The sequence below is a fragment of the Arvicola amphibius genome, chromosome 2, assembly GCF_903992535.2.
Source record: "Arvicola amphibius chromosome 2, mArvAmp1.2, whole genome shotgun sequence".
In the NCBI taxonomy this organism is placed as follows: domain Eukaryota; kingdom Metazoa; phylum Chordata; class Mammalia; order Rodentia; family Cricetidae; genus Arvicola; species Arvicola amphibius.
The window spans coordinates 34,977,818-35,219,606 of NC_052048.2; the positions used below are offsets into that span (position 1 = coordinate 34,977,818).

The 241,789-nt window shown below is 41.2% G+C and overlaps 2 protein-coding genes, 2 long non-coding RNA genes, 1 other non-coding gene and 2 pseudogenes across 18 annotated transcripts; 4 read left to right on the forward strand and 3 right to left on the reverse strand.

Moving 5' to 3' along the window:
- Nucleotides 1–19,051: 19,051 nt before the first annotated feature.
- On the reverse strand, nucleotides 19,052–103,335 carry Setd5 (SET domain containing 5). 10 transcript variants are annotated; one of them, XM_038320187.1, is made up of 24 exons: nucleotides 70,510–70,635; nucleotides 69,867–69,962; nucleotides 69,487–69,711; nucleotides 65,879–66,071; nucleotides 65,503–65,608; nucleotides 64,968–65,176; nucleotides 64,571–64,629; nucleotides 63,780–63,958; nucleotides 60,210–60,452; nucleotides 59,586–59,734; nucleotides 59,077–59,194; nucleotides 58,284–58,393; nucleotides 57,544–57,793; nucleotides 56,841–56,924; nucleotides 55,550–55,807; nucleotides 54,012–54,332; nucleotides 53,396–53,638; nucleotides 47,789–47,918; nucleotides 39,071–39,318; nucleotides 32,716–33,186; nucleotides 23,937–24,235; nucleotides 22,580–22,713; nucleotides 22,078–22,166; nucleotides 19,052–21,490 (listed from the first exon to the last, which is right to left on the reverse strand). In XM_038320187.1, the coding sequence occupies exons 4-24, from the start codon at nucleotides 65,968–65,970 to the stop codon at nucleotides 20,882–20,884; spliced, it is 4,401 nt and encodes a 1,466-aa protein (XP_038176115.1). In that variant the 5' UTR covers nucleotides 65,971–66,071; nucleotides 69,487–69,711; nucleotides 69,867–69,962; nucleotides 70,510–70,635; the 3' UTR covers nucleotides 19,052–20,881. The 10 variants fall into 10 exon arrangements, with proteins under 10 accessions (XP_038176115.1, XP_038176120.1, XP_038176118.1 ...); XM_038320192.1 differs by lacking the exons at nucleotides 65,879–66,071; nucleotides 69,867–69,962 and adding an exon at nucleotides 65,272–65,408 and having other exon boundaries at nucleotides 70,510–70,647; XM_038320190.1 differs by lacking the exon at nucleotides 69,867–69,962 and having other exon boundaries at nucleotides 64,968–65,119; nucleotides 70,510–70,647.
- On the forward strand, nucleotides 79,278–79,779 carry LOC119807945 (annotated as a pseudogene).
- A 329-nt stretch (nucleotides 103,336–103,664) lies between the features above and the next one.
- On the forward strand, nucleotides 103,665–110,255 carry LOC121677104. Its single transcript, XR_006020745.1, has 2 exons — nucleotides 103,665–103,728; nucleotides 109,290–110,255. It is a non-coding gene; the product is annotated as an uncharacterized LOC121677104 (long non-coding RNA).
- A 1,718-nt stretch (nucleotides 110,256–111,973) lies between these two features.
- Nucleotides 111,974–134,026, reverse strand: Thumpd3 (THUMP domain containing 3). Of its 5 annotated transcripts, none has more exons than XM_038318891.1 (10): nucleotides 133,909–134,026; nucleotides 132,583–132,873; nucleotides 130,525–130,602; nucleotides 125,589–126,062; nucleotides 121,723–121,853; nucleotides 118,413–118,482; nucleotides 115,674–115,789; nucleotides 113,808–113,918; nucleotides 113,104–113,227; nucleotides 111,974–112,642 (listed from the first exon to the last, which is right to left on the reverse strand). In XM_038318891.1, the coding sequence occupies exons 2-10, from the start codon at nucleotides 132,838–132,840 to the stop codon at nucleotides 112,490–112,492; spliced, it is 1,515 nt and encodes a 504-aa protein (XP_038174819.1). In that variant the 5' UTR covers nucleotides 132,841–132,873; nucleotides 133,909–134,026; the 3' UTR covers nucleotides 111,974–112,489. The 5 variants fall into 5 exon arrangements, with proteins under 5 accessions (XP_038174819.1, XP_038174818.1, XP_038174822.1 ...); XM_038318890.1 differs by having other exon boundaries at nucleotides 132,583–132,871; nucleotides 133,873–133,998; XM_038318894.1 differs by having other exon boundaries at nucleotides 132,583–132,871; nucleotides 133,971–133,991.
- Nucleotides 121,024–121,128, reverse strand: LOC119808543. Its single transcript, XR_005284472.1, has one exon. It is a non-coding gene; the product is annotated as a U6 spliceosomal RNA (small nuclear RNA).
- Nucleotides 133,874–176,659, forward strand: LOC121677067. Its single transcript, XR_006020728.1, has 3 exons — nucleotides 133,874–134,105; nucleotides 176,153–176,291; nucleotides 176,607–176,659. It is a non-coding gene; the product is annotated as an uncharacterized LOC121677067 (long non-coding RNA).
- A 7,660-nt stretch (nucleotides 176,660–184,319) lies between these two features.
- LOC119806847 lies at nucleotides 184,320–185,283 on the forward strand (annotated as a pseudogene).
- The last annotated feature ends 56,506 nt before the right edge of the window (nucleotides 185,284–241,789 follow it).

A 241,789-nucleotide genomic window follows, 5' to 3' on the forward strand; every position in this document is an offset into this window, starting at 1 on the left:
AAAATTTTGGCTGTATGCGTGTTTGTGCACCATGTGCAAATCTGACTTCCACAGAGGCCAGAAGAGGGAATCCGATCCCCTGGAACTGGAGTTACTGAGGGTTATGAGCTATCATGTGGATCCAGGTCCTCTGGAAAAGCAGCCAGTGCTCTTAACTGCTGAGCCATCTCTCCAGCTCCTGTTATTCACATTTTAATGACTTCATAGATATTTTTCCTTGGTCAAAACATTATATACATTGTGTTGCTGGTGTCTGTTGATGCTCATTGCTTAGATCTTTAGTTCACTGGGGCTGCAAAGCAGTGATGATCCAATTCTCTCCTTCTAGTTTATTTTGGGGAATATTTTTATAAAGGAAAGCTTACACATACTTGTAAATTTGAAATCTTCTTTAAATCAGTTTTTAAAAAATAAAAGCCCAGAAGATGACTGAAGAGACTGCTCAGCAGTTAGGTGCACTCAGTCACTGTTGTTCCAAAGGATTTGATCTCAGTCCCCAGATCCCACATGCCACCTCATAATGGCCTGAAACTATAGTTCCAGGGGGTCTGATGTCTTCTATTGATTTTTGTGGACTTCTTCACACAAGTATATGTGGTGCATATACTTTACCGAGGCTTACACACAAAAATAAAAAACAAGTAAATCCTAAAAAAATGGGTGTAGTCTTCCTAGTATCTTCCAAAATGAATAATTGTTTTGGTGTCATTATGAATGCATGGATTTAAATATGTTTAATTGTCCATTTCATTGTATGTAAACCCCCAATCATCACTCGGAGCACTCCATCTTTGTTGAGCAAATGCCTCTCTATGTGGGTGAGAGTCCTTCAAACCTGACTCTAATTATCTTTGATGTTCTTGAATCATTGGTGTGTTCCAGGGTAATCCTGCACATTTTCCCTTCGAACTTGTAATTTCTCTAAAATAATTAAAAATCATTTCTGCACTGGCCACTCATCAGTCAAGACATCCACTCTGTAGACAGATATGGGATTTCTCCCAATAACAATATAACTCAGTGCTGACACAGGATAGGAATTATCCCATATACATAACACAATGCTGATCCCATATGGGTCTGCCAGATCCTCTAGCACAAGGCAATGAAGAAACTGATTGATTATTGATTGGAAATGTGCTGAAGGCATTGGAATTTCATAAAAAAATCATGTTAATAGTAAGGGTTAAAAAAGACTTCCATCACATGGCAACAAGCCAAGGAAATGTCCTACTTGTTCTTTATACAACTGAACACTACTACCTGCAGGAAGTAACCCGAAGGGTACTCAAAGGAGTAAAATATGACAGATGGATGCATTCCATTTTGTAGAATTTGGAAAACAAAAATATGTACATCACACCATTGATACCTGTTCAGGCTTTCAATGGGCAACTGCTTTGAGTTAGGAAAAGGCTATGAGTATGCCTAACAATGATCTTTGAAGTCTCCATAAGAAGAATGGGGCCCCACAATGATGATTCCTCCAGGACTATATCACCACTAAGCTGAAAAACACCATCTAAAGATAAGCTTTTGGACTACAAACTACTCTGAAGAATTTGAAGGTAGCTAACTTAGATGATCCAGCCTAACAGACTACTCTAGCCAGGATTTGAGACAAGCCCTGCCCTTTCCCATTATGCCTGTATATATTGTAGATAGTTATTGTACTTATTGTATATCATTTTCCTTATATTAGTTATAACCTTCTTTTTTGTTTTAGACAAAGGGAAAATGAGAGGTTCGATGCAATGCCCAGCAAAATCCCAGCAAAATTTCTCAAAGACCTCGAAAGAATGGTACTCAACTTTATTTGGAAAAGCAAAAAATCCAGGATAGCCAAAACAATCCTGTACAATAAAAGAACTTCTGGAGGCATCACAATCCCTGACTTCAAGCTCTACTACAGAGCTACAGTACTGAAAACAGCCTGGTATTAGCATAAGAACAGACAGGAGGACCAATGGAACTGATAGAAGACCCAGATATCAATCCACATATCTTCGAATACCTGATCTTTGATAAAGAAGCAAAAATATTAAATGGAAAAAAGAAAGCATATTTAACAAGTGGTGCTGGCATAACTGGATATCATCATGTAGAAGAATGAAAATAGACCCATGCACAAAACTCAAGTCCAAATGGATCAAAGACCTCAATATAAAGCCAGCCACACTGAACCTTATAGAAGAGAAAGTGGGAAGTACACTTAAACGCATTGGCATAGGGAACCACTTCCTAAATAGAACCCCAGCAGCACAGACACTGAGAGAAACAATTAATAAATGGGACCTCCTGAAACTAAAAGCTTCTGTAAAGCAAAGGACATGGTCAACAAAACAAAACGACAGCCTACAGAATAGGTAAAGATCTTCACTAACCCCACATCAGACAGAGGTCTGATCTCCAAAATATACAAAGAACTCAAGAAATTGGACACCAAAAGATCACATAATCCAATAAAAAATGGATACAGACCTAAACAGAGAATTCTCAACAGAGGACTCTAAAATGGCTGAAAGACACTTAAGGAAATATTCAACATCCTTAGTCATCAGAGAAATGCAAATCAAAACAACTCTGAGATTCCATCTTACACCTGTAAGAATGGCCAAGATCAAAAACAGTGATGACAACTTATGCTGGAGAGGTTGTGGGGTAAAGGGAACAGTTCTGCATTGCTGGTGGGAATGCAAGCTGGTAACCCCTTTGGATGTCAGTGTGACAATTTCTCAGAAAATTAGGAAACAACCTTCCTCAAGACCCAGAAATACCACAAGGACATGTGCTCAACTATGTTCATAGCAGCTTTGTTTGTCATAGCCAGAACCTGGAAACAACCTACATGCCCCTTGATCAAAGAATGGATAAGGAAAATGTGGTACATTTACACATTGGAGTACTACACAGCAGAAAAAAAACAACACCTTGAATTTTGCAAGAAAATGGCTGGAGCTAGAAAACATCACTTTGAATGAGGTAACCCAAACCCAGAAAGACAATTATCACATGTACTCACTCATAGGTGGTTTTTAAACATAAAGCAAAGAAAACCAACCTACAAACCATAATCCCAGAGAACTTAGACAACAATGCGGACACTAAGAGAGACTTACATGGATCTAATCTACATGTGAAGTAGAAAGTTGAAAAAGTGATGGAGGAGGGTCTTCTATCAATCTGTTGATTTCATTGTTTAATTAATAAAGAAAACTGCTTGGCCTGATAGGTTAGAACATAAGTGGGTGGAGTAGACAGAACAGAATGCTGCGAAGAAGGGAAGTGAGTCAGATGCAATGAAGCTCCGACCCAAGATGGACATAGGCTAGAATCTTCCCGGTAAGCCACCCCTCATGGTGCTACACACATTACTAAGTATGGGTTAATCAAAATGTGAGAGTTAGCCAGTAAGAGGCTGAAGCTAATGGGCCAAGCAGTGTTTAAAAGAATAGTTTCCATGTAATTATTTTGGTAAAGCTAGCTGGGTGGCGGGACACATCCCGCCGTTCCTTCTTCAAAAAAGACAAGATCTCCTGAGTAAATTGGGAGCATGGGGACATTGTGGGAGGATTGAAGGGGGGAGAGTCAGGGAGAGGAGCAGAGAAAAATGTGGAGCTCAATAAATATCAATAAAATAAAACAAAAAAATAAAAATAAAAAAGGGGGAAATGTGGTTATATTTCATTTGCATTTTAATAAATAAAGCTTGCCTGAAGAACAGAATGCAAAACAGCCATATAAGTCAGTCATACAGGCCAGGCAGTGGTGGCACACACCTTTAATCCCAGGACTTGGAAAGACAGAGGCAGATGATCTCTGTGAGTTCAAGCCACCCTTGGCTACACAAGATTGAATCTGTCTTAAGGAGAAACAGAGCTCACACAAAGGTGATCCCAGCACTTAGGATCAGAGGTGGAGACAGGAGTGCTATGGCTGTGCAGAGAGAGGAATAAAAAGGGTAACTCACTGGAGTGTGGAATCTGAGGTTGGTGGAGAGCATTGCTGGATCACCCCTTTGTCTGAGCCTTGGTAGATGTAAGATCTCTCTTGTGGCTTGCTTGCTTTGCTTTTCTGATTTTCATCTTGAACCTCAATATCTGTTTCTGGGTTTTTAGTATTCATGCTACATTCCAGTGTCTGGCCTGACTCCCACACATACTCATGACAAATGTTACAATGAACACAAACCACCTGGTGATTTGTTGGAATTTTTTCCTGTTTTTTGTTTTGTCGTTTTTACTGTTTTCATTTTTTAAAGAAAGGATTTTTCTGTGTAACAACAGCTGTCCTGAAACTCACTTTATAGACCAGGCTGGCCTTAAATTCACAGAGTTCCACCTGCCTCTGCCTCAAGTGCTGGGATTAAAGGCGTGTGCTTCCATGATGGCTAAAACCACACAACTTAATTTCCTCTTACCTGAGGCAGAATTAAGTGGTGAATGGTGACAGGTTTTCTAGATATTCTTAGGTTATCTTCTCCAAGATGCAGTAGGAATCCAATTTTAGGATTTAGAAATAGGGTTTCTATTGCTGTGAAGAGACATCATGACCATGGCAAGTCTTTTTTTAAAGATTTATTTATTAATTATGTATACAACATCGACACCAGATCTCATTACAGATGGTTGTGAGCCACCATGTGGTTGCTGGGAATGAAACTCAGGACCTTTGGAAAAACAGTCAGTGCTCTTAACCTCTGAGACATCTCTCAGCTCAACCATGGCAACTCTAATAACAGAAAACATTTAATTGGGGTGGCTTGCTTACAGTTCAGAGGTTCAGTCCATTATCATCATGGTGGGTCATGGTGACATGCAGGTAGACATGGTGCTGGAGAAGTAGCTGAGAGTCCTATATCTTATAGGCAACAGGAAGATGTCTGAGACACTGGGTGTAGCTTGAGCATATATGAGATCTCAAAGTCCACCTCCACAGTGACACATTTCCTCCATGACCATACCTACTCCAATAAGGCCAAACGTCTTAAAGTGCTACACCCTTTGGGGGCCATTTTCTTTCAAACCGTCACATTCCACTCTCTGGCTGCCTGGGGGATCAGCCTCTAGCAGCATAGGGCTCAAAGGGGAATCCACCAAGAGAGCACACTGTGACTTTTTTATCTGAGAGGGTAAGGGGAAAAACACATACTTTCTTGATGGCTCCCTCCTTCATTCTGTAGTCTTCATTCTGTGTTCTATATTCTCTTTTCTTATCTCTATCCAGAAATATCACTTCTGTCTCCCTTGATAGTCTCCTTCTAATTCCATCTTTATTCTTTCCCTTATAGCTTATATGCTCCAGCAAAATCTTTCAGAAGATATAATAATTACAATGTGGTTATATTCCATTTTTCAAGTGAATGATTACAATGAGTACAAGTAAAAAAACAGCATGTTACCCATATCCCTTACATGATTAAACATTTTACATATTATAGGCAAAAAATAAATTATCTCAAGAACCCATACACATTGACACCCAAGACATTTGTTATAGATTAACAGAATGGAAACAAGCAAAGTAATCTTCTCAGTCAAGTCTTTTACTGACAGGCTGCATTTTGTGGTTACAAAAAAAGGGACAACTACTTTATTACTTATTTTGAAAGGGAATCTGAAAGGAATCACAAACCTAAACTTTTATACATGAAAAACAGTTAGTTCTACTTTAAATCTTTAGGGTGCATACCCACTCATTGATTTTTTTATATCAGGAGATCGAGGGCAAAAGTGAGTAGGTGCAAGGAATTAATCTTCTTTGACCACCAACCAATCCTAGCAAGGAAAGTACGTAGCTAGTAATCGGGCGGCTTTGTATTTTTGACCCTAACCTAATGAATCTATAACTAAGCTATCTGTCTTTGTGAACTTTAAATTCTTTTCTAGGATTTTTCATCTCAATGCTATTATCAAAACATCTAATCTAACCTGAAGTTATTCTAAGGCTTTGTCTTAATTATGATGCACACCAAACCTGAGTATGTATCTTTCAACATTAAGGTTAAAAGAATTTGAGCCAGTCTGGCTCCTGGGACTCAAATGTTTCCCTTCATCATTAACCTGAACTGTGATCTATGCAGCTCTTTAGTTGAAACTCATAGGCCCTAGCTGTGTGGCATTTTCATGCATATATTTTTAATAATCAAAACTCTATTTAAACTAATATTATTATCAATTAGACAGTACAGTTTAAGAAGAAATCATCTTCATAATAATCCACAGGTAAAAATGCCCAGTAAAATGGGATGTTTCCATGAGATAAACATACATTACAGGCAGTGGGGATCTTCTGACACCATTCACACTATGCCTAATACCAGAGAAAGATGGCAGCAGCAACATGTAACTGCACAGCAGAAGCAAAAGACACTTTGTGGTCTCATTGCCTTGCCTATATAAGATTCACCCATCAGGGGGATTTGCTTCCTGGTGGGCTGACACCAGAATTTAAATTGCCATCTGCTGCTCCTCTGACACAGTGACTCCCTGGCCCCCCAAACCCTGTACACATACCATAATGCAAAATGAATTTAGTCCAACTCAAAAGTACCTATACTCTATCAGTCTCAATAATGTTTAAGAGTCCAAAGTTCAAAGGCTCTTCTGAGATTCACAAAATCCCTTAACTCTAATCCCCTATAAAACCAAAACCAAAAAGCAGATCACATATTTCCAACACACAATGGCACAGGATATGCATTACCATTCTAAAAGCAGAGAAGGGAGCATAGTGAGGAAACACTGGCCCAAAGCAAGACCAAAACCCAGCTGAGCAAACTCCAAATTCTGCATCTCCTTGTCTGATGTCAAAATGCTCTTCAGTGCCGGGTGGTGGTGGCACACACCTTTAATCCCAGCACTCGGGAGGCAGAGGCAGGCGGATCTCTGTGGGTCTGAGGCCAGCCTGGGCAACAGAGTAAGTTCCAGGACAGGCTCCAAAGCTACAGAGAAACCTTGTCTCAAAACAAAACAAAACAAAACAAAACAAAACCAACCTTAAAACCTTCAGATCTCAAACATTATTTAGCTTTACACTTCTTTCTCTTAGGCTGGTTCCATTCCCCGTTAGCAGCTCTCCTCAGCAGGTATTCCACAACTCTGGCATTTCCAATATCTTGGGGTCTCCAAGGTTAATACAGGCTTCAACTTCACAGCTTTACACAATGTCCTCTCTAGACCTACATTTAGGGATATCCCAGACACATGCCTGGTCTCAGTGGCTTTCCTTAGAGATGGAGGCAAATTCCATAACCCCTTTCTTCTATCCTTAACTCCAGAACCATATGGCCAAAGCTGCCAAGTTCTGCTGCTTATTGGGGCTGGAACATGACCCACTTGTTCAATCACATCTTTACCAACTTTCTGTTTTTGATGGTTTCCTTCACTGCCTAAGCTTGGCTGTTCTGGAACTTGTTCTGGAGAACAGGCTGGCCTCAAATTCAGAGATCCACCTCTGCCTTCTGAGTGCTGCAATTAAAGGCATGCACTATCATACCTGGTGCTAAGCTTTTAATTCCTTTTTACTAGTTGGAATCTTAGGTGGTTGGGCTCTTACCCTGAGGTCTACACTCCCTTTATTCCATTGTTTTTCTTTATCTCCTTGAATACATTTTCTGGTGTGTAAATGGAGACAACATGTTGGCTTCCCAGCCACCCAGACCCAAATAATTACACAAAACTATATTAATTACAACATTTTTTTGGCCAATAGCTTAGGCATATACCTAGCTAGCTCTTACATATTTTTATTAATCTGTGTAACACAAGGCTGTGGTCTACTGTAAGATTCTGGCATCCTTCTCCTTTGGCAGCTACATGGTGTCTCCCTGATTCCACCTACTCTCTCTATATATCTCTTCCAGCCTGGCTATATTCTGCCCTGCCATAGGCCAAAGCAGTCTCTTTATTAAGCAATGGTAATAAAACATTCATAGCATATAGAGGGGAATTCACATCACTTGTGCTCCTTTTCTCCTCAAATATTTTTCTTCCTTAGCTTGCTCCTTTTCATTGTATATCTTCATTAGAGTTAACACTATTATACCAGGCTTTTTTGAGGTTTCCTTTACTAAGGGAAGTAATAAAAAAAACCCTCTTCATTTTAGCCTCAAGCGAACTTCTTGAACAAGGGCAAAAAGCAGCCATATTCTTCCCCAAAATATCACAAGAATGATTTCTAGGTAACATACTAAAATTTTCCTCTGAAACATTTTGAGCCATTCCTCTGGAGTTCAAATCAAGCTTAGCACTTCTGTCTTCCATGCTCCTACTGGCAAAGCCCATTAAGCAGTGTTTAAAACATTCCACTGCTTTCCAACCCAAATTCTCAAAGTCCAAATTCTTCTAAATAAAAGCATGGTCAGGCCTTTTCACAGCAATACCCTAGTCTCTGGTACCAACTTCTGTCTTAGTTAGGGTTTCTATTGCTCTGAAGAGACTCCATGACCACAGTAACTCTTATAAAGGAAAACATTTAATTGGGGTGGCTTACAGTTCAGAGGTTCAGTCCATTATCATCACGCTAAGACGTGGTGGCATTCAGGCAGACATGGTACTGGAGAAGTAGTTGAGAGTCTTACATCTTGTAGGCAACAAGAAAGTAGTCTGAGACACTGGGCATGGCTTGAGCATGAGACCTCAAAGCCCACCTCCACAGTGAGATAATTCTTCCAAGACCATACCTACTCTATCAAGGCCACACCTCCTAATAGTGCTACACTCCTTTTGGGGGCCATTTTCTTTCAAACCACCACACTTACCTTCTGAGTGCTTTACTTTACTAACAATCCTGTTATCTTGAGTCTTAGGGTTTCTATTGTTGCAACAAAATACCCTGACCAGCTGGGTGGTGGTAGTGCATGTCTTTAATCTCAGCACTCAGGAGGCAGAGGCAGGTGCATCTCTGTGAGTTCAAGGCCAGCTTTGTCTACAAAATGAGTTTCAGGATAGCCAGGGTGTCACACAGAAAAACCTTGTCTTAAAAAAATCAAAACAAACAAACAAACAAGCAAACAACCCACCATGACCCAAAAGCAAGTTGGGGAGAAAAGGTTTATTTGACTTACATTTCCGCATTGTTCATCATCACTAAAGAAGTCAGGTCAAGAACAAATAGAACAAGATCCTGGAGGTAGGAGTTGATGCAGAGGCCACAGAGAGGAGCTGCTTGCTGGCTTGCTTAGCCTACTCTTCAAGAACCAGGATCACCAGCCCAGGTATAGCATCAACCACCATGGACTGAACCCTCCCTCATTGATCACTAGTTGAGAAAATGCCTGATAGCTGGATCTGATGGAGATATTTCCTCAACTGAGGACTTCCTCTCTGATGACTTTAGTTTGTGACAAGTTGACACACAAAACCAGCAAGTAAACCATGTTTGATACCTTACACACTCAGCAAAACACAATTGGTTAGAGATACTGAGCAAACTTCTGCCAACCAAACCCATTGCCAAATTCTGCTGTGTAACTGTAAAACATACCTGATTCCAGCCACTTTTCAGCTCTAGCATTGTCACTTCAACAGAAGATTGCTGTATTAATAATCAAGGTTCTCTAGAGTAACAGAACTTAAAGACTGAATCTATCTATATCTATCTATCTATCTATCTATCTATCTATCTATCTATCTATCTATCTATCTATCTATCTATCTATCGTCTGTCTGTCTGTCTGTCTGTCTGTCTGTCTGTCTGTCTGTCAAGGGGATTTATTAGAATGACTTACAGGCTGTTGTCCAGTTAATACAATGGCTAGGTGTGAATGCAAGCTCCAAGAATTCAATAGTTGCTCAATTCACAAAGCTGGATGTCGCAGTGGGTCTTTAGTATACACTGGAATCTTGAAGAAGTAGGCTCCAATACCAACGAAGGAATGGACTTGCTAGTGAGGTGAGGGCAAGCAAGCAAAGAACAAGCTTCCTTCTTCCAGGTCCTTATATAGGCTCCCAGCAGAATATGTGGCCCATATTGAAGATGTGTCTACCTGACTCTAATTCTAGATTAAAGGCATGTCTTTTCCCAGCTCAAAAGGCATGTCTTCCTATATGAAAGATCTATATTAGAAGTGGATCTTCCTACTTCAAATTAAACAAAAAAATCTCTCACAGGTACGCCTTCCATTTTTATACTTCAGTTAATCCCAGATGTAATTAAGTTGATGACCAAGAATAGCCATCACAACACCACTGCACTCTTTGCCTGGAAATTGTTTTCTCAAGTTTCTATTAATTTTTCCCTCAACAAGATCAAGATAATCTTAGAGTATTTTAAGAAAACAGCAGGGGGTGAGTGAGTTCCTGACCCATGGCAGCAGCCCGGGAGACAGAGCACAGACATTTCTCAACCCCCTATACTTCCTGGTCATCCTGCAGGGGCTACTCTCCCCAGCTACTGCCTCCCTCTTCCTATCCCATCCCAGCTTGCACCCAGGAAACCCCTCCCTTCTTCCTCCCTTCTTCAGGGCCACAAGATCCCCCAGTTCAGCTTGTTTGGGCACTGGGACGGGGTGGTGAGTGCAACCAGGTGGGAGTTCCTTTGTTTCAATAGCCTGCCTGCAGCAAGGTAGGCCTTGTGTCTGCGAGGTCCCTGGCCAGCAAGCGGAACTGATTCTGTATCAGAAGATCCATCGGGGAGCATTCGGAGGAAGAGATGGGCAGGCGCCAATGCAAGAATCCTTCCAAAAATCTGAAAAACAACATGAAAACACAGGAACCCAGCAAACTTACAAAAGGAGGACTTGAACACCCTAATCAAGAAGAAGTAGAAAAAAAATGACTTTATGAAAGTGATAGAGTCCCTTAAACAGGAGGTGAAAAACTCCCTTAAAGAAATGGATGAGAAGAATAACAAAAAGTTTGAAGAAATAAGTAAATCCGTAAATGATATCCTAGGAAACCAAGAAAAAACAATCAAACAGATAATGGAAACAGTTCAAGACTTGAAAACTGAAATGGAGGCAATAAATAAAACACAAACAGAGGGCCGGCTGGATATGGAAAATCTAGGTAAACGAATAGAGACTACAGCAACAAGCATAACCAATAGAATACAAGAGACAGAAGAAAGAATCTCAGATTCTGAAGATACCATAGAGAAACTAAACACACTGATCAAAGAAAACAGCAAATCCAAGAAATCCTAATCACAAAACATTCAGGAAATCTGGGACACAATAAAAAGACCAAACCTAAGAATAATAGGAGTAGATGAAGGAGAAGAATTGCAGCTCAAAGGCCCAAAAATATATTCAATAAAATTATAGAAGAAAACTTTCCCAACCTAAAAGAAAGATATTCCTATGAAGGTTCAAGAAGCATACAGAACACAGAATAGACTGGATCAAAAAAAAAATCCCCTCACCATATAATAATTAAAACACAAAACATACAGAATAAAGAAAGAATATTAAGAGCTACAAAGGAAAAAAGTCAAGTAACTTATAAGGGTAAACCTATCAGACTTACATCTGACTTCTCTATGGAAACCAAAAAGCCAGAAGGTCCTGGATAGAGGTACTGCAGAAACTAAGAGACCGCCGGGCGGTGGTGGCGCACGCCTTTAATCCCAGCACTCGGGAGGCAGAGGCAGGCGGATCTCTGAGTTCGAGGCCAGCCTGGTCTACAAGAGCTAGATCCAGGACAGGCTCTAGAAACTACAGGGAAACCCTGTCTCGGAAAAAAAAAGAAAAAAAAAAGAAACTAAGAGACCATGCATGCAAGCCCAGACTACTATACCCAGCCAAGCTTTCGTTCACTATCAATAGAGAAAACAAAATATTCCAGGATAAAAACAAATTTAAACAACATGTAGCCACAAATCCAGCCTTACAGAAAGTAATAGAAGGAAAATCACAAACCAAGGAGTCCAACAAGGCCCACAATAACTCAGACATCTAGCGACCCTTCACCAGCACAACTCAAAGAACGGAAACACACAAACTCTACTACCAAAAAAAATAATAACCAGAGTTAATAACCACTGGTCATTAATATCACTTAATATCAATGGACTCAATTCACCTATAAAAAGGCACAGGCTAAGAGACTGGATACGAAAACAGGATCCAACATTCTGCTGTTTACAAGAAACACAACTCAACCACAAAGACAGATATCTACTCACAGTAAAGGGTTGGGAAAAGGTTTATCAAGCAAATGGACCTAAGAAACAAGCGGGTGTGGCCATACTAATTTCCAACAAAGTTGACTTCAAACTAAAATCAATCAGAAGAGATGGAGAGGGACATTTTATACTCATAACAGGAACAATCCATCAGGATGAAGTCTCAATCCTGAATATCTATGCCCCTAATATAAAAGCACCTGTTATGCAAAAGAAACATTACTAGAACTCAAGGCAGCTATCAAACCACACACACTAATAGTAGGAGACTTCAACACTCCTCTCTCACTAATGGATAAAGTTAGAATTTAACAATGATTCTACCCCCAGAAAGCCTACAAACTTTTGGAAGCTGAACAGTCAACTACTGAACCATCCCTGGGTCAGGGAAGAAATAAGAAAGAAATTAAAGTCTTCCTTGAATTTAATGAAAATAAAGATACAACATACCCAAACCTACACTATGAAAGCAGTGCTAAGAGGAAAGTTCATAGTTCTAAGTGCCCACATTAAGAAAACGAAGAAAGCTCACATTAGAGACTTAACAGCACAGCTGAAAGTTCTAGAAAAAAAGAAGCAGACACACCCAGGAGGAGTAAAAGATTGGAAATAATCAAACTGAGGGCTTAAATCAACAAAATAGAAACACAGAAAACAATCCAAACAATCAATGAAACGAAGAGCTGGTTCTTTGAGAAAGTCAACAAGATTGACAAACCTTTACCCAAATTAATCAAAAGGCAGAGAGAGAATATGCAAATTAACAATATCAGAAATGAAAAGGGGGACATAACAACAGACACTGAGGAAATCCAGAGAATCATTAGGTCTTACTACAAGTTTATATGCAGGGCTGGAGAGATGGCTCAGTGGTTAAGAGCATTGCCTGCTATTCCAAAGGTCCTGAGTTCAATTCCCAGCAACCACATGGTGGCTCACAACCATCTGTAATGAGGCCAGGTGCCCTCTTCTGGCCTGCAGACATATATTGTATACTAAATAAATAAATACTTAAAAAAAAGCTTATATGCCACAAAGTTGGAAAATGTAAAAGATATGGATTTGTTTTTAGATAAGTACCATTTACCAAAATTAAATCAAGACCAGGTGAACAATTTAAATAGACCTATAAGTCGTGAGGAAATAGAAGCTGTCATAAAAAACCTCCCAACCAAAAAAAGCTCAGGACCTGATGGTTTTAATGCAGAATTTTATCAGAACTTCCAGGAAGAGCTGATACCTATTCTCCTTTTTTTTTCATGGTTTATTTTTTTTATATTTAAAAATTTCCATCTCCTTCTCTCCTCCTCCCCCCTCCCTCCCCTCCTCCTCCCCCTTCCCTCCCCTCCTTCTCCCCCTTCCCTCCCCTCCCCTCCACCCATACCTCCCCTCCCTCCCTCTCAAGGCCAAGGAGCCATCAGGGTTCCCCACTCTATGCTAAGACCAAGGTCCTCCCAACTCCCCCCAGGTCCAGGAAGGTGATTGACCAAGCTGAGAAGGCTCCCACAGAGCCCGTCCATGCAGAAGAATCAGAGCCCAGAGCCATTGTCCTTTCCCCTTAATGTGTTTTACATAATAGAAACAGAAGAGTCATTGCCAAACTCTTTTTACGAAGCTACAGTCACCCTGATTCCAAAACCACACAAAGACCCAACCAAGAAAGAGAATTACAGACCAATCTCACTCATGAACATCGATGCAAAAATTCTCAATAAAATTCTGGCAAACAGAATCCAAGAACACATTAAAAATTATCCATTATGATCAAGTAGGCTTAATCCCATAGATGCAGGGCTGGTTCAACATATGAAAATCTATCAATGTAATCCATCATATAAATAAACTGAAAGAAAAAAACCATATGATCATTTCATTAGATGTGGAAAAAGCATTTGACAAAATTCAACACCCCTTTATGATAAAGGTTTTGGAGAGGTTAGGGATACAAGGATCATACCTAAATATAATAAAAGCAATATATAGCAAGCCAACAGCTAATATAAAATTAAATGGAGAGAAACTCAAGGCCATTCCACTAAATTCAGTAACAAGACAAGGCTGTCCACTCTCATCATATCTCTTCAACATAGTTCTTGAAGTTCTAGCAATATCAGTAAGACAACATCAGGAGATCAAGGGGATTCGAATCAGAAAGGAAGAAGTCAAACTTTCGTTATTTGCAGATGATATGATAGTGTACATTAGTGACCCCCAAACCTCTACCAAAGAACTCCTACAGCTGATAAATACCTTCATTGAAGTGGCAGGCTATAAGATCAACTCAAAAAAATCAGTAGCCCTCCTATACACAAAGGATAGGGAAGCAAAGAGGGAATTCAGAGAAACATCACCTTTTACGATAGCCACAAATAGCATAAAGTATCTTGGGGGTAACTCTAACCAAGGAAGTGAAAGATCTATTTGACAAGAACTTTAAGGCATTGAAGAAAGAAATTGAAGAAGACACGAGAAAATGGAAAGACCTCCCATGCTCTTGGATGGGTAGGATCAACATAGTAAAAATGGCAATTTCTACCAAAAATGCCTTTCTACCAAAGGCAATCTATAAATTCAATGCAATCCCCATTAAAATCCCAACAAAATTCTTCAAAGACCTTGAGAGAACAATAATCAACTTTATTTGGAAAAACAAAAAAAAAAAACAAAACAGGATAGCCAAAACAATCTTATACAATAAAGGAACTTCTGGAGGCATTACCATCCCTGACTTCAAACTCTATTACAGAGCTACAGTAATGAAAACAGCTTGGTACTGGCATAAAAACAGAGAAGTCGACCAATGGAATCGAATAGAAGACCCGGATATTAACCCACAAACCTATGAACACCTGATTTTTGACAAAGGAGCTAAAAGTACACAATGGAAAAAAGAAAGCATCTTCAACAAATGGTGCTGGCAGAACTGGATGTCAGCCTGTAGAAGAATGAAAATAGATCCATATCTATCACCATGCACAAAACTCAAGTCCAAATAGATTAAAGATCTCAATATCAATCTGAACACACTGAACCTGATAGAAGAGGAAATGGGAAATAGTCTACAACATATGGGTACAGGAGACCACTTCCTACGTATAACCCCTGTAGCACAGACAATAAGGGCAACATTGAATAAATGGGACCTCCTGAAACTGAGAAGCTTCTGTAAAGCAAAGGACACTGTCATTAAGACAAAAAGGCAACCTACTGACTGGGAGAAGATCTTCACCAACCCTGCAACAGACAAAGGTCTGATCTCCAAAATATATAAAGAACTCAAGAAACTAGACTTTAAAATGCTAATTAACCCAATTAAAAAATGGGGTACTGATCTGAACAGAGAATTCTCAACTGAAGAAGTTCAAATGGCCAAAAGACACTTAAGGTCATGCTCAACCTCCTTAGCAATGAGGGAAATGCAAATCAAGACAACTTTAAGATACCATCTTACACCTGTCAGAATGGCTAAAATCAAAAACACCAATGATAGCCTTTGCTGGAGAGGATGTGGAGTAAGGGGAACACTCATCCATTGCTGGTGGGAATGCAAACTTGTGCAACCACTTTGGCAATCAGTGTGGTGGTTTCTCAGGAAATTCGGGATCAACCTACCCCAGGATCCAGCAATACCCCTCCTGGGAATATACCCAAGAGATACCCTATCATACGACAAAAGCATTTGTTCAACTATGTTCATAGCAGCATTATTTGTAAATGCCAGAACCTGGAAACAACCTTGATGCCCCTCAATGGAAGAATGGATAAAGAAAGTGTGGAATACATATGCATTAGAGTACTACTCAGCGGTAAAAAACAATGACATCTTGAATTTTGCATGCAAATGGATGGAAATAGAGAACAGTATCCTGAGGTAACCCAGATCCAAAAAGATGAATACGGTATGTACTCACTCATTAGTGGATTCTAGCCATAAAAGGACATTGAGCCTATGTAGAGAGAGCTGCGGGCTGCGTTCCTGCCTGGCTCCTGGCCACATGGCTAGCTCAGTCCATAGAGCATGAGACTCTTAATCTCACGGTCATGGGTTCGAGCCTCACGTTGGGCGCCATTCTGTAGAGAGTTGCGGGCTGCATTCCCGCCTGACTCCTGGCCACCTGGCTAGCTTATGCCCCGTAATAACAACACACAAATTGTATTCTTTTAAACACTGCTTGGCCCATTAGCTCTAGCCTCTTACTGGCTATCTCTCACTTCTTGATTAACCCATTTCTAATAATCTGTGTAGAACCACAAGGGGTGGCTTACCGGGAAGATTCTAGCCTGCATCCATCTCGGAGAGGAGAGTCATGGCGACTGCTTGAGGCATCTGACTAACTTCCCTCCTTCCCAGCATTCTGTTCTGTCTACTCCACTTATATAAATCCTGCCCTATCAAAAAGCCAAGGCAGTTTATTAACCAATGAGAGTCCTCCATCAAGCCTATAATTCATGATCCTAGAGAAGCTAAATAGGAAGGTGAACTCCCCCCACCCCACCAAAATGTAGTTATCCTCCTGGATATTGGAAGTAGACAAGATTTCCAGGCAAAAATGGAGATCTTGGGGGTGGGGATGGGATGGGGAGAGAGAAGTGAGAAGGGGAGGATAAGGAGAACTTGGGGGAATTGTTGGGGCAGCTGGCCCAAAAGGGAACGGGACAGTTGGGATGGAGGAAGAGTGGATATGGGAGCAGGGAAGTATATATCTTAATTAAGGGAGCAATTTGAGGGTTGGCAAGACTGGACTCTAGAGGGGTTCCCAGGTGTCCAAGGAGATGTCCCCAGCTTGCTCCTTGAGCAGCTGAGGACAGGGCACCTGAACTGGCTCTATACTATAGCCACAGTGATGAATATCTTGTATATCACCACAGAACCTTCATCTGGCATTGGTTGGAGATAGAGACAGAGACCCACATTGGAGCACTGGACTGAGCTCCCAAGGTCCAAATGAGGAGCAGAAGGAGAGAGAACATGAGCAAGGAAGTCAGGGCCGCAGGGGTGCGCCCACCCACTGTGACGGCGGGGCTGATCTAATGGGAACTCACCAAGGCCAGATGGACTGGGACTAATGGAGCATGTCATCAAACCGGACTCTCTGAACGTGGCTGACAAGGAGGGCTGACTGAGAAGCCAAGGACAATGGCACTGGGTTCTGAGTTTACTGCTTATACTGGCTTTTGGGAACCCAGATCCTCATCTTCCTAGACCTGAAGGGAGGGGGGAGGACCTTGGACTTCCCACAGGGCAGGGAACCCTGACTGCCCTTGGGACTGGAGAGGGAGGGGGAGTGACGGAAGGGGGAGGGAAGTGGGAGGGGAAAATTTGTAATAATAATAATAATAATAATAATAATAATAAAAATAGTAAAAAAGAAAAAAGCAACCATATAGTAGAACATGCCGCTTTTCTGCTTGAAATCTTGCAAATTCTCCACATTGCTTAGAATGTGGACACTTTAAAGACCTTTACATTTCAGGACCACATCCTATAGGCCATATCTAACCTCCCACCTACCTCTTCTGAAGTGCTGCTTTTACACAGTTCCAAAAAGCTGAGTAAAATAATAGATAACATGATTCAGCCCATCTCCTCCAATCTATCTCTGGATCTTCAGTTAACCCTTTCCCAGTTCCATCTCAACCAAGCTTTTCCTAATGGTGCTTACACTTCCTGAAATAACTAGCACCACCCAATGACCCCCCCCCCCCCATCATCACCAAGGTCTTGGTTTCAGTGTCAACTAACTCCTAGGAGATTTCCTGATTAAACAAACCAGTCTTTTAACCACTCTAAGACACCTGTCCTGAAAATAGCAGAGGTGTTTTGCTTTATAATGGTATAATGGTGAAAAAGTTTATAACTCAAATTACCTTGTTTTTTTTCAGAGGTATCTACCTCTTGACACTGCAGCATGACACTGTGGTTTACAAGTGTATTGGGCCACATTCATAGCTATGCTGGGATACATGCAACATGCAAGGGCTTTAGGGGATCCCAACTTTGCTGACACCAGAGTTAGGAACCAGTTGAGCGCATGCCTTGTCTAACCAGGGTACTGACCTCAGGCAAATCAAGGTCATAGAGCTGCTTCACGATCAGTTCCACCTGCTGTTTACTGGCTTTGACACTTACCATTGCAGGCTCAGTAGCAATGTGTGACTGCTTGTTTTCCTGAGGTGCTCTTCTAAGATTACTGTGGGTGCTTCTGGAGTCAGTGTCTTGGACTGCTGACAGTGACAAGAGGTTTGTCTATCTGGGTTTCCAAAGCTGTTGTTGGGGTTTGGAAAGGGGAGGAGCTTCCATTTTTATGCTTTTGGTGCCATCTTGGTGAAAACAGTGCAATAACATGGTACTAAATATTAAAAATACACACTGGTTTACATCTCTCCCCTAGAACATAAGTAGGAGAGAAAAGACCCTGCTTTGTTCAGACCAATATCCATTTTAATCAGCACAATACACTTCGTACCACAATAATGTCTAGTATTGCCTTTAAATAAGCGACACCAATGTCTAACTGCTGAATAAATGACAGGACACTTTTCCAAGTCAAGTCAGTTTCTAAAGGTGTGTTCCAATACTGTAGATTTCATTAACATTGGCCTGATACCAATCCCAGATGGTCCGAGGAAGACGAATTAGGATTGCTGGCTGAAATCCACTAAGAGCAACTCTTTTGGACATGGGTCCATTTTGCACTTGGTCAGGTAAGGTTAAAATCAGGGAAAGTTATGTTCCAAAACTGAACAAACATATTCTCAACATGATAATGATTATGGTTAAGAATTTTATTATCAAAATTATTACATCTCTTGTGAAAGTTCAAATGTTACAGCAAGGTGTAAACACTCCACTTGAGGAAGAAGCAATGCTCCTTCCCTTCCAAGAGTCCCCCCTCCCCCCACCCTCCCCCCCCCAGAGGTCTGGTCTTGACAGCACCCTGCCCACACAAAGTGGCTGGGGTCTCTGCACGTGCCAGGCAGGGTGAGGGCCGCCTGCCCGCTGGCCTCTCCCCTTGGCTTAGCCAAGGGGAGAATGCAAACCCCAGCCCAAATGGAGAGACATTTACATACGTTTTATATAATATACAAAGAAACCGGCATCCCAGGCAACATGATTTCCACTCTCAATGCTCTCCCAGACTGATGGGTTTGTGGGGAAAACAAAGACAAAAAAAAAAAGAAGAAGAAAAAGAAAAAGAAAGTAAAGTACTATGCTGAGGGTTCAGCATTAAAAACAAAAAACTAAAACCAAAACAGAAAAATCTCCCCTCATTTGAGCAAACACCTGATTTCAATTTTGAAAAGTGAAATTTTGTAACAGTCACACACAAAGAGAGAAGACTGTGCATATGATAGTTGTAGGTCAGGGTAGAAAAGGAGATGAAAGAGGCTGGGGAATGGGAAAGAAAACAGATTAGAGGTAAGGAGGGAGACTCACAGTATATCTTGTCCAAAAGAAGTACGGTCCACTGCAGCACCAGGGATCACACTGTCATACACTCTACCCTACCATGGTTATAGCTGAATACAAAATTAGATAAATAAAAACACGCCAGGTATTACAGTAAACAAGTGAAAGAAATAAGCTGGCAACCATATGGAATTTAAAAAGATTGTGTACCCCACCTGGGCTGGCTCTAGGCTCCTCCAGGGGTGTACAGCAGGCACAATGCACTGATGGGGAGAAGCCAGTCTGCACTTGTCTCTCATCCAGAACAGTGTTAGGGGTATGGGTGATTTGTTAACTCTCACCTGCCCACTCTCACGTAAGCATCCCCCAAGGAAATGTGGGGCAGACCCCACACACAATCACAGCCCTGTCGGTGCCACTCTACAACCCTATCTGCCCCATTCTTACCCTGCAGTCATGAGTGCACACTTCTCAGTCATGGAGGCAGTCCTGCTCTTAGGACGGCAACTCCTGATTAACTGGGAATAGGAAAACTAAAATTCGAAGGTTCCCCAGACCACTGGATCCTTCCTAAACGGGCCCACCTCCTTCTCTGCTGACTTCACATGCTATTATTAAGCCACTGAAACGAGGGAAGGAGTGAGATGGTAAGAGCTGGGGCCCAACCCACCCCAATCTGCTCCCAAATAACCAAGAGCTGACCACCAGCTCTTCTCAGAGGGCCAGGCAAGCCTCAGAGTAGGTGGCAAGCATTCCTCTCTGCCCACTTCCTTTAAGACAAAGGTAGGGAGTATCCTGGTGGACACACCTTGACCATGCACCTGCTCTTGGAATGGTTGTCTCACAGCAGACCTTACATACCTACCTTTTTTATTTCCTTAAGCGCACAAAACCCTAACACTATTTAGATGGCTTGGGGCTTTGAGATTGGCTCTTTCCACTTTTTTCTTTTGAAAAGAAAAAAAAGTTTTGTTTTTTTTATTGAAAAAGATGTCCTTACTGCACAAGTGACTACAGGCTACAGGCAAGGATGGGAGACATAGGCTTCAACACAAGTCATTGCACTTAGAACCGTTACTAATCGGAACACCATTTGCTTGTTAACAATGTACCCTTACAGCAGGGAGAAACTTCTTTATAGTCTCTGCTTCAGACAAGATTTACATCTTTCTCCAGGGCCGGAGGCCAGTCACGACCACAAGTCTTATTTCTTGCTGACCAGACCCATTCCTCTGGCACCTTGTACCCCTCTTCCCCAGCAATATGCTCGGCCTTGGTTCCAGAGGCAGCTGGAAGGAAGCAGCTATGGGCTCATCAAGTTCAGTTTGCCCATATCCAGAAGCCCTAGGAAAGTCCTGTCTGAGTCTTGACTCCTGACCCTTGCAGTGGCTGGAGTCGGTACTGTTGTACACCCCCACTCCCACGATGTGGGTAGTGCTGTGAATTGGAAACCGCAGATACCCTGGAGGCCTGGTAGGCAGCTGACTGCCCAGCACTGGGCAGACTGATAGTCCGTAAGTCTGATGGCAATGATGACCTAGAGTTCTGAGGAAAGGAGGTGGAACTCAGCGTTCCTGTGCTGGGCTGAGAAACCGAGTCTGAGGTTGGTGAGTCTGAGGGGCCCTGTGGGGTAGGGCTAGCAGCACTCGAAGAACAGCTCCTCCTTGGAAGATTGCTGCCAGTGCTGTTTCCAGAATGCGGCTGGCTGCTGTAATACCCTGCAGTCCCCGTAAATGGGGCCAATGAGTCTGTGGACACAGGGTGGGCAGGGCTGGGGTAGGATGCGGAAGAAAGGGATGATTCTGAAGAACCATGTGAGGGGGGGTTTCCAGGTCTCAGTGCAGTAGTTCGATAACTGTATCCTGGAGACTGGGTGGGATGTCCTCTGAAGGGGGACGAGCTCTGCTGAAGGAGGCTTTGTGGTTCTGTCCGTGGACTGTCACACTGTAGGAGCTTCCAAGAGTAGAGAGGAAAGCAAAGAAAATTAACACAATCCCGTCAACAGTGGGTAGTATTTACAACATTCTAGTTTTATTATTATTATTTTGGTTTTTTGGGATAGGGCTTCTCTGTATTACCCTGGCTGTTCTAGAACTCATGCTGTGGACTAGGCTGGCCTCAAACTTATAGATCCGTCTGTCTCTGCCTCCTAAGTGCTGGAATTAGAGGTATAGCCACCTGGCTACAACATTCTATTTTTATTCTTTGCATTAAAAAGTGGTGTAAATGTATGTGCTACAACACTAATACGGAAGTCATAGGTCAAAAAGAAGCAGTCCATTCTTTCCTTACACTGTGTGGGTTCTGGGGATTAAACTTAGGCCATGAGGTTTGATTACAAGTACCTTTACCCACTGAGCTATCTTACTAGCCCCCTGAAAATATCTTTTAAAGGATACCAACAGTTGTCAAATGGCTGTCTTACAGTCTTGCTGACACTACGAGATGCCAGCAGCTGACAGTGTATCATGACTAGGAATATAGCATCTAATAAGCTCCATAGGTACCCGTCCCTAGAGCTCAGCAGTCTCTTGACTTACCTGGTAGCTGTATCTGGAAGGGCTGTAAACAGTTGCTCCTTTAGAGAGTGCTGAGCTCAACGGTTCTGGGCCTTCTCCATCTGCAGGGTCTGGAATGCATTATAAAAATCAATTTTAACTTCTCAGAATACATATAGACATCATCCAGTCAAATCATCAAATGTTATCAACACATGCTGCTCTCTGTGATAAAATGAGAACAGCATGTCAGGAGGGCAAAGTAGGTGGTTAATTATGCGCTAAATTTTAAATGCCTCATCTTATTCTTGTCTCCTTCTTTCTCTTCATCCTTCATGGAGGTGGAACTCTGGAACTTTGGAGAGATGAGAGTTACAGAAAAGTATCCCTTGGGAAAAGAGCAGACAGAGAGCAAGCAATGCTAGATCTCATGAATATTGTAACTCAAAGAGCAAGACTGAGCTGGAAACTAGCATAGAGCCTAAGCATGTCAGAAATGGACTCCCTGCATCCCAGCGGTTGTGAACTGCAGACCTTTGCTCACCTGACTCTTTCTCTGTGATGTTACTCTCCCACGTGGGAGAGGGCTCTCCCTTTTGGGCCACTCTCACACTGCTTCGGAGAACTTTAGGGATGCTTCCTCCTTCTCGGAGTCGCTCAACCGATGTAGGAACCATCCTGCAAAAGTATAGGTTTCAGAGTTAAGAGCCAAGAGTCTGAAACAAATAACCATGACAAAGATGGTGTAATAGAGCCTCTCTCTTTTCTTTTGAGACATCCTCATTGGCCTGGCTTTGTAGACGAAAATCCTCCTGCCTCTGTCTCAAAGGTATGCGCCACCATCTGGCTGGCCACAGTACAGTTTCATATCTGAAATTTTCTCCTCTGTGAAGCTGTGTTTCTGACACATATACTGTAATTTAACATAGAATTCTTAGGCTAATGAATATAATAATTTGAAACTTTGTCTCTTCTTTCCCAGGCTCATTCCTTCATTTCAAGATTCCCATTTTTGAGGATCCCTGGAGCTCACTGGTCAGAGACTCTGCCTTAATCAGTGAACTCCAAGTTCAATGAGAGATCCTGTCTCATAAGATAAGGTGGGAAGTGGTAGAGGCAGGCACCCAGTGTTGACTGTGGACCTCCAAATGTACGTCAATATATCCTCCTCCACCTCACCTCTGAAAAAGGAGTAATATGAGTACCCCTAGTTGGGGTACTATAACACGTATTTATAATCCCAGCACCCAGGAAGCAAAGGCAGGTGGATCAAAGAGTTCAAGGCCAGTTTGGGCTTCAGAGTGAATGAACCCTTGCCTCAAAAAATTACAAGGGAAACCAAAACCAACCTGAATTCCTAATTCATCCAATATTTAGAACCTGTCATTAGTACTACTTACTTTGTTTTCTTTGTTATCTCCTAAACCAGACAAGTTCTTTCAGAGTATCTTATTCCTCTGAATATGCTATCTGCATGGGACAGAGTTCTTCTGGAATTAGAGGAACTTGGAGTTGGCAAGATACAGGTGCTTGTTACCAAATCTAAAAATCGAAATTCAATCTCCAGAACCAACACAGTGGCAAGGAAGAACTGATTCCTGGAATTATCCTCTGACCTCCATATCCATGTATGTATACACACTTGGCTGGACTGTTTACTTTTCATACAAATGAGGACAAGGAGCCCTCTAATAAAACTGCTTATAGGTAGCCACAACTACACACTGTCTGGTGAGACTCTGAAGGGTGACAATGTGGCCTATACTAACTAGTTGAACAGGAGAGAGAACAAATTTGTTGTCTGTTTCAAGTTAAGTTACATTTTAGGTAAAACTGGGAATAATCTGAACGAACACTTCCTACCTGGATTTAATTATAAAGCTAATTAAATATAAACTTACCACCTACTGCTGATGTTTTCTTGAGGTCTGCAGTGAGAGGAAGAAGTGCCCCTGGAATCTGATGGGCTTACCGCCTCCAAATGTGATGTAGAGGAATGAGATGGGGAGAATTTTTTGTGAGGGGATGAGGGGGTTCGGGCTGAGGATCCCTGCACACCATGGGCAGCAGCGTCAGAAACAGAGTTACTGCTGCCTTGCCCAGCTCCTGCAGACTTGCTTTTGCTCTGTGAAGAGTCACTTCCCCCACCAGAATTCTCCTTGGCTTCTTGTTTCCGTTTGCGGTACTCTAGCAAGGATACCTAGATGTGAAAAAGAAACTATTATTAGTGAGTGGCTTACAGGCAACAGGGAAGGGAAAAAGAGTCCTGGGTAAAGCAGTAGCAACTCATGCAAACAAAGAAGGCACCAATTATGACAACCTTTGTTGTATTTTTAAACTATACTTATGCATGACATCTGTGAATGCTAAGTGCAGGTGTCCAAGTTGGAATACCCCTGGAGAGCCAGAGTTACAAGCAGTTGTGAACCATCTGATGTGAGTGTTGGAAACTGAACTCATAGACCCTCTGGATAAGCAGTATGGGCTCTTAACCACTAAGGGATCTTTCCAGCCCCCATATAACAATCTTTTTTCAGGTATAAAAGAGATCTAATCATTGCTATAGATTCAAGCCAACTAGAAACTGGTGAGAGGGAAAAGAATATCCTAATGTTATTTTTGAAGAATGGCACTCAAGTAGACTGTATCCTTTGACTTTCTTCAGAGAAGCCTGTGAGATCATTACCTCCTCAGTCACCTACCAATTATGTCCAACAATGGGAGCATCTGTACGAGGACACAAAAATGGAATTCTTCTCTATCTTAGAAAAAACCATTATCATTAACTCCCTAGAACACCACTCCACTAAGAACAAACAAACCCACAATAAATAAAGTACCATCAAGAGGAAAAAGCCTATTTTAGGGTTCTTCATTATACTCAAAATCTGCAAACACATGATGGTATTGGGATTGGGGACTCTGTGTTACATATAAGGGGACAGAAGCATTTTAAAGCAAGAAGAAATGATTTCATTTATAGACTTCAGCAAGTTATCTGTAACTTGGAAACTTTTTCCCAATCCTGAAACCACATTCTAATCTTTACTCAATTTTTCCCTGCTGTGGTGTATCGCTTATTGAACCTACTGTAGAATCTTGCTTCTTGATTAATCTATTAGTTATATTAAGGTATAGGTTAAGTTTACTGGGCTTTTAATTTTTTATGTGTCCGTAATAAGCACATATAATGCACATATGGGTGAGGGGGAGGTCAGAGGACAACATTTTTGGAGTTGGTTCTTTTTCAGGGAGTTTGTCTTAGTATTTCTGCCCTTGTGCTGCATATGTGGACTTCTGGCTGATTCTCGTCTCTACTTTGCATATTGCTATGAGTGCTGAGACTGGGACTATAGACCTGAACTATTCAATCTGGCTTTAAATTTTAAAACATTTCTGTGTGTATATGAGTGTTTTGCCCGCATGTATATCTATTATGTACACAGCAGGTACTGGCAGAGGCCAGAAGAGGGTGTTGGGTTCCCCTAGGACTAAAGTAAAAGATCACTGTGAGCAATGTGGGTACTGGGAACTGAACCTTACTCTTTGAAAGAGCAGCTCAAAACTTCAAAGTCATCTCTCCAGGCCTGGCTCTGGCTTTTTAAATGTGGGTTCCAGAGATCAAACTCAGGTTGTCAGGGCTACATGACATGCACTTTTAACTGCTAACTCATTTTGCTGGCATGTATTTTATTTTTTAAGGGAAGAGTTGGGTTTCTTTGAAGATAGTCTCATGTTGTCCTGTATGGTCTCAGATTCCTGCCTTCACCTCCCAAGTACTTAGATAGATTGTAGTCAAGTATCACCATGCCTAGTTCTATTTGGCTTTTCAAAAAAAAAAAAAAAAATTTTTTTTGAACCAGGATCTATGTAGCCCAGGTAGGCCTTGGACTTAAGAACTACATACCTTAGTCTTCCAGGTGCTGAGATCACAGATACACGACACCACATAAGCTTATTTCAATTTAATTAAAAAAAAAACCTCATTTACTTATTCACTAATGTGTGTAGGTCAAAGGGCAACCTGGGGGAGTGGGTTCCCTCCTTCCACTATGTATGCCTTGAGGATCAAACTCAGGACGGTCAGACTTGGCAGGAAGTGCATTTACTATATTATTTGCTGGGTATGGTGGGGCATACCTTTAATCACAGCACTTTCGAGGCAGAGGCAGGTGGATCTATGTGAGTCTGAGGCCAGCCTGGTCTAAAGCGTGAGTTTTAGAACACTTAAAGCTACACAGAGAAACTCTGCCTTGAAAATTCAAACCAGGTTGCCGGGCGATGGTGGTGCACGCCTTTAATCCCAGCATTTGGAAGGCAGAGGAAGGCGATCTCTGTGAGTTTGAGGCCAGCCTGGTCTACAAGAGCTAGTTCCAGGACAGGCACCAAAGCTACAGAGAAACCTTGTTTCAAAAAACAAACAAACAAAAAACATCAACAACAACAAAAACAATGAAAAATCAAACCAGTGGCTAGAGAGATGGCTCAGTGATTAAGAGCATTGGTTGCTTTCCTAGAGGTTCTGCGATGTAGGTGGGTCTTCTATCTATCTGTTGCTTTCATTGGTTAATTAATAAAGAAAATTGCTTGGCCTGATAGGTCAGAACATAGGTAGGCAGGGAAGACAGAACAGAATGCTGGGAAGAAGGCAATGAGGCAGACACCTCAGGCAGTTGCCATAATTCTCCGAGGAGACAGACGCAGGTTAAGATCTTTCCTGGTAAGCCACCACCTCATGGTGCTACAGAGATTGCTAAATATGGGTTAAAGCAAGATGTGAGAATGAGCCAATAAGAGGCTGAAACTAATGGGCCAAGCAGTGTTTAAAAGAATACAGTTTGTGTATTGTTATTTCCGGGGCAAAGCTAGCCATGCGGGAGCTGGGTGGCAGGACGCAGCCGGCAGCTCCTACTACAGAATGGTGCCCAATGTGGATGGCTGCATCCCCATAAAGCCGGAGACAGCTTGGGAAGTAATTCTAGAACAAAATGACAGCACTGCGCATGGTTTCTTGGTAGCAGCAATTTCTCGGATCTGATCTGCTTGCTAGAGGCAAGCCAAGCACTCTCATATAAGAGAGGCTTCCTGACTCAGCTTTAGCTGCAAACCCCTGCAGCTCTTTAAGAGCTCCTGCCACGAAACACTTAAACGGTGTTGATGAAAAGCTGAACGCATGCTTTTCAGTTTTTAGCCATAGCAGAAAAAAACCTGTGCCGTTTTAAAATGCCAGCTTTCTGGGCTGTCCTGCCGGTGCAAACTCTGACTCTTTGAGGCAGGAGGGCCAGCTACAGAGAGAGGACTTGAGGGTTGTCTGTGGACATACTTTTGCAGCTTGCTTGCTGGCAGGGACCTCGATAGAGTTGTCGTAATAAAAATGGCTCCGGCGGTACCTCTGCCATGAGGCTGGAAAGCTAAGGAATGGACTGGATCTAGCCATAAAAGCCATAGCTTTAATTCTCTCCATAAAGACTCATGTGGTCAGAAAAAGAGAGATACACAGTAAAGAGAGATTCAAAGATGAAGAAAACCTCTAAATGGTTTACAGTGTGTTAAAAATATACGGAGGCTAAAGGTTAAAGTTCTTAAAAGTAAAAAAGAAAGAGAATAGTTGGGTGTGGTGGAACACACCTTTAATTCCCATGCCTGGGAGGCAGAGACAGACAGATCCCTGTGAGTTCAAGGTGTTGTAGCACACACCTTTAATCCCAGCACTGGGGAGGCAGAGGCAAGTAGATCTCTGTGAGTTCAAGGACAGCCTGTTCTACTGAGTTATTCTGGGACAAAGATATACAGAGAACCTGTCTCAAAAAATAAAAGTAAAAATAAACGAAATAGAGGTTAAAATAAAGTCGCACAAAGATGGAAAATACACAGAGAATCTTGATACTGTATGCTATTATGCTCTCTTTAAATTGTTTGAATGCTGAGGAAGGAGCAATAGCTGCTAAAAGATATTTGTTTATAAATGCTGCTGAACTAATCCAAGATAGACATTTTGAAAATACCTTGACTTCAAAATTTGGATCTAAGGTTATGATGCTATAGAAAATTTCGTCTTTTGTTTTCAGAGGATGAGACCCTATGGATTGCTTCTATCCCAATATTGCCATATTGGGATATGAAAGACCACTCCCTCCTGAAAGGTTGCTGTGAACACCTTCAGAAAATTACTTCATTCAACTGCCAACTGAGATGAACCTAACATACATGTAGAAGGTTCTGTGTCCCTCCATCCGGAAAAAGGGGAAATGATGGAGGAGTGTCTATGTGTTACTTTCATTATTAATAAAGAAACTGCCTGGCCCATTAGTTTCAGCCTCTTATTGGCTAATTAACCCATATTTAGTAATCCGTGTAGCACCACGAGGTGGATAGCTTACCAGGAGAGATCTTAACCTACGTCCATCTTGGAGAGGAGAGGCATGGCGACTCACTATGGCGACTGCCTGAAGCGTCTCCCAGCTCTGCTTCCTTTCTCCCACAATTCTGTTCTGTCTACTCCGCCTACCTAATTTTCTGTCTCTTAAAGGGCCAAGGCAGTTTCTTTATTAATAATGAAAGTAACACATAGACACTCCTCCATCACACACAGGTTACAACATGAAAGACCTGATTAACAGCGCCCCCATTAAGCACAAAGCAGTTTGGAGAGAAAAAACTGCACCCATATTCCCAAATATTGCTTATGAATGTTCTTTTACATTTAAAGGGGGAGATTATATAGATATGAATAATTTGCATTGCTATGGATTTTGCTTTATTAATACAAATTTAAGGTCAATCTTGTTATAAGTATTTCTGATCTTGATTAAGCTATTGTGATTGTGTAGTTCATTTTAAAAATGTAATGTACAACTAGGAAATATAGGTTGTTAGTGGATAATCATCGATAATAGTCAAGTTTGTAGTCATGTTAGATTTTCTAGATATATAGAGATATATTTCAGTTAGATAGGCATTTTCATATCTTTCAAAGACTATAGAATATGGCATTTAAATGTTTTAATAATTTAGGGCTTTTCATGACAATGAGACACGTCTGCTCCTGGCAGCACCAGCTACTTCAAAAGGAAGATGGGCATTGAAGAGGCTCCTTATGGAGTTTGATAGCCATTTGGGCAAAAAACTGCTCTTGCATGGACAATTGCATGAACTGGACACAGAGAACTCTCAGAGAGAGAACTGCTGAACTTGCCTAAAGGTGAGATGATCTTTCGGGGTTCCTGATTCATGAAAGAGTCTGCAAGACATTCTGCAGGACACAGCAGATAGTGACTGAACTGCCTTTGAAATTTCCTGCTTCATAGAAATGTCTGCTGGAAACTATGGGCCTGTAGGCCGAAGATGGATGCCCCAACGGTACAGAGGAACTTTGGGTGACTGTCCAGGAAGCAAGATGTCTCTGTGTGTAAGTTGCTTACTTCTCATTTACTTAGGCAATATTATATCCTTCTGGAGTCTTTGATGGAGTTGAAGAATAGATAGGTAGTTATAGTTGTTTTCCTTTGTATGATAAAAGATAAAATAGATATAAATATTGTAACTGTAATTCTTCTTGATAACTTTCTTATATTTAATTTTACTATGTTAAAGTTAAAGCCTTTCTTTTTTGTTTAAACAGAAAAAGGGGAAATGATGTAGGTGGGTCTTCTATCTATCTGTTGCTTTCATTGGTTAATTAATAAAGAAAACTGCTTGGCCTGATAGGTCAGAACATAGGTAGGCAGGGAAGACAGAACAGAATGCTGGGAAGAAGGCAATGAGGCAGACACCTCAGGCAGTTGCCATAATTCTCCGAGGAGACAGACGCAGGTTAAGATCTTTTCTGGTAAGCCACCACCTTGTGGTGGTGCTACACAGATTGTTAAATATGGGTTAAAGCAAGATGTGAGAATGAGCCAGTAAGAGGCTGAAACTAATGGGCCAAGCAGTGTTTAAAAGAATACAGTTTGTGTATTGTTATTTCCGGGGCAAAGCTAGCCATGCGGGAGCTGGGTGGCAGGACGCAGCCCGCTGCTCCTACTACAGTTCTGAGTTCAAATCCCAGCATCCACATGGTGGCTCACAACCATATGTAATGAGATCTGATTCCCTCTTCTGGTACATATATAAGACAGAGCACTCATACACATAAAATAAGTAAATAAAAAAGAAAAATCAAACCAAACCAAAGTAAAACAAACCCCACTTTACTCTGCTGCCAAAAATAAAACTAAACAACCCTATTTTATTGACTGTATGTGTATGGTTTCAGAGGGAAAAGGGGAAATGTGGAATGCTTTAGAGCTGGATTTACTGGTGTTTGTGAGATACCCCACGTACTAAGTTCTGAACTCAGATCCTGTGACAAACAAGTAAGTGCTTTTACCTGCTGAGACATTTCTCCAGTCACCCATTCCTTGGCTTTTTACTGGTAACATTCAGTACAAAAACTTGGCACATTTATATGCTTTGGTATTTTTGCCTTCATGTAGGTCTGTGTAAGGGTGTTGGATCCCTTAGAACTGGAGTCACAGTTCTAAGGTCTAAAGTCACAGCTGAAAGCTGCCACATGGGTGCTAGGAATCAAATCTGGATCTTCTAGAAAAGCAGCCAGTCCTTTTAACCACTGAGCCATCCCTACAGTTCAATGTTATGTATTTTGCTAAGTCAGCACTATTCATGAAAGGCTTTGAGCCCCCATCATTATCTTATTCCTTATTATGTGTCAGTGTTTCCTTTTCCTATCACAAAGGCTCTTAACTTTGGGCCTAAAGTGTGAAAAATCACAAAATAACCATAATGATAGCCTATGCATAATTTTTATATAAAATCTTGGAGAACTTAATTGGATAATGAACACTACTGTAATTGAAATAAATTCACAAGGCTCTCTTCTCTCTCTCCTCCCTCTCCCCTTCCCCCTCCTCTCTCTCGTTTTTTTGAGACAGGGTTTCTCTGTGTAGCCCTAGTTGTCCTCGAATTTGCAAAGATCCTCTTGCCTCTGTCAACCGAGTGCTGGGTGTGTACCACCACTGCCAGGCATCACAAGGCTCTATTTCAGTGAGTATATAACCACCTTTTCTTCTATGAAAGAAAACACACAGGATACTCTGCATTTTTAGTACCCAACAAAAAATTACACCCAAGTCACTATGACAACCCAAAATACTGCCAAAAGCACAGACTAAAAAACAAAAGCACCGGCAGATTTTAGGTTTTGTGATTTTGAGAGCAGGCATGACGATAAGCCTCACCCCATGACAAGCTCTCTAAGGTCTGGCCCTACCCACTGAGCTCCGTGTTTGGGTCCTGGTTTTCACTGGCATCGTCACTACTCTTAACTGTCTGTGCCATTTGCATCCCAGTGCAGTGTCACCAACAGACTGTACAGTAACATCCTCACCCAGATTTGTTGGCCTATTTGTATTCTTTGCTTGAAATGTGGATAAACCTGTCAGTTCTCAATTCTTACCTCTCAAGCTAAATAAAGACTTCCTGTTCATTCGTAAACTACCCAGTGCACAGGAGATTTAAGATATGAACAACTTCTCTGGAGCAACTATCACCACCATAGTTCACGATTTATCAATGTTATTCTCCAGTGAAGTCCCATGAGCTAGGAGGCGATCTAGCACATTGACAGCAAGACCATGCAAACCTGGAGTAAGAATCAGTGTAGTGCCCTGACTCCTTCATTTATTAGCTTTGTTACCCAAGGCAAATTACTCAACTACTGCTTTAGTTTTCTCACATTCAAAATGGGGAATTCCCTAATTATACAACCACTGTACAACAAAATGAATTACTGAAAACAAAACATGATCTCTATGTAGTTCAGGTTGGCTTTGAGCTCTCTAAAAAAATCAACTCATGTCTGTCTGTCTGTGGGTGCCCACAGAAGCCAGAAGAGGGCAGCAAAACCCCTGGAGCTGGAGTTAACATTAAACTCAGGAGCTGGGAACTCAAGATGAGTCCTTTGTTATTGGCCCAGTCCTCCAGCCTCTGGCACAGAACTTCTCAATCCTTCTGCCTCAACTCTACAAATGGGAGCTGGGATTATAAATTCGAACCACATCTGTCTGAGAAAACACATCTGATGGTCTTAAAATTGTGACCCAAACTGAATTCTGTAACACAGCTTTCAGTGATCTTCCAGTGTTCTAGCCTTTCAGCTGCACAAGTCAGCTATTTAAAATTTGTTGTGCTTAAAAAGCCTAGGAGGGCTTCAGTTTTGCAATCTCACATCAACCTCCAGAATGCTAAAGTATCTGCTTTATTTGTATTTGGGATGCTGGAGAAGGAAGGACTTACCATGCTACACAAGTATTCTTCTACTGACTACACTTTCAGGCCTCCTGGCTATTCACACTTAGCAGTTAAACTAATACAGTCTACTTCTCAGGATCTGAGAGAAGCCAAGACTGAACTGAAGACAACTTAAGTTCAGTCCCAGGATCCACAAGGTGGAAGGAGAGAACTGATACCACAGGTCATCTTCTGACTTCCACATATGTTCCTTTGGCGTATTCATGCCTACACCCCACATAAGCCAAAGAAATATATGTAATTAAGTAAAAGACCTAATTTTTCACAGATCACAGCAGAGAGTAGGACAAGCTATACAGTGGAGCTTGGAAAGTTCTGAATTAATCTGGTTAATATTCTTTAAAAGAGGTCCTATGAAACATGAGTACTTACTTTTTTCCTTTGTGGCGGGTTCTGAGGAGCAGATGGGACTCCTTCACAGGCTCTTTCACCGCTAGGTGACATGGATCCACGAGAGAGGTCTTTCATAAAACCATGTTCATATCTACTGGAAAAGCCTTCTGCAGGGGAACAATATCCTCCATCTAAATGTAAAGGCTTCCTGTCCCCCACCAAGGGGGACCCTCTATACAGTCCATCTGCTCGAGGCATAGCGTTCAAAGGGGAGTAGGCGTACATCAAGTTGAACTCTGTCCTAAATGCCTGGTCTGAGTTTCTCAGCAAGGTCTGAGGGCCATCTCCACTCCTGCTTGAGAAGCCAGCCTCTGAGGTTGGAACGACAGAGGGATGAGAAGTCAGGTCAGGATGACTACAGTTGAGCAGGGAAGGTCTATCAGCACAGCTGTGAGCGCTGGAGTCTGGGTATCCCACTTTTGTCAAATCCAGGTCTTTTCGGTGACAAAGCTGAAAGGATAAAAAAATCAACAGAGATATAGTGCATGGTAGAAAGGAAAAAGTCAAAGTGCAGAAAGGGAGGTAAAGGGGCACAGGTGTACAAGGGGAGGGATGGAAGCATCAGAGAGAATCATTAACATGTCAAGTCCATTGAGCAATGAAAAGTGCCCACAAGCCAGACTACTAAGAAATCTCAGTGTTTCCACATGAGAACACTGGGGAAGCGGGCACCAAGCAACTGGACAACAATCACTCTGGCCAACTGAAACACACTTGGGGGCTGGCAGTGCAGTCAGGGGCATATGTGAGACCCATAAGCACAATAGGAAAGGGTCTTAAATTGCTGGTTTCTGGTGTTATACATTACTAAATTAGTATTAATAGAATGGTGAGGGAAGGTGGATAAAAGTAGAAGGTAGCCGAAAAGTCAAGCATATAAATTACTGGTTAAGTAGGACTAGAATTAAAGATAGCAACCAACCTGTCCTTTGTAAACTTATACCTTGAGTAATGTTTCTCATGCAACTTTCTGTCTGCTCAATTCTTCTTGTTGTGTCCTCTGCTGCCTACCAATGTATAAAAGGACTGCTAATGCCTACCACTGAAATATCACTACACACCCGTGATAAAACCCACCTACTATTATTCCCTAACATCAAGATTTTCTCTATTAGGTCAATTGCCTACAAAGAAGGTACCAGAAATCCAAATACCACATCAAATATCAATTCCCTGCTATAATAGAATCTGTAGCAACCAAGGTCAGAACAACCTAAACTTTCCCAACACCCAGGAAATCAACAGTAAACTAGTGGAATACGATCTTTTCAGTGTCTTAATTATCTATAGAAAAGCCTACTGACTCAGAATTTGGTTAATTCTCAGGAAGTTGGGCCCTAATTATTTTAGAGTGGGATTAAAAATTATTTTCTAAAAGATAGAGATTATAATTTTCTCTTTAAGAGGAAAAAGGTTCCGTGTAGATTTATAGAGTTAATAATTACCACATTTGTCCAAAGTTTATAATAAAAGCTAACACTAAAATCTGAATTTAGGATCTTTACAGCAGAAGGGTTTCCAAGAAATGACTCATTGATAGCCTAAGAGGTATCAATTACTGTACAGCAACCATATCCCAGACACTGGAGAACAGAGAGTCTGTAACCCAGAATTCCTTGCATATTTACATGCAGTAAGGCACTCCAGAAAAGATGAAGGAAAGCTGAAGAAAGTTGGGTTCCCAAAGGAAGCTGCTTAACTATCACCCGAAGCCTAATGCAGAGCTGTCAGTTTAAGCCCCAAAATAAGTCGACAGCATGATGAATACTCAGACAGTGCCTACCAACTCTACTTTCCATGTTAACATGCAGACGTTATTCATTACTTCTGATAGCACACAGAATCTGTAACTGTTGAAGATTTTCTTCTTTAATGAAACTCTCAGTCACTGCTTCTCCCAAGTGACAGCAATAAAACCAACCCCACAACATATATACAGCTACTTAATTTTCCTTGGTCTACTTTCATAGCTCACAGAAGATTCAATCTATTTGCTATGAATGAGTGGCCGCCCTCCAGCCCAGTATCCCATTCACTCAGATTCCCAGCCCTTCCACACATTCAGGACCACATTCATGCACTCACTCTCAGCCACCATGTGTGATTGAGATTGTGTGATAACTACCTTTATGACTATACATAGGGGAGCCCTCAGGGAAAGAGTTCTAGAGGAGGGAAAAGCATCTTGTTATTCATCTACTTCAAGAACCAAAACACAAGACAAGCATGGGTATTAGTCACAACTTTTTTTTTTTGGAGGAGGGGGTAGGTGTGGTTAAGAATGTACAGGGAAAATGCTTAATTGTAGAACTCATCTCCATGGACAAAGTGATTTGTTAAATGCTTCCTGGTGTTGTTCCCCCCCACCCTCTCCAAGACAGGGTTTTTCTGTGTAGCTTTGGAAACTGTTCTGGAACTCACTCTGTAGACCAGGCTGCCTCAAATCACAGAGATCTGCCTGCCTTTGCCTCCCCAGTGCTGGGATTAAATAAAGGCTTGCGCCACCATTGGCTGGTTTTGTTACTTTGGTTTTTAGACAGGTCTTGGTGTCTTGGAAAGCACTTAAGGAAAATTAGGTATAATGTTTCATGCTGTAAGTAAACACCTCAAGTAGACTCAGGAAAGTTATAAGAAATGTTACAGTGTTAAATTTTTCTTTTTTTTAAAAAAATTTTAGAGGACTTGGGGTTTCTTATGGGATGGCAAGAGTACCATAACCCTTATTCTTCCTAGAGGAACTCTGTTCCTTCACCTCATACCCCTCTGATCATCATCTTTCTTCACTTCCTTACTAGCTTCAGACTTCAATTTTGAATTATCCAGGGGAATACCTGGGAACTAACAGAAGAGAGAGATGACCAGTTCCTCTTAGACTTGAACGACTCTACCAGAGTTACAATCCATTGTATTTTAGGGACTACAATAAAACAAAATACCTCCTCATCACACACACAAAAACCAACAAAAATACTATGTATATGTATATTTGTTCTGTGACCTACACTGGATAGAACATTTAGCTGAGGCAGTACCTCTCTATACTGGGGACTGAACAGTGAGCTCCTGATAGGGTGATATAAATGACAACAGGAAAGTGATGATGGCAGCTATAACAAGGACTCAGGATACCAGGGGCTGGAGTAAGGGGAAAATTCTCAATATATAGACTGTCAACAACTGTGGCCCAGATAGCAGACGTACGTCATGCCATAATAGGATATACTGAGCTGCTTCAGCAAAACAAGGTTTGGATAGTAAATGCTTTCCAGTGGGGAGGGTGCTGGATGTTCAAGACACACTAGAACCTGTGTAAGACAGAGTGTATGCACATGAGAGCACACCAAAAGGGAAAGGAAAGGTTAAGTAGGCATTGAAGTTGCTTTTATTCTTCCTCTAGATTCTTTCTCTTCCTGAGGAGCTCATTCTTGACTGTGTACCTCATCCCCTTAGTACTAGATAAGTTCCAAATGTTTGTCTCCTATTCAGAGTTTTTCCATTTTTACATTATATGTTTGCCTGCCTGCCTGCATGTCTGTGTTATCACATGCGTGCAGTACCTGGCAGGATCAGAAGAGGGCATTAGAACCCCAAACACTAGCATTATAGATAGGTGGGAGAGGCCATGTGGGCATATTGTGAATTCAAAGTTGAGTCCTGAAGAAAAGCCAGAGGTCTTAACTAGAGTCACTCTAGTCTGTATTTTATTTTACTTTTAAATTTTTTTAACAGAAAATTTTATTTCAACACTTTCTTCTTCCAAATAACTGTACATTGGAAGAACAATACAGCAGTTAAGTTTCGGATTGTATCACCTTTCAATATATTATTTCCTTTTTAGACTAAGAGCTGTCTTCAAACTGAGGGGTTTTAGATGTATGGCCTAGGCCCAACTCGCTGTGTTACAGTTTTGATGAAAAAAGCTTGCAAACCAACCTTTCTGTACTCAAATGTAGAAAAAAACCATTGCTATCAGAATGATGACAAAGACTCCCCCCCCCCCCCCCTCTGTGTATGTTAAACCTGCATGTATGTCTGCGTACCATGTGCCTATGGAAAAGAGTATCAGATCCCTGGAACTGGAGTTAGAGGGTTATGAGTCACACCACATGGGTGCTTGTAATCAAAGTCCAGTCCTTGGCAAGAACATCAGTTATTCTGAATTGCTGAGCCCCTAAAATAGTTTAACTTATTTTTAAAAATTATATGTGAATGCATATGTATGTGTCTGTATGTTAGTGCAGGTGCCTAAGGAAGACATAGAGGGAGATCCATCCCTTGGAGCTGGAGTTACAAGTAGTTGGAATCCACCCAATTTGGGTGCTGGCAATGGAAGCTCGACTGCTGAGCCATGTCTTTAAATCCTATTTTTAATGTTTAAAATTTTACATTTATTTATTTTATGACTCTGTGGTGAAGCCAGAGGTTCAACTTGTGGAGTTGGTTTTCTACTTCTACCATGTGGGTTGCTGGGCTGAACTCAGGTGGTCAGACTTGGCAGCAAGTAGCTTTACTGATGAGCCAGCCTGCTTCCTGGTATTTTAACTGTACGCTTAGACTGAGATTCACCAAAATCCATGTTCTTTCTCTTTTAAAAGATCTTGCATTTACATAGCATTTTATCATTATTACATGCAGCAAGGGATAGAAAATATGCTGAGTATAAACTTGCTTGTTTTGGAAGACTTCTAGTTTCATTAATTATAACGTTAATAATGAAGCTTAACCTAACCTGTCATGATAAGGTGCAACTCTATTCCTATAACTGATTGCACTCCAAGGATAATTTCTTTTTAGGATACTGTACCATGAAATTCTAATTGCTAACTGAAAGTTTAACTATTAAGCAGAAAAAGTTACAATGGTCAAAATTCTGCTTTAATATCTGATTAAAAAGAGTTGACAGTGGAATATAATTTCACTGGGAAAATCAAATGTAACCTGGATGACATTTTCCCACCCAGAAATGCCTGCTCTATATTACATGAATAACGACTGAGTTAGAAAAGAGGACATTGCTCTGCTTTCACTGTTGCTAGATCTTTTACATTAGTCAAAGAAGAATCCAGGTGTTATTAATCCTTACACACTTATAAAAGCTTCAACAAGAGTGTGGCTGTTAGACATTCAGCTCTATCAAGACAACAACAGAGAAAAGAAAATCAGACTTTTTAGTGGGTGAATTAAGTTGTCCCCCACCACAGAGTATCTATTTAATTAAAGCAACATACATGCAAAAGATGGGTTTTAATACAAATGGATTATAGTCACATCTTCCATTTGAACTTGAATACTAAAGTTATTGAGTATAACTTTTAGAAACAGTTTACTACATATACTTCTAATGTAATCCAACCTTTAAAGCATGTTTCTAGCCTTTTAGTCTCTCAGTCCTAACACATTATAACACGGAGGGAAAGTAACCTGGAGTGGTAAAACCAAAACAAAACAGCAGCAACAACAACAACAACAAAAAAAAACAACAAACACATTCACCATAAGCCATACCCCAGTATTTCTTTTTTTTTTTTTTAAGATTTATTTATTATGTATATAGTATTCTGCCTACATATATCCTATAGGCCAGTAGAGGGCATCAGATCTCATTACAGATGGTTGTGAGCCACCATGTGGTTGCTGGGAATTGAACTCAGGACCTCTGGTAGAGCAGTCAGTGCTCTTAACCTCTGAGCCACCTCTCCAGCCCTACCCCAGTATTTCTAAGTCTCCGTCTCCTGAGGCCATAGTGGAGCTACCAAAGAACCTGCAAAGACACTATATAGTTAAAAGGTCTTAAGCACACAGATGTGAGCCCACAGTGCAGTCTGAGTGCCCAGGCTTGGGAAACTAATGGGGTACCACAGGCACCTAGACATTTCTTTTGACTGATACATAATAAAGATGAAGATCTAGCATACTTACTACCTAAAATTAAGGAGACTGAAGGACTGAATGCCAAAAGACAAATAAATGGGATCTCGGCGGCACTGTCCCTATTTTGGCAAGAACAGGGGCTGCCAAGCAAGAGGCTACCAGCTACCAGTTCACAGTGACTCTAGGTTTTCTTTATTTCCCCAGAGTTCAAGTGAATATATTTTCTTTATAGGCATGTTAATGAATTTCACAACACACACACACACACACACACACACACACACACACACACACACACACACACACGACAAATCATCTCATAAATTTGCAGTGGTCTAACCATGGGTTTTCTTAATGCGATGAAGAAGGAAGACAGTTAAGAAACACCTGAAATGATATATGAAGAGTAAGTGTAAATAATGATTTTCATATCAATCACTCCCAACAACCAAACCCCAATCACCTCAAACTGCAGAGGAGTGTTGGAGCGACTAGCAGTAGTAAGAGATGCGATTGGTGAGAACATGAGGCTGTATCCATTTCGACACTCCTCTTCTCCTGGGTGAGTCTGGCCAGGTGTGGACAGCTGGGGACTCTTTGAGCCTGAGCTGGAAGGGGGTGGTGTAACTGGAGACAGAGGCCGAAGCAACTTGGTGATATTCTGCTCCATCAGATAGCGAGACTTCCATTTCTTTAAAGGGCTCAGTAAGTCTGTGAAACACAAAACTTGGATGAGAACTGAATCATATTTTACTGTAAGGCAAGGTAGCAAAGGGTTCTGTAATTGGTCCTTCTTCATAACTCTTCTTATGCCTCATCCCTTTATCTTCTCTACTCAAACCCAAAGCCTAAACATACTTCTAATCACTACAATGAATGTAACTTTGGAAGCATGCTATGTCCCAGAGAAACTCCACATGAGTCTGAACAATTTTAATGTGAGTACTTAAACCATTCTCTACTTCTGTACCACCACCTGCTGGGTTGTCACACCTCTATCCATCTTTCCTTATTTATCCGTGTACTCTTTCAGCAGCTCTTCCAGCAAACACAGTAGGAGACACACATGATCTTAGACTCTTACCTAGCTCCTAGTGGTCAAATGTTGAACACTAGGAGCTAGAAACAGTTCCTATAAAAACTTCTCAACTACTAAAAACAAAACAAAACTCCTTCTGATTAGACTAACTGTATTCTTAGGTACACACAAAAAAAGCAAGTTACCATACTAAATATTTTAGTGATTATGTTTTGTATTTGATGTAGTGTAGTAACTTGTGTTTAAGAGGACCTTCAGGAAAAACATATCTCAGAGGAAAAATATACTTTTACTCATTTATAGTTAAAAATCATTAGTATACATTACATGCAAAGCTAGGTGTGTAAAGGCCACTATATATTTATTCTCTTTTCAAAGACCTTAGAGAATACATGTAAAATACGTTTGTTCTTACCAGTATGATCAAATTTGACTATAACCCCACCACTTTTGAGGCTCAAGTAGTTACAAACAAAGGGCCTTTGAGATATCTGACAAGTGAAGGTGCTTGTGGCTCAATCCCTGGAGCCCATATAAAGGTGGAAGCAGAGAACCAGAACCAACTCCCAAAAGTTATCTTCTGAACTCCACATGCATACCATGGCCCCTCAGTAAGAACAAAAATTAAAAAAAATATAAATTACCCTTCAAGGTATGTAAAGTCAGATATAGTGTCAAGGGGCAGTAGTCCCAGCTACTCAGGTGGGTGAGGTAGAAGAATTTTTGAGCTTAAGAGTTGAAGGCTAGCCTAGGCCTGAACAAAACTATGGATTCCATTCTCAGAAAACAAAACAAAAACCAAAGTTGTCTTGTATACCAGGCATTGTACGGTGTACTGGAAATGAAAATTTAACATGTCTATAAATCCTAGCATTACTGCTATTTTCATCACCCTATATTGAAGATGAAGACTAATATATAGAAATAAAAACTAGATGTTGTAGCACCTGGTCCATGTTTCCCTAGCCTATATGCTACTGAAGACCAAGTTACCCTAGACGGGAGCTTCTGCAAACAGAGCTTCCACCTGTAACCATCCTGCCTTACAGTCTTAATAAAAGCATATTAAACTATAGCCCCATGGCTTGGTGGGAACAATGATCAGAGATGTGCTTAAGAACATCACTCTGGTGATATAATGGTATGGAACTAGAACTGTGAAGCTACTGGACTCAACAGAATAACCAATACAAAGAAGTATGAGGCAATGATTATGTTTAAGTGGACAGGATATTTATTTTTCTGTTTTCTCAGGATTTTTCATTTCCCTACACTGAAAAGAGTAACTTTCCAATTAGCCTATAAAGCATGTGTTGCTTTACTCTTAACATGCTTAGGTACAAAAAACAAATAAACATGTAATTCAAGACTAACCTGCACAGTAACTTTTAAACACTTCTGAAGAGTTCAAACCCAATCTTTAAGAACCCTGTACTGGGAGTTCAAAAATTTTAACTACTAAAGACTTATTTTGTAGTAAAGATCACTGTAGGAAAGTTTGAGGAAGCAGCCATACAAATGAATGAATGTGATATCTATTTAAAGATATTTACTAAACACTTAGGATGCTATCTTCAACAGACAGACCTAGAGACTGCTGGAATTCACAGATCAGTAGTCTGTCATCTCTTTTCTGATTTTTTTTGTATGCAGCTGTCAAATCTTATGTCTAACATACACATACACTCATCGTTTAAAAAACGTCGACTCAATACTTCCCAAGATTATGTAAACAAACAACCATGCATTTAAACCCACAAATGCAAGTTAAAATGATTTCCCACAAATTTCTCTAATAAGGAATAAAATTTTCTAAGTCTCATTCTTTGGGGTTAGCATGGGTTTTTGAAATAGGGTCTTACTTTGAAGTGACCTTGAACTGGCCATGTAATTCAGGCTGGCTTCAAACTAGCATCCTTCTCCTAACTTCCAAAACCTGGAAATACAGGCATGTGCTACCATGTCTAATTTATAAATACCCTTTAAAAATGAGTAAATGACATTAATATTGCCAAAATTTAACCTGTACTAAATATTCTCCTTTACTGCAATTATAAATACTTCAATGACTAAAAATGTTGTTCTCTATCCTTTTTTTCTGTACTTATTATTAGGACAAATATAGGGCTTTTTGTTGTTGTTGTTAAAGAATGACTACGAGGCTGGGAGCTATGCAAACTTGAGAATGTGAGTTTGAATCCCCAATACCAATATGAAGAGTCAGATATAGCTGCACTCTTGTCTTGTAACCCCAGTGCTGGAGGCGGAAGTGGACCAGACTATTAGGGCTTGCAGATCACCAGCCTAGCAGCAGATTATTCAGTAAGAGGATGTTTCAAAACAAATAGCACAAAGAGCTATAGGTCTGCTCACTGCCTCCTCATTCTTCATGATGAACACCCACACATTTACATATATTTACTACCTTTGTATTTATTGTGTAAATTATCTGCCCATATTCAGCATACATTGTATGTGGGTTTTTTCTTGTTTTATAATGTTTTATAAGAGTTCTATAAAGATGTTGACTGTCAAAAATGTTACAAATATACCTTTTCAGCTTGTTTGCTCTTAAAATGTATTTACTGGGACTAGAGAGATGGTAGTGGTTAAGATCATTGGCTACTCTTGCAGGGGGACCAGGTTCGTGGTTAGTACCCACATGGCAGCTCATAGCCATCTCTAACTTCAGTTTTAGGGAATCTAATGCTGTCTTCTGAACTCCACGGGCACTAAGCACACATGTGGTGTATGTACATGATAGGTATAGGCAAAATATAAATCTAAAAAGTTTTTATTGTCTTTATTACAAAGCTTTTATTAGCTAAATGTATCTGTCATTTATCTCTTGCTTGTTACAATTAAGTCTTAGCAATCCCTAAAACTATGAAAATGTCACTTACTGATCTATGACCTTTAAGTTTAACTTTTAATTCCTATTTGGCTTTTAAAAATATTTCATGTCATATATAAATGTATATGGATGCATACATGCAATGTTGAGCACTTCAAAGTCAAATGACAACTTGGGGAGTTGATTCTTTCCTTCACCATGTGGATCTCAGGGATTGAGTCCAAGTTCTCAGGTTTGGCAGTGTGTCCCCATTTTTTTTTTTAAAATGATCTCAATATATTGAGTCTGTAACTCAGTATGCTTATGTGTGTTTGAGAGCAGGTTCTCACCATGGCCCAGTATGTAGTCCAGGCTGAGATGGAACTCACTGTTGGCAATTTTTCTGCCACAGTCTCCCAAGTGTTGGGGTTATAGGTGCAAAGCTTTGAGGGTTCAACTGCAGGACACCCATACATGCTGGGTAAACACTCTGTACATTTAGCTATATCCCTTACCTAATTTATACTTAAGAGGAAAAAAAAGTGTCCATTTATACTACACCTGTGTAGAGGCCAGAGGTAACTTTTGGGAGTTTGTTCTCTTTTTACCTCCATAGCCTGTGCTTTTGTGGCCTGTCTCCACAACACCATCTCACCATGCACTTGCTTTTTACACGGTTCTGGAATCTGAATTCAGCTGCATCCCACACATCCTGCTTTTTTTACACTGTTGTAGAATCTGAATTCAGGTCCTCAGGCTTGTGAAGCAGGTACTTTTAGTCTCTGAGCCATCAACCCTTGACACCCTAAATTATACTTAAAATTAAGTTTAGGGAGTTGATTCCTACTCCACCTTTCTAGTAGGTAGCAAATACTAGCACTTTTCCTTCTTTGCAAATCTTTTGTAACAAAAACAGCTATAACTGGGTTTCTCTGTGGAGTCCTGGTTGTTCTAGAACTTGCTCTGTAGATCAGTCGGGCCTCCAAACCCAGAGAGATCTGCCTGCCTCTGACGTAAGTGCTTCGGTTAAAGGCATATACCACCATGCCCAGATAGCTCATCTAAAAGTTTAGTTTTCATAATAAACACAGCAGGCAAATGTTTTAGATAAATTCATTAAACAATCATACACATGACACTATCAAATTTATGAGTGGATGTTGCTTTCTCCATTTCAAATGTCAAAAAAAAAAAAAAATATCAAGGCAACTTTATATTCCTAAGAGAATTGGTCATATATAACATCCTTTAAACCTCTTACAGATTCAAGGAGATGAGTAAATCTAATTCACAAGTGACACTTTCTCTTGATCTAAGATCAATTTGATAAAACCAATCAAGTATAAACTATTTAAAAAATTGTGGTAACAGATATCAAATAAAAGGCTTTTCTACCACTACCACTGGGTGAGGACCTCAAACCAAGAATAAAAATTAAAAGGGCCTGTGAGATGCCCCAGAAAGTGAAGGTTTGCTGTCAAGGCTGATTACTTGAGTTCAACTCTCAAGATCCACAAGGTAGAAGGAAAACAACTGATTCTTGCAAGATGTCCTTTGAAACTACAAATGTGTAAGTGAATGTGTGCACACAAGTAGACACACACACTCTTATACTTCTTTAAATGTTAATGATAATATATTTCATCAAGGTCATGTAGATGAACACAGTTCAAAATCACAAATTCTATTACTCTTTAATCAGTTGGAGTTTGTCTTTTTAAAAATTTGTCTATGTAATTTTGCAACTATTAGCAATTATGAATATTCTGTACACAATTATTTAGTGTCTACATCTTTATAAAGGACCTACAACTAGTGAGTTTAGGATTATAAATATTTTTAAAGCATATGAACAGATTGGTTTTTGTCCTTTATTTGGCTTTTCAAGACAGGGTTCTCTGTGTAGCCCTGGCTGGCCTAGAATTCAGAGAATCACCTGCTTCTGCCTCCTGAGTACTGGGATTAAAGGTGTGGGCAACCACTACCTGGCTCTTGCTGTTCTATTGTTTTACTGAAAAATCATGTTATTACTATATTAATTCAAAGACAGTAGGACCACAAAAACAACAGTTAATACTATTTGAATTTAAGTATTGGGTGTGGTGGTACATACCTCCATCTGGCATATAGGAGATTAAGGCAGGAAGATGGCAAGTTTGGGGCTAGTCAGGATTACATAGTGAAACCTTGTCTCCAAAAAAAAAAAAAAAAAAAAAAAAAAAACCTGAAACAAATCAAAACCTATCAACCAAAATAAAAAGAACCCAAAAATAGTAAGAGAAAATATTTTAATACACTGGCAGAGGATCCAACCATTTAACAATCTCTCAAGTAGTTGAAACTCCAGAGCAATTTACCATACCTCTATTTCACAGCCCTAATCTAGCTGTTTTGTTCCATATTCTACTTTGCTCTTGCAGATGTGCTATGATAACTCAGCCATTATGGTCACAGGGAAGGTAATTGTATATTTTTAGCAAAGTACTTTATAACTACCTTTCCAAGTTTTATTTGAAAAATTTTAGATTAGCTAAGAATCCAATTTTTAAATGATGCTTCCTTGGAATCTGTTGGAGGAGAAAGAATATGGGTGCACAGAATTTATTCTTCCCATTAGTGAATACGGAATTTCCTTTATGTGTGAACTTAAAAAGTATTTTCAATAATTTTTTTGCATCACATATCCAAGTACGACCATTCCCAGATTGTTTCTTAGCTTTGTTAACCTTGAGGCTGAAAAACCTGTCTTCATTAATTTTCTTAGTATTTAAGTCATATTTACTTCTAACCAAGGACTTTACTCAATTGTTATTAGTTCCAAACTTTTTGGTTACTATTAAGGTGTCCCTAGGGTCATATAAATGTTATTTACAAACAAACATATCTCTTCCCTGTGTCAATGGTAATACTTCTTTTTATACAATTTTAGTTTCTAGCATCCTCTGACTTTTCCTTTTGACAGCCTTACTATATATAGACCAGGTTGGCCTCAAAAACAAGATTTTCTCACCAGTCTTGATTATTGGGATACATATTAGGTGCTGTTGGGAGCAGTGAGACCCCAGATCTTGAATTTCTTGTAATCCCCTGATCTGAGTGCCTACAGCTGCTCTGAGCACGAGACCTTCAGGAGTTCTTGATGGCAGGGGAATGGTTTCTGGTGGGTTTGGCTGGGGCGTGGCTATCTCTATATAATCTGCCCCTGAACACAATAAAGGGGGCATTCTTGAGGAATTCAAGGATGACCTGTGTCTCTGTCTCGCTGTCTGTGTGTGTGTCTGTGTATTTTAACCTCCAGCCCTTTGCCCGAAGCTCGGTAACAGGGTTCAAGCGCACCAAATGCAGACACGGGGGTGTGGTGTGCGGCAAGGCGCAACCACACCAGAGGAATAATTTATTATTTTTAATCTAGTTAGTTCATACTAGACAAGAACAAGTATTCTGTGTAGCAATTTCTATTATGGGTCTGATATTAAACTAAGCACTTTATAAATAATACTACTGAGCTTATTAGCTTTAAAGCAGGGATTGCTATTCTTACTTTACAGATGACGATCAGAGACATTTAGGAACATCATACAGTTTAAGGATACAGAACTGGATTTCAAACGAAGATCTGTTTGATTTTTCCTACTGTATCATATATTTCCTCACTCTCTTCATCAACTTTCCTTAGTATTCTTGCAAACAAAGCTTTTTGAAACACAACAAGGTAACTCCTTATGACTCACACCACATTTAAATGATGACTACTGATGGGTTTCTTTATGTAACTCTTTTCTTCTGTTTATATTGATCCTTAAGGGCAAGGTGTGTTCTGAGATGTTTCTCATTGCTTGCTAGGATGTAGGTAGAAATGTAATAAAGGTTGGTGACTAACAGTGCTAATTCCATTCCACTGAGGACATGTGGTAACAAAGACAATTTCTAAGTATGTGAAAGCCAGGAAATGAACTGCTGTATAGTTATTGTTCTCTAAGATTAACTATCTATATACCTACACAACATACCCAACAGATAGAGGGAGTCACATTTTACATCCAATTCAGCTATTCTAACTACACTCTAAAAGCTGTCTAAAAGTTGACACAATTGAGGGAAATCTGCTTCAAAAATTATGTTTAATCAAACCTGAATCTGTCTCAGTAGATGAACTAGTAAAATTCTATTAAACTCCATAATAATCAGCAAGTCAACAAATAGTGGTTTAAGAAGAGCAATCCACAAACCCCCAAAACAATGTAAAGCAAAACTCTGAAAAATTATATTAGCAATAGCCTTAACTTGAGTTGTAGTAACTAATGTATTTTGTAATCTGTGTTTTCTGTTGAGATAGGGTCTTGCTAGGTACCCCAGGCTGGTCTTGAACTTGCAGCAATCATCTTATCTTACTTCCTCCACTTTACTGTTTATGGTATGTCTGGATTAAATAATATTCAGAAAACTGATTTAGAGGTAAGCTTATGGAAATCACAGAAAATGATTTTATTTATTTCTTTGAGTCAGAATTGAAACAAGGGCACTACAAAAGCTAAAAGTACATGTTCTACCACTGAGCGACAACCTCCCATCCCAAGGACATACTAATTATGCTGATACTGCAGAATTTCGGCAAAAAGGAGAAAAAAACTAGGCAACATGTGAAGACAAAGATGGTGGTACATATCTGAATTTGAGCACTGGGGAGGATGAATTTGACACCAGCCTAGATTAAACAGAGAAACCTTGTGCAGTAAATACAGAAACAAAAAGGTATCATAAGTCAATGTACCAATGTTATCTGTCAGAGGTCTGCAATAAAACATGGTGAAAGACAATGGATCAGAAGATTTAAAGCCAAGTCATCTCAGGAATTTAATTATGTCTTAGGGGCAAATCTTTGGGGAAAAAAACAACAACAATGATTCCTCATAATCTCATTATTTCCAGCCCCGTTTGCCAGATTCCACCCAACAAGCCACTTTACATTTTCGTTTTCTTCCTGAACATTAGCATTCCACCACTTTCTACTGCCTCCCCTTATAAAATACAAATAAAGATTTCCTAAACTTACTACTTTAAACGTATCTAACCTTTTTTATAACCATTTCTGCTGTTATCTGTATACTGTCTAGTTCCTTCTTTGTCGTCCTGGGAAAACTGATCCCTGACTCGAGATCTTTCTCTTCCTCTGTAAAGACAGATGTAAAGTAACTATTTAGAGAACACACTATTCCTTTTTATATCAGAGTACCAACACTGAAATTTTTACTGTGAACCTCACATGGTAACTGTTTCATGTCAAATTGATAAAAAGATCAGATACATACCTGCATTGTCTTTACAGATACTAGAAGAATTACTATTCTCATTACTTTGGTATAGTTGCTGTGTTCTTGACTCTTGGGGCACAGATGATGTCTGAGTCATCCCTTCTTCCAAGGCTTGCTTTATCCAGCGCTAAAATGGGGAAAAAAAAAACAGAGAATCTTAAAGAAACGTTTAAAGCTATGTAGGACATCTGTTTCAGTGCACTAACCAGATCACTACACACCAACTGGTGAGAAATGCAACAAAAATACATTCACACAGCTTCATTGTCAAGTGATTTTGGACAGGTTCTTGGGTGTGCAACCAAGGCTGGCTTTAGCTGTCCTTTCCTTTTTCTTTAATGAAGATTATTTTTGAAATGTCTCATGCAGCCTAGGCTAGCCTCAAACATGCTGTGCAGCTAAAGATGACCTTGAATTTTTGATTTTCTACCCCACTTTCCAAGCTATAATTAATCGCTTCTACCAATATACAAAGTTTATGTGGCGCTAGGGACTGAGCCAAGGGAGGCAGTTTACCTACCAAATTATATTCCCAGTCCTCACAGTCAAGTCAGTTTTTTTCTACTAGGTAAAAATGAAACAATCTGAATTATAAAATGGTATCCTATCAATCAATAAAAAATGGTAACCACTCAACTTTGCACAGTTTAGGATAGCATTACTGTTTAAATATAGGCTGACACTTTTCAAGGTTTATAAAGAACCCTCCTATTACTTTTATTTAGTAGATAATATGCAATCTGAATGTATGAGAAAAAACAACGTCAGAAGAAAACTTGCAAAAATTATAAGGTAACACTATAAGGAATTTTACTTTGTTTTTCCTATTTTTTCTTTTCTTTCTTCCTTTTTTTTTGTTATTGTTTTTTCGAGACATGGTTTCTTTGTAGCTAGCTCTTGTAGACCAAGCTGGCCTTGAACTCAGAGATCTACCTGCCTCTGCCTTGCAGAGTCAGGCAGATTAAAGGCTTACACCAGGCTTGTAATTTTGTTTTCTTAAGATAAACAGTTCTAAGTTGCTCACCATTCTACCCTGACAGCAGACAGATCCAATTACAATAAATACCAATTTTAGCCAGACTGTCTCCAAATAGAAAAGGGGAACTATTATAATGTCACATCTTTAGAGAACATATACCACCCCGTAAGTAAATAGTCTCTTCAACAGAGTAGTTCTAAATTTGTGGTTGCTCAATTCTTAGAACCTGAGACAATCCAGTGAAATTTTACTATCAAAGAAACCTCTATCATGCAAATATCTTTGTTGTCTATCAAACCCAAGGAAAAAAGTAAACAGAGATAAATGAGTATATTTTAAAAAAAAAGATATCCAGAGTCACTTGAATGACATTAACATTCTAGGACATGACAAAATGTTTAAAAGCCAAGAATGAGAGTGACATGCTCTCTCATACAGATTCCCAACACACAGGTTATCAGAAGCACAGTTCCTTAGAATGTAGAGGAGACCTCTGAGGTCATCTTAGTCTAAAACTCTTTTTCATAGATGGATGAAAACTAGCCTGGGAGTACAAGTGAAAAAATCCTTCATTATGAATATACAAGTTTTTATTTGTATTATATAAAAGTTATTAAGCTATTACAAATTTATTTTTCCATACAAAGCGGATGACAAACAACTCAAATTTGAAGATCCCTATCCTCCCGAAATAATTGAAGAATTTAAAAAAGTTATTAAAAAATTTTCAGTGAGCCGGGCGGTGGTGGCGCACGCCTTTAATCCCAGCACTCGGGAGGCAGAGGCAGGCGGATCTCTGTGAGTTCGAGACCAGCCTGGTCTACAAGAGCTAGTTCCAGGACAGGCTCCAAAGCCACAGAGAAACCCTGTCTCGAAAAACCAAAAAAAAAAAAAAATATTTAAAATTTCCAGTGTTTGGAAGCCACTGAAGAGTTTACATTCTAGATCTTATGACTACAAAAAAGGGAACATAAAACTAGATGGGACACGGAGAAGTAAGATGCTGTTAGGCTTGCCTCTAAGGCTAAACACAATTATTGCCTTCATAAAAAAAGAAACATAACCATTACTTTGTACAAACAAACAATAACAACAAAAGGTGTGTGTGTGGGGAAGGGGTCAACCAAGGTTGAGGATGGTCACAGAGTCTTGGATAATATGAGGTTCAGTTAAATTAATTTTCTATCTGTTGCCAATGGAGATTCTATAGATCTCAAAATTAAACCAAGTTAGGTGTTATGGTTCATGCCTTTAAACCCGGCATTCAAGAGGCAGAGCGAGGCAGAGCCAGGCAGATCTCCGTGAGTTTGAGCAAGGTTAGCCTGTTCTATTCAGAATTCCAGGACAGCATTATTTTGAGATTATCTTTTAAAGTAAACAAATAAAAAAAATTTGGAGCATATCAAGATAAACAGACCTCAGAGAAGGCTGATGAGAAGGATTAGTGAGTAAAAATATTTGTTGCTAAATACCTGACAACCTGAATTTAATATAAAGGTAAGAGTTATCCTCTGACTTCCAATGATAACTACCTGCCCACACACATAGTAATAAAACACAAAAGCAAGAGCTCAAACAAATGGATTTTCTACTGAATATAAGTCAGTTATAAACACATATTGGTTTGTTTGCTTGGGTCTCTGTTTACTGGAAAAACAAGAACAAAAAAATTACAATCCCATATTGCAATTACCAAGAAGGTATTTCAATAGTTAGTCTACATTACTTATATCTTTATATTAATCTCTACTAAATTATCATCAACCTTCCTTAAAACAAAGAAACCCAAAATCAAACAGATTAACTTTATTTTCTATGTAAGTGTTTTGCCTGAATGTACATGTGCATGTATATGACTGTATGCAGGTCAGAAGAGTGCATCAAATCTCCCGGAACCAGAGTTACAGGCAGCTGTGAACCACCATGTGAGAGCTAGGATTTGAACCCAAGTTTTCTGCAAGTGCAACAAGTGCTCTTGATTGCTGAGCCATCTCTCCAAAGCCCCTCATCAACTCTTCTTAATAGTTTTTACTGCCTGGCTCGATGAAAATGCTTTACACTACACCTACATCTTGATTGTCTTTTTTAAAAAGGTGTTTTTCTTAGTATATATGAACTATATATAGCAATGGGTCTCATGAGTTTGCCATATACGTCCATAATGAATTTTGAACATGCCCTTACCATTCATTCTTTTTTTTTTTTTTGGTTTTTCGAGACAGGGTTTCCCTGTAGTTAAAATTAGAGCCATCACATCCATCCATCCATCCATCCATCCATCCATCCATCCATCTGTCTGTCTGCCTATTATGTTTACAATATTCTGTCTGTGTGTATGTCTGCAGGTCAGAAGAGGGCACCAGACCTCATTACAGATGGTTGTGAGCCACCATGTGGTTGCTGGGAATTGAACTCAGGACCTTTGGGAGAGCAAGCAGTGCTCTTAGTGGCTGAGCCATCTCTCCAGCCCCCATTCTTTCTTTTTCTCCTCCCTCTCTTGCTAATCTTTTTTTGTAATCTTTTTTTTTTTTTGATTACTTTCTTTTTTATTTACTTTTAAACTTACTAAGAAGAGTTTCAAATTAAGGCTTATTTACAGAATCACCTTGCCTAGTACCACTAAAGAAAATACACCCCTGGCCATTAACAGAGTATGCATCCTTAGGGAGAGATAGGGTCTTTCTTTTCTAGTTTTTAATACATGTCAAAAAAGCTGTTAGGATTCTGCTGTTCCTTAGGAGAAAAAAAAAGTTAAGCAGGGTGGTGGCAGCACATGGTTTTCATCTCAGGAGGCAGAGGCAGGCAGATCTTTCCAGGTTCGAGGTCAGCCTGGACTACAGAACACATTCCAGGACACAGAGAAACCCTGTCTTAAAAACTAAAAAGCTAAAAATTAAAACAAAACCCCAACATTATAATTGTGTATATGGGTCTACGTAGATGTTAGAGAACAATGCTGTGGAATAGTTTTCTCCCTCTACTTTTACCTCGGTTCTGGGGATGGAATCCATGTTAACAGGTGACAAATGTTTCTCCACTTAACCATCACATGAGCTTCCTGCTATTACTCTTAATGAAGAATTGAGCAATGTAGGCAGACTGGGTCTCAGTTTTGCCATTCTATATGTAGGAGTTCTACCACTAACTATAGCCAGTAAATCATGTTTTATTTTTTGTTGTTGGTTTTCTTAATACAAGATTTTGCTATGTAGCAGGGGCTAGCAATATAACAATCTTACGTCAGTCTTCTAAATGATGGAACAGCAGGCATGCACTACCATAACAACAACCATTGGTTTGTACAGCAATGTTGTTGATAGTATCTTCAAGATCCAAGACAAGTCAGTTGATCTGAGTGACTTGGTATAAGCAAATTCCGTAGAGACTCAACTCACCTTCATTACCTAGACAAAACTCCTATAGTAAACAGCATTTTGAAAACTATTGCTATTTATGACACCAAGTTACCTATGTTATTGCATCATGCAAAATCCCTTTGACAAGGATCTTGTGGTCAAATATCTCAGAATTTCTTCTACATGGAAATTTCTGACACAATACAAATGCATGCGTTACTCAGGTAGGTATGTCAATTAAAGCTGCAGTGTGCTACTGATTTAGCAGCACTGCCCTTTCTTTATGTAGATGCCTGCAGCAGTCCTCCCTTCCACATCCTATGCCATTTTGGCTGATCCTTCATTTTCCCAACTCCCAAGATACAACTTATGTTCTTGGGGAAAAAGAAAATTAAGTTTGGAGGAACTAGGGAAGACCTGCCTGGAGTTGGAGACTTCATCACATCAAATAAGCTACATGCAGCATCCTCATGAATGTGGTGCCAGTGGAGGAGGGCAATACAGACAGTGAGGGAGGCAGCCTGAATCCAGATCTGAGGATTAGAGAAAAGGGTATTCCAGGGAACAGAACTCTACCTATAGAAAGACCTAATGAAGTATGCCCCATGATTCTGAAAAGCATTATAAGTTTGAAGAACAATCTATTTCCAAAACAACTACCGAACACTGCTGCTACTAGACCCAACTAGAGAGTCACAGAAAGGCAGACAGTCTTTTACAGCATGTTCCATATCTCTAGGGAACAAGAAGTCTAACCCACTGTTATCTGATCAAGTAACAGGAATTATGTCAATTATGAGATGATTTTTTTTCTCTAAACACCTTCAAGAAGTAATAGTGATTGATTACTTAGCTACAATCATAATCGTGTCCATTTTTATGGCTACATCAATGCTTTAAATATTTGGGGCCCAATATCACACAATAATCACAAATGGCCATGTTAACCAGTACCACAAAACCATTTACAAAATACATCCCTTCTATCAATTGCCTTCTGCTCTCACTCACTAACATGTAAAGATTCCCGGTAAGGTAATACCGAATAGTCACAAATTAGAGCACCAAAATGCAGCACACATTCCATCTTGGTCATTGTGGCTCCTGATGTGTTAATGTTCATTTTTAATAACTAAGAAAATATAAACTGATAGTTATCTTGAGACTCATCAGCAGCTAGTTATGTAAAATATACAACTATATGCATCATCTAGTATTATAACACATTTTCATCCACAGGAAGGTAAGCATACACATGCACACACATACCTTCTTACAGGAGCTGAATGTGCCATCAGGCAGAAGGGGCCTTCGACGCCTCTCGGGCATAAAGGGTGAGCCAAAGCGAATGTAGTGTTTGGGGGTGGTACAAATTAACGGGGAATGAATAAGACCCGGTAGCATGTTGAGGGTTGTTGCCAACACAGTTGGGTCAGTGGTGATACGTAAAGGACACTCAACAGGACATTCTTGCTTCTCTGCTTTGTCATTCAACCATTCTGTAACTAGATACTAAGGTTAAAAAAACAAACAAATCATTAACACTAGATAAGTAACAGCCATAAGGAGCAGTAGTGTAGTTCACAAAGACAAACCTCATCTAAAAGCTAAAACAGAAGCAACAACCATCGTGAGGATGTGTGGTTTCTTTACCCTCTCTGTGCTCATAAAGAAAGAACACCTTCAGTTACCAGTATTTAAGCTCTGTCTATAAAATCAAGCGAACAAAAAGTAAGTAGGATGGTTTCAGCTTTTAGCATAAATGATTTTTATCTAGAATGTTCAATCTATAATTCTAAGATTATTTCTTTTCTGGGGACTTACTATAAACACTCTTATTTTACTAAGACACTCTTTGTCTGACCCGATTTATACTGTCACTTACCTTTTTGGTTTTAGGGTATTTAGATGCAGCACGGATGACATGCGATCCAGTAGCTGATACCACAGTTGGTTCAGACCCCGTTAACTGTCTGTTCTCTCCTGAACTGTCTGTGTTTCCAGCTTCAGGAGCAGTTACTAAGCTGTTACTTCCTCCTTCATCCAAGGCAGCTTGTGAAAGCTCTGCCTGCTGTGCACTGGCCTGCTTCTGGCGTTTTAGTCTTTGGGCTGAACTGGTCCGGTACCGAGAAATTCGACTCTTAGGTCGGGGTCTAGAAGGCTTAGCTGGAGGTGGTTTGGGGATTGGTTTTTCTGCAGCTACATCCTGTAACAACATGAGAGACAAATTTTACTAGAAATTTCTCTTCTCTTTCGCAGAAAGAATCTTGCAGGTTGGCCTCTAGCTTACAATCCTCTTGCCTTAGATTCCCAAGTGCTGGGATTAGACACCCCTTAACCAGCATCAGAAATTTCATACCTGTTTCTCAGTTAGTCTATTTAAAGCATTCTAAATGATAATGTTGAAAAAGAATTTATTGTTATTTTAAATGTAATCTTTAGGGCTGGAAAGACAAAAATCAGCAATATCAGTACTTGGTGCTCTTGCAGCAAAGACCTGTTTCAGTTCCTAGCACTCACATAGTAGTTCACAACCTCTTCTAACTCCAGTTTTAGAATGCTACCTTCTGACTTCTGTGGGCTCCAGGCACAGACATGTGTATATAGATACACACATGTAATCATTCACACATAAAAATAAAAAAATCTGAATTGGGTATGGGTGTTACATATCTTTAACCTCAGCACTAAGGAGGCAGAGGCAGGCAGAACTCTGAGTTCAAAGTGAGTGCAATCTACAAAGCAAGTTTCATGCCAGCCAGGGCTATACAGTGAGAACTCGTCTCAAAGCAAAAATATTTTTAAAATGTAATCTTTACATGCAAAATTTTATCAATTAATATCACCTAAATAGACTGCAGATGAACATCTGGTTTAGTTAATTCTAATTCTAATAAACAAATAGAAAATTAAAAAAGATCAGAAGTCAGTTAAAGGTAGTTACCTAATATAAAGGCTCTTAGCAGGAAAGTAAATTCTTGTATTTTTCCACACCCAAGTTTTATGTTAAGCCTTACTGTTGCTAGGTCAGGGAAAAAACAGACAGGCTTATCATGAGAAGACCCTGAAGGGCCAGGCACGTTAACTGGGCCATTTAGACTGTCCAAGAGAGAAACCAACCCAACAATTTGTTTTCTTCCCTTGGGGATGGAGACAAAGCTAGGTGAGGTCTTCTGCATGTTCAGCACACATTCTCATACTAAGATACACCAAACCCAATCCCCAAACCAAATGATCCTTGAACTCACCAACCTGCTTATCTGGGAGACTGTTTAGAGATGAGGCCTTTTGTTATTCAAATTTTGACTTCACTTGCACCCCACAAATCAGCTGCTTTGATCAAAATGGCTTTACTTATTCTAATACAGAGCCAAGTTGAAAATACTAATTTTTACACAGACTGTTAAGAGTTTTCTCTCTTACCCCAGTGTGGGAAGACCTCCTTGTATTCACACCAGTGCTCTGTGGGGTGCTTGGGATGGCAATATTTGAAACAGGGTTGCTAACTTCAGACTCAGGAGCTATAGTTTTTGTCTCTTCTCCAACGGCTGTCTCTGAACTGCTGGTAGTAATCTCTATGTCTGAGCTGCTCTGTTCTACAGGCTGATCCCGCCGTTTCTTTCTTTTTTCTAAATTTTCAAAAGCATGCATGATGGCTTCAACCTTCCTATCTTCCCGAGTCTGAAAAAGAAGGAAGGTTCAACCAGAAGCAGGTACAGGTGTTTTATAAGTAACTATTAGTGGACTTTATAACAACTTATTCAAGAAAGCATATGCACTTTTGAACTATAAGACAAAATTTTAAAATTTTGTTTAATATAGGAAACAATTATAAAACAAAGCAAATTCAAAAGCTAAAAATTTTAAAACCAGCTGAGCTACCTTGACAGGTTTTAGTACATAAATCAACCACAAGCAATACCTATCCTATTTTCTGAGCTCAAAAACAAAGCAATTTGTCATTAAGCTTTTTCTAACCACAAATAAACACAATTAACAAACTTCTTCAATTCATTTGACAGAGAAAGTATTATGGCTTAGATATGAAATGTGCCCCAAAGGCTTGGAACAAGTGGTAATTACTACTGTGAGGTTGTGGAAACCCCAGGACTGGAATCTACTTGGATGAAGCAAGCCACTAGAGGTGTGCCTTGGAAGGGTATATTCTGTCTTTGGCCCCCTTACACTTTCCTTCTCTCTGCTCTGGTAGTAATGAGGTAAGTAATTTTTTATTGCAATGGTCTCCTGCTGTCCTATTTCTGCTTGTTACCAAATCAATGAATCCAGAAGACCTGAACTGAAACTTGTGAGACTTAAGCCCAAGTAGACAGGGCCTCCTTCATGTTGTTTTTCTTAAACATTTCTGTCATGGAAATAGAGGGCTAACAGAGGTGATTTTTCCCCTATCCTCCCAATAATTTGGGACCGAACTCAAGACCCTGTGCATATTGTGCAACTTTACTATCACTAGCTCTACTTGATTTTGATTTTTAAATGTAAAACTCAAAACAAAGCAAGAAAACTAATCCAACAAACTCTGGTCTTTGCCGCCAAGTTTTACGGAAATCCAATTGTTAGAAGGAAATATCTTAAAACCACTATCAGATAGTTACCATAAACTACTGAGGATGTGCCTACATATAGAAAGATGAAAACTATAATGATATCTACTTTACGGTAAACTCCTAGAGTTAGGAGAAACACAGAGACTTACCCTCCTGCTATGAGCTGGGTTCTCCTGGTCATCTGTAGGCTCATCTTTTTCTTCTTCAAGTTTTTCTTCTGGATTGTCAGCTTCCTTTAACACAGAAGCTTTATTAGATCATACTCAAGCTCCAGGCAACATCAACCTGCTTTATTCTGGCATCATTACTTCTCTTTCTATGCTCTAAGCTAGGAACTGAGCCCAGTTCCTTATACATAATAAGTAGAAGGGCTATGAGTCAAAAGATGCTTTATTTCTGTTTAGTTTTTGAGAAAGGGACTTATTACACAGCCTAAGCTGACCTCAAATTCAAGATCACCCGGCCTCAGCCTTACAAATGCTGGGACTCTGTGTGTGTATCACCATACCAGGCCTTGAAAGGATAGTTCTTGATAATATTATTATTACTATTACTTTTACTAGTGTCTTTTCTTTCGTTCTGGGACACATCTCATGTTTTGTTTCTCAAGACAGGGTTTTTTGAGTAACAGCCCTCACTGCTGGAGCCTCTTCCTCCTGAGGGCTGGTATTAAGGGCAAGCATTACCATGCCTCAGAGTTGTCTCATGGTTCTTAATATTATAAAGTGAAAAGAAAACTCAAGTAAGTATATTCATGCTGATGTGAATAACATTAAATGTTTTAGTACAATGTCTCTGAAACAATACATGGCAACCTGAGTTCAGACATCCTGACTTGGCCAGGGAGATTACCTCATGCTCACTGGAAACAGTTACTTTTTCTGGAACTTCTTGTGGTTGTGGGTTATGATTCTCTTCTGGAGTCTCATTTTGCTGCTCCATTTCCAGCTCTTTCCGCCGTGCTTTTCTACGTCTGGTCTCCGCTCCAATAATGGGAAAGCTAGGAGGAGGTGGGAGTGGCAATTCTGCAGCATTGGGATTTCTTTTTTGTATAGGGCAATTCCGGTTTCCTTTGTGACACGCACAATCCACTTTGTAATTACTGTGCCAAAGAAACAACCAAAAGTGTCTTCAATATTCTTGAAAAGAGAACATTATGGCATATTATCTTTACATTTACTTTGTTAAAACATTAGTGTAGAAATTTCTTGTTATCTTTGAATAACATAGAATAGATATACTTTCAGTAAATATTCTGTTTCTCTGTGTATCTCTTGTAGTCTATGTATAGAAGTGGAAAGAAAGCAAACCTCCACCAAATCGGCCTACAGCTTCATTTTTGAGACAAGGTCTGGCTGGCATGGAACTCTCTATGTAGACCAGGGTGACCTGGAACTCATAAAGATCCACTTACTTCTGCCACTCATGTGCTGGGATTACATAAATTCTAGGCAGAAAATACATTACTCATGAAAAGAATAGGAGGAGCAAAAAAAGGTGGGGAGTGTGTGAAAAATTGAAAACAGACTTCTTGAGTTAAAAATCTTAACACCATCATTTCTTGAGGCTGGTAAAAGTTTCTGATGTCTTACCAGTTACTATATTCATAATCAAAAGCAATAGTGACTTCAGCATCCTTGGTGATAGCAGAGACAGCATAGATACACAGGTGAATCATCCCATCTGCAATCATGTGTCTCACCTGTGTGAACAAGGTATCATTAAGTTTGCCTTTAAGACCAACTTTTCCATAAATGGGAAAAGTTTGAGCCAAATAATTTCTGCCCATTTTGAGTACTCTACTATTTTATTTAATGCTATTATTTCATTTGAAATTATTATATAGTAACAATCAATCTATTAGACTTCAAAAGAAAAAGCCAACAATGTTAGAAATCAGGGTAAAATTGTTTTCTATCTTAAAGATCATTTGCATTCTGTTGGAGAATTACAATTCCTTAGCCTGCTGTTAATCTTACTGCACTTAGTGTGAATGCATCAAATAATAAATTTTAGAAATGTCTAGAAATTCTCAACACTGTTTTTCATAATCTAGAAAAGTGAAGACAAATGGCTTAGCTGGGACTAATGACCACTACCACCACATGGACTTTTTATTTTTTTCCAGTACTACTTATAAACTTCTTATCCACTTTGTCTTAATTCTTAGCAAATACAAACTTGCCTCTTATTTCTGTCCTCTCTAAAGCAATGTCCTTATCCCATTTCCATATGGCACTACACTTTTATTTATTCACCACTGCATTTAAAGATCATATAACTAATAGCTACAGACCTTTATCTGGGTGAAGTTTTCAGACTGTTTCTTCAGTAAACGTGTCCTTTGTGGTTCCACTGAAAGGGATGTTGCTAAAGATTGCTTACCTCTGCATTTGGTGTACATGATCTCCTGATGAACCGAGCATCATTACCGAAAGTACGAGCATCCACACACATCTCTACACCATTGAATTTTGAGTAGAAGAGCACAAAGGGATATGGTCTAGGGATACAATTAAAATTCCTGTAATTCTCAACACAAATAAAAGGCCACCCCATGACTATAAATGTGAATCATATGCTGACATAAGAAGGAATAGTCATTTGCAATGCCTAAGCTTGAAAACACCACAAACTTGTCTGCTTTTCATTTAAGAATAAACACAAAGCAAAGAATGCTGCGCTTGGAAAGGAGTCATCACCACTTCACACACTGAACATTTTGCAGATTTATTTGCCCTTTCAAAAGTACCAAAGACAGACAGGCATGGGCTTATTTGAATCATTAGCTTTTCCTCAGAAGCAGCCCATCAAGTAAGATGATTTTCATAGCAATACTGAATGGTCAGCCAGAACCATGCAAGCCCTTAGTGCTCAATGAATGACGTTCTTACTTTTTGAAGAAATGCCCATTGACCTCAAACTGTTGTCGTAACATGACTTTCCCACGATATTCTATTATAAGAGTGTCCAAAGCCAAATCTCTTGCAGCTCTCAGGATTTTCCGGTGCTTTTGAACACGAGTGACTCTCCCCAGCTGTAACTGAATAAAAACAGAACATTAACATTTAAAAATAGCAACAGCAATGTGGTCAGCATTTACAATGTTTTCTAACTATTGAAAAGGCACCAACATTTTCAGGTTTTATCTGTGTGTTATAGCTTGGAGATCAGAAAATTTTAATTTTGACATAGATCAATTTCTCCAGGAAACATGTTCCAACTGGTGATTCTAGAAAATGCAAACTTACAATGGCAGTAGAGATGCATCTACTTAGATTAGCTTCCTATAAATCTTTTGTAATTCCAACCTAGGCTGCATAAGAAACTTCCGCCGCCATTTGTTCATGTACCTAGACAGTTTAGTTACTGCAATCTGATTTTGGACAAAGATGATCAGCAGGTAAGTAGTTCATTTGTTATTCTGTAAGGAGCTATAATTCTAACCCATTCTTGTTCTTTGGGTATTAAAAAAAAAAATCTCGATCTTTAAGTGTCTTTAATGCTTTAGTTCTTACCTGCATTTGTGAACCAATTACTGTATTATTACAGGCCAGTTCAGTCTTATTAATAGTGTCTAAAATAGCAGGTTTGCCAACAAATTCCTTGTTAGAATGTAGATGTTGCTCGAGGGCATTCTGTACATCTGCACTGTACTGATTAGTGAAAGCTTCTTCATACTGATCAGTCCATAGTCTTATCCGATTTTCCCAGCCCTCAGTGGTATTTTCATCTAAATTCTGTGCTTCAGAGGGAGAATTCTGTAGAAAACAAAGATCAAGTGAATTAGTTAGAAACCATTCATAAATATGGGGGGGGGGATAAGCAAGGTACTTGTTTTCAATTGGCAATTGGTGTGGTATAAGAGCAATGGAATAAGAATTAGGAGATTTGGCTTCTGTTACTAATGAACTATGAGTTCTTGAACAACTTCAAGTGAGAAAACTTATCTGCCCATTTATAAAGTGAGAATTTAATCTAGTCAGTATTTTCATCCATTACTGGCTTCATGATCATTTTAAGTCATAAAAATAATTTTTTTAAATCAAGATTTATGTCAAATTCCTAAAAAAATTCAAAAAAGCAAAAAGGATCTTAGGTTGTTTTAGTGTATAAAATTTCAAAATGGATTAATATTTACTTGTGTTAGAATAGCACTATAAATGGTTTGTCTTTGTTTTAAGAGAATGGTTGGCTGGAGATATGGCTCAGTGGTTAAGAGCACTGACTGCTCTTCCAGAGGACCAGGGTTCAATTCCCAGCACCCACATGGCAGCTTACAACTGTCTGAAGATCCAGCTGCAGGGGATCTGACACATTCACACCAATGCACATAAAATAAAGTTAAATAAACCATAAAAATATTTTTTAAAAAAGAGAATGGTTGTTTTTATACCACCTATTAATTTCATTAGCAATACTAGTTCATAATCTTACTCACCCACAAGAAAAATTACTATTTGGGAACATTACCAAATGTACTTTGAATAATGTATTGTCATTCTATGTAATCTACCAAAATTATTTATTAAAATGTGTTGAAGAAACTAATGTGCATGTGCTACAGTACTACAGTGGAGGCAAGAGGACAGCTTGCAGGAGTTAAATCTCTCCTGTCACGCTTTGCAGAAAGTGGCTTTACCTGCTTAGTCACCTTGCTGTCCCAAAACTACTGGCTAAGAGTTGTGTCTACTACGAAAGCTCTTGACTTTTGAGTTCAAATGCTGTTTTCTTCTATCCATTCTTCTAAGTAATAGCTGGATATTTAGTAAAATTCTCATTAATTGTGAGAACAAAATTTAATAACCCAACTTAAAATAATTAAAGTAAAACCATTTTTTTCTATTCAGAGTTAAACATATACCTATGAGAGTGAGCTGAAACTAAAGAAAGTGACAGTTTATGTGAGCTTTTCTGAGAGCAACAGATGGCTTTCTAAGGTTTTGAAAACTCTGGAGTTAGTTCCAGTAATTAGTTGATAATAGAAAAAAGGATTTACAGTTGAGGTCTATAGTTAGTCCCCAAATTCTATGTAGGATCCTTCTTAGTAAATGAAACAAAATGAAATGACCCGTTAAAATAAATTTAGTTACTCGCAGAGATCTGTCCCATTAAAAAATAATAATTATAAAGATTTTACAAAATACAGCTCAGGCCTCTGAAACTCTGTGGTTGTGAAAGTTGTCTCCTATTCAAGAGGCTAGACCTCCAAATGTCAGGTAAAATGTCACTTGATATCACTGATAACATCAAATGGTGCTCCAAATAAATACAAAGTAATCCCAATAAGTTTATCCTAACTTAGTCACTGTTTATATAATGGCTAATTTAAGACATTAGGAATATGAATACTTAAAAGAGCCAAACTACAACTTAAAATTCAAACTAAAGATCTTGAATCCTAAATTTTTGGGAGGTATGAAAGCTTTTAAGTGGACAGGGAAAAAGATAGAAGAAAGTACAAGCAATTTTCCTCCTTCCTGTTAACTTTGATAAAACCACCAGTACAACAACAAACAACACCACCAGCCAATACCTAAAAAGGACATTACTTCTCCATTTTTCAATAGCTCCCCCCCTCTCTCACACACAAAGTCACAGAAGCCCAACTATTTGATAACTAGTATCATATAAATCTCCACCAAACAGATATGCCAAAAAAAGTGGTATTTCAACAAGACTAACTCATATTAACAACAACAATTTCCTGCGAAGGCGTTAGCCTTCCAAATGGTGATTCAGAGCCTACATATTGTCTGGGAGCATTTAAAAGAGAGCCTGGGTCATCAGCAGAAAAACCGCACTCCTGAAGTTGAATCCAATGACAGAAATAGTACATACTAGTCTTGTCAAGTTGGAAGTGTAGGCCTCATAACAAGCCTTATTTATTTAAAAAAAAAATGTAATGTAACTTACCCACTACCACAAAGCCAGCTAATGAAACAAAAATGTAAAAGTATTTCATAAAATAGCCCAGAAAATCCACTTTGGAGAAAAACTCTATGAAAACTGACTGGCAATAATTACAAATTCATGAAAAGCAGACTACAAGATTCTCAGATCAATGTCAGAAAAGAAACCTACCAAAATGAAAGATCAAATATAAAACACATCTTCAGGGAAGGTTACCCCTTACCTTCATCCGCAAGGACTTCCGGGATCCCTCTTGAAATGCCTATCCCAGAGGAAAACAAGTAGAACAAAACAAAACTTGGCACCAAGAATGACAATGAGACTAAAACTAAGACACTAACTAGTACTCTAAGCTGTCCTGTTTACTCTGTAACCAATACAATGAATGCTACACTGCAAACTATGATCAAGAAAAGGGACAGTTCAAAGGCTAATGAACACAGATATGAATTCCAATACTTTGGTGGAACTAGACAACTAAGAGATAAGAGCATGCACCACTTAAATACTAAACAGACCCCTGACACCAAGCAGGAATTACAATCCTTAAATTGTAGATTACTAGTTTTGAAATTAAGAAGGAAACAAAGACCAATCCCCTTTACAAAGGGTGGGCAAGTGACCTAGGAGCAACCAAGTTGCTGTGATGGAAAAGAAAGGAATAGAAAACACTAAAGATTTCTTCTGGAGACCTTTTATTTAAGAGTTTAAGAAAGTGACCAAGACACTAAGGAAACTTAGACCATTCAAGAGATGTTTTCTGCTTTTGGTGTTGTCTTGTCTAGCTACAAGGACAAACAATAAACCTAATGACATGAGGCCAGTCATATAACCAAGAAAAGAAGTTCAGATTGCTCTGGGGCAGAGAAGTAGGGAGATGTTGTAAGGAAAGTGGAAGCCTAGACTTGAGGTTACAACTCATGAGATTGTACCAGGTAGGGCTGGAATTCCATACCTGGGATGGTAGTTGGAGTAGAAGAAACTGAGCCTATGATGAGAAGAGATCTTGGTCTGTATCTACATAATATAGATCAGCTGATTTTTGAGGGGGGGAAAAAGTGGCCAAACACTGGCATCAAATTTCTCAAAAAAGAAAAAAAAAGAAGCATACTATTGCTCAAATATTTGAGCTATTTCAGACATACTTCTATTCAAGGTATTTTTATACTGCCTACCTTAATCTTCTTCGTCTTTGGTGCTGCACGACCCTTTTCTGGACTCTTTTTCCGCTTCTTGGGTTTGGTTCTTCTAACAGTTAAGGTGATGCTTGTAGGTGTGTGCTGTGTTGCTGTGTACAACACAGTGGAAGGAGAAAGCTCCTCATCCCAGCTTTCTGTTGCACTGCTATCCCCACCTGAAAAAAGATTTCACAGTTCAGGTACTAACATGTGCACATCTAGTGAGTCATTATTTCTACTGTAACTCTACATCTATACATCAACATACACCCCCATCTTTCTTCTGAAAATAAGATTTTTTTTGTTGCCTGCATTAATTATAAGATTTACTTTGTATTCCATCTATTTTCCACCTTCAAAGTAGTCTCTAGACTCTGTTATTCTTTAACTATAAATGAAAAACTTTAAGCCAGGTGGCACACCCTTTAATCCCAGCACTTGGGAGGCAGAGGCAGGCGGATCTTCATAAGTCTGAGGCCAGCTTGGTCTACATGAGTAGTTCCAGGAAAGGCTACAAAGCTACAGAGAAACCCTATCTTGAAAAACCAAAGCCAAAACCAAAAACCAAAAACCAAACTTCAAAAAAAAAAAAAAAAAAAAAAAAGGAATTTATTTATTTTTGGTGCCTACAAAGAATAATTAGACTGTTACAGGTCTATTATCTCTAGATAGAGCTATACAGTGGCTTTATGGGATTTATTTATGTGAAGATAGTTATAAACTATAAGAGAACATTTAAATTACAAACTATTTAGTCAAAATGTGGGTTTAACCCACCTTCTGCTCACCTGATATGTTGTCCTGCTTCCGCCGATGAAGTCTAATAACCTTCCCCCTGCTCATTCCCCTAAAGAGGGAAAATAAACTTAAAGTAGTCCTTCCAGCAGCATGCAGCACATCACATCATACACGGGAGAAGTGTCTCTGCATAAACTACCCCCTCCCTCCCACCTACCAAATGTTTCCAGGACATTAAATTTCATATCAAATTCAATAGCTTTAACATCAATCTCTCATTCCTTGTTGTCAGCAATTCTCACCTAGTGCAGAGAATTCGAGCCAAGGAGCACTAAGGAATCATCTACATTAACAAACACAAGAAAGAATACTTTGAGCTTTTCCCTACTGATAAGAAACCCTAATCCCAGCAACCCAGGTTTGAGTTTAAATGGAACAGGATCTTACCTGCACTTGTCACAGTTGAGAAGGAAGCCATCCTGAGAAAGACCACAAGGACACCAGGTAGGAACAGTCTCTCCTTCAGAGTTCGGGCTGTCTCCACAGCGTTCCTCTACGGGCGACGGCAGGCCATTCAGGTCAGAACGAGGGATGATCGTCTGGACAGGGGGAGAAGCAGGAGGTGTCGGAGGAGGAGGGGCTCCGTAATTATGATCCTGAAAATAAGATTTTTTAAATCAACAGTGTCCAAACACTGGCCCCTCTCTCCCCTAAAGTATGGTACATATGGAAAGAAAGAAGAAAGTAGTACCCTTTGTTTTTTGGCTTCAACCAGGAAAGTGATAAAACAAAATGCCAAGGTCAACTGGGACATAAAAACAAGAACAATGATGCAGGGCTAGACGTCCGCTGGAGGCAGGGAAGTGCAAAAGGGGCAACTTCGTCATGCTGCATATAAACATTTCAAGAAAGTCACAATGTATAAGAATGGATTACACTCCAGGAAGATCACTGCTCTGGAGAGAAACAAGTGCATACTCACAGCATAAGGCAGTCCTCGACACCCATGCCTCTGAGTGGTCCCATAATTATGAGTGGAATACACGCTCTTCTCATTAACTGCTGGACTAGCCTCCACAGATTCAGGGCTGCACAAAGGCGAAAAGCAACGCATGATAGCATAACACCTACTCTTCCCTTAAATTAAGTTTATCTCCCATCCTAACCCCTTCTCTTTCCACAACCACCAGCCACTAGAGTAAGAAAGAACTTTGTGAAAGTCTGTTTAACATAACTCAGCCTATAAATAATAGTGTTATTGAATGTGGATTTGAGTGTAACATGAAGCCAGTACAGGCAGATGTCTCAAGGCAGGCACCTGGGATACAAGGTGTCCCTAATGACAAACACAAACGTACCAGCAGAGCGGGGAGTTTCCCCTAGAGAAGCCACTCTGGGCTGGTTTAGACTCAGAACTATTCTTCTTAATTGGATCTCTTAATACTTCCATGAAACCTCACATGACATTTGCAGTGAGTGAGATGATGAAAGTGCCTTCTGCACTGCCCCAGGGACCAGGCCCTCTTCCATTCACTACCAAGACAGGATACCCTGAAGAAAGTACAGGCAAAAACAATGGCATCTTATATTTATCACACCTCGATCTTGATGAACCCCCAAATACCTTTCACATATTAGAATTTCTCATCCACCAAGGACATGCAAGCATATTCAAGGACACAATTGTTTAACAGCTGCATGGTAGTAATAGAACTTCAAAATAGTCAAAACTGAACTTGGAAGTTAGATTTGTTTCATGCTAAATAGTAATGGTAGCTACCATTATGAATCACTGGTTATTTGGGGTCTACCATTTATTACTTCATTTAATATCCATGATTATTAAATATGGTAAGCAGCACTTCCTTTTTACAGAGGGAAGTAAAGCTGAGGTGGTGAGATTACATTTTTCCCCCAAATTCATATGCTGACAGAGTCAGGATTGAAATAAAGATATCTGACTCCAAAACCCCTTTCTTTCTCATTATGCCTTCCTTGAAAGCAAGGACAGCATTTTATCTGCAAACTGTAAGCAAGGACAGCATTCTATCTGTAAACTGTATTTGAAGTCATTACTAACCAGGCTCATTGAGAAGCTTGGGTTAGTTTTGGTTTCTGATACATCCTGGGTGAATAGAAACTAAACTGCCCAGGCATTTTTTTTTAACTAAAGAACCAAATACACTTAGAGTGATTAAATTTAACATAAGCTATACTTGATAATAAAAAGGCATCTATAGCAAATGAAAAAATAGGTTTTCGTGAAGGATAAAATAGGTTTTTGTTTACTTCAACTTTACTTGGTTAGGTTTTATGGACTTTTGAAGAAAAATTAAGGAATGTAATTGTATAACTTGGCAGAAGTGAAAATGGATTATATTTAATGTATTTCAATTAGAACAAAGATTTACCCATTAGCAACTCCAAGGCTCAGTGTTAATGCAACTCCAGAAATCTAAGGGTTTTATGGAATCAAATAATTCAGTTTGTTTCAAGTAACCATTTGCCTGCTTTAAGATATACAAAATACACAACACTGAGCAGGAGTAAAGCGTGCAATTCAATGTAGCACATTAACTGGTAAGTGAGGGATAAAGTAAGATTCTGAGACATGTATCAAACTCACCTAGTTTATGCTCCACAACTGTGAGAAGGGGTCTTATTATTAACAGCAAAGGTCATTTCTAGGTGAGGAACTTAAGACATACGAAAGTATTCTCTGTTAGTGAGGTGCATGCACTTTAGTAACTGACAGGGTCTTCAAAATGGGAACTAGCAGTGGGGTGGCTGGGAGGAAAATATATCAAGAATGCAGGTCAGTATTCTTGAGAAAAGGATGATCTGAACATGGGTCAACTGAGACAACTGGCTGAGTATTAGGAAACAGGTAGAGTTTCCTAAATGAAACCAAAGGCAGACAAGCATTAATAAAATGAAGGTAGAATTTAGTTTCTATGATGGACAGTTAAAAGAAAGTAATGGATTTATATACTGTTATTGACTATGCATGTTACTAGATAAGTAATTCAAAGGTTTGTATATATTTTTAGGTAGGAGATTTTATACCATTAAACACATGGTGTGAAATAAGAATTTATTAGAAATGAATTCTTTGTGGGACAGAAAAAAATAAAAGTTGCATGAAATAAAAGATGGCCATGGAGATGGAGCTATGTTGGTTATATCTTACCCATCTCCAAACTGGGTAAATATGTACATATGCACTTCATGTGCAAGTCTAGGGAATAAAAATAAAACGTATATTGTGGAGGTTAACAGGCCATCCTATTGCTCAGTAGTATGTAGTCAAGCACAGCATTGAAAATATTGCCATGCATGTCTAATCTAACATTTAAATACATATCCAATGAGGAAACTTTATAAAGTCTACACCAGTTAGGGATTAAATTACACATTGATATACACAGTGATTATGTATATTTTAAAATACAGATTAAAAATTTACATTATCAAGACCTGGGAATGTAGCTCAGTGGTAGTAGAGTGCTTATTTAGCCTGTTTGAGGACCTGGGTTCAAGCCTCAGGATGGCAAAAAAACACTATACACACACACACGCACAAAGAAGTATTAGGATTGCATGTCTTTTATTAGACAACTATTTTATGCAAACAATTATTTTTTTTTCTTCTGGGACTAAAATGTTGTAACTGTTGGGCATACAGAGAAACTGGGCTCACAACAGATACAGTCCATCATTATGTTCAGTGAACAACATGCAGCTTGCTACTATAATGCCACTTCTTAGAAAATAACTGAGATTCTGTAATATAAGAGATGCAAAGACATTTTTTGTTGTTATAGTTAGACATTTTCCTCTCAGTGTATGTGTGTGTGTGTGTGTGTGTGTGCGCATGTTGTAGAATGTAGACTGCTAGAATCAGAGTTAATAATCTCATGAGGCAAGGTATAGGTTTCTTCCTTGATTAGTTATGTTGCCTTTAATACCAGGTTTAATCTTAACAGTGCTTAGAACAATGGTTAGGCAAGATGAAGGACAAATATCATTAATAATTAATAGACTAGCACATAAGCTAAACATCTGACGTTAATGCCCTTTGTAAAACTGCTCAACAAGAAATGTGAAATTGGTTGTGACCATAGATAGTATCAGAACTTTGGAGACACAGGAAGTCCTAGGACATGGCACTACAGTCATAGGACAGGCCAGACTGCGTTCATTCTTGCATTACTCCTGGATTCCCCAGTACATGCGTGTAACTACTGTTATACTTTGAGAGAAATATTAGTTCTAAGAATAACTGCTTTGGGTCTTTTCCTCACCTACCAATTTCAAACTTACTTGTTTAACCTCTTTATTTCTCATAAATATTAATGAGATCTACTTAAACATCATTTGCTAATATTGTAGTAAGTTATTATTTGACTTTATATAAAGTCCCACAACCACTATACAACTAAGTCGGCTATCCAATAACACAGGAAGACGTTTAAGTACTTTGTTTTAGGAAAGAGTTATATAATTGGAAGTCTCAGCTAATGGCATATAACTAAATCTTGTTGGCATGCAAAAAGCAAGCAACAAACAAACCACCCCACAAAAGCCAAACCAAACAAAAATATAACAAAACAAAACCTCTACAATAAAAACAACCAGTCTTTCCTGTACCCCGCCCCCCACTGTTATTTTAAGAAGCTTAAAAATTGTCTTTCAATTTCAGACTACCCCAGAATACTATATATTACTTCCTAGGGTAGTTTCATGTCTTCCTCTTTAAGGAACCCAATAAACAGTCAACAGTAGGCAGCTTTATGAAGAAATATACATGCTCTTTAATAATATCCTCAGTTTTAAGGAAAACACTATGAACAAGGGATGCCATTCAACCCAAAATTCTGGAACAGTTGCTTTGCTTTGCTGAAGGGGGAAAGAATTCCCAGGGACTGAAAATGGCAAGAGAAACGGGAATTAGAGCAACACCCACCTCACTCAAGAAGTGGCTGTGGGATCAAGAGTCTGAACTGGACCTGAACATATTCAAAACACCAGGATTTTTCCAGCCCAGACCCTAATCCCTGGTACTGCCTGGAATAGACTTGGCTTCTGGGGGTGTGCTGCCCCCTAGGCCCCTTGGGTCTCTTTCGCTGGACTTTCACATCCTGGTGTAGTGCCACTTCGTCTTGAAAGGTAGGGGGCTTCCACTTCCTTTCTGTAAGCAAGGAAGATTGGGTACAAGGGAGGTAAAAGGACAAGAGGGGGGAATCTGTGAGCGGGGGCAATCTTGGACAACTTAAAAGAGAAGGGATACAAAGGCTAAAAAATTTTAAACTGAATAATATATAAAATTGTATAATGAAGGCCTACCTTCATTGTCATTTGGCATTTAAATTCTTCAAGAACTGAGTCTATTTTAGGGATTGGGCTTTTCGACAAATTCTGAATTCCTAATGCTGCTCTTAGCTGAAAAACAAGTTTGGTACCACTGACTTTGAAGGTCCTCTTTCTAGGCAACGAATATTATAAAAACAGATGATACAGCTCTTCATGTCTTCTACCCCACAGTGAGCTGGTCAAGCAGTTTACCCCACATTCAGTCCCTTTACTCTAGAATAATGTCAAGTACATAGGAAGAGGCCTTCAAAGAAAATCAGTTGGAAAGAAAACCTATCTTTCTTATCAGAATCGTTAACTCTTTAGAAGGAGGTGATACACCTACTTCATTTTAATCTTCCCCACCCATAAAACATAGAAAAAATGTAACCATTGCTTTGCAACTTTGATTATATTTATTATTCACCCAGAAATCCCTCCTTTAAAGTTTCTTTCCTCCCCCTTCTAATTCCTTTGTCCCTCCAGCTTGGGGGTGGGGGAAGGGCAAGCCTATTGTTTTCTGAAGTGGGATAGGTTTTAATTAAGAAAATATTACATATAACTTATGAACTGCCCAGAAGAAATCCGTCCTCACACAAACTTGAAACAATCCCATTATCTAGGAAGTAGCACTTACTCTGATCCAGCAGCCATATCTGAGTAGGATGTATCTGGTGTGGTGACTCCCAGAGGGATTGCAATGCTCATGACGTCCAAGACAGCAGTGGGTGGAAATCACGGGGTCCAATTAATGGAGACTGACCACTCAGAGAGTGGGGGTGAGCTGCAGAGCCTGAGCCAACATGTTACGGACATGAGGAATCCTGCCACAGAAAAGAAAAATAACCACTGACCAGAGAGTTCTTTAAATTTATCTTAAACGCTGTAGGATATTTCCCCACTGTTTGAATGAATTTTTTGGTGTGTTTGTGCACAGTGTATGCATAACAAGTGTGTAGGCGTGAGTGCACTTGTGTATGCACATGGGAACCACAAGGTTCTGGCTGTCTTCTATGGCTCTCAAATCTTATGCAGTATTTTGTCTGGCCAACAAGCTTGGCTGTCTCTGTTCCCACCAACATTGGTTAGAGGTTTATGACACCACATCCTCCTGTCTTTTACATGGATGCTGGCTGGAGATTTGAACTCAGTTGCACAAGAGCTATTTATCCACCGAATCACCTCTCTAGTCCCTTGAATAAGGTTTTGAAGAATAAATCTAGTTTACTTTGTACTCTAATTTAGTAACGATCTACAAATTTCTGTTTTAATTATTTTCTGTTCAGTCAAAGCAAAAACAATGGCCTTCCAGGCTCACTGACAACAACCATGTGCTCTTTCCTCTTTAATTGTCCAGCAGACAGAATTTTCCAATAGTCTAGGATATACCAAACAAGCCTTAAGATTCAGGGTGGTTATCAGAAATACCCTAGTTTTATTCCTTTATAGTTCCATTTAAACTTTTCCCTAATCAATAAAAGTAGCTTTATCAACACTCAACTTTCTTCTAAAGTAAACCTGACAGAGATCAATTAGTTGTTTATATTTGATCAGAGAGCCATTTCTATGCGTTGACTTATTTTTAAAAAATGATTATGAAAAATGAAAAAGAAAAAATAAAAAACATGTTTATGTATACCAGTGTTTTGTCTGCCATGTCTGTACACTACACGCATGCAGTGACAACACAGGCCAGAAGAGGGCACGGGATCCCCTCAGGCTGGAATTTCAGACAGTTGGGAGTTGCTATGTGGGTGCTGCAGGTACTCTAGAGGAACAACCAATGTTTTTAACTGCTGAGCCATCTCTCTGGCCCCCCTCTGACTTAAATAGTCTTAACTAGACTTGGAGCAAGATGTAATTATCCAAAAAAAGTCTTTGTGCAGCAATATACACCAATAGATATGAATAAAAACATAAAACCATAGGGGAAAGCTAAACATGTGTGGGAGCAGAGGATATACAGAAATCTGTACTTCCTGTTCAATTTTACTATGACTTAACTGCTTTAAAAAAAGTGTACTTTTTCTCTGTCTGAAACGTAATAAAAACTCTAAACATTTCATGACAAAGACTAGAGATATTTTTGCATTAAAAAAAGCAATGAACATACTCTGATTTGGTAGCCATAAACTGGTATTATTTAAGAAGAAAAAATTCATTGAATAGTAAGTAGGAAAAAACAAGCAATTTAAGACATTTGGAGATAAAAATAAAATCTGCATGATTCACATGAGCAGTATCATAGTAGTATAAAAAGAGCCACTAAAGCATGAAACAAGAAGCATTTTAATGACAGAAGTCAATACTGTCAAAGACCTAGGCTAAAAAGGGTCTTATGCTAAGACAGGAGAAAGCCAAATAATTATCAGTCAGGCAGTGGTGGCACATGCCCTTAATCCCAGCACTTGGGAAGCCAGCCTGGTCTACAGAGTGAGTTCTACAACAGTCAGGGCTACAGAGACCCTGTCTCAAAAACCAAAAAAGAAAGAAGTCAAATAATTATTAATACTATTAAAAATAGCTAAATAAAATGAAAAGTATAAGATACTAATTGAATTGATTCAGGAATTAATGAAGATTTTAAAACAGTTACAGATTTGAAACGTGTGAATTTCGTTCTTATAAATGACACACATTAATGTGGCTAAGAGAACTAATTCTGAGTGGTGAATCAGTCCAAGATTTAAGATTGGCTAACGGTTATTACTTTTGCACTGTTAGTTCATAAAGCTACCACAGCTATAAACCACAGTCTTTTTCTGTAGAACCTGGGCCGTCGCAAATAGGGAATGGCAAAATAGCCCTTCTCTTCCAACTCAGGGTGACAGCTGAAATTGAAATACAAATCAAGTCAACTTTCCTATCAACTTATCATAATTCATGATAGATGTGACTACTCCGCTTGCTGTTTTTGGACCAACTTGCAAATAAATTAATGCCCCCCCCCACCCCGTGGTCAAACAAGTATTCTCAAACACCAAAGCCATTGGGAAAATGACATAAAATCTGCAAATGACAAAACAAAGAGACAACCTACAAATAAGCTCAAAGGGCATACTGAAAGATACTCCCTCTAACTTTAGCACTGTTAGATAAGTTGCATTAAGCCTAGAAGTTGCTTGATCAGATAACCAGAAATCCACCTGATGATCATAACCTGACTAGTCAAAGGAATCCAAATCTGAAAAGGCCTTTAAAAAAAAGAAATAACTTGATCCTTTGTTACAGTCACCACCAGCATACATTCATAAAAATAAACAACCATCCAACCACACATCTGCAGACACACATACATACCTAGGTTGATAGCTAATTATTTCCCCTCTGACAGTATAACTTGAAAAAAAAATATATACAACAAGGCAAAAAATGGCAAAGTTACTTCAGGTAGTGCCTCCTTTCAAGAATGAATAAATTTGGGCTGGAGAGATGGCTCAGAGGTTAAGAGCACTGGCTGCTCTTCCAGAGGTCCTGAGTTCAATTCCCAGCAACCACATGGTGGCTCACAACCATCTGTAATAAGATCTGGTGCCCTCTACTGGCCTGCAGGCATACAAGCAGATAGTGCACTGTATACATAATAAATAAATATTTAAAAAAAAAAGAATGAATAAATTTGGCCAGCCACGGTGGCGCACATCCTTAATCCTAGCCCTTAGGAAGCCGAGACAAGCAGATCTCAGTGAGTTCAAGGCCAGCCTGGTCTAAAAAGCGAGTTCCAGGACAGCTAGGGCTATACAAAGAAATCCTGTCTAAAAAACAAACAAACAAACAAACAAACAAAAAACCACACACCAAAAAGAAAATAAATAATTCTATTATCACCTAATGAAATCCTAATATAATTGCTGTGTGGTGACACACCTGCAATCCTAGCATTCATTAGGCAGAAGGATCAAGAGGGACCAGCCTGGACTACATAGTGAGACCTTGTTTCAAAGGTAGTAGTAAGATCTTATACCAACTACCTGGACAGCTAACACACAGCTTTAAGAAACATTTCTCTTCATAAATTCTTTTCCTTCTTGTCTAGCTTTATATAACTATACTACTATACTACTGTTTACTGTTCTGATGAAGGCAATTGTAATAGACCAGCTTGACCATATTGTTCTAAATCATGTTTCCACAATAATGAAGTTTTGTTTTAAAATCTATTTATTTATGTTTATGGCTGTTTCATCTGTATGTACACCTGCACACCAACAGAGGGCATCAGATCCATAGGACTACAGTTATGAACAGTTGCTGGGTGCTGGGATTTGAACTCAGGACTTCTGAAAGAGCAGCCAAAGCTCTTAACTGCTGGGCCATCTCCCCAGACCCCACATGAAGAGGTTTCTTAATTCAAATTCTAATACAAAAATTATCTTTATTATAAATAGTCCCTTCCCTGAAAAATGGTGTTAAATGCAACTATCTAAATGTTATTGGAGAACTTTTACTAGATCATCTATATACGATCTTTTTTTAAAAATTAATTTATTTATTAGGCATACAGTGGTCTGCTTGCATGCATGCCTTCAAGCCAGAAGAGGGCAGTAGATGGTTGTGAGCCACCCCGTGGTTGCTGGGAATTGAACTCAGGACCTTTGGGAGAGCAAGCAGTGCTCTTGGCGGCTGAGTCATCTCTCTCCAGCCCCTATAACACTTATCTTGTGTAAGAAATCAGATACTCTGGTTTATTAAACTTATACTTAGAGCAACTATTCATTTAACCTCATGTTTGGAGATGTGCCCTGGAAAGAGTATAAAAACTCTCTAGACGAAATAATTTCAAGATATCATTTACTCCATTACTTAAATTCTTTCCACCAAAACATAAACCATGGGTAGGGATTTTTACAAAATATTTTTTTACCCACTGCTGTAGTTCTAATGGCCAAATACTATATCTGACACAATCAAGAGGGATCAGGACAACATTTACTAAAAGAACTCATCATAGTTATCAAGTTTAGCATTTACTAAAATTTAAAATACAACAAATGAAAAGGATTTTGGGCAGTAACCTTTGATGTCCCCCCCCCCCCCCCATTATCTGACAATAGCTCTGAAGACCTAGAAAAAGCTGAGATACAAATCAGTATACTAAGAAAAACTGATGGGCTCACTAAGTACAAAATGGAATCCTACAGATGAATGACAACTTTATTTCTGTTTGCTGTACTGCCTTGTTAATCATTTTACTTTCCATTTAGCACCAAGCCTAACCCTTTAACTAGCATGCACCATTGTGTACAAAATAAACTACAGACAGGAAGGAAATGGCCTTGATTTCCAAGGGATGAGATACTATATCAGGCTGCCTTTCTCTTCCCTTCAAATCAAAACTCTCCTGTTTCCCAAGGGATTCTCAAAGGTTTTTTTTTTTTCCTCTCTTTCCTTGGGAGTTTGTCACCTACCATCCCCAAACTAAGTAACTTCCTTTTTTTTTTTTTTTGAAAGTCTCTGTAGCCCAAATTAGCCTTGAATAGGCACCCTGCTGGCTCAACCTCCCAAGTGCTATTACAAGCATATGCCACCACACCTGACAGACCCCTTTTCATCAAATACCAGATTTACTCTAGACAAGGGCTTAGCAAAAAAACAAAAAACAAACAAAAACAAACAAAAAACAAACCCCAAAACAACACTAAATTGTGACTCCGTTCTTCTCATTCTGTTCCAGACAATGGGGGCAGGGTGCGTGGGGGAATCAATTCTACCTGTGGTAAACTCCATAAGTTGTCTACATTCTCAAAAGGAAAGGAAAACAAGTAACCTGGAAGATTTGGGGAAAAGAGGAGGAAGAAAGGGAAAAAGTAGGTGATCAGTAGTTCTTAAATTTCAGTATTTTCTCTACACAGTCAATAATATTGGCCAGAATGCGCTCTCCATACCTGAAATATTAATAGGTCATAAACACGGAAAGAGAGCTTTCACGAGTCACCAATTAGAGGGCATGCACTTTACATTTATATTGTGGATTTCGAATTTTTAAAAAACTGAAAACTATTCTCTATAAAAATATTTTTAAAAGCATACTCAAAATTAAAAAGTGAAAGGTAAGGAGATGACAGTAAAAGGTATAAAGGAGGCCAAGACTTCAGCGGCAGCAAGTAAGAGAAAGGACAGAGGCCAAGTAAAAATGTAGTTTCACTCTCCCAATTAACAACCCAACAGATCTACAGAATACTGCATCCACAAACAAACCCGGCTTGTCTTCCAATACTGAATAATCTTTTGAGAGTCACTATTTATATGTAGTTTCTAGAGTTTTAAGAGATTTCCTAAGAAATACATCAGACAGGTGAGGCGGAAGCAGCTGGGAGACAAGAGACCAATAAATAGCCAATCCAATGAAAGAACCGCAGAACAAGTCTGTTTTAGCCTTCCTGTGAAGAGGACTGGCAGGAAGAGGAGTGCCGCTTCAGAAAGAGAGCAGGCTTCAGACAGTCTTTGTACTGAGGCTGTGGACCTTGGCCACTCTCCCAGAGATGATGCAATCCTGATGAACAAGATCTGCTGCCAGACAAATGATTGTTAGCAGCCTTTGCAGACAGCAACTCAGCCAAGAAGCAATCTCTGATCAGCTCTCCATGAGCCACCAGAATGTCAAATTTCTTCAATTTCAGTCTCTGATAAAATAAAGGGAATATCCCGCCCCACACACCCCAAGCCCTTTTCTCAGAATGTTCCTTTGTCTTCTCTCACTTTCTTTTAATTCGTTTGGATTTACAGTGTCTACTATTCATAATTAAATTTAAAATGAAAAACACATTATACTTTGATAAACAAAATTCTTTTAACTTATTAACGACAGTATGTTTATTATTGTTATCTTCCTCAGTCTCCTAAGAAAAACCTGGAACATAATGACCTCATAAAGTGAAAATTGTTATGAAATCTGGTACCCAATTATGAAGTACAAAAGTAAAAATAAATATTTAATTTGATCTAGAGCCAGGAGTATATTTTGTATTTCTGGAATTATATGGAACTCAGTACATCAAATAATGTCATCTAGTAGAGAAAATCTACTCTTGTTTAGGCCAACATAAAAGAACGTTAAACAATGTAATCTTTACTATTTTACTCACAACACTCCCTTTTCTAAGGGGCAGCATTATAGTATGACTTCAGATCGTACTAGAGTCAATGAGTATAATCTATTAACTGAGACTCCAACTTAAATATACACTCAATTTAAAAACAACCTTCCCTAGAATTGTCATCCAATTTCTTTTCAGTTTCAGTATCAGGTTTTTCATATATAACATTGCTTCTTATCTTGTTAAAGACCTTATGTTAGTGAACTCTGGCTAACTAGAAGCCACAAACCAAATTTCCTTTAAAAACCATACTCTGAAATCATTATGTTCATCCCCACATTTACATGATTACATAATTAAAATTGACCTATATAGCACAGCTCTGAAAAATCTTCAGTAGGCTAATGAACAAATTTAACTCAGTCAATAAGAACAATTTTACAAAAGGGGACTGGCTATGTAATTTGGTAGGGTACTTGTCTGGTACCACAAAGCCCTGGGTTCTATCCCTAGACTAGCACAAACTTGATGCGGTGTTACAGGGCTTCAATCGCAGCACTTGGGAAGTACAGGAAAATTATCAGAAGCTCAAGGTTATTTTGGAGTACATAGAGCAAATTTTGGGTCAACCTGGGATATTATGAGACCCCATTTAAAAAAAAATTACCTCCAGAAAAACTGCAACAAGGGTTAAAAAAATAGTTGGTAATTTTAAAATTTAATCTTTCAATCTGGTTATCTAAAATGCTGTACATGTAAGCTGAATTTTTTCTTAAATCAGCTTTTCTTATAACTACAAAATTTAAAAAAGGAATGGAGAAATTATATTGGGGGTGGGCTTTGAGACAGAGTTTCTCTGTGTAGCCTTGGCTATCATAGAACTAGCTCTGTAGACCAGGCTGGCCTCAAACTGCCTCTCTGCTTCTGAGTGCTGGGATTAAAGGCTTGTGTCACCACTACCTGGCTTAAATTAGGATTTTCAAATGATGACTTTTATCCTCAATAATTTTTATTTTTGTGTTTAATCTTATACTTAAAAAAATCACAGAACAGTTAAAAATTCAAGTTTTACCTATACAATCAATTTTCTGCAGAACTCATAAACCATCTGATTTATATGTTTATCTATTCTAGCCAAATCCCAAGTATTCTGCGGGAAAAAAACTAGCAATACCATAATACTACTTTTTACCCCGGGAGAAAAAGATGCTATGAAAAAGGATTACATAAGGAGTCAGAAAATTTGTGATGTAGCCCACAATTTAATTTGATGACTTCAGAAACATTGTATTACACAGGATGAATTCTACAAGGTCTCAAAATAAAATACTCATTTTCTTTCTTCCTGCTTCGCATTTCTGTGAATCCTGGCATACTCCCAACTGGCTTGGCAATTTATATAATGTCTCAAGTCAGTCCAACAAAATGAATACTGTCCTGCTGACTCTAAGACGCACATGGCCAAGAATTTTCAGCAGGATGTTTACGCAGCTCTACAGAGTTAGGTAAGAATCTATGAGGAAAGAGAATTAATTATCACTAGTAACCTGAATGTGGCTAAAAACAGCTTTTACTTTTCCCAAATTGTATGTATTTCAATCCTGCTATGCAAAAAAAAAAAGTGGAAAACATGACAACGAAGTAAACAATGCCACAATAAAACCCAAACAAACACCAAAAAGTACAGGCTGAGCGGGGTTGTAAAAAAAAATCTTTAATCTCATTCCTAGGAAGGAGATTTCCAGGTCAACCTTGTCTCAAAAAAACAAAACAAAACAAAAAAAACCAAAAAACCCTACCCAACAAACTAAACAGCAAAGGGGAGAGAAGGGATAAGCAATATTTTAAGAATATTCAGAGATCTGGTGAGAATTTCACCTAACTTAGACAGTATTAAGTTGTGCTTAACTCTGAAGATAGTGAATATAGGCAAAAGATTCAGAGTTGGGGGAAAAAGAAACAGACAGGATGGCATAAACAGTAAGAGACTAAGATAGATGATTTAGTAATTCAAGCAAGATAAAATGTGCTTTTGTCCTAATTCTTTACCTATAACACTACTAGTTTACCCCTTCATCTCTTTAACTAAACTTACATTCTCTCCAGGGGATTCTGGAGCTGGTATAAGTTAATGCCTGTAAAGCTTTGCTTACTACAAAGTAATTTAAAACCAAATAGAAAGACATTCCTACTTATAATGGCTATGATAGAGATTGAGCCACATATAGCAGTAGAAGAGGTAGGGAAAGAAGTAGGGTAAGACTATACACTATGACAACAGAGCTAAATAGTATCATCTTAAATTAGTAAGACTCTTTAAGAACTTTCTGTCCTAACAGTCAAGAATATTCTCTTCTTGCTCTCTATCATGGCTCAAGATCAAGGTGAGAAGAGGAACCCATGTAGAAACTTCACATCCATAAGCTCAATATCTGTGTTGGGGAGAGTAGAGAGAGACTGACCCTAGCAGACACAGTGATGGGGCAGCTCACAGACCAGACACCTAGACTTTCCAAAGCTAGATACACCATTAGGTTATTGGCATAAGAAAGGATTTGCTGTTCACTTCACAGTCCATCGAGTCAACAAAAAGAAATCCTGTAAAAAGGTCTGAAGGTGCACGAGTACGAGTTAAGGAAAAACAACTACTCAGATGATGGAACAATATCGGGATTCAAGAGCACATTGACCTGGGCATCAAATATGACCTGAACATTGAGATTTATGGCCTGGACGTCCATGTGGTGCTGGGAAGGTCAGGTTTCAGAATCACAGAACTGAGAGCATTGAGGCTAAAAAGAATCAGCAGATAGAAAGCCATGTGCTGGTTTCAGAAGAAGTATGATCAGATCGTCCTGCCTGGCAAATAAATTTTATTCAAAAGGTCAATAAAATTTTCTCAGAGAAAAGAAAATAAGTGGGAAAAGAAAATGCAAGGATTCTAATAATCAAATGGGGACCTTGTCCTCAAGAAATTTAGATTGAATTCTATACTTCTGAGTCTGGCAGGGTGAGGTACATGCCTTTAAGCAGTTAGTATGTAATGTAAAAGCAGGCAAAGAGCTCTCATGAGTTCAAGACCAGTCTGGTCTACATAGTACAGTTCCAAGTCAGTCAAAGGCTGCATTAGTGAGACTCCCATCTCAAAAACCAAACCAAACCAACCAACTGACCAGCCAACCAAACCAAAAACCAAGACTTCTGAGGTTCTATCCTACCGTGTTCTTCTAACCAGATGATACTTAACTCTTTCATACCAGCAATGTACAGAAGAATCTCACTCATATATACTTGCTTTCTTCTTAACAAATTCAGACCTTTTTTATTTTCAAGCCCTGAAATATAGACAAGTTTACCTTTTCTAGAGATGGAGTTTTTTACACATATTAGAGTGCATTACTAACTCGATAATGCAATGATTTATACTAATTCTTCTACTTTACAAAAATACAATTTTAGGACTTAAAAAATTTTATGAATTTTTTGTGAGCACATACATATTCATATGTGTAATTATGAGTTTGCAGGTCAGAGGATGACTGATATCTGAAGTTATCATCCTTGTTTAAGAGAGGGTCTCCTGTTTGCTGCTGTGGATATAATGATAGCTGGCTTGCATACTTCTAGGGATTTTCCTGTCTCTGACTCTCTATGGCTGAGATCTTGCATTGGTTATAAGGAACCCACTCAAACTCTGCCCATGTTTATAAGGCAAGTACTTTTAACCACTGAGACATCTTCCAGCCCTGATTATAGACAAAAACAGAATTACGAAAAGATTAACTTATGGGATTGGGGGTGTACCTGAGTGCTTCCCTAGAATTCAATAAGCCCTGGGTTAGATGATTAACAATGAAAGAGAATTTTACTGTAGCAAAAATTTTAATTGGTATTAATAATAAAAGCCTGGAGTCAGAAATGGGAGTAGGGGAAGCTGAGAGATCAAAGAAGCAAGCAGTGCAGTGAACCAGCAGAGACCTTTTACCTAGACTGAATCCTCAGAATACATCTGAGTTGTCTCCTCCAGCCTTATATGCCTTTCTGCCCAGCCTTGAACTCACAGAAATCCATCTGTCTACCGAGTGCTGGGATTAAAGGTGTGTGCCACCACTGCCTGGCCTCTATGGCTAGCTACTGGCTTAGCACTGCACTCTAGTCATTAAGCAAGCTTTATTTGTTAATTACAAACAAAATACCACTATATTTTGCTACCAAGAAAGTCACATAGCAGTAGAGTTCAAGAGAAAATTAAGATTTTAATGTGAAACCTTTATAAATTAAAGCAAATAATCTCTAACTATTTTGGATAGCAGCATCTAAATAAAAAGTGTGTTTATTAATGAATACTACATTAAACAAGCCCAGAATAAAACTTTCCGGTCTTTGGGATGAACTTATGTATAGTTCCTTTGGATTTTGTATTACGCATATTTTCCACTTTTCCCTTTGTTCATCATTGATTTCAACAACAAAAAATAACTACTATGAACATAAAAGTTATTTGAAGATGGAACTTCCTACATAGTCTTAGGTACTCTGCAGGCTGATCTACCTCCTGGATGCTAGGATTATAGGAATTTGCCAAGACACCAGAGTTTTATGTGGTGCTTGGGATCAAATTTAGGGTTCTGTGCACAGTAGGCAAGCACTCTTACCAGCTGAACCACATCTTCAGCCCTGAAGATGGTCCTTCCTTTCTTCCTTTCTTTTTCAGACAGGGTCTCACTTTGTAGCTCTGGCTGTCCTGGAACTCCTCAAACTCAGAGATCTTGCCTCTCTGCCTCCCAAATACTGGATTTATGGTGTTGCGGCATCACTTCACCTGGTCCCTGAAGATGCTTCTTAACGCTTTAGGCTTACCTATGTAACAAGTATTGCATCTCACAACCACACTTAAAAAAAAAAAAAAAAAAAAAAAAAAAAAAACCCTAAACCCAAAAACCTTGTATGTTTCTGTCTGTAACTAAGTAAAATTCTGAAGGCAAAGCAACCCTCTCCATTGCTTAAGAGTCAAATCCACTAATCAACTACATTGTTTACCAAGGAGAGTTTCTTGTGTAAGTAGTTTATGATGCTTAGAGAAAACACAAAAAATTTTTCATGAGAATAAAAGTAAACATGGCAGGAAGATTTCTTAAAATACAGAATGAGCTTTACCATGCATGTTCTATGATTCCTGACAAAGGAGCTAAGAATGTAACACTAAGGAAATCTAAAGCTTAATACTCTAATGTGTACAAGAGACTTCGTCACTTAAGTTGGCTGATTCTATCAATAAAGATTCTTATAATTAACTTGTCATAAAGATGTTTGTCAAAATATACAAACATAATCTGAGTGTGAGGGCACATGGCTATAATCCCAGAACATGAGGCAAAGGCAGGTAAATTGCTTTGAGTTTAAAGTTAGTCTACACAGCAAGTTTCAGGTTGGCTAGAGCCACACAGTAATACTCTATCTCAAAGAATTCCAACATTAGAAGAGCATAAAAAACCAGAACCTCTGAAAAAGAGAAAAACAGGCCCTCTTAAAATAGAAAATCAGTAAGTAGCCTGACTGGTTCTATAAAATGGTTTTTACATTTAACGAGACATATCTTTGTGTAAATATGTACTTCTTCAATGATACCAAAGCACATTTCTATTGATTCATTATAATTCAAATGACTCCTCTGAAGGTAGATGCTTACACTATTGCTCATTTTTGGTATTCTGCCATGCTGAACTGAACATTCATCCATGTTCTTACAGAACTTTCTTCTTACATATGCACACAAGTCCTTGGGACAAACTGTTCTAAGTGGAACTACTAAGATGATATAAACACTTAATGAACCATCCTCCAGAAATTAAAGTCATTTTATATTCCTATAGACACTGGCGTTGACTAACATGGTAAGACAGTTAAATGTTATTTAATCCCAGGATTATCTTATAGCAAGCTTCAAAAGTAACAGTTGTGCACATCACATCTTGAGTACAGATGTACCTTACTTAATATAACTAGTGCTAATATATGAGAGGGGCCTACTTATCCTAACAAAGTTGTGGAGGGAATCAAGATCACTCTTCTACAAGGTTCAGATGAATAAGCTTATGTAAGCCAACTTCTAGACTGTTGAGTAATGTTCAGGTGTGAATTACACAAGTGGTTATTTAATGTTTCAGTGGATGAATTCTCTTAAACCACTGGAAACGTCACCACATAAAACAGGATACACTTGCCCAAATCAAGGAAGGAGATAAAAGTTCATGTGGTGTTCTATAAACTGTTTCTAGAAAGATAACTAAACACATCATATCATGGTGATCAGCTGTTCTTGTTTTTAAGTGAGTGGCTTCTGAGTACTAAGGGAGTTTTGAATGGTGACAGACTTCAGGCAAAGAGATTCATTTAGTCCTGTGAAAGAAAATGGCCCCCGAAGGGAGTGGCACTATTAGGAGGTAGCCTCGTTGCAGAAGTGTGTCACTGTGGGGGCAAGCTTTTAGGACTCCTTTGCTCAAATTTCCCTTGATGTGACTATTAGTTGACTTTCTGTTAGCTGCAAGATTTAACGACTTTCAGCTTCCGCAGCACCACATCATCATGCTCTTGTGGTAATGGATAGAACCTGTTGCCTTTTCACAGCAATAGAAACCCTAAGAGAACTTCCCAGTAGAAAAACAACTCGATAACAATGACTGAGTGACACAGAATAAAAACATGTAGTAATTTGGACAATTCCCGTTTTAAATGTAAAGCCTATTAACTTGGAAGTCCAGTTACCAGAAAACTGGTTGAAAGCACCATCAAGGAAAACTATACTATTACCCAATAACCAAATAAATCTTAACTGTCCTGATGACAATGAAACTAACCTTAGATACTTTGTAATTAAAAAAAATAACAATAATGAAAGATAATAGCTACCTGAAAAAAATATGAATAAACATTGGGGTAATTTTTGCCTTAGCAAAAACTATCTTATATTAGTCACACTGTAAATTATTAACAAAAATGCAGTCTTTGGGATTAAAAGCATATTTATTTCCCTAGAAGACAATGAGAATAAGTGGGATTAGCTAGCTAGTGGTTTGGTCTGAGACCCAGGACCTTTGACAATTCCTATCATCCAAAGCATCAAATATATTTAGGGTCTACAAATATTTTTGCAGAAGACCTTAATATGAATAATGATTCTAAAGCTTCACTATGAGTAATTATTTTTGATCTAGTTTCAGTAGACATTTCACTGTATTTGGAACAAAATGTCTCAATACTTGAAAAAAGTAAGCTTCAGGGCACGGATAAAACAGTACCTTTGCTACTCTGAATTCCTATGCAAAACATAACCATAACCATATACCATGTTAACATTTTAGTAGTTATTTTATTATTTCCTGAATACTTTGTTGTTTTTCTGGCTGTGACCTAAAACACAGCAGGGAGTTTGCAGAATGAAGTAAGACACAAAATATCTTATAATTTCCATATATCGGTTATTTTCCTTTTCATAAAAATACCTATTTATGATTTTTTTCTTGAACAAAATATTTTCTTTCTTTCCTTTTTGGGAAGGAATTTCAAGACAGGGTTTCTCTGTGTAACAGCTTTGGCTGTCCTGAAACTCACTCTTGCAGACCAGGCTGGTCTTGAACTCTTCCCGCCTCTGCCTCCTGAATATTGGAATTAAAGGCATGAGCCACCATTGCCCCATGAACAAAATATTTTCAAATGAATGTTTTGTCACTACTTTGTAACCAATTTAAAAACTCAGACTTGATTTTATGTTGCTGAATTTGAATGTGATGTGTCTAAAGATGACCTTGAACTCTTGGTTGTCCTCCCATCATTACCTCCTCCCAAGTGTAACACCAATACAACAAAAGCTAAAAATTATTCCCTCCAAAACTATGAGAAATCCTGTCTCAAAACAACAACAAACAAACAAAGACAGACAAAAGGGGTAGAGGAAGGGAGGGAGGGGGAAGGGAAAGGGAGAAAGGGGAAGGGAAAGGGAGAAAGGGGGAGGGAGGGAGGGAGGGAGGGAGGGAGGGAGGGAGGGAGGGAGATTCCATGTCCCAGGGTCAGTGAGTAAAGACACTTGCTGAAAAGTATGATGATCTGAATTCAAACCTCTGAACTCACATAGCAGAAGAGCACCAACCCCAGCAAGTTATCTTCTGACCTCCACATGGGGGAGTCTACCTTACACCCACAGAGCACATGATCACATTCACACAAAAACAAAAAAAGTACATGTTCCCAATTCCAACAGACCTCTTTAAACCAACATTAGTAACTAAAAAGCAGACTCCAGTTTTCTGAGAGGGGTGGAAAAAGATCCTTGAAAGTACAAAAATTGGCCAGTGTGGTGATACATGTCTTTGCTCTCAAAACTCAAGAGGGCAGAGACAGGCTTGTGAGTTAAAGGCTGCTATGTCTGCCGGGCGGTGGTGGCGCACGCCTTTAATCCCAGCACTCGGGAGGCAGAGGCAGGCGGATCTCTGAGTTCGAGGCCAGCCTGGTCTACAAGAGCTAGTTCCAGGACAGGCTCTAGTAACTACAGGGAAACCCTGTCTCGAAAAACCAAAAAAAAAAAAGGCTGCTATGTCTACACAGAGTTCCAGGACAGGGAAGGATATATAGATTCTGTCTCAAAATACAAAAATTATTTCTACTGATTAGAAAAATACTCCAAAACTACACTACAGAAAACTAGCATACTTTCGCATAGGATCCTTTATTTTCTGTCCTTGCATACCAATAGCAATTGATACCCAGGTTAATTCCTACTCACCACTAAGAGTGACAAAATTAACATTTCTATAAATTTAGAATTTCTTTTTTTCTTTTTTTTTTTTTTTGGTTTTTCGAGACAGGGTTTCCCTGTAGTTTCTAGAGCCTGTCCTGGAACTAGCTCTTGTAGACCAGGCTGGCCTCGAACTCAGAGATCTGCCTGCCTCTGCCTCCCGAGTGCTGGGATTAAAGGCGTGCGCCACCACCGCCTAGCTAAATTTAGAATTTCTAATGTTCAATATTGCTTTTCACATTATAAAATCCAGCTCTTAGAAGAAATAAATACACTGGTTCTCCATTTGTTTTAGTTCAATATTCAAACAACTTTCACTATTTCCTGAATGTTAACTAGCTTGTTTTCTACCAGCTTCCAAACATAATACACTTTTAGCTATTACTTGAGTACATACACTCACAAATTCCCGTTGACCCTGGCTTTAGTGAACTGCTCAAAGGAGACAATATTGGTCCTTACTTGGCTTTCAATCTACTGTATTCTAAATACACTTACAAAACAAAAAGGGCAAAGATAAATGTTTTTAGGGGCTGCCACCATTCCTTACTCTCCTGAAACTCAAATTTAGGAAGTTTTTTTTATCATGTCCAGATATATTACTAATTCTTTCCAAAAAATTCTTTTAAAAGCTCATCAAGGGCAAACAGAGTCTTAATACAAATAAAACCAAGCAGACACCAACGTCTAGTAGCAAAGTTATTTGAATTCTCAAAAACAAAAACTGAATTCACAAATCACTTCTTTGCTCAGACAGTAACTGCTTCATAAGCAGGCTCCCAGTAGTTTTATTGCCTGTCCCCTTTCAGGCCAAAAAAACTTGTTAAGTTTTGTATACACTGCTGTCTTAGAAACCAAATTCTAGTAGGGCACCTGCAGTTCTTAACTATTTTAAGGAGTGTTTACTGATATCCATAAGAATCTGACAAAGACCATAAAACTTTTCATCAGAAGTGTGGAGACCCAAAATATGATCTAAAGTGTCCAGAAACTCATAAGCTTTTGGTCTATATGTCCTTTTCTGAACTGTAGCTAGCCTGGATTAAAGGAGGTTCAAAAGTGACTGATAATGTATAGATATTTGGAAGAGGCCTTTGTCTCCCATTACCAAGGAAATAAGAATTTGCAATCACAAATATAAGGGCTAATACTCAAAATCCAAATCATTTCCTCTCTATCCACATTCTATGATGCAGAAGTCCTATGCAATTCAAACCAAGCCATTTATGTGTCTTTGATTAGGCAGAACAAATGATTAATTCAATTAATGGCAGCCTTCATGTGCACACATTGTTTCAATATTTTGTTTCATTAAATGGAAGTACATACAAAAGGACCTGTATAGCAAACTGAAGTGGGATGTATGTGTTTCTGTGTTGACATTCTTTATTGCTCTCCTTATTTCTTGAGTAGGCGCTCTCTCTCTCTCTCTCTCTCTCTCTCTCTCTCTCTCTCTCTCTCTCTCTCCACACACACCCCCCACTTCAGTCTGCTATACAGGAGAGAGAGGAGAGAGAGAGGGGGGGGGGGGAGCAAGAGCCAGTACAGGCTCCAAAGCTACAGAGAAACCCTGTCTCAAAAAACCGATTTGACATACTGTATTATTTAGCTGTGTGATCATTCTAATTAAATCTGTTTGCAATCTACCTCAGTGCACGGCTCTGAGAATTAAGCACATTACAGGACCCAAATTTTGTTTTGAAGCTTTCCAATACTAGGAGAAGGAACAGAAATAGGGGCTTGGATGAAAACAAACAAGGAATTGAATTTCTGCTTCTAAAGTCAACTGCTTCAAGTGGAGGTGAAGGAACTGACAGAGTTTTGTTTCATGTCACTAATGATGCTAATGCTTGAATAATAAGCAGGCATATTTAAATATCAGATCAATTTTCTTGGTTAAGTACTGAGCATTTGGCGTGGAAATGCATTATCAAAACTTCAACCAACTCATAAAGTAAGATCTAGTGTTTATCGAACATACTATTAACAATTAACAAATCTGCTTCCCCAATCTATTGGTCAAGAAGCTTTCTAAACATTGTAGATGTCTTTATTTAAAAGTAAAAATCATGACATATCTCAGCTTAGTCTACAGAGCAAGTTCCAGGGCAGTTAGAACTACATAGAGAAATCCTATCTCAAAAACAAAAAGCCAGAAAGATCATGACATATCTATATAGACCACAATATTCTTTTATTGAGTCACTCCATTTTGTTGCTGACTGGAAATATGATGGTCAGGAGATGAACAAGTTCAGAATACATAAAGTAAACAAAAGGGAGAAACCAAAACATCTGGTTGTGTTTGGGGTTTTGCTTGTTTTTATCTTGAGACAGGACCCTATTCTGTAGCCCACGCTGGCCTCCAACTCTGTAAACAGTCTTCCTGTCTTACCCTACACCAACAAATATTCAGATTATAGATATATCTACTGGTTCTGTTAATTACTACTGTAGTCTAATTGACCAAGTCCCACCATGATCAACTCTATAAATATTTTTATTTTAAATTTAAAACATTTTATGATGAAGAATTTCAAGTAAGTACAAAACTAAGAGGTATATAGAGGTAATATAATCTAGTTATTATTTTTGTTTGAAGGAGGACTTTAGTTTGCCATTTTGTCCTTTCTTACAACTCCCTCTAAAATACTCTCATCTAATACAAATTTTAGTTTTCTTCAACTTTGACCTCAAAAGAAAGAGGACTGAATTTATTAAGTAACCCGCCATGTGCATTTTTTTTAATCTAAAAGTACTTTTAAAAAGCAAACATTCAATTTCTATGATTAAGGAATACCTGGACCTGAAAACTTGTAAGCCCAGCTACTCAGGAAGTTAAAGTAGGAGCCCATATTACCTGAGTTACACTGTTAGTTCAAAGTCATCCCAGGGGACTTACTGAGAGAGCTTATCTCAAGGGCTGTTTTTTTTAAAGTGTGTGTGTGTGTGTGTGTGTGTGAGCACCTCCAAGCACTTAAGCTTCACTGACAGACAATCCCAACAGGGTAAAGAATGAACCTGACAACTGGTCAGCATAAATGGTACTCTGTACCTACTTTGAAGACTCTAATTCCTAAGGTTCAGCTGTCCTTAAAGCATCCTTTTCTATTAAATTTTTAAAAAATATTTATTTGTGGGGCTGGAGAGATGGCTCAGTGGTTAAGAGCATTGACTGCTCTTCCAGCGGTCCTGAGTTCAATTCCCAGCAACCATATGGTGGTTCACAACCACCGGTAATAAGATCTGGTGCCAACTTCTGTCTGCAGGGCCACACGCAGGCAGACCATTGTATACATATAAATAAATAAATATTTTAAAAAAATATTTAATTGTGTGAGGGTGCAAACATAACAGTATAGGTGTGGAGGTCAGAGGACATCTTTGGGATATGGTTCTTCTCTTCCTCCAACTTTAATTGAGTTCCATGGATTGAACTCTAGTTGGGTTTGCACAGCAAGAATTAATTACCTGCTAAGCCATCCAGTGATTACATTTTTGAAGTAAGTAAGCACTGGCATATTTATAAAACAAGAGACCTGCCTACTGTGTGGAGGAAAATGAGTAGCCACACTTAGAGGCAGTTAGATTCACAAACTCAAGGTCAGCCTGGGCTACAAAGACTTTTAACTCAGGAGGAAGAACAAGCAAGGCCCTGGGTTTGACTACAGCACTATAAACAAGTTAGAAGCTTCAAATTTCAGCCATGTACCAATTACTCCTTTGTTAACAACTAGTTAATTTCATATAATCAAAATAATGAAAATCAGATGCCATTTATAACATATAAACATAATCCTAAGTAAGGTTATTTCAGAGTTTAGAAAACTAATCAAATACTCCTAAAAGAAATACCAACTTTCAAATTAAAAGCTACTGTTTACTGATTATTCTGTACTAGTCACTGTTTTTATACTCCATTTTCGTGCATTACCTCATGTAATGTTTAGTAACAATTCTATGAGGAAGGTACTATTTCTATTAGGCCAAAGAATTACACTTGCCAAGAAACGAGTTAAAAATAAGAATCTGGGGCTGAAGAGATGGCTCAGAAATTAAAAAGAGTACACAGTACTCTAGCAGAAGACACAGGTTCAGTTCCCAGCACTGATGTTGAGCAGCTCACAAAAACCTATAACTACACTTGTACGGAACCCAGGACCACCTTCTTGTTTTCTCAAACATCCAAAACTATGAGTACATACATTAATAAAGACAGAACCAGAGCATGCATTAAGGTCTATCCAATTGCAGAGCCCCTATATTTTTTTTTTTTGTGGGAGCTGGGGGGCGGGCCCAAACCAATCTCAAAGTGTACTTATTTCCTTTTTGTGTAATTTAAATGTGTATACACTGTATATCTGGTATACTTCTCTCACACCCCTCACTTTACCCTTTTAGAACCTTCACATTCTAATTACTTTTCCTCACTGTTCCACCTATGATTTAATAGTCTACTTAGAAGAAACTGATAATGCTGAAATGTGAAACTGTAACTCTACGATGTCAGCAAGAATTAAACATTTAACCAATTTTAAAACATTTGAATGTATTTGGAATTGAAGTGATAAATGTAAAAAAGGTAGTTCTAAACAGCACCTGAAATTCAAGTCTAACAGTGAACTGTTCAAGAAATGTCTGCTGAGAAGTTATTACAACAGAAGCAGTATCAAGTATACCTGAAGCCACCAGAAACAAACATAATCTAGCATTTCAAGACTTTTTTTTAAATGGAAAATGGAAGATTCCTACCCCAAATAAGTTTTATTAAGTCAAAAAATTCTAGTTCCTAAAAGAAACTCTATGCCACTGCTTTTCTAAAACTATTATTAGTTGTTGCATAAAAAATATTATTAAAAAATATAAATGGAGATATTTAAATAAACTAACTTAATATAAGTACTTCTTCCATTAAGGCAGAAATATTGGGGCTGGAGATATGGCTCAGAGGTTAAGAACTCTCCAGAGGTCCCGAGTTCAATTTCCAGCAAGCACATGGTGGCTTACAACCATCTAAAATGAGATTTGGTGCCATCTTCTAGCATGCTAGCAGAATGCTGTATACATAAATAAACAAACAAACAAATAAATCTTTAAGAAACAAAACAACAACAACAACAAAAACGGCTCTAGAAGTATCCTGGGAAAATACCATCTTGAGAGCCAGCAAGATGGCTCACCAGAAAAAGGTGTTTTACCATTAACCTTATAGACCTTAGTTTGATCCACAGAATGCATATGGCAGAGAAAACGGACGAGCTGACTTCCGACTTCATGCATGCAGATGTGCATGCCTACCCATAAATAAATGTAAATGCAAAAAACACTAATGTTCATAAGAAGAGGTCAAGTCTGAGTATGAGACAGAAAGAGGACAGGGAAGACGACATTAGGGATAGAAGCGGGATATTTCTGACCATAGTTAGCTTTGCAAACTTTACATAGTAACTAGTATTTTCATTTACTTAATTGTAAAGCAGAAGGTAATCCCTGAAAAAGAAATAAAAATTAACTTCACAGAGTATCAAGCTGGTGGCATAACCACACAGAGAACACTTGAAAAGATTTTAAAATATTGTAGTTTAATTGACTGTGTCTGAAGGGATATAACAAACCACCCACCTTTTAGTAATAATGTGCTACTAATCTAAAACTGGTTTAAGAATATTGAGGCAAAAAGTGAAGAAATATGTTGGTGTCACTAGAAATTGAGAGTTGGGCACAGAAAAGGGGAGATCAGTTTACATTAATTATGTGGTACTGAATTTGAAATATTAGTGATTAGGTGTTTTAAAAATAAAAGCATTTTTAGCTGGGCGGTGGTGGCGCACTCGGGAGGCAGAGGCAGGTGGATCTCTGGGAGTTCGAGGCCAACCTGTTCTACAAGAGCTAGTTCCAGGGCAAGCTCCAAAGCTACAGAGAAACCCTGTCTTGAAAAACAAAAACAAAAAAAAAAAATTAGAAACAGCATCAATTAAAGAGCAACAAACATTCTTAGTCTCTAAGGATCAATTCCAATTAAAACAAACTAAGGTTGAGAAAGATGTCTGAAGAAGGAAAAAAGACCTCCAAGTTTCAGGTGAGTCTGTGTTATATATCCCAAGACTGGGTCACAAAAGCAAAGCAAAACAATACTCCCCTCCCCCATATACCAGAAACTGTTTTGGGGTGAAAAATGGTAAAAATGGCCCTAAATCATTTGGTCATACTAGAATTATAAAACAATGAAACAAGTCAGGAAACTACTAAGAATGAATTTAAAGGATTTAAACAAGTCAAAGGAGTACATACAGTCTGAATGTCAAAAATAGTAACAGCAAAGGACATTCAAAACCACAGTAATACTTCACTGATCACCTCCTACAGTTGCTAAGTTATCCATTATTTTGAAAATCAATAAGTAGGGGTGATGAAAACCAAGTACTTATCTTGCCTTCTGTATTCAACTGTAACTCTGCCCAATAATACACCAGAGAGAATATTTCAGTCCAAACAATATATGAAATGATAGAATATCACCATTTCAAAAGCATAAAGAAAGAATGGCTTTAGGCCCATGATTCCAAGCACAGTTGCGAGAGTTCCTAAAATCTTCTAGACTCCCTCAACAGTCACTGTTGAGTTCTTCCCTTTTCTGACTATATCCATATTATTTTCAGCTTATCACAACAAATTAAAGGCAGAAGCAGTTCTGAAAAAGCAGCTGTCTTCTATTAAGATAGATACTAAAGAAATTTGCAAAAATGTAAAACAGTGTCATTTAAAAATAGTTAGTTTGTTCATTAAAAACCTCACATCAAGCTGTCTGGTGGTGGCACACACCTTTCATCCTAGCACTTGGGAGGCAGAGGCAGGTGGATCTGGAACTCACAGAGATCTGCCTGTCTCTGCCTCCCAGTGCTGGATTAAAGGGCCATAGCCAGGCGCCTGGCTTAAGTGGATTTGAGTAGGGTGCTGCTGGGCAGAATCCTGGTGTATACTAGGCTATTATTGTAATTATTGCTGGGCAGGGTTTCACTATGTGTCCTTGGAACTCACTTTGCAAATCAGGTTAGCCTTGAACTCAGAGAGTCACCTGTCCCTGCCTCTCAAGTACGAGATTAGGCATGAGCCACCATGCTCAGCCCTAAACTGGGTATTTTCAACTAACAGTTTGATAAAACCAAAGGAAGTCCATTTTTCTGCTTTGTTGTATTAAGACCTTTCCTAATTAAGTTTTAAAATTAATCCAATCTCTAGCTAAACTCGAAAAATTGCTTAGTAGGGGAGAATAAGAAACCAAAAGACAAATTCTAGAACAGAATCAGAACTCTGCAAAGAAAATGGTTTTCTAGGTAGGGACTAAGTGTTTCTTCATAGTTGAAGGTCTGTTCTGGGCCAGTTTTGGAGGGTGAAAAAGATGCCACATGCTATTCACGATGCTAGGACAGCAGAACTGTCCTAGGGAGACTAAGATGTAGCATGGTCCCTCCTCATAAAAACTTAAGAAAAAATTTTCCAGGATTAGGGTGTAGTTCTATAGAGTACTTGCCTTTCCCATCAATAGTCTCAAAAAAAAAAAAAAAAAAAATCAGCTGGTTGCTGGAGAGAGAGCTCAGTGGTTAAGAGCACTGGCTGTTCTTACAGAGGACCAGAGTTCAATTCCTAGAACCCACATAGTGGCTCACAACCATTTATAAACACAATACCAGAGAATCTGACACCTTCTTTGGTCTCTACAGGTATCATGCATACACATGGTGCGTGCAAACAGATGAAGACAAACACCCATACACAGGAAATAAACAGGATTTTTAAAAAGTAGCTGAAATTTTTGCACAACTATTTGCCACAGTAATACATTACTATTATTACATATTTAGAAAAAACTAAGGCATTCCCCCCAAAATTACTTTTCACCTCTTGGTTAGCACATTGCTATTTTGTTTAAATTTATTTTATTGTTAAATTATATGCACATAAATGCGGGTTCCCTTGGAGGCCAGAAAAGATCATCAGTTCCCCTGAAGCTTGAGTGTGCTAGAAACCAAACATGAATCCTCTAGAATAGTGGTTCTCAACCTGTGGGTCTAGACTCCTGGGGGTTGCTTAACAACCTTTCACAGGGGTTGCCTGAGACCACTGAAAAACTCAGATATTTACATTATGATTCATAATGGTAGCAAAGTTATAACTATGAAGAAGCGATGAAATAATTTAGGGTGGAGGTCACCACAACATGAGGAATTGCATTAAAGGGTTGCAGCTTTAGGAAGGGTACGAACCACACTGCTCTAGACGATCAGGAAGTGCGCGTAATCCTAAACTGTCCAGCTTGCTATTTTACAAAGTAGGGTATGACTACTTGCTGCTCTGTATACCATGAAAATTTCCAGCCATTCCTTTTCATACTAACAGTTCATAATCAACTATAAAAGGAAGGTTACACCTACCCAAGAGCCATGTTTCTTAAAAAATACATGTCTTCGAGGAAGACCATACATGGTCTACTCAAATCCTGAATGGATACACTATAATTAACAATACAATAAAGCCTAAAAACATTTGGTCAGGCCAATTAAACCCAAAATTCCAAAGCAAAAGTGCTTTGTGAGTTTGCTTTCTTATTTACTTGTTCTACCTGGTATACAGCAATAGTAACTTCGGAGCAATATAGCCGATGTTTACTTGTTTTGATTCTTAGAAGGTATTTGAATTTAGTTCTGCTTATTTACTATGCAGCCAATAAATTTGTAACCTGTAAAGATTTTGTTTTGAAGATTTTAAATAGACTCTTTCAATAAGTAGCCCAAATACAAAAATTCCACCAATTTCATATATTTTAGCTGCATTTTTAAATGTGCCTTGACACTATCAACCTGTCCTTATTTTGTACTTTTGCTGGACTATGAATTTAAGTTCTATTTGATATAAATAAAACTAAATTCAACAAGAGCAGAAATATTTTAAGAGACTTAACTTTAGACTTCTAAATTTTTCCCCCAGCTCTGTTCTTAAAAAAAAAAAAAAAAGTCATTTTAGCTAACATTTCCCAGGCTGTAGGCACAGAAATATATTTACTTTATGGCTGAAGTAGTTCTTGCCACAGCATTGAGAAAATAAAATTAATGTGTTCATACAGCAATCTAATGTTACATTCACTGTGTAGTCAATCTTACTGCCTCAAAAGCATATCTCTGTTCTCTTTCATATTAACTGTTTATCTTAAATGAAAGTAAGTTTTTCTAATCGTCCTTTCAGTCTTGTATATGGACAATACTTGCTAACACAGTCAAGGTCCTGGGTTCAATTCTCAAAACTACAAAAAAGTATTCTTTTGATATATCTCAGATGTCACAATAACCACGTTTATTTCTAAAATAAATATAACTGTCTTTTCCTTTAAAAACAAGTCAACTTTCAACAGTCCATAATAAAGAAAAATTTAATATAAATAAAATGCAGAGGAAAACTAATTGTTAACATCCTTCAAGGTTCTTCATAAGTAAACCCTTGCTTGATATCAAGAATGTTCAATTGACTGTTAAATGCAGATCACCCACCCTCCTTTACAAAAGCCAAGAAGGCACAAAACTACATGCTATGGTTGGTGGTAGGAAACAGAATTTTCAATATGGGATCAGAATGAGACAGAAATTAAAAAAATATTAAAAAGTCATGCACATAGTGAGAGAAAACAACTCCCTAATACAAATTGACAACGAATGCAAACATAAAACAATGAAATCCCTGTGGACTGACTCTACATTATTAAATATGCTAGTAAAATCCTGAAAAGTTTGAACCAGATCACAAGGTCTAAGAATTACAAAGCTTCCACTCTTACCATAACAGCAGCATACACACCTTAATAAATTATGGGGAGCAGGGGGTGTTCTAAGTCTTCACATTACAGGAGAGAGGGGAAATCTCAGCACAAGAACACAACAATAAAAATGATAAAAATTAAAATTTCATTTTAGCATTGGAAAAAGCTTAAAGAACTCTGGCATAAAATTTTTATATTCAAACAGCTACTTAATTAGGTAAAGAAGTCAAAGATATAAAGGTTTAACTTTAAAAAAAAATCTTAATTCTAGTCATAAACCCAAACTGTATACATTGGTAATCTCCAATATAAACTGCAAATACACAATGGATTTCACTTTATAATACAGTGGCATCTGGTAGTGATAATAACCATGAATAGCCAATGGAATTATGTTTTAAAACCTTTTTTGTACGCTAAGAATCTGAAACAGCTCTGAAAAGAGTGGAGGACGTAAGTTATCTGTCACTAGACTTTTAAGCATTAGCTTTAGAATTTTAAACAAATGCACAACCTACCATAATATAAACTACAGTATCCCATTCAATTCCCTCTTTGTCCTAGTTTCTTTTTTGCTGGGAAGAGGCGTAGTGGGATAATAATAGCAGGAAGTAAGGTGGAGCAGCTGTACGGCAAGATGAGGTGCTGTGTCTGTGTGTGTGTGTGCACGCGCGCGCGCACGCAACCTCCATGTTGGCCTACTGCTGCCTCATCTTATGAAAATGAAATTAGCTGTTTGGGATGCCGTAAGTTATAAATATTACTGGGATCAAGATGTAGTTTTCTACCTTTTCACTTTTCTTAGGATCTGTTTTAGGTCTCTAGTCAGACTCAGTTAAAAGAAGCAATAAAAGCCACATTTTTAGAGATTTCTAACATTTTTGAAGGGAACTCTAATGCTAGCAATAGTTTGTTGGTAGAGAATGAGCTAGAACTAGCTTCCTTTTGGTCCCATTAGTCTATGGAAATAATCTATATCAATTTGACTGTAAACAGAAGAAATGACTATCCAAATTTCTATAGCAAAGTTTCTATTCATGCTGTTGTTATTTTGTTGACGAGAAACTTTTCACAGTAGTGCTAACAAATTTACTTTCTTGTTGGGCATGTGTGCACACGGGTGCGCATATTCAGGCCAGAGGACAAACATAATGTCATTTTATTTCTTAGGCACTATCTTTCCCGTCAACACTCAGACAGGGTCTCTTACTGGCCTAAACCGGCCAACTAGGCAAGACTGACTGCTGAGTGAGCCCCAAGGATCTGTCTCTGCCTGCCCAGAGCTGGGATTACAAGTATCTATTAACCATCACACACATGCTGTTTCACAAGGGTTTGGAGAACCGACTTCAAGTCCTTTTACAAATATCTCATCAACCGAGTCTTCTCACCGGCCTCTCAAATTTCCCTTTTCAAACCAAAGTATTCCATGTGTTATAACTGCCAAGACAGTCTTACTTAAAATATTATGCGGGCAACATTTGTATTTCTTTAACGAAAGAGAGAAATGACACAAAACTTGATCAATGTATATTATATTAGTTTAAAACTATGTCTTCTTTGCCAATCCATAAAAAGAAATCAGCACTCCAGTTTTCTCAGTGGAGCAACAGATGTGATCTTGGAAAAACAGTTGAAGGATCTCTAAAAATTAAATTCTCTTCAAACAACTGTTCATGAAAATGAACTGTCATATACTACTTTATAAGGAGGAATCCTTTTGTAATCTAAATAACTACTGGCTAATTTGTGAATGTAATTTTTAAAAAGAACTCTCTCATACATGTAACATTTGACAATTCTTTAAAAAGTAGCTGAAATGATTCAGGGCAGACTGTTAATAACAACTTCAACAGGAACCTAAATTTGGCAGTATTTCAATGGTTTTGCCTATAAGAGATATAACTTACACACTTCCAACGCCATAATTCTTATTAAGTAACAAGCTAGATGCAATCACCTTTTGCTGAGATCTAAGCACAAACTAACAGGATTGAATCTAAGCTAAAAGTTTTGGGGAGGGGGCAACAGTAATCTCCAGAGCACATCAGATTCTGCAGGAAGTAGGAGGAAGACTGAAACAATAAGGTAGCTTTCCTTTGTGTGTGTGTGGGTTTTTTTTTTGGGGGGGGGGTTATTGTTGGTTTTCTTTTCTGAGACAAGAGTCTAATTCTGTAGCTCAGGCTAGCATCAATCTTTGGCTGAGCCTCCTGACTCAGTTTCCTGAGTACAGGACATACAGATGTGAGCTACAAAGCCCTGTTATAAAAACTCTTTTTCAGTTCACATTTTACATGATGGTGACCAAAAACACGTGAATGTTAGATTGTGCTTTTTCTCTTACTAAAATAAAATCAAAGTTAACAATATGTAGTTACAGTACAAAGGAAAACACAGTATTTGACACCTTGTCGAATCTAAACCCAAACTAAACATACTGCATGTATTGAAACACAAACTTAATTCACACAGAATATGACATTCCAATCCTTACTAAAATCTGGCTAGCAGATGCGCTGGTCCACTAAGGTAAGGAGGCAACTTACATTTATTTAGAAGGGCAGGAAACATAACAGGGAAATCACTTTAACTCACACAATGCTTTGAGGTTTTTGTTTTTTTTCCCTTGGAAGATAGGACAGATTTGTCCCAGATTTCTAAAATATATGGAATTTGGGCTTAAAAGTATATGCTTGGCATAAATTCAAGGCTTAAGTGGGAACTAAAAACAGTTTCTTTAATTGTAAACCAAAGTGAATAATCTCCTGAGGGGGGAGGGAGGTCTCCTATTGCTTTTCCTACCTCCTGCCCCTCCCCCACTAACACTGCTTCCCTGCTGTGCAAAGAGCCCTTTGTCCTTCCCCGCACTTATCTAGCTGTTTGGCCATATTGACAGGCCTACTGGAAGCATAATAAGGGAGTCAGTCTGACATAAGCAGCTGGCGATTTGAAACAACAATCTTCCTTTTCTATCATACCAAATCCTGCTGCAGAGGTCTGTGGCTCCTCCCATACTTCCACCTATTTCTCAAACAAACAGAGCAGCAAGGAACTGATCCCTTTGATCCAGCAGTATAAATCAAAAACTTGATTCCTTAGTCAGAAATTTCTACAGTTCCTGATTTGTTTCATATTATAATTCATAATATTAAGGCTAAAAGGATTCCTTAACTCTGGGTGTACACATATATGACTATCACTTCAATTCAGAAATGAAAATTCTGGGATGTTTCATACTACAAGACAGAAGAGATGCAGAAACGGGAGACGTATGTTCCAAGCAAAACTGACCAATAAGTTTAGGGTTTTAAAAATACCAAGGATTCAAAACAGCAAAAAATTGAGTTTCCTGACTTCATTATCAAAGATACTTCAAGGAAATTTACATTAAGTAAACTTTATTTCCCCAATTACTCTGCAAAAATAAAATAAAAAATGTAAACGGAGTGGGGCAGGACAGACCACTTACTCAGACGGAACGAACACACACGAACACACACACACACACAGAGGACTTAGAGTCACTGTCTGTCCATTTAGTTACCTCACAGTTCTCTTCAAGTCCTGAATAAGAACACTCTCAAGTGATGCTTGCCAGTCACAGTTAATGGCATCTCTACCCAATTTATAATTAAATACAAAACAGAACAATTTCCCTAGGATTACATGATTTAACAAAGTATAGATAAGTGCAAGAAAGGCTATTCTCTTTACCTTTTGCAACCTTCCCTGAATTCTAGCCACTAGAGGAAATGAACACAATACCAAGTGAAGGTCATGTCATTCAGTAGATGGCTTAGAATCTCTACAGTCCAGGATAACACCAATCTATTAACATAGGTGCATTATTTTCCTAAGAAGTCTGCCTGAAAGAACATTTTAAATCAAATTATAAATGACTAACAGTTGTATTATTATATACATTTTCCAAGGTGTTTTGCAGTTTAAGCTCACTACTAACTAGCTATGCCTCTTAATTTCAAAAACTGACAAGTCACTAGAGTTTAGCCTAAAGTTATGGTACAATTTTATTTTACTTATGATCTAATTTCTCTTTGATATGTACTCAACAATTACTGATTGCTAAGGCCTAATGTTTCAAAGTTATTTCAATGAAGATTTTATTTCTCCATCCAAAGGCAAAGTTGACATAGCCAATACTGTCAAAAAGTGTCAGAATAATTTCCAGAAGTAGGCAGATTCCTAGATACTAGACAGTATCAAAAGATTTAAGTATTTTTAAGTATGTCAGTCCAAGTAACCCTTCTAAGAAAAAAGCCTCTTGATTCTCTAAAGTGATTACAGTGAGACTACAACCATTACAAAAGAAAAAAAAAAAAAACCCACCAGGAAGTAAAAGTAGCAATCATTTATTTTCTAAAAAACTTGTATAATTAAGCTAAAAACACCTGCATCTTAAATCTAAGTCTATTAAACTATCTGCAAAAGTGAAATTATACCTATGGGATATAGTATCTTATCTATGTAACAACTGTATTAAAACCACCTGAAATAATCATTAAGAAGAGTTTTGTTTTATAGACCTGCTTTTAGCACTGCAAAGAGTATGAACCACATTATGTAAATGACAAAATGTTCACCATTGTTTCTTGGTTCCTTGCCATAAGTGCTAGAGTCAAACTACAAATTATAGATGTTTGTGGGATTTAGATACATTGATACAAAATTGGGCAAACAGGTATTGGTTGCAGTAATGATCTTAGGGAGAGAAAACAACACATGATTTTATGTGTTGCACATGCCTGGGTGATGGTTCTGTTTCAAATATTCTGTCAGATAAACTATTGGGCTTAATTAGAGATCATCCTGGTTCTGTTCGGTTGGAAGCAGGTATCCAAAGTTAGAAGGGACTCTTGCTGCTTTCTTACTATCCTGCACTAAATTTACTCAATTTCTGACTATTACTTCTGGTTTTTCCTGTGTCTCTGATGGATTACTGTCAAGACACATAATGTCTTTCTGATGGATTATATGTCAAGACTATAATCCAACACATAGACAATTAATCCAATTTATAGGTCAAACATCAGTGAAGTTATCTAATCTGTAGGGGTCTACAGATTAATACAGAAAATAAGAACAAAAAATTAAATATTAATCCAAAAGTAGCTCTTTTTAGTTTAGGCTTCCAAGTATAGTCAGATGTTTAGATGTTCATGAAGGTAAATATGGCCTAAAATGGAGAGACACATACAAATCAGAAGTAACTTAAACAATTAAGAGATAGAGAAAAACATGAGTTGCACTGCAAAAACAGAACATAAAGATCCTCTTCACCCTATTCTGGTACTCGGGGACATCTTTACAATACTACTTTAGTCTTCAAAAGGATTTTTAAAAGATCAAAACACTAATGAAGGTTTTAGTCCCGTGGAAGTATAAAATCTCAGGTAATACCAAAAATCTGCCAACTCCCTCCCCCAAACAAAAACCCAAACTCTTTAACTTGATCCAGTTTTCAAGATGGGGCTATCCATAAATGGATACAGTTACAAACTGCTAATTCTGGTCTCTTCACTAACAAAAAGCAAACCAGCTCAGCAGTGCAATTTCCCAGGAAAGCAAACAAGGTTTCTTTCCAGTCCTGAGCAGCCATCGCCTAAGTGCAGTTCCCTGCAGCCAACAACATTAATGGACGTTGCACTGCTGTCCTTCCCTGGAGACAGCAGCCAGCACTACTCAAGCTTCTCACGTAGCAACCAGAGCTCCAGAGCCAGCAGCTGCTGCCGCCTTGTATACTCACTCCTGTGATCCAACACAGGAGCAACCTTCTCTTTACCCAACCCCCACTTCTTAAGACACTTTTTTTTTTTTTTGACCAGCGCTCCATGCTAGAAGGGCTGGACATATGATTTTAGAAACAATCCAAACATCAGTTTTAAACTGAGATCTTTGATTAGAAAAATCAACACATACCAAATGCCAAATATTCGTTTTTAATTAAACCAGCAATTTAGGAGCAAGTATTAAGCTTTGGTTTTTAAAAAGCCAATTTCCCAAACATTCAGTGATGAAATTTAAATTTACAGCTAAGAACAAGAGTCTTGGGTCGTGTCCTAGGAAAGGACATAATTCAGTATTCTACACATGACAATCTGAATAACCTTAAAGGCTTTAATCCCATAACTGGCCACAAATTTTGGCCAGAGAACTAATGATCCTGAGAAAACTGGAAGAGATCCAAGGGAAAAAAAATTCCTATGTCCTCCAAGCAGAAATCTCTGATTATGTCAGTATTCTCTGCTTTAGTCCTAGGTCAGACTGCACACATCTAAAACCACCCCTTAAAGCTTTCCTCCTAGCGACCTAACACTATTCTTAATATAAAACTAACCATCAAAAGCACTTTCCCTTCAAAACGTTGCACACAAACCTCCTCCTGAAAAAGCTCGTAACAATCACCAGGATTTTCCCCAACCAAAAGTACAGCTATTTAATATACGCCCAAGGAAGTAATGTAAACATGACCTTGGTCACAAATATGTCATCTAAAAACAATTTATTTAGGTAAAGTGTGAAGGAAATTAGAGAAGCTGAATTCTGTAAGTATTCTAAGCACAGGAAAAATTGGAAAAAGGAACTCAGGTATAGACAAAACCCAGTGGCGTCCATAGCTCTGGGCAAGAAATGAGTTGCTAGTGAACACATTACACAAGTAACATGAGAAAGCAGAAAATGCAGGTCATACACGCACCCCTGACCCAGACCAGTAGAGCGGGCTGCAGCATCAGTACACAGGAGAAAGATCCCTTATTCCTGAGCATGAAAAAGGCAAAGGCGCTCTATAGAATAAATTAGCATAAAAGGGGCTTTCCCAGCAGTTAAAACTTTCCCTCAGCGCGATTCACCACGAAAACCAGGGCTTTTGCCCACCACCGTTCACCTAACATCTTAGCCTGCACGCATAAGGGAAGAGAATTCACGAGGGGCACATTTCCCCCCCGGCTTAAAGTCGTTCTGAAAGATCGCTCTCCACGCCCTAGGTACGGAAAACGACAAAATCTGGCTTAATTCCAGACTGGAACCCTACAAATTCAATGGAGATATCGCAGGGATACTGGGGCACACGCCACAGGGAGTCCAAGAATGTGAGGTGGGGGTGGTGAAGGTAATGTCTTTGGTAAGGAAAAGGCAGCAGCCATCTGAGCTAGGGACTCGAGAAGCAGGGAGAGGCTTTCGGGAAGATTATGGAGGGGAGGACTGGGCCCCCGAGCGTTCAGAGTTGTCACAAGGCCTCAAGAACAGGGGGTGGAGGTGGGGGGTCTCAGGGACAGAAAAAAAAGTATGCCTGTGTATTCTGAGAGCAGGGTTGCGAGAGGCCTCTCCTGAAAAGGGTATAAACGTGGAGTAGGCAGAGCCCAGGAAAAAAAGGGGAGCTCAGAGTAGGGGGAGGGGAAGAGTCCTGACCCAGGGAAGACATTAAAAAGGTAGCAGGGTCGACTGGATTAAGAGGAGCCCTTCTCCCCGGGCAAGAGGAGTGCAATGGTGTGTAAGGGTGGCCAAGAAGATGGGAAGGACAGCATCCTCCTGCTACCAGCCTTGGGAGGCCCAGGCCCACGATCCCGAGGAGCAGGAACGCGGGGAGACTGAGGTGACCCTTCTTCCCCCGGGGACCGGTCGTGTGGTTCGGTGTCTCTTTTTCTGTTGGACCCTTACCTTGACCCAGGCGCTGCCGGGGCCTGGGCCCGGGCTGCGGCGCACGGCACTCCCGGGAGGCAGCGAGACTCGAGTTAGGCCCAACGCGGCGCCACGGCGTTTCCTGGCCGGGAATGGCCCGTACCCGTGAGGTGGGGGTGGGGGGGCAGAAAGGCGGAGCGAGCCCAAGGCGGGGAGGGGGGAGGGCCAGGGGCGGAGGGGGGCCGGCACTACTGTGTTGGCGGACTGGCGGGACTAGGGCTGCGTGAGTCTCTGAGCGCAGGCGGGCGGCGGCCGCCCCTCCCCCGGCGGCGGCAGCGGCGGCAGCAGCGGCAGCTCACTCAGCCCGCTGCCCGAGCGGAAACGCCACTGACCGCACGGGGATTCCCAGTGCCGGCGCCAGGGGCACGCGGGACACGCCCCCTCCCGCCGCGCCATTGGCCTTGCCGCCCACCGCCCCGCACTTATTGGCCAGCTCGCCGCCAATCAGCGGAGGCTGCCGGGGGGCCGCCTAAAGAAGAGGCTGTGCTCTGGGGCTCCGGCTCCTCAGAGAGCCTCGGCTAGGTAGGGGATCGGGACTCTGGCGGGAGGGTGGTGCGGCGCGGTCGCGGGGACGGGCGGGTGCGGCGGGCCCTCGAGGATGGCGGAACCGCCTGCTGGGGCCGCTGGGTGCGATCCGTACGCTGGACGGGGCAGGCGGGTCGCGGTCAGGACTACGGTCCGCCCCGCAGCAACCGGAGGGGGAGGGAGAAGGGAGCGGAAAAAAATCTCCACCGGACGCGGCCATGGCTCCCACGGGGGAGCGGAGGTGCGCTTCCTGTGCACGTCTCGTCGCTGATAGGCCTCCTCTCCTCCCGCCGTGTGTGAAAACACAAATGGCGTGTTGTGGTTGGAGTGAAGCGCCTGTCAGTTAAACGTGCTGTAGTGCGCAGCCGCCTGCCTCGTTAGGCCCACTGGGTGGGGCGGGAGGTAGGTGGGGTGAGGATTGCTGGTCGTGCGGGCGCGGCCGGCCTGGGGCGGGGGAGGGGAGGGGAGGGGAGGGAGGGTCAGCGAAAGTGGCTCGCGCCCAGGCGGCCTCCCACCCTCCCCTTCCTCTGGGGGAGTCAGTTTACCCGCCGCCGGCCTGGCCTCGTCGTCTGATTGGCTCCCAGGACCCAGAAAACTGGCCCTTGCAATTGGCCCGCGTTCCTTCGAGTTCAGGCCCTGGGCGGGCTGGCGGGGGCGGCGGGGAGGCGCTCGCAGGATCCGGCCCTCCCAAGGCCCCGCGCCGCAGAGTCTGGCCCCGCGCCCCTGCGCAACGTGGCAGGAAGCGCGCGCTGGGGGGCGGGGACGGACGGGCGGGCGGGCTGCGCGGCGGGGCGGGGGCGAGCGCGGTTCCTCCTAAGAGTTGCTGCCGCACGAGGGGCGAGATGAGCCAGACCTGCGGCGCGCGCTCCGGGGAGTGGAGGAAGGAGAGGGGGACTCGGTCGGGCCGGTTTAGAAGCAGGAAGCGCTTGCTCTCTAAAATTTCGTGGGAGCTGCAATCAATAAGGGAGCCGCAGTGGAGTAGGCGGAGAGAGGGCCGCACCCTTCTCTGCAGGGGAGGGGAGCGCCGCAATACCTTTCTGGGAGTTCTCTGCTGCCTCCTGTCTACTAAAGACCCGCCCCGGGCCTGGAAGAATCCCTTCTCCCTCTCCCCTCGTGATCTTCAAGTCGAGTCTTTCTGGAAGATGGGCGGGAGACTTCTGGGCAGGCTTAAGGGCTAAACTGGTGCGTGGGCGTTGCCCTGCAGGGGACTTGAACAGGTGTAAAATTGTAGGGGAGAGGCTTCCCATGGGTTTTCGTTGGTGTCGGGAGGTAATTATAATAGGGGCAACGGAGGGAAATGGGCGCTCACCTGGGGTTTTATGCGGCAGAACTACAGGTTATTATTGCTTATGATCTGCCTTGGCGTATTTTCATCGAGTTAGATTAAATGCATGCTCACCCGAGTTTATACTCCCACTTGAGATCCTTGCTATATCATGAAATTATAGTATCGCAACTTAGAATATATAAACAGAATTTTAGCATTTTCTACAGAGCCCAGTACTTCACTCTGTCCCTCCTGCTCCCTCTGCAGTCCTACCAAAAGATATTTTAGCACTCTCTCATTTTAGTCCCTTTTTTCATTTTTTTGTGCTGGCTTATCCAATCCCTAGACAGAGCACTGGCATTCTTCCTCTCTTGATCTTAGAAGCCTGATGAGTCATGAAACCAGACAGATTAGTTACACCACAAATTGAGGCTGTATCTGGGCCCTTACCCTGCAGTTCTTTTATTCCTCCTTGGTACATCTTGTTGACTGTTAGCCTTGATTTTCTTTTTCTATCCCTATTCCTTCAGGAGCTTTACTACAATAGATTTATTGAGAATCTAACCTGAAGTTTGGCTTCTTTCCACTCCATGAATGCCTGTCTCCATCATTAATAAACTGAACTGTTTCCTATTAATGGCCTACAGATGGGTATCTCCAATATTACCTGATTTATCTTACATATTGCCAGGCTGATTGTATTAAAAGGTATATGAATTGACATGAAATTTGCTGACTCCTTAATACATTAGTGGATTCCATGAGTACAATACAGAAGACCGTTAATGGGCTAATGACAACTTTTTCATTTCATTATTTCCTACACACACACACAATCTCTTAGGTCACATGGAATTGATTGCTGCTTACATTTTGTCACTGTACACGTCTGTAGAAGGCGGTTCCTTCTGGAATGCAGACTGTTTTGGTTCAGATGTCTCTCCTGGCCTAAGGTCCTGTGAGCCTTTATTTTCCTATTTAGGTAGTGTTTTCTTCTGGCCTCTGGCTTGATTCATGACATTCCTCATGTTATTGCTGGTTTTGCTGAGCTGCTTTGGTATGGTCTTACCGAGTGGTGTCTGCTAAGTTCCTATTGTATTGCTTGACTTGTAGGTACAAGTGAAATGTAAGTGACATAAATGTACTTGTGAAGCTTGGTGTTGGGTTTGCTGTTGTGTGTACCATGAGAACTTACTGCAGAGATGTGGATACTCTGTATTTTTCCAGTATGGTAGCCAATAACCAAATTACTTGTTAAGCGCTTGGAAATATTATCAAGGAACTAATTTTTATTTGAAGTGTAAATAGTGTGGACAGGGGAGCCATTGCTGCAAACTTGTAGGTTGCAGAAGACTAGTGCAGACTTTAATAATGTTCTGTTACGCTTAACAACAAAAAAAATTGAACTTTTGGTAGCCTATTTAAGTTGTTTGTTGTATATTATTTTAGTCTAAGCTGAAAGCTAGTCTTACCATTACTAAACATGAAAGCAAGTACTGATTAATTTGGATTTCAAAAACTTAGAGCCAGTGTTTTAGCTGGGAAGTGGTGGCAGTTGCCTTTGATCCCAGCACTCAGGAGGCAGAGGTGGTCGATCTCTGAGTTCTAAGCCAACCTGACCTGCAGAGTGAGTTCCAAGATAGCCAGGGTTACACAGAGAAAGCCTGTTGAAAAATAAAATTTAGGAAGCTGAGATATTTTAAAAATCATAATTGAGTAGTACCTAGGAGCCACCATGGGATTTGGATTTCTCTGTGGCTGGTCAACCTAATTCCACTCCACCCCCACCCCCACCCCACCCCCTTTTGATACTCTGGGCTTCCTTATTCTTTAAAGCCTCTTTCCCACCATGTAGCTTTTTGTTTGCCACATGTATGACTTCCTGTGCTGGTTTAAATGGCATGGCTTTTTACTTTCTAAGGGCAGCTGCTGAAATTTGCATCTTGGTTTCTGGGGTGGGGATTGGAATTCTTTAAAAGATGGGTAGTGTATACCTGGTTTTGTGCTCCCTAAAAGCCTTTGTTTTCTATGTAACATTTCTTAAAGCATGGTATGTTTAGGACAGGGATCTTAGGGTTTTAGTATGCAGAAACTGTTGCCTTGCTGTTTAATTCGGATTTTCCAGTCTCACGCCCAGAGAATTTAAATTCTGGGTAGCCAAGGCCAGATTAAAATTCTGCCCTTTCATGTTCACTTGCTTACTGTAAATATAAAAATGATAACTTTGTGGGTTTTTTTCCTGAGACAGGATTTCACTCATTATGTATCTCTGGCTGGCCTGCAACTCAGTATTTAGAGTTCTGCCTGCTTCTGCCTCCTGAGTGCTGGGTTAAAAGTGACGAATGCATGCCTGGCCTGAACTGGTTTTTCTTCCCTCTTGAACAACCAAACAATAACAAACTGTGAGTGAAAGGGAAAACCTAAATGCGGGCCAGATTCTTTTAAATATATTAAGGGGGCTTGGGTTATAATTAGTAAAGTGTTTGTGTTGCAAGCAATGAAAATCTGCACAACCCACATAAAAAAGCCAGACATGTTAGAGCACGCCTTGAGTTATCCCTAGGACTTACTGGCCACACAAGCCTAGTTACTTGGCAGGCTCCATGCTGGTGAGAACATATCTCAAAAGACAAGGAAACAGCAACTAAGAAACTACAAAGTTGTCTTTCACACCCATCTACATACACACACACAGATGGTAAAATATTTCAGATAATGTTTTCTTCAACTTTTTATCTAATACTGTGTTTCTTCCGTCATCACATTTTTCAAGGACAATGGGGATTTCTTCAGTGAGTAAGCAGAGTTGAGAACCAAACATTTTATGATTTGTAAAACTAAGTTTTCAATTGATAGTTAAAGCCTATGAAATACAGGATAAAACTCATATGGTGCAGGAATCTAATATTTAACTGAGGTGTCTTAATGTTCTTTTCATGGGGGGAACTGAGGCCTTCCTGTCTGCTCACAAGCACTTCCTTGGGTTTCCCTAAACTAACAATTGCATCTAGCTATCCTGTTCTTATACTGGGCATGGTGGTTTAAATAAACTGTTTCCTGTCAAGTGGTGCCATATGATTTCATTCTTATGGCAAAAACTGCTATATATGTTAAACATTTGTGCTTAATGGGAAAGTTAGGTTGGGTTTGTAATTTTTAATTTTCAAATTTTGAGCAAGATAAGGCCTTTTGTATGTATCTTATGTTTGGTATAACTGTATAATTATGGCTGCCACACTAGAACGTGATAGTTTGTAATGTGGAGCTGCGGGCAGGCCTGCATTTCATCCTGCCCGGCTTCTGCATGGTTAGCTTTATACCCGAAATAACAACACACAAATTGTATTCTTTTATACACTGCCTGGCTCATTAGTTCTAGCCTCTTATTGTCTAATTCTCACATCTCTTGCTTTAACCCATATCTAATAACTGTGTAACACCACAAATGGTGTCTTACCCGGAAAGATTCAGCATGTCTGACATGGCTGGCTTCGTGGCAACCGGTTGCAGAGGCAGGGCAATTGTCTGAGCCATCTACCTCACTTCCTTTTTCCTGTTCTGTCTACTCCACCCACCTAAGGGCTGGCCAAGGCAGTTTCTTTATTAAAACAGAAGACCTTCCCACATCAATAGTTGAGCATCCCAAGAACAAGACTAGTTTGACTGGAAGGACTCTTAACTATACTGCACTTTGCTGGGTCACAACTCTAGGAGTCAAGCATTTGACCTTGAAGGTTGAGACCTTGATTTCGTTGTTGTAGTGTATGCTAGTTTATATATTGAAGGGGTACTTATCCAGGCTCATTCTTGGCTGGATTAGTGAGCACTAAGTATCCTTTAGGCTTTAACTGATTACTCACCATAACAGAGGCTTTGGTACCAGTCTATGTACAGTAGAGGAAACAAAGGCTCAGTGAAATTTATCAACTTCTTGTGTAATACTAGCAAACTGAGGCCAGGTATAGAAACTGGTCTAGTGTTTGGTATTCCTACCAGCTTCGTACTACCTTGCTCTGATTGAAATATTGAGGAAATCTAGATGTAGTGTGCTATAAGGTGGTGATGGGCTTATAGAAAATTGAAAGCAGAGAACTACTAGATTACTAGTTTTCTCTGAGGGAAGAATTCAGAAATTGGATCAAGTGTTAAGTCACTGAGATTGGTTTCAGAACATCTCAAGGATCCCTTCCTTAATGCCCTCTCCCCTACACCATATTTGGTCCCACTTGAATGTTGTCATGGCTCTTAAAATATAATTAACAATAGTAATTATTGTTTTTTCCTCCTTTAGATTGTTCCTTAAGGACAGGACAGTGCTTGTTTAAGGCTGTAACCCTGCTGTCTGAGCAAAACCAGGTCTTCGAGATCAACACACTTTTCATAATCGCAAGATGTGTTCTCAGAAGCAACAGAGGCACATGATTGTCGCTGACAATACTGTCATTATGTTAAATGGGCTGTGCAGTTTGGATTTTTTCAAAGGTAGTTTGGGTATGGATCATGTTTTTTTATGAATTAACTCTAGGTTATGCCTTCCATAATCCATGTAGTGTGTCATGCAGTTATTTTTAAATCTTGTAGCTTTGTACATGATAAAGGTGTTTTATCGTCTTAATGTTTTGAACACTTCCCAAAAATTCCAAATTATAAAACTGCAACTTATAATTTATTTTAGGAAGATGGTTATGGTTTTATAAGATGCTTAATTGTTCCACTAATCCCATTTGTGTTTTAGAATATGTAAAACTGAAGAGTTGGTCACTTTAGGAAGTGAAACGTGTACTAGCTTTAGAGATCATTTAACTTGGCATGTCTTTTGCAACACACTAACTTTGAATAGTGTTGGCACCAGCTATGTTGTGGACTCATTTTGAAAGGAGTCATTCCAGTGAGTGAACGCTACTGAATATTTTAAATGAAGGCTTTTGGTGTCCCATACAACAAAACCGTCAGAAGCTTCAAACTAGAAATTAAGAAGCTGAAGTGTTTTAGAAGGAGACTACTTGCTGGAGAAATGTATAATAGCCAAGAATTTAGGAATCATACAATTGACATTGCTTTGTATCTGCCAGATAAAAAGAAATGCTCATAGTGGTTCTTTTGAGCAGTACATTAACTTGTTAAAGATTTTCCCACAGATACAAACTAATCCATAATTCATGGACGTATAGATGAAGCTACAAACATGGTTGGACTTATTACTGTGCTTGTTTTTTATTTATGTGAAAACTTGGGAATAAACTTATGTCCTAAAATAGTCAAAATGTGGAATGCCTTTTTAATCTCATGGCCTATCTGGAACAACTGTGTTGACTTTTATCCAAATGGGGAAAAACAAAGTGGGTAGAGCTACAATGCCTTGGCACATTGCCATTCATTTGTAGTGTAAACCAAAGGGGGACTTAATTATTAATGGTCATAGCGAAGTGGACCTGGACAAACTACTGGAAGGTGTGTAATAATCAATTGAATTTAAATAAAGACTACCTGCGCCTCAACCCAGAAATTCAAAGTTGCAGGCTCTTAGGTTAGTATTCTCACTGAGCCAATACCCAGCCCAGTCTTGAAAACAGAGCTGACCCCCACACACACACACACACACACACAAAAATCCTAACAAATGCAGACTATAGTGTTTCAAAATTTTAAGAATGGGTAAGAATTAAATTTTGAGAAATGGCTTCTTTAGGAAGATGTACATGGTAAACAATGACTCCTTAAAAGACTGGTACTAGGCACACTGGACTGCCAGGTTTTAGAGGAAAAGACTATTTGTGATCACAAAAAGAGGAAGTAAGAACTTGGGCTAAAACTGAACTGGCATTTTAAATGGTTACACCTTCACAACCAAGAACTTTACCCTGGCCCAAAGAAAAAACCGGGGTGGGGGTGGGGAGGATGGGATGGACAGTGGAGCCAAGACTGCTGTGGGAAAGGGCCTGAGTTCAGACTGTGTCACCCACACTATTAGGCAGATCAGCCTGCCTGTTAACTCCCACTTCTAGCTTCCACAGGCACCTGCACACAAATACAATAAAAATAAGATTCACCTGGCATGTTATTGTATCCTTTTAATCCCAACACCTGGAAGAGGCCAGCCAGGCTTTGTGTCAAAACCTTAACTTGGGGGAAGCTGCTCAATAGTTCATTTTTTTATTCTAGTAACCAGACTTAACAATTTACTAACCAAAGATGAAGATGACTTAGTGCTCACTGCATTTGCAATGTCTTAAGTCAGGTTTCCTGTGATGAATCAAGGAAAAATCTGGTGTATTAGTTTGAGAATTTAGCATAAAAAGTACTAGTTCAGGCCGGGCAGTGCTGGCACATGCCTTTCCCAGCAATGAGGAGGCAGAGGCAGGTGGATCTTTTTGTGAGTTCAAGGCCAGCCAGCCTGGTCTGCAAATCTAGTTCCAGGACAGCCAGGGCTACACATAGAAACCCTGTCTCAAAAAAACAAAAAACTAGTTCATTTGTTTAGTAAATATTAAATGCTCATTGGGAAATACTGTATCAGGAACTGGTAAATGGTGATGAAAACAGTTAACTACCTTGTACATTCTGGCTCTGACCAGCTTACTTTGAGATTTAAATGGTTTCTTTTATCAAAGATGGATTTTAAGTTTATGTTAAACCAATAATGTATTTTGGCAATTGCAAAAATGCCCATCTAGGGCATAAAATCTTTACAAATTTTATAATCCCAGTTCATTCTCCAGTGAGTAGTTCCAAGAAGCCAACTGGCTACTGACTATGCTGTCAATGTGGATTCTGTTTTCAAAGAAAGGAAGTACTTTGTCCTTTATTCTAAATAGAAACATCATACTGAAAATCTAAGCTGAATGAAGCCAGACTCCCAAAATAACTTCCTATCAAAGCTCAAACAGGGCTGAGGTTATTTCATTTCCCATAGTACTATCTGAGGAAGGATTTGGTACAACTGAACAATGAGGTAGGCAGGAATAACAGCACACATTAGCTCCCCCACAAAGACTAACAGGATTGGTTTATTGTTTATTGGGCTTTGAAAAGTAATACATATACTAAAAGAAAAATTCCTTTTATTTTGCCTTGTTGGTCCCATACTTCTACTGACGCTTCTACTACTTAGTAATGTCCTATTACTAGTAAGTCGCATAAAAGCATCTTTGCCCTGATTTGGTTGTATTTACATTTTAAGGCAGATGGTAAACTATAGATCTGCAGGGATTCTTAGTTTCTGAGGGTGTCATAAAGAATTTAGGCTACAGAACAGTAGGCTGCACAGCTGACAGAACATGGCCTGAAGTGTTCTCAAACCAAGCAATGTAGCCCTCTCAGGAATTACCATTACCTTCACCTTGTTAACAAAAAAGCGTCTGGAATAGTTGAGCAGTAAAGACTGCAATACTAAGTTACTTTTCTGTTATTTTTCTTCCAAAGCAAGTCCTTTATGCTGCATGTCCAGCATTATGAACTTTAAATACTACAGTCCTCTTCATTTTTTTCCTTTTACCAAGGAGGGTGTCTTTCTCCATCTTGTTCTGAAGGATGAATAAAGACTTGAGGCGTGCGTTTTAGAAGATAAACTGCAGCATGAAGGCCCCCGATGTTCACCCAGACCGTATGGACCTTTCGCCACAAATGTCCCATTCCAGATAATGCCTGGTACACACAAAAAGCATAAAAGTCATTAGGCTGCCAGTCTGCTTTTAAACTAACCTAGAATCTTTGCCACTTAAGAAATGGTATGGGTGGTGGGCTGCAGAGTTGGCCCAGAAGTTAAGAGCACTTGCTGTTCTTTGTTCTTGTACAGGATCTGGGTTCAGTTTCTGGGACCCAAGTGGCAGCTCAAAACTATTAACTCCAATTCTAGGGGGATCCATCCAATACCCTCTTCTGTCCTTTGAGGGCACTGGGCATACATCTGGTGCACATACAGACAGGGGATGTATGGGGGTGTCTGTATGTGTGTGTGCAGTAAGGAAAGGTCTCACTGAATGGCTACACTGGCTGGCCAGCGAAGCTCTGAGGCTGTGCCCATATTCAGGCACTAGGGCCCAACCCTTCTTTTAAGAATCCTAAAGTTACCTTAAGCTGAGATTTTTAACTCTCATGTTCAGTACCTTGGTAAAACATTTCTTGTCCTGAGTAAGCAGTACAGCTCTGCCTGTCCCTGGTCTACAGACACGGCTCATTTCCCGAAGGCAAGCTGGATATAGATTCCAATTTCTCTTCTTGGAGCCCATCCTATAAAAGAAGGTTAAGTATAAACTGTTGCAAGAGGTAAATGGGTAGTTTCTTAGATGAGACAAGAACAAAATCCAAGGTATGAAGAAGTCATCTTTTAGAGGCCAGAGCTTTGACCTTTCACATTCTATGCCGCTAAAGGAAGCTATGTTAGTCAAATGCTCAAAGTTTTCTTTCAACATTTTTTTTGTGACCGATTTTTAGTTTTCAAGACAGCATTTCTCTGTGTAACAGCTCTGGCTGTCCTGTAACTCACTTTGTAGACCAGGCTGGCCTCGAACTCACAGAGATCTGCCTGCCTCTGCCTCTGGATTGCTGGGACTACCAGATGCACTTTTTTCCTTTTTTCCAACTGTAACTCATCTCAGTGAAGACAACAAGCAAATTACATGAGCCAAACCACTGAGTAGAGAAATCTGTCCCAAGAAGCACATGCTCCTCAGCCTATAGTGTAAAAAAGGATAATGTAATGGAACAATGGATGAAATGAATTATGGTACATATTTCTCACTGAGAAGACAAACAGAACAATTACAAGTGAAATCAAACTCCATTTAAAAAGATAAAAACCCAATTCTACCTTTTTCCAAATGGCATATCTGTTACAATAATATCAACAGAAGCAGTTCTCAGTGGGAGGTTGCATATATCCCATTGCACAGCATCAATGGGCAAACCCCAGGATGTTTTTCTGTGGAGACAAAGGAAAGATACTTCAATTTACTCGCCCAGGCTGAGATGGCATTTGTCATTAAGCCCAATGATCTGAGATTCCTGGGACCCACATAGGAGGAGAGAACTAAATCCTTTGGTTTGACCTCTTACCCCCTACTCTTATCTATCTATCTATCTATCTATCTATCTATCTATCTATCTATCTATCTATCTACCTACTATCCATCCATCTATTGATTTATTTTGAGTCAGGGTTTCTCTGTAGCTTTGGAGCCTGTCCTGGAACTAGCTGGTCCCGAACTCACAGAGACAGGAGGCTGTCTCTGCCTCCCAAGTGCTGGGATTAAAGGTGTGCCCCACCACCGCCCAGCAATCACCCCTACTCTTGTGCCCGCACACAAATAAATAAATAAATGTAAAAAAATTTCTGCAGCATTTTTAAACTTAAAGATCGTTTTTCTTAAAAGAAATGTTACAGTAGTGTAGGAAGAAATATAACCATAACTGAAATACAAGCTTTCTAAATGGTTAAGGCTGGATGTAAGGTTTCACACACAATTCTAAAAAGCATCAAGGGAAATGAGTTTACATGCAAGAAAGTGTTTAGCCGGGCGGTGGTGGCGCACGCCTTTAATCCCAGCACTCGCAGAGGCAGGCAGATCTCTGTGAGTTCGAGACCAGCCTGGTCTACAAGAGCTAGTTCCAGGACAGGCTCCAAAGCTACAGAGAAACCCTGTCTCGAAAAAACCAAAAAAAAAAAAAAGAAAGTGTTTAAATGTCCAGAGAAATGGCCCAGCTGGCAAAGATGCCTGGTACTAAGGCTGACAAACAGAGTTTGATTACTGGGACCCACAGCACAGGTTGTCCTCTGACCTCCACACCATGGCACAGCTGCATGACACTCCCAGGCCCACACTTAACAAACAGAAATAGGCCAGGCCACAAGTCAGGGTCACTGGGAATCTAGAAGTTATGGGAATGGCTTTCATGCTTCTTTCACATCACATTATTTTTATTTATTTATTTATTCATTTATTTATTTTTGGTTTTTCAAGAAAGGTTTTCTCGCTTCTTTCACGTCACATCTTATTTATTTATTTATTTATTGTTGGTTTTTCAAGAAAGGTTTTCTCTGTAGTCCCAGCTGTCCTGGAACTGACTGTGTAGACCAGGCTGATCTCAGAGTCATGGCAATCCACTTGCCTCTGCCTCCCAAGTGCTGGGTTAAAGGTGTGTCACCACAACCTGGCTTAACTCACATCATTTTAGAAAAAAGCTTAATAAATTGTAATAGTTCTGTATGATGGAATGTTGTGCAGTCATTTAAAATGGACTATGTAAATATTAAAAGTATTTTCAAATTTGTGACATTAAAATGAATGTACTCATGTACTACAAATGTAAATAGTTGGATTTGGTAGCTCTTGGGAGGCAAAGTCAGAAAGATGACTCTTGAGTCTGAGGCCAGCTGTGCTATACAGTGAGTTCAAGGTAAGACCTAGTTAGAGGATATGACCTTTGCTAAATAATAAATCTATACTGTACTGTACTGTTTGGGAAAAGGACATATAAACAATTAAGAAAAGAGAAAACTGGAGTAAAGAATGGAAATTGTAGTTAATTATAAATGATGTTCAATAAGCTAGATGGTGTCTCTCACACTGTTCATAAAGTTATAGAGATGCCACAGCACTGGCAATGAATGATAATTCTAAGTCAGTATGGAGAGTGACTCGCAAAGATGGAATGCAGTCTCTGAAGTTAAACTTACCCATCTTTAATCTGGCTTTTAGTCAATAGAGATGAGATATTATTTGCTGCTCTGTTCACTGCCAGTGGGTTGTTGTCCCCAGCAATATGGTAACAGTGAGACCACTCAGTAGCACCCTATGAGACAAGAATGTTAAGTATGCCACAAGAGACAATTAAAGGGTAAGTCATTATGGTCAATTTTCAATAACATGCCAACAGAAATGACCTTGTTCTTATTCACCCACTGGAGATGTAGCTCCAGTGTCACCCACTGTGACATCAGTATCAGTTCCAGAAGCACTTTGTGTACCTCTGTTGCTGACTTGTCCCATTTTTAACTATGTCTATCAACTCTGTCTTCCACGTAATCCGGCAACTCCTTTGGGATAGGTCTATTATTTTATTCAGTCCCTACCCAGCAAAGGCTGGTGCATACAAGAGACTACATTCCCTAAATTAACATGATTTTAAAAACTTAATGAAACTGCCAGGAGTGGTGGTGCACACCTTTTATCCCAGCACTCAGGAGGCAGAGGCAGATAGATCTCTGAGTTTGAGGCCAGTCTGGTATACCAAAAAAGTTTCAGGACAGCCTGGACTGTTATATAAAGAAACCTTGTCTCAGAACCCCAACCCATCCCCCCAAAATTAACCAAACTAACTAGACCTATACTCTTGGATTGTGAGAGTTTAGCTTTAAAAGATAACCACCATTTGTTTCTTAAAGGAGTTTGTAGTTAAGTAAAAAAATGTCAGCAGAATATACATGCCAAGCATTGGCACACTATAGTACAGTTTCTGCCATGAAGACATGCAAGCATGAATACAACACTAACTTTGTATTTGCCCGGGCCCTTAAGGGTGATGATATATTCTAGTCTATTATTCTACAATGACTGCAAACAAAAGGAATGTTCAAGTATGCCAGAAACTGGGCAGGTAGGAATACAGAAGGAACCCACAGAGTAGGTCTCTCAGGAGATTCTTACCCACTGGAGATATGGCTCTACTGAGTAAGAATCTTTGCCAACCTTTTTTTTTTTAAACTTTTAATCTAATTTGGATATTGTACCTCAGGCTGCATGTTACATTACTTCTAAATCTCAGCATATTCTAGGCCAGGTATTTGATACTTAACACATCTGTTCACAGACCCTGGCAACTCTTCACGATTTCCATCATTTCTCAGCTAAAGCTTCTTTCTACAATGGTGCTCTCATGCCTATTTTAACATGGAAATGGCTCAGATTGGCTTTCCCCCCACTTTTATTCTCGTGTCTTGTTTCTATTGTATGTTTCTGGACACATGGTCACTTCACCTGGTATTTCACAGAAAAGACATAGTTTAATGCTGGAGAGGTACAGCTTTGTTCCCGGAATTCTTGGCCATAACTAAGCTCTCAGGTTCAGCTCTCAAGCAGCAGTCACTCCCCAGCCAACACTAGTCTGCATCACAACATGGAGACCACGTGCTTTTCTCTTGATCTTAACTCCTGATCAAAGCCAGACCATAGATTCTCTAATTGCACTCTGGATTATTTTTCCCTTTGTGGGTTGCTTTGGGCTTGCTCACCCGTTCCATGTCTGCCCATCAACTCAATCTGTGGTTCTTCTGTGCAGTTCTTTTCACTGGTCTTTGGTATAGTCTGCAATCTTTCACCATGTTTCACACAAACTTTTAAGTGATTTTACTGTGAGCTCCTTCCTGTCAATCACTTACAGACATATAGGTGTTGTGATTCAATCTCAACAGTTTTCTAGATACAAGATGCCTTTTCCACTGTGTGCGGTGGCTCATGCCTGTAATACCAGCACTTGGGGGAGGCTAAGGCAGGAGGACTGCTTTGAATTCAAGGCCAGCCTGTGGTACATACCAAAACCCTGCCTCAAAAAGGTAAAAAATCATAATGAATAAAAAAATCTTCCCAGTTCTTATTTTTCCTTCTGTAGTTTTCTTGTGTTTGGGGTTTTGGGGTTTTGTTGTTGCTGTTGCTGTTTTTGTTTTGTTTTTCAAAGACAGGGTTTCTTTGGGTAGCCCTGACTGTCCTGGAAATCACTCTGTAGACAGGGGCTAGCCTCTAACTCAGAGATCTACTTGTTTCTGCTTCTCAAGTGCTAGGATCAAAAGTGTGGGTCACTGCTGCCCAGTGCCTTCTTTATGTTTTATGAGTGAGGCAGTAATTCTGAAAATTATTTCAGGGCACTGGTTATGTAGCTTTGTCAGACTTCCAAAATACATAAAGTAATTTTTAAAAACTGAAAAAACAGGTAAAAAGACTGAGTATGGTAGTTTGTAGCCTTAATCCTGTAAAGATCGGTGAGTTGGAGGCCAGCCACAGGTACATAGTGAGACCCTGTCTCAAAACAAACAAATATAAAAAATGTTCATAGGTGGTAGATTTTTCTAGTTTTGTTTTGCAGTGCTGGGGATCAAGCCCAGGATCTGTGGCATGCCAGGCAACTACCTCAGCACTGAGCTGCAACTCTGTGGTTTCTCCTTTTCATAACTAAACTTGTTCACTCCAGGAACCTCTAATTATATGGAGAGGAAAACCAACTTCCTCCAGTTTATGATACCTTCCATTATCCTCTGCTCTTCAATCTAGTGGCTCATCGATCATAGAAAAAGGACTTATCAGTTTGTCACTTTCAGCTCCTCTGTGATCCAGAAAATTTTACTATCTAGTTGTATGGCACTTCCTGTTTGAAATAAATGATATTATCACTTGCTTATGGAAAAATAAATAGGGATTATTACCTCTATTGGTATTGCCCCTGTTCCACACATTGGATCCACTATTACATCAGTAGGTTTAGGTTCACAGAGCCTGGAGGGAAAATATAATTCAGTACATGTGAGATCAGCCAAAAACTGAGGCTTCCACAATAGGGATTCCTAAAGGTTAGGACACAGGCATGAAGAAGCAGCAATCTATAGTCTAAAGTCAGACTAGGGCTGGCACTCAGTAGCAGTGTTCACCTATGTGTACAAGGCTTTGGGTTTCAAACTCAATGCTGTTTAATTCTAGAGATAACATCTTTAATATAAAATAACTGCTTTACCTTTATACACTTGTTATTTCACTGAATCCTTGTAATACCCCCATTATCATCTAACAGACAAACTGATGCAAAGACACATTTTCCTAGGACCCATAATGAGGTGACAGTCAGGACTACAGGTCACTGTGAATAACTTCACGGGTTACGTACCTCCTTTGTGTAGTACCAATCCTCAGGTCACTAAGTGTCATCTGTTCTAACATTTTCATGTTCTGTTTAAGATCTTGCACCATGAATGCTAACAATCTCCCTCATAAGATAGATTCTTAGGCAAGCCTGTAATGTCAGTCATTGCTAATGGGCCATGACTGGACATCTGATCAAAATACGTCACTCAAATCCTCTTAGGAATCTGGAATAAAGAGCAAGTAGCCCTGGGTTTTGTGAGCTAGTCATGTGCAACTGGAGGTACATATATTTAAATGGTGGGCAGCCACACGCATGGCTGAACTAAGCAAAAGCCCAGAAGCTTTCAAAAGACAGAAAAGCAGTCTCCTGTGTTTTCTATCATCTAGTTTCTACCCTTCTTAGTTTTTAACCTTTATGTGCATGGATGTTTTGCCTGCATGCATATCTGGATTACAGATGAGCAGTGCCTGTCCAAGTCAGAAGAGAGATCAGGTCCCTTGAAACTGGAGTTACAAGCAATTGTGAGCCACCATTTTAGTGCTAGGAATTGAACCCAGGATCTCTGGAAGAGCGGCCACTGCTCTTATGGTGCTATGCCATTTTCCAGCCCCATAGTTTCTATTTTTCTTGAAATGGCTTCCAAGAGTTTTTGTGAATTTGGTATGATTTTTTGCTCATCTCCCCAATCACCCTGTTCTCAGCATAATTATCACTTGGTGTGTATATGTGCACATGCGTACACATTTGTGTTTGCCTACATGCATGTGAAGGTCAGAGGTCAACACTGAGCATTTCTCTCTCTCTTTGGTTTTAGTTTTTTGAGAGAAGGTCTTTCTACAGAGCCTTAGCTGTCCTGGAACTCATGCTGTAGACCAGGCTGGCCTTGAATTCACAGAGATCCGCCTGCCTCTGCCTGCAGAGTGTTGAGATTAAAGGTGTCCACCACGCCTGGCTGTGCATCTTTCTCAATTGCTCTTCATTTCAGTTTTTGAGAAAGGGTCCCTCACAACTTGGAACTCACAGATTCAGTTAGACTGGCTGGTCAGAGAGCCCTAGGGATCCTCCTGTGTCTGCTCCTGGTACTGGAATGACAGACACATGTGCTGCTGGGAGGTCAAACTCGGCCCTTATGTGCAGAAACTGTACTGAGCTGCTTCCTCAGCCCAATCATCACGTTTTAAATTCTGTTTAGCTTTTTTTTTTTTTTGGTTTTTCGAGACAGGGTTTCTCTGCAGCTTTTTTTAGAGCCTGTCCTGGAACTAGCTCTTGTAGACCAGGCTGGCCTCGAACTCAGAGATCCGCCTGCCTCTGCCTCCCGAGTGCTGGGATTAAAGGCGTGCGCCACCACCGCCCGGCTCTGTTTAGCTTTTTTTTTTTTAAAAAAATTCTGTTTAATACTTGCACCCAAAATAATTATTTGTATGCTGGTTTCTATAATTACAGCTGGAGGCAGATAATAAATGTCTGTTCAATAATGAAATTTAGGAGTATTTCTTTCAAATTTTCTGTTATCAACTTCATATCCAGTTGTGAGGAACTATGAATTCACACATGACCAGAATAAAAGAGGAAGCAAAAACTAGAAAGGAAGAAAAGAAACTTATATGACTCATTAGGACATGCCAGGCACTATATAAAAAAAGACAATCTGTCTTTGTTTCTGCATCCAATGTTCATAAACAAAACATTTTAATATTTTTTTTACTAATGTGTATGTATTTGTGTCTCTCTGTGTGTATGTGCACCTGTGTGTACACATGCACATGTGTACAAGTACCCATGGAGGCCAGAAGAGGGTTTTGGAAGAGGGTATTGAGCTGGATTTAAAGACAGTTGTGAGTTGCCAGATATAGATGCTGGGAATTGAACTCTGGTCCTCTGGGAGAACAGCAGGAACTAGTAACTGCTGAGCCATCTCTACAACCCCACAATCAGCCACCACTCTATTTTTAAAAAAGTATGTGTATGTGTGCATGTGTGGGTGGATATGTGCATGCAAATGCTGAAGCCTGTAGACAAGACAGAGGCTTGAATCCCCTGGAGCTGGAGTTGCGGGTCATTATCATCTGTCTGCCAACCTGAGCTAGCAACCAAATTCAGGTCCTCTGCAGCACGCGCTCTTAAACCTCTGAGCCACCTCTCCAGCAGATCTAAATCTTTTTTTCTTTTTCTTTTTTGCTCATATGGAACACTACATAATCTATCTGTCATCTTTATGTAGGGACCTGCTAATCTTCTCTGAACTGCTTTAATTTTTATATATGTGCTGCCAAATTGAGCACATGAATAATCTTTTGAGTCCCAAGTCAAACACATTTTGCAGTCTTGAAATCTCAAGTTTAGAGAGGGAAAACTCTTATTTAAGACAGGAAACAGGAATAACAGAAAACGGTTGCTTGCCTTGCCTTTCTAAAAGTCCCATGATGACCCCTGGGTTGCTGCCATTGTAACATTTAAAAATATAAGTGGGGTGTGGTGGTGTGTCTAGGATCCGAGCTCTCACGATACCAAGCTGGCCTGTGCTGCATTGCAACAGCTTCACTCATGCACAAGTTCTGTATTCACTTACACATTTTAAGGATCCCTTGTCTACTTCACTGTATAAACACAAAGCCTAGCAAATCTAGCTCTATCTCCTATAAAAGAATATCCTTTCTCAACAGAAATAGCCGATCCACTGAAGACACACATGAAGCTATGACTCTCACGCTATAATCAATACTAATACACCATCTAAGCCAACACTGAATACTGAAGAAGAAACACGCAACTTTGTGTCCTAACCAAGAAGTATTTTTTTAGAAAATGGGTGTTTTTAGGCAGGATTCAGAGCAAAGTGTCCATTGCAATATAGATAGAAAATTCCCTTCTGTTACCTGAGCATCCCATAGGCAAGAGTTGACCTAAGAGTTGTTGGTCCAAAATGTGTAATATTTCTGCGATGGAGACTCTCCTCTGTCAATGCAATGCCAACAATGACTTCATTATCATGGATGTTCAGGAGAACCTACATTAAATTTTACAAAAGAAACAGTTGGCATTCTTCAAACAGCACTTATTACCAAGATTTTTTTTTTTTTAAATTTTAAAGCAGGGCCTTGGCTGGGTGTGGTATTGCCTTCCAAGTGCTTTAATCCCAGCACCGGGAGGCAGAGGCAGTGGAGCTCGGTGAGTTTGAGGCCAGCCTGGCTTACACAGTGAGTTCCAGGACAGCCAGGAGTAGATAAAGAGAGCCAGTCTGAAACAAAACAACAACAAAATAAATAATTTTAAAAAATAAAATAAAACAGGATTTCAGAATCAAGATTGGCTTGAATTTCTTATGTAGATTAGCTGTATTGAAACTCCAAATCTTCATACCTCTGCCTCATAAATGCTGGGATGACAAGTATGAGACAGATGCCTGCATCATTGAGACTTTCTGAAGTTTTAAGATAAAACAGAAACAAAACAACTTTCTTATACAGGGCTGGGGAAATGACTCAGTGGACAGCATACTTGCAATTATGAAGACCTGAGTTTGGATCCCCAGCACCCACAGAAAAGTCAGGTGTGGCTTGGACATACACAACCACCATGCACAAAAACTTTCAATTTAGAAATTTTTATTTTTGCTAGGCGATGGTAGCACACGCCTTTAATCCCAGCACTTGGGAGGCAGAGGCAGGCAGATCTCTGTGAGTTCGAGGCCAGCCTGGTCTATAAGAGCTAGTTCCAGGACAGGCTCCAAAGCTACAGAGAAACCCTTTCTAAAAAAAAAAAAAAAAAAAAAAAAAGATTTTTTTTTTTTAATGTATGAGTATTTTGCTTGAATGTGTATCTGTGCACCATATACACACTTGGTGTCTATGAAGACCTCGGGAACTAGAGCTACAGACAACTGTGAGTTGCCTGCCATGTGGGCGTTGGAAATTAAACATGTACCCACTGAAAGAGCAGCCAATTCTTTTAACCACTGAGCCATCCCTCCAGCCCACACAATTTCTGATTGAGTTACATTTTGCATGCTTACTATAGAGTAAAGTGCATGACATTCATTTATTTATGTAATTATTTATTTATGTGTATATGACCTGGGTGTGGAAACCAGAGGACAACATCCACCATGTATCCTAGGAATTGAACTCAGGTCAGCAGCCTTGGTGACAAGTCTGTCTACCCACTGAGCCATTTCATGAGCCCGGAGATATGTAAATCCTAATGACATATATATTTCAGTGAGCTTGACCTATATACAGTACCCTTTCGATGGCTCCCTTTGTTTCCTTCCTGGTCAACATGCAGGGTGACCATTAATCTGACCACTACTATTATAAATTAGTTGTATCATTTTTGAATTTCACAAAAATAAAATATATACATACATATTTATGTATATTCTATTTTCATTTAATTTTAAAATATTTATTCTTTTCACTCTCTATATATACAAGCTGGCTATCATTAGATTATCTCTTAGTTTTTATTATATTAACATATTTTCATGACATGGCTTTAAAATATGACGTGTGTGTGTGTGTGTGTGTGTGTGTGTGTGTGTGTTACTGTTCTTTTATTTTGTTTAAGACAGGATTTCACTGGGCAGTGGTGGCATCCAACTTTAATCCCAGCACTTGGGAGGCAGAAGCAGGTAGATCTCTGAATTCAAGGCCAGCTAGGTTTACAGAGTGAGTTCTTAAACAGCCAGTATTACAAAGAAACCCCATCTCACAAAACCAAGAAGGGAAAAATAAAAATTATCAAACAAGACAGGGTTTCACTATGCATTCTTGCTGTCCTGAAACTCACTATGGTTTCACTATGCATTCTTGCTGTCCTGAAACTCACTATATAGAGCAGACCAGCTTTCAAATTTGAGATCTGCCCATCTCTGCCTCCTGAGTCAAAGGCATATGCCACCACACTAACTACGTTTATTTTTTAAATTACTCCAATTTTGGGGAAGACTTCAAACATACGCAAGTGCAACAAGCCCTCTTCCACAGCAGACTCTCAAACACACCTTTCTTCAGAGCTGACACTGACATGTTTCCTTTATTAGCTATGGTTTTCTTAGTATTTTTATATAATGTCTAGCGACTGTCTTTGTCCTAGTTTTCCTAACTCAAAAATATTCTATGAAGATAAAACTGTTTCCTAATCTTCCCCTAGAATGTCCTCATCACGGGTTTATCAAAGTCAGCAGTCAAGAGCTGGCACTCCAGCATGCAAGGCTCTGCTCTACACATCTTTCTCACATGGCCTCATTTCCTATGAGCCCCTCCGAGCCTAGGACACAGAGACAGCAGTTCATGTGCCCTTTGCACAAGGGCCCGAGTTACAATTTAACCCAGGCAGTGTGACTGTGCTAGTTTCTGGACACATGGTTCTTCTTTAGCCTGTTCACTCTCATGGCAGCAGTGTAAGGGAGTAGGGGAAATTGTACTAGTCTGACATGTTTTTAAAGAAAAGTTACAAAGAAAGTGGCCTGCCCCAGATTTAAGTATCCCAAAAGCAAAAGAAATTGACTTCTTGGTAAAATGTCAACTGCTAAGGACCTATATGAGGCACCAGAAATGTAAGGAACTCAAATTACTATTATGCACATTAGTCACCCAGTAGTCACAAGGGTAATCAAGCTAGCAGGAGGTATTGGGTTTTGAGAACCTAGCTGACTTTAAAAAGCAGAGCTGGTTTCAGTTGAGGATTAAGCCCTAAACCCAGACTTGAGGGTCTGAAAATTAGATTCCACTATGATTTAGTAGCAAAACTCTGCAACTAAGATAAAAATAGGTTTTAGGTAAATTTACAATCTAGAAGTCCACATAATGTAGAAAATTACTAGATTAGAAATTAGAGGACTGTGTAGATACAGACTGGAAGCAGGGTGTTTGTTTACTATGTACAAGGTCCTGGGTCTGAGTCCAGCACCACAATTTATAAAAAGGACTCATCTTTTGCTGGACATAGTGATGCCGAGATCAGAGACAGAGAGACAGTGCACACCTGAGAGGCTTTCAAGGCAGGCTCTCTACATAGTCCTAGCTGTCCCAGAACTCACTATGTAGACCAAGCTTGTCTTGAACTCACAAAAGATGCTCTCCCTCCCTAGTGCTAGGATTAAAGGCGCGTGCCACCATTACTTGAGTTCTGACAGCACCTGTCCATTGAGCACTTAGCATCTACCAATATACTATACCAAACACTTTAAGTCATTATTTTGTTTGCCTTTTGTAGTATAGACCTTCAAGGTATATACTATTATTGGCTCCACTGGAAACAGAGGTTCAAAGAGATAATCTTGTTCAATTCTAGAGTTTCAGAGTAAAAATTTCAATCTATACCTATCCCTCCATAGGCCACGCTATTCCTAACTACATCCTCCTAGCTCTGTGGCCACTGTTTTACTGTCCCTTTACTAGGTTAGTCTGGAAATTCTACAGATATATGAGAACCTGTTTTCTCTTCTGTGTGTGAGCGTGCGGAAACCAGTTTACACTGAGTGTCTTTCTGCTATCCTACCTTACTTTTGAGACAGGGTCTCTCACTGAACCTGGGTCTTGTTTCGGTTGGACTGCCGAACAAGCTCTACGGTATTGCCTGTGTACCTATCGGTGCTAGAGTTAACATGCATACATCTGTTTCTGGTTTTTGTGTGGGTGCTAGGAATCCAAACGCAGGCTCTCATGCTTGCTCAGCAAGCACTTTACCCATTTTCCCAGCCTCATTACAGCCATAATGATCAGTCAACGCTAATACCCACCTCTACATCGAAGTTGGTCATATCAGCTTTCCACTTAAAATACTCTTGAACAGAACCCCCAAAATCCCTTGCAGCCTCATTTGAGGTAAAACAATGTTTCTCTCCTGCTCTGTTGCAGGTGACTCTAAACTTTTGTACTTGAGGCTCAGTTTCTTCTCTTAAGCATTCACCAATCTCATCTTTGCAAGATGCCAAGACATCGCCCACCAAGGTTGATATTTCTTCTTTGATGGCTGGATTTTCATAATAGTCCAAGATATGGGATTCTGAAGTGCTGCTGGAAAGCTTCTTACCACCTGTCTCTTCTGCTTTGTCACCTTGTCCACAATTGGCCTTCTCTTGACCTGAACTCTGACTTGCCTTTCTGCGCTTTGCTTTCTTTTTCTTGAAACTGGTGTTAATTTGCCAGACTTTTAAAGGGTCAGACCATGGGAGCTTTCCAGCCAATTCTTCAAAGTCCTTTAGAACTTCTTCCTGCAAAGGAATGGAGAATGAAGCCCTTTCGTTTCTCACCAATTTAACTGAACAAATAAATGCCCACTTTCTTTAGACAGCTCCGAGTCCTTGTGATGAGGGGTGGGAGTGCAGAAATGCCTGCAATTAAGGAAGTCCCAGTGTAAATGACGAGTGAGGGTACAGAGACATCACACTACTAAAGAGACACAGCACCGAGGAATGCCTGTGGGGACGGGAGGACAGCAGTACACGGGAAGAAAACAACCACTTTAGATGGCTTCCTTTCAGATGTTCTGAATTTGAACATTATAGAGGTTTAAAAATGTCATCTGTCCACACTGTAAACAGCATGATTATCTTTTTGTTTTGTATTTTTGAGATTTTATAGCCCTGGCTGTTGTGAAATTATGTCCTGTAGAGACTGTGCTGGCCTAGAACTCACAGAGATCACCTGCCTCTGGCTGCTAAAGTGCTGGGATTAAAGGTGTGCTCTACCACACCTGGCTCATATGATTATCCTTTTTAAGAAATAAATTTGGTGGTACCAGCCCTGTCAAATTCTTCTCTTCCAGTTTGAGTACAGTACTAAGCATGATCTATGGTTACTAGGTTTATGTACTGTTTACTAGCAAGGCCACTCCTGTAAGTGTATGGTAGAAAGGCCCAAATTACCTTGACCTTTGCTATAGGCCACACACCTACAACAGCAGAGGCATATAAAGGGTGGTTAATATACAGCTGCCAGGGTGGGTTTATTGGCACAGGTCTGTAATCCCAGCTACTAAGGAACCTGAGGCAAAGTTGCAAGTTCAAGCTTTCCTGAGCTACAGAGTACGTTAAAGGCCAGCCAAGATAACTTATTACCACCCTACCTCAAAATAAAAGTAAGAGGGCCAGGGATATCACTCAGTGGTACAGAGTACGGGGTCCTAAATTCAACTGCTAGTACTGCAGGAGTAAACAACAAAGAAGCAGTGACTGATGATACTGAAATTCCAAGTACAAAAGACTGCTATCCAACAGAGCAAACATTAGCCAAACAGAGCTATAGAACCTATATAAACAACTACAGTATAGATGCTTAAACGACTTAAAACTCCAGAAGCCAGGTGGGGTGGTGTACACCTTTAATCCCAGGCAGAGACAGCTGGATCTCGGAGAACTTGTCTATTAAGTGATTTCCAGGTCAGGATGCAGTGAGATTCTGTTTCTAAACAAAACCTTTAGGAAATGAAATACTCTGTTTCTCAGTCACTTCAGTCACATTTTATACTCCAATCTAGCAGCCAGCATGCTACATCAATCCACTTTTTTCAAATATTTTTGTCTACAGTTCATTGATAAGAGTTAATTGCGTTTTGCTTGATGAACTCCAAAGCTTCTGTTCCCATGAGGCCAGAGAGGAAGTAAAGATTAACACAATCCATTCAGTGGAATAAAATTTATACTTCAATAAAACAATAAAAAAGAAAAAAGGAAGGAAGACTTGTTTATCCCCAGTCAGTTCAGGGACAACTCTTGTTCTGGAAAACCCTCAGGGTCTCACCCTTGGGACTCCCTTACAAAAGCCAGGTCCAAGAGGAACTGCCTCATTCACATGTGAGTAAGTTCAAAACTTATCAACACAGAGCTTAGGAAATAAACAAAAGGATGCGGGGGGGAGGGGGGGGAAGGAAACAAAATCAGGGAAAAAATAGCAGAGGAAGAAGTCACCACAGAACAGTATTAAGAAATATTACTTAAAGTCAGAAAAAAAAAGACAATGACATCCAAATTAAGCAGACTTAGAAGCAGAAAGGAAATGAGGTGAGTCACCAGGAGATGGAAGGAGTTTACGGAGCTTAAAGAGTTGAACATCATCACACAAAAAGCAGAAAGCAGTAAGGTAGATCAAGATAAACTCAAGACTCTACACATTTATTGCTAGAAGAAAATGAACACTGACTACCACGCTTTTTCTAGAAAGGAAGACTACTTGTTTATACTCCAGCTAACAGAACATACAAAGTAAACATCCCTCAACTTGGGCCATTAAGAAGAAACAGCCAGGATATCGGGGCTTATGCTAACAATCCCAGGAGTATCTCTTCAAATGCAAGCTTAGCCTGGGCTACAGAAAAAACCTTATTCTAAAAAAAAAAAAAAAAAAAAAAAGCAAATAGTGACGGTGTCAAGAAGTACAGCAGTAGTGGTGGCGCACACCTTTAATCCCAGCACTCAGGAGGCAGAGGCAGGTGGATTCTGTGAGTTTGAGGCCCGCATGATCTACAGAGAAAGTTCCAGGACAGGCTCCAAAGCTACAGAGAAACTCTTTCTTGAAAAACAAACAAACAACAAAAAGAAGAAGAAGAAAAGAAATACACCTTTATCCATTAGCTTTAAGACTAAAATAAAAACAAAGTGTGAATTGTGACTATAAGCAGAAGCAAAATTACACATCAGCACATAATAGGAAAGAGAAGTAATTTAAGATTGCTGCAACCCTCATCTCTTACACTTACAGGTCAAAGGATAGAAGCACAAACTGACAAAGTATACTTACAGGTCCAACACTAAGGAAGTTAAACACTAAAATCAGAATGGAGTGGAAATGGGGAAAAACATGACAATTTCATCTGCAACCATAGCAGAGATATAAAAAAAGTAGATGGAAACAGAAGATTAGACAGATAATACCAAGTTGTATTTATAAAACTAATAGCTAGGATACATATATACAAGGGCTAAGCTATTTTAAAACATAGCACAAGAGCCAGGTGTAATAAGCACACGCCTTTAATCCCTGATCTCCGAGCAGATCTCTGAGTTCTAGACCATTAGGGTCTTCAGAGCAAGTTCCAGGACCGCCAGGGCTACACAGAGAATTCCTGTCTCAAAAAAAAATCTGTTAAACAAAGAAAGAGACAGGATCTTTCAGCTAGGTTGGTTGGCTAAAGAGACTAGGATACTCTTTCCTATTCCCTCAGCAATGGGGTAACAGCTATACACTGCCATGCCTGGCTTTTATGCAGGCACCAGGGACTGAACTTGGGTTCTTGTGCTTGGGCAGTAGGTGCTTTTCCAACAGTGATCTCCTTTGCCTTCAACAACCCTTTTCATATTGATTTCCAAAGCAACTCTAAAGGTTAGCTCATGTATATTTGTACAACACCAAATTCACCTCTAATTAGATATCAGGACTTCCTCAATGATACAAGTTTTAAAATGACAAAAATCCAAACATTTAATAAATTTAATACTGTCCTGACAATTTAAAGGCAAGAGAATTTAAGACAGAAAAATTTTTTTCTTAATACCCAATAACATTTATTCATGTATAAAACTGACCTTCAAAATTCCCAAATACTTAGCAGCATAACTTTTCAAAACATAGCTCCTTTTTTTTTTTTTTTTTTTTTTAAGCTTTCACTCAGTTGTTAGTAGCTACAAGAAGTCTCAAGAGTTAGGGCTGGGGATGTAGCTCAGTGGGAGTGCTCACTTCGGACACAAAGGTCAGGGATCAACCCCCAGGGCAGCACTAAAGAAAAAAAATGAATCTGAAGGATTATATCAGTGTTTCTAAGTGTTTAAAGTTATTTTTGTAGGTAATAAGATTTTGAGCTATTTTCAGGGGATATTCTTTTAGAGATATCTGGATTTTTTTTTAGGCTGCTGGTTCCCTTAGCCTTTTTGTTACTGTTTAAATTTTTTACTTGGCTCTAAGAAGGAAGGTGCTTTATCATTAAGCTCCCTTTCTCCACCAGATCAGTTTGATTTGGGAATACGCTGGTTATCCAAAATAATCTGGAAAATTAATAAAGACCAGAGAATTAGACAGCATACCTCAGTTCTTTAAAGAAAGATTATCTCTAAGTTAGACATTAATATAATAACATTGACAGAAAAAGTTTTAAGCACTTGATTCTGGAAACCTGGCCAGAAAGAGATGTAGGGAAAAACCTAAAGTGTTACTGAGGCCTATTTTCAACCTTCAGATTAAACAGCAGCAGAATATTTAAGACTCAGATGATGAATACCGGCTGGAGACAAAGCTGTTGTCCTAACAACTGGAGGGTATTAAATGTTGCTTTGGCTTCACTTCAAAACACGAAGCTAAAACAGGACAAAAGCAAAATGGGGCAGTAATGCTATTTATGCTCTCTTTCATTCATGTGCTGGAATCAATTCTAGTTTTAAACTATATGTACTATAGGTCAAGCTAATCTATGTCTCTCCAGTCAATTTTTCCTCCTATAATTTCAGACTTTTTGAAAACACTGACCTTTAAAAGCAGCCTTTAAGATGGACTGTCAAGAGACTTCTGGATTTTAGTGGAAAGCTTCCTGTGATCACGTATTTGGTATGAGCAAGACTCTTGTTTTATTCTTACCATTGTAAACAAACCAATAGCAAAGCTACTGACAGGTAGGTAGTAAATAATCGCAAACAAGCTCTTTGGAAAGATGACTGAGAGTCAGCTACCATGCTCGGAACAGCTCACCTTTGTATTTTTGAACTGGTAATCTTTAAATTCCTGAACAACCACAAACAAGTTATCAACGGATCTCAGACAATGAACCTAGGAAAGAAAACCAATATTAGAAACAAACTTCTGTAAATAATTTTGAATAACACAGCTATCTACAGATAAATATATAAAAAGGAAAAAAAAAGAGGAAAAGGTACAAAAATGTTACATTTTTGTTTTGAGATAGGGTCTTGCTACATTGTTCTGGGTTGCCTCAAGCTCACAATTCCCCTGACTCAGTCTTCTAGTACTGGGATTGCCGGCATAGTTTTAAAGCACCTCATATCTATATTTTTGTTGCTGTTTTGAGATAGGATTTCTTTATATAGGCCTGGCTGGCCTAGAACTTGCTGTGTAGACCAGGCTGGGCTTGAACTCAGAGATCTGCCTCCCTCTGCCTCTGGAGTGCTGGGATTAAAGATGTGCACCACCACCACCTAGTTCATAACTGTATTTTATATTTAAGAAGGTTCCCATCCATTTCTTTGGTTACCCATCAGTTTCTGCTTTTTCCAGGAGAGAGGGCCAGTGAGATAGTTTGAAGAGAAAAATGCAAACATAAAATTTCCCCATCCTGAAGGCTCTGTTCTTCGGTTGCCCATCAGTTTCTGCTTTTCTCCAGAGACAGGGCCAGTGCGATAAAGTACAACAGTTTGAAATGTTATGTAGGCAACAACACTGGTTTGGAGAAGGGAAAAACGTAACATGTGGGCTTTATCAATCAGACTTGTCATGGCTTGCAGTGGTATGTTGTATACTGCAGTGGCAAAGAGCGTGGGATTTGAAAGCTGGATGTACAAGTGCAAACCTGTAGTCCCAGCATTCTAGAGGCAGAGCATGGGGGAACAGGAGTTCAAAGTCACCTTCAGCTGTGTAGCGAAATTTAGGCTAACCTTGGCAACCTGAGACCCTGTTTCAACCTTCCTCCCCCAAAAAACCACATGGGTTTAAGCTCTAGTTTTGTGATAACTGAGTTACTGAAGACAAACTACCTTTCTTCTTAAACCTAATGATTAACGACAAGAGTAACAGTGCCCAATCTTCACAAAACTGCCGAGGGCATCAACCAAATACCTATGTACCAACAAATACTACAAATATTTGGGTGCCTACTATAAGCTTGGGATACACTGGCAAGCTAAAACACAAAACAAAACAAAAAAAAGAAAACTCCTGACAATAATATATGCCTATGTCTCTTGTGAGGTACCGAGAAATCTTAAAGCTTTTCTTACACTGGATATCAGCTCTTGCCTCCACTTCTCACCTGCAGTAATGCATAATTACTTTTGATCAAGAACGTCTCTGACACAGACGAAATGGAAAACCTCTGCTTTCATACTTACCCAACTTCTGCTAGAGTAAATGTGTCATAGACAGTCATGTATATTTCATTTCGGTGATCAATCATCTGGAAATGCTATATGATCACTTCTACACCTGGGTAAAATTCACACTAAAATGTACTAAACTGAATATACATTATAAAGACATTATAAACATTAACACTGTACACTAAAACATGCAGTCAGTTTCACAAACAGAAAACTCAGTGATACTTTGAGCAGATCAAAGCAAAGGACTCCCAAGGGAGTCTACAAACTAGAAAAGTAACCAAAAAATAACCAAGTGTAGCTGGGTGTTGGTGGTGCATGCCTTTAATCCTAGCACTCAGGAGGCAGAGGCAGGCAGATCTCTGTGAGTTCAAGACCAGCCTGGTCTACAGAACAAGTTCCAGGATGGGTTCCAAAGCTACAGAGAAACCCTGTCTTGAAAAAAACACAACAAAACAAACCATCAGGTTAGCCAGGCAGTAGTATCACATGCCTTTTAATCCCAGCACTTGGGAGACTGAGACAGGCAGATCTCTGTGAGTTTTAGCCAGCCTGGTCTACAAGAGCTAGTTCCAGGATAAGCTCCAAAGTTACAGAGAAATTCTGTCTCGAAAAAAAAAAGTCAAAAAAATAAAATAAAATAAAACAAAAAACCCAACAAATTAAAAGACTAATTTAAACATTGTTTTGTTCAAACCTGAGCCAGACTTTCCACTGCAATGTCAAAATATATTTTGCCCCGGTCTTTGCTGATTCTGCATGGTGACTTCAATTTCTCTCTCACTTCATCTGCAGCGGTTGGCTCAAAGCCAGTGGGTACAGTGGCTCCAATAGTGACCTGGAGATGCTCAGACTCACTTCTGATGCCACCTTCCATTGCGGGCACAGACTTCTCGCTCTCCTCATGAAGGTTCATATCCAGGAGTTGGTTGGTAGCTTCTTGAGTGTCAGACATGGTGGAAATGTTTCTAAAAGGCCTAACGCCTCTTTACAGGCAATACAGAAAAGTGGGGGGAAAGAAACAGAAATAAATCCCAGTCTCTTTTTATATTTCAAATGTATGTACCAGAACTAAACTGTCGTATAAATAAGGGCATGGATTGCAGGCAGTGAGGCATGATTAAACAAGCAATATATGGGCACATAAGAGGAAAGAACACTAAGTGTTTCCACGGCGTGCAGTGTTTGGTTTGGGGGTCACCTGCGTTGGCAAGCACCATCTTACTATACTTGCTAACATAAAAACCGAAATCCTCCCATCTTGTCCTTCCAGCTGCCAGTTCATTATGTCAGGCTTTGGCGGTTCTGAGAGTTTGAATTCTTGCCTCCCACACTCCCAGGTTCAAATGACCCTAAAGTTAATCCTGCATAGCCTCAAAATGGAAACGAAATAATCTTTCTCAAAGTTGGAAGATTTTAATGAAAATAACTCAGTTCTGGACTAATGATCAAACATTTTAATGTGTGGGTGGGGTGTCTATGTTCCTCCCTCTAGTCCAGCGAGCAGTGAATCTAACAAAGATTAACTCAACTTTCCCTATTTAAAATACAAAGATCTGAAAGCTCGCTATACGATGACGCTGAGATACAATGATGTGCATCCAGGGGAAGTCCGAAGTTAATAAAACAAACTTCCGGTATGTTTGTGTCGATTGAAGGGGCTGAAGAAAGGTTACCTTGATGGAAGTCCCACACCTCCCAATAGATTCACAAAGGAGTTTTAACTTAAGTAACACCTTTGCCGTCCCAAGGACAGGCCACAGAGATAACCACCGTGTCACTGTTGGCCGCTGTGAAAAGACCTCCACCTTCTACAGGTTGGAGTTTGATAGGTGGCTCAGACTAGAAGGGAAGTTGGTCTCCCACTCCCACCCTCGATGAAGCCCAGCCAGAGGCCAGAGGCTCCGTCCCGGCCCCGACTGACACAAAGTCACCGCCGCCCTCCCTCCATCCCGCCTACCCGGCCACTCCCACCCGGGCCAGTTACCGGCTGCAAGCACAGACCCTTCCGGCAGCCGCAGCTGCGAGCACGCTCGGGGCACGCCACCGGAAGCCGCGTTACCACCCCGGAGACGGAAGTCAGACCTTGGAGTCACGGCTCTCCCGCGCTCGGGGTGGGCTCGTGGTGAAGGTGAGAGGAGTGTGCGCAAAAAGCTGTGCGCGGTTGGCTGCGTTCTGAACCGGAACAGGAAGGCCTGCCGACGGGTCGCCTGCCCCGAGGTAACCTCTGTGGAGGGCGTAGCCATAGCATAACCTCTGCGTTTGCTGCTCGGTCTTTCCCAAGTCCTTTGCGTCAAGCATGGGACTATGACTTGATTACCGTTTTAAAGTGAGAGAAACTAGAACTAAAGAGATTACCTGTCCCCATTCCCTTCTTGCATAGAAGTTTTTGCTTGGAATTTATTTAATTTTATTTTTTTAGTTTTTCGAGACAGGGTTTCTCTTAACTTTGGAGCCTGTCCTGGAACTCGCTCTGTACATCATGCTGGCCTTTAACTCACAGAGATCCTCCTGTCTGCCTCCCGGGTGCTGGGAATAAGGATCTGCGCCACCACTGCCCGGCAGAATTTATTTTTGAGATGGGAATCTCTATATATAGCCCTTACTGGCCTGGAACTTGCTATGTAGACCAGGCTGGCCTGGAACTCAAAGAAATCCACTGTCTCTGCCTATGCCTCCGGAATGCTGGGATTAAGATGATTAAAGTATGTTGCTTGGTTTCTGCAAAGGGCAATCAAACTGGGCTGTAATTAGAAAATAGCCCTGTAGCTTTTATATTGCATTTTTATGTTGGCTGTTACTACGCTGTTGTGTGTTTCATGTTTTTTCTTTATATTTCAAAGGTTACATTTTATAATTTAGTTGGTTTATTTCGTGTGTTTGGGGCGGGAGCATATGTGCCACACCTGAGGTCAGAGGACAACTTGCAGGAACTGGTTCTTCCACCACGTGGGTTCTAGTGATCCAACTCAGGTCACCAGGATTGGCAGCAAGTACCTGCCCTCTAAAACGTCTCAGTAGCCCCAAATGAAATATTTTTGTTTGTTTTTAGGAGACGGGGTTTCTCTGTGTAGCTTTGGAGCCTCTCCTGGAACTTGCTCTGTAGACCAGGCTGACCTCGAACTCACAGAGATCTAACTGCCTCTGCTAGGATTAAAGGTGTGCGCCACCACCACGGGGCTCAAATACAGCATTTTAAAAAAGAAACTCAACAAAAGGAGACAACTGATATTTTTTGTTTTGTTTTGTTTTTGCTTTTAATGTAAGGTGCCGGAGAGAGGGCTCAGTGTTTAACGCCTGCTTTTCCAAGTTTTGTTCCCAGCACCCACCTATATAAGGCCACTCACAAATGCCTGCCTGCCTGTAACTTCAGTTCCAGAGAATCTCACACTCCAGTCTGGCCTCCAAGGATACTGTGACACCCATGAATGATATGTACATACATTCTCCCTGTGCACCCCCTTCTCGCCCACCCCCCCACCCCGCCTCCAACTAATTTTTTTTTTTTTTAGTTAAGGTCTTAGTGACTGCACCAACAACAGAGAGACATGGTGCTACACTGTCCCTATCAGCAGGAACAATAAGGTAAAACCAGATCCTAGGCTTGGATGCAAGAAAAAGTTTGGGACCGACCAGTATATATATTTTTTATTTAAAAAAATAAAATAAAATAAAATTTAAAAAAAAAAGGTTTGACAGATGGCTCGGTAAGTAAAATGTGTCTGCCACCAAGCCTGACCATCTGAATTCCATCCCCAGAACCCACATGGTGGAAGAACAGACTCCCACAGGTTGACCCTGACATCCACATGTGTGCCATGAGGGCCCCACCCCGGTAAATAAATGTTTAAGAAGAGGGGGAAAAAAAGCCAGGTGGTGCACGCCCTAATCTCAGCACTTAGGAGGCAGAGGCAGGTGGATCTCTGTGAAATCGAGGCCAACCTGGTCTACAGAGTGAGTTCCAGGACAGCCAGGAATACACAGAGGAACCCTTTGGGCAGGTAGGATAGAGACACTCAAGGGAAAAAGTAAAACTCACCCAAGAGCATGGGTGTGGGCTTCTCAAAAAGGAACACACTTTATTAAATGCAGATTTTAGGCCCAGGAGTTAAGAGTAATTTAACTCTTAGTGGCTCTGAAGTTACATATCAAATGAAAAAGAAAGCTTATTCCTTTTTATTTTTCATAAATGAGATTATAGGATGTTTCAGAAGTGCCTTGGATGGGATTACAATCTGACAAAACCAGGAGCCACTAGTAATGTACAAGGAGTTAGGACATGCTCTTTACTATAATTGGAGTTTCTGATGAGAATCCTAGAAAATTATAGGTTTATAGGTGGGAAAGGAGAAAGGCCTCAAGCAGTTGCTAATTGTTTTTGAATTTGTGATTCTCAGCTTTTGAGAAAGAAACTCCTTTTGCTTCTAGGGTCTTTGTAACTTCTCTTTTGCTACTTCACAGAGGACTTACATCAGAGCTTTCCAAAAAGATACACAAATGATCAACAAGTAAGTGAGATGATGATCAATACACTGATCATTAGGGAACTGTAAATGTAACAGTAACATATAACTCTTCAAATGTAAAGTTTGTAGAAGCTATAGGTCGAATCCCCAGTAACACACACACACACGAGATAGAGAGAGCGAGAGAGAGAGAGAGAGAGAGAGAAAGAGAGAGAGAGAGAAATCACAGAAAACCACAGTGAATTCTGTTTATTTTCAGTGTCTAGAAAAGGTGACTATGTAGAGTCTGAAAGCAGATTAGTGTTGCTTATGGTTATGAGGGGAATTGGAGGTGATAAGCAAAGGTCATTGGCTTTTCTGGGGATGAGCATGTTCTCATGAGCAATTATGTAGTAAAGATAAGTTACACACCATCATAAATATACTAAGACACTGAATTACACATTTTAATAAAATAGCAAGTTTATCTGGATGGATCTTATGGGAGATTCACCTACAGTTTCTTCATCTATAAACTTATTCTTTCCTCCTAGAATTGTTGGGAGACTTATATGAGATTAACGTATTGCCAGCCACATGATAAAATGCTGTTCTTAACTGGATCAGAAAGGCTGGTGAGATGGCTCAGCAGGTGGGGGTCCAGTTACCAAGCCTGATAATCTGAGTTCAGTCCTCCAGACTCGCATAGTGTGGGGAGAGAACCAGCTGCCGCAGGTGTCCTCTGACCTTCAGTATTGGTGGAGCTATGGCTTGTGTACACACACACAAATAGTAATGAAAATTCAAAGTGAAAATAAGACATGATTACTAAATTCTAATCAGATAATGTCCTGTGTAAAAGTCTTTTATGTTGTTGGTTTCTTCTAAAAATATGTTCATTTGCTTATTATTATTTTTTCGAGGGAAAGTTTCTCTGGGTAGCTTTGGTGCCTGTCCTGGAACTAGCTCTTTTAGATCAAGCAGGCTGGCCTCACAGAGATCCACCTGCCTCTGCCTATCACCCAACTTCATTTGCTTATTTGTTTTATTTTAGGATTGTAAAAGGCTTTTAATAGGCTGTGAATCTACAGCCCACTTTCCAGTTATGAAAGATGAGGAGTTGGTAGAGACAACCCAGCACTAACAGAAACCTTGACATAATGAAGAATTAAAATACTGAAGAGATACATAATGAAGAATTAAAATACTGAAGAGATAGTCTCTAGGTCTATTAGTGTCATCTCATGTGTATCTTGTGTTTGTCTTTATACTCTCTAGTAAGGTTCCACCAGTCATATGCTGGGCCTGTCAGTTTAGGCAACAGATTATATTGACCATGCATTATATGTCAGATATTCTTTTAGGCTCTGGGTATGTAGCAGTGGAGGCAAGGGAGAGATCCTTAGGTGTCTGCATTTATATTCTAATGAAAAAGGCAGCATGGTAAACAATATACAATAACATTAGGGATCAGTAATATGCTGAAAAACTAAGGAAAGTCGGGGTTGGGCAGGTAGAGTGCTGGAGAGATAGGAGGAATTCTGCAGGACAGGAAAGGCCTCTGTAAGGCCACAGAGTAGAGCCTGAAGGAAGAGAACATGTTTAACAAACTGGAAGAAGAGTATGCTAAAGCAGGTTCAAAATGTTCAAAAGGTCTAAAATTAGCCAGGAGGCTTGTTAGGCAGAGAAAATGAAGGAGTCAAGTGTAAGATGAAATGACCAGTGTTTTACAAATTCTCACCATGTCTTACAGTTAAGAACACCACTCTGGGGCTAGAAAGATGGCTCTGTGACAAGGAACACTTGCTGCTTTTATGGAGCCAGAGATCAGTTTCCAGCACCAACATTGGATGACTTACAGTCACCACAGTCCAGCTCCAAGGACCTGATGCATGCAATCTTCTGGTTTCTACAGACTACATGCACTTACACACACATGCGCGTGCGCGCGCGCGCACGCGCACACACACACACGCACACACACACACACACACACACACACACAATTTTTTAAAAGCTCACCAGTCTGGCATTAGGAGTGCTATCTTGGTTGGCAGAGTGCTTTGCATACAGAATCCCTGAATTCATCTCCAGTATGTGATGGTGATGGTGTATGTTTGTAATTCTAGCACCTAAGAGATAGAAGTTCAAGGTTGGGGCTGGAGAGATGACTCGGTGGTTAAGAGTGCTGGCTGCTCTTCCAGAGGTCCTGAGTTCAATTCCCAGCAACCACATGGTGGCTCACAGCCATCTGTAATGAGATCTGGTGCCCTCTTCAAGGTCATCCCCAGCTATGTGGCAAGTTTGAGGCCAGCCTGAATGAACTGATAGCTTGTTTCAAAGCCAAAAGTCAACACAAACAATACCACTCTGGAGCCTGGATGAAAGCAATAACAAGACATTTCAGTGGTCCAAGCAAGAGGTAATAACACTCAAACTAGAGTTTCGGGGTTGGATAAGGTGAGAGTTGTCAAGTTCTGGCATATTCTGAAGGAATAGCAGTCATTGCTGATAGACTGGATGTGGTTCTCTAAAGAAGATAAAAAAGGAAGTGTGTGACCAGGCCTATCAAATTTGCTGCTTTAGGGCAACCACATTCTGCTGATAGTCTGCTGATAAGGAACTCATGCCAAAATGCCACCAGTGAAGCCAACTGCACATTTCCTCTTTATTATGGTTTATTGGAGAAGACTATTTAGTTTATCATAAAGAGCCCAAATATATTCCATGAAAATACTGACTAAAATGGATCCTAAGTAGAAAAATGCCTATTTTGATCAAGTTACATATGTGTATGAAGACTGAGGCCTCTAGTTTGTAACTCATAGCCATGCTTCTTTTTGAAGGGATGTTGAGACATGGTTTCTCTGTGAAACAGCCCTGTCTTTCTCTGTAGATCAGGCTGGCCTCGAACTCACAGAGCTCTGCCTGCCTCTGCCTCACTGAGTGTTGGGACTAAAGGAGTTCACCACTGCACCTGGCAGAAGTGGTTCTATTAAGCTAAAGTCATCTCTAAGTAAACAAATATATTTTGAAATGTCTTACCTTTTTTAGTGTGTGTGTGTGTGTGTGTGTGTGTGTACATGTGTACATGATTATATTCGTGGAGGTCTGGGAACAAATGGCAGGGATTCATTCTCTCCTATACTGTGGGTACCAGCTAAGGAGCTCAGGTCATCAGACTTGACAGCAAGCCTTTACCTCCTGAGCATTTCTATGCCCAAGTTAAATGTTATAACTCATATCAGACAGAGCACCAGATTCTAAGCTCAGAGGAAGCTGTTCCCAGGAATTTAGAGGTCTGTTTCCCATTAACATCTCTCTTTTGCCTATCTTTTCCTTTTTAGCTATTTATTTTTGACAGTACTGGGCTTTGAGTCCAGGTCCTCATATGTGCTGTGCTCTGCCACTGAGCTACTTCTCTGCTCCCAGTCTGTTGTTAGAAGAAATTATCATTATTGTGGGGCAGTGGTGGTGCACGCCTTTAAACCCAGCAATCAGGAAGCAGGTGGATCTTTGTGAGTTTGAAGCCAGCCTGGTTTACAGAGTTTTGAGTTCCAGGCTACACAGAGAAACCCAGTATCAAAAAATAAAAAACCAAAAAAATTATTATATGTGTATCCATGGCATGTATCTGTGCAGGCTGTCTGTATGGAGGTCAGAGGACAACTTTCAAAGGCCATTCTGTTCTTCTATTTTTGTGTGAGTTCCAGGGATTGAACTCAGGTCACTAGACTTGCTTGACCAGCCCTGTGTCCCACAAAGCATCCTACCACTTCTTAGCATTTCACTTCCTTCGTTGATGATAGTGATCGTGGTCAGATTTGTGTGTGCTCACTCCAGCACATTTGGAGGTCTGAGGAACACTTTGAAGACTTGGTTTTCTCATGGATTCCAGGGATCGAACTCAGATTGTAAAGTTTGCATATAAGGACTTTACCTGCTGTGCTGCCTCACACCCCCAGCCCGTTCTTTTGTTCATTTGGTTTTTGTTTTTGTTTTAAAGACAGGATTTCTCTGTGTAGCCCTGGCTGTTCAGGAACTTACTCTGTAGATCAGCCTAGACTCGACCTCATAGAGATCTGCCTACCTCTGCCTCACAAGGGCTGGGATTAAAGACTTGTGCCACCACACCTGGCTGCCCTAGCCTATTTTTAATGTAAATCAAAGTCTTGATTAGAAAAAAAAATCATACAGTATTCTATTGCCTAGTTCACTCATCTCCTCTACAGACACAAGGTCTGTTAGCACTTTGTGTTTTCAGGTTTTTTTTTTTTTTTTTTTTTGCTGTTTTCATCTTTTGGTGATTGCCTTCATGCTCCACATAACACTCAGTGCTATTTCTTGCTTGTTCAGCTTTCCATATTTCCTATGGATTGTGCTAAGGTACTTAGGTTGACCCTGTTAACTTTGCATTCATCCTGTTTTCCCTTCCTTCTGTCCTTACAGCTACAGTCCCAGCTGTTTGTATCTTAATGTTACCTTTAATTTTAAATTATATGTTAAATAGTTGTTTATTTATTTATTTTATGGTCTCATTAAAAGTAGCATTGGTTGGCCTAGAACTCAAGATCCTCCTGTCTCTGTTTCCCAAGTAATGGAGTCACAAGTGCATATTACCACACCTGGCTATATATCTTGTCCCGTCGACTGTATACAGCAATTCTTGATCCTCCGTGCTGTAAAGCGAGGGTTTTATTAGCATTCCTGGCCTTCACTCCACATCTCCTCCCTTCTTTGTTCCTCTTAGTCCATTTTGTTAAAAGACTATCCCACCTGGCAGGTTGGATTCCTGTGGGGATGTAATTGAAAGAAGGATGTGCCTACACCTGCTTCTATCTCAGAAAGCAGCTGAAATTCCATCTCCTCCAAAGAAACCTTCTGGGAACCTCACTGGGAAATGAGAGATGCATCTACAATCCTATTAATGAAACAACAGTCTAATAGTCCATGAACCCTTAACCCAAAGACCTTTGTCCCATTGGGTGTTGACAACTGGAGGGAAAACAATTAGCTTTGGCCCGGTACTGAACAAGCTCTGGTTTATTTGCTTTTCCCACGCCCTTTCAAGCCAAAGGTAGTAATATGACCCCCGTGAGAACTATGAAAGGAATTAGTGACATCACTGTGGATTTTCAGAAGAAAGTATGTGAATTATATTAGTTCTTCACCGATTGCATATTGATAAGTAAGTTGATTTAAAAGCAACTTAGTCATTTAAAAGGAACTGTAGTTTTACTGCAGTTGATGTGTAGAAGGTCATAAAGAAGGCGATGAGCCAGGCAGTGAAACACTCCTGCCACCTAGTGGTTCCTCATGGTGGGACATTTTTGGCTCTTTTTAAAAGCAGAGAAAACGGGGTGGGGGGCATTAAACTAGTTCAGTAAACAAAGGTAGCAAAAGTCCTAAACTGGAAACTTCCATCTCCTCCTCCAGTTGTCCAGTTAGAGCTGAAAGAGACTGGAAATGATGGGGTCAACGTGCATGGCCACTAGGGCTCTAGCACAAAGTGGCAGCGAGTTGCAAAGGAAATAAAAGCCGCAGCAAAAGTGCAGTCACAGTCAGAAGTGCGGACAGGGTCCCTTGTGAGTAGTCGCTGCAGAGGTATTGGGGTCAGAGGCAAAGGTGACTCAGAGACAGCAGAGGAAGTCACGAGGATTTAGTATCGTTAGGTCACATGAGCCCTGGACACTGTGGTCACAAGGCTGCAATATAGTTCTGGGTTGAGGCAAATAATTAGGACACCCAGGTCAACAATAATAAGGGGGCAGAAGTCCTTAGATGTGGCAGTAGATTCGTTCCATATGCCCCCATAGAGTCCCAAGTTTATAAATTTATATAGATAAATTTATAAAATGGCACAAGTACTGACTTGTGCACATCAGCTTGTATACTTTAAGGCATTCCTATGTTGTCTATTATACCTAATAAAATGTTAACGGTATGTAAGTAGTCTGTACATGTATAGTACAGGTGCAATTAAAAGTCTTTCCTGTCTGTGAATGGCTGAGTCAGTGAATGCAGAAGCCATGAGAAGAGGGCCGGCTACGTACGTCCAGGCAGGGCCTGGTCTCGCCACTGTTTTAACTGCACATTGTTATCAGTTCCATTATTAAGGTGGTGAAACTGAGACTGACTAGCCCACGTCATGGAGCTGATGAGTCTGAACCCAGACCTAGGTGATTTAAACTCCAGCTCTGAACTCTGACAATCCCCATCTCTCTCTCGGAGAAGAAGGAATGCTGGGTTCTATTCACTTAGCCACTGCCTCTCACCTTGAAGAACAGAGAACTTGTAAAGTTCTCTGAAGCCATGGAGAACTACTTCTAGATCTGCTGCCTGCTTATGGGGGGGCTGTTTAGTCACCCTATACTGAGTTGGCCCTTAATTGTACAGTAGAGGTAAAATGACGACTGTCTCATAAGTGACTGTGGCTGTCACTGAGATAATATAAAGGTTTTACAAAGATGGCTTCCACAGTTCTGATATCTTTGGTGTCAACAGGGGCACAGCCTGGGCAGGGTTTACAGCTTGCTTTTACCTCTAGATTTGATTTGGTTCTCTAGAACGTGGCAATGTGTTATTGGCCAGTTCCAAGTGTGAGTCACAAGAGGCCTGGCAGCCTCCACTTTCACTCTTTGCACTGCTCTTGCTCCTCTTACTGTGTGAGGCAGCCAAGCCTAGAGAGTCCGTTTGTTTTGGGAAGGGTCTAATTTCCTTTAGAGTCTCTTCCCTTATGCTGGCTAGGTTTTCATCAATGTGGAACAAACTGGAGTCGTCTGGGAAGACGGAACATCAATTGAGAAATTGCTTTCACCACATCTGTTGTTCTTTTTTTTTATTCTTAAAGACTTAGTAGCTGGATAGCTGCGCGTAGCTGCGCGGAGTCCTGCGGAACACGTGTGACCAGGGCGGCGGGTGAACAGGCGGTGCAGCGGCGGGTTAATGGCACAGACACAGAAAATAGACATAAAGCTTTATTAAGAGAGAGAGAGAGAGAGAGAGAGAGAGAGAGCAAGAGAGAGAGAGAGGGAGAGGGAGAGAGAGAGGGCGCGTGTGCACACGCAAAAGGGGGCAGTGAGAAGAGAGAGAGGGAAGAGATTTAGGATGACTCCAAGAGACCAGAGGTCGCTGGGAGTGGGCGTGGAAAGGGGCGGGGACCAAAAGAATAACAACATCTCCTTGGGGTCATTTTCTTTTTCTTCCTTCCTGTTTGTTTGTTTGTTTGTTTGTTTTTGTTGTTGTTGTTAGTTGTTTTCAAAACAGGGGTTTTCTGCTTTGGAGCCTGTCCTGGAACTCACTCTGTATACCAGACCGCTTGCCTGTGTCTCCAGAGTGCTGGAATTAAAGTTGTGTTCCACCACTGCCCGGCTCATTTTCTTGATTAATGGTTGATGTAGGGAGGTTCCAGACTACTGTAGATGACACTCCCCCTGGGCAGGTAGGCCTGGGTTGTATAAGAAAGGAGGCTAAGCAAGCCATGGAAAGCAAGTCAGTAAGTCACATTTCTCCATGGCCTCTGCTTCATTTCCTGCCTTGAGTCCCAGCCTTAGCTTCTCTCAGTGATGGGCAGTGAGCTGTAAGAGGAAATAAACTGTTTCCTCCCCAAGTCATTTTATTATCACAGCAACAGACATAAAACCAGGAGTCCCCAGTGTTTTCTCTCTCCTATCTCCTTGTCCAGTTTTCTGTTTCTGTGTACTGTTTCCTCTTCTCTCCTTAGCTCTTTCCTGACACGGGGGCTCAGAGTCAGGGCTGCGTGTGTGCTAAGCATGTGCTCTGCCACTGGACTACACCTCAGAGCCTCCCGCCTTTCCTGCCTTCATTCTTTATTGGAATAGCTAAGAAAGCTCTCCCCTGCGATGGAAGGTCCAAGAAGGAGGCATTTCCGTGTATTTTGTTTTCTATAAAACACTCTTTCTTTAGAACCATGATTAGGATATAGAACATGTGTGGTGACTATGCATTGAATTAAACAACTGGTACAGAGCACTATTTGACACAGATTATGTTCAGTAGCTGAAACAATCCAGTATTGTAGTCCATGGGATCATTCACATTTATCTTTTAAAATGTTTGCTTACTTATAACCTGCTTTTATTTAGTTTTATTCCTCTTCCTTCTCTCTTTCTCTTGAAAAAGGTTTTGCTGTGTAGCACAGGGTGGCCTCAGATTCACTATGTAACCCAGTTTGACCTCCTATTTGCAATTCTCTGTCAGCCTTCTGACTACCGGGATTATAGGCGTGCACAGCTATGTTTGACTTCCCTCTTCTTTTCTTTCTCCCTCTATCTTTGGGTATTCTATCCTTCCTGTGATCTAAGAATAGATGGTGGAATCACAGCATATGCCTGTAAGCCATGGTTGCTTGCAGTTTTATTGTATATGAAATTCCACTGTTCAGAGCTGGAAAGAAGGCTCAGAGGTTAAGAGCACTGGCTGTTCTTCCAGAGGACCCAGGTTTGATTCCTAGTATCCACATGGTGGCTAACAACTATCTGTAACTCCATTTCCAGGGTATATGACACCTTCTCTGGCCATGTGGGGCACAGACATACATGCAGACACAACACCCATAACATAAAAGAAAATGCAAAATTAAAACTAAAATGTCTGCTGTTGAGACAAGCCCTATTCTGGTGTTTGGGAATACTTCAACCAGAGGCTTCCATGAGTGGAATGGAAAGTTGGGAAAGCCTGACAGGGACCTGACGGTACATGTCTGTTAGCATGTGGGTGTTTCTGGTGTCTGCTGGTGAGTAATTGCTACTCTTGGCAGTAGAAATGTTAACAGAATCAAGTAGGAATAATTAGCCAATTTTCTCTTCTCCTTTTTCTAGATAAAGGAATGGAAATGTACTGAAGTATAGTAGAACAGTTCTTTCTCAGGAAGTTTCTGTTAAGAATCCCTCTTGAAATGTAAGCTGGGCTTGAAAAAGTCAAACTCCATATTCTCTTCTAAGCTGATTGTTGGGCTAATCATATACTTTTGTTTTGTTTGTAGCAGCCCTAGCTTGTAGACTAGGCTGGCCTCGAACTCACAGAGATGGCCTGCCTCTGCCTCCCAAGTGCTGGGATTAAAGGCGAGCGTCACCACCGCCTGACAATTATATATGTTTTAGAAGCATGTTTTCCCAGGGCTAGATGGGAAAAGATGTGTTGAACTGATAGCTAGAACCAGTTGCATAGATAACTATTTCCTTGGGTAGTCACCGATGTAGGAAGGTCTTGCTTCTCTTTCCTACTAGTCTTTCCTCTTCACATCCACAGTATTATGAATCTGTAGTCCAGTAGCCAGAGATAGCTCATCCCAGTATGAAATAGTATGAAATAATAGACTACAGTTCTCAATACAGCCTTGTTTGTGTTTGGCAAGATTCAGCTCAGACTTTTAAGCCTTGCTAATGTTAAAGAGTCCCATATATTTTTCCATCACCTAAGACAGGGGCTTCCAAAGCCAAGAGTTGGCACACACCTTTAATCTCAGCATTTGGGAGACACAGGCAGTTGGATCTCTGTAAGTGCGAGGCTAGCCTGATCTACAGAGTGAGTTCTAGGACAGCCAGTGCCACACAGAAAAACTTTGTCTGGGAAAAGCAAAAACAAACAAATGTTGTGTGTGATGTTATGCTCTCTTGGCTTTTTGAGAGCCACCCAGCTCCCAAGTAAATCACACACAGAAGCTTATTCTTAGTTGTGAATGCCTGGTCTTAGCTTGGCTTGTTTATTGACAATTTTTCAACTTAAATTATCTCAATAATTTTTTTGCCTCTGGACTTTTCTCTTTTTCTATTTCTATATACCTTTCTTTACTTCTTTCTCCGTGGCTTGCTGTGTGGCTGGCCCCTGGTGTCCTCCTGTCCTTGTTCTCTTGCTGCCCTCTCCCATTTTCCTCATCTCTCCTTCTGTTTGTACTCTCTGCCTGTTAGCCCCGCCTATTGACTGTTCAGCTCTTTATTAGATCATCAGGTGTTTAGACAGGCAAAGAATCGCAGCTTCACAGAGTTAAATAAATGTAGCATTAAGAAAAGTCACATACCTTAAAATAATATTCCCCAACAAACAAACAAACAAAAAATGACATCTCTGACCTTCCCTCAAGATTGCTTTTAGCCCCTTCCATCCCCAAAACATCTGATCGTCTTATGAGTCAGACCTCTCTACCAGTAAAGGAACCTAGTTTCAGGGATGGGAGATTTTGAGCCATTCAGACCATTGGTTCTGATTTATTGGGGCCAAAAGGCCCTAAAATGTGCCTGGTGCTTCCATTCTGCCTAGGCAGGGATTCAGAATTTGGTGATAACAGAGGAATAAGAGAGGGCCAATAGCCGGGTGGTGGTGGCACATGCCTTTAATTCCAGCACTCAGGAGGCAGAGGCAGGCAGGACTCTGCGAGTTTGAGGCAATGTGGTCTATGTTGGTGAGTTTCTGAATAGCCAGGGCTATGGAGAGAGAAAGAGAGAGAGGGAGAGGGAGGAAGAGGAAGGGAGGGAGGGAGGGAGAGAGGACATAACAGCAACAAGAAGACAAATGACAACAGTGGAGAAGGCAAAAAGATTCTTCTAGAAGACTGGAAACTCCCACAACCTGTGTCTCACATGTGCAGCAGAAAATTAGCATCATTGCCAAACTTCCTGAGCAGTCCAAAATTTTCAACTCCTGGCAGTACTTCATTTTTTTCCCTGTGAACATAAAAACTTAATCACCCTTAATAATTAATGAAGGAAGCTATTAAATACTTACATGTGTGTAAAAAATGAAAGTCCTTGGTCTTGCATGTCTGCTTTAAGAATCAAATAAAAAATGTTCAGTTTTTAACCTTTGTGTGTGGGGCGATAATTAATCCCAGGGGCTCGTGCATACATAGAGACAAAAACTGCTGAGCTATACTCCCCCCTTCTTTGTATTTTTCTTTTGAGATAGATTTTACTAAGTGGCTCAGTGTAACCCCGCTTGGCGGGTCAGCTATTCAGGGTCCTCTGAAGGGGCGCTACCTGGAAGACATGGGCTGAAAAGAGGAAGGAGACCAAGCAAGATTCTATTGTCAAGGTCTCGTTTATTGGGGTGAAGGTTACAGCTTATATAGCCCTTGAAAGAGGAACTTGACATGGGGTGGGGGTAGGAGTAGGAACTTTGCCGGGGTAGCGGAGGGTCGTCAGTCAGCACCTGGTGTAAGCCGAAACATGTGATCCATTAACATTTTTCAAGATAGTTGGGATGTGGGGCGGGTTCTCCGTAAACATCCTCAGGGCGCTGACCTCTGCTGTCCTTTAGGACAGTGGTCCCTGACAGCTCAGACTGAACTAAACACTGTATGTTCCAGACAGACCACAATCTTTCAGTCATCTTACTTTAGCTTCCCAAGTGGGTGGGACTACAGGCCTGTGCCACCAAGCTTGCCTGTATTTTCACATTACAATACTTTTATTCACATATGTGTGTGTGTGCTTGCCTGTCTCTGTCCTATTCAGGGTTACCATTGCTGTGATGGAACACTGTCACCAAAGCAACTTGGGAAGGAGATGGTTATTTTGGTTTGGTTTGGTTTGGTTTTGCTTATTCTTCCGCCTCCCAGTTCATCATCAAAGGAAATCAGGTCAGGACTCAAACAGGCAGGAACCTGGAGGCATGAGCTGATGCAGAGGCCACAGAGGGGTGCAGCTTACTTGCTTCTCTTGGCTTGCTCAGCCTACTTTCTTATTGAACCCAGGACTTCCCGCCCAGGGTTGGCTCCACCCACAATGGGCTGGACCCTCCCACATCAATCAGTAAGTTCTACAGGCTTGCCTACAGCCTCTCTTATGGAGGCATTTTCTAAAATTGAGGTTGCCTTCTTTCTGATGAATTCTAGCGTGTGTCAAGTTGACATAAAACTACCCAGCAGTGTGTATGTACATGCAGGTACCCAAGGAGGCCAGAGGAAGGCAATGGATTTCCTGGAACTGGAGTAACAGGCAGTTGTGAGCCACTTGATGTGGGTGTTGGGAACTGAACTCTGTAATGTGCCACAGCTATGCTTAGAGATACTGGCCTGAATGGCTCATTTCTGAGCCTTCTCTGCTTTTCTGTACTTGAATCTATAACTTTCTTCCCAGTTTTCGGCGATAATCTGATTTGCATATTACAGTGAACCCACAGTGGGAATGTAATTGGATCAAACCCTTCTGTCAGTACGTTTGGTGACAGCTTCAGAGTTTTAAAATATGTAGCATCGTTGGCTCTTCTAAACATATAAGAAAAACATGAATATGATCAAGATCTGTGTATAAAAATATTTACCACATGGGCTAGAGAGATAGCTCAGTCGTTTAGAGCACTGACTGCTCTTCCAAAGGTCCTGTCCTGAGTTCAATTTCCAGCAGCCACATGGTGGCTCACAACCATTTGTAATGAGATCTGGTGTCCTCTTCTGGTTTGAAAGCATACATGAAAGCAGAACACTATACATAATAAATTAATAAATCTTAAAAAAATATTTACCACAGTGCATTTTTTAAGATTAGGAATACAGAAAGAAACCTAATAAAATAAAACATTTTATAATATTTTTATAAAACAAAAAGAGACTTATATAAAAAAATTATACACAAGACTAATTTTAAAAACAGGACATACAAAATGTCCTTCTATAGAGGCCATTGAGGGCAATTGGCTGGAATACATAATACATGCATACACATTAGCAGTGAATATCTGAAACAAGATTTATTCCAAAATGTCTACAGTAGATATGTTTTATTACTTCAGCAAAATGAAAAAAAATCTTTACATTACGAGAAACAAACAAACAAAAAAAAAACCAAAGAAACAAACAAATGAAAAATACCTTGACAGCAGTTAGAAGAACATGAACAAGGGAGGTTAGATGAGAAATGACTACAGCGGTTCAGGTGCAAAACAAGGTGGTGTAGATGACTCGGAAGGCTGATTTGGACACACTTAGTACTCCTACCTATGAGATCAGTACTCCTATGAGAACAGTAAGCACAGGCACACCTTCAAGCCAGGGATAAAACTGGTCTTTCAAAACAGCCAATGTGATTCATTCTCATCATTGCAGTGCTTCAAATAAGTCTTTAAAGAATCATAGGTAACTTTGATGATTTTGACTGATGGAGGATCAACTGTCTTCCGAAAAGAGCCCGGGGAAGGCTGGACTGAAAGGAGATAAAGACATCAGTGTTAGAAACACAAGGTGTAAAGGGTGTATGGGGCCTAAGCTGTCATGAGCCTGGAGCCCAAGTGTCTGGTCTATAGACGAGAAGCACAGAATCAGCTGTCTAAATAATCAGTGCAGATCATGATTAAAACCGAGGATGTAGGCAGTGAAAGGAGCTCTCAGGAAACGATGCTTCTGAGTGGTCAGTGCTTCGGGCAGGGCAAGCACTGAGAAAGCCAAACAAGCGCAAAGCCAGGCCAGCCTGTAATTGGCTAGTCTGGATTTAAAGCGCGCAAGACTGACCAGTTGGGCCAGCTCAGTGTTGCTTTCCTTCCGGCTTCTTAGGACACACACAGGTTGGCTATGCCGCAGGCAGAGGGGCCAGCGCTCAGTGAGGAGAGCTGTAACCACAGTTCGGGGTCAGCGCAGCCCCTTCTGGGTCTGACTTTCCATTTACTGCTTTTCATATGGGGATCCATCAAGCGTCTAAGCGCTCAAGGCAGTTCCTTGGGGTGGTGGTGCCACAGGTACAGAGGAGGTTTTAAAAATGCCTGCCTTCCCACGGATGCCTGGATTGACAATGGCTACCAACAGTGGTCAGAGAGTTGAAAAGGAAGAGTCTCTCACTAGAGGAGAGTGTGATGGGGAATTGTCCATGTGACAGATATTGGAGCGGTCAAGTACCACAAAAATGAAAAGTTCCCAGACTGGCCACTTAGAGGCTTTTGACAGTTGTGAACACGGGGTCCCGCGTGTGTGCATGGATCATTTCAGTTGCTCTTCACCTTGGTCATTGAAGTCCCAGTCAAACCCAGAACTGGCTCTATGGCTAGTCCTGCTAGCACGCTTGTTCTGGAGATCTCTGTCTCCTCCTTCCAAAAACTACAAAAATTACAGGAAGGCTGCCATGCCCTCCTGCATCCGCTTGGGTTCTGGGGATCCAAACTCTGGCCCTCACTCGTGTCCACAGAGCTAAGCCACAGAGCCATCTCCCTAGCACCATTTCTCATTTTTATAAAAGAGAAACACAATATTTAGTTTAGCTTCTTGACTTTAAATTTAGACATAGCAAACCCTACTATTCTTAGCAAAGTGTTAAGAAAATCTGTATTTAGAGGCTCAAGCAGTTTGAGAAAAAGGACTCCACCAGTGTGTGCTTTCTAGGTTGATGGAAAACGCAGGTAGCAGCTGGAGAGATGGCTCGGAGGTTAAGAGCACTGACTGCTCTTCCAGGGGACCTGGGTTCAATTCCCAGCACCCACATGGCAGCTCACAACTGTCTGTAAATCCAGTTCCAGGGCATCTGACACCTTCACACCAACACATAAAATAAAGTTAAATAAATCATAAAAAAAAACTAAAAGAGAAAAAAGAAAACGCAGGTAGCACACATCTCTTGGCTCACTTGTGACATTTGTAGCCATACTTCAATCTATGATTGGCAGAAAGCCTGGTGCCAAGGATCTCCTCTGAATTGGAGAGGGGAGGTGTTAGAAAGCCTTGAGAGGAGGGAGGAGGCTCTTGGGTGTAATTGGAGCAGCAGACATTCTGCTTGGCATCTCCTGCTCCCGATGTTTTGAATTCCTTTTGACCACAGGCAAGGTGCTCCGCTCTTTTCCACTGCCATCGCCAGCTTTCACTGGGCCACTGATCCAGACTGCTCCACATTCGCTGACCATACCGTCTACCAATTCCTCTAGATGCTGATTTACACACAGTTCATTGGCTACAGCCTGTGTTGGTGACAGCCTCTTCCCTCAGAAGACCAATCTCCAATCTCTTTCGTGTTCTTAAGCATCTGGGAGACACTTAAACTCTTGTAGCTGAGTTCTTAGTCCCTGTGACACAGCTTCCTGCTTTGTGCTTTTATTTCATAGAGCTAAAGAACACTTGAACATGAGGTAGGGAATAATCAGGCGATGATCTTCAACATCTAATCATGCTAGTCTAACTAGTTCACTGCTATGACTTAATTGTGTGCCTCCCTCTGTGTTACCATTCACATGGTGAAATACTAACCCCCAATCTGACTCTTTCTGGACATAGTATTTTTTAGGAGGTAATTAATGGTAAGTGATGTGAAATGAGGTACTAATTGCATGGGCCCTAACCCTGTAGAACTCCTGGTCTCCCCCTTTTTTAAAAAAAATATTTATTTATTTATTATGCATACAATATTCTGTCTGTGTTTATGTCTGCAGGCCAGAAGAGGACACCTGACCTCATTACAGATGGTTGTGAGCCACCAAGTGGTTACCGGGAATTGAACTCAGGACCTTTGGAAGAGCAGGCAATGCTCTTAACCACTGAGCCATCTCTCCAGCCCCTGGTCTCCCCTTTTAAGACAAAGATTCTCTCTCTGTTTTATGCAAGACAGAAGAGAGCCCTCACCAGAAACCAGTCTCCAGAATTGTGAGAAAATAATTTCTTCTACTTATGCTATTTGGTCTGTGGTGTTAGGTTATGGCAGCCCAAGCTGAGTGAGACATTCATTTGCCAAAGTCTTTCATTCATGGTAGACTCTTCTGACAGCCTAGACTTTTTCTTTTTGAGGAACTCTATTGTGGAATATTAATTTAAGATATGTTACATTTGTTTATGCTGTGGAATGTTTGTTTTAATGACATAAAGATGTGTTGCATTCTTTTAAGTTGCATTTGTTTAGCTCTGTGAAGCTGTGTGTTACTTTGCCTGCCTAAAACACCTGATTGATCTAATAAAAAGCTGAATTGCCAATAGCTATGTAGAAGAGAGAAATAGGTGGAGCCAGCATGCAGAGAGAATAAACAGGAGGAAAAATCTAGGGAAGAGAGTGAAGGGAAGGAGTGAGAAAAGGAGGAGAGGTGTATGCCAGCCACCCAGCCAGCCATGGAGTAAGAAGGAAAGAAAGATAATATAGAATAAAGAAAGGTAAAAGGCCCAGAAGCAAGACATAGTTAAAGGGAAACAGGATAACTGAAGTTAGAAAAACTGGCTAGAAACAAGCCAAGCTATGTCCAGCACTCTTAAGTAAGAATAAGTCTTCGTGTATTTATTTGGGAACTGGGTGGTAGGCCCCCAAAGATAAAAAAAAAAAAAAAAGTACAGAACTCCTCAGTTCATCACAGTTTCAGTTTTGAACTGAGTTCAGCACTTCTTCTATAGGACTCATGTGTCTCATGTATGCCAAGGAATAAGCCTGGTACCAGTGTTATTGTTCCCATACTCTCCTAGTATATGAGACACATGTGCTATCTCAAGTCATGTGATGCAGTGGAGGGGGCACTCAGGTCTACAGGATCACACAGTCTTATAGAATGTCCAGTTAATCTTACGTGGTTGAATACAAAGTAACTTTTGGGGCTGGAGAGATGGCTTAGTGGTTAAGAGCACTGGTTACTCTTCCAGAGGTCATGAGTTCAATTCCCAGCAACCACATGGTGGTTCACAACCATCTGTAATGAGATCTGCTGCCTTCTTCTGGTGTATGGGCATACATGGAGGCAGAATGTTGTATACACAATAAATAAATAAATAAATAAATAAGGGCTGGAGAAATGGCTCACAGGTTAAGAGCATTGCCTACTCTTCCAAAGGTCCTGAGTTCAATTCCCAGCAACCACATGGTGGCTCACAACCATCTGTAATGAGTTCTGGTGCCCTCTTCTGGCCTGCAGGCATACACACAGACAGAATATTGTATACATAATAAATAAATAAATATTTAAATAAATAAATATTTAAATAAATATTTAAATAAATAAATAAAACAAAATAACTTTCAACCAGGCCATATGAACTTAGAAGTATATACTTAATGGGTTTCTGTGAAGCAGAATGACAGCAGAATGAGGAGTGCTTAGACTCTAAGGGATCAGGCTGCTTCATTCTTGCCTGTTAAGCTAGCTTCCTTTAGGGCTCCACACTGAAGCAACATGAATGTCCCTATCTCTTCACATCTGCTGTTGGCCTCTTATGGGTTTTCCATCTGCCCTTCTCTGAAACAGGAGGAGGAAGAGAGGGCTGAGGGAAATCGTGAGCTCTTTCAAAGAGGACGGAACCAGATATTAAATCCATAAACAAAATGGGTTGAAGTGCAAAGAGTGAATCAGAGATGACGGAAGCAGTGAGCTTCACACTGGCAGAGGACCACCTTCCAGGGGCTGACTAAATGTTGCGGTTATATATGCGGCTGTCCCTCAGTGCTGCCTTCAAATCCAATCAGCGTGATTGCATCCTTGAACTGCCCGTGCTTCGCCGCTCTCTCCCGCGCCTCCTCCATTGTTTGCTCCCATCTAGCCCGTCTAGTTATCTGTACCATGCAAACTGATGACCCGTGCGGAGATTTCCTTTCCTCTGGTGATAATGATCCTGTCACTCCAGGTTCCTATTTCAGTGGAGCGTGAAGAGAGTTAGGCTGATTGAGTGAGACTGAGCTGGAGCGAAACAGGATTTCACTCGAGGGTCCGTTAGCTTCTCAGCATAATGTCTCAGAGAGAATGAGAACTGAGAGTTTGTTGGGGACCCTGCCTGCTCGGGGTCAGCTTGCAAACCTGCATTCACGGGGTCAGATATATTGTATTTGGCCCACATTAGGTCTGAAACATCTAAAACCAGGGATTTTTCCTGCTTTTCTTTAAAACTGAAAGAATTCAGGATCCGTGTCTGTTCTGGGACAAGGAGTTCGTGTTCAGTACCTCTTGTCCTTCGGTGAGGACGAGGGCACCACAGGTGAGATTGCCATAGTTCCACTGCTGCCCATGCGCGTGTTGGCTACCACAAACACTTGCGTCTGTGTGCTTTGATCTGTCAAAAATAAGGAAGCCAGCATTTATTGAGTACATTCTAGACACGAACCTCCGTGCCTTGTAATTTGCACAAATTATCTCTAATTTTTCTTAAGAATGCAGTGCAATTTAAGCTCCATGACTACAAGGACCACACCTAAACCTTTTGCCACTGTGAGAGGAGACCGTGCCTGGCATAACTATAGCTACAAGGCAGGCGCTCAGAAGCATGTTTTTTAAATAAATGCATGCATGAATGAATAAATAATCGAAGAAGACATTTTTGTAATAAGAAAGCCAAAGCCCAAAGTAATGAAAGAAACCGATCTGAATTTATACAGCTGATGGGGAAGTGGAGAACAGCTAGGATTCAAATAGAACAACGTGGAGGAGAAGGGAAAAGGCCGGGGACCACTTCAGGACTAAGTACACAGAAGGCACCTGGTAAAGACTTGCTGAATTGATTGACAGTGATGCCCAGCATGTATGAGCATCAAGGAGATTGCAAGAAGGCTTTTTCAGTTTATGAAATCCGCCGGGAGCGAGAACCTGTATGCAAGCTGCTGACGTGTGTACCTAGAGCTTTGGGATTCTGTAATATGAAGGCCCTGGAGAGAATGTTGAATGTTATGTTTTGCTTGCAACAGGAGGAGTGTGATGTTTTTGCCCACAGTCATCTCAGACTCCACATGTGGAGTCTGAGGCTTCCTTCATTAAAGGATAGTGTTCCCTCCTGCCACAGTGCAGAGATGTGCCAGAAAGCGTCTTTGTGTCACCCACCAAGAGGACGTGAGGCTGGCTGAAAAGGCATGGCCGTTTCAAAGAGAAGGGGTCAGTCTGCCTGAAGGAAAGAGGGTGAAGATGACTTAATGTACAGCTCCACGCTGATGAGTCTCAAGCTAATGAATCATTTTGATATCTTGCAGACAAATCTCAGAATTCAGAAAACTGCTGCATGTTTCTTAGAGCCCTTCTGTCTACTGTGATTCTTAAACTAACACATTACAATTTGACCGTATTTTGTGTCTGTGCGTGTGAGCAGGTATGCATGTATGTTGGGGGTGTTGGCATTGAATTCAGGGCTTCCCTCAGCTGGGCCCATCTCTGCCACTGAGCTATGTCTGTAGCCTAATATGGCATATTAATATGGCTCCTGAACCAGCTTTTTTTTTCTTATCAGAGGCTATTTGTTCTTTCATCTCATAAGCTCCAAATTTTGGAATTTTCTATTATTTTCTCCTTATAACCTATTGTACAGGCTCTTTTCCATTAAATATCTCATCATATTCCTTTTCTGCCCATTCCCACTTAAGCACAAATAAGCCTTTATCATGTTAGACACAGCTGGGCTCTCTGTTTCTAGACTCTTCCCTTTAATCTCACTATACACCACTGTCATATTCCTCTAAAACATCATGCCCCATCCCACGTTCCAAATCTGTATGATCTTCTCATGGCTTGGCATAGCATTTCCCAATATGCGCTGTGCAGCACTTTAGTTCCGTGGGAAACGAATAGGTGTTAAGTAAAAAACAGGTTCTGGGATCAAACGCTAATGTTGAGAAAGCTGTGAGTCACTTCTTTCCAGTGGGGTGACTCATAGCTTTGATATGTTAATATGCCTCATTACACCGCGTTCCCCAAGACATGTGTTTTCACAGAGGCCTTTTTGGTGGAGAATTTTATTGGCCTAGATCCTCATGAAAAACATTTGGGAAATACTGGTCCGCAAATTCAAGTCCATATTCCCTGTGATGATTAGTTTTATGTGTCATTTTGACTGGACTATGGAATGCCTAAATATTTGGTCGGTCATTATTTGAGCTGTATCTATGAGTGTGTTTCTAGATAGCATTAGTGTTTAAATTGGTAGATTAGTAAAGTATATCCTTCTACCTAAGTTGAACTGAAAAGACTAACAGGCTACTTCACCTGCCTGGCTACCTTTGGACCCGGATCATTTTTTTCTCTTTATATACCCGTTTCTCTTGGGCCTCCAACTCACCTTACAGGTCTTTTATTATTTATTATTAGTGTGTGTTTTGTGCAGTGTGTGCTGCAGCATGTGGAGGACTGAAGACAACCTTGTGGAGTAGGTTCTCTCCTTCCACCTGTACATGGCTTCCAGAGATTCTACTCAGGTCATCAGTCTTGCATGGCAATCACTTTACCTGCTGGGCCTCTCCCTGGCCCCCACCGTGCAGATCTTGAGCCTCTGTGATCACGCAGGCTAATTCCTACATATGTGTTTATACATATGTACACGGACAGTCTCTGAATTTTGAGGATTAGGCCTGTAACTATTTGACCTTAAGATGCCTTTATCAGAGCTGGAGAGATGACTCAGGTTAAGAGCACTGGCTGTTCTTCCAGAGGTCCTGAGTTCAACTCCCAGCAACCACATGGTGGCTCACCACTGTCTATAATGAGATCCGGTGCCTTTTCTGGCATGCAGGCAAGCATGCAGGCAGAGCACTGTATACATAATAAATAAATCAATCTTTAAAAAGGAGACGTCTTTATCAGGATGTTACTACCATTGTGTTCTGTGGAAGGCAACTGAAAAGGAGCTGCAGCAAGAATGAGTCTCTGGCTGGGATGTAGCTAGGGGGTAGAGCATTTGACTAGGATGTGGAAGGCCTAGAGTCAGATCCACAGCTTTGTGTGTGTGGGTGTGGGACAGGGATGGAGTTGGGGTAGGGGTGGGTCCTAGCCTTCCAATCTCCCAGTGCTTTCCCTCTGAGATAGCTCTTAGAGTCTTTTGCTGAGCACTTAAGTTCTTGAAGGGAGGGCTGCACTCAGGGTATGTAAATGAGAATCTCTGGGGTGGGGGTCTGGCAATGGTAGTCTGTTAAGTTCTCCAGTGCATAAAAATAGTTTAGAACCAGCCCAAGTTGTCCTGATGCCTGGCCCTGTCCACAGTGCCTGCATCAGTAGATTTGGGGTGGGGTTAAAGAATTTGCATTTCTGACATGTTCTTAGGTGCTACCCATGCTTGGGGGTCTTGGGGTCTCACCTTGAGAAGCTCTGTCCAGGAGGATCATGACTGAAGGGCAGAACTCAGGTCCCTGAATTGGACTCCTTGAACTGAGGAAAACCAGATAGAATGTACCAGATAGATGTACGTCAAAGGATTAGCTAAAAGAGTTACTTTGCATAGCAGCCCAAGTTCAAAATTTAGAGCTCTTATGTGTTTTATAGTGTTACACCATGTTTATTATTATTATTATTATTATTATTATTATTATTATTGTTTTTCAAAGCAGGATTTCTCTGTGTAGCTTTGGAGCCTGTCCTAGAACTCACTCTGTATATCAGGCTGGCCTCCAACTCACAGAGATCAGTCTGTCTCTGCCTCCCATGTACTACCACTGCCCAGCTACACAATGTCTTCTTTAAAACTCACTTTCTGTGAGTTCGAGGCCAGCCTGGTCTACAGAGTGAGTTCCAGGACAGCCTGGTCTACAGAGTGAGCTTCAGGACATGATCCAAAGCTACACAGAAAAACCCTGTTTCAAAAAACAAACAAACAAACAAACTTTTAAAATTGTGTGTACACTTGAATCCAGGGAATTGCACTCAGGTTGCCAGGGTAAAGCTGCCTTTACCCACTGAGCCATCTTGCCAGTTCCACACAATGTTTTCTTGTAATGATATTTTATTTGTATTTTAATAAATAAAGCTTGTCTGAAGATCAGGGAGTAAAGCAGCCCCACTGGTCAGCCTTACAGATCGGGCAGTGGTGACACACACCTTTGATCCCAGTAGCCACACTAGTTGCCATAGAAATTGGGTAGTGCATGCCTTTAATCCCAGTGGTGCACGTCTTTAGTCCCAGCCCTAGAGAGGAATATAAAATGGGAGGAAATAGCTTTCAGACAGTCTCATTCTGAGATTCCTGGAGGCAGGATTGCCATTTCAGACTGAGGTAGAATCAGTGACTGGATGTTTTGCTTTTCTGACCTTCAGGTTGAACCCCAATTTCTGTCTCTCAGTTTTTATTAATCATGCTACATTTTCTATTAAAAATTAGTTAACATTTTAAAATTGGAGAGATTTATACATAGGTCTGGGAATGTAGCTTAGTTGGCAGAGTGCCTGTATAGCCGCTAGAAATCCTAGCTTTTATCCCTAGCCCTGCATAAAACAGATGTTCTGGTATATTCCTCTAATACCAGCATTTGGGAGGTAAAGTTAGGAGGTTCAGGAGTTCAAAGTCATCCATGGCTACAAAGCAAGTTGGAGGTCACCCTGGCCTATGGTGTCTCAATAACAATCAATCAATCATCAATCAATCAATAAAAATACACCTAAAAAAAGCCTATGTCCCAGTAAGGTTGTGATATCAGTTAATAAAAGCTATCTAATGAACTAGTAAAATAGTAAAAAGTAGTATACTCTTGATATCAGCTATCAAATTGTGTGGTCATTTGTTATGCAGCAATAGCTAGCTGATATAATTAACAGACTCCTCATTAACTACAGTTTTTATGGCAAAAGCCTAGGCTCTGGGAACCTTGGCAGGCTATGGTCAAGTCATTGGTAATGAGGGGACACAGCCCAGTACTGCTACCAAAAGTCAGAGAAATTGCTCCCTTTGTGACCTCCAATAAGCAAAGTCAAATTCTTGACTATGTTGCAGAAAAAATGTCAGGATAAGTCAGCCTGAAGCTGAGTTGGTGAGTTTATTAGGTAGAAATGATAAATACATGCTTCAGATTTAAAGAGAGTGAGACTCTTAAGGGGAATGGGCATTTACAAGAAATAGGTGTGAGCTATGTGTCTTTATAGTGATACTGTTTGTATAATTTGATGGTTTTCTAAGTTACATTATTTAAAAGATGTAATTTAAAAAATGATTTAGTTTTGTTATTTTGGAATTATATGTTTTAGTTCATGTCTATATGACCTGTATGTGTAAGTTTGTGTCTATGTATATATATATATATATATATATATATATATATATATATATATATATATATATATATATATGTGTGTGTGTGTGTGTCTGTGTAGGTGCTGGTGCACACAGAGCCCAGAAGAGGGCATCAGATCCCTAGAGCTGGAGTTACAGGTGGGTTTTGAACTGCTAGGTGTGGATGCTGGGAACTGAACTCAGGTCCTCTCTTAACCACTGAGCTATCTCTCTAGCTCTTTGACATCAAGGCTTAAATATCAAACAGAGTTTAAAAATTAGGCCAAAATACTAGAGGCGATTTACTTATTTCTCTTAAAGAATTTTCTTCAGGAAATGAAATAAGGGGTTTTTGTGAGGTATCTGTTCGGACTTACAGATGAGGGGGAATGCTAAACCAGGTAAACTCACAGCCACAAGCATTCTGGCCTTAAGCCAACACTGCTGTTCTCACTGAGTTTATTGGAATATGAGTAACCCCAAAATAGCTTCTTTCAGGAGTGTGGGTGACCCCCAAATAGCTTCTTCAATGAAATAACCCATCCTAGCACGAATAATGAGACCCAAAAGCTGTGTAGGTGGAGTCCCCCTCCAGTTAATTTTGTACTTCGTGTGTATTCTCACTTCTCAGGAGCCCTCATGCAGAGCGGGGGAGGGGCAGAAATATATACAGCAGGCAGCTGTGGTTCCTAGGGAAGGAGTGCCTGGAATCTCAGTGGAATGTCCCAGCTGCTCCCATCTTGATGGCGAAGTCCAGCCTTCTGCAACAGTTACCTCTCAGTGACAGGTGAATCATAGTCTGGCCTTATCTTGGTGGACACTGGATGAGAGACATTAAAGCCTCTTTCTTTCTTTCTTTCTTTCTTTCTTTCTTTCTTTCTTTCTTTCTTTCTTTCTTCCTTCCTTCCTTCCTTCCTTCCTTCCTTCCTTCCTTCCTCCCTTCCTCCCTCCCTCCCTCCCTCCCTCCCTTCCTTCCTTATTTTATTTTATTTTTGATTTTTGAGACAGGGTTTCTCTGTGTAACAGTCCTGGCTGTCCTAGAACTCACTCTGTAGACCAGGTTGGCCTCAAACTCACAGAGATCTACCTGCCTCTGCCTCCCAAGTGCTGGAATTAATCCCAAATTCTGGGATTAAAGGCATGTGCCACCACACCTAACATTCTTTTCTTTTTAAAAAAACTCACATTTATTCATTTTATTTTGCATGTAAGTTTGTGGCCTGCATGTATGTTTGTGCACCATGGGCATGCTTGGTGTCTACAGAGATCAGAAGAGGACATCAGACCACTGGAATTGGAGTGGTAAATTGGTATGAACCACCTTGTGGGTACTGAGAATTGAACCTGGGTCCTCTGCAGGAGCAATAGGTAATGTTAACTACTAAGCTGTCTCTCCAGTCCCTCAAAGCATTTTCTGTACCCATTACCCCAATGATCTTGTCAGGTCGGGTGGAATTACATTCCTGTGGTGCAGATGAAGAGTCCAAGCATCAGAGAGCCGAGCGACCCTCTAGAGCCACACATAACAGAGGAGGACAAGTACCCTCACTCCTCACTTAGTCTAGGACTTCCTCCCTTTCATCTGGCAGCTGTTAGTTAGTCTTCCTGACAGCCAACTGTTAGTCTTCCTGGGTAGTGAGACCTGGTGGGCACCAAAGCCCAAATCTGCAAGTCAATAAGCAGAATGTTTTCAAGAAGGGGGGCCCTTAAGCAGGGGAGATGGCTCGGCAGTAAAGTCATTTACTACAGAAGCCTGACAACCTGAGTTTGTTCCCATTAACCAACTCCACAGAGTTGACCTCTGACCTCCACACATGTGCCCACATAAACATATCATGCCCCCATGTAACAAACAAATAAAATTGAAAAGAAACAGGGCAGCTGTGAGATGCCTCTGCACATAAAGGTCTTTGCTGCTAAACTGGAAGACCTGAGTTTGATCTCTGGGACCCACATTGTGGCTTCCATGGCTTGTCCTCTGACCTCCACATACATACAGTGGCATGTGCTTGTTCACACACACATATACACACACATATATGTATATATCTCTGTGTATGCATACACACACATATAAAACAAAAAGATTAAAAAGAAGGGGAGCCCTATGTCTGGTGTTTCTCTTTGAGAATATTGCTCGCCATATGCCTGACGTCCAGCACATAGATCTTAATGAGCCAGTGCTACACTGTTATTATCCTCTATTTCCAGAGCATCCCACGACGCTGTGCTTCTTCCCTGGCCTGGGTCATGTAATATGTGATATACCATCTGATATGTTGTCTGTAGCTTTGTCCTAGAACTCACACACCATTTTACTTTTCTTCTGTGTCTCTCCATTCCTTAACTGCTTTATTTCAGGGTTCATGGATTACCTTTTTCTTTCCAGGTTTCAGTCTAGGATCTGGCTGAGTAAATGCTAATTAAGTAGAAATGAAATTGAGTGATATAGTTGCAAGACACATTCAATTACATTAACGTTTTCTTTTAACTCTTATTTCACAGTAATTATAGACTCCCTGGACATTGCAAAATCTAAACAACACACACGTTCTGATTTGATCCCTACAGTGAAAATGTTGAGAAGCAAGTGTTATCATAAATCTCATTATCTTCATATTTAAATGAGTTCCTGAGAATTTCTTTCCATCTGGAGATGCTGAGGTAGTGTCTGCCATTTTCCACCCAACGGCTGATTGTTGTTTCTGTAGTGCTGGGGGTAGAGTCCAGGGTCCTGTGTCCTATGCAAGGATTCTATTATGGACCACAGCTCCAGCCCCTAACAAGCAGCTGGTGGGGCTTTGCTTTTCTTTATTACTTCTGCCATGTATTCTCTTAATGACAGAGCCCCAATTTTATACTAAGATCTGGCAGGTAGTAGATGTTTAGTAATTGTTTTAAATTGAATTTCTACTTTAGTATTATATATATATATATATATATATATATATATATATATATCTTTAATATCATGTGTGTGTGTAAACACACACACACATATGACTCCTCTTGGGAAATGTTTGAAAATGTCATTTGGAAGTTATGTATGGGCTGACAGGATGGCTCAGCAGGAAAAGATGCCTGCTGTGCAAGCTTGGTGACCTGAGTTTGATTCCCAGAACCCATGTAATGGTGTAAGGTGAAAACTTACACATGTGTCCCTTCCTCCAACTAACAATAAATAATAAATATCTTTAAAAGTTGTCTATGAGTGGGTGTGCTCAGTGGCAGAGTGCTTGCCTTGTGTGCAGAATGCTCTGAGTTCCAACAGACACTTCTAAAAAACCAGAAACAAAACCCTAGCAGTTACCTAGGATTCAAATCTACTTCTCTGACTGGTGACCAAATCTACCCTCATTCTTTGATCAAAATGTATGTGGAGCAGGGTGTGAAAGAGAGGCAGAGACACAGGGACACAGAGAAGATTCTGAAAAAAGGAATCCGTGAGAAATTGCTGCATAACATGATCCTGCCTGAGAGAATTCTTCCTTTGTGCACCACCAGAGGGATGTGGGGTGCCCTGTGGGGAGCAGCTTTGCTCTTGGGGTGGCAGGCAAGGCAGAAAGGAGGGGACTGAGAGTCAAGAAGAGGACCAACCAGAGGTACCAGGTGATTGAAGCCAGCAAAGGAAGGAGGTCTAGAAGGAAAGGCCCAGTGGCTGTTGGGTTGGAGACAGGAGAGACTGCTGTGAGGAACCCAGTGACAGCCTCAGGAATCCTCATCCAAAGCCACCGCCACTACACTCCATTGGTGGCTTTATCATCGTTTGGTTTCGTCCTTTATAAAACTGGGAGAGTATTGTTTAAGTTACTGATGATTTTATTTTTAGGGCTATGATGACTGACAGGAGCACATTCGCTGGTGTTTTACAAACTGACCGTAGATATCACCCCCAACCCCATCCCCCTTCTTACTGCTGTGATTCTTGATTTTGAGAGGGAACTACCCACATGGAAGAAGCATCTTCTGGAATGAGTGGTGGGTTCTGAATTCTGTTTAGGGAGATCAGGATTTCCTGGTTTAGAGCCTTGCATATGTGATAAGAATAACAGCTCCCGTAACAATCTGTCACATGCTTCTTGCAGCAAGTTCCTCTTGCTTGAAGTGTGTTGTTAAAGAGACGTTTAATTGTAGGTAAATGACCCTTGCCTTCTGTTGTAATTGAAACTTGATCTGTTACAGTTACATCTAAAAACCAGTAAATCTTGAGGGGCAGGAACCCAATGTTATGTAAAGACAAAGGAAAAAAATGGTTTTATCACGGGTTTCTCTATACAGTTTGCTTCCAAGCAGAAAGAGCTCCTTTGACACAATTTGTTTCTCATCCTCTCCTCTTTTCCACCAGAATCTATTTAGTTGCAGATTGCTCTGTTTAGAGAGAGTATTTGGAAGGGAGTGTGAGGCTATGCTCATTCTCTGGGTGTGGAATTTGGTCTAGATCTGTGCACGAGGAACACTGCAAGGTCTTGTACCACATCATGCAACTTTAATAACCATGGCAACCACAGGCATTCCAGTGACTTTGACAGCTTGCTCACTCATAAATTCTAGTTGTATTAGATAGATAATGCTGCATAATAGATCCATTCCCCATCAACTGGCCCCAGTCAACAATCACTAGTCACTTAGTGGTGCAGATACAGTCTGAGAAGCCATTTCATTGTGTGGCCACCATCCGGTAGTATACCTACACAAACTATTTCCCTGGCTCATCATCATCTGCGGGCTGTTGCTAGTTGAGACACCATCAGGTGGTACATGATTACAGTACTTTCCATTCTTTTGTGGGTCCCCTGGTTAGACTTTTCTGCTGATTTTGCCTGGACCCAATGGCTGCATTCACTTGGAAGGTTGGTAAAGGGGCTGGGTTCATTCTGGCTACAAAGATAGCCCAGCTTCTGCCTCTGTGCGGTCTTTCATTTGGAGCTGTGGCACATGGTGGTGGGTTTCCAATATAGAATTTTACCTTGACAGGTTCCCTGGTGCTTGTATTGTGTCACCCGTCCCATAACCTGTCTGTCAAAGCAACTCTCAAGGCCAACTCAGATTTGAGGAATGGGAAATTTGCTTCTTGAAAGAAGGAGCCCTGGGAGCTGGAGAGATGGCTCAAACCACCTGGATCTCAGAGCCAAGGGACCTGACTCCCTTTTCTGGCCTCTGTAGATACCAGGCACATGCATGGTACGCATACTTACATTTAGGCAAGCATTGATATACATAAAATAAAAACAATAAATAAGGTTGTAAGAAAAAAATGATGAGGAGGAGATGCCCGAAAGGATTGTGGTCCGTGTGTTTAATCTACCACATAGCCAGGTACCTAAGAGAGAATTGTTATTAGGGAATATGGGGCTGAGGAAAGTGACCACCCTGAATTTTGAGTCTTAAATAACTGCCACCTTTGTCAGTTATCCTTAGAGTGGATACCACAGTTAACATTTGATGGCAGCCAGGTGTATTTGTGCACATTTTCACAGTTGTATTCCTCAGTCAATCCATATGATCTCAAGCCTCATTTCCTTATCTTTAAAATGGGCTCAGCAATAGCATTTCTCACATTGCACAGACTAAACCCATCATGTGTGGAAAATGCTTTGCACAGTATCTGACACACAGTAAGCATTCAGATGAATAATGAATTTTCTTTTTTTATTAATTTTTATTGAGCTCTACATTTTTCTCTTCTCCCCTCCCTGCCTCTCGCCTCCCCGCTTCAACCCTCTCCCAAGGTCCCCATGATCTCCATTTACTCAGGAGACCTTGTCTTTTTCTACTACCCATGTAGATTAGATCCATGTATGTCTCTCTTAGGTCCTCATTGTTGTCTAAGTTCTCTGGGATTGTGATTTGTGGGCTGGTTTTCTTTGCTTTATGTTTAAAATCCACTTATGAGTGAGTACATGTGATAATTGTCTTTCTGGGTCTGTGTTACCTCACTCAATATGATATTTTCTAGCTCCATCCATTTGCCTGTAAATTTCAAGATGTTGTTATTTTTTTTCCTGCTGTGTAGTACTCCATTGTGTAAATGTACCACATTTTCTTTATCTATCCTTCAGTCCAGGGGCATTTAGGTTGTTTCCAGGTTCTGGCTATGACAAACAATGCTGCTATGAACATAGTTGAGCACATGTCCTTGTGGCACGATTGAGCATCCTTTGGATATATATCCAAAAGTGGTATTATTGGGTCTCGAGGAAGGTTGTTTCCTAATTTTCTGAGAAATCGCCACACTGACATGCAAAGGGTTGTACCAGCTTGCATTCCCACCAGCAATGCAGGAGTGTTCCCTTTTCCCCACAACCTCTCCAGCATAAGTTGTCATCAGTGTTTTTGATCTTGGCCATTCTTACAGGTGTAAGATGGAATCTCAGAGTTGTTTTGATTTGCATTTCTCTGATGACTAAGGATGTTGAACATTTCCTTAAGTGTCTTTCAGCCATTTTAGATCCCTCTGTTTAGGTCTGTACTCCATTTTTTTATTGGATTATTTGTTGGGTAATGAATTTTCTTGCTGTGTAGCTCAGGCTGACTTAGAATTTACACTGTAGCCCATGCTGGTCTTGAAGTCATGGAAATCTACCTGCCTCAGCCTCTCCATTTCTGAGATTATAGGCATGACCCACCACACCTAGTCTAATTTTACTTATAAGTTTCTTATTTTATTTTTTGAGATACTAGTGATTGAACTCAGGACCTCATGTACGCTAGCCATGTGCTCTGTCGCTCACTGAGGTACATCCATAGCTCAAGTTCCCTTATTTAAAAGTCTTTACTATGTGAGACTGGAGAAATGGCTCAGTGGTCAAGAGAATTGACTGCTCTTCCAGAGGACCTGGGTTCGACTCCCAGCACTCAACAGAGGCTCACAACTGTCTGTAACTCAAGTTCTAGGTGATGCAATGCTGTCTTCTGGCCTCTTCCAATACTGCACACATGTGGTGCATAGACATACACCTAGGTGCAGAAAAAACACCTATATACATAAAATAAAAACTTCCCTATGTATGTTTACTTTATAAGCAATCACATTTCTTTTAGAAGATTGTAAAATATAGAAAAGCAAACCAAGAAAAAAAATTCAAATTACTTAATATCTTGCCATCTATATTTAGCTACTATTAATCTCACGGTAAAATCTATTTACAGTCTATCTCTTCCCTCACATATGCACACATTAGTGAGAAACCAAAAGAAACCAATAAGACCCATCCCTTCTTTGTTACGGAATATTATTCTTTTTTTTTTTTTTTTTTTGGTTTTTCAAGACAGGGTTTCTATGCAGCTTTTTTAGAGCCTGTCCTGGACCTAGCACTTTTAGACCAGGCTGGCCTCGAACTCACAGAGATCCGCCTGCCTCTGCCTCCCGAGTGCTGGGATTAAAGGCGTGCGCCACCACCGCCCGGCTCGGAATATTATTTTAACTAGGCAAAAGTGTGTTATATTTGTTTCTGCTGTGGAATATTACTTTAACTGTGTAAAGGTGTGTTGTATTTGTTTATGCTGCAGAATATTACCTTAACTGTGTAAAGATTTGTTTATGTGTTACATTTGTTTATGCTACACTTTTTAAATGATGTAAGGATGTGTGTTTACTTATATAAAGATGTGCTGCATTTGTTTCACCTTGCCTGCCTAAGGCACCTGATTGGTTTAATAAAAAGCTGAAAGGCCAGTAGTTAGGTAGTAGAGGGATAGGTGGGGCTGGCAGGCACAGAGAATAAATAGGAGAAATCTAGGCTCAGGAGAAATGAATGGGAGGGGAAGGAAAAGAGAATGGGGGAGAAAAGAGGGGCACACGCCTGGGACAAAAAGCAAGGCAACTGCCAGCCAGACACAAGAAGCAGTAAAAATAAGATATACAGAAGGAAAGAAAAGACCCCAAGGCAAAAGATAGATAATGGAAACCGGTTGACATAAGTTTAAAGAGCGGGTCAGAAATGAGCCTAAGCTAGGCCGAGCATTCCTAACTCATAAGTCTCTGTGTCATGATTTGGGAGCTGGTTGGTGACCCAAATGAAAAAGCCGGGTACACTTGTCTCTGCTTCTGGTACAGAGGGCAGGGCCAGAGCCTGCAGGGTTACTACCATGCCCCATTGCCAAATTGGCAATAGTGGTTCTCAAATGATAATTTGTGTGCCTTTAATAAGTGTGTTTTGCCTACTTCCAAGCATTCTCTTTTATGCTGTGTTCCACATTTGAACAGGCACACCTGTTCAAATTATTGACTTATTGACTCGGGAAAAAAAATGTCAGAAAAGAAACAAAATAAAACAAAAGATGTGGGTGTTTTTTTTTTTTTTGTTTATCTTTGTCTTTGTTTTTATTTTTCTAGCTTTGGTTTTCAAAAACTTGAAGCCTTCAGAGGAACATCAAGACGTGGATGGGCATGGAAGCTAGGTATGGCAAGCTGCGCCTGTTATTCCAGCTCTTGAGACTGGATGAGGTGGGAGGGTTGTAGGGGGTTCGAAGTCAACCTCAGTTACAGCGTGAGAACCTGTCCCAAACAAACTGGGCTGGTGAGATGGCTCAGTGGATAAGGGTGCAGACCACCAAGCCTGAAAATCCAGGTCTGATCCCCAAGACCCACATGATGGAAAGGATCGACTCCTGAAGGTTATACTCTGACCTACACATACACACACACACACACACACACACACACACACACACACACACACACACTAACATGTAATAAAGATACGGACATGGACAATATGGTCAGAACAAGGGTATTGAGGGGGTGGGAGGGAGCCAGGTAATGGCTGTGCCATAAACTTTAATCCCAGAATTTGGTAGGCAGAGGCAGGTGGAGCTTTTGAGTTCAAGACAGCCAGGGCTACACAGAGAAACCCTGTCTTGAAAGAAACAATAAAGTCAGAGAGCCAGAGATTCTCTCTCATATCCGCAAAGATTTCACTGTTTGGGGCAGGTAGAGGTGGGGAGGAGGGGACATGGGAAGGTATGTCGATGGTAGAGACATAGGAAGTCACAGAGAACAGAGAACCTGTGCTTGGTTTTCTGTCAGAGTTCTCTGGACCACAAAGGACAAGGCTAGCCGATCTGGATTCCTAGAGTGGCCTAGCTTTTACTACCCTGTAGGTGGTGGGACCTGGGAGAATGCAGCTGATATGCGAGGCGGACTAAAGTCCCAGGCGATATAGCCAGCTTTATTCAGAGCAGCAGCCCGTTTGTACTCTGAGGGCTGAGGCGGCACGTGAGCACAGTGTGCAAGCGCGAGGGCAAGCCACACGGGACAAAACGTGGTTTTCCATAGAGGTACATAAACAACAACAGAGACTTGTAATGAGTGATCCGAGGGAAACTCACTCCTGTCTGCTGCTCCTGGGAGGAACACAACACATTCCAAGAACAATTCTGTGTTTTGAAGAAACCAAGGGCACAAGACTCTTGTCTTGTTTTCTTGGGGTTTTCTCACCATCGCTCAGAAGTCTCAGTGGCTCCATTCTTGGACCATGTTCCGGTAGTCCAGAACTGGTGCTGGGCTGGAAGGGGTCAGTCTTGGGGATGAGGCATGTTTCAGTGTAACTAGCAAAGACTGATGCCTGCCTGTGAGCCAGATAAAGTGATTATTGTTGGCTTCCAGGCACCCCTGGCCCTGCCCCTTGGGGATCTTGCAGAGTTGAGTCTTGCCTGTGTGCAGGGCCCGCAGTATCCTGTCCCTTTATAAAAGGGGAAACTCTGCCTACTTCTACCTCTTTTTCCTCTTCCTCTTTCTTTCTCTGCATCTCTCTGTCTCTCTCTTTCTCTCTCCCCTCACTCTTCCTCTCCCCCTTTACCCCAATAAAACTTCCCATGTAAGTTCTGTGTGCGTGACATGTCTGTCTCTCACCCACTGCGTAGCCCCTTGGCTGCCAAGGTCCAACCTCGTGCAGAATCATAAAAGTTATAATTACAACTAACTATCACAACGGGCAGACCTCAACAGGGATCAGAATGTTCCCCTTCCCGCCTACATGGTTTCCCATAAGTACCATTCTTTACCTAGATGACATGTTTGCTGTCCTGTTTGGATATAGGCCGAAAATGGATTTGCACAACTGGTTTATAGTTGAAAATGATTGCATCATACCTGTGTGAGATGGAGAATCATAACCAGTGCCCATACAGAGACTTAGCCTGTGTCTGTAGCTGGGCACCACAGTGCATTAACTGACTCTAAGATGTTGTTGAGCCTTTGGCTCTCTTTCGTGTGTCTTGCTTGATCTCTGAGACCTGGGGTAACCCTCTGAACCAGAGGCCCTCACGATGTAATCCCACAATGTACATTTTCAAGCCCCATCTCAGATATACCGAATCACAGTCTATAGATCGTCCCCAAACATGGCAGAGTGTGAGAACGAACCACCATTTCACACCATTTTGCTTTTTAAATTTCCACTCCCCAGTCTTCCAGACTCTTAGCAGTCAAGTGCCCATTAGATGTTTGACTGGCTCCGGCCTGGGGCATCTGCACATTATAAGCTTCTGCTGGGAAGCCAGTTGCTTCCTCTTTCTCCCCAGAATCTTCCTCATAACGATTCCAACTGCGCTCTGTTTCACTTAGGCTTCAGTTTCTGAAAGGAAACTGGGGAGATGAGAAAAAGACCCTTTAGTAAATAAATTTGGGAAAGGAATTCATTGCGGGCCAACATTATCCTAAAGCTTTATATACGAAATCTCTGGGAGTTCGCGAGCCTCGTGTGGTCTGGCACATCTCCTAGGGAAACGTGTGGCCAAAACCTCTCCTTGTTTCTGGGTCAGGAAGTGATAGCACACAGATGGAATTTACAATGGGGCCGAGCAGTGGCCCCACCAAGGCTGCTCAGAAAAGGCCCTTGTCATGGGCTTCATTCAATTATAATGAGCGTTCCCCAGGCTGGCTGGCCCCTTTTCTTTTTCCTCGACTGCTTTCACTTTTTCATGGAGGACTGGCCCTTAAGGTCCGCTGGGATTGGTGTGAGCCTCGATTTGGCAGGAGAAAGGGAGAAGGAAGTACACGGTGGCCTACAAAATTGAATTACTCCGCCTCCCTGGCCCCTTGCCTCAAAGAATAGACTGTTGTGCTCTGGAAGGCAGGGAAGTCCCAGTTTCTCAGGCTCAAAACAAAACAAAACAACCTTTCTGCAGGCTCCTCTCTCGCCTTAAGATGCTTAGTGGGGAGTAGTGAAGAGGCAGAGCAATAATGCAATCAAACGCTATTTATTGTGCTTGGAAATTGCTTGGAAGGCAGGCTTTAAACATATGTATCTGATGCATTCCTTCAGAAGAACAAGAGAGCATTGGCTTGACTTAAACAGCCAACTTCTAAAATTATGGGAAAGATTGCCACACATTAATAAAGAAAAGAAATACCTTTGAAAAAAAGCTCTAGCTGTAGCCAGTGACCCACTTTTGTGACCTCTGGTAACCTCTGTGACAGCAGAACTATTTTACCAGGAATTTGGCCTTTGGAATCTGTTGAGATGGTTTTCTGATAGTAGACACAATTTCTGTTTTCATCTCTAAATTTTTATCTATCTATCTATCTATCTATCTATCATCTATTTATCTATCTATCTATCTATCTATCTATCTATCTATCTATCTATTTATTTTTGGTCATTAAATGACAAAATAGAGACTTTTTTTTCCTTTTTTGAGACAAGATTTCTTTGTAGCTTTGGTGCCTGTCCTGGAACTAGTTCTTGTAGTCTAGGCTGACCTCGAACTCACAGAGATCTGCCTGCCTCTGCTGGCGAGTGCTAGGATTAAAGGCGTGCGCCACCACCACCCAAAACAGAGGCCTCTCTTAAGAATTCCCTACTATTCAGCTGGGATTGTTTACACAAGACCTGTGTAAGGCTGAGCCTACCAACACCTCTCTGTCACGGAGAGGGGAGGGTTCCCTTGAGCATCTCCAGGCAGTTGATGGTAGCTGGGAGAAGCAGAGGCACATTTTTCAATGGCATAACCGCTGGTAAAATGCTTATGCTCCTATAAATAATCCCTCATCTGTGCTGCTGTAAGCACCCTGGTTAATTAGACACACTGGATTTCTGGCCTCCACACACGTAGAAGCAGAAGGGGGACTATAAGTGTGGGCTACAGGGAAGAGCTGGGAAGAGGAGGGGGTCAGTGGGAGTGGGAAGGGGACAAGACAGGCTGATGGGCCGAATGTCATCCAAACCATTATGTAAGTCTCTGAAGATGTCATAATGGGACCCATTGCTATGTACAGCTAATATATGTTCACAAAAACCTAGAGAAGGTCCTCCCAACTCCCCCCAGGTCCAGGAAGGTGAGCAACCAAGCTGACAAGGCTCACACAGAGCCCATCCTTGTCGCAGAGACCAAGCCCATCACCATTGTCCCTGGCCTCTCGGTCAGCCTCCACCATCAGCCACCCTCAGAGAGTCCAGTTTGGTCGGATGTTCCATCAGTCCCATTCCAACTGGACTTGGCGATCTCCCATTAGCTCTGTCCCGCCGTCTCAGTGGGTGAACGCACCCCTCACGGTTCTGACTTTCTTTCTCATGTTCTCTCTCTTTCTGCTCCTCATCAGGACCTTGGGAGCTCAGTCTGGTGCTCCAAAGTGGGGCTCTGTCTCTATCTCCATCCATCGCCAGGTGAAGGTTAATATCCAGGATAACTATGTTTTTTCTTTGGGTTCATCTTCTTGTCTTCTCAAGGATCACGAATTATAAGCTTGATGTCCTTTAATTATGGCTAGAAACCGATTATGACCTTGGACTTAACATAGTGTGGGGAACCCTGATAGCTCTTTGGCCTGGAGAGGGAGAGAATGGGGGTATGGGTGGGGGGGAGGGAAGGGGGAAGAGGAGCGGAGGAGATGGAAATTTTTAATAATAAAAATAATAAAAACCAAAAAAAATAAAATAATATAATAAAAATAATAAAAATAATTTAAAAAGATAAACAGGTACTACAAAAGAAAGGGAGGTGCCTGGAGGGCCAGGGTGTGGAAACGGCATATTATTTTCTTTTTATAGCATTTGATATTTATTTATCATATAATATATGGAGTAATATAGAGGACTAATATACTTCTCCAAAACAGAAACAAATACATTTTATTTTGAGAAAGAAAATTAAAATGCTTTCTAATTAAAAAAAAAAAAAAACGATAGAGAAGGGCTGCAAGATGGCTCAGTGGTAAAGGAGCATGGCTGCCTGGGCGTGATCCTGGGGCCCTCATACGGAAGGAGAAAACCTATTCCGACAAGTTGTCCTCTACTTCACATGCACTGTGGCGTGACCCCCACCCCTGCTCAATCAGTCAAGGCAAAAAAAAAAATACTAAAAAGAATACATTCTAAAACAGTTTCTCAATGTTATCAAAGTTGCAAGGGTCTGCATAGTAATAGATAGACTATAAACAGGATACTTCTTTTTTTCATTTTTTATTGATATTTATTGAGCTCTACATTTTTCTCTGCTCCCCTCCCTGCCTCTCCCCTCCCCCTACAAACCTCCCCCAAGGTCCCCATGCTCCCAATTTACTCAGGAGATCTTGTCTTTTTCTACTTTTACTTCCCTTGTAGATTAGATCTATGTAAGTCTCTCTTAGTGTCCTCATTGTTGTCTGAGTTCTCTGGGATTGTGGTCTGTAGGCTGGTTTTCTTTGCTTTATGTTTAAAACCACCTATGAATGAGTACATGTGATAATTGTCTTTCTGGGTCTGGGTTACCTCACTCAATATGATGTTTTCTAGCTCCATTCATTTTCCTGCAAAATTCAAGGAGTTGTTATTTTTTCTGCTGTGTAGTACTCCATTGTGTAAATGTACCACATTTTCCTTATCCATTCTTTGGTTGAGGGGCATTTAGGTTGTTTCCAGGTTCTGGCTATGACAATGCTGCTATGAACATAGTTGAGCACATGCCCTTGTGGCATGATTGAGCATCCTTTGGCTATATACCCAAAAGTGGTATTACTTGGTCTTGAGGAAGGTTGTTTCCTAATTTTCTGAGAAATTGCCCCACTGACATGCAAAGGGGTTGTACCAGCTTGCATTCCCACCAACAACGCAGAAGTGTTCCCTTTTCCCCACAATCTCTCCAGCATAAGTTGTCATCAGTGTTTTTGATCTTGGCTTTTCTTATAGGTGTAAGATGGAAGTGAGATGAAATTTTAATGTAGTGTTTATTGGCATGTTCTAAGAGCTGGGGCTTATTAGACATTTGTACTTCATCTTTAGAGAACTTCCTTTTTCACATTTTATTAACTCACTTACTGATTGGATCAGTACAAAGGAAAGCTTGGACACTTGGCTAGATACATGGGTGTCAGAACTTCAGTCCAGCTAATTGTCCATTTCTCAGAAAAATTTTGGAACATTGTGACTCATGTGATGTTTTAATATAACAATAATGGAGATGCCATTGAAAGACCTGGATAAATCCAGACCCCCCGCCCCCCTGACTGTAGGACTGTGTTTAGTTTCTAGGTCACCCTCTCTCCCTGGATTGCCATGCAATATCTTCTGAATTATGACCCCAGCAGCTGTCATGGGATACAGCCCTTTATCTTGGACTTTCCAGTCTAAATCCACCATGCAAATGAGCTTCTATTGTTCATAAACTACTCAATCTGTAGCATTGTTTCAACAGCTTCAAACAGATAAAGACCTCCTCCACTGAAGATCCTCCATTATTCACCAGCTATAGGGCTTGGGGTGTTCTGCAACCCATGCAACACCCCAAACATGGCCACACTCTAGTTGTGTTCTGCTTTTACACTGGTTTCCCTGCAGTTTCTCCAGCATACTGGGTATCCACTCCAGAGCCTTAGCGATTGCCATCACATTCACTTGGGAAGATGCCCCCTCACTCCGCCCCCCAACCCAACACTCAGAGGACTCATGTACTCCTAGCCGCTAAGTTAGTAGTTCTCAACCCTTGGGTTGAGACCCCTTTGGGGGTTGAATAACCCTTTCACAGGGTTCTCATATCAGATATCCTGCATATCAAATATTTACATTATGATTCATATAGCAGAAAAATTACAGTTATTAAGTAGCAACAAAAATAACTTGTGGTTGGGGGTCACCATAGCATGAGGAACGTGTTAAAGGGTCACGGCATTAGGAAGGTTGAGAACCACTGCAAGTCTTTAAAACACTACCTTCTCCTGGAAGTTTTGCAAACACTCTCCCTAATGGTTTTACCTCTTTCCTGGTGTTCCCCCTTTGCACTTTCCCACTTGGAATATGTATGGATTGTAATTGATGGGTTTTGTTTACTGTATACCTCTGCTTACTAGAATGTACTCCTTGATGGCAGGGATTTTTGTTTGGCTTGTTTACTTCTGTACTGTGCTGGTCAGTGCTGTGCCTGGCCTACCACTTGGCACGTAGAAAGAACTTGAATGATAATGCAGTGCTGGGGATGTAACTCGGTTGGCCGAGTGTTTGTCTAGCAGGCGTAAGGCTCTGGGTTTGATCCAAGCCCCAATAACTAGGGGTGGATGTGCACACCTGTAATTCCAGCACTCCAGAAGTGGAGGCAGCAGGATCAGAAATCCAAAGTCATCTTCAGCTGCATAGCTAGTTTAAGGCCAGCCTGGGTTATGTGAGATCATGTCTCAAAACGGAGTTGTTAATGAATGAATAAGTGAATGAGAATACAGATGATAAAGTTGATGGTCAGAGCACAAAGGAGCATGGGGGACAGACGTCTAACCCGGGCGTGAAAAGTAAGTGACCACAAAAGGGAAGAAAGATGTTCAAGTCCAACACATTCCCTAGTCATGAGGCCTCAGGGGAGGAGGGCATAAAGTGTTCCTGCAACGAAAGAGATGGGACCCACATGGGGGTTTATGTCCCTGTTGACCTCTCAAGCAAAGAACTTGTCCTTTTCCCACAGCAGGAGGCCTGTGATTCCCCACTTCCAAGTCTGGTGCTTCTGGGGCTCAGGCAAGACCTGACTTGATTGCTGTAGAAATCAGTAGAGTCAGGTGGCCTGGCCCCGTGACTGGTCTGTGATAGTCAGCCCTCAGTTTCTCCCCCAGGGCCTTGGTGGATTTCAAGCTCCTTGGGACTCTAGTGGACTGTGCAGGTTAGATGTCAGAAGGTTTGTTGCTCTTCCAGTGACAAAGGACTGCTGTGCTCTATGTATTGGTGTACAGGGTAGCAACAACTCCTGCCCATGATGCTGGCAACAGCAGAGTATTGCAGATCTACTCACTCCTGAGAGCAGAGAGTGGACACACACACAGCACACCCAGTTGACAGCAGGGTAGAGGACCGCAACGATGGCTACCACTTCCCACGTTTGCTCCTCCTCCTTCTTTTCTTAAATCCTCAAGTATCACACTGACTTCAGGAAATCGTTCAGAAGGTGCAGATGAAACTGTGGCATGAAAGCCAAATCCACCCTGTGGTCCCTTTTGAATCTGTTATTATTTGCCGTTTTGGTTTTGTTTGAGACAGGGTCTCATTATACAGCCTGGATTGACCTTGATGCTTCTCTAGACCCAGTCAGAGATCCGCCTCCTCCCGCTGAGTGCTTGGATTGCACGCATGCAGGGACACAAGATGACAGCTCGAGCCTTTCTGCTTAGTTTGAAAAATAAAACCACACTCAGTCCTGGCAGCTATTTTATTTGCCCGTCTTTGTCGGGAAAGAGCTTGTTTACATCAACCTGTTGGTTGTGGAAGGAAATCGTTCAGTTTGGCACTGCTACTAATTAGGGTAACGATCTTAGACAAACAACTCACTTTTTAAAAGCCATTTTTAAAAAATATAACAAAAAGGGATTTTTGGGGGGTAGTACTAGTTCCACCTGATTGCTAAAAGAGGCTCGGTGAGTAGATGGCAGCACGCTCTTGTCTTGTGTGTGATAATGTGAGCTAGCACACAATGAGCATCCAGAAAATACTGTTTGCATCAATGAGGAACCATTAAGTTGGAGGTTAACTCTGCTTTGGAGTTTTATCTCAATTCCTTCGAAATTTAGGCGAATGTCATTGCCCTAGCTTCTAGGATTTTCTCTGAAAGCCCAGCTTTGGAGGCCTCTCTGTAGAGCAATGTACATTAGGAAGCAGTCAAATGGAGCAGGAAGAGACACCATTTCCAAGGTTATCTGAAGTGTGGGAAGCAAAGGAGAAAAGAATGGTGAGATTATGGGGATGTGGAGGGGTGGGGTGGTGGGGATGTGGAGGGGTGGGGTGATGGGGATGTGGACAGGTGGGGTGATGGGGATGTGGAAGGTAGGGTGATAGGATATGGATGGGTGGGGTGATGGGGATGTGGATGGGTGGGGTGATGGGGATGTGGAGGGCTGAGGTGGTGGGGATGTGGAGGGGTGAGGTCAGATATGGAGAGGTGGGGTGGTGGGGATATGGAGGGGTGGGGTGGTGGGATATGGAGGGGTGGGGTGATGGGGATATATCCTGCAGAGACTGATTCAGTACTCATTATTTGTCTTAGGGTTTCTATTGCTGTGACTAAACACTGTGCCCAAAAAGCAGCTTGAGGAGAGGGATTATGTGGCTCACACTTCCACAGCACAGTTCATCACCAAAGAAGTCAGGCCAGGAACTCAGCAGGGCAGGAACCTGGAGGCAGGAGCTGATGCAGAGGCCATGGAGGGTGCTGCTTACTGGCTTGCTCAACCTGCTTTCTTATAACATCCAGGACCACAAGCCCAGGTATGACACCTCCTGCAATAGACTGGACTCTCCCTCATCAATAACTAATTAAGAAAATGCCTTAAAGTTGAATCTTATGGAACATTTCTCTCTCTCGGTTTTGTTTGTTTGTTTGTTTTCTGTTTTTTTCTTTGTGTAATTTTGGATCCTGTTGTAGAACTTGCTCTGTAAGACCAGGCTGGCCTGAAACTTTCTCTTTTCTTCTCCTTCTCCTCCTCCTCCTTCTCCTTCTTCTTTTTTTTTTTTTTTGAGACAGGGTTTCTTTGTAGCTTTGGAGCCTGTCCTGGAACTAGCTCTTGTAGCCCAGGCTGGCCTCGAACTCACAGAGATCCACCTGCCTCTGCCTCCTGAGTGCTTGGATTAAAGGTGTGCGCCACCACTGTAGAAGAAAGCGGCGGGGCTGCTTTCCTGCCGCCCGGCCGCCGGCTAGCTTTACACCCGAAATAATTACACGGAAACTGTATTCTTTTAAACACTGCCTGGCCCATAGTTTCAGCCTCTTATTGGCTAATTCTCATATCTTGCTTTAACCCATATTTAGTAATTTATATAGCACCACGAGGGGTGCCTTACCAGGAGAGATCTTAACCTGCATCCATCTTGGAGAGAAGCAGCATGGAGACTCACTATGGCCAATGCCTGAAGCGTCTCCCCAACTCTACTTCCTTGTTCCCATAATTCTGTTCTGTCTACTCCACCTACCTAGTTTTCTGTCTCTTAAAGGGCCAAGGCAGTTTTCTTTATTAATTAACCAATGAAAGAAACATAGACAGATAACTCTCCTCCATCACACCACCGCCTGGCTCTTTTGGTTTTTCAAGACAGGGTTTCTCTGTGTAGCTTTGGAGCCCATCGTGGAACTTACTCTGTAGACCAGGCTGGCCTCGAACTCTCTCTCTCTCTCTTTTTGTTTTTTTGAGACAGGGTTTCTTTGTATAGCTTTGGAACCTGTTATGGAACTCATGCTGTAGACCAGGCTGGCCTCGAACTCACAGAGATCCACCAGCTGGAGGCATTTTTCTCAGTTAAGGTTCCCTCCTTTCAAATAACTGTAGTTTGTATTCGAGTTGGCATGAGACCAGCCAGCACGCTGACACACAGGAGCTGCTTCAACAGTTAGTGGTGTACTAGCTACAGCAGCAGTTTTATTGTAACTCTGGTTTGAGCAGCAGATTCTTTGGGTACGGCCTGAGGGTCCTCATGAGGCCACTCCATCAGGACAGGAAAATGGCTGAATCTCTCTCGCCTTGTGGTTTCTGATCCCTACTGTCTTGCCCGTGCTCCTTGCACAGCGATTGCGTCTCTAAGGGAAGCCTTCCATGGGGTCAGGCCCCAAAGGAGAAGTACTTACCCAGGCTGTGTTTGCTTTACATTCGGTCATGTTTCATTGGTCAGAGTAATCTTATGGCCGCCCTGAGTCAGGATGGGAGGGGGTGGTGTACAAAGATGCAAAGATCAACATCTATGTTCACGAGGAGCCAGCAGCCGAGGCTTACAAATCTTGGTTTTAAACACATAGAAAGAATAGGACAAGGGTGGACGTGATAGATGAGTTTCAGGGGATCTGTTATCTTCTTCTGGCCTCATGGGCACTGGGCATTCAAGTGGTCCACAGACACATTTACAGGCAGAACACCCCTACACATGAAATACAAAAGGGCATGCAAACAACCCAGACAGGCTTCAAACTTCTTGAGGTTCTGCTGCCCCGAGGACACATCTGTTATATGTTAGTGTTTATCAACCATCCTTCAAGTGAGTTTGTACGCACATGCAAGAAATAGGGTGGTTCTGTTCCTGGAAGAAGAGGGCTTAGAGTCCTCTGGAGCTGGAGAGCAGATGGTTGGGAGCTGCCTCCTGGTGGGAATGCTGGGGATGGACTGGGTTCCGTGCAAGATCAGGGAGAGCTCTTCACCCTTCAGCCTATTCGTTAAACATAACTTACATTCAGTTAAGAAACAAGTTCATCCCTATGAGATAGGAATGTGAGCCATCATATTCCTTGGATACCTGAGTTGCATTGTATGTAACCATAGTTACCAGGTTACCATCCCCTCCTTAAAGAGATGCCGAGCCATTAGCATTTCCTGCCCTGTGCCCCCTGGCTGGCTTGTGTGTTCAGAGGTTAAAACTCCCTCCAGAAGTTTATATGGCTTGAGTGGGGGAAAGGTGAGCAGTGACAGAAACTGCTGGAACCATGGAGGCTTCTGCCATACTCCTGGACCCTTCACTTACCAGGGACTTAATCCTGGGCAATGCAGTGCCGCAAAACAGTCACATGTCACACACTTGCTCTTGGTCCTGTGCTAACCTCTTTGTCCTTGATGGTAAGTTTCTCAAGGGGAGGGACCTTTCTGGGTTGTTTTGTATCATCTGAGTACCCTGCAGTAGCGCCTGGGTCACGGCGCTCCAGGTAATGTCTGCTGAATGAATGAGCAAATGAATGAGTGGGGAAGAAGTGGGCAGGAGTCCTTATAGCATAGACGGGGAATGTTGGGGTGCTCAGTGCAGAAGGCGGATGATGCAGAGAAGCCAGACTACAGTAGAGCATGAAATTTGGGGTGAGAAAACCTGGACGTCAGCCTCAGTGGGGCTCACCCTGAACAAGTCAGAAAAATATTCTTTCCCCAATTCACCTTATACACAAAAGGAACAAGGTGAACTCAACAAGTGTTTGCCAAGTGCTTGCTACAGCCTGAGGTGGGGCTGGGACCTCAGCGGGGAGTGGAGCCTTTTGTCAGCTGTGGGCGTGCACTGCACAGTCCAGCTTCAAGGGAGAACTTCTGCAAGGGGTGCGGTTAGCTGTGGCCTCCTGAGCCTGCCTGGTGGCATGCATGCTGAGGCCAGCCTCTTCTTGGGCTTTCTCCACAGGGATAGAGCTCGAAAGGACACTAGAGCTCTACAAACTGAAGCTCTTCCCGCCCAGCCTCTTTCCCTCTCTCTGCATAGCGTCAGGCCATAAGGTCTGAGACTCTACTCTCTACTCCTGCTCCCTCGCCTCCACAAGCGCTTTGCCCAATATGTCTCTTACATTTTTAATTCTGTCCTAATACCTTCTTCTAGAAGGTCCGACCTGACAGCTCCTTATTTATTTATTTATTTATTTATTTATTTATTTATTTATTTATTTTTGAGACAGGGTTTCTCTGTAGTTTTTTGGAGCCTGTCCTGGAACTAGCTCTTGTAGACCAGGCTGGCCTCGAACTCATAGAGATCCGCCTGCCTCTGCCTCCCGAGTGTTGGAATTAAAAGCGTGCGCCCCCACCACCCAGCTGTTGTGGAGCACCGTCCTGGGAACATATCCGCCATCACCATCAAGCAGCTGTGACTACTTCGGATGCTTCCTTATAGAAGGAGCAGGTGGGGTTGCTCATTGGCCCTCACCTGAGATTTCAGCCACTCCCAGGCCCGTGCCTCTCTCCCAGCTGTATCTAATTCTGGTCCAGCTGCACAGGGTCTCAGGAGGGGCTATGATATATAGAATATGGAAGGCAGGGGGTGATAGGGAGATGACTCCATCTGTACAGCTATGGGGAAATCACTGTAGACATGCAGCTGCTTGAGGGTAACCTCTGCTTCTGTAAGTATGTCTGGCAAACTGGTTAGTTCGTCAAGCCAGACCTGGGTGGAATGGCTACTTTGGCCTGTCCCCGGGGCTCTTGTTCTAGCTCGGTTTCTACTGCTGTGATAAATGTTGGTACCAAAAGGCACCTGGGGAAGAAAGTTTATCTGGCTTGCATGTGATCATTGTTCATCATAGAGGGTAGTCAGGGTAGGAGCAGAAGCCAAAGCCTAGAGGCAGGAGCTGCAGAAGAGGCCACAGAGGGGTGCTGTGTACTGCCTTGCTCCCTACGGCGTGTTCAACCTGCTTTCTTATGCAACCCAGGATCACCTACTCAGGGATGGCCCCGCTCACAGTGGGCTGGGACCTCCCCGTCAATCATGTGTCAGATAGAGGCAATATGACAGAGGCAGTTCCTCAATCGACATTCCCTCTTCCCAGATGACTCGAGCTTATGTTGACAAAAACACCTACCCAACACATAGCCCGTTTGGGGGGGGGGAGCAGTCGTTTGGTCATGTCTCCCCTGGAAAAGTTCATGCAACAGGGGCGTAGCAGCAGGCCATCCCAGAATATGGGCTCATTGAAGGGTATGAGCCATTGTCAGCTTTATTGTCCTTAGTGACCTTGGGCCAGGTGAACCCGTGCAGAACTGCACCTGTGAGGAAGCATCGTGCCATTAGCTTGTTTAGGCTGGTGCTGCCTCTGAATCTCCATGTCCTTAGATGTCCCTTCAGGAGCTAGGGGCTAATCTCTGTGGGTGCTGAGGAGAGAGATGAATCAGAGGCTTTTTTTCTGAGTAAATATCTACGTAGCAGCCATTGTTCTGCTCCTTGTTGGGCACTGGTTATTAGGTGATCAGGACACAAGAGCTGTTAAGGAGCTGAGATGTCAGAAGGGAAGCAGGGGACAAGCAAGTCTGTGAGCAGTACTTGGCATCCATGAGGCATGCAGAAGCAACAATATCACTCTGGGCAGCAACATGTTGACAGTTCTTCCCTTAGAGCAAGTCTGCTCTTTGGGCTTCTAGATGCTTCCATACAATACAACCATCCTATGAGCACTTAGTCATAGCTCTGTTTCCCACCAAGTGGACAGTTTCACAAGCACGAGGCCCCCAAGTACCTTGGTCAGGTGCACCTCTAGATGCCAACACAATGCTGGGCTTACAGCATCTTGTATAATCAGCTTTCCGGTACGGCAGCAGACACCCGAGACAATAAATCTGTCAAGAGGAATGATGCTTCTGAGTCTGTCTGTGGTGAGGCACAGCATAGAGGTATCACAGACTGAAAGGGAGTCCTTTACCTCAGGAACAGAAAAACAGAGGCCAGGGTCCCACAATTCCCTTTGAGGTCTTGCCTTTCCCCATTACCTAAAGCTTCCCACGAGGTCTCCACATACTTTTGTTTTGTTTTGTTTTGTTTTTTGGGAGACAGGATTCCTCTTTGCAACATCCTTGGTTGTCCTGCAACTCACTTTTGTAGACCAGACTGGCCTCAAACTCAGAGATCTGCTGGCTTCTGCCTCCTGAGTGCTGGGATAAAAGGGGAGTGCCACCACCGCCAAGCTTAGGGCTCCACATCTTGAAGGTTCTCCCTCCTCCTAGCAATAGCACAGGCTGGGGACCAACCCTTTAATATATGGGCCTTTGAAGGACATTTAAGATCCGAACTGCAGTGCATTTACAGTTTCCCGACTGTGAGAACAACCTCTCTCTCCCGCGGCAGTCATATGGCTTTAATCAGTGTGTGTTTGTCAAGCTAATCACATTGCACACGCTATTAGTGTGGACCTTGCAAACTGGTGGAGTCTTAGATGTTGACACAATGAATGGTATAGTCTTCCAGTTCCTTCCCTGCTCACGTAGTTACGGGGGGGGGGGGGAGGGCGGTAAATGAAATCATAAGAACAAGGCACTCCCAAGCAGGCTAATCATGTAATCAATATTCAGAGAGCACTGAGTAAATGCCAACTGTACCATTTCAGCTATTCAGGATCAGTACAATGCCATGCCTAGAGTTAGTGCCACCCTACCCCCACCCACACCACACTTCGAGGAAAGTGTGTGCTTACAATTAAAAATAAGCAGCCAGGGTGGTGGTGGTTGTGGTCCATGCCTTAAATCTCAGCGTTTAGGAGGCAGAGGCAGGTGGATCTCTCTGAGTTCAAGGTCAGCTTGGTCCACAAAGAATTCAGGACATCCAGAGCTGTTATACAGAGAAACTTTGTCTCAAAAAAACCAAAACCAATAAACAGACAAACAAAGAAACAGTTGGGCATAGAGGTGCGTGACTTTAATCCCTGCACTTGGGAGGCAGAGACCAGAGGACCTGTGAGTTTGAGGGCAGCCTGACCTACATAGCCAGCCTTGGGTATATAGTGGGACCCCGTCTCAGAATAATAACAATAGCAACAATAGCAATAACATCCATTCAAAACCCAAGGAAACAAAAGTGAAGGGGAAAAAGTAGAGGCGACATTGTGACTTAGCAACATGTCCAGAACAAATGATTCCATGTCTAAGATTTATTCTTTGCATTGCTCAACTCATTATCATTTTGAAATAGGTTGGTAAGAAAATGTGTGCGGAAAGGGGGTTAAGGGCTGCAGGTATTACCATCATCGACAGCTTCTGATGTCTTACATACTGTTTTAAATTCTGATTCAATCCCACAGTGAAAGCAATCTTCCTTGGGTTACAATGATTTGGTCAGAGCAGCCACTAGGAATATTCTCTGAATGCTCACCAGGTGGCGCTCTTTTACCGGGATAGGTTCCGACAAACACACTCCTCCCCCTTCCCAGCATGCAGTGGCCTTTCTCTACCTGGACAGCCCGGCATTGTAGAGCTAGCAAGGATACTGTGTCTAAGCCTTGTTTCAGACAGAGAGAAATAAAATGTGAGGAAGCACGTGTCTGGATTCAGAGGCCTCCTGTCACCAGGAGGGACTAGGGTGGAGTCCTAGTTCTTCAGTTCTGAACCTCGTTTGCTTCCTACCTCCATGTGGCATCCCTTACCAGCTCTCCACAGGCTATTCCGGATCTTGTCCTGCACTGGACCCCGGTGGGCAGAGCTAGTGCTTCCCTGCTGGGCATTTGCCAGTTTCTGTCATTAAGGATGAAGAAGGTATCTAGAGGCAGGAAAAGGATGTAGGCAGGCTCTGTCCATTTCTTCCCCTTCAGAGGCGTCCAGGGTCAGTAAGTGTGTGCCCAGGGGCAGGGACCCTTGAACCAACTGCCTTTGTCACAACCTCCCTGTTCTCACAACAGGATACCTGTGAGTAAATCTGTGTATTAATATTCCGTCCATAAAGTGGGGAACTGAAATACCCATGAGGTCATCAAGAGCCGACACAGGTCAAGTACTTACTGCATTGGAGACATGGTAGGAGCTATGAGAATGTGAACTTCGTGGTTCACCAGCATCCTACCTTGACAGAAGGGCTTCTGGGAGGATGTTGGGCTGCCCTTCCTCAGTGAATCCTGCCACAGCATCCTTTTCTAACACCTGTCTTGTATTTTGGTTATGCTGTATGGTGTGCTAAACCTAGGGTCTCATACTTTCAACGAACCTGCAGCACAACCTGGAAGTCACAGAGGAAACACAGACGCGAGGAAGTAATCTCTCCAGGGTCACTGCCTCACAGTCAGGCCTAGCTAATGCCAAAGATTAAGTTGTTTCCTTCTGCACTCTACTGCCTCCTTTTGAAACTGGCAAAAACAGTAAACACAGACCCTTCAACAGTGTGGGCATCATCCATGCTCATGATACTCCTGCAAGAAGTAGCCTGCAGAAACAAACAGTTTCCCAGAAACGCACATCTGTAGGGCGATATTTCTTACCCCATTTAAAAAGATTTATTTATGCTCTCTCGCCAGGCGTCCTCGTTAGAGTGACATCGTCTTTAAACCCTGTGTGGCAATCCCTGACGCACCGCCGTGATGCCCAGGGAAGACAGGGCAGCCTGGAAGTCCAACTACTTCCTTAAGATCATCCAACTTTTGGATGATTATCCAAAATGCTTCATTGTGGGAGCAGACAATGTGGGCTCCAAGCAGATGCAGCAGATCCGCATGTCCCTGCGAGGGAAGGCTGTGGTGCTGATGGGCAAGAACACCATGATGCGGAAGGCCATCCGGGGGCACCTGGAGAACAACCCAGCTCTGGAGAAACTGCTGCCTCATATCCGGGGGAATGTGGGCTTTGTGTTCACCAAGGAGGACCTCACTGAGATTAGGGACATGCTGCTGGCTAATAAGGTGCCAGCTGCTGCCCGTGCTGGTGCCATTGCCCCATGTGAGGTCACTGTGCCAGCCCAGAACACTGGTCTGGGCCCCGAGAAGACCTCTTTTTTCCAGGCTTTAGGCATCACCACTAAAATCTCCAGGGCACCATTGAAATTCTGAGCGATGTGCAGCTGATAAAAACTGGAGACAAAGTAGGAGCCAGTGAAGCCACGCTGCTGAACATGCTGAACATCTTCCCCTTCTCCTTTGGGCTGATCATCCAGCAGGTGTTTGACAATGGCAGCATTTACAACCCAGACGTTCTTGACATCACAGAGCAGCCTCTGCACTCTCGCTCTTAGAGGGTGTCCGGAATGTTGCCAGTGTTTGTCTGCAGATCGGCTACCCGACTGTTGCCTCAGTGCCACACTTGATCATCAATGGGTACAAGCGGGTTCTGGCTCTGTCTGTGGAGACTGAGTACACCTTCCCACTTGCTGGAAAGGTCAAGGCCTTCTTGGCTGATCCATCTGCATTTGTGGCTGCTGCCCCTGTGGCTGCTGCCACCACTGCTGCTCCTGCTGCTGCTGCTGCAGCCCCAGCAAAGGCTGAAGCCAAGGAAGAGTCGGAGGAATCAGATGAAGATATGGGATTTGGTCTCTGACTAATCCTCTCAAAGCAGCCAATTCAGACAGCTTAATCCAAGAAACATGGAAATAAAAGCTTACTTCTGTTAAAAAAAAAGATTTATTTATTGACAGGGTCTCTTAATGCGACAATGGACGGGTGGAACCAACTATTTGGACCAAGCTGGCCATGAACTCAGAGATCCATTTGCCTCGTTGTCCCCAGTGTTGAGATTAAAGGTGTGTGCTACCACATCTGGCTAGATTTATTTCTGTCATTTTTATTATATGTCTATGTCTGTGTGAATATATGTCACCTGTGTGGGGGTTCCTGGGAAAGGCAGAAGAAGGTGTTTGATCCCTTTGGTGCTGGAGTTACTGATGGTTGTGAGTCACCTGATGAGAGTGTTGGGAACCAAACTTTGATCCCCTGCAAGAGCAGCACCTGCGCTTAAGTGCTGAGCAGGTCTCACTGCTCCAAACCTGGGGACACAGAGGTAGCATTCTTTCAATGTTTTCTGCTCCTCCAAGCCGCTGTGAGTGGCAGATACAAGGACTCTTAGATTGTATTTAGCCCTAGAACCTTGAAGGGTCACCTTCCCCCATCTTACATTTTTGCAGCTCAAGCCAGCTCTTTGGGCAGCCAGGCAGTCTGCATCCCAGGCACATGAGGTCCGTTGAGCTGTAGCGGCATTTCAATTGTATTTTAATAAATAAAGACTGCCTGCAGATCTGAGAGTAAAACAGTCCCACTGATTAGCCTTACAGATCAGGTTATGGTAACACACACCTTTAATCCCAGTAGCCACCCTAGTTGCTACAGAAATCAGGTGGTGCATGCCTTTAATGAGAGACAGTCTTATTCTGAGATTCCGGGAGGCAGGATGGCCATTTCAAACCGAGGTCTAGGTAAGAACCAGTGGCTCACTGTTTTGCTTTTCAGATCTTTAGATTGAACCCCAATTTCTGACCCTGAGCTTTTATTTATAATTGTGCTTCACTGAGTCATCCAAGATGTAACACAAGTACTCCGTGACTCAGACCAGACTCTGAGCATGTGACAGAGTCTGTGCAGCACTGACAGCTTTTAGCAAGGAAAGAAACAGTAGACACCATGTTGCTGTCACAGGATCTTGAGTGCCAGAGGGACCATGCATAGAGAACAGATAATAGGGCCCTGACGAGGGAAGGGTGAGCACAAGGAAGGTGGCCACTGTGCATACAGGTGTTCTACCGTTTATCACTCTTACTGCCTGCTTGCCTGCCCATCTGTCTCTTGCAGGCGATGGTCTGCTAAACAAGACTTCTCCATCTCAACTTTGTCAAGGAAATGGCTTGTCCTGTGTACTGTCTGCTGTGAGCATCATCTTTGTCTGCTGCCCCCCAGATAGCATCCCCCCGTAGTGCAATAGTCAAATGTCTCTAGACATTTTTGAGGTCTCTCGGGGGAGAGAAATGTTCCCTCCCTCTTTCCTATGGAGAATTATTGTTGTAAAAGAAACTACTTCCTCATTCCCTTCCTGAAATATGTATTATAATTTTTCTAAGGGCTAGAGAGAGCATAGGACCCGAGTTCATATATCAGTGCTCATATTAGTCCACTCACAATTGCCTTTAATTCTAGCTCCAGGGGATTCAACCCCCTTTCTGGATTCTACAGTTACCTGCACTCAAACATGGATATACCTACACACAGATGCGCACACATACACATAATCTCTCTGAGGACCTCTCTTTGTGCCATGGTGTCTTAGTTAGGGTTTCTATTGTTGTGATACTGGACCCTTTTTAGGCACTAATTTCTTTGCTCCTGCTAATTGCAATCAGTTCTGACGAAGCCAAGGTTTCACACCAGTGGTGCTGATCTCTTGTTAATCATGGATGAATCTTTGGCCACATCTGACTAGAACCACAGATTCTATATCCAGAATATCAAATAGCCTTGACAGAGTCTTTGCTTCCCTCTGTGTAGCTTGAGTTCTAATTGGTCTTAATCATAAACACCCGGAAATCAGATATCAGGGTAAATGCTGAAAGATCAGAGAGACAAAGGAGCAAGCCACAGCCACCTCTTACCTTGTCAACTTCTCAGTCAAAAAGGAGCCAAACTCCTGTCTCTGCCCTTCCTTGTCATTTCTTCTCTCTACCCAGTCACAGCCTTCCTGTTTCCTCCTCCCAGGTGCTGGGATTGAGGAGTGCGCCACCACTGCCTGGCCTCTATGGTTAACTAGTGACTAGCTCCACACTCTGATCTCCAAACGAGCTTTATTTGTTAGAGGACAAACAAAATATCATATTTCCCCTTTTCTCTCAAAAATAGAAAAGGTTATAACTAATATAACTATATACAATAAGCACAATAACTGTGTAATATATATAGGCAACAAATACATCAGCAATGTCTAGTCTATTAACAACTGACAAACTCAGAGAAATATTCCATCTCTATTCTATCTTGGTGAGTCCAAAAGGTTGTACCTAATTCACTTTCTATTCTAACTTGCATTACCAAAACTATCTTTTAATGTCTCTCAACCTTATACACCTTACATTTCATTAGTGAATTTCTTTTCTGAAGCTGGTAACAAGAAAAGCTATAACTATAAAGTCTTCAACTCCATCAGAGACCTGAGAAGGAAATATTATCTGAGTAAGCAGGAAGTGCAAGGAAGTGACTTCCAAAAACTGTGAGAAATGAAAGAAACATCTTGTTGCCTGGTTCCTCTGTAATGTTGTGGCATCTGTCTTTGGCCTACCAGCCTAGCATATCTGACAGACTTTTCTGTGAAGCAGGATATTCTGAAGGGCTGTCCTACCTTGTCTTGGCAAACTTTGGCAGTCACTTTCTTCTGTGTCCTGCCTGTCCAGTTTGTACAGCATACTAACAGCAGTCAAGGCAAGAGCACTGTCTTATTCACTGACTTACTTTTGCCACAAAGAAAGTAAGCTCCATGTGGAGTTTCTTCAGTGCCCATCATCTTCTCTGAAGCAGATTGGTGCTGCCAGGAGCAGACATGTCTCATTGTCATAAAAGAAAAGAACCCATGCTATTAAAATATCTTTAATACTATATTCTGTAGATCTCTGAAGTGTTTGAAGATGACCTGTCATTCTAAAATATATCTCTGTTGGATCATGAAAACATACCTAATATGACTACAAGTTCTATTGTAACAGGTAACTAATTATTAACCTGCATTTTCTTATTATCCTAAGTAGTTGGTAATAATAACTTTCAAGGACTAGAAATTTTCATTACATAGTTAAATGAGCTATATGGGTACAATACCTTAAACAAGATTAGAACTGTATATATAGTATGTTCTAAAAATAACCTTAAAGTTGTATCAGTATGCAAAAATACATATCAATGTAAAATATTTAAAACTAGTAGTTGCCTTTTTGGCTTTAAAGCAAATTCAATAATCTATTTTTTTTTAGATTATTTCTATATTCCCCCTCTTTCTTTTCAGAGTAGATTCAATAATCTACCTTTATATCCTATCATATCTATATCCCCCTTTTTCTCTACAAAACAAGAACCCTGAATCTAAATTCCTTTGTTCAGTTTTTTCCTAACCATTACCAACAACAACTTGTAACCAACCATCCTAAATGATGACAAATATCCATAACCCAATGAAAGACCAAAAATCACCCATCCCTCCTTTTGGGAATGTGGCATTGTATTCTTAAATTTGCTTTCTGCTCTCTGGGGGTGACAACATCTTAGGGGATCCTGAAAACAAAAATTTGGTTTAATTGTCAAGTCCTGAGAGAGGTAGCTGTATCATTTGTAGTCTGTGTAATGGGAAAGTACAGGGCTTATCTCAAATCCTGGCTAGAGTAGTCTGTGAGGCTAGCTCATCTCAGCTAGTCACCTCAAAGTTGTCCTGAGCAGTTTGTAGTCCAAAGTGATCTTTAGGTGGTGTTTGTCAGCTTAGTGTTGTTAGCCCTGGTGGGACTATGTTGTGGGGCACCATCCTCCTTTTGGAGACTTTAAAGGTCACTGCTAGGCATGATTTTGGTTCACTGCAGAAAGCTTAAATATTTTAACTGTCAAGTGCAGCATATCTCAAAGAGGTTAAAGGACCATACTTCATTATGTACATCAAGAGTACAAAAACTTAATTCCTAGGTAACTAATAGGGACTCAAACCTGAAATCATGTACAGAAAACTAGATGGAGCCTTTTTCTAGAATTAGTACTCTCTATGACCACAATATCATGACAAAAGTTTATATATATATATATATATATATATATATATCTTATAAATTTTTAGATAATATTTATATTTTAAGAAAAGCTTTAAAGAGTCAAAATAAAACCAAAGGATTATGAGATTAATAGCAATAAAATAGTCCTTAAGTTTGGTTTTTCTTCTGTCCCATATCTGGTGGCTCTTCTGACATAAGACAGAGATTTTGGATTTTACTTTAACAAGCATGCTTGGGTTTAGAGAAGGAGAGAGCCAACTTCAAAGCCAGCTTTAAATTTTATCTGGACAGGGACTACAAATAGACTATTTTCATTATATGTCTGTAGAGAACAGCAGACACAATCATTTGCTAAGATTTATGAAATTTTATCTTGTTGGAAATGTAATATACCAATAGGCCAATTTACTCTTTTTATTGAAACATTTTTTTTCTGGATGATTTGTCCTTTTTCTTCAGATGTCTCATTTGTCCAGTGGTTTTCATATTCCTTAGCTGGATGTCTTTATTCTCCTGAAAATACAAAGTCAAAACCCTTCCCTAAGCCTAATTTTGGCGAGGTTCACTTATTGCAGTTTATATCTGACCAAATAAAAAGCGTTTGTTAGTCGTATAAGTTAGTTTAGGTTGAATTGATCATGATGTTTGATGAACTATCATCTCTTCTAATTAAGAGGTCTCCCTTGTTCAAATCAAACCAAATTTGACATGGGGGGCTACAAGAGGCCCCTCAAGGCATTTCCCAATGGCAAAGGGTTACTTTGATTGTCCCTTGTTGATCTACACTCATTAGTCCAATGCCTGACTTTGTCATACTGTCTGCATAATCCATAAGGGAGTGAGGAGTGTTCTGTTGGGCTTATTCTTAGAAAAAAAACATTGTTTCTAGGAATGCCCTGTTTACAACCCCCTTTTTTAGGTGACCTTGTTTACCACAATTGAAACACTTGACATTCCGATTTTTCTTCAAACCTCTGGAAATCACCTCTCCTATCCAAGCCTCATCATGATCATGAGATTCAATATCGATTGTATCTCAGATCCATTCCTCCAGGGGTGCTGATCTCACCTTTAATGGCCTAGTTACTCTTTTGCATTGTGTATTAGCATTTTCAAAGCCAGAGTTTCAATTATTATTTGTATAGTTTCCAAATTTGGTATCATTCTATTTACTGTTGAAGTCAATCTTTGTAAGAAATCAGTGAAGGTTTCTTTGGGCCCTGTATAACTTTAGTAAATGAATCAATTTTCTTTCCTACTTCTTCAGTTCTGTCCCAAGCATTCAAAGCTGCTACATGGCATAAAGCCAGGGCACGGTCATCATACAGAACCTGCCTTTGTACATTAGCATAATATACAAGAAGTTGGTCTTGGGAGATTTCCATACCTCTAGCCCTACTTTGTTGTTCAATGGTCTTAGCCTCACCTTTCCACCAGGTCCTCCATTGTAATTGAGGACCAGGCTCCAAGACTGGTGTAACCAAGTCTCTCTAATTGTGAGGGATAACACTATTACAAATTAACCACAAATTTAACATCTGCTTCACAAAAGATGAATGTATGCCATATGAGACTATTGTTTCCTTGAATCTCCCTAAATCTAACATTTCCACAGGAGACCATTCAGCTCTTGCAGAGCCTTGGGGATATCTGTCATTTGGCAAATCCTATAAGGTTACTGGATAAATTAATGTTGTTTGAAAACCTTAAATTTTCCCCCTAACTTTATAATGCATGCTGAAATTGGTTCTCCTTTAAATTCCTCTGTGAATCTGTATATCTCTATGATCTGTTTTAATAAGTTTTTCTAAGGCCTATATCTTGGTATTCATATCAACCAACTTTCTAAAAGATAAATGAAGAATTTTAAAAACAGCAATAAAGATTATCAAAATTGGCATTATGTCAATTCTGGTTAAGTTGATTATCTCTTCATTTAATTGTTCCAAATTTAACCAGGCAGTGGTGGCACACACCTTTAATCCCAGCACTTAGGAGTCAGAGGTAGGAGGATCTTTGTGAGTTCGAGGCCAGCCTGGTCTACAAGAGCTAGTTCCAGTACAGGCTCCAAAGCTACAGAGAAGCCATGTTTCAAAAGCCCGAAACAAAATAACACAAAAACAAAACAAAAACAAATTTAAACCATGCAATGTGTAATCATACAGAGGTATATCTCTCTACATCAGAATAGTGTTTCCCATTTTTTTTTAATGTGGGAAAATACCCCTTCTTTTAATTAATTCCTTCCTTTTTAGAATTCCCAGTTTTCTCACCAAGTCTGTTGACACTGAGGATTCAGATGATGATGAAATGTGAAGGAGACTGCTGCTGTATGGACCAGAAGAAGCCCTAGTGTGTTTCCAGGCAGCTACCTAATTTGGCAGCAGCCCAAGAGAAGGGGTCCAGGGAAAGCCCACAACCCACCAGGAGAAAAGAACCAAAGAGCCAGCTGCCTACACCAGAGAATGGGCAAAAGTGGCTAACTCCTGTGGCGTTTGGAGCCCAAATGCCCATAGAGGTTGCTGTACAGTGGCTGCAACAGAAAAATTCAGACCTGTTCAGAGGGCTTGGGGAAAGGAGGAAAGGAAAACCTGGTTGGTGGGGCAGTGACTCCGGTTACGTGTAGCTCCCGTCTGTACCGGTGGCTGCCAAGCCACGGGCAAGTGGCTTTTGCGTGAATTTGTGCCCTAAAGTTGGGTGCCAGATGTAACTCAAACTTTAATTGGTCTTAATAATAAAAACCCAGAGTCAGATATTGGGGTAAATACTGAATGATCAGAGAGACAAAGGGCAACCACAGCTACCTCTTATCCCGCCAATTTCTCAGTTGAAAGGGGCCAAGCTCCTGGCTCCACCCTTCCTTATCACTTCTCTCTGCCCAGCCACGTCGTTTCCTGTTTCCATCTCCCAGGCGCTGGGATTAAACGTGTGTGCCAGCACTGCCTGGCCTCTATGGTTAACTAGTGACTAACTCTGCACTCTGATCTCCGGATGAGCTTTATCTGTTAGAGCATGAACAAAATATCACACCTCTGAACATCCCAAATCGGCCCCCATCCTCCGCAGCCGCTGAACATCGCAGGTCAGCCCATCCTCCGCAGCCTCTGAACTTCACGAGTCAGCCCATCCTCCGCAGCCGCTGAACATCGCAGGTCAGCCTCCATCTTCTGCATTCCTCTAAGGTTCATCTTCCGAGTTCTCAGTACAGCTCACCAAGCTTTGAACACTCAATGGCTTTTCTAACCCAAAATTCCAGTCCTTCCACAGCCCTCCCCAAAACAACGTGATTGGGTATGCCACAGCAATACCCTACTTCCTGGTACCATTTTTTTTTTTCTTCATTAGGGTTCCATTTGATGTGATAAAAACCAAGGTCAAACAACTTGGGGAGAAAAGAGTTTATTTTGCTTATTATTTTTGTATGTATATATTTTATTGATTTTTATTGAGCTCTGCATTTTTCTCTGCTCCCCTCCCTGCCTCTCCCCTCCCTTTCAACCTTCTCTCAAGGTCCCCATGCTCCCAATTTACTCAGGATATCTTGTCTTTTTCTACTTCCTATGTAGATTAGATCCATGTGTGTCTCTCTTAGAGTCCTCATTGTTGTCTAGGTTCTCTGGGATTGTGATTGGTAGGCTGGTTTTCTTTGCTTTATGTTTAAAAACCACTTATGAGTGAGTAAATGTGATAATTGTCTTTCTGGGTCTGGGTTACCTCACTCAATATGATGTTTTCTAGCTCCATCTATTTGCCTGCAAATTTCAAAATGTCACTATTTTTTTCTGCTGTGTAGTACTCCATTGTATAAATGTACCACATTTTCCTTAACCGTTTTTTAGTCGAGAGGCATTTAGGTTGTTTCCAGGTTCTGGCTATGACAAACAATGCTGTTATGAGCATAGTTGAGCATATGTCCTTGTGGCACAGTTGAGTATTCTTTGGATATATACCCAAAAGTGGTATTGCTAGGTCTTGAGGAAGGTTGTTTCCAAATTTTCTGAGAAATCGCCATACAGATATCCAAAAGGGCTGTACCAGCTTGCATTCCCACCAGCAATGCAGGAGTGTTCCCTTTACTCCACAACCTCTCCAGCATAAGTTGTCATCATTGTTTTTGATCTTGGCCATTCTTACCGGTGTAAGATGGAAGTGAGATGAAATTTTAATGTAGTGTTTATTGGCATGTTCTAAGAGTTGGGGCTTATTAGACATTTGTACTTCATCTTTAGAGAACTTCCTTTTTCACATTTTATTAACCCACTTACTGATTGGATGAGTTTCTTTTGTTTAAGTTTTTGTGTTCTTTGTGTATTCTGGATACTAATCCTCTGTCAGATATATAGCTTGCAAAGATTATCTCTCACTCTGTAGGCTATCTTTTCGCTTGACTGACTCTTTCCTTTGCTGTCCTGGAGGCTTTTCATCTCGTGAGTCCCACTTGCCAGTCGTTGGCCATATTTTATGAGCAAATGTAGTCCCACTAAGAAAGTTCTTGCCTGTGTCCATGTCTTGAACCATTTTCCTCTAGCACCTTCAGAGTTTTAAGTCTTACACTAAGGTCTTTGATCCATTGGGAGTTGATTTCTTGTGCATGGTGAAGACAGAGATCTAGATTCTTTCTACATATGGTTATCTCATTTTGACAGCACTGTTGTTGAAGGGGTTATCTTTTCCTCTAGTGTTGAATGAAGATGTCAAACAATTTTGGTCTTTAGTATATGGGACAGACTCAACAGTTTAACTGAGTCACTGAAGACTTAACTAACTAACTAACTAACTAACTAACTAACTAACTAATTAATACAGTATCCTGCTGTAGGCCAGAAAAGGGCACCAGATCTCATTATAGGTGGTTGTGAGCCACCATGTGGTTGCTGGGAATTGAACTCAGGACCTCTGGAAGAGCAGTCAGTGCTCTTAACCGCTGAGCCATCTCTCCAGCCCCTGAAGACTGATTTTATAATCCGCCACTAGGACATTGGAGACTGGTGAACAAGAGACAATCAAGTCAGTTAGGTCAGCCAGAGCAGCCAGGGCAGCCAGAAAGAGTCTCTGAGGCAGATAAGAGGGTGAAAAAGAGGCAGTGGTGTGATGATCCAGGAGAGAAAAATCCTGAAGATTGGCCAGCATGTGAAGACCTCATTTTCTATACATCCTGCTTCCTTGGCGACTGGTGGCATCTCCTCTCTATTTTGCTTATTATATTTGATCGTCTAAGACAATAAGGGCAGGTACTCAAATAGTACAGGAGCCTGGAGGCAGGAACCAATGCTGAGTCCATGAAGGAGTCTCTTCACGACTTGATTGGTCTGCTTCCTTATTAGCACCCAAGACCACTATCCCAGAGGTGACACCACCTACAGTGGGCTGGGCCCTCCTGCATTGACCACTAGTTAAGAAAATGCCCATAGATTTGCCTACAGCCCAGTCTTACGGAAGCATTTTCACAACTGAGGTTCTCATCTCTCTCAGATGATGGAAGCTTGTGTCAGGTTGACATAAAGTTAGCCAGGATACATGCTTTGTTGGCTCATGAATCAGATATGCATACCATCCTTCAAGAATTTTGAGTCTGGCTGGAGAGGCAGGGGTCATACAGGTTGCAAAAGGGAAAACCCTTAGTAAAGACAAAAGCTAGGTGCTCAGAGGCTCACAAGTGGGAAAACTTGTGATACTTGACAGACTTGGCGAGTGAAGGACATTCCAGGCAGAAGGGATGCATACAAGGAAAGTGTGAAGTATGAAGTGTTATGAGTAAATGTATTTTAGAGTGATTGTACCCCCGGAGTGTGCACTAGGGGTGACTAGGGAGAAGGTTTGAGAGGTAAGCAGTGCAAGCAATGATGGTGGTGATGATACACTGAGCACTTAGTGTATGCCAGGTTCTGTCTCCCTGCAGAATGTAGGAAATAACACTAAGTGCTGAGGTAGCATGTCCAAGTTGCATAGTACATGATGATTTCTTGTAAGCCTCATGAAGAAACAGTCAAAAGACCCAAGGAAGTGCAAGGCTAGCCCATGAAGTAGGTGTCTTCACCATCCTATGGAGGGTCTGGAGCTCAGCTGTATGAGTCCTTTCTTGGTTTAGCTTGTAGTCTCTCATGAAGTGGCACTGCCATGGTTGGGGTGGCTTGTCTGGCACCTGGATGACTGACTGCCCATCATTCCAGGTCTTCCCTTGTAACCCTTTTCTCAGTCCATCCTTCTTGGTGGCTTAGAGCTACCAAGTCTTCTTAGACCCACGAGTCTTCATTTCCTGTGTATTGCGCTGCTCAAAGTGGTCTTGGGCAGATTCATGGAGAGGGGAGATAGGATGGACTTCTGGTGGAAAGAGAGGTGTGTGTCTACAGGGAGGGCACAGCTGTTTGAGGCCATCCTTGGATACTAGCTATCACAGTTAAACTTTTATTTCAGAAAGAGCTTGTGGCAGCCTTGTGGAAGATGGAGTGAAGAGGATGATTAGAGAGACATTGTTCTAGTTCACTTCCTGTTGGTGTGGTAGAGCACTGACCAAAAGCAACTTGGGTGGCAGAAGGTTTTGTTTGGTTTACAGGTTACAGTCCCTCATTGAGGGAAATGAGGGCGGGAACTAAAGGGAGGAACCTGGAGGCAGGAACTGAAGCAGAGACCGTGGAGGAAGACTCCTTATTGGCTTGCTTCCATGTAGTGATATTTTGTTTGTAATCTAACAAATAAAGCTTGCCAGAAGATCAGAATGCAAAGCTAAGCCATAGTTAGCCAGAGAGGGCACGCAGTGGTGGTGCACACCTTTAATCCCAGCACTTGGGAGACAGAGGCAGACGGATCTCTGTGAGTTCAAAGCTACCCTGGGCTACATGAAATTGATCCAGAAACAGAGCCAGGTGGTGGTGTCTCACACCTTTAATCCCAGTGTTGGGGAGGTGGAGACTGGAAGGGGGGATATGGTTGGGCAGAGAGAGTAATATAAGGTGGGAGGAGACAGGAGCTCAGATACAGTCTGAGGATGCAGTCTGAGGATGCAGGCAGAGGATGCAGGCTGAGGATGCAGGCTGAGGATGCAGTCTGAGGATGTAGTCTGAGGATGCAGTCTGAAGATGCAGTCTGAGGATGCAGGCTGAAGATGCAGTCTGAGGATGCAGGCTGGAGATGCAGTCTGAGGATGCAGGCTGGAGATGCAGTCTGAGGATGCAGGCTGGAGATGCAGTCTGAGGATGCAGGCTGGAGATGAAGTCTGGAGATGCAGTCTGAGGATGCAGGCTGAGGATGCAGGCTGAGGTTTCAGTCTGAGGATGCAGGCTGGAGATGCAGGCTGAGGATTCAGTCTGAGGATGCAGGCTGGAGATGCAGTCTGAGGATGCAGTCTGGAGATGCAGTCTGAGGATACAGTCTGAGGATGCAGGCTGGAGATGCAGTCTGAGGATGCAGGCTGAGGATTCAGTCTGAGGATGCAGTCTGAGGATGCAGTCTGAGGATTCAGTCTGAGGATGCAGTCTGGAGATGCAGTCTGAGGATTCAGTCTGAGGATGCAGGCTGGAGATGCAGTCTGAGGATGCAGTCTGGAGATGCAGTCTGAGGATTCAGTCTGAGGATACAGGCTGGAGATGCAGTCTGAGGATGCAGTCTGAGGATGCAGGCTGGAGATTCAGTCTGAGGATTCGGAGAGACAGGATCACCCCTTTGGTCTGAGCATTGGTAGAGTAAGAACTCTCTAGTGGCTGTCTGCTCGGCTGCTCTGATCTTCAGCATTAACCCCTGTATCTGACTCCAGTTTATTATTAAGATGAATTAGACTTCATACTACACTTCCCCTGCCTTGCTTTTTTATACAACTCAGGACCCGCTGCTCAGCGGTGGCACTGCCCACAGTGGGTCGGGCCCTCCCACACTATCAATAACAGAAGAATGCCAGCAGTCAAGTCTACAGGCAAATCTAATGGAGGCAATTATTAGTTGTGTTTTTATTCCCAGGTGTGTCAAGTTGACAACCAAAATTAGCCATAGAAGCCATGAAGATTGATCATGAAACCTTTGTAATAAACTTGGATAATTTCAACTGAGTTGGTCACAAACTTTCCTTTTGAATATGTTACTAGGGAAGACTAGTGCAATTGGATTTTCACATTAAAACACTCATACTAGCTGGGCAGTGGTGGTGCACGCCTTTGATCCCAGCACTCAGGAGGCAGAGGCAAGAGGATCTCTGTGAATTTGAGGCCATCCTGGTCTACAGAGTGAGTTCCAGGACAGCTAGGGCTGTTACACAGAGAAACCCTGTCTCAAAAAACCAAACCAACCAAACAAAACAACATTATACTAGCCTACATCTAATGAGCACAGACTCATAGTCTGCAAAAACTCACGGTGATAGGAGCTGGCAGATGTGGCGCGTGCCTGTAATTCTATCACTTGGGAAGAAAAACAGCAAGAGGAGCATGAATTCAAAGTTAGCCTGAGCTATCTCTCAAGGCTCTCAAACAAAACAAAATGAGTTGCAAAGTGAGGCTGAAGAAATGGCTCATTGGTAAAGCACCCTTACTGCTCTTGTAGAGGATGTGGATTCAGCTTTCAGAACCCATAGGTAGCTTAGAAGCATCTAGTAACTCCAGGTACAGTGTTTCTGGTGCCCTCTTTGGGCCTCTGTGAGTACTGCATCCATGGGGTACACAGACATATTGCTGGCAAAATGGACATACATACATACATATAAAAGAAAAAATTTAAGTGAAAGAGTGGCAGAGCTAAACTGAATATTTGGCCAGTCTGAATTAGAAACCTGTGTTCTCTTTTAAAATATCTAATTCCTGGGCCCTGATGGCAGTCCTTTCCCATGGTCCCCATGGTTCCCATGCTCCCAATTAACTTAGAACATCTTCTCTTTTTCTACATCCCATGTAGTTTAGATCCATGTATGTCATTGTTGTCTAGGTTCTCTGGGAATGTGAATTATAGGCTGGTTTTTCTTTGCTTTATATCTAAAAGCCAGTTATGAGTGAGTACATATGATAATTGTCTGGGTGGGTTGCCTCATTCAATATGATGTTTTCTAGCTCCATCCACTTGCCTGCAAATTTCAAGATGTCATTGTTTTTTTCTGCTGTGTAGTACTCCATTGTATAAATGTACTACATTTTCCTCATCCATTGTCAAGGGGCATTTAGGTTGTTTCCAGGTTCTGGTTATGACAAACAATGCTGCTATGAACATAGTTGAGCACATATCCTTGTGGTATGATTGAGCATCCTTTGGGTATATACCCAAAAGTGCTTGCTATTGCTGGGGCTTGAGGAAGGTTGTTTTCTAATTTTCTGAGAAATCACCATACTGATATTCAAAGTGGCTGTACCAGTTTGCACTTCCACCAGCATAGGAGGAGTGTTTCCTCTACCCCAATCCTCTCTAGCATAAGTTGTCATCAGTGTTTTTGATCTTGGCCATTCTTACAGGTATAAGATGGAATCTCAGAGTTGTTTTGATTTGCATTTCTCTGATGGCTAAGAATATTGAACATTTCCTTAAGTGTCTTTCAGCCATTTTAGATTCTTCTGTTGAGAGTTCTCTGTTTAGGTCTGTACTCCATTTTTTAAATCGGATTATTTGTTCTTTTGATGACCAATTTCTTGAGTTTTCTTTGTATATTTTGGAGATCAGCCCTCTCTTTTCTCATTCTGTAGGCTGCCGTTTTATCTTGTTGATAGTTTCCTTTGCTTTATAGAAGCATTTCAGTTTCAGGAGGTCCCATTTATTAATTGTTTCTTTTGGTGTCTGTGCTACTTGGGTTATATTTAGGAAGTGGTTTCCTGTGCCAATGCATTCAAGTGTACTTCCCACATTCTCTTCTATGAGGTTCAGTGTGGTTGACTTTATGTTGAGGTCTTTGATCCATTTGGACTTGAGTTTTGAGCGTGGTGATAGATATGGATCTATTTTCATTCTTCTACATGTTGATATCCAGTTATGCCAGCACCATTTATCAAATATGCTTTCTTTTTTCCATTATATATTTTTTTGCTTCTTTGTCAAAAAAAAAATCAGGTGTTTATAGGCGTATGGATTGATATTTCGGTCTTCGATTTGGTTCCATTGGTCTTCCTGTCTGTTTTTATGCCAATACCAGGCTGTTTTCAGCACCGTAGCTCTGTAGTACAGTTTGAAGTTACGGACTGTGATGCCTCCAGAAGTTTCTTTATTGTACAGAATTGCTTTGACTATCTTAGATTTTTTTGCTTTTTCATATGAAGTTGAGTACCGTTCTTTCAATGTCTGTGAAGAATTTTGTTGGGATTTTGATGGGCACTGCATTGAATCTGTAGATTACTTTTGGTAAGGTTGCCATTTTCACTATGTTAATTCTACCTACCCAAGAGCATGGGTGTTGTACAGAGAACAGGCTGCATCCTGCTGCCTGGCTAGCTTAACCCCTGAAATAACCACACAGAAATTGTATTAATTTAATTACTGCCTGGCCCATTATACCTAGCTTCTTCTTGGCCAACTGTCACATCCTGATCTAACCCATTTCCATTAATCTGTGTATCACCATGAGGTTGTGGCTTACCAGATTCATCGTCTCTGACCTGGTGAATTCATGGTGGCTCTTCCTGTCTGCCTTCCTCCTCCCAGCATTCAGTTCTGTCTTCCCGCCTATCTAAGTACTGCCCTATCAAAAGACCAAGGCAGTTTCTTTATTTAACCAATGAAAGCAACACAAATACAGAAGGATCTCCTACACCACATGGGGGACCTTTCCACTTTCTGGTGTCTTCTTCAATTTCTTTCTTCAAAGATTTAAAGTTCTTGTTATATGAGTCTTCTACCTGTTTGGTTAAAGTTACTCTGAGTTATTTTATGTTATTTGTGGCTATTGTGAAGGGTGATGCTTCTCTGATTTGTTTCTCAGCCCATCTGTGTACAGGAGGGCTACTGATTTTTTTAAAGTTAATCTTGTATCCTGCTACATTACTGAAAGTGTTTATGAGTTGTAGAAGTTCCTTGGTAGAGTTTTTGGGGTTGCTTATATAAACTATCAAATCATCGGCAAATAGTGAGAGTTTGATTTCTTCTTTTCCGATTTATATCCTCTTGACCTCCTTTTGTTGTCTTATTGCTCTAGCTAGAACCTCAAAAACTATTGGATAGATATGGAGAGCGTGGACAACCTTGTCTTGTTCCTGACTTCAGTTGGATCACTGTGAGTTTCTTTCCATTTAGTTTGATGTTGGCTGTTGACTTGTTGTATATTGCCTTTATTATGTTTAGGTATGTTCCTTGTATCCCTGCTCTCTCCAAGATTTTATTATTAAGGGATGTCGTATTTTGTCAAAGACTTTTTCAGCATCTCATAAAATGATCATGTGATCTTTTTCTAAATTCAGTTTGTTTATATGGTGGATTACATTGACAGATTTTCGTATTTTGAATCATCCCTTCCTCTCTGGGATGAAGCCAACTTGATCATGGTGGATGATTTTTCTGACATGTTCTTGGATTTGGTTTGCCAGTATTTTATTGAGTATTTTTGCATCAATGTTCATAAGTGAAATTGGTCTGTAATTCTCTTTCTTAGTAGTGTCTTGATGTGGTTTGGGTATCAGGGTAATTGTAGCCTCATAAGAAGAGTTTGGCAAAATTCCTCTATGTGGAACAATTTGAGGAATATTGGTATTAGTTCTTTGATAATCTTGTAGAATTCTGAGCTGAAACCATCTGGTCCTGGGCTGTTTTTGGTTGGGAGACTTTTGATGACTGTTTATATTTCTTCATCAGTTATTGGTCTATTTAATTTGCTTATCTGGTCTTGATTTAATTTTGGTAAGTGATATTTATTCAGAAAGTTGTCCTTTTTCTTTAAGCTTTCCAATTTTGTGGAATACAGATTTTCAAAAAATGACCAAATGATTCTCTGGATTTCCTCTCTATCTGTGGTTATGTCTCCCTTTTCATGTCTGATTTCTTTATTTTTGATATTCTCTGATGTGGGAGAGTCTTCTGTTTGTGTTGATTTCATTCATTACTAAAGAAACTGCCTTGGCCCATTTAATAGGCCAGCCCTTAGATGGGTGGAGTAGACAGAATAGGAAGAAGGAAGTGAGGTAGATGGCTCAGACAATCGCCATGTCTCTCCTCTCTGAGCCAGTCGCCTTGAAGCCAGCCACCAGGTCAGACATGCTGAATCTTTCCCGGTAAGACACCACTTGTGGTGTTACACATATTATTCGATATGGGTAGTCAAGATGTGAGTAAGAGGCTGAAACTAATGGGCCAGCCAGTGTTTAAATGAATACAGTTTGAGTGTTGTTATTTCGGGTTATAAGCTAGCCAGGCAGCAGAGAGCCCGGCTGTGGGAAGCGGCCCGCAGCCCTTCACTACAGAATGGCGCCCATCTCTAAGAGATCCCTCTGTCTCTGCCTCCCAGACATTGAGATTAAAGGTGTGTGCTGCCACACCTTCAAGTCACAGAGGTCAATCTACCTCTGTCTTCCAAGTGGTAGGATTAAAGGTGTGTACCACCAAACCCAACTACTTTTTATTTTTTCTTTGTTTGTTTTTTTTTCTTTTAAGAACTTTAACCTTTAGCCTGCATATATTTTTAACACATTGTAAACCACTTAGACATTTTCTTCGACTTTGAATCTTTCTTTTACTGTATATCTCTCTTTTTGTGACCACATGAGTCTTTAATTTACCAAACAATATCGATAGGACTAAAGCCATGACTTTGACAGCTAGATCCAGCCCATTCCTTAGCTTTATGCAATTCCAGCCTTGTGGCTGAGATACTGGCTGTAGCCATTTTTATTGCCACAACTCTATAGTGTTTCAAGGTCCTTGCCAGCAAGCAAGCTGCAACAGTGTTAAACAACACTCTAAAGCTCCGTAGTCAGGACCACCTGCTTGAAAGAGTCAGAGTTTGCCCTGGCAGGATGGCCCAGAAAGTTGGCATTTTAAAATGGTGCAGCTTTTTTCCTGCTACGGCTGAAAACCGAAAAGCATGCGGTCAACTTTTTATCAACACTATTTAAGTGTTTCTTGGCAGGACCTTTTAAAAGAGCTGCAAGGTTTTGCAGCTAAAGCTGAGTCAGGAAGCCTCTCTTAGATGAGAGTGCTTGCTTGCCTCTTGCAAGCAGAGCCAGACCCGAAAAATTGCTGCTACCAAGAAAACAATGCTTTACTCTATTCTTTCCCAAGCTTTCTCAAGCTTTCTGTGGATTCAGTTATCCACATTGGGCTCCATTCTGTAGTGAGGAGCCGGGCAGGACGAAAAGCAGGCCTGCCCGGGCAGCTCCTCACTACAATTCTCTCTCTGCCTTTTGGTTAGTTTGGATATAGGTTTTTCTATTTTGTTGATTTTCTCAAAGAACTAACTCTTTGTCTCATTGTACCTGCTCCTGTGGAGATTGTTGCCTCAGGCCTGTGCCAGCAGAGATTGCTTGTTCAGGATTTTTTGTACTGTTTTGTTCTATTTTTTTAAAATTTCAACTCTCAATTTGATTATTTCTTGCCTGTCTAGTTCTCCTGCGTGAGTTTGCTTGTTTTTATTCTAGAGTTTTCAAATGTTCTGTTAACTCACTAGTGTGGGATTTTTCCAGCTTCTTTATGTAGGCATTTAGTGCTATGAACTTTCCTCTTAACACTGCTTTCATTATGTCCCATAAATTTGGGTATGTTGTGTGGTCATTTTCATTGAATTTTAGGAAATCTTTAATTTCTCCCTTTATTTCTTCCTTGACCCATTGATGATTCAGGTGAGCATTGTTTAATTTTCATGTGTTTGTGGGCTTTCTGGAATTAATGTTGCTGTTGAATTCTAAATTTTAAGCCATGGTGATACAATAAGATACATGGGATTATTCTAATTTTTTTCTTTTGTTTGTTGAGGTTTTCTTTGTTACCAAGTATGTGGTCAATTTTTGAGAAGGTTCCATGAGTTATAACATCTGTTAGTTCCCTTATTTCTCTGTTAATTTTCTGTCTGACAGACCTTTCCAGTGGTGAGCATGGGGTGTTGAAGTCACCCACTATTAGTGTGTGGGGTTTAATGTGTAATTTAAGCTTTAGAAGTGTTTCTTTTACAGATGAGGATGACCTTGTATTTGGGGCATAGATGTTCAGTATTAAGATTTCCTCTAGCATTGACATAGGGAACCATTTCCTAAATATAACCTCAGCTTCTTGTATCTTCATATGTATATCCTTCTTTAGGTTGGGAAAGTTTTCTTCTGATTTTGTTGAATGTATTTTCTGTGCCTTTGAGCTGGTGTTCTCCTTCTTTAATCCCTATTATTTTTAGGTTTGGTCTTTTCATGGTGTCCCATATTTCTCAGATATTTTGTGTTAAGCTTTTGTTAGACTTAATGTTTTCTTTGACCAATGAATCTATTTCCTTTATTGTATCTTCAACACTTGAGATTCTATCCTCCATTTCTTATATTCTGCTGTTTATGCTTGCATTTGTGGTTCCTGATCATTTTCTCATAATTTTTGCTTCAATAATTCCCTTGGTTTATATTTTCTTTATTGTCTCTATTTTGGTTTTCCAATCTTGAATAGTTTTTTTTTTCATATGTTTGATTGCTTTTCTTGGTTTTCTTTAAGAGATTTATTTCTTCCAATTTTTTGTTGTCTTTTCCTCCATTTCTTTGAGGGAATTTTTCATTTCCTTTTTAAGGGCCTCAAACATTCTCTTAAAGTCATTTTTTAAGTCATCTATATTTGGTTGTTCAAGTCTTACTGTTGTAGGACCACTAGTTTTTATTGGTGTCATGTTGCTCTTTGTGGTGTTAAGTGTGTTCTCAACTTGTTTACCCATCTTTTCCTCTGATTGGTGTAGCTGGGACTGTGTCTCTGGTGATCAATCTTCCAGATGCCAGTGGATCCAAGACTTAGATGATTACTCCTCATGGTGCAGTCAGGGCCTTGGTTCCAGTCACCCTGGAGGTCACTCGGTGTTCCTAGATGTTGCTCAGCACTCCCCGGGGTTGCTTTGCAATACCAGGGGTTGTTCGGGCCTGCTCCCATAGAGGCTGTTTGCTTGGGGCTGCTTCTGCTGAGGTTGCTGTCTTGGGCCTGCTCTGGCAGAGGTCACTGGCTCAGGCTTGCTCCAGCAGTGGTTGTTGGTTTGGGCTTGCTCTGGGGGAGGTCGTTGGCTCAGGGATGCTCCCTCAGAGGTTGCTGATTCTCTCCCAGTCTCACCGAGGTCTCTGGCTTGGGCCTGCTCCCTCAGTGGTGGTTCACTTGTACCTGCTCCTGTGGAGATTGTTGCCTCAAGCCTGTGCCAGCAGAGATTGCTTGTTCAGGCCTGCTCCAGTGGTGGTCGCTGGCTCAAGCCTGTTTCTGTAGATGATTCTGGCCTGGGCCTGTTCCCACAGAGGTCTCTGGCTTTGGTCTGTCCTGCAGAGTTCTCTGACTCAAGCCTGCTCCTTCAGGGGTCACTCCCTTGTGTTTGCTCCTGTGGGGGTTGCTGCCTCAAGCCTGCTCCAGTGGAGATTGCTGGCTCAGGTCAGATACTCCTTTAATCCCAGCACTGGGCAGGTAGAAGCAGGCAGACCTCTGTGAGCTCCAGACCAGCCTGATCTACAGAGCAAGTTCCAGGACATCCAAGGCTATACAAAGAAACCCTGTCTTGAAAAACCAAAAAAAAAATTAATTTATTACAATGATGCTGAGATGGTGGTGGTGGTGGTGGTGGTAGTGTGTGTGTATGCGCGCGTGTGTGCATGTGTGCGTGTGTTTGTGTGTGTGTGTGTGTGTGTGTGTGTGTGTATTGGGAATATATTGGCATAGTCTACTCCATAACTCAATCATGAGGATTGCAAATGAAAGAAACCATACACAAAAGGGCTGAGTATGTATTCCGTAAGATTTCACTTATATGAGATATCAACAGCAGCAAAATACAGAGACAGAGAGTAGAATGGCAGCTGTTATGGAATGGGTGGGGAAGGAGAAAACTGGGAGCTAGTGCTTCCTGGGGACAGATTTTTCTATTTGGGACCATGAAAGCTCTTGAGAAGGGATGCTAAGGGTCCTTGCACATTATGGGAATGTTTATCATGCCAGTGAACTGAACATATAAAAGTGGCTTCACAGCTTCTCTCTCTCTCTCTCTCTCTTTCTCTCTCTCTCTCTCCTCCCTCCCTCCCTCCCTCCCTCCCTCCCTCCCTCCCTCCCTCCCTCTCTCTCTCCTGCCCCCTCTCTTCATGTCTCTGCAGTCCTTGGGATTAAGCCCAAGGGCCTTGCATTTGCTAGGTCAACAGTCTATAACTGAGCTGTGTCCTCAGCCCTAAAATGTCAAATTTAGTATTAGACATAATTTAGGTCATAAGAAAGGAGCAAAATGGTAGAGAATGAAACTCTCAGCTCTCTGTGACAGTAATTTCCACGCTCCAGGTCGATGAGAACCATATCCCTTTTTAATCTCTGTTTCTCAGGACAGGCTTTCTCTGTGCAGCCCTGGCTGTCCTGGAACTCACTAGGAACCAGGCTAGGCTCAAAGTCAAAGGTCTGCCTGCCTTTGTCTCCAGAGTACTGAGATTAAAGACGTGTGCCACCACTGCCTGTTTTCCTTTTTAATCTCTCTCTTTCTTTTTCTTCTTTTCCTTTTTTTTTTTTTTTTTTTTTTTTTTTTGTTTTGGTTTTTCGAGACAGGGTTTTCTCTGTAGCTTTGGAGCCTGTCCTGAAACTAGCTCTTGTAGACCAGGCTGGCCTCTAAATCACAGAGATCTGCTTACCTCTGCCTCCCGAGTGCTGGGATTAAAGGTCTGTGCCACCACTGCCTGGCTCTTTTTAATCTCTTGATCATGATTTTAGTGGAGTCCCAGGAACAGAAAGGAAGAAATGTGCATGGTCTGTTCAATCCACCAACTGTAACTACACTCCATGAAATTTTCTTTTAGTTCCTGCTACATGGATGGGATGATGGTAGAAAATACAAATACATATGGTTTCCATGAAGCACGGACTGGCTCTAAGGGCATTAAAGAAGAGAGAACATAGATGGAGCAATGTGTAATACGTTTGCTGTCTTCTTGGCTGGAGCCCTAAGTTGCCGTAGCAACAGGCAAGAACAGGAACCTGATTAGAAGAAGGGCTTCTCAGGTTCAATTTTTGTTATTTAATCAGGCACAAATGATGGGGCCAATCATCACATGGCACCATAAGATCGTCTACGTTGATAAGCTGCATAATTAGTCAAATCTAATAACTCTTTAGAACAAGCAAAACAACCTCCCAAATCTTGCTTTTTGCATTTCTTACCCTCAGAGTCATCAATAGTCGAAAGGATTTCCTGGGGTTTCTTTGGTGAAATATTTGAAGCATAGTTAGTACCAGTATTGAAGGGCTCTTCTCACCACTGCAGGGCAAGAAGACACATGAAGAGATTCATGAGAGACAAAAGCCTGCTGCTATCGGCATTTCATAATTTCAAGATGTCTAGTGTGTGCTAGGTTGTCATATGAAGAAATTACTCTATAAAAGTCAAGTTTTAGGACTCTGTCATAGGGCTGGGGGAGCAATTTTGAAATTTCCATGGCAGTGCCATGCACTGTACTGCTAGGGGTGTTTAAGGTCAAGTGTGACTAGAATCAAGCAGGTTCGCGTGGTGTCAGTTGCCACTTTTTGGCTTCTGGAAGACAGGCGTTGTCTGTGATACAATATCATGACCAAAACCATCTTCTGAAAGAGGTTACTTTGGCATAGAATTCCTAGAAGGCCCAGAGTTTTTGCTGGCTGGAGATTTACTTTCTTATCTACAGTGCAGGACTGTTTTATAGCAGAGGAACATTAATTGAATTGTTCTTCCCTGGATACAAATATCCTATAATCAAACATATAATTTAAATGAGTAGTTTTGTCTTGCTTTTGTCTTTTTTTTTTTTCGGCTGTTGTTGCTATTCTGTAGCCCCAAGTGAGTCATTACACAGTTTAAAAGCAAAGGTCAGATATGGTCCCTTTGTGCTCTCTCTACAACAATAGGAAAAATGACAGAGGACAAGTGATTAATCACCGCAGGAGTGACATACATCAGGCAGTCCCAATCAGAGCACCTTAGGCTCCTGAGGGTCTCAGAGAACAGTGACGGGGAGGAAGGAGAGGAGACTTGTGTACTGTTCCCAGGGTTCAAAAATGACTAAACCCAGCAGTGCCTATTTACCAGAGATGGCATGCTTCAACTAATTAAACCAAAACATTGGGGTTCTTTGCTTGGGGCTAGATTATATCAACTCAGTATAGAAACACCAGTTACCCCATGCTGACTGGAAGCTCTGATTGGCAGTCTTTGATTAATAAAACATGAGAAAGCGAACTCATTATCAGTTAATAAATGTATTTTGTTCTATAGAAGTGTTTCAAAGCATGGTGAAGTAAAGAAAAATAAGATGTTCCGTTTGGGTGGAAGCACTGAGAGGTGCTAAGCTTGCTAGATGAGGCGATCAAGGAGGGCGGAGAGCAAAGGGGGCGGCCTGGGGAGCAGAGAAGGTGAGACTTGCCCTAGCAGGGTCTGGGAGACAGACAGGATTTATTTATTTCAGTGGCTTTCAGAGAGTGGTCTGTACCCAAACCACCAGTTCCTTATAGGAACTTGCTAGAAATGCAGACTCTCAGGCTTTGGGGACTTGAAGGGGGGCTCTCGTGCTCACATAGATCCTACCAGTCTCCCCAAGTCTGAGATGCTAACCTAAAAGTCAGTATTCTTAGAGGTACCTGGTCAGCTGAAGCTCTGAGAAGAGGCTGCTGTAGATGTGCTCTCTTCCCTGAGCTCCATCTGCTGACATTCTCAGACTCAGTTCGATCCAACTGGTCTTTAAGAAGAGACACCCAAGTCTTTCTCCATCTGAATGTTTTGAACAATGAGAACAGATTTCTTTCGATTTCAGAGACTCAGTCAGCAACAGAATTGAACCAGAGTGTGATTGTGTTTCTCTCTCCTCACATTTATTTTTACTGATGTATTTTTAAATTTTTTTGTATTTTTAATTTTTTTTATCTTTTGCCAAATGATATTAGTTTTCAGTTTATAGGGATGACATAAAGTATTCTATTTGAAAACCTTATTTAAAATGTCACTCAACTTATGGGACATAGGCAAATGGGCTGGGGAGACAGGTTAGCTGGTAAAGTCACCTGCCTCCCAAGCCTGATGCCTGAGTTTGATCCCAAGAAACCACATTCATGTGGAAGGACAGAACCCACTTCACAAAGTTGTCCTCTGACATCCATGCACACGACATGGTATAAGCACACTCAAACACATGCTATATATACACACACATACACACACATACACACAATATTAAATACAATTTGAAAAAGATAAAGAATTGTATCCGAAGTTTATGGGAATGAGAAATACAAAAGTGTGACATGAATGATTAAAATTTGTGAGATATATTGAAGATAACCAATGTTTTATGTGTGCATGTGTATATGTGTATGTATGTGTCTATTATGTGTGTATTTCCAGGTATGTGTGTATATGTGCTATACATCTGTGTCTGTGTATGTATGCACACATGAGTGTCTATGTATTTCCACGTGTGTGGTGTGTGCTTGTGTGCATATTTAATATTGATGTTTGACTAAATAGATCTGCTTATCTTTCCTTCTTTTTAGGTTTTTTTTTTTTTTTTTTTTTTTTTTTTTGAGAAAAGGCTGCAGAAACATTTGACTGCAACAAGCATCCGAACAGGGAAGGAAGATTCCTCCCACACAGCAAAAGTGCCTCAGTGGCGACCCACAACCTACTTGTGGGAGCAAAACTCAGTATGACAGAATCTTGCACACAGTACTTTGCCAGAACTTTGTGGTCCTCCTTTTCCTATGGTGCAAAACTGCTGAGATGTAATGGAAGCTGGAACTCGAGCTCAGTGCTGTCCTGACAAAAACAAGGAACCCTCCCTGGGGAGGTGACAATTAGCAGCATGTTCCCAGCCACACCACATTTGGAGGGATGCTGCATTTGCTCACTTTACTTGGAGTCAGGAAGTGCCAGAATGAGCTCGTACATGTACACACAGACAGGGTTATTCCGAGGGAAATTTCACTGGATTCCTTTCTCCCTATTTGTTAAGATATGGGTAAAATATGATTATGAAATAACAGAGAGATGTTAAGATATGGGTAAAATATGATTATGAAATAACAGAGAGATGTTCTTTAAGGCAATGTCCATCTAACTTTTTAAAACTCAGTGTAGTGTGGAGGCGAGGGCAGGCCTTCTTTTCATCCCACCCGGCCCCAGGCTACCGGCTAGCTTATGCCCCGAAATAACAACACACAAATTGTATTCATTTAAACACTGCCTGGCCCATTAGTTTCAGCCTCTTACTCACATCTTGATTAACCCATATCTAATAATCTGTGTAGCACCATGAAGTGGTGCCTTACTGGGAAGATTCTAGCATACATCCATCTTGGGCTGGAGCTTCATTGCATCTGACCCAGAGAGGAGAGGCATAGCAATTGCCCAAGGCATCTGCCTCACTTCCCTCTTCCCAGCATTCTGTTCTGTCTACTCCACCCACCTATGTTCTAACCTATTAGGCCAAGCAGTTTCTTTATTAATTAACCAATGAAATCATCAGATAGATAGAAGACACACCTACATCAACTCAGTACAAAAAACACAGCTTAGAATGTATGTGCACACGTGCATGCGTGCATACACACACATGAACACATGCATTCGCATGCACACACAAGAAATTGTGTGTACACATGCACACATACACATGAACACATGCTGCATACACGCACAAGAACATGTTTATACAATACACACATGAACACGCTCATATGCATGCATACACATGAACATGTTCATACACATGCACACACATGAACATGTGTATGCACTTGCACACACATGAACACATGCACACAGTTGCACATGCACACACATGAACACAGGCACACAGTTGCACATGTACACACACACTTTCCTAACTTAACAAGACTTCATGCAGCTGTCTTCGTCTTTTAGAATTTTGAGTTGCTTTAATTCATAAAAATGGATTTCCCAGCCCACCAATGGTCTCAACGCTCTGGAAAGCTTCACTCTGACTCACAGGCTCTAAGTTATTGTGCATAATGTTTGCCTGAAAGTTGATTAAAATTCAAATTCCTACATTCTAGAAAACTTCCCCTCTCTATTTCCCTCCCTGGGGATACCAGTTCAGTGGGGGCTATGGCTTGAAACTGCAGGTTTTGATGGGTGATCTAGAGGATTTTGATGTAGGCAGAGCTTGGACCGCATTTTGAGAAATACTATTTAAAAGGGAAATCCAGGATTGGGGTTGGGGGTGGCTCACGGGATAAAACCCTTGCTGTGCAAGCATGAAGATTGGGGTTCAAACCTCCCAAACATGTAAATGCTGGGTGGGCATGCTATCTGCCTGTAATTCTAGCTTCCAAAGCCAGAGACGGGCTCCCAGAGCAAGCTGTCTCACGAGACGAGCCATGGCGTGAGCTCTGGGCGTGGCTGAGAGACCCTGCCTCAGTGAAACAGGAGGAAGAGTGATGATGATTCCGAATTTCAACCTTGAAGTTTGCACATGCATGCACGTGCACAAACATACACACACGGGAAATGGGAAAACGGGATCCTTCACTGATCTTCCTGCTGCAAGCAACTACACATGTTGGCTCATATTTACCCCCAGATTTGGGAGCTGGAGAGATGGCTCAAAAGCTAAGAACACTTGCTGCTCAGGCAAAGGATCCACATTAGGGCCCTGGCACCCACGTAGCAAGCCTGTAACCCTAGCACTAATGTGAGTAGGGGAAGAAGGATCACTGGGGCTTGATAGCTGCCACCCTAGCTGGGAAAAAAAAAAAAGGAACTCCAGATTCAAGAGAGACTCTGCTTCAAAGGAATAGGTGGGGAGCTATAGAGGAAGATGCCGGACTCCCTCCTTCGTCCTCTGCATGAGCACAGATATGTGGACATGCACAAAACAAGCAAAGCACCACCCCCATTAAAAAAATACAGATGAGCCAGGTGGTGCAGGTGGTGGGTGGCACATGATTTTAATCCTGGCACTCAGAAGGCAGAAGCAGGTGAATCTCTAAGTTCAAGGCCAGCCTGGTCTACAGAGTGAGTTCCAGGACAGCCAGGGCTACACAGAGAAACCCTGTCTCAAAAAACTAAAATGATAGGTAGATGGATAGATGGATGGACAGACAGACAGACAGACATGAGCCTGCAAATTAAGGAATCTTTCAAAGTAAAAAAAAAAAATACAAAAAACCTAAGAAAAGTGAAACTGTCTTTTGCCTCTTAGACACTTTCTGAACTTGGTGAGTTTTGACCTTTGATTTTCCATGTTTCCAAAACTTGGATGCTGCTCAAGGAAAGGATCTAATATAACCAATCTCATAGTTGTGATGGTGATGGCCATGCTTTGGGGCAAAGGTGATTTACTGTAAGGGTGACTGAGAATCTTGCCTGTGAAAAATTATTGCCTATCTTAAACAGTTGCTAGGAGGTCCCCTACAAAGAAATCTTTTGAGAACTAGAATTGTAACCACAGGTCAAATCTCTTGATGACCCAGGACATGAATTCTTACAAGGTGTTTTTAGATGGGTCGCAATCCAAGGGAGTGCAACAAAATCATATTCCAGGCTGGCAGGAATTCCTTATGACAGAGGATTGAAAAGAGGCAGCTCATGATAAAAAATAATAATACACAATAAATGAGACATCAGGAGTCTTGGGCAGCAGACCGAGACTCATAGAGGTGACAAATTGTAGACCTATCAGTCACAGAATACAGGAGACACTTTGAAATGGCAAGGTAGATTTTAGAAAAAGGATTTCTAGAAATGAAATACAAATTCAGCAGTTAATTGGATATAGCTGAGGAGACAATCAGCAACTTGGGGAAAATTCTGAAAAAAATAGAATAGAAGGCAGAGAGACAAAGTGATAGAAAACAAAAGAGAGAGTTTGGGAGATGTGGGAGACAGAATGAAAAGATTTAATCGATATGTGTATAAATAGTGGCTGAGAATTCCTCAATATTGATGAAAAATCTCTTTCTACACACTCAGAAAAGCCAATGAATCTCACATAAGAGAAACAAAAATGCATACCTGCACATATTACAAATAAAAATGAAGAATATGGGAAGACAGAAGACCTTTAAAGAATGGTGACAACCCCCTTCTCCCCCCCTCCCCCGTCTTTGTGTCAGCAATAGTAGAAACAATCAAAAATCTTAAATGTGCCGAGAAAAGAAATCTCTTGGGATTCTATACAGAAATATATATATATATATATTTTTTTTTTTTTGGTTTTTCGAGACAGGGTTTCCCTGTAGTTTCTAGAGCCTGTCCTGGATCTAGCTCTTGTAGACCAGGCTGGTCTCGAACTCAGAGATCCGCCCGCCTCTGCCTCCCGAGTGCTGGGATTAAAGGCATGCGCCACCACCGCCCGGCAGAAAAATATTTTTCAAGAGGAAGAGGACATGAAGGGATTTACAGGCGAAGTCAGAGAGAGTAACCAATACAATTCTGATTTTAAAAAATGTGCGCGTGCGCGCGCTCATGCGCACATACCCATGGTGGCCAGAAGAGGGCACTGGCTCCCCTGAAGCCAGAGTTACAGGTGGTTCTGAGTTGCCTGTTGTGTAGGCGCGGAGAACCTCTGGGAAAACAGCAAGTGCTCTTTTTTTTTTTTATGACTTTTAGATTATTTATTTATTTATTTATTTATTTATTTATTTTTTGGGTTTGTTTTTTTTTCTTTTTTCCTCATTTTTTTAATTAAAGATTTCCATCTCCTCCCCTCCTCCTCCCCCTTCCCTCCCCTCCCTTCCACCCATACCCCCACTTCCTCCCTCTCCAGGCCAAAGAGCCATCAGGGTTCCCTTCACTATGTTAAGTCCAAGGTCCTCCCAACTCCCCCTAAGTCCAGGAAGGTGAGCAACCAAACTGACAAGGCTCACTGTGAGCCCGTCCATGCTGTAGAGTCCAAGCCCATCGACGTTGTCCTTGGTTTCTCAGTCCTCCTCCACCGTCAGCCACATTCAGAGAGTCTGGTTTGGTCGCCTGTTCCATCAGTCCCATTCCAACTGGTCTTCCGTTAGATCTGTCCCACCGTCTCAATGGGTGAATGCACTCCTCACGGTCCTGACTTCCCTGCTCATGATCTCCCTCCTTTCGCTCCTCATCAGGACCTTGGGAGCTCAGTCCAGTGCTCCAATGTGGGGCTCTGTCATTTTCTCCATCCAACGCCAGGTGAAGGTTCTATGGTGATATGCAAGATATTCATGAGTATGGCAATAGGATCTGGACATTTCTGTCTCCCTCTCCTCAGCTGCCCAAGGAACTAGCTGGGGGCATCTTCCTGGACACCTGGGAACCCCTCTAGAGTCAAGTCTCTGCCAACCCTAGAATGGCTCCCTTAATTAAGATGTATAATTCCTTGTTCCCATATCCACCCTTCCTATATCCCAACCATCCTATTCCCCCAAGCTCTCCCATCCTCCACTTCACACTTTTCTCTCCCCATCCCCCCCTCCCCCCATCACCCCCACCCCCAAGTTCCCATTTTTTGTCTGGCAATCTTGTCTACTTCCTCCTTTCCAGTTCCCACATCAGTGGCATTCTGGGCCCAGTGATCCTTCTGCCCCTACCAACACTCAGTGCTAGGGTTACAGGCATGCCACGTGGGTGCCAGGGTCCTAACGTGGGTCCTTTGCCTGAGCAGCAAGTGTTCTTAGCTTCTGAGCCATCTTTCTCTGCCTTCTGGGCCTTACATAAATGGATGATCTGCAGTGGAAAGAGTGAGAACCAAAAAAAGTTATCAGAGAAAATAACCGCCAGAAGCAATATCTGTATCTTGAGGGGTTGAAAAAAAAACAATATGAAAACAATAATGTGGAATTTGGGAGAAAAAGTGCTATGAGATATTTGATCACACTGTGAAACCCTGAGACTGTGTTAGTAAAATTCACCTTGGATCAGGAGGCAGAATCAACAGCTAGTTGACAGGAATTAGTCACAAGAAATGCAGAGGGGCCAGGAATGCAGGTAGAGAGACACACAGGGAGGTGTAGGGAGGGACTTAGAGATGCGTGGGTTTTCTTGGTTTGGACCAGTGGAGAGATGCTTCAAAAAGGAAGGTCAGGTGGTTGCTTTTCAGCTTCTGTGATCTAGCAGATTTTCACCCCAGAATCCAACTCCCAAGTGTTTATTGGTAAATAGAATGATAAAAACTTAGTCAAAATTATATTTGATGACCTTGGCTGAGCTGGTGCAAGTGGGACCAGAAATCCTACCAGCCCTTGGTGTTGGGGGAGTGCTGACTGTATTTAAAGCATCAGTATATCAGTAGATTCAGGTGCAGTCGTTAAATGATAGCAAAGCAACAAGGAAATAATCAAAACTCAAGAATTTAGTCTTTATTTTTTATTTTTATGGATTTTAGTATTTACTTATTTGTTTTTGAGACAGTGTCTCACGTAGCCCAGGCTAAGCTTGAGCTTACTGTGTAGGAAAGATGGCCTTGAATCCCTCATCCCCTGTTTTCCCCTCCTCAGCGCTAGGGTAACAAGTTTGTTCCACCACACCCAGCTAATCTTTGCTGGTTTTTGAGGTGGAAGAGGTCTAAGATGCAGCTCCATTTTGAATATGACATATACATATGTATAGGTCAGTATTGCTAAGGTACTGTGGGGGAGGGGGAAGAGGGAAGAACTCTTCCTACCCATCACTAGGCTTACGACGAGACCCTCAAACAAAAAAGACAGACTCTTCCAGGAGCAAGAGCATACAAATTTACTTAGTATAGGTTTTATCTGACACAAGAGTCTTGAGAAACAAAGACCTAAGTGACAGCTAATCCTGTGTGGTTTAGGCTTAGGTCTGAAGAACAGTGGAAAATAAGAATTGCAATCTGTGAGGTGGGCTGAGGGACGGCTCAGGCCCTGAGGTGAGGTGGGAAGTGAGCCAGGCCTGTTCCTCCAGCTTCTCTGGGCCTCTGCACCTTCAAAGAAAAAGATGCTCCTTTGGTTCCAGTTGTAGGGAAATGAAACACACCTCTCGGGTGAGGCTCTCTTCAGAAGTAGAGAATTCTTTTTCTCTCACTGAACTGGGGTTACTTTATTTGTTCTGCTGTGTCCTGGAACACTGAGCTTATGTCTCCTGTCTCTTTCTTTTGATTATTTCCCATTATTTAACTCTTTTTTGTCCCTCTTCCTCTGCCACCCCTAGCTTGTCTCTGTTCTACCTACAGTTTTCCTTTCCTTTGTTGTTTGGTGCTTGTGATTGACCCGGAACCTTGAGAGTGTAAGGCAAGCACTTTCCCTGCCTGACCTCGGTTCTACTCTCAGGCTTCTGAGAGACCAAATTCTTTTTTAGTGTTCACATATGGGTGAGTGTAGATGGAGCCGCAGGGCTGCGTCCCACCACCCGGCTAGCTTTACCCAAAATAATTACATGGAAACTGTATTCATTTAAACACTGCTTGGCCCATTAGTTTTAGCCTCTTATTGGCTAATTCTCACATCTTGCTTTAACCCATATTTAGTAATCTGTGTAGCACTACGAGGTGGTCACTTACCAGGAGAGATCTTAACCTGTGTCTGTCTTGGAGAGGAGAAGCATGGCGACTGCCTATGGCAACTGCCTGAAGCGTCTGCCTTCTCTCTCCCAGAATTCTGTTCTGTTTACTCCACCTACCTAATTTTCTATCCTATCAAAGGGCCAAGGCAGTTTCTTTATTAACCAATGAAAGTAATACATAGACACTCCTCCATCAGGTAAGAGCATGGCCTTTGTGCTTCTGTGTCTGGCTTATTTAAGTTAACATAGTGTTCTCCAGGTTCATCATATTAATGGCAGACATTCATGTTTATGGCTCATGCTGATGTCTAAGACTCCTGATACACCCTAAGGCCATGCAGACAACTGAGATTAAGGGCTGTGTTGGTGTCTGGGGTCCATACTGCTGCTGGTGCCTGTGCTGACCTGAGTGGCCTGTACTGCCACCTGGGGCAGTGGTGACCTCCAGACCCAGCTGCTGCTGAAGGCCATGTCTGGGTCCATGGTCACATCACCAGCTGGAGTCTGTGCTGAAGTCCGGGTCCCATATTGCCACCAAAGGTTACATAAAAGCCCAGGGTTGGGACTGAAACCTGAGGCCTTGGTGGTGTCTTGCAATTGGAGTGGTCATTTCTTCCACAGAGAGATAGGATGCTGTCTGGGCCCAACCTACTATGGAGGACCATGTCTGGGTCTGTAGTCCAGCTGCCGCTGGGGTCTGTGTTGATGCCTGTGGCCTGTGTCACCTCAGGAGGCCTTAGGAACCATGCATGATGGAATCTGAGGACCATGCTGAGCAGGCCCTTCCTGTTGCTGGCCCTGGGAAAGCTGGCCTTACCTCTCGCTGGACAGTACAGCAAGAGAGCTGGCCTCTGCACTTAGGAGAGATGCCCCACCTCTCACTACAGGCTTGGGTGAACCAATTCTGAGGGCATGGACATAGGGGAGTTGACTCTGGTCCCTTGCCTGAGGTGGGTGTCCCAGTAGGCCAGACTGACCACCTCAGCTACCACCCAGGCCCACAGCTGGGCCTTGGGCTGGCCCACCCTACCATCTTCCCCATCTAGGACCTGCTGGAGCTAGGGAAGGGATTGGCCCTGTGGAACAGTTCCTGTAGGATTTCCAAGACTCAAGCTGGCAAGGGGATATCTGGTGAGGATTCAGCGATGATGGTGTACCAGAAACCAGAGGCCTTGAACCAGGCCAGTGACTCATTGCAATGAACATTCTCTAGTAAAGCTGATAGGACAGAAGGGTATATGACACACCAAAGTCCCCAGTGCCACCAGGATGAATGAAGAGGTGCTGGAAAGGCAGGAAAGAAGAAGCAAAGTGGGTTTGTTGTGGTTGTGGTTGTTTTGGTTTGGTTTTTGTTTTGTTTTGTTTTTGCGGGGGTGTTCTTATTTTTGTGTGTTTGCTTGCTTGTTTACTTTGTTTTTCTTCTGTGTGGGGGTGCTGCAGGTGTGAGGGGAGGATATGAGGGGACCCACAGGAGAGCAGAATTGAGGTACATGAGGTGAAACTCCCAAAGAATCAATAAAGAAGTAATTTTTTTTTAAATCCATGTGCAGTGTATTACATTTTCCTCATTTTTTTGTTGGTTCATGGACACCTAGGTTGAGTCCCTCTCCTGGCTTTTGTGAGTAGCATTGGAATAGATAAAAGTGGACGTGTAAATATCTATTGGCCATTCCAATTTCCTTTCTTCTGGAAGTACATCCTGCAGTGGAAATGCCAGATAATACCACGATTCCATTTTACTGGGATGTGAACCCAGGTTTCACAGATGGTAACCTCACCTTCACAAGCTCCCTGGCAGCTCCTGTTATTAGGAACTTTCCCCCTCTTGGCTGTCAAGCTACACCGAGTTCCCTTTTCTCTGCGTCCTCACCAGCTTTTGTGTGTGTCTTTGGTGATGGCCGTTGTATCTGGGGTAAGATGATGATTGAGCTATATTCCACTCATAGCCTATTCTGCCTGAGGAATATTTATATGACCCTACATATGTAGATTTATAAAATGAGTAAAAGAACCAAACATTTATTGATCATGAAGTTTATTTTAGAATAATTTTTTGGTGTCTGTAGCATCTCACCATTTATTAATGATGAAAGCAAGTTTGCATACTAATGAGACAATGTGCTTTTTTTACATAAGGAATTAGATCTTGGCAGAGTATTAGATGCTGCAGGGCGAAGGGCATCTTCAACACTCTTCAGAATTGATTGATGTTTTGATTTTATAGTCACCGGCCCTGAGAACACGGCGTCTTGACAGGGATACATAGTACAGAATGGCATAGCCTGCTTCAGGACATGTAGTTTTTGTTAGAAACTCTGTCCTAATCCCAAAATAAAATTCACGGAACCTTTTTTTTTTTTTTTTAATGAAGCTTGAGACAGAAATTCAAACTAACTTTTAAAAAAATCAAATAATCTAGCTGGGCATGGTGGCCTAGGCTTTAAATCCCAGTGACTCAGGAGGCAGAGACAGACAGATTTCTTCCAGCTTGAGGCCAGCCTGGTTCCTAGGGCAAATTCTAGGTCATCCAGGGCAACACAGAGAGACCCTCTCTCAAACAAAACAAGACAAAAGTAAAGAAATAAAGCCAACCATTCTAGCAATACAATGCAGAACTAAAGAATTTGTTACCCAGGTATTTGGAATGACATTCACAGTAGTGAACGGTACGCACGGCATGAAGAGCCCAGACTGTGTTCACAACCGCAACTCAGTCATAGTGCAGCCTGGATGAGAACTTTCCAGAACCTTGGATTGATTAATTAATTAATTGTGTTTGTCATGTGTTCAGAAACCTTTTACTATTAGCAAAAGTTCCATGAGCTCACATTTAGTCACATGACCCCATTTCACTGTATTGGCTTCTTAAAAAATATTATAAGTTAATTTTATTTCATGTGTATGTAAACATACCCAAGGGTATGTGTGTACATCGCATGCATGTATGCAGAAACGAGCACAGGTCACAAGAGGGTGTCTGATTCCCTGAAACTGGAGCTACAGCTGATTGTGAGCTGCCACGTCGGTGCTGGGGACCAAACCCTGGTCCTCTCTAAGAGCAGTAAGCACTCTCAACTGCTGAGCCACCTTCCCAGTCCCCAATGTATAGGCTTTTGCTAAAGTTGTCCCTACAACACAAACCAGCAGCAGCACCACACTGTGGCAGCAGATCTTTTTCCCCAGGGGATTGATTTTAGTTACCCCTCCCCCCATCAAATATGTGGACTCTCACATCTCACATCCCTCAAAGCCTCAAAGTGCACAGCATGGTGTTTACATCTGACTCTTAAGTCTAGATCCATATCAATCCTAATACAATGCAATGTTTAGTAAACAGCTGTTCTACTGTGTTTGGGGACCAGTGACAAAGAAAAGCCTGTGTCTATTCAGTACAGATGTAAGGTTCTCCCCCACACTCATATTTTCCATCCCCCTATGGGTGTGGAGCCCCTGAAATGAAGGCTGCAGCCAGTATGTTCTTCTTTGCCAAATGTGATAAAATCAAACCAAGCCAAATGCAATTCTTGTTTCATTTGTGCGTCTTTGATCAGGCAGTACAAATGATTAATTCAATTAATGGCAGCCTTCATGTGCACACATTGTTTCAATATTTTGTTTCATTAAATGGAAGTACATATAAAAGGACCTGTGTAGCAGACTGAAGTGGGATATGTGTGTGTGTGTGTGTGTGTGTGTGTGTGTCATAAAATTGTAAGGGTTATTTGTGCTTCAAAGCAAAACTTGATATTGTTTGAAGTATACTCCTTAGAGGAGTCTGATTCTGTGGGAGTTATTTTACAACTCTGTCAGATTATAGCAAAACAAAATAATCTTGTTGGCTGGGGTCTAGCTCAGTAGTATAGCACTCGACTAGCACACATGAAGCCCTGGGTTTGATTCCCAGCACCATATATACTAGGCATGGTGGTGCATGCCTGTAATCTCAGCACTCGGAGGTGGGGCAGAAGGATCAGGATGTTCAAGGTTACTCATGGCTGCTACACAATGAGAGTTTGACACTAGCCCAAGATACAGGAGACCTTGGCTCAAAAATAAAACAAAATAATCTTGCTTATAGAAAATGAATTCTGCCTAGTGGAAGGCGACCTCTTCCCATCCAATGAAGAAAGCCAGATTTCTACCCATTTACACTTTCCTATGAACACTTTTATCCTTTATAAAGTTGTATCTTAAAGTTTTAAAATTCCAGAGACAGAGAGAGAGAGAGAGAGAGAGAGAGAGAGAGAGAGAGAGAGAGAGAGAGAAAGTACATACATGCCATGGTGTGTGTAGAGGACAACTTGCTGGAGTCAGTTCTCCCGCCCACTGTGTGGGTCCTTGGGATCAAACTCGGGTCATCAGGCTTGGTGGCAAGCCCCTTTACTTTCTGAGTCCCTTTACTAGCCCAAGGTCTCCCTTTTTAAACCTATCCTTTGAGCCTGCTAACATATCTGCTTGGTTCCTTCATTATAAGTTAACTTCTTAATGTGTGTTTGATTTATGAGAGACAATAGTAAATAATTTTGCCAGTAAAAATTATCCATCGATATCGATTATAGGTCTCTAGATTGGACATTTGGGAGAGAATTTCCAAGGAACAGTTAACAGGCAGAGGTATAGCAAGGAAAACGGCTGGTGGTATTTGTTATAAAGATTCTAACATTGCACTTATCAAGTGAAAATGAGAACATCTGCCTCCAGTGAGCTAGACATCGTCCCTGTCTTTAGAGACCCATCTTGTAAAATTGGTAATTAACATAGTAAATATATTGGATAATGAAATGTGATACTGTTTGAATGATAGGCTTAACTCAGTGCGCAAGTATTCATCAATACTTGTGTATGTGCTTTTGCAAGTGATACACACGTAAAGGAGTAAGTCCGTATAAAGTGCCCCATAGGTAGGTAATTGATGGAGGAGAGTTATCTGTCTATGTTACTTTCATTGGTTAATTAATAAAGAAAACTGCCTTGGCCCTTTAAGAGACAGAAAATTAGGTAGGCGGAGTAGACAGAACAGAATGCTGGGTAGCAGGAGTGGGGAGATGCTTCAGGCAGTCGCCATAGTGAGTCGCCATGCTTCTCCTCTCCGAGATGGACGCAGGTTAAGATCTCTCCTGGTAAGCCACACCTCGTGGTGCTACACAGATTACTAAATACGGGTTAAAGGAAGATGTGAGAATTAGCCAATAAGAGGCTGAAACTGTGGGCCAGGCAGTGTTTTAAAAGAATACAGTTTCCGTGTAATTATTTTGGCCAAAGCTAGCCGGGTGGCGGGACACAGCCCCGCCGCTGCTTCCTTCTACAGATTGGCGCTCCAACGTGATGACTAAATCCACTTAAAAACCTGAGAGGGCTTTAAATAAAGGAGAGAGAGAGTTTAACACAGCTTTTTGCTGTTTGCCTGCCTGGACATGCTGTAGAGAGATTTCCTGTTTCGGCAATAGTGGCAAAAAAAAGCTGAGTCATTTTAAAACGCGGCTTCCTGCGCTGTGCCGCCAGTGCAAACTCTGGCTATAAAGCATTTCAGTGGCTTTTATGGACTGGATGTTTGTGTGCCCGCTGGGGATCGGAAAGAAAGTACTCTGAGACCATGCCGATGGCTCACTGCTCCCTGCCTGCACCTGGGCAGATGGTGGAATCAGGCTTAGGCGAGCAGGAGAGCATGGCGGATTTCTGCCGCCCTGCGCGGTGCTCTGCGTGTCAGATTTGGCTGTAACTTGGATGAAAAGAGTTTCTGTGCTGCACGCTCAGTCTCAGAGTTAAACTGCTGAGTGTGGCTCCAATGTGGACTGCTGTGTGCCTGGAACTGTGTGCAGCTCAGGGGCACCAAATGACTGAGGCAGGAGCAGCTCTTGGCTCTGCTCTGCCATGCTGAACTATGCTGATCTCAGGCAGGATCTATTGTAATTACCATGATAATAGCGCAGTTAAGGTTTAGACTTGGCTGGAAACAGGCGGTACCGTATTACCTCTACGTGACACAACTTAAGTTTTTAAGAAGTGCTTAACCTTTTAAGAAGTGCTCCTGGATAGTAAAAAAATTACAGATTCACAATAGGAAAGATTCAGACATAGAAGGCCTTTAAATGGCTCACAATGTTGGATGAATATACATAGGCTTGAGAGAGAGAAGAAAAAATATAGAAAATAAAGTTAATGCCTTAAAAAAGGGTAAAGTCTTTAAAGAGACAGAGTACAGATAGTTATAGATTAAAAGAAGTAAAGTGATAGAGTAAAAATAAGCCACGTAAAAATGGAAAATTCACAGAGAGTCTGGATTATGTATTTTATTGTGTTTTCTTTGAAATTTTTGACTGTAAAGGAGCTAAATACAGAGAGACATTTCATTATATGGGCTGCCAGGCTAGACCAGAATGGACATCTTAACGGTATGACTTCAGAATTTGGATCTAAGAACATGATGCTTTGGAAAAGAGTTTCTTCTTTTGTTTTCACAGAGGATGACACCCTGTGGATTGCTTCTATCCCAATATGGTGTGATAGACCACTCCCTCCTGAAAAGTTGCTGTGAACACCTTCAGAAAATTACTTCGCTCAACTGCTGACTGAGATGACCCTGGCACACAGGTTATACCATAAAAGACCTAAATTACAGCGCCCTCATTCAGCAGGAAGCAGTTTGGAGAGAAAAAACTGTGCCCATTTTCCCAAATATTGTTTATAAATGTTCTTTTACATTTAAAGGGGGATATGATATAGATATGAAAAATTTGCATTGATATGGATTTTGCTTTAGTGACTTAAATTTAAGGTCAATTTTGTTATATGTATATGTATTTCTGCTCTTGATTAAGCTATTGTGATTGTGTAGTTCATTTTAAAATGTAATATATAATTAGGAAATATAGGTTGTTAATGGATAATCATCGATAATAGTCAAGCTTGTAGTCATGTTAGTTAGATTTTCTAGATGTGCATAGATATATTTCAGATAGGCATTCTTCATATCTTTCAAAGACTGCAGAATATGGCATTTAATGTTTTAATAACTTAGGGTTTTTCATGACAATGAGACACATCTGCTCCTGGCAGCACCAATCTACTTCGAGAGGAAGATGGGCATCGAAGAGGCTACTTATGGAGTTTGTTAGCCATTTGGGCAAGAAACTGCTCTTGCCTGGACTGTTGCATAAACTGGACACAAGGAACCCACAGAAAGAGGACTGCTGAACTTGCCTAAAGGTGAGATGGTCTTTCGGGGTTCCTGATTCATTAAAGAGTCTGTGAGACATTCTGCAGGACACAGCAGAAAGTGACTGAACTGTCTTTGGAATTTCCTGCTTCATGGAAATGTCTGCTGGACACTATGGGCCTGTAGGCTGAAGATGGATGCCCCAACGGTACAGAGGAACTTTGGGTGACTGTCCAGGCAGCAAGTTGTCTCTGTCATTTCTAGACTTTGAAAATTGCATATGACTTGTTTACTTAGGTAATATTATATCCTTCTGGAGTCTTTGATGGAGTTGAAGAATAAATAGATAGTTATAGCTTTCCTTAGTTATGATAAAAGATAAAATAGATCTAAATATTGTAACTGTAATACTTGCTTGATAACTGTTTTGTTATATGTAATTTTGCTATGTTAAAGTTGAAGCCTTTCTTTTTTGTTTAAACAGAAAAAGGGGAAATGATGGAGGAGAGTTATCTGTCTATGTTACTTTCATTGGTTAATTAATAAAGAAAACTGCCTTGGCCCTTTAAGAGACAGAAAATTAGGTAGGCGGAGTAGACAGAACAGAATGCTGGGTAGCAGGAGTGGGGAGATGCTTCAGGCAGTCGCCATAGTGAGTCGCCATGCTTCTCCTCTCCGAGATGGACGCAGGTTAAGATCTCTCCTGGTAAGCCACACCTCGTAGTGCTACACAGATTACTAAATATGGGTTAAAGGAAGATGTGAGAATTAGCCAATAAGAGGCTGAAACTATGGGCCAGGCAGTGTTTTAAAAGAATACAGTTTTCGTGTAATTATTTTGGGCAAAGCTAGCCGGGTGGCGGGATACAGCCCCGCCACCGCTTCCTTCTACAGGTAATGTAACAGAGTAGGAAAAATTCGAGGAGGGACTGGGGATGTAGCTCAATGGAAGAGCACATCCCTAGTGTGCAAAAGGCCCTAGGTTCCACCTCCAGCACCCGAAAGCCCAACAAATTCCAAACAGAGTCCACTGAAAGGGTTAGAGATTCCACGTGTGACTTTAAGAACCTCCCACGGCAGGTGTGTGAGTGAATAGGAGGGTGTGCTTACCACTGCACAAATGCAGAAGTCACAGAAGAGCTTTGGGGAGCTTGATCCCTCCTTCTACCTCAAGTTCCAGGGCTCAAGCTCAGGCTGTCAGGCTGGCTCAGCAAGTGCTTTCACTTGGGGCCATCTTGCCAGCCCTGCACTGAGCTCTGATGTGGTATCAGAGACTATCTTGCTCTCCTCTGCAGCCATGGTTTTAAACCTGAGTCCATAATGACCAAGCATCCTAGTCTCCGTGGGTCTCAGTTTCCTAATCTGAGAAACAAGTGAGGTTAGATACCTTCTTCCTCAACCACGGGGCAGGCCTCCAGCACATCCCTTTACCCCGGAGGCTCCCAGACACATGATCCCAAGAGACTTGACAAGATGCCCGACTTTGTGGTTTTCCCAAGATGTGTTCCTAGTGCCATTCCTTCAAATCCTGAGGCTTAGATGGCTTTGAGGCTGGAGGATGACTAAGAAGAGGATGAAGTGGCTTGCTCTTTTTCTTGGAGAGGCAATACAGAGATCCAGTAGTGAATTCCTAGGTCCTGGAAGTAGCATCCTAAGCATAAGCTTCAAATGCCGGTAGATTTTGTTTTTTAATTCAGGAATTACTTTCAGCCGACATTACCTCTGCTTTTGGAGCACAAGCCAGGCTATTGTGCTGGAAATAATCCTTGTCGTCTCACTGGAGAGACTCGTGTTGCCATAGTTACTATTTGGGTTCGGTGCACCTAAAATTTCAAGCATTAGGCGAAAAGAATTTGCTGATCTCTCTCTCTCTCTCTCTCTCTCTCTCTCTCTCTCTGTGTGTGTGTGTGTGTGTGTGTGTGTGTCTTTCTGCCTTTGGAAAATCAGAGTGAGAGAAAATAGACTTTATGCCCTACTCAACTGTTGTTTTTAGTGGGGACTGTCACACAAAGCCCCGCAAAGAAACAGTTAACTCTCCAGCAGTGAAAAATGGGCTTGGCCATGGCCTTGAAAAATGGAGTTATCAGCGTCCCGCTGAGGCCCCGCAGTCACTGTGGATGATGGATGGAAACGCAGGTTGTCATTGCCAGTTGTGCAGCTCAGGAAACTGCATGAAGCAGCTGCTTATTTATGAGGGAGCTACACTGAGCTGGTCAGCTGGTTTCTCAGGTGCGACCACTCTGTGCTGTGGTAAATTTCCTTACTGGCTGAAGGGTGGCAGGGCAGAAGTTTGCAAGGAGGTGGGAAGGAGAGGTGGGTCTTCGTCTGTGTGTGGCTTAATGGCACAGTAGCCATAGCGGCAGCAGCAGCGGAGACAGCAAACTTGGCCATCCGTCATTTGTGAATATCTAGGTTCGCAACCTACCGAGACCCACGTGTTTGTGCTGCCTCTTTGCCTGGCTGTTTTGCAGGTTCCGAGTTGGCCCACAGTGGTGCCCAGAAATAGTCCCCTCTGCCTGGTCGCCATGAGCTAGGCTGGTTTTTATGTGGCTGTCTCCTAGGAGCCCAAAGCTATGCCACATGGCTGGAAGCTGTGTTTACAAGCTTTTCATCTGTCTTTCTTAACTTGTGGTTGCTATGGTTTCCTTAGCCTGCTGGGCCTGGCCCTTGAAGAGGGACAAGCTGTCCACTCAACCAAAGCCAGAGGCACCAGCTCCATCAGCACAGGTCTTTTGGCTCTATCCTCAATTATATCAAACCACCTGCCTGGCCTGAGACCCGGACTTTTCTCCCCCATGAAGCTGACCTTGGTCTTGGCCCTTGGATTAGTCCCAGGTAGTGTCTGCCACTGTCCTGCATCCACTGGTGTTTGTCTCAGTTGGGATGCTCATCTTGCTTCTCATTGTGCTGACTTCTCAGTAGTTCTGATTTGCTTTGCAGCATTCTACCCTACTCTCCTCACCTTGCCCTAATTATTTCCAAGACACATTTACACCAGAGGTGACTCTTGTCCCCTGCCACTCTGGCATGGATATCTTTTGCTGCTGGTCTAGCAATCATTCCCTAATTTCGGGTAACATCACCTAGTGTTTTCCAGATCTACCTCCCCCAACACATCCAACATAGTTTCCAGGGTTGTGATGGGGCTCCTGCCACCCCTCTCACTCCAGGGGTTAGCCAGGTAGGATACTTCAGTCCTCCAGCTGTCAGGAAGGTCCAGACATGGACACATGAAACCAGGCCACAAAGAAAGATTCCTGGAGTGCTCATTACAAAGTCTCTTACTCCGTGGTGTTGCAGAATGTTCCTATATACTCTGTGAAGATGTGTCACTGTGGTTGGTTTAATAAAGAGTTGAATGACCAATAGCTAGGCAGGAGAGACAGGTGGGGTTTCCAGGGAGAGAGAAGAAGAAGAGGAGGAACCTAGGCTCACAGATTATGCCAGAGGGACGCCAGTGAGACTCTGAAGAGGTTGGACATATGGTACAGATCGGAGATAACAAAGCCACATGGTAGAATGAAGATTAATAGAAACAGGTTAATTTAAGTTAGAAGAGCTAGTTGGGGACTAGCCTAAACTGAAGGCCAAACTTTCATAATTAATAATAAGTTTCCATGTCATTATTTGTTGACTGGCGCTCCTGACGAGAAGAAGAACTATGGTTCTCCAGTGGGGTCCGGTGTAATCCCGATGTGCAATGGTTAGGGCTGCTCTCTAAAGAAGACAGCAGCCGGGCGGTGGTGGCGCACGCCTTTAATCCCAGCACTCGGGAGGCAGAGGCAGGCGGATCTCTGAGTTCGAGGCCAGCCTGGTCTACAAGAGCTAGTTCCAGGACAGGCTCTAGAAACTACAGGGAAACCCTGTCTCGAAAAATAAATAAATATAAATAAATAAAAATAAATAAAGAAGACAGCAGCACAGAGAAGATGGCTGAAATCAGAACTAATCTGAGGGTCCGTGTGTGCTTTCACTAGGTCTGAAGAAACCCTCCTTTTCATGCAATTGGCTGTCTGAATCAGTTTCCTGTCGCTGACATCTGAAAGAGTCTGATCCAACTCCATTACAGCAACCCCAGACTTCCAGAAGTGAGTGGGCTTGCTTGCCAAGGATCCCCGGCGGCTCTGCTCTGACCCTGTTTCCCTGGGCTGCAGTGACAATGTGTCTTCCACCACGCCCACTTTAAAGGGCGCACATATATTTTGATAACTTTTAGGACCTTTGGCATCTTTTTTTTTTTTTTAACAGCGTCCCCACTCCATCAGTTCTGCTCGCCCACCATGGGACTGCAGTGTCACATTCTTATAAACACAGCATTGGTATTCTCTTTCTGGGAAGACTGGCTGTGTTTGCACGTAGCTTATGAGTGGCAAAGCAGGACTGTATACTTCAAGTCTGGTTTAATATTAATTTTGTTTTGCTACATGACTTCCTAGGTATGCCATAAAGAATTAGTAATTGCCCCAGCTGGAGGCCTCTTTTGCCTAGCTTTCCCCCAAGGAAGCCTTGTCCACTGCATGCCTTGGAGATAATTGGCTTTGGCAGAAACCCCACACAATGGAAAAGGCTTGGGTTTGCTCCACAGACCGCACAGACCTTGGTTTTACATGTACAGCCTCTGTGCCGGTCTTGGTCATTCAGGCTGCTGAATACCGTGAGTACCTAACTGTCATGCCATGCATAGTTATAAGTAGCTGGGATTTCTCACTGTTAGAAAGGCTAGAAGTCGAAGACACTAGCAGGTTATCTGTCTGGTGAGGGCTAGCTTCCTGGTTTATGGCACGTAACACACACACACACACACACACACACACACACATACAATGGGCCTCAGATGGTGGAAGAGACAAGCAGTTCTCTGTGGTCTCCTAGAATATTTTACATTTGTTCTTTGACAGTTTTATACATATAAATATATTAGTTTGCTTTCTATTGTTGTGATAAACACCATGACCAAAGCAACTTGGGGAGGGAAGGGTTTGTTTGGCTTAAGTGGCCCAGGCACAGTTCATTTCTGAGGGAAGGCAGGGCAGGAACTTGCGGGAGGAACTGAAGTAGAGGTGGCTAAGGAGTGTTGTTTCCTGGCTCGCTCCCCTGGCTTGCTCAGTCCTCTTTGTTTTACATCTCAGCCCAGAAGTGTCACTGCCCTCAGTGTGCTGAGCCTTCCCACATTGATCCTTAATCAAGAAGGTGTCCCACAGACTTGCTTATAAGTAATCTGATGGAGCCTCAACGGAGTCTCTTTCCAGATGGTTTGTATCAAGTTGACAAAAAACCAGGACAAATATACAGTGTATTTCATATTCAACCCAAATGCCCCCTCCTGCTTCTTCCATTTCCCCAATCCTTTCTCCTTTCCCTTGTCCTTTCTTCTTGTCCCTCCTTCTTTCCTTTCCTTTCTTTTTCGCCCTTTCTGACCTATTGATTGCAATGAGTGCTGCCTGCATAAGCACGGGTGTCGGGCTACCTTCCAGTGGTCACACCCTTGCGGAAAAACCCCTCCCCATCTCCCAGCAGCCACCAGTGATCACACCCTTGAGGGAAACCCCTCCCCATCTCCCAGCAGCCATCCATTGTCAATAGCGTCTTAGAAAGAGGTGGAGCCTTGTGAGGGAATTTTTGATTGGCTTGTCTTGGGCAGGGTATGTGTAGTAAGCCCAGCAGCCTCAGGTTCCTGAGTGCGATGGGCTTGTTTCCGGAAGACAGCATTTCACAGCCCTGCGGCCCCGGGCTCCAGCTTTTCCGTTCTTTTCACCCCTTCTTCCTTGTGAGGTAGGGCCGAACACTCAGTGGTCACTTATTCTGAGCACTTTGACTACTTATGAATCTTTGCATTGGCTGCAACCCACTATCAGAAAGAAACTTCTTCTCTGGCCAGTTTGGCGACACGCCCATTTAGCGAAATAACAGCAGTTTTCTGTGTTTTCAATAACAAAGGCACTAATCCTGTTCCTGGAGGATTAGCTACCTCCTAAAGCCCCCACCTCCTAGTATTATTATCTTGGGGCTACAAATCAACATACGAATGGCGTAGGAGGACAAAGGCTCAGAGTGGGCTGATTACTCACGTTTTCTGAATCTAGTTCCCTCTCTCTAAAATCTGTGTGTCAGGGAGAGCAGTTCTCAACTTGGGAGGTTTTTGTGGGAACTAAACATGGAGCATGCATGAATTGTAATATAGGCATGTGTATCACAACAGTAACAACTCACAGGAGCTGAGCACTGACTCTGAGTTAAGGCAACCTCATGCCGGGGAGTATGATACTGTTGTTCTCACAGGAGAAAGCTGAGACACAGACAGATCCAATGACTTGTCCAAGGTTGATGTCTTGTGGGTGGCAGTGTGGTATTCCTCCCAAACACGCTGGCTGGAAGCTGTTAATCACAGTATTGTGAAATAGAGCCCGGATCAGGGAACACGAGACTGGTTCTCTGTCCCTCCCGTGGTATCCAGTGGTCAGGAGAGAATGGAAACAGTGGAGCTAAGGTGGAAAAAAACATTCCATGAGCACAGATCCCTCCGTGATGGAGGCCATGCCAAAGAGGTTCTGAGACTCCTGGGGACCAGAGACCAGCAGACTGAGGTGTAGGTGGGGGCTGGCTGCTGACACAGGAGGTTCCAGAGAGACAGGCAGTTCAGAACTTCACGCAGCAGGAAGCAAACTAGGGATGCCTCAGTGAAACAGAAGGCGTTTTAATCAGACCCATAGCTTTACTGTGGTTTCTGCTAAACCAAGGACCCATTAAAGAGTGGCTGACTTGGCAGAAGAGGATGGAATTAGGGGAGCTATAGCTTCTGGCAGGTGTAGTGTCTTGACAATGACTAATATTTGATGGTGATACTCTTGGCTGATTCATTCATTCAATGTATTTTTATAAACCTTATAAACCACATGGAGAAAAATCTTATTTTCACAACAGTGGATTCTTTCCTCTCTTAACCCCTTGTATCAACTTGATTTCTCTCTCTCTCTCTCTCTCTCTCTCTCTCTCTCTCTCTCTCTCTCTCTTTCTTGTTTTTATAGACAGGGTTTCTCTATGTTACAGTCCTGGCTGTTCTCGAACTAGCTCTTGTAGACCAGGCTGGCCTCGAACTCACAGACATCTTCCTGCCTCTGCCTCCTGAGTGCTGGGATTAAAGGCATGTGCCACCACCGCTGGGCCTCAGTTTGATTTCTATTGCTGTCATAAATAAAGCACTGTGATCAAAAGCAACGTGGAGAGGAAGAGTTTATTTTTGTTTACAGCTTAGAACCCATAATGCGTTAACCCCAGAGTCAAGAGGAGGAAGATCACTGACCCAAATCATCAGGAGGTGAGCCATTCAGTGCTTCTTTAGGCCTAAAGAAACGGCACCAGACAACTGTGGGTGGAACCCTCTAAAACTGTGAGCCAAACCAACCCCTTTCCTTTTGAAGCTGATTGCCTCAGGTGCTTGTTATAGTGATGGAAGAATCGGTAATACACAACTAGATTTACAAAACAAGCAAAGGGTGGCTAGAGAAATGGCTTTACCACTGTGAGGAGCACATACTGCTCTGGAGACCAGATCCCAGTAACCTCACAGCCAGAGCCTCTGACTTTTTTTTTTCTGGCCTCCCAGGCAGTTGCATTCGTGTGCACACAGACACAGACAGACAGACAGACAGACACACACACACACACACACACACACACGAGAGAGAGAATTAAAGAGAATTAAAAATAATAAAGATAGACCTTTAAACTTGAAAAAAATTTACTTTCTGTTTTTTGTTTGTTTTGTTTTTGTTTGTTTTGTTTGTTTTCTGAGATAGGGTTTCCTATACAGCCCCAAATAAATGGTCGGAATTTGTGGTGTAATTCTGGCTACACCTAATTTCCCGGTCTCAGGCTCCGAAGTACTGTGATTAAAGGGTCTCTCGGCACACCCAGCTCATTGCCGTCACCTGACATTAAGACAGCCAAACTGCAGAACTCAGTCAAACATTTGGCGCAATTGTAAGGAATATAAAAGATAGACACATGAGTAGGGTATGCATTTGTTCATTTGTTGTTGTGTGTACATGTACATGTCTGCGTGTGTGTTTGTGCAGGTGTACATGTATGGCTGTGTATGTGTGGAGGCCAGAGGTCAAGTCTGGTGTTGTTTCTCAAGCCATCCATCTGTTTTTGTTTTTGTTTGTGTGTGTGTGCTTGTTTGTTGTTATTTATTTATTTATTTATTTTTATTTATTTATATTTTGAGATAGGGTCCTCATTGACCTGGAACTCACTAATTAGTAGAGGTTGGCTGGTCAGGGAGCCACAGTGAGCCAGGCTATTCTTCAGAGCTGGGATTAGAATCATGTGCAACCATACCCAGCTTTTTTTTTTTTTTTTAATGTGAGTTCTGGGGAGTCAAACTCGTGGTGGTGCAGTGAACGCTTTGCTGACTTAGCAATCTCCTCAGCCCATCTTTTGTTTTCTGTTTGTTGTTGTTGTTTTTTGTTTTTGTTTTTGTTTTTTTTTTGTCTTTAAAGCAAACTAGATGTGGTGGTTCTAAAATTTGCTATTAATTCTAGTGCTGGGTGGCAGAGGCAGAAGGATCTCTATGAGTTCAAGACCCGCCCCCCCCCTGGCCTAAATAACCAGTTCCAGGCCAGCTAGAGCTACATAGTAAGACCCTGTTTTTTTTTTTAATTGTTTTGATTAGCAAAGGAAGTAAGAGGTTTCACGGCAGCATTTTCGGGCACTCATTATATTTCTTTGTCACTTGTCACTTGTTCCTCTCTCACTGCCCCCCACACTTCTTGCCTCCCTCTGGCTCGTCCCTGTCCTTTCTTCAAGACACTCCCCTTTCTGCTTTCTCATCATATGTCTCTGTCACCCTCTTCCCCCCTCCCAAAGATCTCCTCCTAGCCCTCTCATGTATGTAAACATACAATCATGTATGTAAACATACATATACACGGACACACTCACACACAAGCATATGTCCATATATGAAGGGAAAATATGACATTTTCTCTCCTGAGCCTGCCTCATTCCCTTTGACGTAATGGTTTCCTGCAGATGTCATAACTTCGTTTTTCTTTCCAGCTGCTGATAGTCATCTGGTCTGTCTCTACTTCCTGGCTGTTGTGAGCGGCACAGCAATGATTGGGGATGCACTGGCGTTTCTGTGCTTTGTTGACTTGAGTCCTGTAGTGTGGACGCGAGCAGGCCTGCTTTTTGTCCCACCCAGCTCCCGCATGGTTAGCTTTACACCCGAAATAACAACACACAAATTGTATTCATTTAAATACTGCCTGGCCCATTAGTTTCAGCCTCTTATTGGCTAATTCTCATATCTTGCTTTAACCCATATTTAGTAATCTGTGTAGCACCACAAGGTGGTGTCTTACCGGGAAAGGATTCAGCATGTCTGACCTGGTGGCTGGTTTCATGGCGACTGTCTCAGAGAGGAGAGGCATGGCGTCTGCCCGAGGCATCTGCCTCACTCCCAGCATCCTGTTCTGTCTACTCCACCCACCTATGTTCTGACCTATCAAAAAGCCAAGGCAGTTTCTTTATTAACCAATGAGAGTCCTCCATCAGAGTCCTTTTCTTGTATCCAAGAGTGGTGCAGCTGAGCCACCTGATAGTTAAGGTTCAGATTTTTGAGGACCCTCCACACAGATTTCTATAATGGCTACACACATTTATATCCCCACCAAGAATGAGTGAGGGCTCCTCTTTTTTTCCAGATCTTTGCCTGTGTTTAAGGCCATTGATTTTATTATTTGTTAATGCCATTTGTCTTGGTTGAAATGGAATCTCAAAGCAGTTTTGTTTATACATATATATATATATATATATATATATATATATATATATACATATATATATCTATATATATTTAAGATATTTATTCTTATTTTATGTGGATGATTGCTTCACCTGCATGCATGTCTGGCTAACATGTGCTTGCCTGGTGCCCATAGAGGCCAGAAGAAGGTGTCAGATCCCCTGGAAACAGAGTCACAGATGTTGTGAGTACCATGTGGGTGCTGGGGCTTGAACCCAGGTCCTCCGGAAGAGTAACCAGTGCCTACAACTGCCACAAGTCATTTCCCCATCTCCCTAGCCCCTCAGATCAGTTTTGATAAGCATTTCTCTGATGACTAAGGAAGTTGAGAACTTTTTCAAGTGTTAATTGGCTACTTCTACTTCTTTGTGAACTATCTATTCAGTTGATTTTATTATTTATTTATTATTAAATCTATTTATTTTCTGTATATGTGCATGTGTGGGTGTGCAGCCACATACATGCTATAGTCAGAGGGCAGCGTAGAAGTCATTTCTCTCCTATCACGTGGGCTCCAGGGACTGAACTTACATTTTAAGGCTTGTTGGCAAGCACTTTTATCTGCTGAGCTATCTCACCAGCCCTAGCCATTTATTGACTGGATGATTTGGTTTGGGGTGTTTAACTTTTGAGTTATAATTAATTTTATTAATTGAGTTACTAATATTTATTTTAGATATTAATACCCTAATACGTGGTTGGCAAGGATTTTCTCCCATTCCACATTGCTGTGCAGAAAGTTTTTTCTTAGTTCATATGGTATCACTTGCCAATTCTCGTGATTATTTCCTTTGAAACTATTGGGGATGGGATCCCCACCTTTACTGCCCCCCTACCTCCTAGGTTTTTGTTTTTGTTTTAATATGTGTGTATGGTTAGTTTGTTATGGGTATCTGTAAAAGCAGGTGATTGTTGTGTCTTGCTTCTTTGCTGAAAGAGTTTTCCAATTTAAGGATTTTTCTGGTGGACTCTTACAGTTTTTTTAAGTGTAGGTTCATGTCATATGAAAATAGGAATAATTTCCCTGAGTTCCAATGGCATGTTGTCAGCATATGGTACTTATATAACAGTAGGGACAATTGACTTCTCTGACAATTTATATCACATTTTTCTATTTCTAGCCAAGACTTCAAGTACTATGTTGAAAAAGAGTGGAAGGAATAGGGCAGAAAGAAGGCTCAGTGGTTAAGAACACTTGCTGCCCTTCCAGAGGACCCAGATTTGAGTCCCAGAACCCACACAGCAGCTCATAATTGTCTGTAAATCCAGTTCTGGCCTCGACAGACACTGTTATGTATGTGGCACACATATATACAGGTAGTGATATTTTATTTGTATTTTAATAAAGTTTTCCTGAGGATCAAAGAGTAAAACAGCCCCACTGCACAGCCTTATAGACCAGGCAGTGGTGATACACACCTTTAATCCCAGTAGCCACACTTGTTTGCCATAGAAACCAGGCAGTAGTGGTGCATACCCTTAATCCCAGCACTAGAGAGGAATGTAAAATGGGAGGAGACAGCTTTCAGATACAGTCTCATTCTGAGATTCCTGGAGACAGGATGACCATTTAAGAGGTAAGAGGTAAGAGTCAGTGGCTAGAGGTTTTGCTTTTTTGACCTTCAGGTTGAACCCCAATATCTGTCTCTGGGATTTTATTAATTGTGCTATATTTGGTGTCCAATGTGGAGCTCGAACCCACAACTGTGAGATTAGGGGTACAAATTCATGAAAAAGCTGTTTGTCTGACACTTTTTAGTCAACATCTCAGGCCAGAGCTGGACACAAACCTTGCCACCTGGATTTGGGAGTAAAACTATTGCTCCCAACTCGCATCTGCCCCAATCTAGCTTCCTCTCTGGCCCCACCCATCTGCCCAAGGTTTCCTGTGGCACCCACGGCTTACCTCCACCCTCATGTGCGACTTTCACATGCAACTACTGTGGCTTCCTGTGACTCCTGTGGCCTGCAGGCATCTGCTGCATGGCTGTCCTGACCAATATCTCTTTAACAAAATCTGTTCAGTTTTGACAGGCAAAATTCACTCCATGTCAATGGGTTATGAAACCTTATAGAATGGTACTGAGAGATTTTTCTGAAAGGATTCATACTGTTGAAACTGACAATCAAAATCTGCTAAAAAGTTATAGCAAGCCAGCAGATACAACATTCCTCCTGGAAAATAATCTGCGAGCTATCCAAATAACCTCTAAGGATCAGGAGATATCATTAATGGAAATCATATGTACATGATGAGAACCAGAAATTAATTGATTTGATGAAATCACTAGAAATATTCACAGGTCAAGAAATTCAGACTCTACAAAAGACATACGTGGATTGAAAACCATTGAATAACTTGTCAGAACTGATCATCAAGGAGTTGAGGTACAGACAAAAAATTTAATGTTGCCCGAACTTCTTAGAGTCAGAGATGACTTACAAAGAGTTTCAGGTACTTATCCTGTTACTATTTCTGAAAAAACAGTTAATAGTAAATCCCAAAAGGACATACAGAATATAAATGGGAAACTATACATATACATATAAAAGGTCTAAAGGATATTTAAAAGCAGTGGTTTCTTATGGCATGCACTCACCATATGTGAGGCAGTTGGTAAAGACATGAGCTTCAAGAAATAAGGTTACTCCACATGGTTGGCTTCAATTAGTCTCAGTTGTATTAGACCATAGTCCATAGCTACCATGGAATAGTTATTGGAGAGAGGAAGCTAAGACCCTTGGACATCAAGGTAGAGTCAGAGATTTTTGAGGACTCCCAAGATCAAATTCTTGGTGAAGGCCATTATGCTGATTCAGATAGTCAAGCAATATACAATGAACACATCTTGTCCCTATGCTATACAACAGCCTTGAATGCTTGGGACAAGATTCAAGAACTAAGAAAAAGAATTGAACCATATACTAAGGTTATGCAAGGCCCAAAAGAATCACTTAGTGACTTTTTGCAAAGATTAATTAAAGCTGTATAAATAGGGGTAACAGATCCAGAAGCTAGATGAGTATTCATTGAATCTCTGGCTTTTGAAAATGCTAATTTATAATGCAAAAAGATGCCATCTGAGAAGGGATTGTAGATAGGGCATTCCTAGAAATAATGTTTATTCTGGGAATGACCCAAAAAGAAGACCCCAATCTTTTGGATTGTGCAGGAGATGCAGCAAAGGCTGTCATTGAACAAATGAATGTAGATTAAAAAGAGACAAACAAGGCAATCCATTACCATCAGGAAACTCCTTGGGAGGTCTCTTGAAGGTTCCCAAGGTTGAATGTGGTCCAGTATTCCCAGTCACCTTGGAAGACATGCCTCCCCAGGAAAATTAGAAAATCCAATTCCTACTGTAAAAAGCCACACTACTCTGGATGGTTGAGTAACCATGGAGGATGAATCAACAAGTTCAATAAAAATAGAAAATGTATATTTTGGCAGACTTCTATAAATGATCAAAGACAAAAGCTGAAGGTACAAATAAATAACATTATAATTGAAGGATTATTAGATACAGGTACAGGTGTGACTCTAGAATCTTGGCATTTGAATTTGCCTCTTCAAGAGGCAGATTTTCAATTCCTAAGAATTGGAACCCTATCTCAGGTAAAACAAACCACAAGAAGGGTTGAATGCATAGGGCCAGAATGACAGAGAGGAAGGGTGATACCATATGTGGCTAATATAGCAGTAAATCTATGGGGTCATGATCTGTTACCACTGAATACCCAGATTAACATCTGCAGTCTCAGAACAGACCATAAATCAACCCATGTTTTTGTGAGGAATATTATAAGGCACTATAAAAAAAACAGTCACTGACCATTCAGGCTGTACAAAAAACACTGAACATTAACTGGTGAATTCTCAGATGTACCAATGGCTCTAGCTTTAAAATGCTTAACTAAGAAACCTATATAGGTTAAGCAACAACCTTTAACAAGAGAAATTTCAGGCTTTAGAACAGCTGGTAGAGGAGCAACTAGATGTTCACAATATTGAAGAATTAATCAGGCCTGGGAACTCTCCTATATTTGTTGTTAAAAAGAAATCTAGAAAATGGATAATGGTAACAGATGTAAGAGCTATTAAGGTGATTCAGCCAATGGACTCTCTACAATCTGGAATTCCTTTACCTTCCCTATTGCCTAAAGGATGGCCTTTTATAGTTATTGTCTTAAAAGATTGTTTCTTCACTATACCTTTATAAGAAAAAAACACAGAAAAATTTGACTTCACATTGCCTACTTATAATAATTCTCAGCCTGCTAAAAGATATCAATAGAAGATTCTCTCACAGGGAATGTTAAATAGCCCCACCCTGTACCAATATTTTGTAAGTCATCCATTGGAAATGATACCTAAGCTATTTCCTGAATCTATAGTTTACTATTACATGGATGACATTTTGCTACCTGATTCAAATGAAGATACATTAAAAAGAATGTTTGAAGAAGTAAAGAAAGTTTTGCCTTGTTGGGGATTACAAGTTGCTCCTGTAAAAGTACAAAGAGGAGATTCAATTAATTATTTAGACTATAAACTAGGTGTATAAAAATTAGACCTCAAAAGGTGCAAATTAGGAGAGATCAATTGCTTACTTTTAATGACTTCCAAAGATTGCTAGGTGATATTTTCCATCTACTGCCCACTATTGAGATAGAACCTGATGAACTGATTATTTTAAACAAAACCTCAGGTGGTGACAAGGACTTAAACAGTCCCAGGGAATTATTAGCTGAAGTTGAGAGGAAATTGCCTTTGATTGAAGAGAAATTTCAGGAGGCACATGTGGATCTGAATCTTAATTGCATTTTAGTCATATTATCCTCCAACCATTCCCTACATGAATTTTAATGCAGAGGGAAGAAATTAACTTAGAATGGATCTTTTTACCACATAAACCAAGTAAAAGATCTAAAACTTTTGTGGTAAAGGTCTCTGGATTATAACAGAAAAAAATGACATTTTGTCAATTATCAGGAAAAGACCCAGGAGAAATTGTAGTGCCATTCACTAATGATAAAATTGACAAATTACGGGAAGAAAGCAAACCCTGGCAAAGAGCTTGTAGCAATTTTTTGGGAGAGATTAATAGCAACTCTCCAAAAGTGAGAGAATTTGACTTATAAAGAGAACTAACTGGATCCTTCCTTACATTGTATGGGACACACCAATAACTGGAGCCCCTACATTCTATACTGGTGCAAATAAATCAAGAAAGGCAGGTTACAAATCAGAAAATTTAAGTAAAGTAGAACAAAGCCCTTATGATTCTGTCCAAAAGTCAGAATTATATGCTATTCTCATGGTACTAAGGGATTTTAAAGAACCTCCCAACATAGCAATTTACAATATGCAGAAAGAGTTGTTTTGCATATTGAAACCTCTGAATTTATACCAGATGATACAGAATTGATTTCATTATTTATTCAGGTGCAAGATATAATCAGGAATAGTCTTCTCATATACATAACACACATCCAATCCCATATGGGTCTACTATGTTCTCTAGCACCAGGTAATGCAGAAATTGATAAATTATTAATTGGAAGTATGCTGAAGACCTCAGAATTTCATAAAAATATCATGTCAGTATCAAAGGTTTTAAAAAGGAATTTTCCATCACAGCAAGGAAATTATAAGGAGATGTCCTACTTGTCCTTTATACACCCAAACACCACCACCTGAAGGAAGTAACCCAAAAGGTACTCAAAGTAACAAAATCTGGCAGGTGGATGTGTTCCATTTTGTAGAATTTGGAAAATTAAAATATGTACACTACTCTATTGATACCAATTCAAGTTTTCAATGGGCAACTGCTTTTTTTTTTTTTTTTTTTTTTTTTTTTTTGGTTTTTCGAGACAGGGTTTCTCTGCAGCTTTTTTAGAGCCTGTCCTGGAACTAGCTCTTGTAGACCAGGCTGGTCTCGAACTCACAGAGATCCGCCTGCCTCTGCCTCCCGAGTGCTGGGATTAAAGGCAGGTGTGCGCCACCACCGCCCGGCTTGGGAAACTGCTTTGAGTGTGGAAAAGGCTGATTCAGTAATCACACGTTTACTAGAAGTTATGACCATGGGTATACCTGAAGAAATAAAAACAGGCAATGCTTCAGCATGTGTCTCCAAGCAAATGAAACAGTGTTTTGCTCATTATAATATAAAGCATATTACAGGTATACCAAACAATCCCACAAGTCAGGCAGTTATAGAAAGATCAAATCAAACTATAAAGGATATGTTAAATAAATAGAAAGGGATGATAAATATCCCCGGAAATAGGTTGCGTAATGCTTAATTAACCTTGAATTTTCTTAATGCCAATGAGAAAGGAACAACAGCTTCCGAGAGACAATGGACAATAGAAAAACCTTCTGAATTAAATCAGCCAGTGTACTTTAAGGATGTGCTGACCTCAGGATGGAAACCAGGAAATGTGATATGTTGGGGGAAGGGGCTTTGCTTTTGTTTCCACAGGGGAAGAAAAGCTATGAATACTATCAAAATTAATAAAAATTTGGCTTGAAAAGGATAAACCTTTTGATAAAGAGAAATGACAGCTCATCACAGAAGTGACAATCTTACAAGTTGTAAGGAAATCTCACAAGGGTTGGGGTAGGATTCTGTTCTTGTCTTTGCAGAAAAATAGAAAATGCCCATTTTCATAAAGTCAATAGACCTTGGATATCTAGACACCTAAAGAAGAAAAGATAGCTATCCAGAAAGAATCACCAAGCAAAGAAAAATCTGACTTATGATACCAATATTCTCTGCAGGGTAAAATCTCACTACCTAAATATACATATTTCCTTGTTTCTCAATTATCAATATGGTAGTCATGACTCACTTAAAAATCAAAGCTGACTTTGGAGTTGGAGGTGGCTCTCTCCTTCTCTAAACCCAAGCATGCTTATTAACATGTTATCCAAAATCTCTGTCTCATGTCAGAAGAGCCTCCTGATATGGTACAGAAGAGAAACAAATATTTAAGGACTATTTTATTGCTACTAATTTCATAATCTTTTGGTTTTATATTGACCCCTTAACAGCTTTTCTTAAGGTCCATTGGAGGAGCAGCCAGTGGTCTTAACTGCTGAGCCATCCATCTCTTCAGTTGCATATAGTCTTTCATAATTCATCTTCTACAGATTTAAGTTCCAGGAGGCAGGGCAGAAGAATAAAATTACCCATACATTGCAATGCCCTCTGATACTCTATGCTTTTTCTCCTTAGCTGTCATGCCTTTGCTTCAGCATTCTTTCTCCTTGTTACCTAGGCCAGTCATGCAGCAGAAAGCCAACCCTAAGAAATGGCTACCAATATCCTACACTGGATTCTCATCTCCATTTTGAGATGTGTGTGCAGGTTCATGGGACTGCTGTCAGCACAGACACCTCTGAGTGTGCGAGTGCAGCTGACTGCTGGTCACACAGGATTTTCTGACACTGGGATGGTCCTTCAGTATCACCCAAAGCCAGGGTTTGAGTCTTCTGTTTGGCAGTCATTTGAAAGAGGCTGCTGAGGGAGGTTCTGTACCTCAAATCAGACAGCTTGCTTGGATTCAGGGCTTTGCCTGAGTTGAGGGGAGCTGGAATTGGCAACTCCTGACAGTCAGCAGTTGAGATGTTTGGGGAAATGAAGGTTTTAGTCCAAATGCATCAGCAACAACAGCAATAATAACAAAACAAAACAAAGGAGACCCTGGGTGGCATATCAACCTTATATTCTTTCTCTCTGTCAATCCTTTGCTTTTGTTTTCTGCAATTATTGATGTCAGAAGTGTAGAGTTTCCTGGAACAGCAGCACAAAACACCAGCAGCATTAACAAAAAGGAGTTGAATCTTAAAAAAATACGCATGCACACACACAAATCACTGCTCAAATAATACTATATCAGCAAAAATAGAGGTGAAGTTTTATTAGGTGGCAAACCTCGGTTTCCAGTTACTGTGCTAACATCTGGCCAGCGCTCTTCTGTGTATAGCAGTTTTGCATACTTGGAGCTATAGCTGTCACATAGATGTATGGACTGTGATATCTATGCTGTGCATATGCGACACTTCTGCTGACTACAGTGGCTTTTTATAACGAGTTAAATTTCACATAGAAAAATGTATAGAGTTTATACAATTTGATTAGTTTCTATAGAACCAGAGGGATGACTATGCCCATCCAGGTAAGCATTTCCCTTATTCATTATTCCCTATGACCCTTTTTGGTGGACCCTTCTATCTCCATAGCAGTCATGTTTTGATCACTATGGACTAGTTTCGTCTGAATTTTAATTTTACATGCAATAAGACTGACTTTGATACACGTGCATCTAAGGATTAACTTTCATTTCTGTAATAATACTTACATACTTTTTACCTATACTTTTTTAAAGATTTATTTTATGCATATGAGTGCTCTATCAACTTTATGATAGAAGAGGGTACCAGATCTCACTATAGATGGTTGTGAAACACTATGTTGCTGGGAATTGAACTCAGGACCTCTGGAAGAGCTTCCAGTGCTCTTAACCACTGAGTCGTTTCTCCAGTCCCTTACTCATGTATTTTAAATTGATTATAAAACACATACACCTTTTTTTGGTGTGCGCTAGGGGAGACAAGTTCTCTCTCTATAGCTCTAGCTGTCTTAGAACTCACTAGGTAGACCAGGCTGGCCTCTAACTCACAGAGACCCACCTGCCTCTGCCTCCCTAGAGCTAGGATTAAAGGCCAGCTAGCAATACACTTTTATTATCAACATAAAATATCACATAGTAATATTATATGACATCAAAAATCATTAAAACCTA

Bases quoted from the DNA above. Each gene is read 5' to 3' on its own strand.
- Setd5 (XM_038320186.1), bottom strand. From the start codon at position 65,970: ATGGAAGTATTAAGAGATCCAATTAAGAAGAATAGTTCTGAGTCTAAA. The intron at 64,630-64,967 runs GTAAGATCCTGT...TTCCCTCTTTAG, and splicing joins CTCAACTGTGACAAGTGCAG to GGGAATGAGCAGGGGGAAGG. The intron at 55,808-56,840 runs GTAAGTCTCTGT...CTTCTTTTTCAG, and splicing joins ACCCAGCTCATAGCAGGAGG to ACTCGGGAAGATAGGAAGGT.
- Thumpd3 (XM_038318891.1), bottom strand. From the start codon at position 132,840: ATGTCTGACACTCAAGAAGCTACCAACCAACTCCTGGATATGAACCTT. The intron at 121,854-125,588 runs GTGGGTATTAGC...AATTTAATGTAG, and splicing joins TGACCAACTTCGATGTAGAG to GTTCTCCTGAACATCCATGA. The intron at 115,790-118,412 runs GTAATAATCCCT...CTTGTCTCATAG, and splicing joins CAGGGGCAATACCAATAGAG to GGTGCTACTGAGTGGTCTCA.